Genomic DNA, 243,793 nt, shown 5'->3' with positions numbered 1-243,793 from the left:
CAATTAAATCATTGTTTTTTTTTTTTTTGTTTGGTTCCCAGACGAGTGTCATTGAAGCGCCGATCAATCTAGTTGGCCAAAGGATTTGCAAGCCTTATCGTATGATTAAATGCTACTCAGAATTTGTTTTACATACGGCCTAAAACATACACATACATACACACATCCATACATTTGCAATAATTATGTGTCAGCAAAGCAACTGGTTTTCAAGTTCCCAGTATGCATGTGCTTCAACAGCGTTATTTGTTTACAAAACCTATGCAAAGCTGTCAGAACCTTTTCGACGAGCACTACGCGAACAACTGCAGTTCGCAAACAACGGTATCTCACGCAAAGTCAAGGGCGATCGAACGGAGTCGAAAAGCAAAGTTTGAACAGCAAAATTCATACACGCCAATAAACGGACGAATATGCTGAAGATCTTAAGACTCCAAAAGTGTTTCTCAATCAGCGCCACATACAGTGTGCGCGGCATTGGCAATGTGACGCTGAACCAAGAATGGTACAAAGGTAAGTGAACGCAAGCAAAAAGAAATTTTCGATAGCAAGGGTAAATATCTGTTAACGAACACTTGCGCTTGCATCAAAATTTACGCACGCAAGTGTAAGCACGACGTATAAGTGCACGTGACTGTGATATTGTAGAAGCCCAGACTTCATCGAGTTGTTTAGTTAGAGCGTACGAATAAAGGTATGCAAGATTGATGTTAATCTGGTTTCCGATACCGGCGGAGAGTCAGGTGTGATCATATGTTTGACTAGTATCAATATTAGTGACGCATACAAAATTAACGGATTGCGGCGTATTTTTTATATTCGTCTAAGGCTGACGTCCGTTGTGTATATTTATCAAGTGTACACTCATACTTTAGATGACAGTTTCTTCCGATTAACGCTTACTGTAGACTTTCGACTAATTAGTATTCCGTATCTTATCGGGAATATTTCTTTTTAATTATTTTTTTATTAATATGTGAAAAGGGGTTGATTAACCACAGTGTATTATAGACATTGTGCATAAAATTCCAAATATTTCTAGAATTGTTAAGGCAAGCTTTTAGATTTCAAAAAGCCAAAAACAAAAAGCCATATTTCATAAATGCGTATGGATCCTGATACATGCCCGCAATTGGAATCTCAGTGTACTCTGCCCAATCCACAAAAAGGGTGACCCCACAATCCCCACAATTACCGTGGGATAAGCTCCTTAACATCGCTTATAAGGTTCTATCGAGCGTACTGTGTGAAAGACTAAAGCCCACCGTTAACAAACTGTTTGGACCTTATCAGTGTGGCTATAGACCTGGGAAATGTACATCAATTTGGTATGCCTACAAGCTGACAACACCAAAGGCTCCGTCGGGATCGGGAAGGACCTCTCCGAGCCGTTCGATACAAAACGAGGTTTCAGACAAGGTGACTCACTATTGTGTGACTTCTTTAACCTGATGCTGGAGAAAATAATACGAGCTGCAGAGCTAAATAGAGGAGGTACAATGTTCTATAAGTGTACAGCTGCTGGCGTACGCCGATGATATCGATATCATTGGAAACAACATCCGTGCCGTTAGTTCTGCTTTTTCCAGACTGGATAACCCATAAGCGAAGCGCACGGGAAACCTATTCTTGTGGCTGAGCGTTGACTTTTTGGTATTTCGTCTACTTTCGTTCCCTTTTTTCTTAGTTTGAGAGCGACACATTTCTTTCTGAAACATTAAATATAGAATGCTGAGTCCGTACATAATAGAAAAAAATTATCGAGTGAAATTCCCTTAATTTTTCGGTACTAACGTCATTAAGAAAGGTTTGCATTTACTAGCTTAAAAAATACATATCCCGTTTACGCGTCCGAAAGATGAAATGTCTAATTAAGAGGAGAACAAATTGTTGTTCCATAGTCTTTAAGAAGTTTTTAAATCACTGGCTACCATTTTAGTTCAGTTAAAAAACGATTTCTCATTATCCAATATTGGTATTTCCATTTCAAATTTCACTGAAATTGACTTCAGCGGTTCTTTCTTTCGTTTGCTTATAGCAATAGTAATTGTTTATTAGATAATAATAAAGGGACCGAAATATTCCTATAATTGCTATTGATTTTGTTTACTTCAATACAATAATGTTTGTTTAATTAACAATAACATTCGAGTTGTTTAAGTTTGCATTGAACTTCATACAGTCTAATTACCTCAGATGCACTGCATTTATATACGTACAACAATATGAACATACACGTAGGGAGACCGTGATGATAGGTAATATCTTTATTGATTTTTGAGGAAGTCAGAGACTGCGCGCAATACTCTCATGACGTTGTTATTTTTGAATAAAATTTGAGTATTCTCAAATGAGAAAGGTGGGAGTATGCACACCAAACAGGAAATCTAATACAAATAATGAATAAAATTTCAGTAAATATACAAATCTCGTGGAAACGAAGAAACGAATTTCGATTCTCTTATAGATGATACAGCTATAATTTTGTTTTAAGGGTCGTTTTCTTCTTCTACAGTTATGTCAGCATATTATTATTTAATAGTCTATATAGAGTTTGATCTGACTTCTTTGATTTTACCATGTTTAGATTAATCAATCTGTAAGTAAATTTTTCAATGATATCCTTCCTTCTAATAGTTGCTTAAACTTCTCTCTAAACATTGAAAGCACTTTCAGTGGGTAGACTAATTTGTAAATATTGTCTCGAATTAATGTTTCCCAATTTTCGGCGCACAATGATTTCTGATTTCAATCTTCTTTTTCAAAACATATAAAATTCATTGTAGTGATTAGTTTGTCTTTATACTGCTGTCAAATTTAAGATTCAGTTTTGGTTAACAGGTCTGATAGTATTTGCTGCAGTTAACGAAAATGGAAAATTTCACTAAAAGTCGGTTAAGTTCCTAACCGAAGATATTCCTCCGTTCTTAAGTCAGTATCAATGCATTAGATAGGTATGTATGAATGGAATCAGGAAAGTTCTTTTAACAAAACGGGTTCCATCAATCATCCATAGACGGTAGATAAAAAAATTCCTGGAAATTCGAATATTCCAAAAGGTTGGCGTCATCATTTCATATAATTTTCTTCTATCCACTCCTTTTTCTTTAAAATACTTATGATAAAATACAAAAATATTTCCAATCGAAGGTTATATATTGTACAATAAAAATGATACCAAACAGATGCTGATTTCGTTGACACTTTTCGTGCATCCTCGACGGAATACAGTAACCAAATAAAATCCTCGTATTTTTGAACTCAAAGATTTTAAATATCCCTCAAAATATGGCGCCTTATAGAAAAATTATTTATTTATTGATTAATAACTAGTACTCTTCATTACTGAACAGCTGTTCCATAGTTTATCCACTTTCACACATATTTGTATATATGTTCTCCTTGGCAAGTCACATCCCACATACGGTATGAAATTTTGCTCCCGACATTTCCAAAATACGCAAAGTATGAAAATGAAAAAGCAATAGTGGCAACAACAACAATTGCACCGGCAGTTACCAAGGCAAAGACAGACAACTCAACCAAGAAAAAAACCAGCTGACTATCGAGTGTGAGCGCTCTCTTTCGTGTTTCTCGCCCCAAAGGTCACCTTGACGCATATGTATGCCGGCATACACAAAATAGCAACAACAATAAACATTGCTGACACACCAACCGAGAAATTCGTATTGTATGGGCGTATGTGTGTCTGTATGTACACTGGGACAAAAGGCAAGAGCAAACGATAAATGAGTGTGTTTGTATGTACACAGCAAACGCCGCTGCTACAACAAAGCAAGCCGAAGCGACGCTACTTTCATGCCGAATATCCAAAATTTCGTCATTCATGGTGCTCCCCCTGCGCTCAGTACTCGAACAACCAACCACCCGTCCTCCACCACCCGAGCACAACCAACAATGCGTGCGTGCTCTGACTGCTGTAGTCGCTGTTGCTGCGACTGCAGTCGACGTGGCGTTGTTGCTGCCCTCGGCCCTCTACGTCACCACCGCACTCTCTAGTGGCTGGCTGGTTGCCGGGCGAGTCATCACAATGCAGCAGCGGTGTGGCGCAGCAGCAGCGATTCACGTTTCATGTACATATAAACGATATTCATATGGCGCTCACCAAGCAGTTGTATCGCAACGAAATCCAGTCAAAGTCAAACAGTTCGACGCTGTCGCCGTGAGCAGACGTTTTAACGCGATTTCAGTTCCCGCCAAGTGTCTTGTCAGTGTTCAAAACCGCTACTTAAGCTTTGCAAAAGTTTCATTGAGCAAAGAAAAATAAAAAGTACAAAACTAAATACGATCAGCGTAAACAAAAAACAAAAAATGTAAGCAAATAAATCGAGTTTTTATTTTTAATTTTTTTTTTAAGAAAACAGTTAACATTTGTGTGATTTAAAGTAACAATTGTAATTATTTGTTTAACAAATGTATTGAATTTCCTCGATGTGGCAGTTACAGAGTGTGACGATTTCATTATATTTTTTTGTATTTAATTGCATATGTACATATGTATGTACATACATTTAATTATATTTGCACATATGCACATACTCGTGCGTTCCGCATTACATTAACTACACACAGCTCAGAAAAAAGTGATTTTTGCAATTCCTAGTAAATAGTCATGACCTCATGCACGTAGCTGTTTTTACTGCAAAATTTAACTGATTAATAGGGTTTTTTCGTTGAATTGTTAAGTTATTTGGCGTGCAATTAGTTCGTGTGCCGTTTTTTTATCAACAATTAAAAATGTGTGAAGTACGACTGCCACGAAATATTCACCACAAATAATTTTCATGTTAAAAAGATAAATAAAATTTTACAAAAAATATGAGAAAAATATTATCATAATTTATATATAATTGGAAAATATGAAATAATATTTGTTAGGGTTCAAACGCACTCTAATATCGCTGTACACATATTTATTTATATATTTACGTATATATAATATTTATGTATATATAGATACTATATTTTCGGTGTGTATACTTTGGTAAAGTCATTTTGTTATAGCAATGTCACCTTTGGTCGATTGGTCTTATATATAGATGTGTATATACTAAGTATTTATGTACGTATAGTGTGTACACACATCCATAATAATTTCATATCCCAAATATTTCGATTTAGAAGATAGAAAGTTTCTAAAATTAGCCCGGAAAATCATTAAGAATTGTTTTCTGTCAGCCAAGTGAAAAGTTTGAATAGTTTTTCTAGAAGTAAAATAGGCCAACGCGGCATAGTTAGTTATATGTAGATATGTATGTACATATATATCATTTTCCTGTCTAAAGAGTTCTAAATGCGTACTGTTATTTTCATAACCCAGTTAAAGTAATGTTAAGTGAACCGAATATAAGTAATATAACTTAGTGATATTGACAAGAAAAAATATTTTTTATCCCAGAAAAGATATTTTTTTTACTGGAAACTTACTGCTACAGGCTAAACAATAATTAATGAGAATATAATGATCACTGTAAGTAAATAAAAAGTTTCAAATCGGCTATACAGTAATATCAAGGGCCCTAAAAATTTTTCTTACAATTTTTTTTAATATTTTCAAAAGTCATTAGAAATCCCTAACGCAGTAATGGTATGTATCCAGTCATTTGAATTATTAATTAGGCATTCCTAGGAAATTACTTTTGAAAATTTCTATTTAAATTTCCATAACTGAAATTTTAAATATTAGCCTGCCTTATATGCCAATTACATTTGTATACTTTGAAATCTTTTGTTTAATATTTGTTTTTTTTTTTTTTTGTAAATTTCAAAAAATAATATTCTGGGTCAGTCATCAACGCAAATGTTTGGTTTCACGCATATTTGCCCACCAGCTGCCGACAGCTGATATCAGTCACACTACATACATTCGCAAACAAAAAGAAAAAAATCTCAGAGCTGTTGCATCTGCCACAAGGTGCATTCACCTTTCAAGTTGCTGCAACAAACACAATGCATTTTCCCGCAAAAATCATTCTTTTTTGCCATTCTGTCTGCGGTTGCCAATACTACAACTATATCATATATATATGTACTGCACATATTTATATACATATATTTGTATGTATTATATTTCGCTGCCTGAGCGCCCAGCTCACTTGCACTTTCATTGCAGACATGCGCAATGCGAGTGTTGTCTGTCACCAATGCTCACCTTCAAAGCCGGCAAATATGCTCAACTAACAGCTGATGTGGTAGAAGGCAGGCAAAGCAACGTTGGCTAGACCATATAGTAGAAATGGTAGCAGGTGGCAGTTGGCAGTGACAAGCACTATAAACTTATGTACTATGAGTACATGGTTATATTTGTGCATTAGGATAGCCCATCTTTTTTATATTTAAAAAACAATAGGTAAAAGAATCTCTTATGCTCACAGTAGTATCTTCTTTTGAGAGAAAAATTGTATTAAAATGAATTTTGTACATTTTAGGACATCCCTAGTACGCATGTTTATTTGTGGCAACATGTAGATACTGAAAGTAAACTCCATATTTTTCCTGTTTCCTCTTCACTGCTCGCTTTTATGTCTTTTGCCATGCACTGGGCCTGGTTTTGACTTTGAAAATGCCCGTTGAAGGACAAAACTTTTTTTGGCTGATACTTGTTCATATATACAAGAGTTTTTTTTTATGTTAAGCAACTACTAGATGTGTGCTTGTGTTTATTTACCAACGAAGCGGAAGTAAAAGTAGTGGGTGTGAGTTGTTTATGGGGGTACACGTGCACGAAATGGTGCACAAAGTGGAGGGAGTTGAGTTGTAAATTTAGAATATACTTACACAAATGCCGCCATGAAACTAGAGAAGCAATAAAGACGAGCATTTTCTAAGTTTTAGTCACAATGTAATTGAAGCCGTTTCTAATTTCAAAAAGCAAATAATTTATGGCGCACATATTCATCACCGTAATTAGCAGCAATAATTTTAATAAATTGCAATTAACAGTTATTAAGTGGATTTAAGTCGTGCTGCGCGCAACTGATAAGGCGATTTCTGTTATCAGTAGAGGAAGAGGCAAAATAAAATCGTAGCTGTTTTCAGCTTATAAATCATCATAAAAATATGCGATTATGATGGAGGCAAATGCGTGGTACACACACACACAAATGTCTATGAATAATATTTTCTAGGGTTTGACTAATTGAATTTGCATTCCTATTTTTATTTAGTTAAGCAGTTTTCTTGCAACAAGTTATATTTGATATTACAAAAAAATATTGTTTTTATAAATAAAAATATTGATAAAGAATATTATGAACAATGTAAGTACACATTGAAAAAAATTTAGAAAAACTCTTTAGTTTATGTTTTTTGTCAGCTTCGCATAGAATTAATAAAGTTGTTTGCTAAATGAACTTATTGTGTTGTTTTTGTACTTAAAATGCTTCTAACTAATACTACAATTTTGTAGCCACTCGAACTTTGCTTTAGATAATCATTAGTGTTTATAGTATAATACACCTATTTTCTAAAAAAAAAAATAAAAAAAATATTTTCATACGAAGTAATAAATCCATTTGATATCGAATGTTCACGGTCATAATACTAGCATATGCTACATAAACTCACTGATAAGATAAACACTTTTGCAAAATATTGCAAAAGAAAAGAAAAGTAAACAAAAAACAAATATTGGAATATTCATAACCGTTAACTTGATTAATGCAAATAAAATATTTAAAATTTACTGCTAGTAAGAACTAAAAATAATTCGCCAATTCATTCAGTAGGGGAACTATTATCGACATAAACATTTACACAGTTAATCACACATATTTTATAACGGCTAATCTTATCGCGACATTCCTATTGACTAAAGTAAATATTAGACTCGAAGCTATGCACGTGAATACCAAAGTGAGAGAAAGTCATATATCTTTTAAGGCGTTAGTAGAACTTAGTCATATACTAAGTAAATATATATGTATATAGAAAAGGCAATATATTCGAGAATAACAGAGATTATTATTTTTTAATTTTTTATGCATTTTTATTTAAATGAATAAATTTTCATGTTGATAAAAAGTGCTTTAAGACAAAATCATTTAATTGAATTATAAATAATTCTGGAAAATTTTTTTAATAAATTTTTTTTAATATTATTTTTTCCAACAATTTCCATTAATACCAATTAATTACTAAAACTGCCACTTGTAGCATGCATTAGACGCAGGCACTCAAAATTTGGCAATATAGCCACTAAATTGTTATTGTTTTAGTTAATACACAGTTGTTCGTACTCATCAGCGCCCCCGCCAACGCCTGCTCATAATTCTCATACAATTTAATTATTAACATTCCGCTTCATTGAACTGATGAAAGCGAAAAATTTCGTTTAATTGTTGTTGTGTTTTTGGCGCTTAGCTAATATATAATATATTGGGCCAATTCTAATAAGTACATATGTATACATTTGTATATATGGACGATTTTCGTCAAAACTGCGTGTAGATGCAAAAATTGAAATAACCTTCATGAAGGTCATCTTAACTTGCGCCACTTTGCGGAATATTTTCTTTTTCAAATATTTTGTTATGAGCAGCGAAAAGTATTTTAACAGTGAGTAGGTCAGCGCCATTATATACATAAAAATAAATTTTATTGAATAAGCGGCACGTGTAAGCGTGGCACGCAACAGCTCGCCAATAGCTGACTGCAGACATGTGACAAAGACACTCATGGCATATTGGTCATATGAGCGGGTGTCAATCAAATATGTGTGTGTGTGTGGGTAAACACGCGAATTTGAGGCGAATTTGACTGTAGATTCTTTAGTAAAAGGGACTTATAACATGATAATTGAATTTTTGTTTTGATAAATAAAATGTTGCGAATATTTTATTTTTCAAAACAAAAGCATTTTCAACGGATAGGAATCTTAAAATGTTAAGTTCATCATACAAAAAAATAAATCTTTATTATAGCATTTTTAGTCCATCATTCATAAATAATTCCATTTAATTAATAATTTTTTTCTTGTTTTCCTTTTTCTTGCAGTTAAAATGGCTAGCGTATCAGAAAATCTCATGTCCCAAGTTGCCGAAGTTTTGCCTTCTGGCGGGCGTAAAGTGTCTATTGTCGGCATCGGTCAAGTCGGCATGGCTTGCGCTTTCAGTATTCTCGCACAGAATGTGTCCAACGAAATTTGCCTCGTTGATGTGTGCCAAGATAAGTTGCAAGGTGAAATGATGGATTTGCAGCATGGTTCGAATTTCCTGAAGAACCCCAAAATCACCGCCAGCACTGAGTACGAAGCGACCGCTGGCTCGCGTCTGTGCATCGTCACAGCTGGCGTGCGCCAGAAGGAGGGTGAATCTCGTTTGTCGTTGGTGCAGCGCAACACCGACATTCTCAAGCACATCATTCCAAAGTTGGTGAAATACTCACCCGACACTATTTTGTTGATGGTCTCAAATCCTGTTGATATTATGACTTATGTCGCCTGGAAGCTGTCCGGTTTGCCAAAGAATCGTGTCATTGGCAGTGGTACCAATTTGGATTCGTCACGTTTCCGTTTCTTGATGTCACAACGTTTGGGTGTGGCGCCCACCTCTTGCCACGGCTGGATCATTGGTGAGCATGGTGATAGCTCAGTGCCCGTATGGTCGGGTGTGAATATTGCCGGTGTGCGTTTGCGTGAATTGAACCCCAACATTGGCACCACTGAAGATCCCGAGAACTGGGAGGAGGTACACAAGAAGGTCGTCGATTCCGCCTACGAAGTGATCAAGCTAAAGGGCTACACCTCATGGGCTATTGGCCTGAGCTCGGCTGCACTCGCTTCGGCCATTTTGAGCAACACCAGCAACATTGTTGCGGTCTCCACTTCTGTACAGGTGAGTTTGTCGGCAGTGATTAATGTTTATTGTTATTTTATTAATAATTTGTATTTTATTTTGTACAGGGACAACACGGTATTGACAAGGATGTCTTCTTGTCGTTGCCATGTGTGTTGAACGCCAACGGCATCACCTCGATCGTCAAGCAGATACTCACAACCACCGAAGTGGAGCAATTGCAGAAATCGGCCAACATTATGGATCAAGTACAGGCTGGCATTAAGTTCTAAAGCGTTTGGTTGAAATAAAATGTGTATGGAAACCTGCTAGAAGCTATATAAGATCAGGAGAATGTTATGTGTAAAATAAGTGTTTGTTTCGAAGAACTTACCATAGTATTTATTGACTTAATTTAAATGTTTAAACAGAAAATCTCCGCGCTACACTTTTATAGCCAAAGTCAAGTTGTATTAATTTAGGTCATACATACATATTTACGTACGTTTAATTTATGTGTTTAATTTTACTTTTTTATTTTTAATGTTCCTAGTCTAAAAAAGCAACAACACAAAATAAAAGAAAAACATTTTAGTTTAGTAAAAACATAATATGAGTTTGTTTTCATTTCCATTTCACTAAGTTTCATTTGCAAAGGTTATTTATTTCACTTAAAATAAGTACAAAGATGGCGAGAGAGAGAGAGAGAGAGAAGAGAAACAAAACAAAAATTACAAATGTGTACAAACAATTTTTTGCAATTTGGAGCATTGCAAATTATTGAATACTATGAATCAACCGCAACTACCTCATTAGCATAATTTTTCTATAGCACAAGCGGCAAGCCCACTGTGACGTCACAGCATGAAGAAAGTGAAAATGAAAGCGACAGCGTTGCATTTCCGTATTGTGCTGGACTTAGTAAAAATTTTCATTATAAAGCTCATGAATAGGCAAAGAGCCGGAAAAGACGAGCGCTAAAATAAAATAATAAGAAATATTAAGAGAATGTGGTGTCATCAATTCTTTGAAATATAGTTAATTTTTTAACAAAATCTTAATTAAGCACTAAACTTATAAAAATATACTTATAAATATAACTTATCGAAATTTGCACCATGTAACCCCCATATAAAATGCACGGAATTAGAATATATGAAGCAAATACTCAGGAAAATATGCTAAAGATTTGGTTTTATTCATTTGTTAGAACAGGTTTGCTTGGAAGCAGCTAAACAGTCTACGGATAACTGGTGAGCATACTAAAATGGAGATTAGAAAGATCACTTAGCGTACTTACAAGCTCAATTTTATGCCAAATTCATAAGTTGGAGTAAGCTTAAGTTAAGTGAAGAATTGTTCAGTGGTTGAACGAAGAGGTTTAAGGGGGGGAAAGGTTTGTTTCGTCGAAAAAATACCTTTTTTCATGATTTTTTTTAGAAAAAATTATTGCTATAGGTTTATTTTACTTATTATTATATGAAAGTACAACATTTGAAGGATACTTAAAAAAAAGTTTTATCGAAAAATAGCGAGGAATAACGGATTTATCGTCGATCTCTGCAGGCACCTCGAAAAAACGTTCTTGTGCGGTGACCAGCCTACAGCATCACTGGATCATCCGAAACCAAAAAGTCAAAATGCTTTCTTTAGTTTATTAGTTTATCTTTCAATTGACGTCGAGTTTTTTATTAATTTTTCAATTTTTGGTACCATTTTCAAGCCAAATTCAAAACGATCGATGCAGTAGTTTTTTCTGTAGGCTGGTCACCGACTTTAAAAATGACATATTTGGGAAAATCGATTCAAAGTTTTGTACACTCAGCGCAGATAGCTGGAGGTAACTTCGTTATTTTCTCCGAATGACCTAAAACTGTAACACAATATTCTTGAGATGTTGATGGTTCAGAAATAAAATAAAAAACAAATGAAAAACAAAAGTTGTCAAACATTAACCCCCCCCCCCCCCCCCCTTAACGGACTTCTCGGTTTGTGAAGAAACGAGCATGTGCTGAAAATATTTCAATACAGTTGAACTTCCATAACTCGAACGTCTATAACTCGAAATTCTCCATAACTCGAACTCTTGTATTGGCTATGGAAGTAAAATTGCATACAAACTACCTTCCATAACTCGGCAATCTCTTTAGCTCGAAGTTTTTTTGTGGATTATGCTGATTTGAGTTAGGGAAGTTCAACTGTATTTCGAGAACCATAAAAATCTCTCTATTAATCTTGGTTCAGTACTTCGAAATAATTTCGCCCTAGTAAGGCTATTAATCCAAATTGTAGAAATTAATAACAAGCATTAACCCTTGTGAAAAAATACTAAAAGCTTTAGCTGCTGCCTTTATTTGAATGCAAAAATTCTAGTAGCAAAGTCGCAAACCGATTGAGCTTTTACATACAAAGGCAAAACTAAAAAAAAAGCTTTCATATATGTATGTCAATATTTAAGTATAAACAAAAATAGATATATACATACATATGTAATATTTTCAATTGATATATCATTCCGACATCCAAAAAGCTGAGAGAATCTCGATAAATTCATTTAGAGTCGAAAAGATCTATATGTATGTATATGAACATGATGAGTACTTCAAACATTTGAAATATTTTTTATTCATAAATCAGGGTATTGAGATAGTCACATGTTGAAGACTGAGCGTCCATGAAGTTGGCACGCCTAACCTTAAGGCATATACATACATACATAAATGCTTAGAATGCATACATACACGTCCAAAATTTGATGCATTTTTCCAGTTACATATCTCTAAATAATTTGTCATATGTGGAATATGACTCAACCAGCAATAGACACGTGTCTAAACTATCTATGCTTGCAACAAATTAGAGTTGAAAGATAAGAACGAATTAAATTCGGTTGAGCCAGAATAGCACTTAATAATGACTACTATTTGTAAGCCAAAACTTTAGAACTTCAACTGTTGCTCAACATATTGGACTAAATGTTACTTCTGCCAACCAAAAATAATGCAAAATGTGTATCAAATTACTCTGGAAATCTTTAATTGAGACACGTTTGGAATTACAGTTGCCACCTATCAAAAAAATTTTAATTAAACATATTTTATACCCTACGCACGACTGGTAATAAAGCCTACCCATTTGGACATTTTTTTAAATAGAGTTGCCACCTAATAAATAATTAATATATTTTATTTTTAAGTCGAAATCCGTAATATCCACAAACGGATCTGCTTTATACCATTTATTTATTTAAATTATTTCATGTCATTATATAAAAATGTATAAAAAAATTGTCTAAAAGCTTACCATTGACTTATCATATAAACTGATATCGTCTTACACTCTATGTATGTATGCATATAGATGTATGTATGTATGAAAGTTTGTGGTTAACTAATCATTGGTAATTTGATGACTTAGTAATCCATACAGCAGCTTTTGTACTATCCATGCCAACACTTCCGATCACACAACAACAGAAACGTGCCCCACCGAGAAAATCTCGAGCTGAGCTCTGATTACAATACGCGATAGCGGCTGCTGATAAGAGTGCACAGCGAGTAGAGAACGTCGATATGAGTTTTGCAATAAAAGCTTTAAAGCGTGGGCACTAACAGCAAAAGACTACAATAGCACGAAGAATCGCACTAACGGCTGATTGTTTTTCGGCTGTAAGATAGAAACCTTTTCAGCTTAGAGTTCAACGAATATGCAACAGCAACGCATTTATCTACACAGCTTATGGCTAATAAGCTTATTTTGCTATTGCTTGTGTGTCAGCAAAGATAACAAAGTGGTGAAGGAAGTTGAGGCACAACAACCAACTGTGGAAATGATACAGCAGCGAAACTTTGAATTGTTGCAGGAGGCCTTGCCGCTGGGCTGGAAGGCGTTCTGTGAGTAGTTTTACATTTTAAATACACGAGCTTAGATTTAAATGTTTTTTTTTTTGCAATTCCTTAGGTGAGGCGCCCGTTGACGAGTCCGTCATGCTGCTGCACAGCGGCATAAATCCGTGCGATGCCAGCATACATGTGATGACGATAAACAATCAAAGCATTCAACTGCCCATCAAGGCGATATCCGAGATCAGCGACTTCGACATCAATCCCAAACGCAAAACTCTCGTCTACGTGAATGCCTACTACACACCCGACAGCTACTTCAGTGTGCAATCTCATCTGAAGTTATTACAGACGACACGACGTGATCTCAATATTATTGTTGTGGACTTTGCCAGAGATGTGCTGCAGTTGTATTACACCGTGCGGCATCATGTCGCCGTACAGGGCCATTTCGTGGCGAAAATACTCAATGTGCTAATACAAAAAGGCATTACGCCGGAGGATGTTACCTTGGCGGGTCATTCAGTGGGCGCGAATATAGCGGCTTTGGCAGCCAACATTTACGCCGAACAAATGTCCAGCTCTAATGCGCGGTTAAGTCAGTTGGTGGCCATTGATCCGGCGTTGATGTGTAGTCCAGCGGATGTTTACGTGCAGGCTAATGTCAGCAGTCGTGTCGTCGTTATACACGGTGAGGGTGATGTGTTTGGTGTGCGCGAACGCTGTGGCAGCATCGACATTTATCCGAATGGCATCGGTTTCTTTTCACGTCGCAAGCTGCAACCCGGTTGCGATACGAAGGTCTGCAGTCATATGTACTCGTTCGTCTTGTTTATGGAGGCACTGATCGAGGGTGTTATGATACCGGCTGTGAAATGCGATAGTTGGTCACACTTCCGAAAGCGCCAATGCGATTTCAGTGATGCGCTGGCGATCGGTTTGAAGTATCCCAAACAGGCAAAGGGTGTCTATTTCTGTTTAACACAACCGAATCCGCCGTTTACCTTCATGGAGCATGGCATAAAGTATGAACGCGGTTTGGCGTCCGCTGCTAAAACGAATTTGCTTTAAATGCTGGAAAGAGAGTTGTGGTTTAGGCTTTTTAAAAGTGCGTGGCGAAGCATACAAGATAAGAATTATAAATTCCAAAATCTTCCAGTTTCGGTATCGGCCAATTATACTTTCCTTACTTGTTACGTTATTACATAGGATTTCTAAAATATATAATATTAAATTTTATATACATAAGAATAAAGTTCAAGGCCTTTATTTCGATAACCCCAAATTGCATTTACAGATGTGTTTACTTTTTCGGTGAATCTCAAATATTGAATATCTGTTTCGTATTGTTAAAACATTTTTTTTTTTTAATTTTGAATATTTTCAAATAAAAAAATTAATAATCTACGAGATCGGTGGTCATATTTATAGCTATTTTGGAACCACAATGAGTTCCCGATATGTGGTTCCTAAGCGAAAGTAATTTAAGGTAAGCTGTTAACTTAGACTAATTGACAGGTAAAATGTGGCAGGTGTGTAGAATATAGAATGTGATATTATTTTGAGAAAATAAATACACTCAATTTTGTACAGATCTCTGTTTATTGTGTTTTTATAGGTTTATGTAAATATCCATCTGTTTGCTTCGCTAAAAAAATTTGCGCACAATTTGCAAACAAGTGGCATATTTTATATATTTTTTCAATTGGTAAAGTGCATTTTTCGAACGCTTCGTTGTCCTATAAAAAGCACTGCTTTCAGTGAATTTCTCATACAGTTTTCGATTTGACGACGAATTAGCGCTTGTGTTGAAATCATGAAGCTTATTTTCTTGTTCATTTCTTGCTTGCAATTGTTTGCAGTAAATTCTTTGATTGAAGATTCAGAGGTTGCACCTAGAATGTATGGTAAGTACCCCGGGTATATTACTAACGAAATCTTCAAAGAGAATGGCGAGAAAACCGTTTGTGGCGGCATACTGTTTTCACCATACGCAGTAGTAACATTAGCTACGTGCTACCCGAATAAGTAAGTAATTTAAATGCCATATTAAGTGCTAGTTAATTTCCATAATTTTACAAATTATTCACAGTAATGAAAACTATACGGCTAATGTATTAAGCGGACAAACAACATGTATGGACTATGATCAAAAGCTAAGCGTTAGAAAAGTAATCACAAATGGTGTTTTGGCGATCGTATTTACAAAAGGATCATTTAACTTAACTGACACTACTCAAATAGTTGGCATTAATACCGACGAAGTTCAACCAGAAGTTGTCAAAGCTGTGGGATGTCCCACTCCTACGGGTCCGATATTTACAGCAAATTTTTACAACGTATCTGAAGAGGTTTGCACGAAAACATTTAATGACAACGCCATGGGTGTAAAAACTGAATGCGGAAAGTGCCCCGTTGAAGCCTCCACATGTACAGCTCCTATGGCTAACCCAACTTTCTGTAAAGATAATACAGCTCGAAGCTTGGCTTACAAAGTACAACGTCCCGGCTGCGAAACGGGGGGTATCGTTGATTTTCTACTATTATGGCCACATCTTTCATATATTGTCTCAAATGTGCAAAATGAACGCTGTGAAACTTCACAACCAGAAAATCTTCTAAACCTTAAGTTAACAGTATAAATATATATTTAAAAATGGTGTCCACATTTCTTTAAGCATAATGAAGTTTCTCTAATTGATTGCTTTTCTTTAGAAATATATTTTATTAAAATCAAATGTACACATATCCATTTATAGAAATAAAATCTGTTTAAAACTGCTGAGTTACGGTCTACGGAAGCTGAGTAAATCCTACATTGTATTTTATGGAATAAAAAAAATAGACGAATTCGATTTTTGTTTTTCTGTTATAGAAATGACATTAAAACGGTAAAGAGCTTCATTTGGCTAATTTTAAAATTTCCGTACTTCTCTTCTATTCTCTTTCCGAATATATTGGTTCATATGTATAGATTAGAAATGTTTATAGTATTCGACTGCATGCGAACTTAACCCTTCCCTACTTGTTTAATAATCTCATAAATATTAACTATATAAATTATTTAAATTCAGTATATTTAATTCTATTTTGCGCCTAAAATTATACATCTTAATCTAAGAAATAAGCAAAATGTCAGATGTATCTACAGCTGATCGCCGACCCACACATAAATAAAGCAAGCACATAAACTGCATCACCAAAGCGAACGTGGTACATGCAAGCTCTGGGCCATGTTGATGCTCTCTCGATAACTCCCTAACTTACTCTCCCTCTCTCTTGTCTCGTTTGCCAACCGAAACTGTTAATACTATTAAGTCAAGCTGAAGCTGAGCGCATAAATGTGTGTGTCCCCACATTCGGTTCGGTTTGGCTTTGTATTGCAAGTTGGCAGGTAGCTGCGGCGGATATTTGGAGTTAAGAGTGCTTCTCTTGGCGATTTGGAGCGCAGTTTTAGCGCGGCTGGCAAGCGATCGAGTTGTGGTGAATTAGAAAAGGTGCGCAAGCACATAAACGCGCGTTTAAAATATAAAAAATAAAAAAATAGTGATACATTACATATTATAAAACAAAAAAAAGAAAATGTTTAATAAAGAAGAAAAACAAATTAATTAAATATTAAAGTGTGTAACTAATATAAAATCATGCAATAATTCTCAGTGCAAATTGTGTGCTAACGTTTGGTTAAAATGAAATTGAAACCTGAAATTGTTATGCAAATAAGCTGATTTCATACGAATCGCTGGCGTATGCTATTGTGAAAGAAATTTTTTGCAACATTTTGCTCGCTATTGAAAGTTGGAGCTGTCGGAAGTGAGCGCCAAACATAAAGGTGTGTGTGTTTATGTATTTGTTTTGGCAACGTTTTTGAAACGAAAAAATCCGAAAGCAATAAGGTTAAATAACTAAGTTATTAAGTAAATTTTTATAAAACTATGTCTTAGAGGCTACTAGCTGAAATAATTGTTCGTTATTTAAGTATTTTGGTGGAAATTTTATTATCATTTATTTGTTCTGGTGCTGACAGCTTTATACATTAATTTCTAGTTCGTTGCATGAAAAAATCTCTAATATTTACTACGGTGATCGGTTGCTTACAGTGCTAAGCACTCTTACTGCATAATTGCATATGTCTACATTTGACTACAACATTTATCCATATAGACATGCCCTGCTGGACATAAATTGTTTTATGTTCTCGATGAGATGAGTAGCTGAACATCTGAGAGCTGAGAACGAGAAAAAGATGCTGGGAGCTAGTTCCCGAAAATATAATGGAAATGGAAGCGAATTCATGCGAGCTAGATTCGAAAAATATCATGGAAATTAAAGCTTTTTTTCTATGAGATTGCTGAAAAAGTATCTTCTTCTAATTTCGATAGTGCTAATTTCATCTCTCAGATGTTTCAATAATATTATATAGTAGTCGATATTCAAATTAGAAGCAAGATAACTATTAGAAATCAGCTAACTGTAACGTCTTTCTACACTTTTGTTTCGTAGTTTTGCATGCAATCCACTCGCATGGCTTTCGCTTGGACTCTGTAATGTAATTATGGAGATATCTTGCATCCATTGTCAGATATAAAGGCGAAAATTCGGGTTTATTAAAATGGAACGGCTACAAATACTGCTCAGGGGCATCAATTCGTTTTTGTTTGTAGAGCATAGTAGGCCTGGCAGACTTACAAAGGGCAGATCTTTGCCAAATCCAATTATTTATGGATGAGATGTCCAACAACTTTTTTACTACATATATATATATTAGGTTGTCAGGTGCATCGATCTACCCCATTTTATAGACATCCAAAATAATGTTCTTTACTTTTGATGTTTGCAGTTCAAATTGTGGAAAATATGATGCCGTCTTGCTCTTACCAACTTCAAATTGAAAGAGTTTTCCCGCAGGGTCTTTACATATTTCGCTTTACTACAAAGAGATGCATGTGCGTGTGTGATTGTGTGCGTGATATATGTGCATATAAATCCACATACTCGCATATACATATGAATATTGAAGCGTGCGTAAGCTTAAGCCACATTTCATTTACGTTTTTACCAAATATTTTGTACACTCCGTGTGCTCTTTGTTAAACATTTGTTGTTTGTATATATTTATTGACTATAGCTTTCAATACACTCAGCATTTAGATGCTCGGAAAGCTTGGAAAGTAGTGTGTATGTAAATGTGGCATTCACGCACACACACACTCACATCGACAACGATGCATTTAGTCAGAGATCGAAAAACACCTGACGCGCAGCGAAGCGGTAAAAGTATGAATTGAAAAATAAATAATTAAATAAAATGCATTTACAAGCGCTCATATGAGCACATAAACATATGTATATATATACATATTATGTTTGTATGTATGTATGTATCGACGCTCAAACCAAAATATCTGTGCTGATCGCTCATTTGGTCATTGCAATGTCTTTTTGTTGCCAGATCAAATGTAATGTGTGATCAAATGTGTTCGTATATTTATATGTATATTATTATATATGTACTGTAAGCATGCGCATTTGTATACGAATTTGATGCCAGATTGTGGGTTGAGGGTAAACAAAGTTATTTGATATTATTTTTGAGTATCATATAAAATATACTCAATAATATATTTGTTTATATGAATAAAATGTGCTTCAAAAAAGTTCAAACAATAGGAAAATGCACTCATAACAACATAAGGTGTCAAAAATATGGAGTATTTGGGAAAATATGCTCAGAGTTCTAGAAATTCCCCATTTATATACTATGATTTTTTTATTTGAATGGAGTATATAAATGTATTATTTTGAAGAAATAGTTTCTTTCTTCGTTTGAAAACTACGTAAGAATACTAAAAATAAAGTTTCAATGTTCCTACAGACTTGGTTCATATACATACTAAACTAATTTACTCGAAAAATAAATTTTCAATTCCTTATTGACGATCTTTTGAACAACATTTGCCGAAGATTATTCGAATAAAGATGGAGGAAGTTTTTTATGTTGTATGTGTCCATTGTTAAAAATATTTTTACACAGAACAGTTGTTCCATAGGCAAAATTAGATTTGAATGTGATCTGACTGGGCCTATTTAGGCCCTTGTTTAAGTCTCAAAAAGAAATTGTAAAAAAAATGATATTATAAGATTTATTAAGGGCCTTGAGCAGTGTGATACCTTCGAATTGGGTATTTTTGATTTCGTCTCTAATGCTTTTGCTTCTTAAATATAGTACTAGAGACATGAATTTCAGATCATATATGTATAGGTATATAGCAAGCTTTCATTTCTATTTGATATAGTTTATGTAAATAAACTTTCAAAATAGCAAGTAGTCTTCAATATTCAAATCTCTATGACGAGCTGCTGAGCTTCGAAATCTTAATATAGAATGCTTTTATTAAATTGCGACTGATAATTGGAATTGACATTTTAAATTAATATAAGTTTTCGAAATATTCGTTATATAACAAGTAAGGAAAGGCTAAGTGCAACCGAACATTTTATACTCTCGCAATTTATTGATATATATTTTATTAAAAAACACACAATTTGACCCAATTTAAAAATCCTATATTAAGGTATATGTGAGCTAGGGGAAGTTATGACCCGATTTTAATCATTACTGTTACAGAGATGCACTATTAGAAGAAAAATATTTCCTCTGCATTAAATTAAGATACCTGAGAGATTTACCGAAATTTTCGGTGAAAAATTACCATGGGGCACTGAATTCTTCATATTCGATATCCGGGGCCTTGAAAAGTTATAGTCCGATTTCGACAATTTTTTCACTAATGATGCAACAGATCATATACAGCATTTGTGTAAAGTTTTATTTCGCTATCTTCATTGGTTCCTTATGTATATATTATAAAGTGAAGAAATAGATAGAGTTCATAATTGAGTTACATGGGACGTTGTCGTGGTTGTGAACCGAGTTCATCCATTTTCCATACGTGTCATCAAGGTGTCAAGAAAATATTATATACCGAATTTTATTCGAATCGGTCGAGTAGTTCTTGAGATATGGTTTCGGACAGACAGACATTCGTATTTTGACTCGTCTCGTCACCCTGATCATTTTTATATATTTGTAACCCTATATCTAACTCGTTTGGTTTTATGACTTACAAACAACTGTTATGTGAACAAAACTATAATACTCTCTTAGCAACTTTTGTTGCGAAAATATAAAAAAGCTTCGAAGATTTTATTAATGCGGTTGAAGAAGAATTAAAAGTCACATGACTATGAATACCATTAATTTAGGTAATTCCCCTGACTTCTATCTGCTCTAAAACAGATATCAGAGCATGTCGTGGTTTAATTTTGAAACTTTTGGCGTAAAAAAACCAAAGAAGCTTGACAAATCAAATTATTGTGATATTATTTAAACGTAAAAAAAAGAAGAAAAAAAACCAGTTTGAATATTCTAAAGTCAATTAAGCAAATATACAAGTTAGTCCTCTTTCAACTTAATTTTTTATAATTATTATAATTTTTTATACTGCTAATAATCGCTTCTTTCAAATAACACGCAAACGTCAGAAGTGCAGAAGAATTTGTAGATTTTTAAAAACGTGTCTCTCTATGCATAAAATCATAAATAGAGAAACGCACATGGACAATGAAGTAACAATAAAATAGAAACAGGTTTATGTATGTACATATGTACACATGAATATTTTTCCGTCTATTTACCTTTTACAAGTGGATTTTATGGTGTTTTCTCATTTTATCTAAGCTGTTATTACGATCAATAGTCAGCTTTTTCATGCTCGTACGCATGTGTGCCGCTCAAATCTCAAACGTTTGAATAGATTTTAGAAGAACTCTCAATGCAGTGTGTTCGACGCAGCGAGCGGTGCAGTAGTCTTTTATAATTAGTGGATAAGAATGAGCTTATCGGTTGTCTTCTCCGAGTGCATGAATACTTAACGGTATTTTTCGGTTTTGGCGTGTTGATACATGCAAAACAATCTTAGTAAATCTTACTGAAAAAGTTTTTCATCACTCTTTGACAGTTAGCTTCTGATTTCTAGCACCTCAAATAGATTTCGTATCACTTCAAAACTAACCAGTTTCATTCCAAACTTAATCTACTCAAATGCATTACTTGGACAGTTATGTACATTTATATTAGCAGCTCGCCGTGCACTTGCACTTGAAAATACATATATTGAGAAAAATATCGTAATAATAAATAAATCTCGAAACTGCGCCGAAAAGTAAACACGAAGTTCATTAAGTGTTTTTTTCGAATTCGAGCAAAACGAAATTTGTTTTTAACATTTGTTTTTTCTCTAAGCTGTAAATTAGCATGATCTTTCAGTTTTGGCTGCCTGCTAAGTTGCATGCAATTACTTATTTTTTAATTGTTCGAATGTATTTGTGTTGTTTTTTGTGTTAATTTGTTTTGTATATTAAAAGTGTTTTTTCCCATGTTTCTGTGGTCGAGCGTAAAACTAAGCAAATTTAAAAATTAATTAGTGAGTTTTTTTTTTTTCATTGCTACAAACTATAATATTTAGTCATTTCGAAGATATTGTATAATATTTAGCTCAAAAATGTATTAATATATTATAGTCACAGCAAAAAGTAGTTATAAAAATTCGTGTTTTCTAATGAGACTATTATTTTTATTATAAAAGGAGAAAGGAATATTCGGTTTGTTGTTATATGGTGTATGATCATTCGAAATTAGATCATAGCCTCACGAATTTCTTTTTATGAAGCCAATAAATAGAATAATCCCAATTTGGTCAGCCAGGTTACCTTCGAAAAAGGTTTCAAGTTATACAACATAAGCTTTGCTTATTTTGAAACAATACTAAAATCGTTGTAATAATATTTTTTGGTCCAGGATAACTCCATTCTAAAGTTCTCGTTAGCTGCAGTAACTTCGAGCTGCTCCTTATTACCTATGTTTCATACGTTCTTATACTCCCGTGTTGTGTTGTTAAATGCCTTTAACTTCAAAAATTAACATAAATAATGCGTTGGTATGCTAGATCACGAAGGAAAATCACATTAAAAGAGATAAGAAATTGTGCTCCTTCATGTTATTGAAACATTAACGAAATTCTTGATAAATGAAGATTTTAACCAATGTTGCTGACCTTTAAATCATTTCATAGATATGGAAAGTATCGTCTCGGGTCACAGCTGCCGTCGCTGTCCAGATTTTTTATGACAAAAAATTCTGCAAAGAGTAATCGTTAAAGTCAATGACACAAAAGATGCTAAGGTTGTAAAGATAACCATCACATTTTGATATGTGACAGGAATAAATTCAAATTTAATTCAAAGCGGGAAATTTTTTTTATATTTATTTTCATTCATTAAATTAACAATTATTTTGCTTTTTTTCTGGAAATTTTAAAGTCTATCGCTCGAATTCTATCTTCTCCACGAGCCAAACAACTTTTTGAGGGTAAAATGAACAAATAACCGTTGTATATATATCCATTGCATTGCTTTAAAAAATTATTATATATATTAAGAAGGAAAATATTTATCAAGTAAACACATCATTTCAGATTCAACTAAGTTCGCCGGGTAAACTGTGATAAAACGTTTAATTAACAACCGGAGCGTAAAGCTGAAAGTATAACTGATATGTTTGTACACACGACTAGGTCGGTAGTAAACAAATGCTTACATAAATATATGGTATACAATAAGGTACATACACATGTTTCTATGCGTGCTTTGTTGTTTGTACTCTGCGCAATCAAGTGCAAACTTTTGCTGGCGATCACTCACTGACAGATCAGCTTTTGCTATGAGTCATTCTTTCAAATGAGATTATTTACTATGGAATCGGTATTTGTACCCGAGCGCAACGTACTGCTCAAAGGTACGCGCAATTTAGGCTCGTTTACCGTTAATGGTGGTATATAATAATATAAGGGATTGATTTAATAAAGACTCTCCGAACTTCCAAATATAAGGATCCCAATCTACTATATACATTATCTGCTCTGATTTTAATATGTGAGATAACATGAATAGTCTTTTCGTCTATTTGGAATGTGTGTTTACAGATCTAGCCTTATATGAAAATCACTATAATATTGAATTTAATTTTATCCAAACTAAGCCCTTTCACATTTGTTCATCTACTGTTTCTTAGTAAAGGCGCCACCTGTTTCGTCTTTATAGTTTCCAATTTCGACAAAACGTCTTCGTCGCTCTGATATTTACTCACACCTAAGTTCATTTGAACAATCGTCGGCTTTATTACGCACATACAAGCCAAGCGAGGACGTCATTACTGCAAAACTTCGGCACTAAAAGCATTTAAGTATTTGCAGTAAATTACAAAAAAATAAAAAATAAATAAAAATTAGTAATAAAAGGGTGCGGATTCAACCGCGAAGGTCGTGCAAGGTACTCTGAAAACAATGAAACAATCTGTTGGGATGCGCTGATGCGCTCACTTTTGATAGATTAGGCGGTTTAAAAATACTATTTCTGATGAGACTGGGTAGTTGATACGCAAATTAAAGTATATACAAACATATTTACATAATTATGAGTGAGTATTGGAAGTAATTTTATTTAATGATCGTAAAATCTTACAATAATTGACAATACCATTTAACCTATGGGTCAATGCATTAAGTGAATTAATTTGTAATAATACGATAAAAAAATATATTTATTGAATATATGTAAAGTATCATGACAAATTTCTCAAGTTTTTTGAGCAATACTGATCAATCAAAAGCATAAAAAAATTCAGATAATTACAATATTTTTAGCTCGGATTCAAATTTCATTATAATGCATCTTCAGGGAAATTGTTGTCATCTGAATATATTTTTCAGACTCGGTATAAGTGTTTAATTCCTAATCTGTTGTAAGGAGCCGGTTACTGTGAATAAAATGTTAAAATTACTTCAATATAATATGAAGCTCACAAATCGCAGAAGAATACCTTTTAATTTCTGAAAGCAATAACTATTATTCTATGAACGTCTATTCATAAAATACTGATCTCTTGCACTTGGAAACAAAAAATTCTGAGAATCATGAGAATTAGAATGGCAAATAGCATTAAGTAAGAAAGCGAATTTTGATACAAAATATTCAAATGTTTCTATGCACTGAAGCATTGAAGCTATTGACACTAAGATCTGTATACAGAAGTTATAGTTAGGTGAAAAAATTTAACACATCAAAGTGCTAAGTAAAAGCGAGATTAAATAATAAAATAAACAAATAATGTGCTGGTCGCTTATAAATAAATATGTTTATATATGCATATATTAGGTTTAATTTTTTTATAAAACATTTTTATCTAATTCGTACATTTACTATATTCACCAACCTGTTTATTTTCTAAAACAACATAAATTAGAAACTTGCCACCTTAACAGTCATTAGAAAATCCGGAATTTCGCCTTTTGCGTAAGAAGTCTTAATAACCACACACGAACAAGAGATTGTATATATAAATATTTATAGAATTATTTGATAAATGCTAAATTATTACATTAACATATTAAATGTGAAATACACAAGAGTTCTTCATAATGAGCGGTGAAACTTCAAAACGCTTTACACCTGGAGATTTATAAAAGGTTCTGCAGCCAATAGTAACACATGCTGGATACTCCGGGATTAATATTTTATTTATTTATAACACAATCTGAAGCGTTTCAACATCGGTTTTTAGGTTTTTTGTTCAAGAAAGTAAGATACTATGATATAAATATTATGATAAGAAAAATAGTTGTTCTTATAATATTTCTTAACAAACTCTGCCATTTTTTTTTCAAACACTTAGTTTATAGTATTGAAAATTTTAGTTAGTTTTTGAAATCAATTCAAAGAAGTTTTAGGAAGCAAAAATAATGAAAAAGAAAGATTAAATAGTGAATTTTCTTTTCAAATCTAAGGGATCGGTGAGAAGTATTTTTTTTTTCTTGATCGCAATCCGCACTTTTGGATGATTTCATCGAAATTGTTTAAATATTTTTTGGTTTTCAAACGAGCGATTTGTAACTTTTCGAAGTTCTTAAGGTCTTTGTTTTCATATTTAAATACTTAAACCCATTTTCTCGTTTCGTTCTCTGTCCACCTCGCCCCTCAATTAATTACATTTATGATTTTTTCGCTTTTCAATTTATACTCTACAGAAAAAAAATTATAGAATGCGATAATTAATGATTTTTTTTGCTAATTAAGAATACAATATTTAGCTGGTGAATTAAACACACATTTGGCTGTCACATTTTTGTTGCCTGCAATTGTGGAATTGACTTGTTACACCGGCGAGAGAGAAGAAAAAATAAAAGAAAAATCTAAAAAAATCTAAAAACACAATAACAAAATGACAAACCAAGAAAAACAAGTGAAGTGGATCAGCTGAAGTGGAGTCAAGGTTTTCGCAAATGACTATAATTTTTTCAAATTACTATTTATTTACCTTTTTGTTTAAGTTTCCGAATAAGAAGTAAGAGTAAATGTATTATGTAAACAAATGTGAATGTGTGTGCCTCTCTGTGTGTGTTAATTTCATAAAAAAGTTCAGGCAAATTGAAAAAGCTGTTTTAAAGTTATATTTGTTCGGGGGAATAACCCAACACAAATAGCAGAGAGTCTGCAAACGAGAAATACAATTTGTGACAGCAACTATATAAATTCGTTTACACACACACATACACAGTTCGGATAGCAACGGTTTTAAGACAGATGAGCATTGATTTCATGCCGATTCTTGGAAGTAATAAATGTATATTTAACTCACTATTACTGGTTGGTTTCGCCAATAATTAGCAGCAAACCCAACGTCAGTTTGACACGTTTAAAAATAAAAAAAAAAACGACAAAAATACAATAACAAAAACAATTAAGCGCCAAGGTGAAATGCGCAAAGCAAAGACGTAATCAAAATTGCGCACACACACAGCGGCATTTTTTGGTGTAATACACTTAAGCGATTCTTGCAATCCAATTGAAATCTATTATACATAAGCATATAAAACTTAAAGCTGTGCTCATGCACTAAGTATATAAATATATGTGACTGTATGCTGGGTAATAAAACAAAAAGATTTTTATCGGCTGTCATGTAATTAACGCCAGCGCGAGCTGCCTCAGCTTGCATACAAACAATTTTATTTATTTAAATTTAAAACAATTTCTAACATCTACGGTGAGATGATGATAGTCTTTGCCTCTGGCTGCCACTTATAGGTAGTTAAATGCAACGGCGTGAAAACTAGTCGCTTTGAGACATTGAAGTGTGCATAATGTGCGGATTCAATTACACTAGTCGACAGAAATTAGCTTTTATCTAGCAGAACACAAACAGCTAAGTATATTCGTAGGCTCTATAATTATAGAAAAGAATACCCACAGTACTTACTAGAATCATCTGCTGAATGCAAATGTTTTTTTTTTTTCTTTTTAATATTTAGGTGTTCTGACATTTCATTGACTATATACCCCGAGGAGTTTTTTAGTGAAAAAGTTGCTCATTGTTGTCTATTCCCATATTCATTCATATCAATATGAATTTCTCAGTCTTTACATACCAAGTATATTGAAAAAAAAAAAAAATTAATACAACCTTAATAATACCGTTACGTTAAACGATCTCTAACTAAAATAACTGTTTTATTTATAAATAACACCCCAGATATTTTTAAAACATATTATTGAAGTGAGCTTATATAAATATATGTGTTTCTGCTACACACATACTGAGTTCAGCTGATTTGACAAACAACCGTTATATGTCAAATATGTCATCATAACATCAGCATCAGCAAAATGCATTAGACATACAACTCCTGACTTCATTATTTTTGCTGAACGGAAACTCACGAACAATATTTCACTTTTGTCAGCATCATCTCAACTTCACTACTAACGATTCGGAATTTTATTTTAATATAATAAATGTTGCCATACATATATAACTCGATTATTAGTACTCAAATTAAACAAAATACAATTGTCAAGCGACTAATTGAAATTTAAATACGAAATCGTGAAGTGACACGGAGATTTAACGCGCAACAAGCTTACGAACTTTAGTACAGACTCAACGTGTTTACTCACGATATTACAGCAAATATGAATGGCGTCTGCGTTAGAACAAAAAATTATATGTGATTGATATATGAATATGTTAACAGATTTCAACTCGAAGCCTCAATTTGTTTTTGAAATTATTACGACTTAATTTTTTCTTAAGTACACAAATGAATCTCGGGTACTTTACTGCTTAGTAGCACAACTATCTAGCGCTTAAATGTAAAGGCGCAAAGCTGGCGCTTTGAGTTCATTTACGAAAATAAATATAGTTATTAGAATTTATTTTCTGTGCTTATGATTTTCTCGTAAAGTCCAGGTAATTAATTAAAAAAATACATTTGCTTATGTAATATGAATCGATTTTTGTTAGCAAGTTGCGGAAAGCAGTAAAATTATTGCCGTTTTGTTTCTATTTTTTTATTTTATTTTTTTTGTTTGCTTGAACTAAGGTGTAGTCAGTTGGCTCACACTAAAAACTATTACTTTAGTGAATAGTTTCACTGCAATTTTTACTAGCGTCATTAAAACAAAAATAGATTCTAGCAATAAACAGTTATTTATAGTTAAAATACTTATACATACTATATACCTAATAATCTAATCATAACAGAAACCCAATAACAGAACAGAAAACTGATATGAAAAACAGAAATAAAGAACAGAAAACAAATATTTCTGGTACATAGTATATGAAAGCTAGAGACATATGTGGACAGTTTCTGAAGCCTCAAATTCTCATTGATACAACTAAAAAATAGACAGAGGGGCGAAACCTTTTCATATCATATATTATAGGGGAATGCAGAAGCTCTTCCATAAACGTTTAGGATCGTTTTAGACCAAATCACAATTATAAATAATAAATAATTAAATATTGAACTATATAAATGGATAAATTCAACAGCTGGGATCTATAAAGAACTGATTTTCGGAGTGTTTAAGTCCCATTTATATTTTATATTATTTTATGTTATAATATATTAAAATATCTGATCATTATAGACGATACATTCACGTTAAATAAGAGACCGATTGAATACTTTTTTGGCACCAGATCATCTTGTGATAAGATCCTTATTTTGAAGCATATATATAGTATAAAGTCGCTCGGTAGTTTGAATATAAAATGTAGACTGTTACTACCATTTTTTAGAGAAGAATTTGCTCCTCTTAGCTATTTCCTCCTCTTCATTTGCTTCAAATGTAATAAAATGATGAAAGATAAAGTGAGTTGTATGACAAATATGTGTGTTTGGGACTCGATCTCATACTATATTTGTTCTTTTGAACTTGTAAAGAGTGCCAATACACTAAGTTGGGTCGAAAGTTCGCTTGATAAATATAAGATTTCCTCTAAAAGTGAATTCTCATAGTTCAATTTCGGAGCATATTCACATGTAAACTAATAGATGCGAAAGCTTTACATAGGTTTTGTTGCTGTTTTTATTCAACTAATAAGAAATATGAAAATAATTATGAGTTCATAATTACTTTGGATATTACGTGGAAATAGTTTGTCACACACTTAACACATCCATACAAACGAGCATGTATTTGTAGCGCTACTTAAGTCTTAACTTGTTTAAATTTATTATTGAAGTTTGGAATTCCTAGTAAAATTTATTGTGTTTTAAATATTTACAATATTTGCCATAAAGAGCAAATAACAAGTCGAAGTATATTCATATATCAGTTGCTAAGTATAATAATATTAAGCTAATAAGCTCTCAATATTTTTGTGTAAATAATAAGAAACACGTTTCGGTTCATATTTGTTTGAATGAATGTAAGGTATACTTAGACTTAAATATTTTTAATTTTTTTTTATTTTTATTTAAATATATATACAAATGTACTAACAGATATTTTTTCTCTCATTTCAGGAATTTCTTAATCAAACGAGGAATGCTAAATAAATGTGGTTAATATATACAGAAAATTAATAGTGATTGTGTTCGCTTCTAGTGTGTTTAATGATAGTTAAATTATAACTGAATTATTAAAATTAAATCAAAAAATATATGTTTTTATTAAGAAAGGAATTTTAATGAAAAAATTAAAAAAAAGTGTGCAAAAAAAAAAATGAAAATAATAATATATAAAACTAAACCAAAACAACCGTATATGTACAACAGTTTTGTGAAAAAAATCCGCCAAATCAAACAAATTTTTTAACTGAAAAATTAAAAAAAAATAATCAATTAGAAAAAAAAAAATAATTGAAAATTTTGAAAATTAGTATAATAAAAAAATATTGATACACACATAAAAATAAGTCGCCAAAATAACATAATTCATTTTCCAAATTTTTTTTTTGCGAAAAAATAAGTCGTCAATGTCAAAAATCAGCGCAAATCATATATAACGTTAGTATATTGGAAATTTTACAAAAACAACAGAAAATATATACGAAAAACGTCAGAACAAATATATCAAAAAATCAAACAAAGTGCCACTAAAATCAAAACATACATACTTACTGACCACATTACACCTGCAACACACATACACACAGCATATTACGTACATAGTACACATGTATGATGCACATTAATGCCAACGTGAAACTGTAGAAATTGAAGTGAATAAAACACAACAAACAACAAGCGAAACCGAAAGACTCGCAACGCAGACGTGTCGGAATTTCGATAATGAGGCGTCAGTAAGCCATCGGCCGCAGAGTACACCGCGCAAGCGAGCGAACGCGACACTAGTAGAAAATTCGTTTTTCAATACCGAAACCGCAATGCACTGCTGTGTACAAGTTAAGTGTTTGCATGTAGTGGTTTCAAGCAACAAGTGAGCTGCGGGCGTCACGTGAAGGGTGCAATTCACCTGTGTGCGGCATTGATGGTGACGGTGGCGCTGGTGGTGACGGTGTCGGTGCTTGTGACGATTGCTTACCATGCGCATTTGCCTGTTATAAGCGAGCTATTAGCGACGCATTTACAGCTATGAAAATAAACAACAACAAATACGCGCTTTATTGTTATTGAGCGATCACTGTGATTGTTGACATTATTATTGCAGCGGGTTTGAGCTTGCGCTCTGCATTCAACAGTTTATCGGCGCGCTGATCGCTTGCAGTGCCAAGTGACTGCTTAATCTGTTATCGCTTACATTTGTTCCTGACATTGCAGCCGACTGCTGTAACCATCTGGGGTCTTCCTCTTAATACTACTAAGGTAAAATATGACTGTGTCATATGCTGGTGAGGTGCCGAATGGCAGTAGCTTTGGCTGCTTCTGGCGCATTCTATGGAAGTGAGTATAAACAACTTTATATTTTATTTTTGCTACTATTTATCCCGCTTAATATCCAAAAAATGCATGGGAAAATCAGTAATATCTATAAGATATAAGATATAAGAAGGGTTTGGGCTTATGAGATCCTTTGAACAGATTTGGGTATAAAGAAAGCCAAGAAGTCAGAGATCTGAATATTGGTGATTACGGACCTATTTCGTGCACTTTTGAGATGGAGGAGTCCTACTTGAAATAAATCTCAAACATGTATATTTTATACAGTACTCTGATAGAAAGCTTAGTACAGAGGCTTCGGAGGATTCCGTAGGGAAGTATTTCTATCTCCTCGTGCTATCACCTCTATTAGGCCAATATTATTAGGTCGAAATGTTGATGTACCAAAAAAAATTGAAAAATCGTGGTCGGCCCCGGCAACCTCGGAGTTTTAAATATATTACTTCATAACTATGACTCATCACAAATGAAACTGGGTGATTTCTTTTGGGCTTTGTTATCATTTCACAAAAGCAATTGTGTACAAACATTATGGTTATGTACATAATCACGGTAAATTTTTGTATGTCATGTGAGTATATAGTTGATATATAAAGTTATTTATTTAAGCTCTCATTTCCCTGGAACTTGAGGAAAGAATCATGTTGTAAACAAAAGTGGCATGTGAACGTATGAATGAATTGTGTTGATAGTGGGCGAGTGACTTGGTGTGTGACTATCAACGTATTAGTCATGAGTTCGAAGCCTACATTACTGCTATTGAAATGGGATTTCGGACTGACAGCAGGGAAATCTGCGTTGGCAATACTGAATTATGAAATAAATTCTTCCGTCACATTAAATATAATCTACACAAGATCATCACTCAATATGGCGCGCCAATAAGCTCAGACAACTTTACTTTACATGACATACTGATTATTATTTTTTTTATTGCACAATATTTGATACTTTAGACAATTATTACTCTTCTTTCTTTTCGTAAGAATAATGAAAAGAAAGTATTTATTTATGTCGATTTTGTAAAAAAAAATAAATATTTATCGAACGTGTTAAAACGTAAGTTACTCAAGTAATATTTTATTGATAATACTATATTGTGCAATATGGCAGTTTATTTATATTACTGTTAAATAGACACAAAATAATTTTAATTGCTTACTTATAAAACTACAAAGATAGACAACAATGTAGTTACATTGACTAATTGATATTGATGTGAATGGAAAATGTATTTTCCCACAATTTTGCTAGATAATCAATCACTATTATTATTAAAACAAAAACAAAACTGCAATGGTTTCAATATGAGATATATACATATATAAATCTATAGATACATATACCAAAACACATGTTGTATATGTATGTATATTTAAGTATATGTATTAATATTATATTTCATTTATATACAAGACCCCCCGAGTATAAATTTCGCATGCAAACTTCTTTCTGTCAATCAAATGAATTTGTTATTATATTCGTATATTCTTTTCATTTAAGCTGCTTATGGCTTTGTTGGAGCTTTCTTAGAACTTCAATATTGTATCATAACAAATAAATTAGCTAGCCACAAAAATAATCAGATTATGAAATCGAAATTGAGTTCCATAGAAAACAGAGACAATTCAAAACTGATTTTTTAATATAGTAAAATTATGCATATATCTTTATCTGGTCTTTGTACAGGTATTTTATTCATTAATTGACTCATTTTCAGCGAATGAATAAGCAGAATATGTATAATTATTTCACTTGTAAGAATTATATATAATATATCCTTAATTAGAATATAATTATTTATTTGTATGAGTTCCACTTGAAAGCACTTTTATTCGACACAGCTCATAATATGTGATTGGAACTGTTAATTGAGAGAGTTGAAACAATGCACGAGTATGTCAAACACCGCCAGTCGGGTGTATAGCACCGATTACCTCATATTCAGAAACTCTTCTGATCTCCTTTGTCAAACCGTGTTCCTTGGTTTGTTAAACTGTTTAAATTCAATTGTATGTATCATTCAGCAAGAGCGATATATCAAGTGATCTAAGTGATAGAGAGAAAAGGAGAGAAAGATTCCCATTAAAATAAAACCAACTTTAACTTGGCCATATCATAATTTATTAACCCGACCGAATATCCTTCTAAAATGATTCTTCTTTTCATATACAAATCACATCAGTTTATAGAGAATGAATATAATTAGAGTTTAAAAGATGTCCCTCAATTACTTCAATATTTCGAAAACATACCGTTATTTGCATATACTCCAATTTTTGCCCTTCGAACATATTCTGAATAATCAATCAATCAATCATGTGAGCACATAAAGTATGGGAAGTGCAAAAATCGCTTGCGAGGACACTGAGTTGTTGGCGAACATTTTGAATGACAAATCGCCAAAAAAATAGGTTAGTTAATAAATATTTTATGAAACTAGCAAAAGCTTTCAAATATGTAAATACTGAGAAAAAACAACGAAATCAATCAATTTATTGACCGCCACAAGTACTCGTATAATCCCTGAATTAAAATTGAAAACAATTATTATACGAGCTTTGCGACTACACTATTTCTTATTTGGCGATAAAGCACGTGTCGTGTAGCCAAAATGGCAGTCAAGCTGAAAATGGCAAAATCGCTAACGATAAATAGTTATTATATATATGTTCATATGTATAAGGTATGTTAGTGTGTCAAAGTTGTGAATTATAGTACATAGAGGCAAATGAGTTCATACATGTATGTAAATAAATACTAGTGTTTATGTACTTAGCAGTTTATTATTAATTGTTTCTGTTGTTTTATTGTTTAATAAACAACTTTTTGAGTTTTTTGTTTTCAAAAATTGTTAGCTTGGTACTTACATACATACATATGTCTCAAAGTATCTTTAGCTGGTTGCCTTAAGGAGACCAACGGAAAAATGTGCAGCTTGCATACGTGCGGCTTTTAATTAGTCAGGTTTTGAACCCACGACCCTTGATTGATTTAGTTTCTGAGTTTCTCAATGATTTTTGGTTTAGGAAATAACTAAATCTTTAATAGCCTTTTTCAATTTTTATACTCTCGCAACAAAGTTGATAAGAAAGTATAATAGTTTTGTTCACATAACGGCTGTAACTTGAGTAAATATTAAGATATCACATAGCAAGGTTGCTTTCGTTTTGTACATATCTCGTAAACCACTAAAGCTAGATCAAGGAAACTTTCTAGAGTCGTTTCTTTTAGGTACTATCTTACGCAGTCCAAAAAAGGAAGAAATCGGATTCTAACCACGCCCTAAGGAAAACCATCAGAAACGTAAAATTTCATTATAAAGATGGTACAGAAGTGCTGCACTCAAAATGGTATACAAAATTTTAAATGGGCGTGGTTCCGCCCACTTATAGGTCAAAAAGCATATTTCCGAAACTACTCGACCAATTTCAATGAAATTCGGTTCATAATATTTTCCTAGCTTCCCAATGATGTGTTGTGAAAATAGTCCAAATTGGTTCACAACCACGCCTACTTCCCATATACAATATATAATACTTTACAAAAATACTGCATTTAAAGAGTGGCATCGCAATTCTAAAAATCGTCGAAATTGGTCCATAAGTTTTCAAGACCCTACCTTATATATCGAATATTAGGACCTCAGCGCTTCTAACAATTTTTTTTACCGAAAATATAGGTAAGTCTCTCGATATTTTGAAGAAATTCAGAGAGAATATTTTTCTTCTAATAATATGTCTCCGTGCCAAAAATGAGTGGATTCGGGTCATAACTTCCCTATCTCCCATATAACTAATATTATCGTTTCCAACTCTCATTGGACTTTATACCCTACATAGCCGAATATGTGGGTCAAATTGGTTGTTATACTAATAGAATTAAATAAATAAATTGCGAGAGTATAAAATGTTCGGTGACACCCGAACTTAGCCCGTCCTTACTTGTTTTTAAATATTTTAGTAAAAAAAGTCTTTAAATATAGCTTAAAATGTACCTATATTATGTCCAAAAACTTCAAAAAATTCTATCGAGTACTTTCTTTTAAAAAAATCGCCTAGTTTTTCAAGGGTTACTCTGGTATATCCCCTTAAGATTATATACCATTTTAAAACTTGGACTATATATACAGATTTTTTTGATGATTTTTGCTTAGAGGCACATATTTTTCGAATACTATTAGTTATATAATTAGATTTTTTTCGGTTCATTATCAATCAATATCTTAACTCAACCCAGCCATTTATTTAATTGCAATTGGTGTGATCACAGAATTTATCATAGCTAGTCTTAAAGTAAAAATTTTTACAAGTACCGCTATTTACTTTTATTGTTTATCTATCTGAATGCAAGCACTTTTATGTGTTAACTAGAATTGTTTACTTATGTATTATTAATTCATATGAACTCAAGCGGAAAGGAGTTAATAGATGTTTTGTTCGGTATAATAATATTTGCAATTTCAGTTTGTGTGAGTAATTCTACAAGTTGCACAAGATTTAATGCAATGATCAGAAACATTTGTATTGATTCTTCTCCTAGAATCTTCTACATTTTTATTACTCCCAATCCTCATTATGTATGTCTTTCCGTATAAGCCTACTTGTTAACTTGTCAAAATAATTGCGTAAAAGCAACGCTGAGAATCAGTTTATTTATGTATGTTTATGGCATTGCATATAATTTACGACAGTAATTATGGTACATATTTGCATTATAATTTTCCGACGCATAAATGGCGCGTTGAACCTGTTTGAAAACAACAAACGACTGACGGACAAAGTCAAGTGCATGTCAGTCACTGCGATGAGCGATGTAAACAGCAATTATGCAGTGTGAAAAAATTAAGGAAAATTTGTTTTTGTTTTTATAAAAAATAAGTAAAAAGTTACACACATCTAATAACATTACTGATAATAATAACATGGCGCTTGCACTTCGCGGCAGCTTGAGCGTGCTGAGCACCTCCCTCAGTTTGTTTTCCTCAGTTTGCTTTAATCCTAAAAATAATTTTTGCCTTTTGGCTTTTTTCATTTGAAACCTGTTTCATATTCACGTTTGTTTAATCGTTTTTTGTTAATTTTTGTAACTGAATTTAAATTAAGGAATTATCTACTCACGCAGTTTAGCGCTCAGTTCTAATCAAACATATTTGCTCTTCTCTTTCATTTTTAGATGGCGTGGCAGCGTTTACAAATTGGTGTGGCGTGAATTAATCGCGTACTTATGTCTTTATTATACAATTAATTTAGTCTATAGATTCGTATTAAATGAACAACAACAAATGTAAGTGAATATTAATTATATATCAAATTGTTAACTGTATATAAGTATTTGTAATACTGTACATATGTGGATTTATGTAAATTCTAAAAATTGTTTGGCATTTGAAAAAATGAAAATTTTGTTATACGCGTATACTTGTGAAACAAGACTTCGTGTAATTTATTCTCCGATGTATACTTTTATACTGTGATTTCATTTTTCTAAAAAGTCTTATTTATAAAACGTGGTTAATGCTTGCGGAAGGAATTGTTGATTACTCTAAATGTGTATATTTATATAAGTTACATTTTCATTTCCTTATCACCTGTTCATCTTGCAAAATATGTAATAATTTTTCCGATATATTTAGTCCAGAGTTTTGGAAATATTTTAAATACCTGTTTTTGTCGAGTTCCAGTTTTAGAATTATGAAATTTATGTTCACTTAAGCTAGAGAGTAGATTAACATGCTTTCTTAGTTATTATTTTCGATCTGACTGTTTCGAGGAATGCCTAATAAAAATCGAACTTTTTCTTTTTGCGAGACAATTCCTTCCACTTTCCCAATCGGTAGAATGCCCTTGGATCAGTATAATACAATCAACTTTCATAAAAATAGAAGCCTAGTCCAGCAGATATATCTTCTGTGAAGTTAACACACCCTGAAGTATTCCACTTAACATTCTAGAAACTCAAAGATTCAAAATCTATGATACGGACAGAGATTATTTGAATTATGAAATACACCTCTTTATTTAGAAGTAATATCAGTTTTTTTAGCTGCAAGGCAAGTGATAGTAAAGTGATTTCTTAGTTGACTGTTGAAAAGGTATGACGGATGGCTAACTTGGGCTGCACTCAAGACATTACTAAGATCTAAGATTTATTCTGCTGATTCTGTATTTTACTTAAACCTGTCTAAATAAAATAAACTAAACTAAATTAGCTTCTCTAATAGAATTCTCAATTACTCGCTCTTTCTTTTGCAGAATTTTTACCAAAGTTCGCATATATTTCGGCCAACAGGGCGAAAGTATACCCATGTCATTTGTGCTGGGTTTCTATGTAAATAAGGTTGTGCAACGTTGGTGGGAGCAATATAGATTATTGCCATGGCCCGACACTTTGGCGCTTTTTATCAGCGCCGCCATACCAAACGGCACTGGTGGAGCCAATGTAAGTATTCCATACATATATATGAAATAACTTTCGAATATTACATTTTGAAATGTTGACAGAAGAATGAAACGGGTCGCCTCATGCGTCGTAACATCATGCGCTACATGGTGCTTGCGTATGTGATCACACTGCAACGCATATCGCTGCGTGTGAAGCGTCGCTTTCCCACCACACAACACCTCGTGGATGCTGGTCTCATGCACGAGTCTGAGTGTAAAATCTTCGATGCACTTAATGCCAAAAGTCCCATGTCCAAATACTGGATGCCATTGGTGTGGGCCACGAATATTATAAATCGCGCACGCAAGGAGGGTCTGATAGCGTCCGATCACATTGTGCAAACCATATTGATGGAGCTGTCCGATATACGACGGCGGTTGGGTGGTCTGATCGGATACGATACGGTGTGCGTGCCGCTGGTGTATACGCAGGTGGGTTTCGAGTTAATTGGCAGCAATTAAGCAATACGATCACAAACAGCTACCGTTTAATTAAGTAATTGCCTTTTTTATTGTTGTCGATTTACAGGTTGTGACACTGGTGCTGTACACGTATTTCATAGCTGCGCTGGTCGGGCGACAAATGCTGCCGAACATGACCGATGCCAAAGATCCAGACTTGTACTTTCCGTTCTTCACAGTATTGCAGGTGAGTGAGAAAAATTATTTAAAGTTGATAGGGCCGAGTTTCGGTAGAAATTCGAAAGCTTCAGGAATAAATATTAGATGATAGAGTTGGCATTTTCTTTGACCGTTTCCAAATCTTCTTTATTTCCAAACCAAGCTCAGACACAAATCCCAGCTTATTACCGTAAATACGTCAATTTGTTTGACGCATTTGCATTGTATTGTTTCTAAGTGCCTCATGACCAGCTAAAGTCGTCGTTATTAAGTTTTCGTTTTGTAGGCATTTGGTGCATAACCTATTTGTTTTTAAAATTTTTACAATTCGTCATACGTCAGCTGTTAAATGGCGTCGTTAATGAAATTGAAACTTTCAAAGCTACACTTCGGTTGCATTCGTACGGGTTTATATAATATTAAACGTCTGTATAAATAATTATATACGAAAATATTACGTATGTCGGAGCTGTAGAGCCAAATGATGATGATGAATGTCAAAACTGTAAGCTATGATTGAATGAACATAAAGTTTCGATTTCGGTTTCGATTTTTACTACAACTATTTCCATTTAAATGGAAACAATGGTTAAGGTCTTATCAGCTCTTATCAAGACATTTTCTTTTATGTGCTTTTCCAACTAAATTATTATAGTCAACAAAAACGAATTTATTTTCTAACGACGATGTCGTTATATGAATTGAATATGAAAACATAATTCCAATTCCGATTTGAATTTTAATTTCTACCTCGTCACTAAATATAGTAAATATTTGTAAATTTATATCAAACGTTTAACCACAAAAACCGAGACAGCTAATATCGATTGAGGCTGAGATCAAGCTGCGGCATTAACAACAATCGAAACAATTACAAGTGAAATTGTAATAATGAAAAAAAAAAACATTAAAACCTAGGCACGAAAATAGCCCACTCAATTAGCAACAGAAAAACGGGGGAAATGTTGGCACGCGGTTAACAGAAGCGCACAGCTAAGTGATTATGCCCTTATATGTGTGATTTTCGAGTATTTCCTTTACTAATTTCGATTGGCAGTGAAATGAAACAAAACAATTTGTATGTATGTGTTACATTAAAACATTTGTAATGAAATTAAATAAAAATGCATGTACACGTACAATTATTACATGCTTATATAGTAAATATATACACCTGTACTTGTAAATATGTAGGGTAGCTAAATGGGGGAATGACAAGTGTTTGTTAGTGGCGCATGTTTTCACTCATCAAATATTCAATAAATATTTGGCATAATGTTGACAATCGACTGCTTACCTACAAATCCACCTACATGTACTTCTCATGCAACTCACTCAATACAATGTAATAGTTGTAGGTGGTTCATAAATGTTTACTTGTTAAACATACTCGATATTGTTTTTGTAATTTTTTAATTTTTACCGATATGAAATTGTTGTTTGTAAACACTGAGACAAATTAAAATTTTGTACTAATAAATCTTTCTTTTATATGTTCAGCAAACAAAATATGAAAAATAGTTTCCTAAGCGACTTGGAAAACAAGATCACCAAATAATCATTTTAATGCTTTTAAATTCATCTGCGGAGACTTTAAACTCTAAAACTGGTTCAAAGAGCTTTCATTACAATACTATCAGACTGATCCTAAAAGCTTTCATTACAATTTATATAGAATGTAATAGCGTTTTCAGACAGCCCAATTAATTGATCAATTAAAATTTTTATTGAGAAACCCTTTTTTGCCTTTAATACTGCCGGCTACTCGATAACGGATCAGCTATTTTTGCTTTTCATAAGAAGTTGGTAAGTTTTATCAGCTGAGTAATATTATTTTTTAGCAGCGAAATCTACCGTAGCTTTTTTTTATCAAAAATTCAGAAAATCGCAGGCAAAGAACGTATATGGTTCGTAAATTATCAATTAGCTCCTGTTTAAAAACTCTGCTCTGTAATTTGTTTCATAATTTTATTAATCCATTAAATGCGTAAAGCTTCGGAGGGATTCGAAATCGACGAAAAATCGTTGATCTGTGAAAGTAGTCCACCTTTACAAAGCATTTTAATTTGTAGTTTTCAATAATATATCTGTTTGAGAGCTTTACTCTTGTACTCTTTCGATTTTCCATCTCTAAAACTTCTCTCTTCCTTTGAGTCTAGAATCTCTTAGTGTCAAGTATTTGTATATATTATATCGATGATATATTGGATATTATTGTATTTTCGAATATGACGTATTATCCCTAACACATGCATCCTCCTGGGAATCTTTAGACTATATAGTAATGCTCTGCCAACAACTAAAGTTGTTGATGTCAGTGCAAGGTTCTTCAGTTTTTTACTATTTTCTCTATTTTAATGAATGTAATATAAATTATGTCGTTCTTATATTTACAGTTTGTATTTTACGTTGGCTGGCTAAAAGTAGCTGAGGTCTTAATAAATCCGTTTGGTGAAGATGATGATGATATTGAATTGAATTGGCTCATCGATCGACACATAAAGGTGAGTGAGAAGTAAAATGCCTAATTTTATGTAAATTGAGGACCATACTCTTCGTACGAATATGATTATATATAAGTCTGTATTTAGTTGTATAGGAAATCCTAATCCAATTCACTTAATTACGTATATTATGATTATTTTTCCTTTACAACTTTTACGTGCCTAAGTATTAAGCTGTGTTATTTTCCCATATTCGTATGCTTGGTATATATATATTTGGTATATTTGACAACCATTTTTAAGTTTGTCAAACGAACAACATTTAACCTTGTCAAACTGGCAAATTAATTATTACCACTAAGTTATTAATTCGTAGAATTCTCAGCTATACAAAATAAATAACATAAACATAGAAAAAATTTCATCATTGGGGTTCAAGGAGATTCAAGTAAACGCCATCTATTTCTCCTATGCACACAAAAGAGGCATTAAATTGCTCAAATGTAGATGTGAGATGTTGAAAAAACCCGGCTCCAATTATCAAATATGAATAATCGGATGTTTTTGTTCGAAAAACATGTTTTCGGTTATATAATTATGAGGTTAGAAGTATTTTTTTTCAGCATTAACCCTGCAGGGCAATAAACTAGTTATAAACTAACCCATAACGCAGGCTTAACTGGTTAGTTAGTTAGTCATTTTTCATTACCAGTTTCATATAAGAGTTGAGTTATGGACTAAAATAAAAATGTTGAATTTTCGACTTATGTCAATCTTCAAATAAACATACGCACTTATTCACATAACAATCAACTGAGGTATCGTGGTATAAAAAGCACAGTAATAATACTCGTACGCCATCTATTTTTATCAAAGCTATTTTTCTTCGGCCTTCGCTGGCGCACAGAAAATAATGCGTGAATACAAAATACAAATACACAATATAACTCTTATTTATTACCATTTTCTTAAAAAGTAGTAGTGCGCACGTGCAAAAAATTACAATAACAACAACAATTGAATATTTGTACATACATATATTACATCAACTCTTGTCCCATGGAGCACACAAAAGCGTTCGGCACGTTCCCCAATGAACTGGTTTTTGAACCACGCCATTGTAAGAGAAATTATTTATGCACGAGTGTGTGTGTGCGTATGTATGAAGCTGTTTGTACGATATAAAAGTACATATGTCCAAAGTACAATTTAGTACTTATATAAGTTTGCAAAGAGAAGAGATTTGCGAAAATTCATATGACGACAAAAGCGCATGCGCACATCAATATCAGCGATAACAGCAAATTTGTGTGGATATATGAACATACAAGCTCATGTACCTTTCTACGCATACGAGCACTCGGTAAAGAGACAAAGAAATACTGCAGAACCAAAGACACGCAGCAGAAGTGCGCTCAACATCTTAGGTACAATCGCCGCCAATGCCTGCTGCTCATTCGTGGGCTTGGAGCTTGCGGCCGGTCAACCCAAACTGGTTTGCCATGTAGAATAAAAAGCGAAAAATTAAAATATTAATTCTGATATCTGCTTTCGCATTACATAAACATTTTATATCTATATATCAGTCTCTATATATAAACATAAACATAGATATATTTAATCTTGATTTGACTAGCTATTGTTGTAAACAGTATTACATAATCGGGTTTTAATGACTTTTAAACGGTCAGCTGATGTGCTGTAATCGATTTAGCGCTTTAAATTATAACTGACTTCGTCTTTTGCCTTATCCTTTTTAACAATTTTCCATTAATTAGGGTTACAATGGTGACACTACGTTGTTTCCTTTTGATCCTTTCTTCCGCTTAGCGCTCTAAAATTAAAAATTTTTGAACACATTGCCCAATATAATTTATCCTTATCTTATCTCTTAGCACTAACACAATGATAATATCTTCAACGTAACCTTCTTTTCTGCTCAATAAGACTCAGTAATCGTAAACATTTGTGGAACGATTTTCAGTACCTATTTCTAGAACATATAGTGGAGGTTTTTAGTACCACTATAGTTCCAAGCTTTTATTCTTCGAATTAGCTTAGTTTGGCTTTTTTGGGATTATTTGATGATCTTCGAAAAGTAAAGTTGTAGGTTACATTCCTATTGGAAACATCAAGAAATATCAGTCCCGAGTTTGTAAATTCATCGTCTGTGTTATTAACTTATGTTCTAGAGTATTTCGGTACTTCTATCGCTGTTCCAAGTTGTAACAGCGTGCAGCTTCGGTTATACAATGACTTGAGATCTGTTTGACAGTACCTTCGTGCGCTCTGGTTTGAGGACCGACAGACTCACAACTGTTGACTATTGTCGATTGATAATATCCATTTAACATGAAAACTAACTCCAATATTTCTTTTAATCATAAATAACTGAAAAAATGAGAGCTCAAATTTTTGTCGTCTTAAAATGTCATAACCTAATTCAGGTGCAAAAAGTAGAACACCGATTTAAATCTCGATTTTTCCAATGAGACGTGACATTTTGCAACTAAAGCTAAAAATTACAATAAAATAAATCGACTGAACTGACAAGAAATAATGAATTACATGAAATACAAAAATTGTACGTGAAGAAATATTATATACATGAATCTACTGATATTCATATACTTAGTCGATATGAAGAACAGATGTTAAACAGAAACATATTTATCACAGCACAGTGGGACAAAAAGCGTTACTTTCTGCACAAAACTCAACTACATGAAGATTTCTGTTCAATTATGTGTCATAAGTGTCACGATTTTTGAAGTTGAGCGACGCGTACATTATTTATTTTCCAATATCGTCTAATTTGATTATTGCCCAATTTCGTCAGTCGCCCACAACTGAAACGCGCATGCTTTGCTCGCGTTGGTGGTTCGCCGCCTAGGCACTGAGTGGCACACTCTCACTCTTGCTTGTCAGCAATTTTGAGTGCTGAACGAGTGTTGTTACATAATAAGTGGGGTAAAAGCACAGCATATGGGTTAATATGCACGCGCTGCGGAATTGAAGTTGTTAACTTCACATCAATATGCATTGTGCCCACCAGTATTCAACACATTTGCTATGTGTGTGTGTGTGTGCACTTACTCGCCTTGCATAAATTATGTAGCGCCAAAAGCGAAATAAAACCTTATACGAAATACTTTAATTGAGTGCTTATTTTCACTTTTGCTTTAAATTTCATTTGCATTTGCTGTTTTTTTGTTTTTGTCTAATTTTCCGCTTGCGTTTTGTTTCTATACTTGTTGCCCTTATTAGTGTGTGCACGTTTTTGGCTCGAAAGTGTTTGCCACTTTTTACGGCAAGGTGTTCACATGAAAGTACAGTGGGCGCTAGCTAAAGCAAAGAGAAGTGGTTTAAACTTGAAAGCCAATAAAAGAAATGTCTCGCAAACATATTGGAGTACATATGTATATAAAATCTCTAAGTTGAATTATTAACTTTTCCTTTCACGACAATTTCCTGTGAGTACGCCCGAAAGTAGGCAACGCGTAATTTAAAATTTGTAGAGAGTAGTAATCGAATATTTTTGCCACTATCTCAAACTCACTTATTTTAAGGCAAACCATAGAAAAAATTAGTAAATTACCGATAAGGCTTTTTACGTTGTCTTTTTGACTATTAATGCTATGTATCTACGTCTGATTTTTTTGTACCTAACATTAATGATTTAAATTTCATTATTTTTTGTGTGTCAAACTTCACTAAAAAATCTACAAATTAAAGGTATTCATACATATATTTCAGTTATCAAATCAAAATATTTTTTTTTATTTCATTAGGACTTATGCATGTCAAAATTGTCTAACATTAACTTGATTATTTGTGTATATGTATTTACATATGTATATCTAATTTACTTCAATAATTTATTCTTCAAAAAATTTATTTCAGCCTGGCTGAAGAGTCGTAAAAGATAACGAACAAGTCCTCAATATGTAAAATTTTATCTGCCCATATGGCTAAAATCGCTCGAGTACTTGATACATTAGATAAGAGGTGACGAAGAAAAATATATAGATTTAATAATAATTTTTTACAAATATATTATGTAATATTTTTTTTTTATAAACCTTTACATACATACTTATTTCTATTTGATTGACATTAGTGAACTCTTATAAAAATATTATTGTTTAAAAAAAAATAGTTGTTTTTATATTATTTTTACATTTATCCACTACCTTAGTGTTAATGAATAGATAAGCATTTATTAAGTGGGCCAAACCAATTTAAGCACATATACTAAGTTCTTTCACTCTTATCACTATTCTTGAACATATCACTTTCTATTAAGGCTAATCAAATCTTATCAGAGTCTAGCACCGGTGTTTCCAAAATTATGACTTACGCTTTAGCCATCAATCATAACAAATCGAATGATATAAATAGTAAACAATAAGTTCTCCGAAAAGAAATAACCACTTCAAACAAATATGACGTGTTTTCATAAATAAACATAATATTTACAAATGTTCCGGTAAATAGAAATTTCCCAAAATTTAGATTTATTTCTATATTGATGATATAATAGGAAAAAACCTGCCAGCAATAATATCAACATTTAATAAAGATAACTGCATACTGCAATCTTTTATGAAACGCTTCTTGCGAAACTGTAAAATAAGCAAATAATCTCTATATTAACCTTTATTGATTCCAGGCCGCCTACTTGATCGTCGATGAGATGCACGAGGAGCATCCCGAATTGTTACGCGATCAGTATTGGGAGTGCGTGGTGCCCAAGGAGTTGCCATATACCGTTGCCTCTGAGCACTATCGGCGTGAAGAGCCCAAAGGTTCGGCGGAAAACTATAAAATTAAGAAAGAGGATGCCATGTACGCCAATATAGTACCGGGTGGTGGCAAGCGTGGACTCGTCGACGATGTCTATGCCGATTATGTATGCAATGATCATTCTTTTTAAATTTGATTATAATGATTTCCTTTTGTAGGAGAGTGTTGACACACCGATGGTGGAGCGACGTAAGAATCATAATTGGCTTGTACGCCAACTCTCGCGTATGGGTTCGATACGTAGCCAATCGACTTATTCATCGAATGGCATGGCGTTTAATCGTAATCGTCTCAATTCGGTTTACTCCAGCCCCGAGTCCGGCATACCGGTTAATATTTTACAGCAACAGCAACAACAAGCGCAACAACAACAACAAAGCCAAACAGGGCAAATACAATCGAAGCCGAGCTTTTATGGCAAGTTCGTGAATCGTAAATCGCAACGCGCACAGAAACAGTTGATTAAGCAGAGTAAGTTGGGGAAATGTAAATGATAAATATGATAAAAACGATATTAAGTGCCACTAAAAGTTAAGAGGGCAGAACATTGGTATTATAAAAAAAAGTTTTTAAGGCATACTTTTCCAATCTTAGTTTCCGGTATCAGACCTTTTTCAAAATGTTAATTAAGTTATTCACTAAAAATAGCTTAGAAAATCCTTTTTTTCAAATATAACGTTGTCTACATTTCGGTGTATCGAAGACACATACCATACTAAGCTTCTACATTTTCATAACTTCTAGTTAATTTTCGATAAGTCTTAATCGTCTTTATGTCTAGCATAAATTGACATTTACAACTGACAATAATTCCAATTAACCTATAAATAAATTTCTTCTTCGACTACTTAATTTTATATCGAGAATCCTTTACAAAATAACTTTCTAATATTTAATCTACACTTTTTTTCCGCTAATAAAACTTACTCACACACACACATACAAACGCATAAACCAACACTAAACAGACTCAAAGCTGAATGGTCTCAATGTCAATGTACCCAAGACACGACCACGTATACCCACGCCTGACGCTTCCAAAGAGTTGGGCGAAAAAGATTTCAATGGTAAGTTTATTGATCTTACTCATTTTGTTGCAGCACCAATACAAAATTTGAATGCACCCGTAGGCACGAAAACCGTCATTATGGCACCACAGTTGAGCACTCAAACCTCCATGTATCCCTACACGAGCACCACCAACAATCAGGATGGACCTGTTTTGGGCACACTTCTATTATCGCCCATTAAAGAAATGGATAGCTCATCTTCCAATAACACTTTGATTCCAGGACATCCGACAACAACCGCGTTGGCTCAAGCTGTGCTGCCAGCCAATTTGAAGGATGTGAACTTCGGTGTTGCCTCACGTGAGTAGCTCTACAAATTATTAATATTATTAATGAACTCTCTTTCTCTCAACAATACTTATTTATATTTTCTCTTTCTCTTTTACCCAGCAACAGCACCCGTTACCACAAATATCACGACACTGTCTTTCCCCTTCACTATGACCACCAGCTCGGCGGATTCAATGCCCACTGGCACACTAAATATCGTACCCATCGGTGCTACGCAAATGCCCACCATCACCACCACCGCCAGCGGTTTCGATGCTAATGATCTCATCACAACAATTCCCGTCTCATTGTCCATACAACGCTCGCCATCCATGCGCTCCATCAACGACTTTAGCGGCAATGAAAATGTGGACGTCGTCGGTTCGGCAGGCCACGGCAATGGCGTTGGTGGCTTGGTCGCGACCACAAATAATGCCATACTGACTATTAAGCCATTGAATGGCGGTGGCAATATTTCACGCAACAATAGTTTCAATGCCAATTTGAATCTAAATCTGCAGGACTCCTATATACTAGAGCGGAATGCATCGGTACGCTCGGCAGGACAACCGGTTGGCAGTAGTGTGACGGATGGCGCAACAACGTCGTCAGTAGAGGGTAGGACCGATAATGTCGGTGCCAGTGGCGCTTCAGCGCCCTCTACTCTAGCCAAGCGTACACCCGAACCGGCGAAGGGCACGAAGGAGGTGTATGTGTAGGGGAGAAAATGGCGACAACTAGTGCGACTTTGCGAATTAAGAGAGACTCTTACTTCTTCTTGCTCTTATTTATTGATTTGATTTAGGGATTGCTAGACTATTTATGAATTTGTAAATATGAAATTACAAGTTGTTAGCCAATTTTTATTCAATTACAGTAGAACATGCTGATCAATATATAATATGAGAAGTTGAATTATCTTAGTAGTGTAACAAAGCTAGAACTTTTATCAAATCATAAATAATATATATTAGACAAAAACTGTATAAATATATAATTTACTCGAATAGTATATAACGAAGATCAAAATCAACTATATATATATCTATATCTATATCTATATACATATGTATATGTAATAAGCTTTTACGAAACTCGCGCTATGCATTCCTTAACACTGGCTATAAAACAGTGTTTCAAGCATAGATTTCAGTCCTTTCAATTACCCCCCCTCAAAATATAGTTTATTACTTATTTAGTTAATATATTATATATTAAATTTTGTTAAATTACATAGCATTATATAAAAGCCTATGTATATATATAAAGTATTAAGTAATGATAATTATTATGAATATTAAGTTTAAACCGTTAATTATTGTAAATAAATGGAATCTCTACAAAAATCTAAAACCGAATGCAAACTTTTGTGATATTTGTCATATATACTTTATATATGCGGTATATATCTATATATATTCATATATATATGTATATATGTATACTTAGCCACATATGTATATACCAACGTTAAGAAATTGGGAAGCATTTGCTTGTATATGTAATAATATACTTGCGTGTTTTCAAACTATGATTACTTTTGAAATTGTTGAACAATCTTTATGTTATTTATGTTTATTATAAACACATTATATATCAAAATTGTTTAAAATATTAATTTTTAATTTTTTAACTGTAACTAATTTTCTATTAAACATTATGAAATAATAAAAACGTAGAGAAAGTAAGAAGACTTTGTTAATTCCAAGAGAGAAGAGAGTAAGTTTCACTTTACTAATAACTGCTGTACGCATTAGAGACCCAGCAAGAAAATTAAACAAAAAAAAAACAAGTAAGGAAAGGATTAGATAACAAATTCAGAGGGAATGAATTACATTAAAATATCTGAGAGATTTACCTATATTTTCGGTGAAAAATTACCCTACGGAACTGAGTTCTTCATGTTCTATATCAGGGGCCTTGAAAAGTCATGGTCCGATTTTGACAATTTTCCTCAACTGACGTCACAACTCAAATACAATATTTGTGTAAAGTTTTATTCCGCTATCTCCATTGGTTCCTAATGTATATATGTATTATAATGTGAACGAATCAGAAGATTTCAAAATTGAGATATATGGGAAGTAGGCGTAGTTGTGAACCGATTTCGCCCATATTCCACCCGTGTCATGACAAGAAAGTGTTATGTACCGAATTTCATTGAAATCGGGCGAGTAGTTCTTGAGATTTGGTTTTTGACCCATAAGTGGGCGACGCCAAGCCCATTTTCCAGTTTGTAAAAAATCTCAGTGCAGCTTCCTTCTGCCATTTCTTATGTAAAATTTGGTGTTTCTGACGTTTTTCTTTAGTGAGTTAACGCACGTTTAGTACCTTTGTATGGGAGGTGGGCGTGGTTATTATCCGATTTCTTTCATTTTTGGACTGTATAAACTAACGGCTAAAAGAAAGGACTGCAGAAAGTTTGGTTAATATAGCTTTATTGGTTTGCGAGTTATAAACAAAAAACCTATTTGGGGGCGGGGTCACGCCCACTTTACAAAAAAAATTACATCCAAATGTGCCCCTCCCTAATACGATCCTATGTTCCAAATTTTTTCATAACTTTATTTATGGCTTAGTTATGACACGAAGATATCTTAATTTTTACTCACGTTATCGCTTGCACGGACAGACGGACAGAAAGACATCCGGATTTCAACTCCACTCGTCATCCTGATCATTTATATTTATATAACCCCATATCTAACTCTTTTATTTCTTGGTGACACAAACAACCGTTATGTGAACAAAACTATAATACTCTGTGCAACATGTTACGAGAGTATAAAAATGCCAAAACAGGCTATATGTTCAAACAATGAGTTTAAAACCCTAACGAAAGATCTATGATCCCACTACCAAAATAAATAGTAGTGTTCTAAATAGTTAGGTCATCTCACGAAGAATAAAATTATACTAAAAGAAATCAGTCGACTATTAACTCTGAGTAATGTTCACTTGAATATATTACTACGACATTTCTACAATATTGAGTTTATTTCCTCGGCAGATAATTAAATTTTCGCAGTCATTTTATTTTGTTATTATTTTTTTGACTTGTCAATAATATTTAAGCTTAGATGATCACAAATTTTAAATTAAGGTAAAAAACACTTACATATATATTACATGCAGATTTATATAATTCTTAAGCAGAAATACCAGTTTTTTGTTTAATCCAGTCCAAGTAGCTGGTAACGCGTGTGAAGGCGGCAGGGTAACCCTTAGCACAACCAGCTTTCGAGCCGAATGAGGTCAAACCAACTAGTACTTTGCTGGATTCCAACACCAATGGACCACCGGAGTCACCATTGCAGGGAGAGATACCACCAGTTGTGGCGGTACAAATTTCCCCCGACGAAACCATGCCAAAGGTGCGTTTGCACACAGCATTAGATATAACAGTCATGGTAGCATATTGCAACTTAATGGCCGTTTCTGTTGTAGAGTCAGAGATACGGCCCCAACCAGAAGCGATGACACGTTCTCCTTCATATGTGGAATACGATGGTGTCATCTTGGGTAGAGCAACCGGCTGTATGGCGGCGGTGTAGGTTACAGTTGGTATGCGTATAAGCGCTATGTCGTTTCTACTTTGTCCACCCCACTCGCTATGGGTAATAATGTCATAATGGTCCACTGTATATGAAACGGCTGGACTTGTACGGTTTGTGCTACCAAGTTGAACTTTCACAGAACTCACTCTGAAAGTTTGTGTTGTATATTAATTATAAAATAAGCTGAGAATTGTAGTGTTTCAATCGAAAACTTACCCATCAGTGCAATGAGCAGCAGTTAACACCCAGTTTTTGCCAATCAATGAACCACCGCACAAGAATGTACGGGTGGCGGTAGACAATAGCAAACAAACTTGATAAGGAAATTGAGTCGCACCAGCGTCCAGTCCATTCACAATGCGTCCATCAAAGTTCTCATTCAACGTTGGCACATAAAGCTCGCGCTCAAAGATATCTTTTCCGCGTAGATCAAATGCTGAGGCAACGGCCAAACTGCAAGCAAGCACAATTATGAACTTCATTATGTTAGGCAGTGAGTTAGACAGAACTATGAAAGAAATCGTGAAAAGATTGTGTTTATATACATGGCAGTCCAGAGAGTCCTTGGTTATTTAGTAAGTAATGGCATTGCGAATGTCACATCGGTTTAGTTGCGCTTGTGCAATCATAAATATTAGTGTTTTGGTACTTTACACAAAATATCACTAACACGTCATTTATGATACCTCATACTAAGGTTTTATATGGTTTCTAACGTTCATTTAAAGTTTCCTTATCATACAACGGTATTATATCGTCACTGATAATAATGCCTCAATATCCGGCATTATTTATTGGAACGGTATGTCTTTTGATAGGAAATAAATACATGCCTCATTTGAAACATGTCTTTCATAAATAACGCTTTTAAAAAATTGTCAATTAGTATGTAATTGCCAATAAATTAGCCACCTGCTATGTCAATCGGAAATAGAATTCTTATAAATCTACGTAATTATTAATTTATTGGATATGAAAAGTATAAATTTAAAGTTAACACCGTTAGCTGTATATTGATTTCAGATTTTATCAGTTTTTTGTGCTAATAGACACAATATACCTAACTCTTCCGTATACTGATTTCGTATACTGAGTCCCTTTGAAGGTTGTATTGTTTCAAAAAGTTGAATATATCGATAAAAGATTAGTAATTATTTTACAAAACAAACCTGGAAGCAAACTACCTCTAATTGCTTAAGCTTAATTGAGTGTATATGAACAGCGAACTGTTTAATTAGTTTACTTGATATGTACAACTTATTGAGCTATTAGAAAACAGAACAAGGTATTGAAAGTAAGAGTTATCAGTTAAAAAACAATATTAAATTCATAAACGGATGCATACTGAAAGTTCTGTTGAAAAACAACAAGTCTCTAAATATAGGTCCATAGTTATTAACAAATTGGAGTTTTCAGAAGAGTACATCACTGGTATGTCATTACTTAGTAATGAAATTTCATCCTTTTAATCAAACAAGTGCCTTTCTGTTCAAATTCCAAAATACGGCTACTAACAAAAACACTTTACTTTAAGACTCCTTCGTAACTATCTGTGGTACATGGATTCCAGACTTTTAAACTAAATTCAAGCCCATTACAAACAACCACTCACAATAGTTACTCAGACATAATTGGAATAAAAACTAATCACCAATTTAAATAAAGTTTTTAAAACACTTTAAGCTTTTTCAATTTAATTTTTATTAAAACAATATTATGTGAACTCTTTAGGCGGAAATACCGGTTTGCTGTTTAATCCAGTCCAAGTAGCTAGTAATGCGAGTGAATGCTGCTGGGTAACCCTTGGCACAACCAGCCTTCGAGCCGAATGAGGTCAAACCAACTTGAACATTGCTGGAGGCCAACACCAATGGACCGCCGGAGTCACCGTTGCAGGTGGAGACACCACCAGTTGTGGCGATACAGATGTTGCTTGCTGAAACACTGGCATAGGTCTTCTTGCACTGAGCATTGGAGATAACAGTCATGATGGCATATTGCAATTTGGAAGCAACGGCGTTCGAAGAGTCAGAGGTACGACCCCAGCCAGAAGCGATAACACTATCACCTTCATAGGTTGAGTACGAGGAAGCAATGCTGGGCAGAGCAACAGGCTGAATAGCGGCAGTGTAGCTAACGGTTGGAATGCGAATAAGTGAAATGTCGTTCCTAGCAGTTATTCTGCTCCACCTGGGATGTACAATGATGTCACTCTTGCTGACAGTGAACGAGACAGCGGGCCTTGTACGAACTGTGGAACCAAGTAGAACCTGTACGGAGGTGGCGCTGTTAAGGAAAAAAATATATCACACATATGAATTGCGTACGATGGCAGCGGATTACGTTGTTTAAAGCGAAAGCTTACGTGTCAGTGCAATGAGCAGCAGTAAGGACCCAGTTTGCGCCAATCAATGAACCACCACACCAAGAAGTACCGCTGGGAGTTTTCAATGACAAACCAACTTGGTAAGGAAATTGATTCGCCGCAGCGTCTTTACCATTTGTAATGCGGCCATCAATCTCGTCGTCCACCACAGGCATAAAGAACTCGCGTTCAAAGATTTCTTCTCCACGAAGATCAAAGGCTGAGGCAACAGCCAAAGTGAATGCAAACAAAATTATCAACTTCATTGTGCTACGTACAGAGTAACGAAGAACTATAACAAGATCGCTTAAAGTTTGAGTTTATATAGCATTCCAGTGAGCCAATGACGACGGAATTTTGGAGCTTTTCGTATATCATATCAGTTTGATTTGGTTTGCGCGTCCATAAATCACTAAAGCTGTTTCAAAAATAGTCTTAATATATTTAAGGTCTCATATATTATATCTATCAATTGATTGAATAAGTGTGTTTATCAGGCAAACTTTCCATGTCATGGCAGCAGTATTAACTTTTCATAGTTGAATTGTTATTAGTTAAAACAGAGTTTAATTTCTTGCAATGTTTTGAAAAAGACATTCCCTGAAAACAAAAAATAAAAACTTGGCGTTTTATTGAAAGAAATATGCCTTTATTGTGTATTAAATTTCTACACTCAACTCTATAGTTCTAACCACTGACACCAGTGGTCTCCTTGATCCAGTCCAAGTAACTAGATACACGAGTAGAGACATCTGGCGCTGGAGCAGTGCAACCCTGCCAAGAGCCGAATGACACAATACCAACTTGCACATGCGACGAGGCCAAAACTAAAGCACCACCAGAGTCACCTTCACAAGTTGATTCTGCGCCTCCTCGTGTGGACACACAAAGTTTGGTTGGATCAATATATTGATTGAAAGAGTACTGGCACACCGCGTTAGAAATAACAGTCAGTTCGGCATACTGCAAATTTACTGGTTGTGTGCCTCCCGCATTGAGACCCCAACCAGCGACAATAATTTTTTCTCCCACGAGGTCGGAATACAAGGAAGCCTTAGTAGGCAAGCGAACACGTTGAATATCATCGGCGTACTCAATGCGGTCAATTTTGATTACAGCCAGATCATGTTCTAAATTTTGTAAGGTAAAGCCAGGATGGGCGATAATATCCTTTTGCTGTGCTGTACGTGTAACTCTAGGATTTGTGCGTATATTGCTACCAAGTTTGACAGTGACCGATGTTGATCTGAGATTTTAAGAACAGTTATATTCTCGACACTCATTATAAATATACATATATATTGATATATACCCAAGTGTACAGTGAGCCGCTGTCAAGATCCAGTTGTTGCTAATTATGGAACCACCGCACCAACCGTTATTTTCAGTTCCGCTATAAAATTGTAGTCCAACCTGATAGGGAAACTGATCAGGTTTCGCAGTGTCGCCATTGGAAATTCGACCACCAAGACCATCCTTTACTTCTGGCACCACGAAGGCCGAGGCGAACGCCAGAGTAAGTGACAAACAAATTATAAACTTCATTGTGTTCAACTCAAGAAAACAATGATCTGACAAATAATTGTCTAACCGTTTTTATATCGTTGTTTATAATTATTATTTTCAGAGCTTTTACTCAGTTTTGAGTGTTAAGATTAGGCTAAATTTAGCGAATCTTCAAGGAGGTTGAGCATGCAAGTTCATATTTGTTAATATATACATATTATATATTAACAATGGAACATTGACTTTTGTTGTCTAAGTATTTGATTATCTTATTAGATTTTTTAGAAAGTGACAGTTAAATTTTGTTTATATTCAGGAATATCATAAAAACAGCAAATATTTGCTTTCTTAATGTATGAGTTGCAATATTCAAATATCGTTGGGGTGTCCAACGATAAACAGTTAACAAATAGAGTTATGCACCTGCGGCCACTCACAACTTATCATGCAAAAATTTCAAGTGTACTCATATTTGGCAACATTTTATAGCGGTATCTTTTGGGGTATCGATTTTTTATACTCTCGCAACAAAAGTTTCTAATATAGTATTATAGTTTTGTCCACATAACGGTTGTTTGGAAGTCATAAAACTATGCGAGTTATATAAAGGGTTATATATACGAGGGCTGCTATATATATTTCTGGCCTAATAATGAAAATAGGAATATTCAAGTTATCGCTTGCATGGACGGACGGACAGACATCCGGATTTCAACTCCATTCGTCATCCTGATCATTTACATATATTTAACCGCATATTTAACTATTTTATTTCTTGGTGACACAAACAACCGTTATGTGAACAAAACTATAATACTCTCTTCAGCAATTTTGTTGCGAGAGTATAAAAATAAAATGTATGGATGTATGTGATTGGCGTTGCAACCGTTTAGCCGGTTATAGCCGAATCGACGATAGTGCACCACCTCTCTCTCTCCTTCGCAGTTCGGCGCCAGTTGGAGATCCCAAGTGTAACCAGGTCGCTCTCCACCTGGTCCCTCCAACGGAGTGGAGGCCTTCCCCTTCCTCGGCTTCCTCCGGCGGGTACTGCATCGAACACTTTCAGGGCTGGAGTGTTTTCGTCCATTCGGACAACATGACCTCGCCAGCGTAGCCGCAGTCTTTTTATTCGCTGAACTATGTCAATGTCGTCGTATAACTCGTACAGCTCATCGTTCCATCGTCTGTATGTATTTTGCTTTTTCTCCTAACTAAGAAGAGTGTGATCACACTCATTTTCACCAATATTATATATCGGTCGGTCATTCGATTGGTAGCCGTCAGAAATTGGTTTCACTTCGGATAACAATGGCAACCGTGAGTCCACTTCACGATAGTGTTATAAGCTGTTTAATTGAGCGACGCAAAAGTTTCTATATCGTTGATACATATGTACATCTACTAGTACTCATGATAGACCAAGAAATAGTCAAACCAGCGAAGGTTAAGGCGGGCTGGAAAAGTGATAAACACCGTTTTTTTTTAGATTTACAATTATTGAAGTGGTAGACCTAAACTTAGATATGTTTCGAATAAAGACAAATAGACTCTGACAAAACAGACTACACAGGCTCATATAAGTATACGTACGGTAACGATTTTCGTCCAATATTTAAAAAAATATGAAAAACGTTGTTTTGTTTTCACCATTTGTTCAAACTAATTTATTAATCGATAAAACGTTTAATAAACCACCTTCAATCCAAAAAATCAAAATATTTACTCAATAAATATATTTACTTTTATTCATACAAATTTGATTTAATTACGTACGAAAATTCAACATACATTTGTATATCAAGCAGTACAGAAATATTTTCTAATCACTGACACCAGTGGTCTCCTTAATCCAGTCCATGTAACTAGTTACACGGGTGAATACATCCGGTGCTGGAGAACTGCAACCCAGCGAAGACCCGAATGACACAATACCGATTTGCACGCGAGACGAAGCCAAAACTAGAGGACCACCAGAATCACCATCACAAGTTGATTCGCCATTTTGTGTAGCTACACAAATTTTAGTTGGATCAATATATTGATTGAAAGTTTTCCGGCACAACGCATTGGAGATTATATTTAGCTCGGCATACTGTAAATTTGTGGGTTGTGTACCAGCCGAATCGAGTCCCCAACCAGCAATGATGGCGCGTTCACCCACGAGATTAGAATACAAACAAGGTTTAGTAGGCAAGCGTACACGTTGAATATCTTCGGCATATTCTATTGGGTCAATTTTGATTACAGCCAGATCATGTTGCAAACTTTGGAAGTTAAAGCCAGGATGAGCGATGATGTCCGCTTGCTGGGCTGTACGTGTAACCCTGGGATTTGCGCGTACATTGCTACCTAGATAGACAGTGACCGATGTGGAACTGAAATTTTAAGCAAAATTATATTCTCGAGTCTTATTATTTACACATTCTCTTGAACATACCCAACGGTACAGTGAGCCGCAGTCAATATCCAGTTGTTGCTAATTATGGAACCACCGCACCAGCCATTGTTTTCAGTTCCGTTATAAAATTGTAGTCCAACTTGATAAGGAAACTGATCGGGTTTTGCAGTTTCGCCTTTAGTAATTCGACCACCAGGGCCATATTCTGGTACCACAAAGGCCGAGGTGAACGCCAAAGTAAGTGCAAAACAAATTATAAACTTCATTGTGCTAAACTCAAGTAAGCAATGAAATGGGATGTATTTGGACTAACGGTATTTATAGTGTGTTCATTTATCTATTTTGCCCATTTATTTGTAAGTGTTGAAATTATGTTAATTTTAGAAATCTTCAGTCTGAATATGCTGAAGTGTTTATTTCTAATATAGACTTACTCCAACTTATCTATGGGATATTGTTTTTTTCAACTGAAGTATTTGGTTATCTAATTTACTTTTTTAATTGGTGGCTGTTCAAATTTTAACGTAATCAGAAGAGATGAATACTAAACATACCAACAAACTTAGATCATCTTAGTAATAAACACATACTGAGACTATCAATTCGTACAATTAGCAAATACGATGAAAAGTGTGACATCGACGCTGTTTAATAATCTCTAATAATGTTATCTACCCTCTTCAGCTCAGTTTGTATCTCTCTCACTTTCATCCAGTCTCGTTTTAATTACTTTAGAAGAGTACTAGTTGTTAGTACCAGATACAGGAATAATAAGAAAATGGCATTTTAAATATATATTTCAAGATCTTATCCTTTCTGTATGGAATCTGGTTCCAAAAAAATTTTAAGTGGATTTGTATTAGTCCGAAAAAACTAGAAAATTGTATAGTTTGCCTTATCAAATTTGTGACGTCACATAACAGTTTGTTGATCCGAGCACATTTATCTTTTTCCCAACTTTTCTTTTATTGACCTTGATTTCAATTAACGAAAATGAAATTTATTAATTTCTTACTATCTTTATGGGGTTTTCCTGGTTATAATCTAATCACTTTTAACAAATTCGAGAACGGTTATCAATCGTCACGTCTTTAGGCGTAAATAGATTCGAGCGTAATTTGTAGATAATGCATTTACCAAAATAAATAACCATTAGAGGTAAATTTTTAATGCGGCACTTCAGTTATTATTGATTTACAACATTTGAGATTAAAGCTCCAGTAGGAAGTTAAGGAAGGAACCCTGACCAGCTGGCTAGCTAATCAATCGCAAATTAGCAAGAATAAATAAGTTTGTTGATATCGGTGCTGTTTCTAATAGAGTTCTGGAATGGGTTGTATATCCATTTATAACTTAAGAAGCCTTAAAAATTTTATTGATTGAAATATGTACGGCTTATAATAAACTCACATCCATAGATCTTAAGTTAACTAAAATTGATATTTTCTAAATCGTAATTCTGTGAAACATATATGTATGTATTTAGACACCATTATGTAGGCGTATGAATACGACTCAAAACTTGTTGAATCATCCAGTCTCTTCACCATATTTATATAAAAAGTAGAAATACAAGGCAACTCTTTTGCTACTAGTATGTCCATTAGCTTCATAGATATCGGCTAATACTGGACTGCCAACACGAGAATACACCACAATACATCATGCAAGAACGATCAAATCTTCATATTTTCTGAGCGATCAATTAACAATTGGCACATTGCTCAAAGAAACATCGGATTACTTATATTCTGCAACTGTTAATCTTTAGTTTTTATTTTATACAATTAATATATCTCAAGTACTGGCACTTATTTATACAACAAGTTTCTTAAGATTTTGATATCACATATACATATAAGAGTTCTGCGTAGGTCTAAGTTTGGCTGTAGAAGAACATTATTATTAATAGTTCGTGGTGTCTTTAAATTCTATATTCATTAAGAGGCGAAAATTTAAACCAAATCCCAAGTAAAGGAAAAAAGCACAATAAGATCATAAGCTCACTATTACTTTCTAGAAATATAATTTTTTAGGACATTCCAAAGTATAACAATTTCCGATAAGCTATATAAATAGATGGGAGAACTCAGAAAAAAGTAGGTCTAATCATAACACGATCATATGATGCCTACATACCAATCGCTTATCTTTTTTAAGACCCTTTCATAAGTTGATTTAGAATTAAGAATCATATTTTTAAAATAAAATAAACGTCAAATACAACTAATAAACTTTAATAATACTACAAACATAACAAATACACAAGTATATTACTATACTAATATGTACATTAAAGTGCTTTAGTATTCAACACCAGTGTGCTCCTTGATCCATTCCAAGTAGCTGGTAACACGGGTGAATGCGGCTGGGTGACCCAATTCGCAACCGGCACCATAAGAAGTCAAACCAACTTGGATCTTGGAGGATTCCAAAACCAATGGACCACCAGAGTCACCACTGCAGGTAGACACACCACGAGGAGTGCTGACACAGATATTTGACTCCTTAACCGCTGCAGAGCAGTAGGTCTTTTTGCATACTGAATTTGAAACAACTTCTAACTCGGCGTACATCAAATGGTCGCTGACAGAATTGCTGGAATCGGAAGTAAGGCCCCAACCGGAAGCAATAACGCGATCACCAGTGTACAAGGAGTAGGATTGGGCGAATAAAGACAAATAGACTCTGATAAAACAGACTACACAGGCTCACATAAGTATACGTACGGTAACGATTTTCGTCTTGTTTTCTATTTTTAGTTTTGTTTTCACCATTTGTTCAAACTAATTTATTAATCGATAAAACGTTTAATAAACCACCTTCAAACCAAAAAATCAAAATATTTACTCAATAAATATATTTACTTTTATTCATACAAATTTGATTTAATTACGTACGAAAATTCAACATACATTTGTACATCAAGCAGTACAGAAATATTTTCTAATCACTGACACCAGTGATCTCTTCAATCCAATCCAAGTAGCTAGTTACACGGGTGAAGACATCCGGAGCTGGAGCACTGCAACCCTGCCATGAGCCGAATGACACAATACCGATTTGCACGTGAGACGAAGCCAAAACTAGAGGACCACCAGAATCACCATCACAAGTTGATTCGCCATTTTGTGTAGCTACACAAATTTTAGTTGGATCAATATATTGATTGAAAGTGTACTGGCACACCGCATTGGAGATAATATTTAGCTCGGCATATTGTAAATTTGTGGGTTGTGTACCAGCCGAATCGAGTCCCCAACCAGCAATGATGGCGCGTTCACCCACGAGATTGGAATACAAAGAAGCTTTAGTAGGCAAGCGTACACGTTGAATATCTTCGGCATATTCTATTGGGTCAATTTTGATTACAGCCAGATCATGTTGCAAACTTTGGAAGTTAAAGCCAGGATGAGCGATGATGTCCGCTTGCTGGGCTGTACGTGTAACCCTGGGATTTGCGCGTACATTGCTACCTAGATAGACAGTGACCGATGTGGAACTGAAATTTTAAGCAAAATTATATTCTCGAGTCTTATTATTTACACATTCTCTTGAACATACCCAACGGTACAGTGAGCCGCAGTCAATATCCAGTTGTTGCTAATTATGGAACCACCGCACCAGCCATTGTTTTCAGTTCCGCTATAAAATTGTAGTCCAACTTGATAAGGAAACTGATCGGGTTTTGCAGTTTCGCCTTTGGTAATTCGACCACCAGGGCCATGTTCTGGTACCACAAAGGCCGAGGTGAACGCCAAAGTAAGTGCAAAACAAATTATAAACTTCATTGTGCTAAACTCAAGTAAGCAATGAATTGGGATGTATTTGGACTAACGGTATTTATAGTGTGTTCATTTATCTATTTTGCCCATTTATTTGTAAGTGTTGAAATTATGTTAATTTTAGAAATCTTCAGTCTGAATATGCTGAAGTGTTTATTTCTAATATAGACTTACTCCAACTTATCTATGGGATATTGTTTTTTTCAACTGAAGTATTTGGTTATCTAATTTACTTTTTTAATTGGTGGCTGTTCAAATTTTAACGTAATCAGAAGAGATGAATACTAAACATACCAACAAACTTAGATCATCTTAGTAATAAACACATACTGAGACTATCAATTCGTACAATTAGCAAATACGATGAAAAGTGTGACATCGACGCTGTTTAATAATCTCTAATAATGTTATCTACCCTCTTCAGCTCAGTTTGTATCTCTCTCACTTTCATCCAGTCTCGTTTTAATTACTTTGGAAGAGTACTAGTTGTTAGTACCAGATACAGGAATAATAAGAAAATGACATTTTAAATATATATTTAAAGATCTTATCCTTCCTGTATGGATTCTGGTTTCAAAAATTTTTTAAGTGGATTTGTATTAGCCGGAAAAAACTAGAAAATTGTGTAGTTTGCCTTATCAAATTTGTGACGTCACATAACAGTTTGTTGATCCGAGCACATTTATCTTTTTCCCAACCTTTCTTTTATTGACCTTGATTTCAATTAACGAAAATGAAATTTATTAATTTCTTACTATCTTTATGGGGTTTTCCTGGTTATAATCTAATCACTTTTAACAAACTCGAGAACGGTTATCAATCGTCACGTCTTTAGGCGTAAATAGATTCGAGCGTAATTTGTAGATAATGCATTTACCAAAATAAATAACCATTAGAGGTAAATTTTTAATGCGACACTTCAGTTATTATTGATTTACAACATTTGAGATTAAAGCTCCAGTAGGAAGTTAAGGAAGGAACCCTGGCCAGCTGGCTAGCTAATCAATCCGAAATTAGCGAGATTAAAGAAGTTTGTTGATATCGGTGCTGTTTCTGATAAGGAAACTGATCGGGTTTCGCGGTTTCACCTTTGGCAATTCGACCACCAAGACCATCCTTTAATTCTTGTTTCTAATAGAGTTCTGGAATGGGTTGTATATCCATTTATAACTTACGAAATCTTAAAGATTTTATTGATTTAAATATGTACGGCTTATACTAAACTCACATCCATAAATCTTAAGTTAACTAAAATAGATATTTTTTAAATCGTAATTCTGTGAAAAAATATGTATTTTGACACCATTATGTAGACGTATGGATACGACTCAAAACTTGTTGAATCATCCAGTCTCTTCATCATATACACTCTTTTGCTACTAGTCTAATACTAGGCTAATACTGGACTACCAACACGAGAATACACCACAATACATCAAGCAAGAACGATCAAATCTTCATATTTTCTGAGCGATCAATGAACAATTGGCACATTGTTCTAAGAAACATCGGATTACTTATGTTCTGCAACTGTTAATCTTTAGTTGTTCTTTTATACATGGCTAAAATTAATATATCTCAAGTACTGGCACTTATTTATACAACAAGTTTCTTAAGATTTTGATATCACATATACATATAAGAGGCCCGCGTAGGTCTAAGTTTGGCTGTAGAAGAACATTATTATTAATAGTTCGTGGTGTCTTTAACATCTATATTCATTAAGAGACGAAAATTTAAAACAATTTGTATAAATATCAATCCACAAAGATAAGAAAGATGTGAAATATCAAATCCAAAGTAAAGGAAAAGGCACAATAAGATCATAAGCTCCCTTTTACTTGCTAGAAATATCATTGCCTTAATATCATTTTTAGGGACATTCCAAAGTATAACAATTTCCGATAAGCTATATAAATAGATGGGAGAACTCAGAAAAAAGTAGGTCTAATCATAACACGATCATATGATGCCTACATACCAATCGCTTATCTTTTTTAAGACCCTTTCATAAGTTGATTTAGAATTAAGAATCATATTTTTAAAATAAAATAAACGTCAAATGCAATTAATTAACTTTAATAATAGTTACTACAAACATAACAAATACAAAAGTATATTACTATACTAATATGTACATTAAAGTGCTTTAGTATTCAACACCAGTGTGCTCCTTGATCCATTCCAAGTAGCTGGTAACACGGGTGAATGCGGCTGGGTGACCCAATTCGCAACCGGCACGAGCACCATAAGAAGTCAAACCAACTTGGATCTTGGAGGATTCCAAAACCAATGGGCCACCAGAGTCACCACTGCAGGTAGACACACCACGAGGAGTGCTAACACAGATATTTGAATCCTTAACCGCTGCAGAGCCGTAGGTCCTTTTGCATACTGCGTTCGAAACAACTTCTAACTCGGCGTACATCAAATGGTCGCTGACAGAATTGCTGGAATCGGAAGTAAGGCCCCAACCGGAAGCAATAACGCGATCACCAGTGTACAAGGAGTAGGATTGGGCGATGCCAGGTAGTCTGACCCGGTTGATTTTGCTTGTGAAAGAAGTGAATGGTATGCGGATGAGGGAGATATCATTTGTCAGCTTCTTAGAATTCCAGTCGGCGTGGATGATGACGTCATCTTTGCGAACGGTGTGTTTAATCTGAGCGGAAGTACGTTCAGTGGCGCCCAAGTAAACGGTAATTTCAGGAATACTGCAAAAAGAACAAACCGTCATTAATTTACTCTTGGTAAATTTACACTAATTTGAAAGCTATACATCCATGACAGTCTCGGTGCGGTTACGCAGAACAAACTGTTGTTCATTGCTGTTGGCAGAAACAGTAAAAAAAACTTACCCTTCAGTGCAGTGAGCAGCTGTTAATACCCATTGTGTGGAGATCAAAGAACCACCGCACCAGGATGAGGAGAAACGATTCTTTTTCAACGATAGTCCAACCTGGTAGGGGAACTGACCAACAGCAGCCCTTTCGCCATTGGTGATACGTCCATCAATACCATTGCTATCAGCCAATACTGGGCTGCCAATTGTGTAAGCGGACGAGGCCGCAACGCATAAAGCTAAAACGATCAAGAACTTCATATTACTCAAACGACTGTAATACGAATAATGTTTCGTCCAATGAAGCATTGGACTTTATATATTCCGAAATGCTTGGGATGGTTGTTTAACGCTATCATATCATATCATCCCAATACCTCAAATGCCATGGAAGATATAGTAAAAAAAATAATTTTGTAAAGATGCACCGATTGATAATTGTAGCATTATCTGTAATGCGTCATGCTAACATTAGAATAGAAAGTAATCTCAAATTAGGAAGTAGAGAATTGATTAGATTTATTTTCGAACTGTTACAATTTCACACAATAATATATTAGTTATCTCGTAAAAAGCAGTTGAAATTGTTTTTATTTTTTAAATAAGTGTACAATCATTTGACAACGAAATCTACCCACCATTAGACAAATTGCGAATAACATAACAATGAGTGATTAGCGATCATTGATCGGTCTATTATCAGCAGGAGAATGTGTGTTGATTATTTCAAGTAGCGTCTTCACACGTACTAATACATACCTGAAATAATCTAACTGAAGAGTATAACAACAAATTGTAAATAATAATTTGCGCTGAATTGAAGTTTTTTGGAACCTATCAGCCCAATTTAATAGTTTGTGTAAATGTCTAACTGCGATAAAATCTAGTTTAAAAAGGGCACAGAATGTCGACTAATGAGTGATACAATCGCTGTTTTCGAATAGCCATTTCTCGTCTCACTATCAATGCGTGCTGCTCTCTTGTTAAAAAAAATAACGTGTAAGCAGTAACAAAGTTATCGAATAAAATTCGTGGAAAAAAGTGTGCGTATGTCTAATTAAAGTGGTATAGGTACTATTTTCAGTGCTGCCAAGTTTTATTCCGAGTCAGAAAGTCAGGAAGGATAAAATAACTATAGTTCGTGGCGTAGTGAAGGAGAGAAGATGAGGCGATAACAACTACTGTAAAAATTCTTGTATCTATAAGTAGAAAGCACAGGACGACCACACAAAAAACCTAATGGTTCTGACCTGGGGTCTTAATATGTGTACCTTATGATTTGGAGTCGCTAAAACCGAGGTCCATTTGAACCCAAAAAAAAGTCGGATTCGCTTTAAACTCGTTACTCGGGGGTTTTCAAAGTCGCTGTTATTATTATGGTGGAGAAAGAAGAAGGAAAGAATAACCAATTCGCAGGGGTTGAATACGATAGCTCTGTTAAGTACTCTTAACTGACTTTGTACCAATTAGATATATGAAGAATAAGTAACAACGTTTTCCAGAAGGGTGTGATATTAATATGAATGTATAGGTTTTATATATAGGAGAAATGTTTATACATTCGCGTATTTATGTATTTGTCCCTAATCACATGGTTAAGAATTTGTTTTATAAAATCAAGATCTTAAACTATTTGCCGATATTAATATGTTGTCGTTATCAATATTGACTTTTCTTCTATATGTAGATGCATAAATGCCTAAAAGTAGGCTTAGATAGTTGACAAATGTTCTTTCAAAATCAACTAATGCCATTGTTTATACGTGTACGTCTGTGTAGGTGAGAAACAAATAACTTGGACTAAGGATAAACGGTTGTTAAGCAAGTAATTACGGACAGGAATGTTTGCCGGATGTTTGGTGGGTTTGGCAGAGAATAAATTATTTTGAACTCTCCCCTATTGCCAACCTCAATTCGAACCTGTACTGTCAACAATGGGACCGTCTGAAGGAAACAATTTACCAGAACTGGCCAGTTTGGGACAATAGGTGAAGACTTGTGTTCCATCAAGATATATTGCTACTGACTTCAGTAGCTCATTTGGGTGGTTCTTTTACTTGCACCTTATAGTCCAGACGAGCACCATGTTATTACCTGTTTGCCAATAGCACTAAGGGCTTCCACAAGAGTGGCTTTATGACATTATCTTCTAAATCTCAACAAGCTGTGTATATTTGACATAAATCGGAGCCTTCAAACTGTGCTAAATAAAACCTTCAATCATGAAAAAAATTAAGAATTTATTTATACTAGATTTAATAATACCATGAATGATTAGTTCAGTCAAATATGACTCAAACTGTGTTTCATAAAGTGAATAGAAGAATTCATATTTTAAGCTTTAAAGAAATCAAAAAAGCTATTTAAGTATAATTCGAAAGAAGTAGAAGGAGTAAGCTAAAATCAGCCAAAAATCGCCGATGCCGATGCCAAGGGCGATTAATCGGTCCGACTTAATCTGAGCTAGATAAACTTTTTATTCACAGCAAATATTAAATTAATTCTAACGAATTCCTAGTATATGATATATATAGAGAGGAAAGATTGGAGAATTCAAACAAATGTAGGTCTAATCATAATACGTTCATATGACGCCTTCCAATCTCTATTAAATGTTTCACCTTCATGAGACCCTTTCAAGATTAAACCAAAAACTTAAATTCAATTAATCAATTTTAATAATTCCACAAACATAACAAAAACACAAGTATATTGCTATACTAATACTTTCAAGTACTTTAGTATTCAACACCAGTGTGATCCCTGATCCAATCCAAGTAGCTGGTAACACGGGTGAATGCGGCTGGGTGACCCAATTCGCAACCGGCACGAGCACCATAAGAGGTCAAACCAACTTGGATCTTGGATGATTCCAAAACCAATGGGCCACCAGAGTCACCACTGCAGGTAGACACACCACGAGGAGTGCTAACACAGATATTTGAATCCTTCACCGATGCAGAGCCGTAGGTCTTTTTGCATACTGAGTTCGAAACAATTTCCAACTCGGCGTACATCAAATGGTTGGTCACAGCATTGCTGGAATCGGAAGTAAGTCCCCAACCGGAGGCAATAACGCGATCACCAGTGTACAAGGAGTAGGAGCGGGCGATGGCAGGTAGTCTGACCGCGCTGATTCTGCTGCTATAAGAAGTGGATGGAATGCGGATGAGTGAGATATCATTTGTCAGCTTCCTAGTATCCCAGTCGGCGTGAATGATGATATCATCTCTGCGAACGGTATGCTTAACCTCAGCGGAAGTACGTTCAGTGGCGCCCAAGTAAACGGTAACTTCAGCAATACTGTAACAGCAAACAAGACCATCATTAATCTATATTCATTAGCATTCTTTAACTTCCTTTTATTTTCAGATCTTACCCTTCAGTGCAGTGAGCAGCAGTCAATACCCAACGTGGAGAGATCAAAGAACCACCACACCAGGATGTGGAGAAACGATTCTTTTTCAACGATAGTCCAACCTGATAAGGGAATTGACCAACATCAGCCCTTTTGCCATTGGTGATACGTCCATCAATACCATTGCTATCAGCCAATACTGGGCTGCCAATGGTGTAGGCGGACGAGGCCGCAACGCATAAAGCTAAAACGATCAAGAACTTCATATTAGCCAAACGACTGTAATACAAATAATGTTACACCCAATGAAGCATTGGACTTTATATACTCCGAAATGCTTGGGGAATTTTTTTATAGCTTTTATCATATCATCCCAATACCTCAAGTGCATGGAAGATATAGTAATACAAAATGTATATTTTAAAGATTCACCGATTGATTATTGCAGCATTATCTCTAATACGTCATGCTAAAAGATATCTAATAGAAAGTAAACTCAAATTAATAAGTGAAGAATTGATTAGATTTATTGTCCAAATGCAACAATTTCGCACAGCCGAAGACTAATAACAAATGAGTTATGTCGTAAGAAGCAGTTGAAATTGTTTTTATTTTAAAATCACTGTACTTCAAACTAATTAATTTTCTACAAGTCATTTGACAATGAATTGTGCCTAACATTGGACAATTTGCAATATCATAACAATGAGTGATTACGAGAACATTGATCAGCCTAACGTTGGCTGATTAGTTGAAGCGATGTCTACACACGCTCCAAAACACTCCTGAATTAATCTAACCGAAGAACATAACAACAAAATGTAAATAACACTTTTCACTGAGTTAACGTTTTTTGGAACTTATCAGTTCAATTTAGCATTTAGCCAAACTGACACTCGTGATATGACCGAATATGAAATATGTAAGGTGTTACGAAGTTCAAACGGAAATGAACGTTATACACGCTTGCATATTAATCACCCTGTAACTCAGAATATTTCGTGGCAGCAACAATTGATTCCAGTATCAGATATCTCAATATTTGCGCTCGGTAGGAAACTCAAACTCTCTGGGTGTATTTTTAACATAAAAATGCCCATCACCCTTTTGGAGGCCATGTCTTTAGATAAAATTAAGAATTGAGGAAGAAGAACATCGCAAAAGTTTAAATAGAAGTACCCCTTATGACACCTTGTGTTTAGCCTATTTAAAATGCTACAATGTATCAGACATAAAATATTAGTACACTCATGCAACATGTGGTACGCCAGTTAAAAGTGAGCGGAAAGTCAGCTAATGAGAGATATAATGAATTTTGGTTTCATACAGTATTCCACAAAAGTAGAGATACCGCAAAGAAATTTGAATTTAAATTTAGTACTTGATGACCGGACATTTGTTTAACATAGTATTATATAATATATGACTGACTATTTGTCGAAAATTGAGCACTTGTTTGAAATAAAAAGTCGTCTAATACGTTGAGCTTCTGAGTATAAGAGACAAATTTAACTTATTACTTCACTTTAAGTGCGTTTGTGCCATTGTTCGTGACGTCATGAACGGAAGCAGAAAAGGGTGTGTTTACAATCACTATAAAAATATGGCAGTTCGTTTCGTTTATAACGTAGCGTGTAGAAATCTGCAGTGAGTGTGAAATGAGTATGTATAAATATATTAAAGATACCACACTGCGGTGATAAAGTAAGAGATATGTACTCTTCGCATTTTTAAGACACACACTTGCTTATCAAGGTAGTGAAAAGAAGGCAATTGTTGATAATTTTTAGTAAACTTATTAATATAATTTAGCATTTGAAATGGTCTAGGCAAGAGAAGAATTTGTACGCATATGACAGAATTGATAATTCGAATCAAAATCTTTTTTGTGAAAGCAAGTTTTAGGAGCATACTTCTCATATTGACCGATATTTTAAAGTCAATTGAAAAGATCGAGATTCTCATATTTTGTATACTAGGGTTAGCAGCTAACGTATATTTATCGATTTTGAAAATTTTTCATCATAGTTTCCACATGTGTGAAGCTAAGTTTGTAACGGGTGATTTTTTTGAGGTTAGGATTTTCATGCATTAGTATTTGACAGATCACGTGGGATTTCAGACATGGTGTCAAAGAGAAAGATGCTCAGTATGCTTTGACATTTCATCATGAATAGACTTACTAACGAGCAACGCTTGCAAATCATTGAATTTTATTACCAAAATCAGTGTTCGGTTCGAAATGTGAAATCCGCTTTTTTATCGACAAATTTTGTTCAGCGATGAGGCTCATTTCTGGTTGAATGGCTACGTAAATAAGCAAAATTGCCGCATTTGGGGTGAAGAGCAACCAGAAGCCGTTCAAGAACTGCCCATGCATCCCGAAAAATGCACTGTTTGGTGTGGTTTGTACGCTGGTGGAATCATTGGACCGTATTTTTTCAAAGATGCTGTTGGACGCAACGTTACGGTGAATGGCGATCGCTATCGTTCGATGCTAACAAACTTTTTGTTGCCAAAAATGGAAGAACTGAACTTGGTTGACATGTGGTTTCAACAAGATGGCGCTACATGCCACACAGCTCGCGATTCTATGGCCATTTTGAGGGAAAACTTCGGAGAACAATTCATCTCAAGAAATGGACCCGTAAGTTGGCCACCAAGATCATGCGATTTAACGCCTTTAGACTATTTTTTGTGGGGCTACGTCAAGTCTAAAGTCTACAGAAATAAGCCAGCAACTATTCCAGCTTTGGAAGACAACATTTCCGAAGAAATTCGGGCTATTCCGGCCGAAATGCTCGAAAAAGTTGCCCAAAATTGGACTTTCCGAATGGACCACCTAAGACGCAGCCGCGGTCAACATTTAAATGAAATTATCTTCAAAAAGTAAATGTCATGAACCAATCTAACGTTTCAAATAAAGAACCGATGAGATTTTGCAAATTTTATGCGTTTTTTTTTTTTTTAAAAGTTATCAAGCTCTTAAAAAATCACTCTTTATAAAATTAAAAATGGCGTTAATTATTGGTAACTGTTTGTCTGACTACCATGCTCTCATTGTTTTCTTTGACAAATCCATTGAATATTTAACTATAAAAATTGCCCTATTTCTTTAAGATATATGATGCGAATTTAATAATAATAGACGTCATTCAGTGACTTGAGAATTTAAACCGCAGCCTACACTACGGTCATCAAAAGATATATCAACCTAATAATAAATAACATAAATGCACACATGCTTGTTGGTACAACAGTTACTTAAACGTTTAACTACAACAAAATCTTGATAAGTCAATGAGGTTTATGGCCATAATTTATAGGGTTTACATTTAAACGTGGACAGTCACACATATACCATAGATCTCCTTCACTCGAAATTCGCTATCAAAGTTTTCACTCTATTAAAGCTCCTAAATTATTCAATAGTTATAAGCGGACTCAATACTCCTATAAAAAGGTGGACATTTAACTCAGAAGTTATCACTAGCTCTTCAGTGTCGCAACATGAAGTTCTTAGTAGTTTTCACTTTGCTCTTGGCTTCGGCCTACGCTTCGCCAGTACTTTACCAACGTCAGTTGGAAGCTGACGTTTTGGAGGATAGCTTGGAAGGACGTATCACCAATGGCCAACTCGCTTCTCCTGGTCAGTTCCCGTATCAAGTTGGACTATCCTTAAAAGTGAACGCTCTCTCGTCAGCCTGGTGTGGTGGTTCTTTGATTGGTCAAAACTGGGTCCTTACCGCTGCTCACTGCACAGATGGGTAAATTATACATCTACATTATTTTTCATTGATCCTTTTTATTTATTTCTAATTTCTAATTCCCTTGCAGTATTCAAGCCGTGACAGTCTACTTGGGCGCAACTGTCCGTACATCAGCCGAAATTCAATTCACCGTATCCAAGAGCGATATTATCATCCACGAAGCTTGGAATTCCAAAAAATTGAAGAACGACATTTCTCTCATCAAGATCCCAGCCGTTTCCTACTCCAGCCGTGTACAACCCGTGCAATTGCCCTCAATCTCGAACTCCTACTCGACCTATGTTGGAGAAACCGCTATTGCCTCCGGTTGGGGACGCATCAGTGATTCAGCTACCGCTGTGACAAACGAATTGCGTTATGCTTACGTACCAATTGTTGCCAACTCTGTCTGTGCTAAGACTTATGGCACTTCGTCTGTGACAGCTTCCAACATCTGTATCTCCACCGACGGTGGTGTGTCCACTTGCAATGGTGACTCTGGTGGCCCATTGGTTGCTGTATCCTCCAATGTACAAATCGGTTTGACTTCCTTCGGAGCTCGTGCCGGCTGTGCTAAGGGTTATCCAGCTGCTTTCACCCGTGTGACCAGCTACTTGGATTGGATTAAGGCCAACACCGGCATTTCCGCTTAAGTTTGGTACTGACACATTTGCATATTGTTTAACGATTACGAATTAAATAAATCATTATTATAAACACTAATTGTCGTTCACTTACATTTAAAAAGAGTCAATCACGATGTATTGCTCATCGCGACAAAATATGTCCTGTAAACATTGATAGTTTAATTTTTGAGAGGTTCGAGATCCATCTGTTTATCAATTATTGTTTGATACTGTTACTACAAACATGACTCGTGGTATATGCGGAGATCTAAATCGTGTGTCGCCTTGCATGCTTGACGAAAAATGAACATACCGTTTCGTTAGAGATTTCACCAACGATGAGGTATTTATATTAACGGATATCCAATATACCGCATATATATGGCGGAAAATCGCCCACTGCGTGACCGAAGACTAAGGAAGCACTGTTTGGTATTTGCTTGTGCATCATAACTTCCCATGCTAAGCCATGGCTCGAATGTATTTTGGCTGTAAAAGCGTCTTATCAGGATTTATGTTTCTTGAAGTCAATGAAGACTTATAAAAAATCGATGCCAAAGTTTCGAAAATCGCTTTAAAGAAATTAAGCCACCATCTATGGTATTTAACCGATGAAATAACTATTTTATCATTATTTGATGATGACGCAAACCAAAATATTAAAATAAAATTGTTTGAAATTTTAACCGAAGAGAATCCGTCTACCCATGGTATCTTTGGAAGAACATTGTGTTCTTTTTTGGTAAGTTTTATTAATAAATATAATTCCTTTATACTCCATGTTTTTTTAATAAACAGACAAAACCCACGACTTTGTATCGGTCAAAAATGAAACGTTAATCACCCTTCTTCAATTTGATGACAGTTTGAAAAGAAGGTTTCAGTGCTGAGGGCATTCAGGTGATACCGCCTGAAAGAGCGGTCAATATGATACAAGAATTAATGGTTGATTACAGTTAAAGAGGAGCAAAAGCCAGTACAAAATGTATATTTTGTGTTCGGTATCAAGCCGGTATTTATGGTAATAAGGTCATTTAGAAAAACAAGAGAGTATTCGATTTAATTTTCGAGGAAAAAATATTTGTAAGGACGGCTAAGTTCCTAACTGAACATTTTATACTCACGTAATTTATTTATTTCATTTTATTACCATAACACACAATTTGACCCACATATTCGGCATAAATTCCATTAGAAAACATAAATCAGTATATATAGTATACGGGGGCTGTGTAATTCATGGACCGATGTCAACTATTTTTGCCACCTAGCTACATTCCATCCGATTTCACTAACTTTTTCCACGGAACCACACTAACAGAAGAAAAAGAGTGCCCCTGAACTACATTAACATATCTGAGAGATTTACTTATATGGTATATGGAAAGGTTGCCAACCGATTTGGCCCAAATTCTAAACATAACAAATTCATTGAAATTGATTGAGTTAATAACTTTTATAACTTTATCATGTCTTAGTTACGACTTTATATGTTTTCGGTTTTCTCCATTTTGGTCCGATTTCGCCAATATGCAATATCAACCTCCTCAGAGTGCTAAGGAATATGTGTGCCAAGTTTCATTAAGATATCACTGACAGTCGGTGGACGGACAGACAACCGGATTTCCACTCCACTCGCCATCCCGATCATTTTTTATTTATGTAACCCCATATCTAACTCTTTTACTTCTGGGTGACACAAATAGCCGTTATGTTGTTGCGAGAGTACAAAAATTCCCATCAATAGAAACTTAAAAAAATATTTTATCCCAGATTTTTGTAAATAGCAACGAAGGCTTCTATTAGAGTGGCTTTATGACATTACCTTCAAAATCTCAATAAGTTCATTAAAACTGTGCATATTTGACACAAATCATAAAATGTAGTCGTCAATGGATTAAATTCCAACATGCAACAGTTGTTGCCAGGGAAGCTAAATGTCATACAAATATATCGATGCTGTTTGCGATCCCAACGAAACTGTGAATTATCTAATAGAGTTTTTCAATTCACTGGATATGCGGGTATTCTACAGCATCATTTTTTTTTTTAAATTTCAGTGGAGATCCTATTATTTTGTTACGTAATTTGAACCCACCAAAAGTAGAGCACTCTCTCGCAAAATCAAAGTAACGCTCTATAAGTTATCATACCCGTCCTGATGTATGGTACGGAAGCATGGACGTTGACAGACATTAAAGAGCACTCCCTAGGAGCGTTCGAGATACATGTTCTCCGAAGGACTTGTGGCCTCAACGAGTGAACAAAGGTGATTTAATTATGATACTAAGCTCTTCGGCGCTATGGACATAGTGCTATGCATAAATACATATACAGCGGCTCAACTGGTTTGGGCATATAGCTCGAATGGAAAACACCCCTTGTGGGTTAGATTTGGGAATACCATGCTTTTGGCACAGACAACTGTATGCAGCACGGTATCGCGTGGAAAAACCACGCATTGGGTTTGTACTTGATTTCTTTAAGAGATATGGTACAAATTTAATAATAATAGACGTCATTCAGTGACTTGAAAATTGAAACCGCAGCTTACACTACGGTCATTTAAAAAGATATCAACCTCATAATCAATAACAAAAATACACACATGGTTGTTGGTACAACAGTTTCTTAAACATTTAACTGCAACAAACACTTGATAAGTCAATGAGGTTTATGGCCATAATTTATGGAGTTTACATTTAAATTTGTAGAGTCACTAATATACCATAGATTCTCTTCACTCGAAATTCGCTATCAAAGTTTTCACTCCATTAAAGCTCCTAAATTATTCAATATTTATGGCCAGTTTATTCTTATAAAAAGGTTGACCTTTAACTCAGACGGTATCATTAGCTCTTCAAAGTCGCAACATGAAGTTCTTAGTAGTTTTCACTTTGCTCTTGGCTTCGGCCTACGCTTCGCCAGTACTTTACCAACGTCAGTTGGAAGCTGACGTTTTGGAAGACAGCTTGGAAGGACGTATCACCAATGGCCAACTCGCTTCTCCTGGTCAGTTCCCATATCAAGTTGGACTATCCTTAAAAGTGAACGCTCTCTCGTCAGCCTGGTGTGGTGGCTCTTTGATTGGACAAAACTGGGTCCTTACCGCTGCTCACTGCACTGATGGGTAAATTTCACAATATTTTTCATTGATCCATTTTATTTATTTATATTTCCTTTGCAGTATTCAAGCCGTGACTGTCTACTTGGGCGCAACTGTCCGTACATCAGCCGAAATTCAATTCACCGTCTCCAAGAGCGATATTATCATCCATGAAGATTGGAATTCCAAAAAAATAAGGAACGATATTTCCCTCATCAAGATCCCAGCCGTTTCCTACTCCAGCCGTGTACAACCCGTGCAATTGCCCTCAATCTCGAACTCCTACTCGACCTATGTTGGAGAAACCGCTATTGCCTCCGGTTGGGGACGCATCAGTGATTCAGCTACCGCTGTGACAAACGAATTGCGTTATGCTTACGTGCCAATTGTTGCCAACTCTGTCTGTGCCAAGACTTATGGCACTTCGTCTGTGACTGCTACCAACATCTGTATCTCCACCGACGGTGGTGTGTCCACTTGCAATGGTGACTCTGGTGGCCCATTGGTTGCGGTATCCTCCAACGTACAGATCGGTTTGACTTCCTTCGGAGCTCGTGCCGGCTGCGCTAAAGGTTATCCAGCTGCATTCACCCGTGTAACCAGCTACTTGGATTGGATTAAAACCAACACCGGCATTTCTGCTTAAGTTTGTAACCGACACATTTGTATATAGTTAATTGATTACGAATTAAATAAATCATTTTTATAAACTAAATAATTAACACGCATTTGACTTTTTATTTGAGAATATGAATTCAAAGTATACAATACATGTAAATCCGAAAACTATGTTTTATTAAAAACATAACTTAATAAGCTAAAGTGTACGATCAATTCCTCCTTTGATATTGATAATCGGCCTAAATTTGAATTGATTTGTTAAGATCTTCTTTAGTCTATGTCAAATGTTAAACTTTAATGGTACTTTAGATGACGATATTTTTGTTTGGAAATCTTGTACTCTTTGTGTGCTTATCGAGTACGTTTGAGAATCAATCGTAAGCTATCCCTAAATGTTAAATTTCAAACAGTTCTGACTTTTAAATGTGGTATAAGTCAATATGTGTTGTGAGCTCCCGACTACAATGACCGTTACTGTACCAGTGTATATACATATATCATCCTTAACATTTTGTAAAAATAGTTTTGAATTAAAATAATAATATTCATAAGATGAATTATTATAAATAAACGAACTCAATATTTAGTTACCTTTTTCAATAATAAGCATTTCAAATTGATTTCTTTATATGTCAACAAAGACAAATAGATCGATAGAAGTGTTGGAAAATTCCCGATCCCTCTACTGTTAAATTATTGTTTGACATTGTTACTACAAACATGATTCGAGGTACATGCGAATATCTACATCGTCTGTGGCCTTGCTTGGTAGACGGAAAATGTATAAAAATATTCCATAAATATTCCACACATGCTGACGGATATCCAATATACTGTCGAAGAAAAACCGATAATGTCGAAAAATCATTCATTAACTAGAAAGAAAGGGATAGTGCGGGTGTAATCAAACAGTTTATACTCTCGTAATATATATATTTAATATTATTAAGATAACACACAATTAGACGATGCAAAGTTCTTGAAAGCTGCTTTACAGCAATTAGACCATCATCTATGACGATGACGACCCAAACCAAGAAATTTCATCTAAGAGAATCCGTCAACCACGGTAAACGCTAAATCCCATCTAATATAGAACTTTGTGTTCATTTTATGTATGATCTATTTTTTTTATTAATTATTATTAATAAATTAACAGACAAATAAATCTACGACTTTGTATCAGTCAAAAGTAAAGCGTTGTTCACGCAGGTTCAAATTGATGATAGTTTTCTGAACAAAAAGACGGCTCTTTGGCCAAATAACGTTTCAAGAAGTCAAAAAGAAGGTTTCAGTGTTGAGTGCAGACAGAGCGATCAAGACGATGTAAGTTGATAAGTCAATGTTTAATTTTCATGAAAAGAAAACCTGCCTTATACCTTGGACCTCCCTAATGTACAGTCAATTCAAGGCAATCTGAATGATTAAATTTGCAATTGTTGTGGGTCAATGTCACCGGAACATGGTCATTTCAAGATATACATATATAAAGTAAATGGGCAACAGTATTCAACTTTCTTAAAAGTATTGTTAGATATGGGAAATGGTACAGTGCTGTACATGCAAAATACTGTACGCATAACGTTATCGACGAATTTCCGCAAAATACTCTCATCGACAAAAATTTTCCCGATGTACAAACAGAAATGTAGGAAGGACGTTTTGGCAGCATAAAATGTGGACGTCAATGTATTAAATTCCAAGATCCAACAATTGTTGTTAGGGAAGTATAAATGGACATTGACAAACAGCGAAGAGCACTTCATAGAGGCGTTCGAGATAAATGTTCTTCGAAGGATTTGTGGCTCCTGCGCGTGGACAAAGGTGTTTTTCAATGGCAAGTACTGAGGCGACAATATATTAGTGTCACGAATGCCTTTAAATCCTACAGTTCGCAAGGACGATCAATAAGTCACAAAGCCAAACATTGTCTGTTTGTGGCTTAGATTTGGGAACACCAAGCTTTTCCCACAGACAACTGTATGCAGCATGGTATCGCGGGGAAAAACCATGCAGTGTGTTTGTACTTGATTTCATTTAAGAGATATGGTACAAATTTAATAATAATAGACGTCATTCAGTGACTTCAGAATTTAAACCGAAGCCTGTACTACGGTCATCAAAAGATATATCAACCTAATAATCAATAACATAAATACACACATGCTTTTTGGTACAACAGTTACTTAAATGTTTAACTACAACAAACACTTGATAAGTCAATGAGGTTTATGGTCATAATTTATAGAGTCTACATTTAAACGTGGACAGTCACACATATACCATAGATCTCCTTCACTCGAAATTTGCTATCAAAATTTTCTCTCTATTAAAGCTCCTAAATTATTCAATATTTATAAGCGGCACTCAATATTCCTATAAAAAGGTGGACCTTTAACTCAGAAGTTATCATTAGCTCTTCAGTGTCGCAACAAGAAGTTCTTAGTAGTTTTCACTTTGCTCTTGGCTTCGGCCTACGCTTCGCCAGTACTTTACCAACGCCAGTTGGAAGCTGACGTTTTGGAGGACAGCCTGGAAGGACGTATCACCAATGGCCAACTCGCTTCTCCTGGTCAGTTCCCGTATCAAGTTGGACTCTCATTGAAAGTGAACGCTCTCTCGTCAGCCTGGTGTGGTGGTTCTTTGATTGGACAAAACTGGGTCCTTACCGCTGCTCACTGCACTGATGGGTAAATTTCACAATATTTTTTATTGATCCATTTTATTTATTTATATTTCCCTTGCAGTATTCAAGCCGTGACTGTCTACTTGGGTGCAACTGTGCGTAATCAGCCGAAATTCCATTCACCTTCTCCAAGAGCGATATTATCATACATGTAGATTGGAATTCCAAAAAAATAAGGAACGATATTTCTCTCATCAAGATCCCAGCCATTTCCTACTCCAGCCGTGTACAACCTGTGAAACTGCCTTCAATCTCGAACTCCTACTCGACCTATGTTGGAGAAACCGCTATTGCCTCCGGTTGGGGACGCATCAGTGATTCAGCTACCGCTGTGACAAACGAATTGCGTTATGCTTACGTACCAATTGTTGCCAACTCTGTCTGTGCCAAGACTTATGGCACTTCGTCTGTGACTGCTTCCAACATCTGTATCTCCACCGACGGTGGTGTGTCCACTTGCAACGGTGACTCTGGTGGCCCATTGGTTGCGGTATCCTCCAACGTACAGATCGGTTTGACTTCCTTCGGAGCTCGTGCCGGCTGCGCTAAAGGTTATCCAGCTGCATTCACCCGTGTGACCAGCTACTTGGATTGGATTAAGGCCAACACCGGCATTTCCGCTTAAGTTTGGAACTGACACATTTGCATATAGTTAAACGATTACGAATAAAATAAATCATTTTTATAAACAAAATAACTAACACGCATCTCTTTTTATTTGAGAATATGAATTCAAAGCAACACTACATGTAAATGCGAAAACTGTGTTTTATTAAAAACATATCTTAATAAGCTAAATTATACGATCAATTCCTCATTGAATTTGATATGAATAATCGACCTCAATTAAGGGGAGTATTCTTTGGACTACCCACATTTTAACGATTTTGCGTTATCCAGCCCTCAAATGTTAAACTATAATCGTATCTTAGGTTCAAAAGTAAAATGATGGACTAGAAAGGGACTTATGAAGAGAAGAGAGCTTGGGAATCTTGTATTCTTCTATCCAACAATGAAATACTATGTAGATGTAAGTGGACGCAAAGTTATTTTGGTCTTCATATATTACATTATGCAACCGAAATAAACTTCGAAAATATTGCTGAAATATGTTACATATTCGGTGATGTAGTTTTAATAAAAACCTTTATATGTTGGTGAGAAGGTTTATCACCGATAAAAAAAAATAAGAAATATGAATAAGAAGGAAATAGTCCACTTATTTTGGTTTAATAGTAACTGTATATATGTGATTCTAAATTAATTGTTAATTAAATATGTTAGAGGGCGGGACCATATCCTCTTTTACAAATTTCTACCCTACTATAATTCTACTCTAACCATGTATGCCGAAAATGAATATTTTTATCGCCATTAGTGACTATATATCACCATATATTTTCGTTTATTGAAATTGACGTGTACCAAACCTCAACCTTTTATTGCATGGATAGACCGATGAAAGAATGGACGTAGATACTCTAAGTCAATAAGTTTTAGTTATTACAAATAACCATCATAGGGGTTGTCACCATTTCGAACCATGAACCTGCGAGATGGTAGTATGCACCAATCTCAAGTTCTGGCTAAAGTCCTATTCGAACAAAATACCAATTGGAAGTTTTAAGTTCTGAAGAATTTCGAGAAGACAATTATTCTCAATACTGCATAACAAAGTCCAGAGTACGATGCTTTATGATCATTATGAATCCACTCCGCTCCTTAGGCGTAACTAAAACTCATCCTCCTACTTCAAAATGGAAAAATGAAATTAGATGAATTCATTTGGTAATGAACGGTTGCAAGAAATTCAAGAAATAGATGCCGTAGAAACTGGCGGAGCTAAGAAACAAAACTGCTTCTCTAAGAGATCGTTGAGACAATAAAAATATAAAAAAGTAACTAATAACGATTCATTCATTGAGACTGCGTGGCGTATAGACGACAAATGTACCATTCAGAAAAAAATAAAAGGAAACACAAATACTTCTTATCGCTTGATATTGGCGTACGTGCTGTTAAGACCCCATTTCTATAAGATTTATGGTTCAACATCTAATACTCACATACGTCATTCTGAGAATTGCAGCCGACAATAATGCCGCGAAAAGTCATTATGATAACATTAGCAAAAACGGAACATATGATACAGTCAGATAGCTACATTTTTTCCAGAAATATATTATTATAGCCAAAAACTGATATGTCAATATAGTTTATGGTCAAAATTTATAGTCTTCATATTTAAGTGTGTACGCACTCAGGAATACTATAAGATCTCGTCATTCGAAAAACGCTATCAAAGTTTTAATTCCGTTAAAGCTCCTAAATTATTTAATATTTATAAGCGGCCCTCAATTTTCCTATAAAAAGGTGGACATTTAACTCAAAAGGTATCATTAGCTCTTCAGTGTCGCAACATGAAGTTCCTAGTAGTTTTCACTTTACTCTTGGCATCGGCATACGCCTCGCCAGTACTCTTCCACCGTCAATTGGAAGTTCCCGTCTTGGAAGACAGTCTGGAAGGACGCATCACCAATGGCCAACTCGCTTCTCCTGGTCAATTCAAGTACCAAGTTGGACTTTCATTGAAATTGAGCGCCTCTTCGTCGGCCTGGTGTGGTGGTTCTTTGATTGGACAAAACTGGGTCCTTACCGCTGCTCACTGCACTGATGGGTAAATTATACACCTACATTAGTTTTCATTGTTCCTTTTTATTTATTTATATTTCCCTTGCAGTGTTCAAGCCGTGACTGTTTACTTGGGTGCAACTGTCCGTACATCAGCCGAAGTTCAATACACCGTCTCCAAGAGCGATATTATCATCCATGAAGGTTGGAATTCCAAAAATCTGAAGAATGATATTTCTCTCATCAAGATCCCAGCCGTTTCCTACTCCAGCCGTGTACAACCCGTGAAATTGCCCACAATCTCGAACTCCTACTCGACCTATGTTGGAGAAACCGCTATTGCCTCCGGTTGGGGACGCATCAGCGATTCAGCTACCGGTGTGACAAATGAATTGCGCTTTGCTTACGTGCCAATCGTTGCCAACTCTGTCTGCGCCAAGACTTACGGCACTTCGACTGTGACTGCTACCAACATCTGTATCTCCACCGACGGTGGTGTGTCCACTTGCAACGGTGACTCTGGTGGCCCATTGGTTGCGGTATCCTCCAACGTACAAATCGGTTTGACTTCCTTCGGTGCTCGTGCCGGCTGTGCTAAGGGTTATCCAGCTGCATTCACCCGTGTGACCAGCTACTTGGATTGGATTAAGGCCAATACTGGCATTTCCGCTTAAGTTTGATACTGACACATTTGCATATAGTTAAACGATTACGAATTAAATAAAATATTTTGAAAATATTGGCAAACAATTACAAAAATAGTGTTTTTGGTACCATCACTTATTCATTATGGATCTATCAATTCCCATAATATAAATGTACAAAGTTCTCACTGGGATGATTAATTGCCTTCATGCGTTCATTTCCACATTCTGACTTTGCAATCATTCCCAACATTCCGCGATGGAAGACTTCTAAATTTGCGGCTAAAAAAATCAGCTACTTTGGATCGGTTACCTTAAAATTACTATATTTCTTTAAAACAAAATGAAAATGATATGAAATAACAGAAGAGCATTCTTTTAGGCGCACTTTATATTAATCCCGAACTTATTGTTAGTGACTTAATATTAGACCCGAATTATACATTCTTACCGATATATACATACATATATATAAAGTCAATAAAGCAGCACACTTGATTTCAACACTGAATTCGTCGCTCACTTGCGAAATTTAGAAACAATTGCAGATCCTTTGAGAGATCATACAAAATCATTATAAAATTACATAAAAAAAGTTCAGACAACAAATCAATTTCGAAGAAAAAACAAATGTGTTGTATAGAAACGGGATTATGAGAACTATATATTTGCACACGTCATTAAACGACTTTAAAATTTCTAGTTGTAGAAGAAAAAATACCAAATAGAAAAAAATCCAAAGGGAAATGCAGATATACTATTGACAGTATTGCTAGTGGTATTATGAATGCAATATTTTTATTTTTAAGTATTAAAGCAAATATTACCTAAGATTGATAAGACAATGGAGTCATAAATTAAAGGGTTTACAATTAAATGTGTACAATCGTACATATACCATAGACCCCCACTCTATATGGGTTTTTAGTAAGAACTAATATTTTATTGTACTACTTGCTTATAAACGTCTTACCCATTTTTCTATAAAAACAAAGTGGAGTGACTAAGAAATTGTTACTAGCTCTCCAGAGTCGCAACATGAAGTTCCTAGTATTTTTCACTTTACTTTTGGCTTCGGCCTACGCTTCGCCAGTACTTTACCAACGCACATTGGATGTACCCGTCTTGAAGGACAGCTTGGAAGGACGCATCACCAACGGTCAGCTGGCCGCTCCTGGTCAGTTCCCGTATCAAGTTGGACTCTCCTTGAAATTGAGCGCCTTCTCGTCAGCCTGGTGTGGTGGTTCCTTGATTGGCAACTCATGGGTCCTTACCGCTGCTCACTGCACTGATGGGTATTTTATAAATTTTTGATTCCTTTCTTTGTACTAAATTCCATTTCTCTGCTAGTGTTGAATCTGTGACTGTTTACTTGGGTACAACCGTGCGTACATCGCCCGAAATTACACGCACCGTAACCAAAAGCGGCATTATCATCCACAAAAATTGGAATTCGCAATATCTGAGGAATGATATTTCTCTCATCAAAATCCCAACCGTTGAATACACTAACAGAATACAACCCGTAAATTTACCCCCAATCTCGAACTCATACCCTACCTATGTTGGAGAAATCGCTATTGCCTCCGGTTGGGGACGTATCAGCGATGCAGCGACCAGCGTAACAAATGATTTGCGTTATGCTTACGTCCCAGTGGTTGCCAACACTGTCTGCTCCAATATTTATGGTACTGCAGTCGTGTCTTCATCTACCTTGTGTATCTCTACTGCAGGTGGTGTGTCCACTTGCAATGGTGACTCTGGTGGCCCATTGGTAGCTATATCTTCCAACGTACAGATCGGTTTGACTTCATACGGTGCTAGTGCCGGCTGCGCTAAGGGTTATCCAGCTGCTTTCACTCGTGTGACCAGCTACCTGGATTGGATTAAGAGCAATACTGGTATTTCTGCTTAAATAATGCCCTTGGGCACTTGTATACACACACGTATATACATGAAGCAATAATAAATCAAATAAAGCAATATTAAAATATAATATATGTTTATTGTTATTGTTATTTATTCATCAAAAATAGTGTTTTAGCTAACGTTTTATGAATAAATAAGGATTGGATTGAAAAGTTTTTCATGAAGGAATATTCTGTAATAGAATATGTTTAAAATTTGGTTTCAATCTTTTTCCGAATTGACTTCTTCTGCTAAGGAATATATGATAGCAGCAGCCGATCATTTATTACGGTAATTCTCCAGCTTTATTTATGATCCGTGACCTATAGATCAAGATAAATAATAGTATATTGAATTTTTGATAAACTCATACTAATGGAATTTGTTTTTTTTTTTTTTTTTTTTTTTTTTTTTTGTTATAATGTAGTGGAAATGTGTAAGAATGTGTTGTTAGTGATCAAGTGAATTTTGTTTTATAGCGTGTTGGCAACCCATGTGAAGTAATGTGCAAGTTGAAAAGCAAACTTTTAGGCGCGAATGATTGTAATTACAGCAGAAACTTGTTCGCTCGTTACGTATTATGCATATGTGTGAGTTATGATTACGAATACGTAAGTACCTTTACGTCTTACGCCTATGTTTTGAATAAACTTAAAATAAGTGTTGTTTTAATTTGATTGTGTTCTCTATTCTATTGAACATACAGATTAAGAGATGTATTATGTGAAATAAATATGTATGGAACCGCTCAGCTACGAACCTCCTACGTGCTATGACAATGTACATACATAATTTTTAAAAACTTTTGTCTATGAATGGATATACTTTCGGATAGAAAGCTAGTCCCATAATATCTGCTCTGACAAATCTTCAACACCATTTGACCCGATTTAATGCACATATTTACATGCTTATCTACTACATCTGATATATCTACATTATAACGGTTATTAAATTTTATTTATTTCACAACAAGAAAGTTTGATATCAATAGTACTACCGATAAAAAGAACTCGATATGGTATCTATAAAAATATTTTACCGGCATTCTATATATCCAAGTATGTATGTATATAATCTAATTTTTCGATAAAAGTTCATAAATATTGGAAAAATATTATAAATGTTAGATTTTCTCTAAAGACACGACAGTCCACCAAAAATGTCTTACCTAACTGTATTTATTGTAATTTGCGCGATTACCGCCGTAGCTGCCTCAGAGAGCAAGCTGAACTGGTCGACCGTTGTGCGTCCACATATGAATCCTGCGGATGCAATTCAACCTAAATTACATGAGAGGAACTTTGGTGCGCGCATTATTAATGGAGAAATAGCTGGACGTAAACAATTTCCCTATCAAGCGGGTTTGGAGTTTTTTACACTTTTAGGGGGAGTTTGGTGTGGCGGATCTATCATCTCGGATCGTTGGATTATTGGCGCTGCACATTGCACGGAAGCGCTGTAAGTTCCTTTTCGGTTTACTAGTAACATTATTAAATTTTTTCACTTACTCTTGGATATTAATACAGCATCGCTGGTGTAAATGTGTATGTGGGTGCTTTCAATAGATTAGATCGCAAAGAGGCGGGTCAACACGTTATTTATGTAACAAGGAAACACATAATCTTGCATGAGAACTATGATGACATTGAGCTTACAAATGATTTAGTCCTAATTAAACTGCCAGTGCCGCTGGAATTCACTGGTACGTATATGTGAGTTTAATTAATGGCAAATATATATAATTAATCTGCTATGTTTCAGAGTTCATTCAGCCAGTGAAACTTCCGAAAAGAGAGGCAGTTAATGAATCTTTTGAAAATGAAATCGCGATTGCGTCCGGCTGGGGAATAATATCCGATGGTAAGTCTTTATTTTTGATCTAATTTATATCTTATAAAATGGTCTCAACCGAACGGATATATCTAAATTCATTTGGATACTATAACTCTAGTTTATCTGTGCAAATTATCCACGAAATTAATTCAAACAACAGATAGTCAGATAAGAGAATTAATTTTTTATTAAAGATATGAGTAGTTTTATTGTCGGAGTACATATTTGATATCTTATCGTCAGTATAGCTTCCATAGCAGAAGTGAGGGAGTGAGTTCGCCGTAGTACCCCTTTCACTTATTTATTAATAATTCTCATTTCTAAACTGAGCATAAATATTTTATTAGAATATACCAAAAAAATTCATATTTAACACTCAGATGACTTCAAACCCACGGATATTCTACGCTGGATTGATGTACCGATTATTAGTAACACTGAATGCAATTCGTGGATTTATGGCTCAATTCATTCAACAAATATTTGCATCGGCACTGATAACTATAAGTCCACATGTCACGGTGATGCCGGCGGGCCCCTGGTTTTAGCTAAGGACTCAACACTTATCGGCGTGGCATCCTACAATATTATCTATAGCTGTGAGATTGGTGGGCCAGCCCCTTTTACGCGCGTAACTTCGTATTTGGACTGGATTGAAGCTAAAACTGGCATATCGAGCAAATAACCAAATCTTGATATCTTTTTAGTTAAAGTATAACATTTTTAAGTGTAAATGCGGTAAAAATTGAAAATAAAGCGGTCATCGATTTTCTGCGATCTCGACGTGTCGATAGTCATGGTTAGTTATCCTTCTTACTTTGTTGACGGTGACGAATGTTCTCTCCGTGCATTTTTATACTCTCGCAACCTGTTACACATAGTATCATAGTTTTGTTCACATAACGGTTGTTTGTGTCACCAAGAAATAAAAGAGTTAGATATGGGGTTATATATATATAAATGATCAGGATGACTAGTAGAATTGAAATCCGGATGTCTGTCCGTCTGTCCGTCCGCCCGTCCGCCCGTCCGTGCAAGCTGTAACTTGAGTAAAAATTGAGATATCTTAATGAAACTTGGAACACATGTTCCTTGGGACCGTGAGAGGGTTGCTTTCGAAATGGGCAAAATCGGTCCACTGCCACGCCCAAAAAATGGCGAAAACCCAAAACACATAAAGTGTCATAACTAAGCCATAAATAAAGTTATAATAGAAAAAAAAAAATTGGAATAAAGGATCGTACCAGGAAGGGGCATATTTGGATGTAATTTTTTTGGGGAAGTGGGCGTGGTCCCGCTCCCAAATTGGGTATTTATATATATCTCGCAAACCAATGAAGCTATATAAACGAAACTTTCTGCAGTCGTTTTTTTAGCCACTTCTTAATATAGTTTAAAAATAAAAGAAATCGGATAATAACCACGCCCACCTCCCATACAAAGGTTAGGTTGAAAATTACTAAAAGTGGGTTAACTCACTAACGAAAAACGTCAGAAACACTAAATTTCACATAAGAAATGGCAGATGGAAGCTGCACTCAGAGTTTTTTACAAAATGGAAAATAGGCGTGGCGTCGCCCACTTATGGGTCGAAAACCACTCGACCGATTTCAATGAAACTTGGTTTATAATAGTTTCCTTACCTCCCAATAATATGTTGTGAAAATTGTCCAAATCGGATCACAACCACGCCTACTTCCTATATACCAGAACTTAGAAGATGATCTGAATCGTTTACTTTACAATATATAAAGTAAGCACTAGTGAAGATATCGGTGAAAAACTTTGCACAAATACTGTATTTATAGTGTGGCAGCCCATTTCTAAAAATCTCCGAAATCGGACCATAGGTTTTCAAGGCCCCATATTTCGAACATGAGGACCTCGGTGCTTCTAACCTAATATTAGGATTTCCAACTTTCAATGGACTTTATACAATATATATGACGAATATGTAGGTCAAATTGTGTATTATATAATATTAATTAAGTTAAATAAATAAATTGCGAGAGTATAAAATGTTCGGTTACACCCGAACTTAGCCCTTCCTTACTTGTTTGTACTATAAATGGGCAATTCCAAGATGAAAATGACAAGTACGCACTATCACTCAGAAAATCTCAGTTTTACATATACTACTTTACGCCTAATACAATTCTGACGACCCCTTAATTTGTATCTCTCCTTTACTAATGTCTCAAATAATAATAACGTAAATAAATCTAACGTTTACCACCATCCCTTAAGACAAAAATAAATTGTATACTACCCAAATATCAATGAATGTTATTGCTTAAATTTTTTCACTAGCAAATTGGATGTGTACATTATGTTCGTCTAGACTAATCGCAATCGCACTATCTATTATCTATAGATCAAAAGTTATACCCTTCATGTATCCGCATATTTTGTAGCACACGCATTCTTTATGAACTGAGTACATAAAACTACAGTATTAATCAATGCAATTAAAATCGCTCTCAATATAATAAAGCAATAAAGCGCTCCTAAAGCTCTACTATTTACAAACAAATTGGACTACATTAACATTAAGTGAGATTCTTTAAATCGCGTAGAGCATTTATAGCACTAAAAAACCGGTGTAAGATTTATGCCATAAATAAACCGATACCGTCGAATGCATAAATCAATACTTATCTTATCGGCGACCTTTATTACCGTTGCAACTAATAATTCACTTATTTCTGGAGTATAAAAACAAATGTACTAGAGACTTAGCTAGTTCTTTGAATTCAACATTGAAGATGAAGTTAGTATTCGCTTTGGCTGTCTGCCTTTTTGGCAGCGTAATCGCCTCCACCGATAAAGTGGATTGGACCAATGTGCCACCATTGCATGTGGATCCTGAAATCCCATATCATCCACGTATGAACCTCGATGGACCTACAGGACGTATCACCAACGGTCAAATAGCCGCTCATAAACAATTCCCCTACCAAGCCGGTTTGAAATTGTACACAGCCCGTGGTGTTGGTTGGTGTGGTGGCAGTTTGATCTCTGACCGTTGGGTCTTGACCGCTGCGCATTGCACAGATGCTTTGTAAGTAATTGTGGTCCTACATTGTTCATTCGCTCATTGTAATGTAAATACATATTTAAAATTTCGTAGAACCACTGGCGTTGACGTGTACTTGGGCGCTTGGGATCGTACTGACCCGACCGAAAAGAACCAACAGATCATCTTTGTTTCTGTCAAGAATGTTATTGTGCACGAAAATTGGGAACCTTCCTTGCTTCTAAATGATATTTCCCTCATCAAATTGCCAGTTCCAATTGATTTCAACGGTTCGTAATCACATATAAATTGTTTATTCTAATACTAACGGTTATATATATTTATTTTCAAAAACTTAGATTACATCCAACCAATTGCTTTGCCCAAAAAATCAGCCAGCTACGACTCCTACGAAGGCAAACAAGTGATCGCCTCTGGCTGGGGAAAGATTACCGATGGTAAGTTGGGCACACATTTTATTTCCTAACATGCCGGTTAACACTTTCCGATTTACGTACAGATGCTAAGGGTGCCACCGACAAATTGCGTTGGGTTGAAGTGCCAGTTTTGGCGAACAAACCATGCAACCGTTGGTTCCTTGGCTCCGTTTCAGCCACAAACATTTGCATCAAGACCACTGGCGGTACCTCAACTTGCAATGGTGACTCCGGCGGTCCATTGGTGTACAACGATGGCGAAAGCACTGTTTTGGTTGGTGCCACCTCCTTTGGTATTGTTTTGGGTTGTGAAGTTGGCTGGCCAGGTGTGTTCACTCGCATCACTTCCTACTTGGATTGGATCGAAGAAAATAGTGGTGTTGTAAACAACTAAATAACTGAACACAATAAATGGTTGAATAATATCTGAATGCCCAATATTTTTTTTTTTTTCGAAATATAATATTTGTAAAAATATTTATTCTTACCGAACCACATTGTGCAGAAGTATATGAGTACATATGTATGTTAGAATTTATGCGAAGTTCAATAGTATGCACGACACGCAGTCTGCAGAGTGTGAAGCGAACCGGATAATAGTTGGGACATAAGAATATGAGAACATCAGGAGAGCTTTTACATAATTATTATCATTTCAAACGATTGGCCAAGAGATTTAGTTTGGAACAATAAACGATTATTGCGATTTAACCAGAAATTACTACAGGTACCTCCTATTGTTAAAAATAAATAATATTTTCGATGATAAGACCTTAGCGACAAATAACGTACACTTGGTCTGTGCAGTCTTAACCCTTCTGCACAAATTGAGATTGTGGGTCAATATGACCCAATAGCAAAAACACGTCAGTATGGTAAAATTATAATGGCAAACTCATTTTTTTATTATTCTAACATAAAATTAACAAATTCAAAATTGTTTTCAATAGGAGTCAGTAAAAAATACATCAATTCTGACAATTTATACACATAACTGCCTTTACACTATGTTGTTTGCATATAAATTTCTAGCATTTATCGCAACGAACCGAACTGAATGGTTGTTGGAGTTTTTAGTATGTGGACAATAAAAACACCTTTGACTCTTACCCAAGAAGCATAAAGGAGAATCTTGAGGCTGCACGACCGTGGATAATCTGGGAGTGTCTGCTGCGACTGCTTCCTGGATGTTTTCCACAACTCTTTTTGCAGAAGGACCATAGGGCATTCGCTTTCGGCGTGCAATGTGCGGGGTTACCAAAGATGTGGCCAAGTCTACTAAAAATAATCGCCGCTTAAAGTTTTTAGTTCTGTTCCATTCGGGGTTAAGTTCGGTCCATATAACATATGCGTTATATCCCGAAACATCGACCATATTAGAAAAGAGTGCAACTGGCCATCGTTTCGTTTGGCGTTTACATGTGTACGTTGCTACTAATTGGTCCAGCGCATCAACACCTGCTTTAGTCGCATTATAGTGATGTATTATTTCTAGTTTCTTTTTCTGATCATCCCTAGTCTCTGCCGAATGATGAAGCACTAGCACGCTTTTTCTGTTTAGTCACATTTAAGCATACATTGTCTTGGTGATCAAAATGACCCACAAATTGTATACGCGTACGAAAAGTTTTTAAAAAATTATGTAAAAAAACTGGCTCGTCCTGGAAAAAAAATGTGTACGTACAACTCATCATAAGACTCAGACTGAGGATATCAAAATGGTTTTATAAGCAATTAGCCATCCTAAGGCATGGTAATACGCGTTTGTTTCTTAAATTTGGGTCATTTTGACCCAATTTGTGCAGAAGGGTTAAAGTATGTGCTGTACATCCAATCCTGTACAGACGTTTCAGGCACTGGTGTATATTCTGGTACTTTCACGTTATTATCGTTCCAAACATCCTCGTCTTACATCGTTAAGTCTCAGTTCATATTCTTTAAAAAATTTTCTTGAAAACTATCTCATTTATGTCTCTTGTTACAATTCAATACAAGTCACATCGTTAGTCCCGTCTATGCTACCGAACTATGTGACGCAGAATACACGCCCGTGAAACTTTCGAAAATGATTGCCTCCGGAAATAGTATTTGATTGTAAGTTATTCTTTTTTCATATATGTTGTATAAAATGGTCGCAGTCTAACAGAATTTGTGGCTTTGATTTAGAAAATACGTACTCTTCTCATGGCCAGTTATATACATATATTGTGAGTCCAGAGTTGGAAATCCATAGTTTTGGTTTATGTGTTCATCTTCAGGAATTATCAAAAATTGTGTCTACCGAAGGGCTTTACGATAAATTATAAAGTTTTTGTAAATTAAGCTTTTAGTTAAGTTCCCTTAGTATATTATCATCAGTTTCATCAAATAAGATACCAATTAAAGACATGTATACAGAACAACGATTATTGGGTCTCAAAACCTATCGTTATAATTATTTTGCTTGCACAAACTTTACTCTTATGGTCCTAAAATTGTTGAGCAATATTGTTATAATATTTTCTACGTACACTCTTAAAGCATTCATCTTGTACTATAAACAACTCTGAGGCCACAAGAGCACACTAACACTCCGCAAGAACCCATTTCTTTCTGCACTTTCTGATTAATCAATTAGGTTGATTCAAGCCCTTTCCTATTTCTTCAATAGTTTCAAGAACTTATTTGTACAAGTAAATAGAAGACGGGTGACGTCAAAGAAATTCCCATATTGTGTCGGTACACAAGTCTATATGGCTATATAAAACCATAGCAATAATCAATGGAATTGAAATCACTACCAATATAATAAAGCCATAAAACGCACCGAACGTCATTTTTAGAAACGCGCCAATATTTACAAACAAACTCGACTCGATTAACTTCAAGTCGAACACTTTAAATCATATGAAGCATTTATAACTATAAAAAACCGGGTAAGATTTATGTCAATACATTATCCGATACAGTCAGATGCATAAATTAATCCTTATCTTATCGAGGGTCTTTACAATCATTGCAAGTACCCGTTCACATAATTCTGAAGTATAAAAGCAAACGCGCCAGAGACTTAGCTAGTTTTTCTTTGAATTCATCATTGAAGATGAAGTTAGTATTCGCTTTGGCTGTCTGCCTTTTTGGCAGCGTAATCGCTTCCACCGATAAAGTGGATTGGACCAATGTGCCACCATTGCATGTGGATCCTGAAATCCCATATCATCCACGTATGAATCTCGATGGGCCTACAGGACGTATCACCAACGGTCAAATAGCCGCTCATAAACAATTCCCCTACCAAGCCGGTTTGAAATTGTACACTTCCCGTGGTGCTTCATGGTGTGGTGGCAGTTTGATCTCGGATCGTTGGGTCTTGACCGCTGCGCATTGCACAGATGATTTGTAAGTAATTGTGGTCCTACATTGTTCATTCGCTCATTGTAAATACATATTTAAAATTTCGTAGAACCACTGGCGTTGACGTGTACTTGGGCGCTTGGGATCGTACTGACCCGACCGAAAAGAACCAACAAATCATCTTCGTTGCTGCCAGAAACGTTATTGTGCACGAAAATTGGGATTCTTCCTTGCTTCTAAATGATATTTCCCTCATCAAGCTGCCAGTTCCAATTGAATTCAACGGTTCGTAATTACATACAAATTGTTTATTCTAAAACTAACGGTTATATCTTCTATATCTTCAAATACTTCAGATTACATCCAACCAGTTGCTTTGCCCAAAAAATCAGCCAGCTACGACTCCTACGAAGGCAAACAAGTGATCGCCTCTGGCTGGGGAAAGATTACCGATGGTAAGTTGGGCACACATTTTATTTCCTAACATGCCGGTTAACACTTTCCGTTTTACGTACAGATGCTAAGGGTGCCACCGACAAATTGCGTTGGGTTGAAGTGCCAGTTTTGGCGAACAAACCATGCAACCGTTGGTTCCTTGGCTCCGTTTCAGCCACAAACATTTGCATCAAGACCACTGGCGGTACCTCAACTTGCAATGGTGACTCTGGCGGTCCATTGGTGTACAACGATGGCGAAAGCACTGTTTTGGTTGGTGCCACCTCCTATGGTATTGCTTTGGGTTGTGAAGTTGGCTGGCCAGGTGTGTTCACTCGCATCACATCCTACCTGGATTGGATCGAAGAAAATACCGGTGTTGCATATTACTAAATAGAAATTAAATAAATTGATTTAATAAGATTTATAAAACTTAGTATTATTTATTTTTTCCTTGTGCATAATGTATGTATATACAAGTATAGTATAGCTGACAATCGCCAAACAAAAATTTTGTTCTGAATTTAAATTTTAATTCAATCGATTGTAAATAATCTTCAGCCCCTATCGGTTCTATAAATTAAGGTCAGTGTTATCGAGCCAGACAGTGGAGATATGTATATACATGGAATTATTCTTATGACGAATAAATGGGACAGTAAATATGTATAACGTCAATCTTCGGATTGTGTAGCAGACTCGTTTTTATTAAATACATGACTGGATTCATAGCAATTCTTGTCCGTTCTAGACCAAGGCAGTTGTATTGAAACAATTAAACGAAAGACGAGACATTGCCAGAGAAAAAGAAGACTAGCCAAGTTTTAACCAATAATTACAACATTTCAAATATTATATCGAAAACCACTTTATTCTCAGCGAATGTCAATCTCACAAAAATATATATTTTCGATAAGTTCTTGGCGACGCATAACGTGTTCTTTGTCGAGGTGGTCTTAAGGTATATGATGTACGTCCAACTCTGGACGGTCGTTTTATGCGTACTGGTGAAAATTCCGGTATCTTCTCTGTGCTATCATTCCAATCTTCCTCATCTTCCATTGTTAAGTCCTCATTTAGATAATTGTATTTGTTATGCTTACGCTCATAATCTTTTAAGATTTTCTTGAAAACTATCGCGTTCGATGATTCTTGCCACAATTCAATGCCGGTCTCATCATTAATCCAGTCTAGATATGATGCGACTTTCGTAAATGCCGCCGGATAGCCGAGATCGCAGCCATGTATACTACCGAACGATGTGAGGCCGACGAGTACACGTTTTTTCGTATGTCTGCGTCGCACAACCAGTGGACCACCAGAATCACCGTTGCAAGTGGAGCGCGCAAACTTGCCGCTCGTACAGATGTTCGTACTGTGATATGAGAGCGGGAAACTACGTTTACAAGTCCAGCCATCAATTATGCGTAGCTTCACATAGCGCAACACATTGCTAATGGCATGCGCGCCCATTGCATAGCGTCCCCAGCCGGACGCAATGGCTAACTTATCTTGGAAATCTTGGTACTCATAACTGCGACGCGGCAACGGAATCGGCTGTATGCGATCTGCAAAAAGTAAGGGGCATATTAGTAAGTATAAATTTTAAGTTACGATAGTATAGTTAGGCGATAGTTATAGTGAAAAACGAGCTCAGTCCGTTGTGAGTTCTAAACTAAAACACAATGGAGTTACCACATTATGAGACCAGGAGAAGGAACAATTAGAATCGTGGTGCGCGTAAGTCATCAATTTTTAATAGAGGTAAGGACAATTTGATACGGGTAATTTATTTCTATCTTCATTTATATCATATTTTTTATCAAGAAGCGGTGCCTAGAACCTATGGATGAGAACACATAATTACCGTTAAACTCGATAGGCACTGGCAGACGCACCAAAGCGATGTCATCTTTGAGACGTCTTGGATTCCAGGATGGATATATGATGAAACTATTACGCTTCACCATAATACGCACTTGGCCCATTTCATTGGCGTTTTTAATCTCATGTGCACCAAGAAAGACCAGAGCACGCTTGGCCCTTCGTTGGAAATATGAAAAATAGAGAAATAATTTTAATATCTTTCATACTTTGCACTCATATGTCTACATACATATCCACACAATGTGCCGCAGTCAAAACATATTCATCCGAAATCAGTGCACCACCACACCAGTAGAGGCCCTTGGGTCGCTGCAACAGCAATCCGACTTGATATGGAAAACTGTGGCGTTCTGCAACACTACCGCCAAAAATACGATCCATCGCTGGCGTGCGCTGCAACGACGGATCGTCCTCCGCGGTATCCGCTTCTAAGCTTAAAACCATCGGCTCACTAGAATAATCATCGGAAGGCTCGTACATGGACAGCAGATACATCGGTTTCACCGACCGCCAACTGGTGGCGGTGTAGCGCTCCACTAGGCACGTTAGCAGCAGCATTTGCAGCATTGGCATTGTGCGTGTGTGTGTAATCATCATTTATTTAATAATTTCCGCTTTTATCGTTTACTTAAATGCGTTAACTGTTGTTGTTATCGCGTTGTTTTTTTTTTTTTTTTGCTGTGAGGCGAAAGGTTTCCACACACTGCAACCTCTATTTGACTTTCTTTATGTTTGCCTATGACGCTATTATTACACTTTTTGTTATTGCAACGCTTTAGTTCACTGAATTTAATGTAATTTTTTCCGCAAATACTTAAATTGAATTTGAATCTCACTACTTACAATGTTAGTAAGCTTTATTTGCCACTTGCCACACTTGACTTGCACTTGCGAATGTGCGCATGCGCGTTGATTGTGTGTGAGTTTGTAGTTGTGTATGTTTGTACTTTTTAAACAATTCGCGCCGCTAAAGTCACCAGTTAAATATTTCAACTACGAACCGTTACACTGCACACGCGCATGTCGACTGAGCACCGGCTGCTCGGTGTCAGTTATTTTTATAAACTCGAAAATTTCTCACTAGTACCATAAATTAAGATATCATAACATGATATTGTTTCCCTACAGCCAACCTAAACATAAACAATCTCTTTCGCCCATTCGCGTTGCACTTGCTAAACTTCATGCCACACTCATTTCTACACACCGTTACACAGCCGCTATCCACTAACATAGTAAATGAGAGTAAGTTCGCCATTTGATGAATGAACGAAATGCCGTTGAAAGGTGGCTTAGCTGGTGTCAGGCCAGCCTCTTGTTGAGATGTTGAAAATTGCGTCACTAGGTCTGCGGCGGTCTGCCTCAATATTGCCACAAATGTATACAATATATATGTCTGTGTGTTTGCATGTAGTTAAATTCATACAAAATAACTTATTAGTAAACAAGTTGCCAGTTTAATTTGCTGCCTCATTGCCTTTTGCCGACATTGCAGCTGGAATTCCTAAAAGTCTGTATTAAGTAATTATGGCGCGGTGTGACAGAAATGTAATGGATTACTAGTGCTAAGCATGCGTGTGCGCATGTCTTTGAAGATAAATCTAATTTTTGACAAAATTGTTGTTGGCTTGCATTCTGTAGTAATCATTGCTGTACATGAACTTAGAAAATTTATTAATTGAAAGAAATCTGCTTCATTTACAATGACTTTACCTGTTAATAGTCAGACAAATGACCTACTGCAGTTTCATATATGTGTGTTTGTACATACATAAGTATACCAACAATTACAATCACAAGTGCATTCATGCTCAATGCGCTACATTTCTTTTTGGTCTTTCTATTGTCTTTGTAGTCATCTGCATATCACTTACAATTGTGCTACATACAAACATACGTGTTTACATACACACATAGCTGGTGTTTTGCATGCAGGAAATCATAATATGCTTCAATAAGTTCAAATGTTTGAATGCCAATTCATATTCAAGCCAATTCGTGGCAAAAAGGCGGTGTAATTTAGTGCTTGTCAAGGCGAAAACGTAAATCCCAAATAATGTATGTAAATGTAATTTGGAGCAAATAGTTTAAGTGAGCAAAGCTTTAAAATGAAATGCTAAATGTAAAGTTTCCGGAATTATATGGCAGGCAAAATATTTTTTAATGACAAAAATTAAATAATTTCAAGTTAATTTCTCTGCATTTTTATTTTCTACTCTCTCATAACATGCTGCATAGAGAACATAACTATTTTCTTCAACTAACGGTGGTTTATATTACATCAATACAATTAATATGCATATATACCAAATTCACCAAATGAATTGATATCTGTCTGTCTAGGCAATGGGCTAGTCCTTTAGTCCTTCCTTACTGGTTTACCCATATTATTTTAAATACTTTTACACTTTCCTCACAAACGAAGTACTCACAAAGTTTTCTTTAAATGTACATTCCTAAATTCCAATATACTACATTAAGTCTCATTACAATATTACACTTATACATACCATTCTCACAATATTATGCATAATATATCGGTTTCCCATCGGTTGATTACATAAAAATTGTCAAAACCATAAAATTTCTACACAGTGTAAATTGAACTGCATTAAAATTTATTTATTTTCATGGAATTGTTTTTGTAGTTAGCTTTCCTTATCGGTGGAGCTTCAGTAAATGCGGAAACATATTTGTAATAAATTCATAACATAAACAGTTTGTAAAACTTGTACAATACTCAGATATTATACTTCAAGTAATCAAAATTGCTTACATTGAATAGCTTAGAGGAATTTATAATACGGGGTGTCTATCGCTAATGCTAGTTAACGTTAGTAAAATCGTTGGCGCTTGCACAAATATAATAATACAATAAGACATAAATTAAAATGCTATTTGAAATCAATGCATCAGTGTTATTAACCCAAACACGCTCAAATAATACGCATATTCAATATTTTAAATTAAGTGAAAAATGTTGGATGACAGAGTAAGTGAATGAATTAATTTAATTATGAATGCTTGTTGGGTTTTAGAAAAGGAATTTTACGAAAATTATGGATATGAAACAAGTAATAAGTACAAAATCAAAAATCGGCAGTGACTTCTTAGTAGAGCGCACATTATAACTGGCTACTCCAAAAATTTAGTAAATATAGACTAATATATCTAACATACAACTAATGTATACCTATTAAACCATTAGGCTTCATTTATGCACTAGTCAAACTTGTATCTGCTGTATCTGAAGAATATGATAGAGTGCCACAATTATTTGGCACAGAATATAGCGCCTCTCTTTCAATATTTTTATTGCTACACTCGTTTGCATCAACCAATTCCGTTTCTAATTGCATTGCGAAATCAGTTCTTGATGTGTTTGGTGTTGTTGCGGGCGTTGAAGAATCAACCGTTGTGACAGATATTTCTGCCTCCATTACTTCATCCTGTGGATTATTGTCGTCAGTCTCTAGATCGGCATCTTCGACGTCCGCTTCGTCGCCAAAACTTTTATTCAAACGATCGATAAAATCATGTAATGAAATCTTTTTGCAAGCACTACGTCGACCAAACACTTTCTTTATTTTAGCACGTCTCTGCTTTATTAAGGTTTTATTGGTATTTAAACCATCTGAACAGGATAGTGAACGGCGTATTTTTCGCAAGCCAATCAGTCGTAATGCAGTACTGCAGGTAGCAACCGTATCATCACCTCGACGCGGTTCAGACTGCGGCTCTTCAAAGATTGTCTCCAAGCAAGCGGGTCGAAAACTTTTCAGTTTTTTATTGCAATAAATTTTACGTATTTCAGCTGGACGAAGCATAGAGAAATCACATGACGTTGAGGAGCTTTGACGCTTTGGTTTCATAATCGAACGTCTTTTGACTTTTAAACTGTTTTCCTTGCAGGCACGACGCGGTAAATTGCGACGCTGTGAAAAAGTTCCACCGACTTTGCTACTGCTGCCAGTGCTATCTGCATCATCATCACCAAATAAATTTGTTTCGCTGGAACTGTTAATATCTGATTCTATGTCACTCTCTATTGTGTTGTCATTGCTATTGCATTTAGGGATTGCATCAACTGATCTAGACATCTCCTGCAATTGGGCGGCCATATTTCCAAAACTGGCAATTAAAAAGGTATTAATACCAAATTTGCTTCAATCCATTTCAATATGCTTACCGACTTTCAACCAAAATATCTTCAAAATTTTGTTGAAAATTTATTTTCGCTATACCAGCAACAATCCGTTCCATAATTTGCTAAAAACTCATAGATATATTTCTGTTTACAACTCGAATTAAAATGTCAAACAAATTCGTTAAACTACATTGACAGCCAGTTAGCAGTTTGGAAGGCACTGTAGGCAGTGTGGTGTTACCAGACGGTTTGCTACGGTTATTTCTATACTAATTTTTTTTTTTAAACTATGCGCATATTGATACAATTCTGTAAACTGTTTAAATAAATAGATATTTATATAGTTTTTTAAACAATTTTTACTTGTTATCGACGTAGTTTTAACCATTTTTAAAACAACAGAATTCCCGAAAAGGTCTCTATAATCTCGTAAGTTAGCGATGACGTAACCTATTGTCCAATGAGACAGCTCCAACAACAACAACAGCTCCATACCTTACAGTTGATTCCATTATATTAGTCCTGCAGGAAATATAAAGTAGAAATATGAGTGAAATACCGGTTTAGTGTCTTCAAAAAAGGTTAAAATTTAGAAAATATAGACAAGAAATTTTGGTTTGTAAAACATTTTATTTATATACCAATTGATCACAATTTAATTGAGGATATGTTTCAGGCAATAGTATTTAAAAGGTACTCCTCCTGGTTTCTAATGTTTTCCGATATTAAATTTGGCGATTGTAAGCAATCTGGTTTCAAAAAGTTTCTTTAATGATATTGAAATATATAGAAAAAGTTTAAAAAGAAAAAATTTAATGAAAAAAACATAAATATGTATATATATGTATATATCAATCTTGAAAAAATTACATTCCGGGAGGTTATTAGCACAGCAATAAGAAACGAAAATAAACAATGATAATTATAATCATGAAAACCAGTTCATATCATTAGAATCCCCATTAAATTTGGAAAAAATGGTTATTCCGTAAACCATTGTATATAAATATTCAGGCATTAATTAAATATAAACCCGCAAGATAATGTAGACAATTTAAATTTACGATATACTTCAACCGATTTACACGCCATAGGCTTATCTAAGAATCAATGAAAGTTATTATTTATTGTTAGAGACTGTCGACTTTATCTTTGCCTATAAAATGATGTGACCACAACAATTGACACCAGTTGTTTACACAACATACCCTGAACAAAATGAAGGTCTTCATCGCACTTGTTTTAACCTTTGCTGTCGCCTCAGCTTACATCCTTCCCGATCAGTCGGCTTTCAATGACGATGTGGACAATGTTTTTGACGAGCCCGCTTTCATTGAGGATATGCCAACATCACCAGTTCTATCCGGACGTATTACCAACGGCAACAAAGCTTCGGCTGGTCAATTCCCCTATCAAGCCGGTTTATCGCTAACTCGCGGTACCAGCAATTATTGGTGCGGTGGTTCGCTCATCGGTTCCACTTGGATTTTAACTGCAGCTCACTGCTCTGACCAGTAAGTATTTCAAATGACTCAATCTATAAACTTTCTTTAAATTTCCTTCACAGAGTTTCCAAAGTCACCGTCTATCTGGGCAGCACCGCACGTACATCGGCTAAAGTTAAGTACATCGTGACCTCAAGCTCTATCTACCAACACACCGGTTATAAGGCGAAAACGCTTGCCAATGACATTACTTTGATTAAGATCCCAGCTGTAACTTACACCAGCGAGATTTCCGCCATTAAGTTGCCTTCGATATCTTCATCGTACGCTAGCTACGACGGCAGCTACGCTATTGCCTCAGGCTGGGGCCGCACCAGTGACAGTAAGTTTACTAGTGTTATGCGTCTTTATTTGCGGATAATATGCATTTTGTTCTGTTACAGCTTCTTCGACTTCATCATCCTTGAATTACGCTCGCCTCCCGATCATAGCTAATTCAGTCTGTGCTTCCACTTATGGTAAACAAGTGATAACCGCCAACACCATCTGTGTATCTACACCAAGTGGTACGTCCACCTGCCAAGGCGATTCTGGCGGTCCATTGGCTTTGGAATCTGGTGATGTGCTTGTCGGCGTTACTTCCTTCGTATCGAAGTCCGGTTGCGCTTCAGGTGCTCCAGCCGGTTTTGTCCGTGTTACTAGCTACCTCCCATGGATTAAGGAGAGAACTGGCATTTCTTACTAATAAATGAAATTCGTAAAATGATTCCAAAAATTTAAGTTTAAATATATTTTAATACGCAATTTTTGTCTTTTCTTTCGACAAACGAAATCTCTAACAAACTCAGTCCTTAGGAACTTGGATAATGTAAAATGTTTATTCTACAATAAGAAACAGTTAACATTATAGAGTCAGTTTACAAGATACATTTATCTAAGGTAAAGTAAATCAGAAGCTACATTATAAAGTCAAAGGTACAAACTTAATCTTCGCTTTTGTTTTTTGCATGGTATATTAACTGTCTTCAAATTCAGGATCAGTTATCAAGCTTAAAACTATTATCTGCATGACCAATGCTCATGTTGGAGAGTTCCCACTGAGTGAAATCATATGACTTAGTTGATTAATGTATGGAACCATTTCTTAATAAGATTCGATCATCAAACTAAGTGTGATCTTGTGAATTTTCAATAAAGCATATACCAATTTTGGTGTGTAAATCACTTAACAAATATTCAGTATATTTTTTGCATATAAGAGAGCCTGGGGAGTCTCTTCAAAATTGTTCAAATTTTATTTGGGAAATTTTGCTTTTTTTTTGCGCTTTAGCGGTGTAATAAACTATTCCTCTACGGGATTAGGTATCATTAGAAAACATCAATATAAAATATATGGTATTTAGGCAATGGATAATTCATATTTTAGCAAAGAACGTATAAATAATATAAATACTTATTATACGCTCTTTGATTAGTTCATCTCCCTGAAAAGTAGGGGTTCATTGGTTTGTGTATGCGATAGCTAATTTGTTTCGAGCATGACTAGTCGGGAACTCAACCCAACCGGAGGTAGCGTTCGAAATTTTACTCACAATGCTTTGAATAGAACTGTGAGTAGTTTATATGGCACTGTAATATAGCACATCCTATAAGTATGCAATCTGAAATATGGTACATTTTTGCAGAGAACGTATACATTGAGAACGTATAATAATTATTCTACGTTCTTTGGAAGTAGCCTACGAACCACTGCCCCATTTACTCTTTTCTCCAGATATCTTTAAAAATTGGGGGAACTTTTGGATGAATTGTAAAAATAACCTAAGGACCTTTGATCAATGATCCACTCAAAACAACTTTAGGAAACACTTGAGCAAGGGAGAACTGCAATCAATGGAGGTAGATTCATAGCGGTATCACTGTGGAATTACCAATCCAAGACATTTTTCAAAGTAATGTAGTAAGTAATGAAGTAATAGATTCCATCAAAAAACAATAAAATACCACCAAATTTATGAATGAATTCCGCTTGATTGGCAAAATGTGTATCTAGTAGTAAGTTGTAAGGTTGTAAATAATTTACTTGTTGTAGATTACTGTGATTTCATATTTTAATTTCAATAAAGTGTTATCGCGGTCTTGATATGTGAATGTTTTTTTTTTTTTTTTAATTTAGACGAGTTAAACCTTAATTCCAATTTACTGCTGTTTTTGGTTTTGAGTGGTACCATTATATGACCATCGGAGTGACAAACAAAGTTTAAGTGACGAAGGAAGTTTTGGAAAATATATACCTAGTGAATTTTAAATCTCAAAGTCTATATTTCACAACTCAATATTTTTACAAGTCTAAAAAATTAATTTCATTCTAAAATATAGTTGATACAAAGAGCATTACCTAATCGACTACACAGCTACACAGCTGTGATTTATAGTCATTCAGAAAAACCCCTTTGTTTTTTGATAAGAAATCCAATGGTATAATAAAAATTTACCTATCTGATCAATACGTAATCTCAATTGATGGAAAGATCTTTAGCATTTCCGTTGCATCGACTTATAAAAGACGCCACTGAAACCATTGCAACTACAGTAATTTCACTAAACTGAATCAATCAACATGAAGTTCCTAGTTGCCTTAGCTCTCGCTGTGGCTGTGGCCAACGCTACACCGGTCTACGAGAAGACCGCTTTCATCGAAGACTTGCCTGAGTCTCCAGTTTTGGAAGGACGCATCACCAACGGAGATTACGCTTGGGATGGTTTGGTTCCCTATCAAGCTGGTTTACTTCTACAAAAGCATCAAGGCAATTACTGGTGTGGTGGTTCTTTGATTGGACAAAATTGGGTTCTGACTGCCGCTCACTGCACTGATGGGTAAATTACAGCATGAAAAAGTGACAATTTCAGTTAACCATTAATGACTTTTCATCTTTCCTTACAGCGCTCACACCATCACCGTCTACTTGGGTAGCGTAGTACGTTCCAATGGTAACCAATACGCAACCACCATCCACTCCAACGACATCCACCAGCATCCCCATTACAACTCTAATAATTTGGACAACGATGTCACTCTCCTCTGGATCCACTCTGTTTCTTTCTCTGGCAACATTCGCACTATCAGACTGCCATCCTTCAACCACTACAGCAATTATGAGGGTCAATGGGCTACCGCTTCTGGCTGGGGTGGCACCTCGGGCAACAACCAAGATCATTTGCAATACGTCAGCGTTCAGGTGATATCCAACAACGAATGCGCTAACGTCTATGGCAGAGGTACTGTCACCGACAACACCATCTGTGTTGCCACACACGGCGGTCGTTCAACTTGCGGTGGTGACTCTGGTGGCCCATTGGCTGTGGACAATAACCAAGTGTTGATTGGTGTCACTTCATTCGTGGCTGCCAACGGTTGTACCGCTGGTCTCCCAGCTGGTTTCCAACGTGTCAGCCGTCACTTGGACTGGATCCGTGGTGTTACCGGTATTGCATATTATTAAATTTATTGATGATTGTGACTATACTTAATAAAATAACGAACTAAACGCAATATAAGCCATTATGTATCCTAATGTTTAAATTGTGAAATGATGTGTTTGGTACCAGTAACAATTACACCAACATTGTCAGCCACGAAATCCAGCTACTTTGGACTGAGTAGGTAATTGAAAAAGGAAGTCCGAATGAAACGAAACACTCTACATCTCGCCCATTACTCCCATCCTGATGTATGATGCAGAAGCGCGGACGACGTCGACATCCGATAAGACGACACTAGGAGTTTTCGAGAGAAAGGTTTAACGTAAGTTTTATGGTTCTTTGAACATTGCCAACGGCGAATACCGCAGGAGATGAATAGATTATCTGCACGATTTAAACGACGACATAGACTAGTTCAGTGAATAAAAAGACAGCGGCTACGCTGGATAGGTCTTGTTGTCTGAATGGACGAAAGCACTGCATTGTCAATGTCTTTCTAATATTTTCTAAAGAGCTACAAACTTTAAGGATCACCGATATCAGATTGTACTGTTCCAGTAGTTTGTAATGAATTACCGGAAATAAAAATATGATAAAAATATGATGACAATCCATTCACAGTTTTTAGCTCTACCTTACTTATTCTTGGTTCCTAATTAAAGTTATAATATTTGTGATTTGTTCTCTAATTTTGAAGGCTGGAGACATGTCGATATCGGATACTGAGACACAACAGCAGTTGCCACTTTTACCATTAAAACGCAAAAATTCAAAAAATGCTAAACCGTAAATTCTGAAAATACAATTAGTGATAACATTGATTTACATCCAACGACAATGTACTGTAAAATATTTAAGTTTATACTAAACATGTGGCATTTGCTTGGAAACTCTTTAATTTTTGCGTTATATCGGCGTATAAAAGCTTCGTTTGAATTCACTGCAGGCATAGTAGTTTCACTAAACTCAACCTATATTCAACATGAAATTCCTAGGGGTTTTAACTCTCGTTGTGGCTGTGGCCAACGCTACACCGGTCTACGAGAAGATCACTTTCATCGAGGACTTGCCCGAGTCTCCTGCTTGGAAGATACGCATCACCAATGGCGATTACGCTTGGGTTGGTTGGTTTAATTCCCTATTAAGCTGGTTTACTCTTAGAAAGGAATGAAGGCAATTACTGGTGTGGTGGTTCTCTAATTGGACAAAATTGGGTTCTGACTGCCGCTCACTGCACTGATGGGTAAATTACAGCTTGAAGAAATGGTAATTTCATTTATTATTTAATGACTTTTCTTACTACGTTACAGCGCTCACACCATCACTGTCTACTTGGGCAGTGTAGTACGTTCCGATGGCAACCAATATGAAACCACCATTCACTCCCAGGATATCCACCAGCATCCTGATTACAATTCTGATACTTTGGAAAACGATGTCACCCTTCTCTGGATCCACACCGTTTCTTACTCTGACAACATAAAATCCATCAGACTACCATCCTTCAACGACGACAGCAATTATGAAGGTCAATGGGCTACCGCTTCTGGCTGGGGTGGCACCTCGGGCAACAACCAAGATCATTTGCAATACGTCAGTGTTCAGGTGATCTCTAACAACGAGTGCGCTAACGTCTATGGTAGAGATACTGTCACCGACAACACCATCTGTGTTGCCACACACGGTGGTCGCTCAACTTGCGGTGGTGACTCTGGTGGCCCATTGGCTGTTGACAACAACCAAGTGTTGATTGGTGTGACTTCATTCGTTGCTGCCAACGGTTGTACCGCTGGTCTCCCAGCTGGTTTCCAACGTGTCAGCCGTCACTTGGACTGGATACGTGGTGTCACCGGTATTGCATACTACTAAATTAATTACGGCATTTTAAATTTATCCAATAATATGCCAAACAAAAACGATAAAAATTGATTTTATTATAATTGTATTATTTGTATATTGTAGTAGTAACAAAATAATTGAGATATCTATTTATTCAATGAAGAAGTATGAATCTAAAGATTAAATGTTAACCAAATAAATTATCGCAATATACTATGGAAGGCATCTTAACCATGTAGTTTATAAGAGGAACTCCGCTCTTTAGCTGTACTTTAAATGAAATACTAGAAGTATATATTTGTAATTATTGGAATTATTTTAATAAATATCGAAGAAAATGTTAAGAAAATGTTACAATTAGACAAAATTCATAAGGTGTTGATAAGTAGATGATTTCATGCCAATATCACCAAATACAAATAACAACCTTCCTGTCCGTAAAGTTTGGCTGGTCGGTCAATCGTCATTTGACCACGACCGTTTTCGCTTGACATTGTCAGCAGTGATTTTTCATCGCTAGTGACAATCCGCTTCAGAGGTGGATAGATTTTGTTGTGATTCAGCAGATATTCACACATGAAAATATATTTTCGACAACTGGAATTTCATTGCGTTGGGCGTCCATGACATTAAATTATGAAAATTACCGAAATGGAGACATCTCAAAGTTATAAGAATATAGGGATATTATTGTAGATAATTCGAATAATTTGTGGAATATATTAAGCACAAATTCTTACTTGTTTTCAACTTAATATCTTATTTATTACAGAGATGTCCACTTTAAAGTTCACCAGACAGACTAAATTATTCAACTAATGGAGGATTATCAAAAATTTGGTTCAAGGAAATATTCTAAACATTTCACAGCTTTTTATTTGCAAATTTTTAATATGCAATTTTATTAAGCATATTTACAATCATCATATAATTTAATAGTATGCAATACCGGTGACACCACGGATCCAGTCCAAGTGACGGCTGACACGTTGGAAACCAGCTGGGAGACCAGCGGTGCAACCGTTGGCAGCAACGAATGAAGTGACACCAATCAACACTTGGTTGTTGTCCACAGCCAATGGGCCACCAGAGTCACCACCGCAAGTTGAACGACCGCCGTGTGTGGCAACACAGATGGTGTTGTCGGTAACAGTACCTCTGCCATAGACGTTAGCGCATTCGTTGTTGGAGATCACCTGAACGCTGACGTATTGCAAATGATCCTGGTTGTTGCCTGAGGTGCCACCCCAACCAGAAGCGGTAGCCCATTGACCCTCATAATTGCTGTAGTGGTTGAACGATGGCAGTCTGATGGCTTGAATGTTACCAGAGAAAGAAACAGAGTGGATCCAGAGGAGAGTGACATCATTATCCAAATTATTAGAGTTGTAATGGGGATGTTGGTGGATGTCGTTGGAGTGGATGGTGGTTGCGTATTGGTTGCCATTGGAACGTACTACGCTACCCAAGTAGACTGTGATAGTGTGAGCGCTGGAAGGAAGTATAAAAATTCATTAATGGATAACTATAATTATCACTTTTTCACGCTGTAATTTACCCATCAGTGCAGTGAGCGGCAGTCAGAACCCAATTTTGTCCAATCAATGAACCACCACACCAGTAATTGCCTTGATGCTTTTGTAGAAGTAAACCAGCTTGATAGGGAACCAAACCATCCCAAGCGTAATCTCCGTTGGTGATGCGTCCTTCCAAAACTGGAGACTTAGGTAAGTCTTCGATGAAAGCGGTCTTCTCGTAGACCGGTGTAGCGTTGGCCACAGCCACAGCGAGAGCTAAGACAACTAGGAACTTCATGTTGATTGGTTGAGTTTAGTGAAATTACTGTGCCTTCAATGAATGCAACCACACCTTTTATAGGTCAGTGAAATGCAAATAGTACAAATTTTTGTAGCAAATGGCCTAATTAGAAGCATAAACTTCTTATCAAATTTGATTACGCTTCGTTTCCGTTGAATATAAATCACAAAAAATGTATTTCAGAAATGTGTAGTTTAATAATCAATGAACTTCATCGGTTAATGGTGAAAGCGGCATCGGTAGCGTCTTAATTGTTGGATTAAACACTAGACCTGTGCACGACCTCTCACGATCATAGACCCGAAATCTTTGGTAAACATAAATGCGTAAAGCGGTAATCTCGGTCAAAGAGAGTTAGGGAAAAATATGTTTATTTACATTGATAGCTTTATATATTTGTATATTATTGCAGTCCAGTTCAGAAGTACCCCCTCAAGAGTTATTTATTGATCAATAAAAACATTAGAGTTTACAGCAGACATCATGAAATCATAAGTGCGGATACAGTGGCTAAATTATTTAACGATTTATGGCTTTAAACAGCAACAGATCAACGATAACTGAGTAACGCCAATAAATCAACGGTACGTGATAACAGCAACAACAATAAATCAGAACAAAATAATGTGCAAACACAATACATTGAAATCAATTTGCCAAAGAGTTCATTCATTAAGTGCTGAGGAACATTTTGCAAGTCATTTTCCTTCAGGGTGGCGATATATATTACCTTGACAAATATCTCCCTTCCGCGTTTTTGTCTTTTGAGTTTCGCGGCTATGTATAAAGCGCTACAGCGCTCATTTCTGGCAATACTATATATCTTTGAAAGGTCTTGACATAACCTACATACAAAACAACGCTATGCATCATTAGTTTGGATATTGCGTTTAACAGGAGGAAGGTTTTGCTGTGTGTTTGGAGATATTGGAAGGGAATCATCCACTATGAGCTGCTCCCAAATGGGCAGACGCTTAATTCTTCCATCTACTGCGAACAACTGAACCGATTGAAGCAGGCGATCGAACAGAAGCGTCTAGAATTGGCCAACAGGAAAAGTGTAATGTTCCACCAGGACAACGCCAGACCGCAGACTTCGTTGACGACTCGTCAGAAGTTACGGGAGTTCGGATGTGAGGTTTTATCGCATCCACCATATAGCCTACCTGTTCCTGTCCATGGTGAAAAGGTGGTGTAAAGTTGAAGTTGATGTAAAGTTGAAGAGGCTTCCATCATTCTGTAATTTTACAATATACATATAAATCAAACACCAATGAAGATATTAGAAATGTCCTGATGGTAAAATGGATGGATGAATCAGTTCAGTACTTCCCTTAGTCCCCATACACCTAATATAATGATATAATTATTCACATATCAAGACCTCGATAAGACTCTATTGAAATAAAAATAACAAATTAAAGTAATCTACAAATAATAATGTTATTTACAACCCCAGAATTATCTACTGGGTACAATTGCGATAAAGCGGAATTCATTCATAAATTTGCTGGTATTTTGAGTATTTTACTATTTCAGAATTGAAAACTGTATTTTTTCGTAATCTTTGAATTAACTAAAAAAAATGCTAGAATTGGTCATTACAAATTATAATTGCATTGAATCTACCGCCTTCGATAACAACAGTACTTCAGTTCTGCTTTGTTCAAGTGTTTCATAAAGTTGTCAGAAGGGATTGTGTATCAAGGAAAAGCCCTGTTCCCGTTTTTCACAATTTAGATTTCAATTTGAAAGTTCTGTTAAGAAAGTTAAGAAAGTTCTGTTAAGAGAACTCTGTTAATTTTATACTTATAAATACTTTGAAGTCTATGAAGAGACATTTTTGGGGAGGCCGTGGAGTATAGAGAAGTATAAAATGTCTATATTGACGCATGTTGAAAAGATCAAACTAACTAGATTTGCTGGCAGATGTATTGTAGTTAGATTTAATTTTCAACTTTCCCGTTTTGGTTTTTTATAAAATCTTGAAAATAATTAATTTCGTGTATTAATGACGTTACAGCATGTCAAAAATCGCTAAAAATGAAGACAGAAGCTTTAATCGAATTTCGAAATTTTCCAGATACTTTTCAGTAAAAATATTAAACACTATTTTTAACAGAATAAATTTATTTATAATATTATTAATTCTTCATTAAACTAGTAATAAGCAATACCGGTGATGTCACGAATCCAGCCTAAGTAGTGCGAAACGCGGGCGAATGCATTTGGTGCGGTCGAATGACAGCCGCCACCGAAGCTTACGACACCAACCAACACCTGATTATTGTCCACAGCCAATGGACCACCGGAATCTCCGCCACAAGCTGATCTTCCCTCAACAGGTGAGGTGCAAATGATGCCATCGTTTATGTTGAATATTGACGAGCACTCGCGATTTGAAATAATTGGTACAGTTGCATATTTCAGATGACCGTTGAGACCGGATCCATCATATACGTTTACCCAACCAGAGAGTGTTGCCCATTGACCTTCATAGTTGCTGTAGTGATTGAAAGATGGAAGTCTGATGGGTTGAATGTTGTTAGAGTAGGAGACGGAGTGGATCCAAACCAAAGCGATATCATTCAAGGTGCCGTATTCTGGATGAATATGGATATCATTCTGATGAACAACGGTGGAATATTGGCCAGTACCACGTGACACACTACCCAAGTAGACAGTGACAGCTTGAACACTGCAATGTGAGAAGGGAATTATTGAAAAGATAAACATTTCCAAATTCTTTATCTTACCCCTTGACGCAATGAGCCGCAGTTATAACCCAATTGGAGCCAATCAAAGAACCGCCACACCATAACCATTTGCCATCCTTCTCTAAAGTCAAACCAGCTTGGTATGGGAAAAGTCCATCCCAGGCATCGGCGCCATTGACTATGCGTCCATTTATGGTCGCGTTTGTTTGATCTACCTTCTGCTCGAGAATTGCAGCCGCTGAAGCGGTGCCGAATACGAAAGACAAAATCAAAAGAAACTTCATTTCTCTAAGAATGCTAGTTGCAGACTACAGTATGACATTAAAAACAACAATGCTTATATAGTATCAAATGGGGCCCCATTATTGATTTAAATTTTTATTAATTTATTGCATCAATTCAAATTATAACGCTACGGCCAATTCACTTTACGTTATGTATACATTTCTTTAAGCTATTTTTTAATGATTATAATGTAATTGGTTAATAAATAAATAAATAAATTGTTAAATAAGAAGTGTGAACGAAGTGTAATCTACATTTGAATTTTGAGTACTAATGCGTAAATCTCGAAAATACAATTTCCATGATAACAGTGATTTATACTCAATATAATATAAATGTAGAGAAATTTATGTTTCTAATCGAGATTTTACTATCTTCATCAGTCTTAAAGTGTTGATAACTGATTGAGATATTTCAACAGTTTCCGCTGCATTGACTTATAAAAGGAACGGTTGAATTCAATGCAGTCATAGTAATTTCACTAAACTTAACCAATCAACATGAAGTTCCTACTTGTCTTAGCTCTCGCTGTGGCTGTAGCCAACGCAAGTCCGGTCTACGAGAAGACCGCTTTCATCGAGGATTTGCCCGAGTCTTCAGTTTTGGAAGGACGCATCACCAACGGTGATTACGCTTGGGATGGTTTGGTTCCCTATCAAGCTGGTTTACTTCTACAAAAGCATCAAGGCAATTACTGGTGTGGTGGTTCATTGATTGGACAAAATTGGGTTCTGACTGCCGCTCACTGCACTGATGGGTAAAATACGGCTCGAAAAAATGGTAATATCATTTTTTTTAAATAACTTTTCATCCTTCTTTACAGCGCTCACACTATCACCGTCTACTTGGGTAGCGTAGTACGTTCTAATGGTAACCAATACGCAACCACCATCCACTCCCAGGACATTCACCAGCACCCCCATTACAACTCTAATACTCTGGACAACGATGTCACCCTTCTCTGGATTCACTCTGTTTCTTTCTCTGGTAACATTCAAGCGATCAGACTGCCATCCTTCAACCACTACAGCAATTATGAGGGTCAATGGGCTACCGCTTCTGGCTGGGGTGGCACCTCGGGCAACAATCAAGATCATTTGCAATACGTCAGTGTTCAGGTGATCTCCAACAACGAATGCGCTAACGTCTATGGCAGAGGTACTGTCACCGACAACACCATCTGTGTTGCCACACACGGCGGTCGCTCAACTTGCGGTGGTGACTCTGGTGGCCCATTGGCTGTGGACAACAACCAAGTGTTGATTGGTGTCACTTCATTCGTTGCTGCCAACGGTTGCACCGCTGGTCTTCCAGCTGGTTTCCAACGTGTCAGCCGTCACTTGGACTGGATCCGTGGTGTCACCGGTATTGCATACTATTAAATTAATAGATATATTGTGAATTTGCTTAATAAAACTCCGAGCTCTTAGTGGTAAAAAGAAGTCTACATTGTGTTATATTTTTAAAGTGAATGAATTAGCATCTCTTGTTTAGTTTCTTGAAACTTTAGAAGGAAAACAACCATATTTTACACTTGTTGTTGGAAAACTTAATCTAATCGGTGTAATATACTGACAGTGAAGATGAGACAGTATCAATCTGGAGTCAAATCTAAAATTACCAGAATTTTACATAATGTTATGATAAAGTGTAGTATAGCACAATTGGTTAACGGCTTCCTTTGTGAATATTAAGGCTTTATTTGTAATTTCTGTTGCACTTAAAGACACATACTTACTTAGAACGTGTGTGCTTGCGAAGAATTTGCTACAATGCTACTTACAGATATATGGATTTTTTGTTGTTGTTTTTCCAGTTTGTCAGGAGCTTCGTATATGTATGCTTATGTGTCTAAAGTGTATTTGTTTTCCTTTTTTCCACAGGGTTGAAATGTTGCTATGTGCTAATGCGCCAGTATAGTGTTGTTGCCATCCATTCACAGAGTCGTTTGTCTGCCTTTGTTTCATATCAGTATTACTGTTAAGTGTATTTCTGCATTTTGCATGCACAGCACGTAAAATGATTTGATTTCAATTTTCCAGATTCAGCTTGTGTCAAATGATAATGATTTCGTATTTCCAACTCATTTCACTAAAGCACTTCAACGTATTTTTTCCCTTCTAGGAAATTTTCCGATTGTTTTTTCTACGGACTTTGTTTTCCACACATTACTACGTTGGTTGGGTAGTCTTTAAGGCTCAAGCTTAAAGTGGGCACATGCAGGGATGTTTGCACATATGTATGTTAATGAAGGTTTCGTTATGAATATAAACAGGTAATTTTTGCTGTAATAATTTTTTACAGTATTTAGTATTATACTGATAAAGAGTTGGAGATTTTTTACAAAAAAAAAAAAGTGTCAATGCTAAAAAAAAAAAATATCAATGCTAGAAAATATTTTTGAGGAAGTATGTCGGCCTATGTTATAACTATATTCTATCTATATATAGTTCTCAATCCGTTCTTTTTCATGATTCTTTCGATTATATATATCTATATGGCATACTTTTAGGCACACTTATTATTAACAAATACCAAAAGAAAGAACGGTTGGTGTCTTTTCCATTTCTGCTTGATATAGACACATTTCGGTGGCACAGCACACCTATAAACTATTGTAAGGAATATCTAAAGCCTTTCTTAGCAATTTTGTCGACAAAGAGATGCATTTATGTATATCAATAAATTATCTTTAAAACGCTGAGAAAGTATCACTAATCTTATTATACAGCCGAATCTTGCAACTCATTTTTGTACAAGCTTTAAAGTCGCCATCTAACTCAGCTTATTGAGAAAGTAAAACACTTCCTAGTAAAAAATATTTTTACTTTATGACTTATAAGCACAAATTTCTTTAACACTCGAGCTCAACATTTCATAGCAAATGCGAATCGTTGGTGCGTCATGGCGTATGCGTGCTTAAGAGCAATCAGTTTGTTTGGCTTTGTGGCACCACTTTACACGCAAATCGATTTGCAGCCGAAAGCAAAGCAATGAAAATAGCGAATTTGCAATTCGTATTGGTGTGAAAAGGTTAAGCAACGAAAGCATTTCCCACTTATGTGGCAGCCTCAAATTGCCAGAGTGATTGGGTTTCACGCATACGCACATGCGCACTTTTTCTAGCAACCATAAAGGCATAAAGGCGAATTGAAACGCGCAACAGTCAAGTCGTAATGCATTTTACAGCTGAAAGTGCAGTCGAGTTTTTTTGCAATTGCTGTTCTACTTTGTAGCCTTTTCTTTCTTTTAGTAGTAGAAAACTTGTTGCATTTCGGAAAAAAATATGCGCTTTGATGTTGTCAATCAGCTAGCTTTCATACAACCGGAGCTGGGTATGTTTTACGCTGCAGCAATCGCATTGACTTAGCTGCTTTTGTATGCGATTTGATAGTCGGTTTCTATTATGCCATTTTTTCTATTACTCCTTTGTGTACTTTTTATTTTTCATTATAATGATTACAGTCAGCCAATGCCAACTAAAGCCAGAGAAGAGAATACTAAAGCAAGAGATTTCTATTTATTTTTATTTTTTCAATACACTTTGCTTTCCGCTCTACTATTGGTACCCCAAAAGCCATGTGTGCAAATATATGTATCTACGCATACCTTCGAACAGGTCAAAACTTTCGCATCAGTATAATTATTTTGCACTCCAACTTGCCATCCATCTTTTTCACCCACTTGCCTGGCAGTGCACTAATGACGGTTTAATTACGAGCTACTTCGTCTAACAACTCTTACGTGTGTCTCGAACACACTTGTTCGTCCCCCAGCGGCAACACTTCATCATTTGTTCGTTAGTTATACGGCACTTTATCATTCACCCTTTTTTTATCTCTCTCTGCTGGCACCTGTGAATGATGTACAGTTGGTGCGTCAGTTAGTGGTGTTGTGCGGTAGGATGTATACTTAAATATTCGCATGTTATAAAGTTCATTTGGTTGTTACTGACCATATTCCGTACATCAAATGTCTAAATAGCCTAAAAATTATATATTAAACATATATATTTTTTTCATCCATTCTATAGTATGTATTGTAAGGTTCACGAAAGTAAAAAAAATACACTTCTGAGTTTCGAAATGGCAGTTGAAAGACTACCAGAAAAAATTAAAATTAAAACAAGTAAGGAAGGTCTAAGTTCAGGTGTCACTGAACATCTTATACTCTCGCAATTTATTTATTTAACTTTATTTATATTATATAACACACAGTTTGACCCACATATTCGTCATATATATGGTATATGGTATTGAAACCCCTAATATTAAATATATGGGAGCTAGGGGAAGTTATGACCGATTTCACGCATTTTAGGCACGGAGACATATTATTAAAAGACAGATATTCCCTCTGAATTTCTTCAAAATAGCTAAGAGGCTTACCTATATTTTCGTTAAAAAAAAATGAGAAGCACTGAGGTCCTCATGTTCGATATATGGAGCCTTGAAAAGTTATGGAGCGATTTCGAAGATTTTTAGAAGAGCGATGCCACACTATAAATGCAGTATTTATGCCTAGTTCTGTTCTGATATGTTCATTAGTGCTTACTTTATATATTGTAAAGTAAACGATTCAGATCGCCTTCAAAGTTCTGGAATATGGGAAGTAGGCGTGGTTCTGAACCGATTTGGACTATTTTCATGACATATCATTGGAAAGCCAAGAAGATATTATGAACCGATTTCATTGAAATTGGTGGAGTAGTTTCGGAGATATGGTTTTAACCTATAAGTGGGCGGAACCACGCCCATTTTAAATATTGTATACCAATTTGAGTGTAGCTCTTTTGTACCTTCTTAATAATGAAATTTAAGGTATCTAGTGTTTTCCTTTACTGAATGAAAGCATTTTTAGTGGTTTTCAACATAACCTTTGTATGGGAGATGGGCGTGGTTATAATCCGAATACCTAAAAGAAACGACGCTGAAGAATTTGAATTATATAGTTCTTGTGGTTTACGAGGACAGACATTCGGATTAGAAATCCACTCTTCACCCTGATCACTTTGGTATATACATGTATGTATAACCCTATATCTATTAGGTCTACAACTTTGCTTCTGCCGTTTTTTTTTGTAAATTTAAGTTTTTTTTTGTATAAAAACGGTAACAAATGTCGATGAGCCTCAGCCGCACTTTTCTTGGAATTAAAAAAGAAAAGAAAAATTTCCCGCAAATGTCGAGAATTCGGCTCAAAAAATAATATTTTTGGTTGAGAATAAGTTTGGGATGCAAACAGATCTCTACAAATATTTTGTTGGGTTAATGTTGACACAAATGTCCAAGATCGATATAAAACGATTTAATCGATTTAATCGACCAGTGCTTGACCCTAGAGACATCTATTATAAAACGGCGGAAGCAAAGTTGTGGACTCGTTTAGTTTTATGTGAACAAAACTATTATACTGTCTTAGCAACTTTGTTGCAAGAGTATAATTAGTATTTATTCAAAGAATTTCAAATTCGATTCCTATTTCTAACTTTAATAAATTTTCTATTGGAAATGAAGTATTTTCCCAACGAACCTATCTAATATTAAAAGCATATATCTGTGGCTACAACAACAACCAAGTGTACTACACAAAGCCCACACGGAATTAACTATTAATAGCTACCTTCATATGAATATATATAAATATAATATATATGTATGTATGCCTAAATATAGAAACCTACAAGTTTGCTGCCATAAGCCGCTTTCCCACTTGTTGTAACAAATAAATATTTTCATGAATATCCTCTTTGTATATTGCATTTTATTTGCCATTGTCTGCCGTTTGTGCAATCATTGTTGTCGCAATCACAATCATCAAGTTGTATTGAACAATTGCCTTTTCTATTTGCTTGCCATTTATCCATATTATTGTTGTGAGTATTGTTTTATAATTGGTTTTTATTGAATATGTGTGTCTGACAGGTGAGTGCATTTGTTTGTTTTTTGTATGTGTAGTGCTAACGGGTTTGTCATTGGCAACTGTAGCATTTGGAATTAGTAAGTTTTGTTTCTATTAGCCCTTCACTGCTGCGGCCATATAGAATAATATGTGATGGCCATTTTATTGCTGCCAGTGAATATTTCCAATTATTTTATAAGCCACTTGTGTGCTTTGTTTGGAAATTGTGTTTTGGCCAATATTTTTGGAAATACTAGAATTAGCCCAAAGTGGAATTGTATAGTTTGCTGCTGACAGTTTTAATATTTTTATTGTTGTTATTACAACTAAATCTATATTAGAATTGCATAAAAAATATTTTATTTCTTGAACAAACTTTATCACTTCATAGTAAAAGCCATGATTTTAGAGAGATTATAATATATTTATCGTGAAAAATAATTTGAAATCGTTTTTGAGTGAGAACACAGGTTGTGAAGCTGTAAAGGAGATTTAGCACTTTCAAAAAATAAATGAACAGTATTTTTTGTTTCAAAGTATGCTTTATTCAATTTATAACCATTTTCCATATAGACGAGTATGTCAGAACAAAAAACTTAAGCAGAAATGCCGGTGTTGGATTTAATCCAATCCAAGTAGCTGGTGACACGGGTGAATGCAGCTGGATAACCCTTAGCGCAGCCAGCACGAGCACCGTATGAAGTCAAACCGATCTGTACGTTGGAGTAGGATGCAACCAATGGGCCACCAGAGTCACCATTGCAAGTGGAGATACCGCCGGCGGTAGAGATACACAATGTAGATGGATACACAACCGAGGAACCATAAGTATTGGCGCAGACAGAGTTGGCAACCACTTGCACGACAGCATAACGCAAATCATTTGTCACACCAGATGCAGAATCGCTGATGCGTCCCCAACCGGAGGCAACAGCAGTTTCGCCAACATAGGTAGAGTAGGAGTTCGAGATTGAGGGCAATTTCACCGGTTGTACACGGCTGGAGTAGGAAACTGATGGAATTCTGATAAGAGAAATATCATTTTTCAGTTTTTCGGCATCCCATTCTTCATGGATGATAATGTCGCTCTTGGATACGGTGAATTGAATTTCGGCCGATGTACGGACAGTTGCACCCAAGTAAACAGTTATGGATTTAACACTACAAGAGAATAAAAAATGAGTAAAAATTATAAAACAAAGAAATATTATAACCTACCCATCGGTACAGTGAGCAGCAGTGAGGACCCATGAGTTGCCAATCAAAGAACCACCACACCAGGCTGACGAGAGAACGTTCAATTTCAAGGAGAGTCCAACTTGATACGGGAACTGACCAGGAGCGGCCAGCTGACCGTTGGTGATGCGTCCTTCTAAACTGTCCTCCACAACGGGTACATCCAACGTACGTTGGTAGAGTACTGGCGAAGCGTAGGCCGAAGCCAAGAGCAAAGTGAAAACTACTAGGAACTTCATGTTGCGACACTGAAGAGCTAATGATACTTTCTCAATCGCTGTATCAGGTTTTTATAGGCATGCGAGTTCTAATTGCTGGAGTTTTTCTTGTGGTAATGCATGAAATGTACGCGAAAAGTACTTGTGATTGCACGTATTTAAATATAAATCCACTAATTTATGACGATTCGCTTATCAAGCTCTTTATATACTCAAATATATATGTGTCACTACCTCTAATTTGGAATTTCCCTACTTTTTGATCGTCTGCAATGTAAACTTGCAAATCACTGAATGACGTATGAAGGAATGAGTTGTTGTGCCATAAATCTTATAGATATGGCGTTCTTAACGTTGCATATGGTAATACCACGCCGATATTAATAGATAAGTTCAATTCAATTATTATGTTTTTGTTCATATTTCTTTATGGTTTACTAGTGCCGTGAAGTCTCAATGCCTGAAATGGCATTAGCGTCTTCTTCTTGATTCAACTGTTTAATCGATAAGTATATTTGCAAGGTCGGACTTTCTTCAGGCGTGAAGTTATTTATATTTGGTATGTTACAAGACTATTTTACAGAACCTATGGTTGTATTATTTTTTGTATCAGTCAATATATAATATATTTTATTATGAAAACGTTTTCGACCTAGTGAAATTTTGAATTTTATGCTGAATATATCATTTAATATTTTAGCTTTGATAAAAATAGGTCACCTTTCTCCTGTCGAACGGCTTGAATATATAATATATTCGAAAAACTTGCTACTCCCAGTCTTACATGCAATATTTTATATTTAAATCGCCTAAATGTATGCTACTACAAAGAATACAATTTAAATTTATAAATGCTACTAAACAAAGCTCAAACTGAATTGATAACCCGTAAATTTTTTGGTCAACCATATAAACGAATAAATATTTATGAGAGTAATAACAAATTGTAGGTGTTTAGTAAACAAAATAATTTGATGTTTTTTTCACATCGTTAAATATTTGTATTGCTCTATTAAAACTCAATGATAAATTCAATTCATTGGTTTACAGCCAAATTGAATTTAATTAAATGCTCAGAATTGCTGTAATTTCCGACTGAAAAATAAAAATTTTCAAAATAAGAATGAATATATCGAATTTTATATGTTTTACTCGTTCAAAGTAAATATTAGAGTTACTCATACGCAGTGTAGGCCAGTAGATTTTCATATGAATGTTTGAAGCAAGCTAAAATAAAGATAGCATTTTTTTGTTGGCCAGCATACAATTAAATGTTTGTAATACTGTAAACTATATACCGGCTATATAAGATAGCAGAAGTTGCATTGGCTGGTGAGCAGGGCGAAAAATAAGTGCAAAAAATAATTGGCCATATTATTTTTATTATTTTTTCCAATGTACGGCAGTGCAGCACGTGCATAAAGATACATTTTCACCTACTGCAGCGCTATAAAGGCCTCATTGCGTTAATATTTCGCATTGTGTTTTGTTTTTTTTTTTTGTTTTCAGCGGCCGGATTTTTGTGTTAAAATAATTAAATTAAATGCGAACAACTTACGGCATTCACACATGCACATAATAAGCCTTTGTGCGCATACGTCAGCTTTACTTAACTGATTATATTTTTCAGCGTTTTTTTATGGCGCGCTCATTTAACTATGATATTTATTTTTCACATGCACACCGCGTCACAATTACACAAATATTTATACACAATTTTATTACGGCGGGCAGCTTTCACATTGGCCTGACACTCAGTGTTTTCGTTTTTACTTAATATATTGCATACACTGTGAGCATATTTACACGCAAATGAATTGCAATGAATAAAAACGCGATTGCGCTCAAAAGGTACCACACGGCGTATACGTGTCATGAAGCGGCTGCATGAAAAATTGCCGCCACACCGGCAGTCATTGAGCCTATGTTTAACACGGAAGCTTATACACTAGGATGTGTGTGTATGTGTGCGAAAGTTTGCCATTCAAACGGCTGTTGGTGCACATACACAAACACACTCGTATATATGTATATGTACATTGTGTTAATGCTGGCAAGTGTGCGGCATTACAAACATTTTAACAACTGTTAAACACGTGAGCTTTGTGCTGTCGCTCTTTGTTTTTGCTTCTTTGTAATTTGTTTATGGAAATTTAAATCGTGCGCGTAAATGCGGAATGTAGTACAACGAAATAAAGTTACAAAAGAAAGTCGCCGGATAAATGAATAAAAATAAATGAATGCTTATATAATAAATGGCTGAAGGGTGGTTCGAAAAAATGTTTATATGAAGTAGATTAAAATAAAATGAAATAAAATAAAATAAAATAAAATAAAATAAAATAAAATAAAATAAAATAAAATAAAATAAAATAAAATAAAATAAAATAAAATAAAATAAAATAAAATAAAATAAAATAGAATAAAATAAAATAAAATAAAATAAAATAAAATAAAATAAAATAAAATAAAATAAAATAAAATAAAATAAAATAAAATAAAATAAAATAAAATAAAATAAAATAAAATAAAATAAAATAAAATAAAATAAAATAAAATAAAATAAAATAAAATAAAATAAAATAAAATAAAATAAAATAAAATAAAATAAAATAAAATAAAATAAAATAAAATAAAATAAAATAAAATAAAATAAAATAAAATAAAATAAAATAAAATAAAATAAAATAAAATAAAATAAAATAAAATAAAATAAAATAAAATAAAATAAAATAAAATAAAATAAAATAAAATAAAATAAAATAAAATAAAATAAAATTAAATTAAATAAAATTAAATAAAATTAAATAAAATTAAATAAAATTAAATAAAATTAAATAAAATTAAATTAAATTAAATTAAATTAAATTAAATTAAATTAAATTAAATTAAATTAAATTAAATTAAATTAAATTAAATTAAATTAAATTAAATTAAATAAAATAAAATAAAATAAAATAAAATAAAATAAAATAAAATAAAATAAAATAAAATAAAATAAAATAAAATAAAATAAAATAAAATAAAATAAAATAAAATAAAATAAAATTAAATAAAAATTAATTAAAATTACATTTTTCAAAAAGCTGTAAAAAAATATTTGTACCCATTTTTATTTATTTACTTCGCATAAAGTTTTATGTTCATATGTTAAAACATGTATTCTGTAATTTTGCATTTCATGCTTTTTTACATGATTTTTGCAATTCCTAAGTGTATTATGAAATTTTTGGTCGCCTCCATACGATATGTATAGAGGGGCTCTTTTAAAATTCTGCCCCGACAGTAAAATTTGAAATTTTGTATTATACCCTTATCAAAAAGTTCGATTTATGGAAGGAAATTTGTATGAAAGTTGCCTTCTATTACCACTTCTAAACACTATTGCCGGTTCAAGTGTTCGAGTTATGGAGATCTTCGAGTTATAGAAGTTCGAGTTATGGAAGTTTCAGTGTAATTAAAATAAATTATATTAAATTAAATTAAATAAAAATTAATTTAAAAAATTGTTTTGTTAAAACCTTTGCCAAGAATACAATTTTAATTTTTTTCATTAAATGTTTTAATTTCTTTTAAATATTTACAAAATCTTCTTCGAACCACCCCATTTTAACACGCTCTTCATACAAAGAGCACTCGTTAATAGCATAAACTTTCATTTAATTTCATTACACATACAAAAGGCGAAACGAGGCAGTTTTGCCAACTAGAATTATATACAATGCAGTATGTGCCTTACAGCAACGACATTTTTAAACACAATTGTCAAAGTTTTATAGAATATCCGCGCGCTATAAAAATACACATACACTTGCAAAGGCATATATGTAATACACATCGGTACACCCATGCGGGTAACAACATATGAACATGCTTGTACTTATTTGACGCTTAGTGCCTAGTCACTGGGTAGGCGTGCCTGTAACTTTAGTTATAAAAGTGTAATTTATTGAAATATGTTACCATATAATCTCGCATATTGTAATATTCAAAACAGTCCGACACGTCGAAAGCGTGTCGACAAATCAAGTAGAGCGCGCCGTCTATGGCCAGCAGTGATGCATGCATAAACGGCGGAGAAGAGTGTGGAAAACAAAGCAAAAAATCATAGCGGTGTGGTTAGTGGCACAGCATGGGGTCCGTGGGTCGCCTGTTGAAAAGCCACAAGTGTGTCAACACGCAGGAAGAGAACGTTTGTGACACAAATGAATTTACATATATAATGGTGCAACAACAGCAACGTGGCAGGGGTTAAAGGCGACAAAGCAGAGCGGAAGCTAACAGCTTGCTGTGGTGCTGCAAGGAGTGGTGCCCCGTTTTGCAGTTGAAAATATGGCTAAACGTAAATGGAACAGAATAAATAGAAATGGCAGGGAAAAGTGTTATGAGTGAAAAAATGGCGCGCTATTAAGCATTGGCAGGCGGTGTAATAGAATATGAGTTTACAAAAAGCATAAAACCGGATGCGCTAGGAAACTTATTGCATATATATGTGGCTATAGTGGTATTTCAGTACAGAATATTGCATTTTGAATGCTTTTCTGTTAGTCATTTAAGTTACTAAGTAAACAGTTCGTTTAAGTGTCAGAAAATTTTTAAAAATTATTTTAGTTTTAGAAATGTAATTATAAAAACTTGTAGATCTGACTCAAAATGAATATTTTTCAGAAAGGTTTATGGAATATTTATAGCATCTCAGTTATCCAGCAACGATTTTTACAGTTACCCATACACCTCAAAGGCCTTAAGAACCCTTATAAAATATAGAAGCCAAAGATTTTTAAGCTTTCTAAAGGAGACACATCTAATGCCAGTAAATATCACTCAATTATTGTATGCTCTCCTCAATATATACCTAAATTCCAAAATCCAACAATCAATCGACGTAACGGGCTTTGATTGGTTTTCGTATGAACGCATTGCCTTTTGCCGTCGACTGTGCAGAAGACTGTCTGCTCGTTTGACTCGTTGGTCGAGTGAGACAACAAAGTTGATTGCTGTTGGTTAGTTGAGTGGTTTATTTGTTGGTTGCACTTGTCTTTGTTCCATCAGTCGGCGGCTGCTGATTTGTTTGCTCAACAAAGTTTGCCACTTTCAGAAACGATTTGAGGTTGGACTTTCAAATATTTCACTTTTGTGCTTGCAATGTGGCATCGCAATGCGGTTGCAAAGCCAAAAAGTATAATTTTTTGCATTTGCAATATGACTGGGTGCTGGTATTTGGTTTTGTTGAATATGAATGCGAATATAAAAATAAAAGAAATATTTATTTGATTAACTTTTCCAACTACGAAACATTTGCTTGGTGTTTCTTTCGGATATTTCAAACTTTCTGGCTGAAATTGTTGTTGTTTTTCGCTCAATTTGAGTTCAGTAATAATTGCTTGTAAATTGCATACAATGTTAATAGTATGGTTAATGAATTTGTGAGAAAATAAAAATGAGAAATATAGCCACATATACTGAGGTCCTTATAACTGGGATCTTGAAAAGTTATGGTCGGATTTTGGCAATTTTTAGATAAGCGAGGTGTAGCATATATATTGATTATATATTCCATTTCCATCGTGCAACAACATGAGTAATCAATATAATAGCGATAACAGTGACAGAGAGTGTGAATATACGAAAGAAAACAGCGAATTCGCACCAACCTGCTTGCCGCCGTAAATTGATAAAGCTCTGACGCTATCAGCCGGCTGATATGTGTTTGTAAACAAATCATTTGATTTATGCGCAAAGATTATTAATTTAATTTAAAGTTTCTCAGCAGTGTTCTCTTTTGATTTTTATGTTATCGCTGCTATAAAGCGCATATCAGCTATAGATGGCTATAAAAGGCTACATTTTAAAGCGACGTGTCTAAAAGGTGACCAGTATTTTATGGTATTTTTATAGCTGGTATAATTTATAAATTTCCTATAGGCGTAACGTAAAGTCCGTGCAATTTATGAATTCACTACTTGAGCATTATCTGATAACCGATATTTGTGAATGACCATATCGCAAGCCAGAGGGCCGATTTCGAGTATAAAAGCTCGATATTTACGCAAAAACATCAGAAGTATTTCTATACTCAAACAAAATGAAAGTGTTCGTTGTTCTGGCTTTGTTTGTGGCTGCGGCCTCTGCAGGTTTCATCCTGCCATCTGACCAGGCTGTGCCTCTGCGCGATTTGGCAGCTATCCTTGCTCAACCTGAGAGCATTGAGGGACGCATCACCAATGGTAAAGATGCGGCCGAGGGTCAGTTCCCCTACCAGGTTGGTTTGAGCTTCAGCAGCAGCAGCGGCGGTTGGTGGTGCGGTGGTTCGCTGATCGATAACACCTGGGTTTTGACTGCTGCACACTGCACCAGCGGGTATGTGAACACTTATACTTTATATGAAATACTCATATGTTAAACAACTTCTATCTTTCGATTGCAGTGCCTCCAGCGCTACTGTTTACCTCGGCGCCACAGTGCGTACCAACCCCAAGGTATCTCACTCCGTTTCCAGCAGCGCCTTCGTGCAACACAAGAGCTACAACTCAATCACTCTCTCCAACGACATTTCGCTGATTAAGATCCCAGCCGTGTCCTTCAGCGGCGCCATTGCAAAGGTTTCCCTGCCCAAGATTTCCTCTTCATATTCTAATTACTCTGGCACCAAAGCTATTGCTTCCGGTTGGGGTCTCATCAGTGACTCTGCCTCAGCTGTCCACTCTAAATTGCAGTATGCTCAATTGCAAGTGATTGACAACAGCGTCTGCGCCAAGACCTACGGTTCATTGACCATTACCTCGAAGACTATTTGCACTGCCACTCCAGCTGGTACCTCCACCTGCAGCGGTGACTCTGGCGGCCCATTGGTTGCTGATGGTGTGCTCATCGGTGTTACCTCGTTTGTCTCACGTGCTGGTTGCCAATCTGGTGCCCCAGCTGGTTTTGTACGCGTCACCAGCTACTTGGACTGGATCAAGACCAACAGCGGTGTTTCTTACTAAAATCTTGTGATAAATAAATGAATAGCTGAAAATATATGATTGATTAATAGTGAAAGACATGTTTCTATATTTTATGGGCGGAGAGAAGGTTTTTTGTTCAAATGTGAAGATGCTTGCTACAGATGGAAAAGCTTCGGAGTTCTATGGAGTAAGAATGTCGTCAGGATATACCCCAAGCAGACTATAAAATAGCATTTAGTGTAACCTCTTGGCTTTAGGTTTTCTCTTCCGGAGAAATTAACTCTCTTAAACTCCGCTTAAATTGTTCTAGAGGCGAATATTGCGATTTCCTGCAGAATAGCAATGAAAACAACACATACACCTTTGAGAAGACTTCACTAAATCTCCAGTACAAGTATAAGCAGCAACCACAGAGCTTCAGGACAGTGGGTGTGGTGGCACTTAATGCACTTAACTCGTACTGTCAATCAAGCAGCTGTCAAGTAGCAAACATACAAAAATGAAAAGTGAGATTTCAAGTATACCAAACGGCCATGACAAGCGACTTTCCGTCTGAAGTAACAACCATCAAAGTGCCAAGAAAACATACAAAAGTAAAAACAACAACAGAAACTTTACATGTGAGTGAAAAGAGCAAAAACAGCAACATCACATGTACTTAAAGTACTTAACAGCTCCATATATGTATGGATGTGTGTGTGTGTGAAGTGTGAGCTTGTGTGGAGATGACTAGAAGAAAAGCAAAGCGCCAAGTAGCACTCTCCAACACACACTCACACATCCCCAAATGTGTTTAATGTTTGTACGCCTGACGGTGGCACACAACAAAAAAAAAACACGAAATGCAAGACAAGCGCCAAAAACAACAGCAACAATAGCAGAAATAAATTAGAAGTCGGCAAACGACAAGTCATTGAGTATGAAATGAAGGATGCGCTAACTGACAGCTCAACAGCAAGCATGAAGTGCGCTGTAGTTGGTGGTAAGTCGCTTTGACTAAAATAAAGTCATTTAGGGTGTGGCAGCAGCTGTTGTTAATAACATTTATTGTTGTTGTTGTTGGCGTTTTTTGTTTTTTTTTTGCTTTGGCATGCCTGGTGTTGTTTATATTTCATTATACAATTATCTCGTTACCAGTAATAATGTGATATGCCAAAAACAAGCAGAAATGGAGTCAAACAGCGTAGAGATAAATTAAGCAGTTGGCAAAGGCGGTGGCGCGCTTTGATTGTAACAGTAAAGATGGGGGTGGGAAAATAAATGGGCGTCTGTGGTAGACAATCAGCACTTGAAAGGACTCGACTAGATATTGCTTATGAATATGTATATAAGTGTATGCAGAAGCAGAAGCAGAAGCTAATATATAATGGAAGGCAATCTTGTAATATTAATATGATTATAGAAAGCTTTGTGAAAGCTTCAGCAATCAACTCTTTAATATTTTACTTAATAAATTCATATCATATACATGGCCGATTCTCATCTTTCTCTAATGGCTATATGCTATATACTGTATCTAATCTTTTGTCCAATAAAACAAGATAAATCTAAGCTACTACTACTTTTAATTGGGGACTTATGCCAGTTGTTTGTTCGTTTCGCTACTCTCCAATTGTCACGAATTAAATACAGCTATTAATAGCTCGCGTATTTCCGTTACATTTAAGATCTTCCGCCATAATTTACATAAATTTCAATTAAGTTATAGCTTCATTTATCATTTTTGTTTATCTATTTTATCATTTTGAAATATCAACTCTGTCTTCAATTCCCACCAACAGCCGCAAAATTGACTCAGTTAAATTATGACCCTTAATTAACACACACACATATCACACATCACTTTCGCTGACATGTTACTAACTTGGCATTGCATTTATGTAATTAGATTAGCTTTATTGCTGCTAACACAACCAGAATGAAAAGCTATCCAAAGCCAAACCAATCAGCTTAATTATCGGTTTCATGGTAACATAATTAATTATGATAATCTCATCACATCTCGGATACAAATGCAAAAACAAACACAAACACTCGAACAGTCAAACAAACAGTTAATGCTGTGGCAACGCAACTTTGTAATTCCATTAGCAGCACGAGTCATGAGTCATAAGTCAGAGGAGAGGCTCCTCGGATGAAGCGTCAGTCAGCAGTCAGCAGTTGGCTCAATTGAACTGGCCCGATTTATGAAGTGTGCAAAATGTGAATGGCGAAATTAATGGCGAGCACTTAGCAAAAAGTTTATTTGTATGCGTTGGTAAACGCTCCGAGTCATCAGCGAGTACATATAAGTACTAAGTGTATGTACATAGATCTGTACATTTCAAGTTTCATTATGAAAGCGGTGCTTGTCATAAGTTCTCTTTCGACTTTTCTGCTATTTATCTTTTAATTTCTTTAATGCAATTTATTTTGCTCATTAATTATTTGAAAAGGTTATGATTCGATATATATGTAGAGATTAGGGTCGCAGAATAGTCCTTGGGATCAAGTTATAAAGTGAGTATATGGAAATTGTTTAAGCAAATTAATAGCAAGAACATTTAATTTACACTTTTGTTCACACAGAACAACATACTCTTCAAAATTTTCTACAAATCTAACTCCCTTCATACTAATATATAAGGAATATCCATTTATTGGATATTGTTGGAATTTCACATTAGATGAATTTATAAACTAAGTTTATTTCTTGTTTGGTTTAGGTTTTTCAAGAATCCGAAAACAAGGAAATGAGGTCTCAAGAAAGATTATGGATGCAATATAGGATAAGCTTTATATCGATAACTTTGTGGATGTGTGAGTTATCTAATGTAAAGTCATTATATCAGCCAAGCCAACAAAGCGTATTTATCATTACTACTTTGAAATAGTATATTAAGGTTATTTGAAAAAGACAAACAGCCTTATTTTCCCATGAATTTTTATTTCCACACGAAGGAAAATTTCGTATCATGAATTTCATGTGAATGAAAAATTATATTCGAATTTCGGCACTCAAAAAGAACTTAAACGGACGCACATTAAGTAGCAATCTCGTTCTTTTCTCCTATTAATATAGATGGTGGTCCCATTATATCGAGGGAATTAAGTTATTATTCAATTGAATCCACTTTCTCCTTATTTCCTTTGGGAGCTGTATTAGGATTTTCTGTCAGCTAACGTCCGATAAAATTTTTAATGGGACAATGACCCCTTCAAATAATGATTTAGACGTCTCACGATTTTCTTTGGATCGGCAGGATCTTGCGACTGACCAGAGCTCAGCTGAAGCCTGACTGTATAGTGGAATATCACAAAAGAATAGGTAGACAATCTACTTGTTCCCATTCTACAGTAGTTAATACTAACGTACCTAGCCTTGAATGCTCGTTATCAACCTTACGTTATTACCAGGGATTCCAAACTAGTCTAATCGTAACCGGTATCGCCTGAATGAGAGGGTAGACATTTCATTACCAGTCTCGAGCACTTACTATCAGAGAGAATCGTCACTTCATTGAAGGACGCTACGCTTCGAAGCAATATATCCATTGCTACTTGCGCTGTAAAAATGCTAAAATAGTCGTAAAGATTTTCTCCACCACACAAGGATCCCACCATATATTAGTTTAACTTTGGTTTTATATAGCCAAAGGGCTACTTAATATACGTAGACCTTAGTTCATATTAAAAAAAGTTCTTAATATTGATTAAATTGTTAATATTTATACTTGTTTCTTAAAATTGATTTTATGAACAAATTTTACTGTTTCACATGAACACAATTACGTTTACAATAAGGGAAAATCTTCGAAGATGTGAGATTTTCCCCATGTGAAATTTATGTTCCAAAAAACATACATATATATATAAACATATATGTGAGTTTTTTCATTGGGTATGTCGTTCACATGAAATTTACAATAAGGCTGAAAGTAGTTAAATCAAAATCGATATTGAAACTGGATTCTAAAAATGGATGCAATATGTCCAGGCGTTTCTCTAGAAGTACTATTCAACGCTCTGATTGAATATTTCTTATCACAGCTTGGCTCTGTACCCACATTCGTAATACCGGTTAATATCTTCCCATCAAACTATTTGAAAAAGTGGTGTATGCATGAGTTAATCAAGCGAAATTTCTATCGAAATCGTGCCAAATAACAATTATATTAATTATTCGAAAAAAATTTAAATAAAGCTATAAAACTCTTTGAAATTGTGAAACTGATTCGTTCTTACTGAAATTCCCACACTTCAAATTTTTGTATTAATAAAATTCTTTTTTGTATTTATTTTAAGTAAAATCCCAATTCGCTTATCAAATTACTAACGCGTCTGATATGAATATGTCAGGCAAAAATTTTATATACATTTCGCTACTTTGTATATATCACCTATTTGGATGATATTATTTTTATTTTTGGCAACGTAATAGCAAACATATAATAAATTTTTATAATGCCCGCAATAAATATTAAGCGTGGTAGGGAAAAAGTGCAGCAAATTGAGTGATATGTCACACGACATCTAACTTTTGCAACTTCATACGCTTATGCGCCATATCAGTTGGTAAACAAATTTCCACTTTACTGACGCACAAGCACGTTTACAAATGACACAGCGATAACAAATTTTGCAACAAAAAGTTGCGAGTTTTGTTTTAAGGTACACACACAAGAAACTAATAGTCGCATTGTCTTAGAAAAGTTAAAAAAAAATTAAAAATAAAAATTCTAAAATAACACCTGGCAATATTGTAAATAGAAATTTATTATATTTAGTATTTAATGTTCAAGTTTTCTCTTTTTTGCTGCTTTAAATATATCTATATTTTTTGATTTATTCTTCTTATTTTGGCACTCGTTTATAAGAGACCTAGCTATCTTACATATACTGCTTATTCAACATATCAACTTCTTCCTTAAACACTGCTGTTGACATGCCAAAAACAGAAGGAAAAACCAAAAAACATGTTCAATAATTTTCCTTTACGCATTCCGCAATGAAAGATGTTGCTAAAGAAATTGAAAAAAAAAATTAAAAATTGCTACACGCTTGCTTTTATGACTTTGAATTTTTGCAGCCAACTCGCTTGCTGCAGTTGTTATTAATTCAATCGCATAAATTGCCTAAAACTATGCTTCGTTTTATGTGCGCGTAGACATTTGGCAAACACATGCACATTAGGCTGACACCGCTTTTCGCTGCAAACGGTAGATTCTTGTAAAAAAGTTGGAAAAGAGCTTAACTCGACTTTTAATTTGTATCCTTTTAAGCTGTTAATCGAAAAATTTTTATGATATTTTCGACCAAATTATTATAGAAATCTCTATTTTTGGATATCAACTCTCTCGAAATCTGTAAAATAATTAAATTGTTTATGAAATATCAAACCAAATAGATTCAAGGATATATCGTTCCATACTAATGCCAAAACCAATCCTTTTTTTACGAACTCTTCTATATTGGACGCCGCTTCTTTATGAGCGTGCGTATGCGTGTCGCACAGCCACTTGAGGGGCATACGCATGCATTGCAAATGAAAATCATAAAATCCAATAAATTTTACAGAAATATGCAATGAATTTTTTGGACCCCTACTCCTAGTGTGCTTTCTCTGCTTTGAACGTACTGCAGGCAATTCAATAGAAATCGTGAAGATTCAATATTTGCAATTCGGTCGATTTGATTACTCGAGGCAGGGTGGCTGTTTGTCAATATTGCCTTTGATGTCTATTTTTGGTATTCGGTGGACAGTGTTGTCGCATGAGTGATTTCATATTTGCTTTGTGGAGAATTTTTGTTTTACTCAATTTTTTTTTCAAAGACGCTATGATATAATTTTGGAACCAGTTAGAATTTCGTTTTCGTTAAAGAATTTTGAAAACTGTGTTGTAGTGACAAAATATTAGTCTAACTCAGTAGGAAATGTGTAAGTCATTTAATTCCATACTATCTCATTCTATAATCGCATTTCTGTCTTTAACTCGCTAAAACTTTTAGACAAACGAATCGAACAAACAACTGGTATAAAACATATAGACTGGCATAAAAGTGAAATTTTGGAAAGCATACGGTTATACCAATTTCAGATGGTATCAAAACCGACCTATGATGTAGACAACTGACAACTTCGGATTTAGAAATGTGGCGAATCGAACACGGCAATACGAGCTCGAGAAGATGATAAATAGCTATATTAGTGGGACTCAGGCTACGCATATTATCTAGTGAATTTTCTTATCAGATGTTTTCAAATTTATAAAAATCACCTAATATTAACTAATTAAGTTATTTGATTTATTTCTGAAACACTGTGCCCTCAGAGAAACAATTTTCACAAGGAACTGCATTGCATATTTTTCCCCGTCTGCCTATGTGTGTTTATTAATTGTTTGTCAAGGTCTGGTAGACTTTCCAAATCCATTTTGCATGCGCCAATGCAACGAGGCGGCATTTGTGCAACAACTAACTCGAAGTGCCTACCAATACCATAGAAAGCACCAACCAACAGGCAAATGAAATGAAGGAATTCAACGCAGGAAGACCCGAAAAGAACAAGAGAGCAACATGCGCCAATTTTTGTTGTCCATTTCAAGGAGTTGTATTACCCAGATTGTCGTATATTTTGCTTTCACTGCCTTTCCGAAATTTGTAAGCGCGAATGGCGTATATTACTGTCATAAATCCCTCAATTTCGCGTTTCAATGCGACCAAAGCGAGGTGGCGGCATAAGAAGCAATATCTATTTATTGTCGCATACAAAAGGCGAACTGAAAGGATTTTATTTTTATTTACGTTTTTATATTTCTTTTATTCTTTTATTTTTATTTCGTTTTATTTTTTTTATATTTTTATTTTCCTCTTGGTGCTGCTGATGAAGCGTTAAAGCGAGCAGATGCGCCGAAATTCTTAAGCTCCAAAAGAGTTTTGTATGCAATGAATTCGCACACACAAAGACACACACTCCCACAATAACCCTGAATGCTTGAATGATGCGCAATCAGTTAGATGGTGCCGTTGGATTGGCACTCAGCAACACCCAACTCTCCCTCTGTTCGGCCACTCGAAAGGATAATTTTTTCAATATGTATTCAAATGGTAAACATTTTCGGAATTTTTAGACTTTTTTCTTCGTCGAGCACAAAACTTCAATTGACATGCGCTTTTAATAATGGCTTTCGATGATCCGAACGTATAAAAGTTAATGTCCTTTCGCAGGCACGCAACCGAACGCTCGGTCCAATGCGTGCATACACATGCATTGTTGTTGTTGCTGTTGGTGGATGTGGAACATTTTTGCTGCCAGATTTGCTGCCAAAAAGCAATATTGGGTTAACATAGCTGGTTTCAAGGGTGTTCTGATGGAATGCTTCCTAAGCTTCAGTGTGCGGGGTGGAAAGGTAAGGTTAAGGAGTTGAGATTTTTGTAGAATTTACAACTGCTGAAAGGCAAAGCTTGTGCTTGTGCTGCTGCTGTGGATATTTGTATCTGTGTACTTTCTTATACTCTGCATCTCAAATCGACATATGAAAATTCTCTCGTAGATTCACCTCCATCCAAGCTACTAAATGCCCGTCTCTTGAGTGCACCACTATCATACTACAACGCTTAGCATATCTCGGTTTGTATGCATGTATGTGTGTGTGTGTGTGAACATAATAATATTTTGCCATTTGTTTTGTATGTAAACACACCGAAAAAAACGCAACCTTTGTCAATATGCCGAGTTATTGCTTTGGATATTTATTGAAAAATTCCTGCTGTCGTCAACTATGTCTCCGTCGCTGTCGCGTTGGGTTGGCAACCAAAAAGGATTTTCATATTCTTGCATATTTTCATCACGGTTTATTATATTTGGTTTACCCTGCGGCTGCTGATAATAACGCTATGGGTTCAAGTGGAATTAGTGTCTAGTATTCATATCTTATTCTCTTCTCTGCATTCTTTGTTCCTCGGCGCTGGCTCTTCTCTTCGTCTGCTTATGCGAAATTTATCTTACCGTGTCAGCGCTACTCAATGTCAATGTAGTTACTCAAATGTAAGCGAATATGTAGATGATTGCAGCATAATAATCTTTTGTTGGTTGAAGAAAGTTTGGGTGCGAGCAGCTTATGAAAACAAAGCTATTCGCGTTGTTTCCAAGATGAGAGTAGGAGTTGTGTGGCAACGCTTGATCTTTTGACGATATTAATTTCATTTTTGCCAGCAATAAGGTTATAAGAGAAGATATGAGGCTTAAGTGAAATTACAATTTTTAGGGATTTTGAACCCTGGATGGTTAAACTTATTTTACATACACTAAGAAACACAGGCGGTGCGTCGTCAATTCGATGAATGTATAACCGTCCTTATATGTCGAGTACTACCTAGACCATGGTATGAGAATTAATATAGAATATTTCTTTCCAGCCACTCACTAACACAACTGACTCTGTTATGCCGGCCATAAACCATGAGAAACTTGAAAATCCAAAAAAAATCTTTCCAATTTTGTCAAAATATTAAATTGTTGTTATTGCAATTAAAAATGTCAGACAATCAAACTCACACCGTTTCACTTTCCCTTTATTGTTGACTCAAAATTGTCAACTCGAAATGGCAAAACAATGCACATGACCAAATATTTGAGAAATATTTCGTTTAATTAAAAAATACAGAAAAGGTTTAGTTTACTGTGCGAAAGGAAAATGGTGAAGAAATGACCAATGGAGACGTTGTAGGACGTGAAAAATGCAATGTTAACCGTGTATGAAGGAGTATAATAAATAAAGGAAAGGAAAAAGAATATGATGCTGTACAATTATAAGTCGGAGAATTAAGAAGAGAGAATGCATAAAAGAGCGTGGGTATAAAGGAAAGAAAATTCGAGCGAAAGAAATAAATAAAATAATTGGAAAGACGATCGGAGTGCAATTACCCGTCAGTAGAAGAACTTAAACATTTGTTAGGTTATGTTGAGCTGTTGTAGAATAATTTTAGGATTAATTTACTGGAGTAACTTTGTAATAATTACGAAAGAACTCCTTGTTTATTTAATATAATACGAAATGAAGAAAAATGGGTAGAAGAAATGAACGAGATGCAGGATTTTAGCAGAAAAATTTGGATGTCAATAATTTTAGTTTTTGTTAGAAGGAAATGAGGCTATTTAATGGATTAAGTGAGCAAATAATCATCTAAAGATGTACAAAATATAAGGTTGGCAAATATCTCCCTTCCGCTCCCCTAACAGAGCTCGTATCTGGCAATACTATACATCTATACTGTAGGTCTTGACATAACCTACAAAATGACGCTATACATGATTAGTTTGGATATTGCGTTCAACAGTTATAGACGTGTAAACATGGAGTTCACTAACGCCGAAATTCGCGCTTTTTAAAGTTTTCCTTCGTTAACGGCAAATCCGCTAGAAAAAGGTTCCATGAGATTAATGGTGTTTAGGGCTATCACTTCAAACTGCGGATGAAAACGACATCATGGGTAAGCCAGTCGGCGGAAGACCTGTGACGACGAATACCGATCTAATTATGGAAAACATCGAGTTAGACCTGCATGTGGCATCTCGTGACATCGCCCAGGAGATGGGAGTTAGTCAGAAACCATTTTAAACCATCTGCAGAAGGCTGGAGTACCATCGCCCTAAACACCATTAAAAAAGCTTGATGTTTGGGTGACGCATTTTGACGCAAAAAAGCTTTCTGGACCAAACCAACGCATGCGATATGCTGCACATACGACAATATCAAGCGAAAACGGTCGTGGTCCAAGGCCAGAGAATCGTTCCAAACAGTGGCCAAGCCGGTATTGATTATAGAACTGTTCAAAACAAGAGATTTGTATTTGGATAGTACATCGCTCATATGATATCCTCTATTTATTTGATGCTGTTGCAACCGGAAGCGAAATTTATAGATTGCATGAAATGAGGTAGCAACTAGCAACTAGCCACTTTATCACTTTTTTCGGCGACAGTAAAAAAGAAAAAAAAAACCTGACTACCTGCCATTCACTTAAGAAATTAATAGCTTTCGCCATTCAATTCAATGCTTTGGTTGAGCGCTCTCTCCTAAAGATTGTGTAATTTATCGATGCTACTCCTAAATGCAGCATTTTTTTCACATTAATATCAGTGACTTGTTCATATGAATTACTTTCTTTTCGGCTCAAATCTTTTGTGCACGTCCCGCTGAGTGCACGAAAATCCAGTGCCACCCACTCGTCTTCAAAATAAGTGAGCGCACTTGGCTGGCTGTCAGCCGACGCTTATGTATTTCAACCACAACCATTAGGCAGCTCCCAAATGATTGCAATTGCTACACGACTATTGTTGTGCTTATTGCCATTATGCTGGCGGAACAATTTTCCGGAGATGCCCATTGTCAATGTCGCGCTGCGCCCCCAACAAAGAGGGGGGGAAATGACCGCAATGATAGAGTATGCGTTAAATTGTCATGAAAATTTCGTTGACCAAAATTAATGATGTCTGTCCGTAGCAGACGATCCGTGGCGCATTTGTTGATAAGTTCGTATCAACGAGCAGGCAGGCAGGCGCAATGCCTTACAAAGGAGTTTGTATGTGTGTGAGTGTTGCTTGCCGAATTTTCAATAGTTGTAGCTTTGCAACGTTGACAAGCGAGCAGCTGCAACGAAATTCGTTGTTTGTTGTTGTTTGTGCTTTGTGTTGCGGCAGATATTGCGGCAAACCATTTGAATGACACTTTGTCAGTCTGTCACTCATTCATTCATCCCGCCAGCATCAGCAACTGGGGAATAAGCAGCGAAAAAAAACAACAACAACAACAACTGTGGGATGCGCCATGTTACAAATGATTTGCGTGATAATTCAATGTGACGTACATTTTGTTGATGTTAAGGCATTTCCTATGTATCCCCCACATACAATATATGTGTATATATGCATGCTACAGCGCTTACAACAAGCGATTTGTGGCATGTTTGACAACTCCCAATGGCAATGTTGTAAGCTGTTTTGTGTTGCTGCTTGAGCTAAGCAATTTTTATGTTGCAATAAGTAGTCAGCCGAATTTTGAGACAGGAAGTGCATGGAGTAGCGGAAATTCACAAGGTAGCAGCTGAGCTGGCAACTTATGCGATTTCCCCGTACACAAATACATATATTTTATTTTTTAAAGTTTCTTTTTTTAATAATTTTTATTTCTTAACAACTTTTAACTTGCTTGTAGTAGGTGAAAGAAAGCTGCGGAAACTTTGCGAAATTTCATCAAACTTTACTATTTTCAGAGCGCTGACGAAAATCGCAGTCATGTTGCAGTGCCACGTAAGCAGCCATATGTGTTTATATGCGTCTCCGAGTGTCGACAGCGAAAAATGGCAACCGTTGCACTGCACATTGCGCCACAAACAACAAATACTCGAAAGCGTTGCTGCTGCTAGTGTCGGCTACAAGCATGTTTTCGACTTTCTTGTGATTTTGGTACACGCTTTACTGCATTGCTGTTGCATGTTGATCAGTTTATAAATTTGCGCGTGTCGCTACTAAAGTTTGCAGCCAAGTTGTGAAAGAGTCGAGAAAAATACATTAAACTTTCAGAGCTTTCATAGATAACGGTACTTATAGACATAGTAGCATGCGAAAATGTTGCATGCATGTTGCAAGTATGTAAAATCTAACTGATTTCTTTAACTAGTCAATAATACTAGTGCTAGCTGCAATTTAAATGCAAAATAATAATCAGATATTTTTATTGATAATTATAAATTCAATTTAAGTAATTTAACCCATTTTCTGTTGAAATTTTGTATAACAATTACACAAAGGCATTAAATACCGCAGCATAGTACATAGGGGTTAATATTGTTACTCATACGCCCCGCTGAGCCAATAGATACAAAGCGTATTCATACGCATTATCAAGATGTATAAAGCCTAATAGCATAAGCATCGTATTACAATAACGCGCTACTAAATGCAGCATAAATTATTAAAGCCAAATTGACTTAAGCATCGCACTTCGGCCGAACAACAACAAATACAGCGCGCATTTGGTTCGCTGGCTGTGCACACGTGACATAATTAAAAGCATCATTGTGTTCATAAATCGTTGGAACGTGCCATATTATTTGTGTAGCCTCAACAACAACAACATTCGTGTTGTAAGTAAGCTTCACATGTCGCCAACAGCTGTTGCCGCTCACAGACAAATTATGTTTTGAGACACACACACACATACAGAAATATATATACAAACAATATGTATATACTCGTAGTAAAGTACTTGCAGCACAATATGAAGCGACGCCTGTAACTTCGGCTAAAATAGCAATAACAATAAAAGTGGCAGCAGAGCATATAACGCCCGCTTTGGCAGTTACCCATAAAAAAGAGCTTAAAATACGCTTAATAATCATTAGAATCAATAAAGTAGCATAAAATATGAGCGGCGCTTAGCGGCGTTGCATGCAATTATGTTTCTGACGCATACTGATGACAGCTAGATGAGCTAAATATATTCGAGCGGCTTTAATGACTTCGAGTTTTTATACAAAAAAAGGCGTAATCTTGAACAGGTTCGCTTCAATGCCAAGAAAAATAGAATATTTGTTGGTTTACAGTAGCCGCTTCTGAGTGAAAATACCCTCTAGACTGGCATAGAGAAGAGAGGTAGTTGAAGAGGAGAATACCAGCTCAATATATACTCACGGATCTAAAATGGATTGCGGTTAAGGAACGGGGCTATGCTCCAAGGACATCTTTCTCTCTCTCTATCCGTCTACTAAACTCAGCTAGAAGATTCCAAATGGAAGTACTAGATATAGAGGTCTCTGTTCATAATATAGTTTCTGGGCCACAGAAATTTTTTCGGAAACGGAAAAAGCAGACGAGTTGGCAAAGAAAGGAGCAAATAACATGCCTGTCAGGAACTATCAAACGAGATCTTCACACACAGTCTGAATAAATTGCTCTGGAAAGATAAAAATCGATAACCAAATGCAAAATACTAAAGCAGATTTGGCCTAAATATAAGAAGATAAGAACCAAGGACCTATTAAATAGATCCAGAAAACCAATTTTGTTTGTAAAATATCAGAGGAAAGCTTACTGATACCATAATATGAATCAATAAAAACACAAGAGAACGACTTTTGGTTTTATATGTCTGAATGCATTAAGGGATAAAGGAGAGATTTACAAACACAATGGTCTTATAATTATTAACCGAGTACCTTACATGTGGTCAACAACCAGCGTTCTTTTGGCTCTCTGTGAAGCGTAAGAGGTCCTCTCAACGGCTTTCTCTGGGTAAGGTCCATTTCAGCGCGATCATTGGTGTGCATTGTATATTGTCCAATGGGTATCCATGCGTTTAGACTTGGGATCGTGGCAGATGTAAGTTGCCAAACCTGTATGGAGGAAGGCGAGGTGGAATCATCTAAGCATTTCCTTCTCCATTATTCAGCTTTTGCCAGACTGAGGTTGAAACACCTCGGAAGGCCCTTTTTCGGCGATCCTAGCGAATTGGCTAGAATCGACATTAGCTGTCTAAAAATATTCGTAACCGGTTCCAGGCGTTTTGCTGAATCTTGAGGTTCTTTGATCCAGAGGGAGTTTTACTGGTGTCACAATTAACAGCGCTCTAAGCTGTCTAAGGGAGATCTTCTGTTTTTTTTTTTTTTTGCAGAGATCTGCATACAAACCAAACCTAACCTAACCTAACCTTATGTATAAACATTGTAATATGAGGGGATTCTAGGTCTGGTGGTTTCATAATGGGCCCTCTAAAGGCCCAGATGCGTCGTATGAAATCCACTATACCAACCCATCTAGGCATCAGTTCTAACTATTAAGTTCGGATATAAAGAAGTCTATTAAATCTTCTATATATCCACAGACCTTTGAGTATTTCAGCTGGAATACACCCAATTATACAAGCGACTGCAGCGAAACTTAAAATAATTAAATCACACACACACTCGTGCTAATATATTTCGCGTTCACTTACAACTAAGAATCTATAAAAGCACCAAACGCTGCTTATTCACATTTCCATTGCAATACAGTCTATCTATCAAAATGGCACGTTATACGCTAGCGCTACTCATTTGTGTCACCAGCTTGTTCACTATTACAGAGGGCACTTCCCCAGCCGTGCAGGAAATGCATAGGAATTACTTTGGCGGCGGCATTTATGATTTCTGGTATTGGGATCTCGCCTGGCTGGTGTGGGACAGACAGTGCGCCAAATACAACATCACGCGCACAGTGGACACACGCATTACGGGCGGCGATCTGGCAGCGCCCAACATGTTTCCTTATCAGGTGGGACTGCTGTTGTTGCGCGCACCAAAGGTCTATCAATGCGGCGGCACTTTGGTATCCACGAGTTATGTGCTCACCGCGGCGCATTGTATATATAAGTAAGTTGCATTTGCAATGTTCTCTTCCTTGAATAACAATTATTACTTGCCAACAATGCAGGTCAACGCGCGGCAAAGTGTTTTTGGGATCGACCGATTTCGCCAACCCGCTCACCTCGGCGGCCGTTTACAATGTGAGTGAAAGTGCTTTCATCGTTTACGAACGGTACACGCTGCATGGCGGTCGTGACGACATCGGTCTTATACGCCTACCATCGCCGGTCGCGCTCTCCGCCGCTGTGCAGACAATACCGTTGGCGCCGCGCTTCATGACGCAGTCTTTTCTGGAGGGTGAAATTGTCACCACATCCGGCTGGGGTCTGACGCGTGACGGCGATAGTGAGAAGATGGAATTCAATTTGTTGTTGTATTATGTGGATGCGCCCGTGCTGCCGCTGGCCGAGTGCGCCTGCTACTATCTGCCCGGCCTGGTGCGTGGTCCCAACCACATTTGCGCGAGTGGCGCTGGCGGACGTGGCAGCTGCGACGGCGACTCTGGCGGACCGCTGACCTATTACTATCGCAATAAAAGTTATTTGATTGGTTTGACCGCCTTTGGCAGCGCTGGCGGTTGTGAAATCGGTTACCCGTCGGTGTACACACGCATAACTTCATATCTGGATTGGATAACCGCGCGTACAGGCATACAAGTTTATTGAGCGTGGATATGTTGTGCAAATACTTCCCGTCAAATAAGTGTATATTTGTATTGAATTTTTGTTTTAGCTTGGCTCTTAATGCCATGCGTTAATTGCTCGTTTTGCTATTTACTTGTACTGTGTGGCATATTTTCAGCAATAAAGTGTTCAACTAACTGTATTTACGCATACTATTTCGGCTATTTGCTTGTTTACTTCTTCGTGAAAGCAAAAGCATCGCGCAATTTTCGTAATCGTCACCCACAAAGCGACCCAAACAATTAACGCCTAATTGAACGCCATTTATTATGCAAGGCACTGGAGGGGGAGGCGAATGTAGAAATTGCTTTGGAGCGTTAAACAACAAACAAGTTGTGCCGAAAACAGAGCTATCAACGTCAATAGCTGGGTGAAGTGCGAATTTCCCGTCTCGGCGTCTAGTGAATTGACTAAGGCACGTAGCAATTGAGTAGAGCGACACATATACACACACATTAACAAGCATTTAGTGTGTTCGTGTTATTGTTGTTTTCCTTTTCTGCGCTTCTTCCATTGAGTGCTTCTCTGCGCTCTTGAGTCTTGCTTTGGCTGGTAGATTGTTTACGCCTGTTTATTGGCTGGTCTCCTTGGCAATTATTTGTATGAGCAACTAAATTGGGCAATAAATTTTCATAAACTTATATCCACCAAAAGTCGTTATATTAATTGTAATCTATAACTACGTACATAGACGCGGTGACAAAATTGTGGAGTATAATCTAAATATGATTACATTTTAGCAAAAATTTAATCTTGGGACCAAAATTAGATAGAAATTTGGATAAAGGTTGCTAAAGTAAACATTTATATTGTGCTTTATGATGCTAGTAAAATTGGAAAGAACTGCAGAAATTAGTACTTATCGTTGGTTTATTTGTTGGTTAGTACAATTAAGAGGTAGCACAATACAGCAGCAATACGAATTGTGGAAGATGCAATTGAGCAGAATCTCAATTGGCTACGAGTAACAAGGTCTAGTATTCACATCTCTAGTAGATCACATACTTATTATATTTTTATACTCTCGCAACAAAAGTTGCTAAGAAAGTTGTAAGTCCTAAAACTAAACGAATTAGGTATAGGATTATATATATTAAATTATCAGGGGAGTAAAGTTCAAATCCGGATGTCTGTCTGTCCGTCCGTCCGTCCGCGCAATCTATAACTTGAGTAAAAATTGAGATATCTTGAGGAAGACGTATTTCTTGGCACCATAAGAAGGTTTAGTTCGAAGATAGGCGTAATCGGACCACTGCGACGCCCACAAAATGGTAATAAACGAAAACATAGAAAAAACGATAACGAAGCCATAAATTAAGGTATTGAAGTAAATTTAGGTACGATGGGCATATGAGTATGTAATTTCTTGGGAAGTGGGCGTGGCCCCGCCCCTACTAAGTTTTTTGTACATAACTCGTAAACTACTGAAGCTTTATCAAGGAAACTTTCTAGAGTCGTTTTTTTAGGTACTACCTAGAGGTATACCTTTTAGGTATACAGACCAAAAATGGAGGAAATCGGTTAATAACCACGCCTACCTTCCATACAAAAGTTATGTTGAAAACTAGTAAAAATGCTTTAATTCAGTAAGGGAAAACACCAGAAATCTTAAATTTCATTATAAAGATGGTACGGAAGAGCTGCACTTAAAACGGTATACAAAATTTTAAATAGGCCTGGCTCCGCCCCCCACTCGACCAATTTTAATGAAATTTGGTTAGCGATATTTTCCTCGCATCCCAATGATATGTTGTGAAAATAGTCTAAATCGGTTCACAACCACGCCTACTTCCCATATACCAGAACTTTGAAGACGATCTGAATCGCACTGGTGAAGATATCGGAACAGAACTTGGCAAAAATACTGCATTTAAAGAGTGGCATCGCCCTTCTAAAACTCGCCAAAATCGGACCATATGTATTCAAGGCCCCATATATTGAATAAGAGGACCTCAGCGCTTCTAACAAATTTTTCACCGAAAATATAGGCAAGTCTCTCAGATATTTTGAAGAAATTAAGAGGGTGTGTATAAGCTTCTTCTAATAATATGTCTCCGTGCCAACAGTGAGTGAAATCGGGTCATACCTTCCCGTATCTCCCCTATACTTAATATTAGGGTTTTGAAACTTTCAATGGACTTTATACCATATATATGCCGAATATGTGAGTCAAATTGTTTGTTATATTATATATTATAATATAAATAAATAAATTGCGAGAGTATAAAATGTTCGGTGACACCCGAACTTAGCCCTTCCTTACTTGTTAGTACCCAATTTGTAATTATACGAATTAGTAAGTTCCCAATCGGCTGCATATAAAATCTAAAGCCGAATTATGATTGTTTATTGGATTATTTTTGAATATTTCTTTCGAAAAAAGACATTTTTTGGGTGCACTTTCATTATTTGTACCAAAACTGAGAACATTTACAGTTTTTTATAAAAAAATGTTGGCAATAATAGAAACGAAATCCGACCATTTAATAGTAAGAATTAACGAATTAAAACTAAACTAGTTGCGATTTTATCTTCCATACTTCCATACTAATTAGCCATATTTAGTCAATGAGTTTCTAAACTAAAATTATTTTTAAACTTTGTATGTTTATTTTGCCGACTACATACACTTACTTCGCTCTTAGCACTCAAAAGCACTCAAAACAATGATCAAGTTTCATGCAAATTTCAATAATTCGCGCTTTTCACGAAAAAATGTTCTTCGCTGAAACTCGCTTAACAGTTATAACAATATGCGAAACGAGAGCGGTGAGACCCCGTTACGCCCAAGACGCTAAGATATTACACCAAAGTGCCATTCCCAACTTTCGCTCATTGTTTTCTTACACATACAACACAATTATATTTATTGCTTTGCTGCTGCTTCCTGCGCGCTTTGTTTCCTCTTTTCTCATTACTCTTGAACGTTTCTGTTACTTTTATGTTTATCCGGAAATCTGCGAAATTGTGTCAATATCAATAAAATTAGATTACAATCGAAATCGATACGTGTAGCAAGGAGTGAGACGAGATGAATTAAATGTGGCATGGATATACAGATGTACATATATCTCTGTGTTAGTGGGTTTAGGCGAGTGTTAACCGAACTCACAGCATATTGCTTAAGCAAAACACATGACATGTTGGCGGCAAATTTAGTTGTAGCATGTAGCATGCAGTGCTGTGTGGCATGTGGCATGCGTCAAGCTGCAAGTCACATACTCCGGCTGTTAAGCTGACTGACAGACGAAGTGTCGTTGCGTGTTGTTAGAGCTAAAGCCGACACGTACTCTAACTGATGGGTTCTGCTTGTGAGTTTGGCGTTATTTCAACAGACATATACATATATATATTTATATATACAGAGAAGTACTAATGATGATTTGTGTCTCGACATGCTGTGACTTTAGTGAATTGTTTTGAAAAGCAGGTCAACAATTTGAAGTTGAGTGAAAAGGTGAGAGACACACACATATGCTATACATTTATGTCAAAGGCGTTGATTTTAATGGATATTAAAGTGAGTGCTGTGGCAAATGTATGACGATTACTTGTATAATCAATATTTAGAAGAATTTTCTAACTCAGATCGATCATATTTTTCAAAAATTTTGAAAATGTCTACTATTGGAATTAATAATATTAGATAGTAGCCATAATTTATATAAATATACAAACAAATTTCAGTTAATAAACCCTAATAAATATCTAGTCCTCGCAGCAAAACCACAACATGGCCACCAAAGTAATGACTTTTGAGCTGCAAAATATTTATTTGCGTGTCCTTTGCAATTTCCAAGATTAAACTTGTGCACAAGTAAGCACTTAGAGCAGCTGCGCCACATGCCTACACACTTTAGAGGGCCTAATCCTCCACACGCACCGTCAGCAAATTGCCGATTTTTGTTTAGGGTCAAAGTTTTGCTAGCATTTCATCGCCTGGACGCGCTCCAGTTGCGGCAAGTGTTTTCTTTCTGCTCCTTTGCATTATCTGAAATGTTATTTTATATTTTGATTATTATTTTCTTTTTTTGTGACTTTTGTGCACAACTTAAATTGCTGACACCAGCAGCATAATGGCATAACTGTTGCTAATGAAATTTTATTAGGCCTGCTGTTGGTAATAAGTATATTTCGCTGATATTTGTTGTATTTCTTTGCTGTGGGAAGGCGTGCGTTTTGGTCGCTCCTGCTGACACAGTTTCATAATATAAAATTGGCAAAGTTTGCTTAAGTGCTGGCGATAATTTAAGGAAATTTTTAACGGTTTCATGTGCGTTTAGCGACAGTTTGTATTTACTTTTTTGAATTTAAAGCATTTTGACACAGTTAATATGGAGGGGAAGCAAAAAATCGGAATCGTCGTTAGTTTTTTCAGGGACGAACCTTAAGAGGTCTAGGGAATTTCTAGTTCTTATTCTCCTTATTGACTGTCCTACTTTTGAGAGAATAGGATGAAAACATTTTGACTTTTATCCCTCTGGTCGTCTGGAAGAACAATTTGGTATCAAAATTAGTCTTTCAGTGAATTACAGTTGAATTCAGAAGTATTAATTCATCTATTATCACGTCTTTATGTAATTTTCTTATCACAAAAAAATACCAAAAATATTTGAATATGATGACAACGCTTACATTTATAGATCCTTCACTTTCAAAGGAGAAAAAAATCGTCTACTCAAAATTTTAAATTCTCTCTATTTTAAATACAAATACTTTCCCAAACTCATTTCAATTTAATTGAGCGCCAATACCCCGGCAGTATACCTTTTACAAAGGCATGACAAATCTTACCAATTTTTTGCGCATGTTGGCCGCCACTGCGTATACGTGACTAAAATTTTCGATTCGATCAGATACTTGTAGCACACACAGCCAAAAGGCAGAAAAGAAAGTCGAAAACAAACAATTCACACAGGATATGCCAGCGCTTATCCAGCACTAGTAACGACCTGCCGCTCTTAATTTCCGTTCACCAGTGGGCAGGCGATAAATTTTCGCAAGCGTTGCCTTTCTACGGCGCACCACACCAGCCACCACATACAAACTCCGCAATGCCTTGCACCATTTCCTTACAATGCGCTCAGCCTTTAAGCCAAGCGGTGAATTGTTGTTTTCGTATTTCTAGCCAATCTGCAGTTGCGTGGGCCTCACACAGCAATACCAAGGCAAACCACACACATACATACATGCTTAGCTGCCGATTTGAGGCTGTAGCTCGGCACTCACCAAAGTTTGTCGAGTGTTTTCACGCATTCAATGGCTCCAACTTGAAGCCGCCTCGCATTGTGTGCCGAAGTTCCAGGCATTCGGTGTTACTTCTGCTGTGTAATTGCGCTACGTCTTTGTGCTCACTTGGGGTACACGGCTCCGGCGGATTTGCCGTCCGTTCACCGCCGTCCCTGCTGTCTTCGACGCCGCCGGAGGCGTGAAAGTGGAAAAGTTTTGCTGGCATTTGCCAACACTTCACCTTACCGAAAACCATTTTAAAGTACTTGTACGAGTACGAATACGAGTTCGTCCATTGTTTTAATGGAAATTTCAATTTCTCACCTCGCACAGCAACAACAACACCGCCACGCACTTCCGTCACTGCTACGTCTTTATGGCAGCAATCTGAAATGCTGGCTGGAGTGCTGCTGCTGCTGAAGCTTTCATACATACCCACATAGGTTTGTCGGCTTGTGCATGGCTAAGTGGCGGCGGTTTTGCGTAGGAAACTTTTGATGGCTTTTGCGTAACTGCTGACCTGATTTTATGTGGTCTGTGATTATTGTGTTTGACTGGCTCTTGGCTCTTGCCGAGAAATTCAAGTTTCTCTTTGACTTTTGTGTGCAGAGGTACGTAGCGTAAGGATAATCATTTGGTAAAGAGTTGTGAGTATTGCTTTGATGAAGACTGAATTATAATTAGCATTTATCTCTCAGTTGGTTATATATTTGAGCTAAGTAAAATGGAAATGAGGAGAGTAATAAAGCATTTCATTTAAGTGAGCTAATTTTACGAGGGTTTTTTATGGATTTTAGACGGAATTTTAAGCAAAAATATATTAATTTTTAGATTTATTTTATTCCTGTACTATAAGCATAAGTACTACTGGTAAAGAGTTATGACTCAAAAGCGATCTTAAGTTCGTTTATAAATTAACACACTTTTATCATAACGATTCGCTTAGTTCGACAATTGAAAACCGCCAACTATTAAATGCTTTCATTCAAACTGCAGACACATAAAGTCTTTCCTCTATCCATATAGAGTATGTAGCGAGAGTAAATGGAGTTCGTAGCATTCCTTCATTAGTTCACTGAGATGCTCGTTTATTTGAAATAGCACTTGAAATGATTTGGCAATAATTTATATGAAATCCCTTTAACTGTGACATTGTGGCTGTGACCATTAAGGCACACACAAACATACAGACAAATCCACAAATAACCGACTTGGAGGTGTTGAGAGGTACAAAGTGGCCACTGTGATGGTGTAAAATTCGCAGCGACGTGCGCAATTCGGTGGAGAGCAACGTGTCGATGGATATATATTGCTGCTCATATTGCGCGCGCAATGAACATTTGCGGTGGCAGCAAGCACATATTACATAAGCACTCAAATTTATTGGCAGCGTGCTGATAGCGAGCGCCAATTGCGCGAAACGATTTTATTGTCACGGCCATGGTCATTGCACATTGGCCAGATGGCAGCTGGCAGATGGCTGATTGTGGAAAGCTGTGAAGACAGCTGTTCACAGTCACCTTGGCTAATGTCGCTTGGCTGGCGGTGGTGGAAGCAAATGGTTGTTGGAAAAAGAGTATAAACCGAGAAATTAAGGAAAGCTGGAATAACAAAATATGGCAGCCAGCGTTGACAAAGGTTAAGGTGATAATTTTTCTTTTGGGCCTTGCCACTTATTTGTTTGAGTATTGAGGCCTGGAATTCGCTCGCTTCATTACCTTTATAAGAGTTTAGTTCTCTTCTTGCATTCAATTGCACCATAACCTATCCTTTTCCGAACTAATTCACACTGCATGTATTCCGGAGCATCATCCATCTTCTGCCACACAACATTATATATGTATACATAATATATACACACACACTCTTCCACTTATTTAAGTACCTGTCCGCTTTAGCTTCTTCTTTTGAAAAATTCGCTTTCGGAAGCGATAAATTGTTATTGCCTCGTTAAGGAATCGCTTGAGTTTATGTGTGTGTGTGTGTGTGCGTGCGATAAACGTATGTGTGAACGAGCTCTGGCATTCTGGTGTGTTATCCAACCGGAATCCTTTAATTTATCGCCACTAAGGCCAATAACAACCACGGACACATATAAATAAGCATAAATTGCCGGTATGTGTGTGTGTGTGTGTTTGTAAATGAGGAAGTGAGAGTGAGCGATAAATTTAATATGCTTTTGCACTCTACACTTGCAGGTAGTCATAGTCATACATACATACACACATGTATATTGCTACATTTATTGCTTGCGACAGGTGAGCTGTACAAATATGTCGCACAATTTGTGTGCAATTGGCATAGGCAATGCGCTCAGCATAAATAAATTGCTAAGCAAGTTTAAGAGTTTGGTGCTCGAAGAGGGACATGTATTATAGAAAATGTATAAAATTGGTCTACGGTTTTCAGATTCATATTAGGTTGGCAAATATCTCCCTTCCGCCTTTTTGTGTTTTGAATTTCGCGGTTATGTATAAAGCGCTACAGAGCTCGTATCTGGCAATGCTATACATCTTTGAAAGGTCTAAACATAACCTACAAAACGACGCTATGTATGATTAATTTGGAAATTGCCTTCAACAGTTATAGACGAGTTCACTTCAAAAAACCTTCTGGACCGAATCAACGTCTGCGATATGTTGCTCAAACGGAACGAACTCGATCCATTTTTGAAGCGGATGGCGACTGGCTACGAAAAATGGATCACATACGACAATATCAAGTGAAAATGGTCGTGGTCGAAGGCCAGTGAATCGTCCCAAACAGTGGCCAAGCCGGAATGGACGGCCAGGTTTTCCTGTGTGTTTGGTGGGATTGGAAGAGAATCATCCACTATGAGTTGCTCCCATATGGCCAGACGCTTAATTCTACCAAGTGTTTACCATCTGTTCCTGTCCATGGCGAACACCCTTGGTGGTGTAAAGTTGAACTCAAAAGAGGCTTGTGAAAAGTGGCTGTCCGAGTTCTTCGCAAATAAGGAGGGGGCTTCTACTAATTCTAATATTTTAATTCCATTTTACTTAATTTTGTTTAATATTTCAACTTTATTTTATCAGAAATATCTAAGCCACTTTAAGTTTTTCGTTACCACATTGACCAGTTTGCGTGTCTTCAGCAATTCTAAAGTCTGCTTTTTTCCACTTCATACCGAAAAATTTTCATATATTGCTTTTATAGTAAACCCATGTGACATTATCTCCTTTGTGGCCACCACACTTGCGTTGACACTTGCTTAAGTCAGTATGATAAATATTAATAAAGCTACTAAGCCACTGAATACAATATAACTTAGCAGGGGATAGCTTATATGTATTCATATATGCATATACATTTATATATGGTGGCAAATATATATACAATGATGCAAGTATTTTGTCCACTTTGCAGTATCATTGTATCTAAAATGGACTCAGTCACACACATACACTCATATAACTCATTGTATCACAGACTTACCATGGCTTATATTCTGCATTTCATTACAATTCATTTTGGTGCATGTGTATGCGAATGTGTGTGTCTGTGTTGGTTGTGCGTGAAAAATCTGCATAACAAAGCCAAGTAAGTCCAAAGCCGAGTTGAGTCAGCTCAGTGCTGTTAAAAATTCCTATGTAACAGTTTACGATGAGCAACAATGGCATTGGGATTTAGTGCAGCTTTACAAGTGAGCGAAAAAAATTTTGTGAATGTGAAAAACTAGAAAAATGAATAACATGAAGTCAACTTGTTGAACAGTGTTGCGAAAACAAGTGCAACGTTGCTAGGTCGTTTTTGTATAGCAAATATTGGTTTTTGTGAACTGGAGTATACGATTAAAGTTGAGTGTGTGTTTGTGAAGAGCAAGTAGTCTGAATTGACAGAGAATACTTTGATTTTTAAATTTAAATTTTCGAAAAAATATTAAAAATTCATATTTAGCAAAATTTAATTAAAAACTGTTTTTCTAGAGGCTCAAAGGATTGAATTTTTTAATAATAAATTTAAAGATTTTTATGGAGTTTGATTAAAATGTTTATTACTAAAAATATAGACTTCTTTACTAATATATTTTTCTCGTAGCCAGAAAATTGATATCAGACTAGAAGTGTCAGAGATTCATTCGTAAACCAGTTGCTACAATAAGCTTATATTTAGCAAGAGCTGAGACCGTTTTATTAGAATTTGCATATATTAATCTAAATGTAAACTGTTTCAGAGTGTGCTGTTATAGGTGAATTTACGAGGAACTGCAGACACATGTATCTATTCATTTTTAAAATGGTTGCACAACTGGCCATGCAATGGATTTGTGAGTAATCCGTTTTGTGCTTTTGCATGCCACAAATGTCAAAAAGCCAGACTAACAGTTATGCAAAGTGACCAAGCAGGAAATTGGAAATTGGAATTATGGTTTTCTCGGAAATTTCAAAACTATTTAAAACGTTGCGTTTGTGACTATATAAGTCCAGCAAATATTGGGAATTTGTAAACGATTTTCTTCGTTTGTCTTTCCCGGAGTTTTGAAGTAAAAAAGTGTAAGAAGTAAATCTAAAGTACTTTGGTCGAACGATAGTTGTTCCTTGTAGTACACTGAATGAAGTCTTGATACTAAGTTGCTATTGGTTGACCTATAAATATTGGGATCCCAATAACGCTCCATGTAGTTGCCGATTCTAATATAATATTTGATTTATTGTTAGAAACTATCAGTCACTTGGAAGAGATGTCATTTTCACTGATGAATTCTGCCACGATTTCAAATCTTACTGAAACATTTTAAGTGACTTCAATAGATATATTCAAATATATTTAAAGAAAGCCTTCATTTTGCTATAGTAGTTTCGACATTGCAGCAGGTTAACTGAATGACAGATTCCTGAAAAGATCGTATGCATGAAATGCATTTAAAGCGATAACAGTATTATGCATGTGCAACTAATATTATTACCGTTCGAAGTGCATCAAAAAAGCGGAACTCAAAAACACACTCGCACATAACTACGAATAGAGACTGCCACATATGTATGTATGGATTTCCACTTGTTTATCAGTTGGGGCCCACAAAACTGACCACAACAATTGCAACAACTGCGGCAACAACAGTAGTAAAAACAACAATTGCAACAACAACAACAACAACATCAGTGTACATGACCCACAGCGCAATGTTTGCAATGAGCACATGGCCACAACACAGCCAAATGAGCCCACAGTGGTAATTGAGATGATCAAATTGCCACCGCTGCTGTCATTATACTCGGCTGTGTTGCAACAATCATTGTCTCCGGCAAAGTGACGCAGTGCTGCAAGCAATTTTCCATATTTGATGATATCGTATACACACAATTAGTATTGATGGGCCGGCAAGCAAAGTTGGTCAAGTGCATGTTGCATGTTGTTTGTAAGTATGTGTGTAGTGTTGCATACATGTGTGTCTTATAGGCAATCAAATAGTCGTACAAAAAATATTGACTGCAAAGTCAGTGTAACTTTATTAAGTGTTGTCTGAAGTTTGATTGATTGGCTGTTAAATTATGAGTGGTGCAGAGTTAAGTTAAGTTTAAATGCATGCGATAAAAAATATATTATTTTTAATAAAGTAAACAATTTTATACCCTCTTTGATAAAAAAAAATTATAATCAGGGTAACAAATATTATTTAAACCTGTTTATTTTCCTGTTTTCAAAATATTCATATTCAATTCATATTTTTGTCAAATTTTGAAAAAAAAATTAAATAGGTGGCAACGCTGTTTTTTTATTTTATTTTATAAAAATAGTAAAATTTTAACTTCTTCTCTTTAATTTGATACCCGTATTTCAGTAATTGGCTTAACTTATTTCACTGAATTAAAAATTCAAACAGATGGCAACCACGCTTAGAAAATATTTCCAATCGTACGCTTTTTTAAGTCTCCTAATAAGTAAAATTTATTTATTTTATAAAAAATTTATTTTATTTTTTATAAAATAAAAAATAATAATATTTTATTTTTTATTTTATAAAAAATAAATAAATTAATTAATTAAAAACTTGGAAACTTTTTAATATTTTGTTGTTAATAAGTACGAGTAAATCTTAAATTTTGCAATATTTTAAATTTATGTTCCACCAAATACGACGAGTGCGATTGTGAAGCATTTAAGTTTCATCGATTTTTATCTGAATTCCCAGCATAAATCGCGATATTCGCCGGCACCATCTCACCGCCTTTGCTCTTATCGACGAACTTAACACATCAGCGAATGCGACATTGAATCTTAAAAAATTCATAAGATTTTCATACACGTCATTGCCATCAACAGCGGCAGCAGCAACATCCGCTTGCTTTCGAACATCAGCGGCAGCAAGCAACAAAGCACAGCCGAAGGGGTCAGGGGGCAGCGGTTGCTGCACTCGATTGCACTGCATTGCAGCTGAGCGGCTTTTGCACGTACAACGAGAGCCATATTATGAGAGCAAACGACGCCAAGCACATGTCTAGAGAAGTGTGTGTGTGTGCGTTTGAGGAATGTAAACACGTGCGATGTACACACATGCATACAAGCCATATAGCCTGCTGGCTCGCCTACAGAAAAGTGAGCTGCGGCACACAGCCAACATTGGCACACCTGCACACACACGCACACACGCATGCACGGCATCAAGGCGCTGCGGGTTTAAGTGGCGTATAAAAATCCGTAATCAGCAAAAACGAAATGGCAAATGAAATGAAATACGTGGAAAAAGTGCAAAAGCAAAGCGAAAAATTTGCAATGAAAATTTATTATTGATTATTATGCATGTGTGTGTGTGCGACGCGCATATCTCGCAAATTGAATTGAATTTCGTTGTAACGCATCACTCAGCGCTGCGCTTTTTTCGCCTTCCCTCAGCAGCCTCTCACGCTTTGTTAGCTGTTCGACGGCGGCGGCGGCGTAGTGCTCGTTAAGCAGTTTCGTGTTAATTTCATTTACATTATTTTCCATCAGCGCGCGCGTGTTTTTTGCATTTGCATTCGTGTTGATTTAGTGCATCAGACATGTGTGTGTGCGTGTGTTTGTTATTGATCGTTCAGCTGATGCGACTCGACGCTTCATAGGTTACGTATACGTCACGTATGCTTGTTGCAATTAACTGCGCATATTTGCGCACATATGTAGGCATGGTGTTGTGTGCATGTTATTGTTGCACGTCGCAAAGAGTTAATAATAATAGTGTTGGTTGCCAAGGTTGCCGTTGTGATTGTCATTGAGCTGGCGCTTGTCCATGCGGCCGACTGCTCATGACAATGACGACTGGCGCAAAATCAATGTTAATTAATGCGATTTAAATGTGTTTCGTGCATATCGAATACGATAAAAAGTTGGCAAACTGTTTTATGCAGAAATTTTTCAATTTAAACTTTAACATTTAATCGTTGTACTTGTGAGACAATATTAAGTATAGAATTAAGCGAAAATAATAATTAATTTTGTATACAGGTGTTTTATTTTATTGAAAATAATACGACTTATCTAAAATTTAGCATTTATATTATTTTAACTTATTTCGAAATTCAAAAATAAATATTTTTAAAGTTAAAAATTATTTCGAATTTGAAAAAATAATTAAGATTTGACACATTTTTATATTACTTTTTCTCAATAATTCTAAGAGAGCTACATTCTTAAAGATATTTTTAAACTCTCGCAATAAAAGTTGGTAAGAGAGTATTCTAGTTTTGTTCACATAACGGTTGTTGGTAAGTCATAAAACTTAGATATAGGGTTATATATATCAAAATGAACAGGGTGATGAGACGAGTCGAAATCCGAATGTCTGTCTGTCGGTCCGTCCGTCCTTGCAACGGATAACTTGAGTAAATATTTAGATATCTTGACGAAACTTGGTACACATGTTCCTTGAGACCGTAAAAGTGTTGGTTAGGTTGAAAATTACTAAAAGTGGGTTAACTCACTAACGAAAAACGTCAGAGACACTAAATTTTACAGAAGAAATAGCAGAAAGAAGTTGCTCTCAGATTTTTTTGTAAAACGGAAAATGGGCGTGGCATCGCCCACTTATGGGTCAAAAACCATATCTCAGGAACTACCACGGATTTCAAGGAAATCAAAACTTTACACAAATACTGTATATGATCTGTGGCATCAATTGTGAAAAAATTTTCGAAGGTCGAAATCGGACTATAATTTTTCAATGCCCCGGATATCGAACATGCAGCATTCATTGCCTTATGGTAATTTTTCACCGAAAATATCGGTAAATCTCTCAGATATCTTAATTTAATTCAGAGGGAATCTAGCGAGAATATAAAATGGTCGGTTGCACCCGAACTAAGCCTTTCCTTACTTGTTTTCACTAATTCTAATTATATTCTCAAAGATATTACTTTCAATGTAAGCATGCTCTTAATATTTGTCTCCCCTACATGGGTTTACCGGCTTAAGATTGATGTTTATTCTATCTAAATGTCTATTTAAAGTTTACAAGATATCTAGAATATTGTTCTAAATTCGATCCGAGCAATGGTTTTGGAGGCACTGTTTGAAGATGATGCGGCTTTCAGTTGTGCTGCAATGTACTTTAAATGTGTTTTACCCAAAACTAGTCTCAGTTGTGTAAATTCAACAGATACTACTGAAATTTTAGATTGGTTTGTGAGATACAATTTTAAGGGTCTTGTATGACGACTTTTCTAATTCCAAAAAAAAAATCCAATTTTATCTGGTTTGTTTCCTACGTTCAAGATCTAGTTTAAAGTCCTTTTTGAACGAAAATATTCTTTAAAAAAGTTGCGAAAATAATCTCCGAGAAGTATTGACATCTCGTATGACTTATACCAACTATTCGTTCAATAACTTTCGCTCTTGACATTTTAGGTTGGTGAGAATATACTTCTTTTAGGAAATCATCAGATTCTTAGACATTCAATTTTTCTTCAAATCGTTCTTTTTATACATAAAATATAAATTTTTCTTAAAGTATATTCGGTTATAGAAAAATCTTGTTAAAACGTTAAGAAACGTTAGTTAAGGAAGAACAAAGTGCTGCAAATTTTATATGCGGTGCCACTGAATAGAAGAGCTCTTGTATGACATCTACATTTAATGAAATTCACATAATACCTTGACTACCCACTACACATTCATTGTCATTGCCAAAACACTAAGCTGTGCCACATCTTCTCTTTCAGCTTGTATACAACAGATGTACTAAGTACTTTTCAATGCCTTCATAGTTTGTTGCATAATACACACTACTTGCAACAATGTCATATACTTCTTAAGATTACACCCACACCGTTTAAGAAGCCTATCAACAACTACACACACATTCAGTGAATTTCTACTTCTCCTCGCTTCTTCGTCAAGCTCCGTCATTCATTGCCAAAGCATGTTTGTTTAATGCAACATTTGCATGAAGCCTGAAAACTGTTCCAGCCACTTAAGCGTCTCCTTGGCAACTGCCTTGGCAATGAAGAGCAGCAGCTCAGCGCGACAAACGATGTTGGTGAGCGAGTACGAAAAATAAGATGCTGCAGCAGCAAGTGGCAGCCAATCTGATGCCTGGCGAAAAAAGAAATGAACTACTCTGCTCGCTTATTAACGGAAGCCACTTTTGTGTTGCTTCCTTCCTGGCAACGTGGCAATGTAATAAGTCTTCCAGCTGCCGCTGCGTCATCTCCGCTCGCTCGCCAGCATCCACCAAATATTTGTTTACAGCTATTTTTCTTGTGTGTCTTTATTGTGCTTCTTTCAGTTGTTTGTTACTATGTTTTTGTTGTTTGTATTCTTTTATTTTTGCTTCGCTTGCATGCATTTTTTCAACTCTGCAAGCCTTTCGCTCGCACTTTTCCCTGGCGTATAGTATTTTTCTATACTTGAGCCGCCAGCGTTTACTTTGCACTTCAACGTTAATATGTATGCACTCGTGTACTCACTTCGTGATTACCACTATACCTCTTCTCCACTTCATCCATACCATACTCTCAGCGCACATTAGCTTCATCGCAGCTTTCATTCAGTGCATTGTAATGCAACAACAACAACAACAAGGAAAAGCTTGGCTGCAAAATTTACGCCAAAGTTTTAAATCTAACTGAAATCTGCGTGCCGGCATAAAATTGCAGTGCTTAAGCCAACAACAACAACAACAATTTATGTGCGCTACAAACAGCGAAGTAAGAAAGAGTAAAGCAAGAAGAAGAACAAGAAGAAGAAGAGGAAACTTGCAATAACAACAACTGCGCAAAATTGCAAAAAGTGCAGAAAGTTGCAATGCAACATAAACAACAACAAAAGCTGAGACAACAGCAAAAACTCGAAGCCGAAGTACTTACAACGAAATGCAAACAATGCCTTAAGACGTTGAGCTTAAAAATTTGCCAAAATATACTTTCTTACTTACACATACATGTATGAGTATGGCGTATTGAAATGTGTTTGTGAGTAGTTCTTATAAATTCCATGTCTTTCGTAATAAAGTTAGTAGGCAAAACTTGCCACAATAATACCTTTGTAACAAAAAGGTATTCGGAAATAGTTTCGCATTTTAAATATTAAAACAACTTTAACCAAATGAAACGAAGAAGTCTTCTAAATTTATTTAGGGAATTTAAAGCTTAACTCATTCTGGTCAAAAACTCCAAAAAAAAAATCGAAGGTAAAATGGTATAATAAAAAGTTATTATAAAATTATAATATCTGTTCTGACTGAGACTGGGTGGTCGGACTTGCCAAACCTGCTTGCCTGCTTAATACCTAATACTCCTAAATATGGATGAAGATGCAAATCCATATACTGAAAATTACTTGAGTTCATAACAAATGAAGTGATTGATTTTGGTTACAGCTCGGAATCTGGATATGGAATTCCCAGTTAGTCAGAGATCTCTCTTTTCAAGATTATTTGTCGCCATATTCTAAACAAATTCGGTAATTGGCATATGGAAATGGCTTTTCTTAAGAGAGTAACCTTAAACAAGTAGGGAAAGGCTAAGTTCAGGTGCAGTTCAGGTAAGGCGATTATACTCTCGCAATTTATTTATTTAATTTTATTAATATAACAAACAATTTGACCCACATATTCGTCATATATATAGTGTAAAGTGTATAATATGGACTAAGTAGGCAATTGAAAAGTAAAGTCCTCTCTCGACGAACAAAAACCAAACTCTACAAGTCTCTCATCATTCCCATCCTACTTTACGTTGCAGAAGCATGGACGATGTCAACATCCGATGAGACGTGCCGGATGAGGAGTTTTTGAGTTAAAGGTTTTGCGGAAGATTTATGGTCCCTTAAACATTGGCAACGGCGAATACCGCAGACGATGGAACGATGAGATGTATGTGTTATTCGACGACATAGACATAGTCCAGCGAATAAAAATACAGCGGCTACGCTGGCTAGGTCATATTGTTCGAATGGATGAAAGTGCTCCAGCTCTGAAAGTATTCGATGCAGTACCCGCTGGTGGAAGCCGAGGAAGAGGGAGACCTCCACTCCGATGGAAGGACCAGGTGGAGAGGGACCTGGCTTCGCTTGGTATAACCAATTGGCGCCAAACTGCAAGACTCGGCTATAACCGCGTAAGCGGTGTCTACGCTAGTCAAGATGAAGAAGATATAGTGTAAAGTCCATTGAAAGTAGGAAGCTCTAATATTAGGTATATGGGAGTTAGGTGAAGTTATGGCCCGATTTCACGTATTTTAGGTACGGAGATGTATTATTAAAAGAAAGATATTCCCTATGAATGTCTTTAAAATATCTGAGAGACTTACCTATATTTTCGGAAACACTGAGATCCTCATGTTCGACCTTAAAAACCTATGGTCCGATTTCGACGATTTTTAAAAGAGCGATGCCACACTATAAATGCAGTATTTGTGCAAAGTTCCGATATATTATTGGGATGCAAGGAAAATATCACAAACCGAATTTCATTTAAATTGGTCGAGGAGTTTCGGAGATATGGTTTTTGACTATTAATTGGGCAGAGCCACACCCATTAAAATTTTATATACCAATTTGAGTGCGGCTTTCATGTACCATCTTTATAATGAAATTAAGGTGTCTGGTATTTTCCCTTACAGAATTAAAGCATTTTTAATAGTTATCAACATAACCTTTGTATGGGAGGTGGGCGTGGTTATAATCCGCTGTCATCACTTTTTGGACTATATAAGTTGTTACCTAAAAGAAACGACTCTAGAAAGTTTGCTTGATATAGCTTTAGTAGTTTACGAGATATGTACAAAAAATTTAGTAGGGGCGGGGCAACGCTCACTTCCCAAAAAAAATTACATCCAAATAGTGCGATCCTTTGTACCAAATTTTACTTTAATAGCTTTATTTATGGCTTAGTTATGGCACATTATGTATTTTCGGTTTTCGCCATTTTGTGGGCGTGGCAGCGATATTGCCCATCTTTGAAAGCAACCTTCCTATGGTGCCAAGAAACACGTATACCAAGTTCGTCAAGATATCTTAATTTTTACTCAACTTACAGCTTGCACAGGCGGACGGACAGACATCCGGATTTGAACTCCACTCTTCACCCTGGTCACTTTGGTATATATAACTATATATCTAACTCATTTAGTTTTTTTAAAAACTAGTAAATTAAATAATACCTTCATATTGATCTTGGGTTGTCTTTGTTTTCGAAAATATTTTCGACTACCTTTCTAAGAATATGTAGCTCGAAAATTTCGCTAGAATATCAGAGAATTTTTAAACATGTACAAACATATTTCAATTTCGTTGTAAAGAACTATAACTAGTATTGTACAATACAATTTGCGCATAATTTCCCAAAACATTCGCATATTTCCTGAAAAAAAGTGCGCATTTCGCGTTCCTCACATTTTCATAAGTGTTATGGACGTGCCATAAAAACCTACAAATAAACCTTTTACAAATTTCGCTTCATCTCTCTTCCACACTCTCTCCCACCCACTTTGGCGCGCCTAGTTTCCCTAATCACCTACTTTGTACTTTGTACTTTGTAGCAAAGTACAGCGCAATTTGCAACGTTTTTATGTTGATGCACCGACATTATCCAATTTTAATTTGTTGCCAACGAGCGCCGCGGCATGCACGTAGCACCTAAGCCAGAGATAACGAAGCGAAAATTAAATCGAGAGGAAAATAAGAAATGAAAAGGGTTTCAGGCAGCTTCGCGTGAAGCGTGAAAATCAAATGAAGGAAAAATGCTGAAATGCTGCGCGAATGGCGAAGAAGACGAGAGTGAGCAAAAAAAAAAGTATTATCAAATCAAAGTTGGAATTTAATTTGTATCCTTTGACCAGTAATTTCCTCTCGTTGGCTGTTGCTGTCCTAGTTGGAATCCTTTTTAATTGCGGTAATTCTGTACACATTGCCAACTGTCGTGTATAAAGTTAACTCTTGTTGGAAAACAGCTGTACGAGATGATTGTTGTTGTGCTGTGAGTTGGTCGTTGGATTCTGTGCGTCTTGGGCTACAGACCGTTTGTTGCTTGCCATGATTACTGTTGTTGTTGCAGTTGTTGTTGCAGTTGTTATTGCAGATAGCTGTTTAAGTCATTGACGCGCGTGTTGGCGAACAAATTACATTAAAAAGTTGCCAATTTCTTCAAAGACGTTGCGAGTGTCTGCCTTTTTTTTTTGTAACTTTTCTTGACTTCTTTATTTCATTGAAGTGCTATAAGAATAGAAGAGGAGGTTAACAATGCGGGTTGGGATATTTTTAATAAATTTTTTGCCAAATTCGCAGAATAATTTATGAGATCTAATCTAGCACTACTTAACTACTCTCGAACGTCTGTAACTTGAGGGCCGTGGTGGAAAAACCATGCTTTCGGAGTGTGTACTCACCTCTTCATAGAGAAATGTATTTCTAAATAGGAGATCTAGAGCTATCCAAAAGGTACCCACCCGAACTTGAGGGCCTAGAATTTTGAAATATGTTTTTAATAGATCTACCATTTTACGTTTTATATAACTTGGGATTTGTACTGGTTAATACGGAGAATATTCCTTAAAACTTGATAGATGGCGCTGATGAAAGCCCTAACGAAAATGTATGTTTATGGCTCGTATTCCATTGGCAAGGTTTCAAAAACATTGGAATATATAAATATATTTTGATGAAATTATGTGTAGCTAAGGACCATAAATGTATTGTGAGTGGCATGTGGGCCTATGAGACTAACTTAACTTAATCAAAATATTAGTGATATTAGTAGTAATATTTTTCATCCCAGTTAAAATAGTTACTACAGTAATATATTGTTTTCAAAAAGGGTTTCTCAATAGCAATTGCTCTAATAGAAGAGTTTTTTAAACCATTTTCTTAAGTTTATGTTTAGCTTCCTTTATATTTTCGCCTTTATACCAATGTATTTGAAGTCACCTCCCAAAGTTTTAAGCATCGAAGTCTCAGTGTTCAAGCACGATTATTACATATATATTACCCAAACTCCATCTCTCCTTGTATTCAGCCATTGAAAACGCAAAAGTTTTACTCCAACATTTTGCAATTATCGACTCCGTTACACACGAATGCGCGTCCCGAACTTGCAGGCATTCAACCTACAAAAAGGCCCATTTAAATAATTAGTTGAAAAAATTGCACCGCACTCAAAGTCAAAGTCAACGTCAAAGTCTGTCAATGCGATAGGTATTTGTTGTTTTTGCTTTTTTTGTGTTTCAAACAAATGCGTACTTTTTTAGGCTACTTACGCGGAACAGTGAAAATGATTTCAATGAAAAGTAATGTGCAGAGTTGCCATAATTTGTCGCAGCGAGTGAATAAAGCACACATTTCTGTCAGCTGTGACAGCCTCGAGTACCTGACGTCTTTGAGGGTTCGCTATTTGTCGCGCACAGCCATAAATCCCTCCGCGCTGCGTCAAGCGCTAGGTATTACTTCCGATGACAGCAAAGTTTTAGCAGCAGACAGCAGCTAGCAGCCATTGGAAAAATAAGTCCTTTCTGCCAATTTCTCATTAAATATTTAAAAAGCAAATAAACAATTCGACAGCGCAGCAGCAGCGACACCGTTGAGACCATCAGCGCTGCTCGCAATCAATTACAACAGCAGGGGGGTAGAGCGGAGAATTAAAAGGGGCTGGGAATGTGGAGCGCTATTTAATGAAAGGCAGAAGGTAGACTTCAGCGAATACAAAAGTAGCGGAGCCAGCGTCAGCTTATTACACCTCATCCCCCTGCAGTCTCCTCACCCTCCATTCATTTGGTGTCCCCTACTCGTTATGTCAGCAATATTTCAAAGCATTAAAAATGTGAATCAATGTGTGTGACATCCATACATTTCTACATTTCTTTTTTGTTTTCACTCCTGCCACAAAAATCATTTTCGTCACATTTTATATAAGTACTTCCACTTCTTTAAATGCTGATGCCATCACTTTGGTTTTTGTTCGCTACAGTCATATTTTAATTTTTTTGTGTGTTATTTTTGTTTTTGTAGCCATAATAAATTTCAATTGTGTGCCGCTACTTTTGTTGTTGTTGTTGTGTTAGAAGGAAAAACTTTTTAATTGAACATTGAATGAACACAATTTTCTTAATGAGCAGAGTTTTTCGATTTTATTGTCGAGGCGTAGACGTCGGCGAAGTAAACAAATAAAAAACAGACTATGTAATATATACGGATAATTTGCCATGAGAGTGTGTGTAGGTTATAAAAAACAGAGGGATGTATCGTTTGCGTTACTCAGTAGGAAATAAATATCTACTGGTAGTAAGTAGGTGAGTGTAAAATGTGTCGTCACATAATTAAGTTTTTATGATACATACATACACATTATAGAGTCATTGAATCGACGAATGCGTATTGTCAAGAATTTGTGTGTTTAATTATACTTGACCCACCAAATAAACTTACTATAGCTTCCCATTTTCCACTTTTGGATTTGCACTTCTTTAGAATATATTCGGCGCATATTCAGAACATAAAGCAGGTTCGAGTACGTTCAACAACTTTTCTTACAGGGCTTTAAGGGAATGATGAATTATAGAGATGGAGTAATATACCTATAATGGTTTGAACTGATTCAAATAGTGATAATACTGTTCCCAAAGATAGCACAGTTGTAACGATTAGCTTGAAATTTAGATGGGGATTCTTGATGGGATTCTAACTGTCTTAAAAATTAATAAAAATATTAGTGTTTAAACACCTTTAGAATAATCCAATTAATATACAATGTAGGAAATGTCTCTTAGTGTGATATTTCCTAGAGTGATTTTCTATCGCTAGATAAATCGTTAATATTAGGTTTGCAAATATCCCGCTTTTTGCTCTTTATTCAATGCTTTATAAAAAGTGTTGCAGTGATCGGATTTAGTTCAATCCAATCCATAATCTATTTCCATCTAGACGGCAACCTCATAATACTCCCTTGTAGAAGCCCACTTCCTTATATGCGAAGAACTCGGACAGCCACTTTTCACAAGCCTCGTTTGAGTTCAATTTTACACGACCAAATGCGTTCGCCTTGGACAGGAACAAGTGGTAATCACTTGGCGCTATGTCCTGGCTATATGGTGGATGCGATAAAACCTTCTATCCTAGCGCCCATAGCTTCTGACGAGTCATCAATGAAGTGTGTGGTCTGGCGTTGTCATGGTGGAACACAACACCCTTCCTCTAGGCCAATTTTGGACTCTTCTGGTCGATCGCCTGCTTCAAGCGGTCCAGTTCTTTGCAGTAGATGGTAGAATTAAGTGTCTGGCCATATGGAAGCAGCTCAACCCTTCCTGGCCCTCAATCCCGGCTTTGCCACTGTTTGGGACGATTCACCAGCCTTCGATCACAACCGCTTCAAAAATGGGTCGAGTTCATTACGTTTCAGCAGCATATCGCTGGCGTTGATTCGGTCCAGAAAGTTTTTTTTGCGTCAAATCATGCGGCACCCAAACATCAAGCTTTGTTGTCTATCCAGCCTTCTGTAGATGGTTTAAAATGGTTTGATGAATAACTCCCATTTCCTTGGCGATGTCACGAGAAGTAACATGCCGGTCTAACCCGATGCCATGATTTGATTGGTATTCGTCGTCACAGTCTTCAGGGTTTAAGGGATAGTAATACCAATAAGGATAACTTTAACAACACATATCGAAATTAAGTATTGCAAGCGAAATTAGTCAAACCCTGTAAAAGGACTTACTTCAACAGTAAGCGGAGATTAGCCATTCCTTTCAATTTCTCATATTTCTAATCCTTTGGTACTTACTTACCTATTTATTATACCCAAAAATTTCTCAATAAAATTTCACATATATTTTTTATGAAAACTAAATAAATTTATTCTGCCTGTCGCACACATTTGATTTTGCATTAAATAAACAATATTTACAATGAACAGAAAACTTTTTTCTTTCAGTTTGCTGCAAACATGGCGATTTCTTAGACAAATAATAATGCAGTAATTATAATTAATATTTGTACATAGCCAAGACACACATACAAATGCGCCATATCGTGCGTTTGCCATTCTTAACAGTTATACACAAGAAAACAACTTTAACATTAAATACATACAGACTAAGTAAACTATGTAAGTAGTTCTGCAACTCGGCGACAAATCTCAAGCGCCGCAGTCCATCGTAGTGTCACTTAATGATATCACATTTTTCTATAGACATTTTGTGTTTTTTGCTTTTATATATCTACTAATACAAACGCAAATATATCGCTACATAAACATATCTACAATATATATATTTTAAGTTTTTTTTTATAAAGGGTGTTTCTTTTGGAAAGCAATGAGAGACTATTAATTAGCTGTGGAAAGTGTTCGGTTTTTGTTTGATAATTTTTGTGTAATGAAGCTTGTTACTGTGTTGATTAGCGTAGACTGAAGTAGTTGTGGGGTTGAAGAGTAGGAAGTTCAGCTATTTTCGAGTAAGTTATTCATTTAGCTTTATGTTTTTCAATTTTTCGCAGTTCATAACTTTATTTGTGCTTTTTCAGATCAGGCAAGACCAAACTATAACAACTCTGCTTATAAATAGTCACTATCACTCAACTTAATTCTACTCATTTTCCAAAGTTTTTGCGCGTAAATACTTCACGAGCATTTGCAGTGAGTCGTAAGTGTCAAAGTCGTCGATATTGCGGCGCGATGAAGTCATATTTGTTGGGCGGGGCATGGCTAACGGCACTGGCAGCAGTTCCGGCATAACGGAGTGATGTGTGATTAAGGCCTGCAGCGTTGAGAACTCTTTGCGGAAGCCCTAAAAACGAAAGTATATGGTTGAGCATAATTAATTTGAAATTAATTTACTTTAAATAAAATTTTTTTTTATAAAAAAATAAAATTTATTTACTTTTAACTGCTTACCTTTATTTTATACCCCCTTGCCGTTCGCAAAATAATATAGTTAGCCGTTTTAGGCCCCGGTGGCGATGGCACACGCAGCGTTAAGGCGAAACAACCCGGCTTGGAGGTGCTTTTGCGCACCAAAAAGGCACCAGGACTCTTGCTCGAAAGCACTTCGACGGCTATGTCACGTGAGATGCCAGCTTGGAACCAGGAAGCATCCTTGAGATCGGCTTCCTCGGACTCGTCTAAGGCATCCGCTGTGGTTGTGGTGTTTGTAGTGGAGTTGGAGGTTGTGTTGGAGCGCAAGGCTGCCGATAAGGTGTTATTGCGCAGGCGATTGGCGAATATTTTCGGACTGGAGTTTGCTGTAATAGAGTTGAAATAAAGAGAAGATATTAAAAGGGCGTTAATTGAGATGAGCTTGCTTTAAGAAATCGAAAAAAAAATCTACAATATAAGGATATTTTCAAAAAAGTCTCGTATGGCTAACTTCAAAATCATAAATTCAGAAGAACATTTTTGTCTAGTTCTAATTGAGTACCGCGATTTAATTTCTAACTTACCACTACTGGTTTCACGCAAATAACGCTTCTTCAGATTGAACTCGCTATTGTCGTTCAGATTCACTGTGTCCAACATGGGTATAGCCGTTAGCGATTGCCGACAAGAATCACCGAATTTGCTTGCAATAAATTTCTCTGGCTCGAAGGCCTCCTCATTAATATAGCCATTCGAATAGATTTTATTGCTTGTCGAACTGTGCAGTGTATTTGTATTTGTAGTGCACGTCGGCGTGCCAATACTAACAAGCGGTCGCGACTCCTCGTTTGAACGCAGTAAGCCCATGGTTAAGCGCTTGACCTGGAAAGTACAACCAAATATTAAAATCTGCATGAAAATATGAAATTGCTTTAAAAATAAAATTTAAATATTCCCCTAAAAGTATGCAACAAATAATGCGAACACTTGCCATTGCTAGGCAGCCTTAAAGTATACTACAAAAAATTTGAACAACTTAAGCTCGTGTGGCCCAAAATCGGCTATGCAGCTTGCCTGCGCTTTAAATTATCCTTGAACTTCAAAGTTTAGCGCCAACTGACGAAAGCAGACGCACTCAACAGCAGTGGTAGTAGTAGCTGAAGTTGGCTGAGAGCAAAGTGCGCCGTGCGCTTTTGTAAGTACCTGGTTAAGCCGCAAAAATGCACTTTTTCACGGTTTGGAAGAGTTGAAAATGCAGCGGGCAAAAAAAATGTTGAAAGCGCCAAACTAAAATATGCGCCACAGCGTCAACAAAAAAAAAAGCAAAAGCAAAAACAAAACGAAATGCTGGCGCTGAAGTGTTCAAGTTTAAGTACAGCCTTACGCGTCGTAAAGTATGCTTTGATTTTTGTTTTGCGCACATTTTTTGCGCCTTTCCGCATTATTCTTCTGTTTCACTCGCAGCGCCGTAATGCATGCAATGGATTTAGTTCACAGTTTTTTTTTTAATCTTGTTGCTTGCTGTTACCTTGCCTACTAGTCGACTTTGGTAGTGAGTAGCGACCGGTAGTTCGCATACACAACCCCACGTTTGTGGGCGAATAAATTTCCGGCTATAGAAATTTATTACCAAAAACCATAGCAACAAACTGCACTGCAGTGGGTTATAATAATGTGGGAGAGGGAGTGTTGGCTTGAGAGCGGGGCGGGGGACAGCGATTGTGTGAAGTAGTATACATGCATAGCGTAAAGTTTTTCCCACTCAACCAGACGAAACCGCTGCCACCCTTGCGGCATGTACACTGCCAAGTGCCTTGTCTCCGCCCCCCACAAAGTGCTGACTGACTAACGGTGTGGCTTTTACCTGTACGAACTTGCTTGGTGGCACTTCAACCAATACGTTTTTTTCGCCTTGTCCTTTCCCAATTCAAGTTTACTTGTTTTTACACGACTGCGGTTTAGTCACAGTTCGGCGGAAGTGACTGAGACTACACTGCAGTCGCTATCCAGCTTCGCTCGGCAGTAGGTGGAGAATCGAAAAAAAGTAAGAAATTATTTGACTTAGTCATTGCTGGCGCACTTAAGTGGCATGCTGCAGTCGCTCGCCTGCTGGCTAGTCCGTTATGCGACCCCTTTGGTGGTTGCTCATTGCATCTTATGCTCGTTCGTTGTTGTCAGATGTGGGTTTAGTGAGTGAAGACGACAATAAGTTAATGCTTGCGAATGAGTTCTACTGTTTGTATTGCTGTTGTTGTTGTTGGTATACTTTTGGCATGACAATGCAATAATTTAGTGGCATTTAGAGAAAGTTTTACGCCAAAGCTTATTCAGCGTCACCACTCTTGAGCATCATGAGTGCCAGTGAAAGCGGTAGAGTGGTTAGTTGCTAGCGTAAAAGCAATCTCTGCGGACCTTTTGGGGTCAGTGGCTGCGACTTAAGTCACATGAAATTTAGATAAAGCGTTGATAGCAACCGAACTGAACGGATTTCGTTTAGTAAGTGATAAATGATTATGCGCATTTATTGCTATCTCTTTCATTTAATTATAAGCAGTTATTAGTTAAAGTTAAAAGTTAAGTGGAGAACATTTGGCTAAATAATAAATTTTAAATAAGAGAACGCTCTTTAGAAGAAGAGAAATATTGCTTGGTCAGTCAATAATAACCCGAAACAAACTGATTGATGAACAGATGATTTCAATAACATTTTTGAGAAGATCATAGCGACTTGATATTGCATGATTAAAAGTTAAGGAAATGGATTGCAAAAAGCCAATAAAATTCAAAAATTTTAGAAGGTTTGTAGAAATGCTAAGACTGAAGTTGAAGTTTCTAATACGGTGCTGCGATCGTCAATACTTTCCTTGTAAGGTAAATCAATTTTTATAGTATCTAACTTTTTAGTGATTTCTGTAACCTCTAATTCTATATTGGCTTCGCGCCCAAATGTAGGCAATATATTTACTACGTACCATTGAAATAGTAATTCTAAGCTCGAAAAAATGTGTGAAACACCTAATTACAAAAGTCTGGAACCATTTTTAAGGCAACCATAATTTTTCATCGCTTTACGTATAATTTTTCATGCCAATAACAATTTGTATTTACATTCACTCTCATTTTCATTTCAATTAAAGTGTAAATCTTCTACTTCTGCATTTTATGGCGTGTAACTTACAATTTCATGCTATTGAACTTGAAGCACAAATGCAAATATATTTATACCATTGCCCACACAAACACAACATGCTTAGCCAAATTTTTTTCGCCCACTTTTCACTGTCTACCATTAGATATTTTAATTTTCTGTCTGTCTGTTTGTTTGTTTATGCGTACTTGTATCTATTTAGATATGTAAATATGTGTAGAAAGCGAAGTGTTTTTGTGAGGATATGCACAAGTGCACAAATGAAAGCAATTTTCGAAAATATTCTCCGCATTTTCAGCTTCATTACTCATACGTCATGGTGGGTGGAGGAGCCTGTGAATATTTGGTGCTATGTAGTGTATATACAAATGGAATTGTATACCTTTATATTTACATATGGTCATATGTAAACACGGAGTATTATAAATGTTTTGCTTAAATTGAAGTCATAAAAATTATATGGCATTTTTGGAAATAAAATTTGTGTTACATTGCAATATTTCATAGAGTTGCCAAGGTTGTGTTTTTGGAAAGTTATATATTTAAAATATTTTGAATATTATTAAAGTTGAAAATCTTTATTTGACGTGAATTTATGTCTATAAAAATATATCGTGCGTTTTTGCACTTTTTATTTAATATAAACTTTTACTTGGTAACCCTTTTCACTACTGCAGACATTCCGCTTATGAAATATATTAAAAAATATTAAATTCATTGTCTGTTTCATAAAGTTAATATATGACGATACATTCTATATGAGTAGCATGTTTTTAATGGAGTGCCTTCTCGTTGTTTTTGATTTATTAAAAAGGCAAGTATTTCAAATATGTCATAAGGATACGCAAACCAACATAAATATGTATTAATATTTGTGTACTGGCATAGATACATATGTGTTTATTTAAATACGTGAATTTATAAGCATAAATACTTTACAAGGTAAGGGTGCACAAGCATTAGTGGGGGTCGAAATTGATAAACGTTGAAAAAAATATTTTTTTAAATATTTTTGAATATCTCAGACGTGCAATTTTTTAAAATACATAATTTTAGACATTTAGATTGTTTTGATTTCCAACCTGTTGTTATTCTATTGTAAATAAAAATATATCGCAATATTAAAACGAACCGTATTGTAAACGATATTTTATTGATGAATGATGATTTAAATAAATTTTTTAAAATCCAATAAATAAATGTTTACAATAACTTTCATAAAAATAATTATTTAAAAAAATTTTGAAACCTAAGTCAATATCGAAAGGAGACTATTTTGTATATTTTTTCAAAAATGAAAATTCCCGTTATTTTTTGAACACACCTTTAAAAAAATTTGGAAAATTTATCTAGTTTTCGAAAGTTGCTGAATGGATATGGCAAAACTTTATTCACATCTCAGAAATATATTTTTATACTCTGTCTGTCCGTCTGTTCGTGCGAACGATAACTTGAGTAAAAATTCAGATATCTTTATGAAACTTGGAATACATATTCCTTGGCTTCCTGAGAAGGTTGCTTTCGAAGATGGGCGAAATCAGTCTACTGCCACGCCCACAAAATGGTGAAATATTTTTTAAAAATCATAACCTCAATATGTAACACAGTATTAACCCATTTAAGAATGGATTTATGGCAGGACGACTCTTTTTATAATTATCCATCAACAGTTTAATTAGTAAAGGACTCACAAAGGACTTCTCTAAAATTTACCTTAAATTTTAATTCTGAAGGAAATGGTTTCAGTTGAAGTGCCCTTTAAAAATCTACTCGTCTTAATATTCCCAAAATTAAATACAACAATTTCTATACGCCTGTATGCAAATACATATCTCTGCAGTAAACACTTTATTCTTTTGTATCTGCTCCACATACTTCAACCATAATAACGAACAGACTGTCTCTCTGTGAGTGCTTGACTGCCTGACTGACGTACTGACGTACTGACATTTTCATTTTCATTTTCTCTTTGTCAGCTGCTGTCTGTAAAATTATTTTTCGGTAAATTATTTTTGGCTTCTTGTTTATGTAGTATACAAGAGTCATTACCAAACGCAGTAGCAAATCAGCACACACAGACACACGCCCCTTAAAAATATAGCCAAATCACTATGGCAGCAGACGCCAGCATTTGTCTAGAGTTGTTAGGGTGGCAACGCACCGGTGATATCGCCATGCCTTCGTCAACCAAATATGCTCTAATTGAAAACTGGTAAACAACAAGCGCTGACTTTCAAATAGCACAACAAATACCCATTCTGCAGATACTGTGCTGAAAAATGTTGATGTATATGTGTTGTTGTCACACATTTGCCACAGCTGTTGCGCCACAAAGTTGGCTTGTTGGAATTTTTGGTGCTTTTATTGTAGCTTGCTTTTGTTGCATGAAGTTTGTTGAAGAAGAAAGTCAGCAATTCCTACAGGGAACGTTTAACCAGCCACTCTGCTTAGGACCGCAAACAAACACAGAGCATAGCGTCCACTTAGCTGCACGAATAAGCCGAATACAAGAACCCACTCTGCCACATATTTTGTTAATGTATGCAAATTTAATGAAGTGCCTCTTTTGGTCAACTGCTACCAACGACCGGCCAATAGCCAGCAAGCCAATGCCGCACTCAATGCCTATGTGACTAACTCAACGCATCAACCAAATTGACAGCTGCGTGCTGTGTGGCAGGCAGTGCTGTTTAGGCACAGGCTTTGTTTTTGGTTTTTTGCTAAGAGGCCTGCAAATGATGAAAACATCAAAAACAACAATTTTCGGAATTATGCATATAAAATGCTGCTGTCGAGTGGCTTCGCTCTTTTAGGCACATTTTGTAGCGCTCGCTTTTAATGTGCTGCATATATTCGGAATTTCCGTCAACATGCTAGTGGAAATGTTGATGAGGCGGTTTTGTGTATGAATGGCTGAGCGCAAATATCCTTCCTCCTAACATTTCGCAGGCAGCTTCCTCGTTCAACTCATTTGTTTCACTGCCGCAGTCATTCATGCAACATGTCACTGTTACTACATAACTCACACGCACTCACCCGCTTCCGCTTGTTTACTCAGTCACGCACGTGCCGTGTGCTTTGTATACTCACACTCATACCCTCCTGCTTTTATATGTAGATCCATACTTTAACAAATTTCGTGTAGTCGAACTGCTGCTGCCACACTGATTGATGGCTTAATGCTGCGGGCCATTCCTGTCTGTATCGCTGCATGCGAAAAGCGCACAAAGGAAACCTGCACATAACTAGCAGCTTGGCTGCAGGCTACTCCATCGACAGGCACTTTTGGAAATTTATGCAAAATCGTTGCAACAACTGTTGTGTCATTCGGTGTCATCGATGCGCGCTTTCGTATTTTCGGCGCATAACGTTGTATGGCTTTTATTACCGTTACGAATTTCGTGCTTTGGCGGCCAGTCTCGAAGTTGTCCAGTGTTGCCACTTGCATTGGTTTCGATTGCTTTCGAGTTGGTGGTGACTAGTTTGCGGTTGCATGACAGTTTTATTGTTGCCTTCGGCGTTAATGTTGAAGTGGCAATTTTTACTATTTACCACCATTTACCTTGGAGTGAATTCTTACAATTTGAAATCTATGACATTTATTGTATGCATGGCGAATGTGCAGCGGTAATCGATGGCTCAACATTTTGAAAAATTTTAGAATATTGCAAATTTGCTTAGTCCACGCGTTGTCTTTTACCAAAAAACCGTTAGCCAAAAATATTTTGTAATTTTTATATCCATTCCATTATCAACTTCAGTAAACTCTGACCATTCTGAATATCCACTTGAAGTTTATTTTCAATTCTAAGATGTGCCATTTTTAACAGTCTTGTAAACGATATTTTATTGATGAAAATGTTTTAAAATACAATTTTTATAAAAACTTTTAAATAATCATTTATAATAACTTTTATAAAAATAATTATTTAGAAAAATGTTTGAAACCTAAATTGAATTAAGTCAATATTGAATGTAGACGAATGAAAAAATATTTTCGCTAACATGAAAATTCCCGTTATTTTTTGAACACACCTTAAAATTTCAAAAATTTATTTAGATATCGAAAGTTGCTGAAAAAAAGAATTAGGGGGGTGGGGTTATTTATATATATAAATGATCAGGAAGACGAGTGGAGTTGAAATTTGGTTGTCAGTCCGTCACTCAAAATGGCAAAATTTAAAATTGTCGTGGCTCCTCCCACTACCATATCTCAGGAACTACTCGACCGACTTCAATGAAACTTGGTTTGTAATAGTTTCCTTACATCCCAATGATATGTTGTGAAAATTGGTTCACAACCACGCCTACTTCCTATATACCAGAACCTTGAAGTCGATCTGAATCGTTTACTTTACAATATATATAGTAAGCACTAGTGAACATATCGGAACAGAACTTTGCATAAATACTACATTTATAGTGTGGCGTAGCTATTCTAAAAAACCGGACCATAAGTTTTCAAGGCCCCATATATCTAACATGAGGACCTCAGTGCTTCTAATTTTTTACCGAAAATATAGATAAGTCTCTCAGATATTTTGAAGAAATTTAGAGGGAATATGTTTCTTTTAATAATATGTCTCCGTGCCAAAAATGCGTGAAATCGGGTCATAACTTCTCCTAACTTCCATATACCTAATAATAGGATTTCAACTTTCAATGGACTTTATACCATATACATATATGACGAATATGTGGGTCAAATTGTTTGTTATAATAATAAAATTAAATAAATAAATTGCGAGAGTATAAAATGTTCGGTTACACCCGAACTTAGCACTTCCTTACTTGTTTATATCATCGGATTTTCAATATGATAGGACTGTAATAATTTAGGTGTATATATACTAACACTTCGTCTTACACATGGATATTTACCCACCAACTATATCTTTTTTATAATTATTTTTGAAATATTTTCTCGGTTTAATGCACTTATAGGGGTTCACACAATCACTGCAGAGATGTAAACAGATTTTTCGCGTGTTCCTAACTACTGCCGTAGTATTCACTTTCTCTTACCACGATGGAATCAGTTTTATAATCGCTGCAGCTTTCTACATGCATCGCTTAATCCATTTGACTTTGAGTTATGCAAGCGCGCGCGCGGTTCTATCGAATTTCTGAATAGACATAGATATCTGAAATAGAATCTCTTGTAGAGACAAACAAGGAAAATAACCACACTGCAACGCACAGAAGCTCACATATGCAAGCCGCAAGCAGCGAAAGTTGCCAAACGAGACACTGCCATATGCAATATGCAAATGTATATGTGTGTGAGTTTATATGTACAACAGTCAAACACTGCGGGCAATCAGCTTAGTTGCCATCGACAGCAGTCAACGGAACGAGTATCGTATGCTGATAAGACTTTAGCGCATACTCGCATATATCTATACTTTAGCTTGTATAATCTATGCGCATACATACGGAGAATGGCTGACTCGCATGACATTTGACAGGCGCGACCAGCGCTGTGCGGAGTTCAGTATTTATTTCTGGAAATTAATTTGCGTTTCGCTAAAAAGGCTGCCAATGAAGTATGCCGCAAGGGCAGCAAAATGCGCAGCTACAACAACAAACGAATAAACAAACAAGCAAGCAACAAACAACAAAAACAATGTGTGTAAACATCAATACAGTTCAATAGACTGCCGCTGGCAATAGCAACAGCAGCGACATGGCAGCGAAGTGCTGAGGATAGGCCATGTTGCTCATACGCCCCGGCGCACCCAGCTCCCAACCGCACTCACACTCACTCACACGCCACTAATAGAAGTTTTGTCGCTGCCCCCACACACACACACACATGCGGCTGCTAGCAGAAGTTATCTAATGTTTGTCTGTCTGTTTATTTGCACAACACCGTAGCAGTTTACAGCAAACAATCAGCAACGGCGTTGATTTAGCGCGCGAATGCGAGTGCTGGTGTGTGTGTGTGTGTTGATTTGTTTACATTTGTATGTTTGCCTTGCAGCGGCAGCGGCAGTGGCAGTGTCAGCTGTTTGTGTAGTGGCATATTAAATTTCTTTCAATGTGCAAACGAGTTATGAATCTGTCGGGTCATTGGTGTGAGTAAACGATTTGGAGGCTCAAACACACACCCACTGGCACATTATGTGGCTGTGTTATTAAAAGGGTTAAAATGTGTGCGTCTCAGTGTTAGTGTTTGCTTGTTTGCTAACGCACATTTTGGGTTGATAAAGAAAATTGATTTATTGACATAACAAAAGCGTCAAAAACTGTAAGCTTGAAAGTGTGGTGGCCGACAACGCTCACATAACTTTCTTGTTGTATTATTTGGCTTAAAATTTTTTTGACTTTGTCTAAGTCTCTTGTGTATACAGCGCAGAGCAAGTGTTAATACACACTCAAATATACACGCATGTTGTGTAATAAAAAAGCAATTTTTAGGCATCAGCTGGAGTTATTTCCTTATTCCCTCATATCCTTATAACATGTGTCACAGCGCTGCCCACGACAGGATTTATAGCCACCATTTGGCAAACGGATTGTCTGTTTTGTTTATTTCAACTTCACTTTAACTTTTTTGTCTTACGTTTAACTTTTATTTTTCATTTTCTGTATTTATTTTATGTTATTTGTTATGTGTTATATTCTTTACAACAAATGTGCTCACACTTTTGTTTGCTCGGCTTCCTTTGGTTTAGACTAATAGTAATATTTTGTGACCATATTTTTCTTATAAGACAAAGTTCGTACATATGTATATTTATTTTATAAAGTGATGAAGCTTGGGTTTATTTTATGAGAAAAAAGGATATTTATTGGTTATCATTATAAAAAATGTCTCCATTTATTTGACAGAATACATTTTATTTATAAATATGGACATTCAAACATATTAGATTGGCAAATATCTCCCTTCCACTTTTTTTTGCTCCTTATTCAATGCTTTATAAAAAGTGTTACAGTGATCGGATTTTGTTCAAATATGCGCCATTTCGTTCGATAATCTGTTTTCATCTAAACGGCAACTTCATAATACCCACCTCGTAGAAGCCCCCCTCCTTATTTGCGAAGAACTCGGACAGCCACTTTTCACAAGCCTCTTTTGCGTACAACTTTACACCACCAAGGGAGTTCGCCATGAACAGCTCCCGTAGCTTCTGACGAGTCATCAACGAAGTGTGTGGTCTGGTGATGTCCTTGTGGAACACTACACCCTTCTTGTTGGCCATTCTGGACGCTAGATGGTAGAATTAAGCGTCTGGCCACATGGGAGCAGCTCATAGTGAATGATTCCCTTCCAATCCCACCAAACACACAGCGAAACCTTCCTGGCCGTCAATTCCGGCTTGGCCACTGTTTGGGACGATTCACCGGTCTTCGACCACGACCATTTTCGCTTGATATTGTCGGATGTGATCCATTTTTCGTTGCCAGTCACCATCCGCTTCAAAAATGGGTCGAGTTCGTTCCGTTTCAGCAGCATATCACAGGCGTCAATTCGGTCCAGAAGGTTTTTTTGCGTCAAATCATGCGGTTTGGTGACTAACTCCCAACTTCTGGGCGATGTCACGAGAAGACACATGCCCGTCTAACTCGATTTTTTCCATGATTTTATCGGTATTCGTCGGTATTAGGTCTTCTTTCGGCTAGCTTATCCATGGTGTGTTTTCACCCGCTCTGAAAGATGTATAGTATTGCCGACCGCTGTATCGCTGTGTACATAGCCACGAAAAATAAAAAATCGGAAGGGAGATATTTACTAATAAATATTAGATTTGATTTAAAATATAGATATTATTTTCTTATATGTAGTATTTCACCAGACCTTAGCCTTAGGAATATATAGTATAAACTAAGTTGCGTTGATTTCAATGAATTTTGCCTATCTGTATTATTCGCCCCTTGCACTGGGGCCCTATGTTTCCAGAAACTTTAAGCCCTTATGACAGGGTTTTGAGCTGTGTGGACCAATTTCGTTCCGGTCATATCACTCGTATAATCATATAATCTACTTCGAAATGAATTCGTAAGCAAAATCAAGGCTCGTTTCACGGGCTGTGAGTAAATTGTTTTCAAAACAATGGTATGTCTTCATAAATGTCGTTGTAGTAGAGCCTCATCGCTGATGGGAAATACAAAGATTTCTTTAGATGTATAATTTAAATATTTTAATTCTTTGCCCCACTTTCATGTATAACTCAATAAAAGCTTATGGTTAACTTTCAAATTCCATCAAAAAAGGGGATAAATAAAACTTATTCTCCCACATACTCAATATCCGATGTAATGACTATGCATGTTGAGGTAAATACTTATACTTTAACCGCCACGTGATTGCGTAAAACTTTTACAAGTATTTTGCTTTATACGAAACAAATGTTGCGCCAACACGTGACTCGCGAAAACGTCAACCATATTTCCACTTAAGTCATAAGCACTAATGCTAAATATAGCATATTTGTATACTTATACACATACATATAAAATTATATAAGCAAAGCATACACATGCTTAAAATTAACTTTTGGCAAAGCAAAACTCGAGACTGATAAAAGTTTTGGCCAAGAAACGTGCATATAAGTTATATTCTCCGTTACACTCACCTATTTTATTTGCCTGACTCTGCACTCGCCTATACAAATATATACAAGTTCACACCAATACAGACACATATCTCACTGGCCTTGAGCGTAAAGCAATATTTAGCTTATTTGCAAAAACTTCTGCTTTATCTTGTCTTCTCATGCATGCATATCACATACATTCATGCATATTTATTTGCGTTTCTTGGGTGTTTCATATATGTAAATGTCTATTTTGTAAGTGTGTGCATGTGTATGTGTATTATTGTTTTTGTTCTTGTATATATTAATGTCGTAAAGATAACAAAAGATTTGATGCACTTGTAAACACAAGTATTTCCGAAAACTTCTTGTCTAACTCGTCTGCAGACAATTAAGTATACTTTAAGCGTACTTATAAGCACCAGCAGAAGACAATGCAGTAGAAGAAGAAGTGCGTAAGCAAAAGTATTAAGTTGTCTCCGCGGAACTTTTGAGTGTCGAAGTCGGAGTAGTTAAACGAAAACGCTTTGTTGTTAATTACATATAGTTGTTGGTATTTATTTCTTTGCAGTTTGCGTTTGAGAACTTTATTTTGGTAGTTAGTGTTTCACTACAGATTATTGTATGGTTTGAGGTGGTGATTTAGAGTTAGCTTTAAGGAATTTCTTCAATGGTATATACAAAAATAAAAAAAGCATTATAAACAAATAAAAAGTAATAAAATATTGAAAATAATATAATGAATTTAATAAGTACATGGAAAGGTGAATTAATAATTTGAGTTTCGCGCGCCTAAAATTGCACTATGGAATTCAAAATTAATCATAATAAAGTATTAGAGTAAAATAATAATAATATAAGATTTTATCCTTCCTTCAAGATATACGAATTAGTCAGAGAATGCATTTTTTTGGCCTTACTAAGAGATTTCAAGGGTTCGTAATTTCACATACACTTAATGTTTCAGAAAAGGTATAGGTAATGATATACTAACCACTTCATTTTTGTAGCAACAATAACAATTTTTCGAATATTTCATTTCTCTATTGAAATACTGGTTTAAAAAAGTTCGTTTAACCGCCTAATATTAGGCTATACATTTTGTAGGATTTATGGAAATATTAGTATTTTAATTAGTTAAAGCTTCCCGAAATATTTTTTTAATGGAGTAGTTCTAAAATTGTCACATTCGTTGGACATGAACTACAGTTAGACCTGTCATAAATATTAAAGTGGTTTTATAGTATATGTATAAAGAGAGCACACATACATATGGATATAAGAAGAATAGGCTTCTGATTCGTTATGATATATTGGAAATTAATTTAAGAAATGTTAAATTTATGCTCTTTTAAACGAGGAAAATATTGTGCGCATTTTTAAAATTTCGCGGGTTTAGAAGGTCTTTTTTTGTTATTTAGGCTCTTATACGAAAAAAGTTCAGCTGTATTAATTGCTTACTTTGTCTGTAACAGTCGCTAAGATTAAACTTGTTTTTATGAGCTTTTTGTTCATTAAAACCTGAAATTTCGTTACTTGTTCGTGAATTCTTGACAAAAACAATGCTCTTCTGAAAGATCCAAAACCACCCTAAGAATCGAGTTCAAAAAATATTTCGACGATTGGAAAAAGCGCTACCATAAGTGCATGATATCTAATGGAAACTATCTTATAGGCGAACTATCGTAGACGAATGAATAAATATTGTTGAAAAAATAATTCATATAGTCAGAAAAGTTCAAGGTCACATCAACAGTTCGGTATATATATAAAAAAAAAAAAATTTCAACTGCAGTCGCAATGTTCAGCTGGGTCAAGACCAGTGGCGGATCCAAAGAAAAAAAATGGGGGGGGGGTTGGGTTTACGAAAAGTTTTATTACTCAACGTATTTTTAATATAGCAGTTCCCGCGCGAAAATTCAGTTATTATAGGACACGTTTTGTTTTTTTGTGTGTTTTTCCCAAAGTACGAATTTGACGCTAAAAAAGGTCGAGAAATATTTTCTTCTTATGAAAAGGTGATCAACTGTTCAGAACAAAACTTTCTTGCGTAGGTGAAAATGTGGAAACAGCGAACTTCAGGCAAGCATTTTCGGAATGGTCTCGAAGCTTTAGAAGCAGTGAACAAAACGTCTTTTGGGAATGTTTTCGAGATTTTACGCATATTGGCGTTATTGCCTGTAACAATAGCATCACCGGAAAGAAGTTTTTCAAGTTTAAAGATAATACGACAAGTCAAGATAGTCTTAATGGTCTAGCATCAATGAATATTCATAGGGATATTGATCTGTCAGTTGATGAAATACTTGAAGAATTCTTTCAAAAACCAAGGAAAATATAACATGGAATGTGAGATCCCGCGTAATCCTCAATTAATCACTGGGCTTCAGCGATACTGCTTGTACAAATGTAGAGAAAGTTCGAATTATATGAATAACAAAATAATCTTGTAACTTATTACAATTGCTTATAATTTGATGTGATTTTTTTGATCAATCACCTCATTCCAAACCCATAACATATATTTTGCTCTGAGTTGAGGGGGTGTTTTAACACCAAAAACCCCCCGTGTATCCGCCACTGCTCAAGACCTAAATATAAACCAATAAATTCTTTCTTTTATGCTAATAAGTAAAGGCATTACTAAAGTAAATTACTCAATTTAAAAGAAATTTTATAAAACTTTCTCGCTGAACCGAAACACTAAGAGTCTACTCAAGGATTACAGCCAATTTGACAATGCCAATCAATTTAGTCGTTTATGCAAAGTATTGACATATATACAGAACACAAAAACAACTTGAATCGCACCATAACTATGTATGTGTGTGTGGGCGCCAAAGCAATTTTAGTTAAATTAAAGTTTGCAGCCCCAATGGGTATTAACGCAATGACACTGAAATCATGTAACCAAAGACAGCATGGCTGAGGCAAAACGGAATAAAATAACTGAAAATTTGTTAAACCACATACACACAGAAATGCTTACGCTTACATAAGTAATCACTAGCAGCAGTGGCAAGCTTCAGTAATGGCAGCACGCAAATAATATCTCACCCATTCTCTAGACAATAGCGCCGCAGCGCAGCGCAGCCTTCAATGTATCGAACGGCAATAAAGTTGATGAGGCAACCAAATGCGACCACCCGCGTGCGTGCAGTCACCCTTATCAACGTCAATATCGCATAAAATATGCAAAAATAATAGCGAGAAAGCAAAACTTTTGCAATTCACTTTAGGTTTGATGCTTTGAGCGCTTTTCAGCTTACACACAGACACACATACACTTACACTTACACTTTCACACATACAAATGCGCATTTACGTTCAGCTGTCAATATTTTGCTCTGTATTTATATATACACATACATATTTATATTTCTACATATTATAACGGTATTTATTGGCATATTCAGTACTTACCAAGGGCGGTTTGTCCACCAAACGCTTGCAATTATTCAGCTCTGTGGGTGAGTTGTCTTCGTCCGAGCTGGGTGGCGTATGCACGGCTTTCTCGTTGTCATTGCAGCTGTATGTGTGTGTATATGGGTGCATATCATCATTATCGAATCACATACATACAAACATGTGAAATATATATGTTGCAGAAAAGGGAAGAAAAATACGAAAAAAAGACCGTTAGCATTGTAAAGTGCGCACACAGAGAGACAAGCATAAGCAAAATATTGTATTGAAAACAACAAAAAAAAAACGAAAGAAAAAAGTAGAAAATGTTGACTTCTGGTGACTAAGCATAATGGCGTAGTTAAATATTTATAAGTAGTGGCGCTCAAGTAAAATGTTGTGTGAGCGAGTGTGGGTGTTTGTGAGCGGTTTGTGTACAGGAAATTGCGTAAATGTTTGTGGTGTGTTTTTTCCGGTTGCTGTCTCCCCACATGTTGATAATGTTAGGGTGGCGCACACATGTGTCCGTCTGGCATATGCATAAGCGCGCGTTGTCTGTGCTTAAAAAGTGCATAAGTGATTTCGCTCCTCCTCTCATTGGGGTTTTGTCTGACTTCACATTTCGCAGATAATCGCAATTGACAACTGCAGTCAATAAACTATAGCGCACATTTCGGTATTTATGGACAAACAAATGTGAGTGTGTGTATGTATGTGATTATGGTTGTGTCTGCGTTGTTTATGTGCTAAATTGTTGTGGGGTGCATTTTGGGTTGTTGCATGCAGCAAATGCTTTTGTAATTCGTGTGATTATTCATGTAAGCACAGCTGTATGTAGCTAGCTATACATACATTTATATAATTTTGTCACCAAATGGGGGGTTGCGTTGGAATTTTTATTTCTTTTCTTTAGTCTGATAATATTTAGTGGTGTTTTGTTTAGTTATTTTTATGGCCTGGGTGATATATCCCTACTCTTTTGTACTAAGAGGAACAAATTGCATTTGGAAGCCATGAAAAATGCTGAAATTTGTTTTATTTAATTTGCGCATTATATTTTATATCAGTAGAAATCGTTTGGTTAGTACGTTTAATATACCTGAAACCCCTAAATATTCTTCGAAGTATAACCGCAGCGAAATCTAAACTTGTAAGAAGTTATCTAACATCCATCGATCGTACTTGGTGCAATAACAAATTTTTCGAAGTGTATTGCTATCATAAAAAGTTTTTCATAAAATACACCAACCAATCATATGTGGTTTAATACTATAAGAGCCGAATACAGTCAAAGATACATAAATAGAACTACTATTATGAATGAGCATTTAGAGAGTTCACACAATGTTATTTGCAACAAATTTTTACTAACTATTAATGCCTTAAAAATATTTTTAAATATCGTCAATCAGTAGTTGCGGCAGGAGTTTACTTGTATGCCTAGAGTTTGTCATGAATCCGCATTACGTTTTGAATTTCAGTAACTTTTATGAGTTTTGTTATGAATTGAGGACAACCTTAAAGAGACGAAATCCACGATTCTCATCAGTTATTCAATTTTATATATATGGCCCTATAATGGTTTGTTCGCAAACGCAACCCAAAAATAAGTAAAGCAATGGCGTTTCATGGAAATAAAAGGAATTTGTGGTACTCATAATATGACAAAAACGCTTCTATACAGAATTAAATAAGTCTCGTTTATCGTAAATAAATAGCTATTTCAATGCTCCTACAGAATAATATAAGCATAAATCTAGAGATCTTACAATTTATGTTTCTGCTGCAGTTCATAAGACGATCGTCATTTGAATATGATTATTTTTGAAATGGACGTAGTTTAAGCCGATTAGTCTGGCTTCAAAAAAACGATTTTTTTGTTTTGTTTTAAATCTCTTCCAAAACTATCCACGAATATGTCTTTAAAATTCCAGAGGCCAATTCGACATATTTTCGAAGCTAGAGCAGTTTTAGTGGCCGAGCGTCGAGCAGGTGCGAATGCTCAGGCAGACTTTAAAGCGCGTTTTCTCGAGTTTTCATTTTCACACGGTGACGGCGATAGCAAAAAGAATATATGTCCGATCTAAAAAACCAAAGTGATCTTGCTTCAGTATTAAATATTCTATTTGAACCAAAAAAGTTGGACAAAAGTATTATTTAAACTACTTCTTTTGCAACTTAAAGTCAATTTTTTTTCTTAAAAAAGTGATTTTTTTTAAACTTCGAAAAAATTTGGAATTTTATAACTTCTTCGGTATTTGTTTAATTCATAAAGAAAAGAAACTTATAAAAATTAAAAAAAAAAAAAAAATTGGTTCGACTGTTTCAGATGCTTCGCACGACCTCCATCACCGGCACCGATTTAGAGCAAGTGCAGACTCCAGGCGCTCTAAAAAAATACTTACAATTTTGAAAAATTTCAATATTTTTTAATAATAAATATTGTTTTTTAAGCCTTAAATATAGTACATTATCGTCTTAAAATTCCGTTTACCGCAATCATTTCCTTTCCTCTAAAAAAAAATTGCTAAAAAAAACTCTTTTTTTCAGCTTCTGATTGAAATACTGGTAGTAAATATTTGTCTAAGCACATAATCTAATAGGATGAAGAGATACATTTTCAAAATATCTAAAACTTAAAACCTCAGCATATTTCGGATCCATCGTTATAATATTTTATTTTCGCATGTTCGAAAAATCTTATTTTCAAAACTATCCTTGTTAGTGAAATACAATTATTTATTACATTTTCTCCTACACCTTTTCTTTATACATAGAATAAATGAAAATTTAACAAAATATTTTTCGATTTTTGCCATCTTTAAATATATTAAAATCACTTTATATTAAAAAAAATCTTTTGACAGCCCTTAAAAATTTGCTTCAATACCACAAATATGAGTCACCATTTCCAACAAATTTATGAGAAACATTTCACATTCACTGCATTTTATGCGTGGAACACGTGTCCCGAGAATTTGCGCGTTCCACTTCAGCACTTCAGCATTTCAGCTTTTATGCTCTAATCTTTATAATGTGCCGAATCGCGTGCTCCGCTGCTCTAAAGCTACAAAAAAAAAACACAAAAACAAAAACGAAATATACTCACTTCAAATTCGCTTGCGTGAATAAATGCAACGGACGTCGATTGCGCCCCACCGAGCCGCCATTCAGCTGCGGCGATGAGGGTCGCGAGTTGCTCCCGCCGTTATGCAGCTGCAGATGAGCGGGTGGCTTTCGGCCACCACCCAACGTCGAAACGCCATTGTAGGGCGGCGTCGCTGCGCTGCCGACAGTATGCATATTTGTACTTGAATTCGAGAAGCCCTGCGCGGTGCGAAGATTGTTCGCATTCTTCGTCTTCTGCAGTGTCTTCGTTGGCGAAGATGTCGAGGACGAGGACGAGCGGAAGCGCGAACCCGTCAGCACAGCTGCCAAATTGGCGGCAATGCGATTGTCAAAGCGATTAAAGTAGCTGCCGTTGTCGACGCTCGCGTGATTGCTGTTGCTGTTACTGTTGCTATTCCGATTGTTGCTGTTCGCCGTCGTTGGTGATATTGTGGCTGACGGCGTTGTTGTTGTTGTGGCTGTTGGTGCGACAACACCGTCAACACCCGCTGGCGTTGTGTTGCTATTACGCTCATAATCCAAATTATTGTTAATCATTTTGAATGAGTTTATGCGTCGATTATGCGGTTGTCCTTGCGCGGCGAAGGACACCTGCGGCGAGTTTAAGCTTTTATGATTTCACTGTTTTGTGGTTTTTGTTGTAGCACTTTTTTCACTTGCTTTTCACACGTTGTTACTGTATTATTGCCCCATTTTGAATATTGTTTTTGTAAATATATATTTTTTATTGCACAATATTTTTGTGGCTTGCTGAGCGAAAAATAAATATTTAAATAATTCTGATTATTCTGTGTGGCTTAACAGTTTAACCGATAACTGGCAATTGCTGTTCGCTGTGCGCCTGAGCATCTGAAGCTCACATTTTGCGTGTCTCTCTTACCGCCAGCTTCTGCTGTTGCTTCAACCACATTTTATGCCACATTACCAAAGTTAATTCATGCGTAAACTGACAACAGCGCACACACATAAATACACACATACAAACAACAACAATAAAGCAAAAAAAAAAACAATGGCTCGCATCCAAGGGCAACCAAAGCGTTAAGCCGGAAGGAAGCAAGCGTTGGCAAACCGCAAAGCTCACAAACAACAATGGCAATGAGCCGTTACGTCGCATCGATGACCAAGCCAATGTTGCAATGCACAAAGGGAAACGCACAACAAAAGAAACAATAATACTCTAGTGCATGGTATGAGTTGTCGTCGGCAAGGGGGCGACAATAATGTCGTCACTGCCAAAAAACAGCAGCGTGAAGAGTGGAAAATGCACAAAAGCCCTCGAATGCTTAATCGGTGGTGGCTGCGCGCTAAGTGGACGAGGGTGGCTATCGAATGCGCTAAAATGAGTGGCCGCTGGGCATAATAGCTGTTCTTACTTCTCACATATATTTTCCGATTGATTGTGATTGCTTATAAATTTTGAAAATGGCAATGACGCTGCTGTAAATGAATAAAACTGTCAGCTTGAATTTAATGCTTTGCTAGCATTCTGTTACTAAAGCAATTTACATCGACTCTGGTTACTAGATTTATTTCAATTTTTGAAAAAGAGTCTAACTACAACTGATCTCAATTGGATCGTAATTTCATGTATCTCAATAAAGATTAAATGTTTCTATGGGAAACATTTTTGATTCTAAGAAATTCATTCCACTCTTGTGGCTTGGGCAGTGAGATTCAGGGTCAACAGCAGTATTGAAAAAAACACATATTTTTGCAAGAAATTGATATTAAGTTAGTATATTCTACGTAAAAATTTCCACAAAATTCATATAATATATAATAAGATTCGATGGAACTCTATATAAAGCTCTATTAGATATTCGGATAACCAGAATAGATTGGAACTGCCCAAGAATTATTTGGTGAATGTTTTCTGGTACAATAATATTAACAGTAAGACTCTATGGTTTATCTGTGTTGTAGACAAGGGGCCTAAGAGGTGTATAAAGAAGAGGTAAAGTTAAAGCTAGAGTACATTGTGTAAATCTACTTTATAACTTCCGAATGATATTTGGTTATTTAGTAAAGAAAATAAATTGTTTTATTTTTTTAGTATGAAACATTTTCTTATTTTCGCAAAACCAAGTGCTTCCCAATTACGACAGAGGAGATAAATCCTTTTTTTTATGCATTACGACTGATGGTGTCGCATTGAAGCTTTCACAGCTATTATATGGACACCCAGGAGGAATTGAGTATAACTTTGCTTTTTCACTTTCAGGAAGAGATAGATGTAACTGTATACTCAACACAATTATCATCGCTCGTCCACTTGAGCCCATGTCGAAACATGAGCCATAACTGAAAAGTATCGAGCTTGGTATACTTGGATAAAATTTAGATTAATAGATTTAGATTATAGATTATCAGCCTCGAAATCCAGCCCAGAATCACTCTTGCCAACAGATGCTACTTTGGACTGACTGAGTAGACAATTGAAAAGTAAAGTCCTCTCTCGACGAACCAAAATCAAACTCTATAAGGCGCTTGTCATTCCCATCCTGCTTTATGGTGCAGAAGCGTGGACGATGTCAATATCCGATGAGGCGACACTGGGAGTTTTCGAGAGAAAGGTTGTGGGGAAGATTTATGGTCCTCAGAACATTCTCAACGGCGAAGAGGATTGAACGATGAGCTGCACGAGATTGACATAGTTCAGCCAATAAAAAGACAGCGGCTACGCTGGCTAGGTCATGTTGTCCGAATGGATGAAAACACTCCAGCTCTGAAAGTGTGCGATGCAGTACCCGCCGGAGGAAGCCGAGGAAGGGGAAGGCCTCCAGTTGGATGGACCAGTTGAAAGCGCCCCGGTTACACTTGGGATCTCCAACTGGCGCTGCTATCATTGATTCGGATATAACCGGCTAAACGGTTCCAACGCCAATCACATACATACATTGCCATCGGAATTCTTTCGTCACGAAAATGAGATCTTTCTAGTAAAATAATGCTTTTCAGGTAATGAAAAATCATCGATACTTTAGAGGGACTTGTAAATGGAAGCTAGGTCAGCGATATATTTATTCATAAATTTAATCGATAGGACAAACCTTTTAAAGCTTAAAATGAAAGTTTGCTATTGATGATATACGAAATTCGTAGTTTTTATATTTTCCCTCGCTGATATGTACAAAAAATTTTAACAATGTTTGAAAATTATTAATTATTTCATACAGAATTGTGTGTGAATTATCCCAATTGCAGACTTCTATAGCACTTTTCAGCACCTTCACTATCATCAACACTATCACCACCCAATATAAGTTTAAACCTAGTTTTTCCCTGCCAACAACTACATATATATCAACAAAAAAAAATAATTCTCTCAAATTATTTTGCATTGCAAAATCGCTTTAAATAAATTGCGTAAATTGTCGGCATATTTATGCCCATTAATATCGCAATGCGATAAGTGGTTGAGCAATGTGCGCGATGCGTGTGTGCTGTGCTAATTAAAATATTTGTAGTGTTTGCCAGAAATGTTTTCATTAATGTTTGAATAGTTGTTGGCGTTAAATATTGTACACTTTAATAACGAAATTTTTTTATTGTTGACTTCTGTGTTTTTCGTGTATGTTTGTGCGAAATTGTGAATTGCAAATGCAGTTTTTTGTTTTATTTTTGTTGTTTTCGTTATGGAATTCGCTTTCGCATTGCGAAATGGCATTTAAAACATTTTTGTTGCATATTTTTGGTTTCCCGTATTGCTGCAATTTTGAGGCACAATTCCGAATTGTTGAAGTGGTGTTTGTTCGTTTTTTGGCCAATTGTATTTTCATTAATTTCGTGTTATAATACCAATAATATTATATGTGCCAGCCAATTGTATTTGAACTCGTTTTTTTGTTTGTGTTTTTACGAAAATCGTTTCATTAATTTTGCCGCCAATTGTCAGCTTTTTGAGCGCGCAATTTTTTTATGTTTTCAACAATTTCACTTGATTTTTGTTGAATTTTGATGAAATTGTTGTTGTTGTTGTTATATTTCAGCGTTTCAATGTGCTAACACAACAGCTGTTTTCATGTTTCAATTTTATTTTTCATTTTTGAGTGACGAGAGTCCAATTTCATGTATAGTTTTTGTTGTTGTTGTTGTTGTAAAAAAGACAGCCGATATGCATGAAAACTAAAAGACAAATAAAAGTGATATTATTTGATTAATTTTGGTTTTTGCATGTGCATAACGGTTAAAAGTATTTATGTACGCAATGTTGTGTGAAATTGAAAAGTTGCTGCGCATAAATTTGCCGTTAAATAAATTCACATACTGACCTCTGATTTTGATCGGTGAGTTCCAAGCTCTTCATTGATGCACGCAACACTTTATTTAGGTATTGGTGAATTGTGTTGGCTCAAAAATAATGTGTGACGTTTAGAGTGGCGTTCGTAGTTGATAAATTACATTGCATTATTATTTGCCCGAAAGGCTGAAAAGACAAAAAGTAATGTTGAAGAATTTTTATTAAAAAATTATAACTATACACATATATATTTCAATAATATTTTTTTAATATAAATATTCACTTAATTACAGCTCACACGTTATATTTGTGCAACAAATATTTATTTAGTCAATTATAATTCGTATGTGAATATTTGGGGATTTTATCTGGTAATATTTTTTAAAAGGATATGCTTTTTAAAATGTGAAATAAAAAATATTATTTCGTTTTTGAGTTTAGAGTGTGTTTTATAATCGGTTAAATCATGTAAATCTTTTCTATATTTGGGCACAAGATACGACTTTTATTTATAAAAAAAATATTGAATATTAATTATAGTAGAAGACAGTGAGACATATATCGCGGGATATATAATGATTTTGTACTCTCTATTTTTTTTTAACAAAACAAAAGCTCTGGTGTATTTTTGGGTCTTTCCAAGTATTAATCAACTCAATGTTTCATTAGTTAATACATTTAAAACTTGAAATGTTCTGCTTTATTATTTAACATAGATTCTTCTTAATATTCCTTGTGTCGGCCGTTGTTATATTTTCTTAGAAAAATGAAAAAAAAAACCTAGTAGGTTCCATTGGCTACCATTTGCGCCATTGGCAGTGAACCTAGCGTCACGAAGTCCAAGTTTAAGTCCTCTCCAAGAGGTTAGTATTAGTCTAAATTTCTAAAACCACATAAAATTTTGGAAATTCTTCATATTCATCCGACGGACAACCGTTTTTGGAGAAACAAGTACGGAAGGGCTAAGTTCGGGTGTAACCGAACATTTTATACTCTCGCAATTTATTTAACTTTATTAATATTACACAATACACAATTTGATCCACATATTCGTCATATATATTGTATAAAGTCCATTGAAAGTTGGAAACCATAATATTAGGTTGGAAGCACTGAGGTCCTCGTGTTCGATATATGGGGCCTTAAAAACCTATGGTCCGATTTGGGCGATTTTTAGAATGGGGCTGCCACACTATAAACATAGTATTTGTGCAAAGTTCTGCGCCGATATCTTCACTAGTGCTTACTTTACATATTGTAAAGTAAACGATTCAGATCATCTTCTAAGTTCTGGTATATAGGAAGTAGGCGTGGTTGTGAAGCGATTTGGCCTATTTTCACAACATATCATTGGGATGTAAGGAAACTATTACAAACCAAGTTTCATTGAAATCGGTCGAGTAGTTCCTGAGATATGGTTTTTGACCCAACTTTGTTGCGAGAGAATAAAAATTCTATTAGTTCTTAAATAAGTACAGATTTTGTAATTTTATGACATCTTTTCTGGTATTTTTTAATGATCTGAGAGGTGTTTTGTGATAAGGTCTGAATTTCGCCAGGAACACGCCCCTTTAGTTCCTAAGGAGGCACCGGATAGATCTTAGAACATTTCCATGAAAAACTTGAAAACATACATAGAAAGTAAAAATATCAAAGAAAACGTGATTTTTTGTGGGTTCTAACCGGGACCAATCTAAAGGGCTGTGAATTCTCCTAAGTCAATTGAAACATTAATACTGGGTTCGAGCAATTTACCTGGATATATGACCTTGCTCTCGCCCAGTGATCTACTAGATAGCACTTTGAATATCGCTAGAATACTTTGCGATTCTTATGAATACATATTCTGAAAGGAAAACTTCACTGGATTCAAAAAGTTATCAAAGTGTTATTAATCGGCTTGTGAAGCATAGAGAGGTAGATTACTGTAATCCAAAAATTTAAGAATACTAATTAATAAGTTTAAAAGCGGTTTCTCAAGTAAATGTCTTGAAAAGCTTTCGAGCACATATCTACCATAAAATCACCAAATGTTGCCTTCATAACTCCAAAAGAATATCAAAAATATTGGGTGAAGATCAGTTATACATACATTTAGCTCATCATATTATATATTTTTATACGTACATAGATATATAGTGATAGACAATATGAAGATGACAACTCTTAGAAGGAGCTGGACACTGTTCTCTCCCCAACAGAATCTATAAAACTCTCTAAGTATGTAGGTACATAATTTAGTAAGAAAGCACGTGGATTGGCAGAAACTTTTTTATTAGTAAATTTGTATCCTTTTTAATTCATATTAAAAATAAATGAATGTTTTCAAAATAAATATTTGCATGAACTAACTGGTTTGGAGCACTACATAACAAATATAATATGCTTAAGTAAATATACCAGCGTTTTTGCTTGCGAAATGGTTGCCTAGTATAATCGACGAACACCTCATTGGGCAGCTAATCAGCTGTGTCATGCACAAAATAACGAAATCACAACCTTTTCAGTGCCCTGCCGCAGACAAGGGATACATTTAAATGTGGGTAGGTGTGTAATATATACTACCGTTATGATGGAAAAACACCGCAAACACATGAAAATAAAATCAAAAGCAAAAGCAAGAGAAAAAATAGTTCCACACAAATAATCATCTGTAGTTCGTGAGTAAACGGTCGTGCAACCCCATCAAAAACTGCCACAAAGTTAATGAAAGCGGCTGTGAATAAAAGAAGAGTTGCGACGGCCGCAATCATTAACACCAAGTCCCAAAGGATGCGAACAGGAACAAAGCCAATGGAAAATGTTTGTTTGTTGTGTGTGGAATGCTGAGCCGGAGAGTGGCTGTCGGCCGTTAACGGTTGAGTAAATGGCCAGAACTATGAATAAACCAGAACTCATTCAAGCGTTAATGCGGCAGGCAGGCTAAAGGGGAAAAAATTGTAACGGTAGAAAATAACCGCAAAAAGTGTTGTTGCCAAAACCCAACGCCAACAAATGAAATGAAGTGTGTGCAAGTTTGTGCGAAAAATAAATGCAGAATAAGCAAATAGAAAAATTGGCAGAGATTAAAGGATGTTCGGCGCAAATGTCTTCTTAATTACTTCACAACGAGCTAACGAGCAGTGCTGCGACGGAGGAGGCAACAGCAAGGTGGGGGGTGAGGCGCTTGCGAGGGATGTGCTGAAATGAGCGTGTGACTGACTGGTCAAAATGCGGAGCACTGGACTTCGGCATCGACATGCCGGAAATATGTGAGCCAATGACCGAGGCAACGGTAAAAAGCGAAGTTGTTGTGAAGCAACGCAAAAACGAAGAGAAAATTAACAAAAAATTGCAACAATTTTAGCGTAAGTAATTCAATGTGCACCTACACACACACACACACACACAGAGTGAGAGACAGGCGTATGCTTGTGCCAGCACTTCATTGCGGCAATCAAGGGGTAACGGTAAACGTAGCAAGTGCCGACAAACGCCTGCCAACACGACAGCCTTCAAACGGAAGTAATTTAATTAATTACAAATGAAACGGAAACTTCGCACAGCTTCCAGCGATGGCTATACGCAACTGCTGATGAGCGTCACAAAAACAAACACACACACATACATATACAGGCGGACGGACGGACATTGGCTTGGCAACTCAATCGATGTGAGCTCAAAAGCACCACAAGCAATACCTTTTGCTCGGTTTGCTTTCGTGCTGATTGCGAAGGCAAAACATTTATTTATGCACACACACACACACATACACATATATATGCCCTTACTTGTATATATTTATGCGTGTGAATGTGTTTGTATTTTGCTTTAGCAGCGCATAAAGTATAGCTGTTGCCCCAATACTAGATTTAGCTTTAATTGCAGCTTCAGTTTTCGACAACAAACACACCAATTGTTAGCCACTGCGTTTGCATGAATTTCTCTGTAAATGTTTTTGTAGATACATACATACGTACAAGGGTTAGTAAGCCTTTGGTGCACGAAAATCCAATATTACTTTGTCGATTACTGTGTATTGTGCCGTTATTGCTCTGCATGCCTGTTGTTTCCTTTTAACTCTCGTTCGATTGTGTCTTAAACGCTTGGAATCTGGATGGAACTGATTTATTGGCGAGCTTAAAAGCTATGCTCTTTAATTATACTCGCATAACATTTAACTTGATTTGGTTACTTCGCAGCAGAGTGCGGTTATCTGATGTAAGAATAAATATACATTTTTCTGAATTGATGTCTCGAATCACGCTTTATCTTCCTCAAAGAGCTTCATCTTCTTTTGTTGTCATAACAGACAACTATCTCGTCCAAGACCTCTTTCTCGATTAAAACTGGTGTGAGCTTTTTCGAAGTTAGATATTGTCATCGTCTTTCTTTATTCTTTATCATATAAAGACCGGGGTTCCAAGGAAACCCGATGGAATGCTTCATAAAAGACTCCACTTTGTCTATTAACATTTCCTGTCTCACTCCAAGGTTTTTATAGAAGATTTGAATATTGTTTTTGGAAATATTATTCTCTGTTTCAAAGAATTTTGCGACTTTCCATAAGACGACATGGTTAAGGTCACTAACTCTCTTCTCTAATCGGGCTGTCTACTCCTGAATCGATAGTTATAAAGTTGGCATTTAAAATAAATATTTTCGAACTGCTGTTCATTATAATTATGGCGACCAAAGGTAATGAAAATTACTTAATTACTCTAACGTTATATTTATGACAGAGAACCGATAATAAAATGCAAAATATCACTTTCCTTTTCACAGCCAATATTCATGTGACTCCCTGCTGGAACTCGGAATAATAAACTCCTACAATGGAGCCACTATACTACCAACAAAATTAGTGCTGTGGGTGAGTAAATGAGTTTCGGGAGAATAATATGAAAATATACAGCTACATATCTATATGTAAGTACTAACTCGTTGGCGTCCGAACATGATGGCGTAATGATGGAAAGTTGGAGAGTGTCAGCTGTCGGAAATGGCCCCCCCCAACACTGAAAATGCCATTCGCCATGTCTTGTTTGTAATAATGACTGCGGGTATTTAAACAAATTTTCAAATTGCGTGACTGTGCAAAGTATTTTGCCTGATAGCAGTAAGAATTTCCAGCGTTTAATGGGCTTCACCCGCACACTTGCCACCATCACCTTCCCTACAAACGTTGTTATACGATGTTAGTTGCATTTTGTACGTTTTTTGCTGGAATTACAATTATCTAGACACTAACTATGTTCGTTGGCTTGTTATTTCTGACACGTTATTGTTGTAGTTGTAGTGCTGTATGTAGGTGTCGAAATGCTGACAGGTGCCATTGTCCCTTTGCTCACTATAAAAACGTCCCTCAGCTCCTCTGCACCCAGGTTTGAGTAATGTTGATGTTCGACGTAAATAACGGGTTGTTGCTGTATATGTAAGTGTGTGTTGTCATTATTTTACTTTTGTTTAGGGAGAATTTTACATTCCACAAACTTCTGTTATGAGTTTGTAATGACACCAAGCAATTAAAATGGCAAAAAAATTATATTTTGCATTAGAGGCAAAAAACAAGTGTCAAAAAGCTCATATCAAGACCATTAAAAGTAATGACTGTTGTTGGAGAGCGTCGTAAAAGCTCCGCTTAAAGTTATGTGAATATGTGTTTTTGGCTATTTGGGGAATAGGAGCATAGTACAATCTTTCTAAACCTCTATCTCTCTAAACTGAAGTATGAATTTCAGAAATTTGAGAGAGAGAGATTAGCTGTTCATTTAAGAAGCTTCGTTCTAGTTTATAGGTCAAAATTAGTAAGTCCATAACCAGATTGATACAATTACAACACAGACTAAAAAAATAAAATTCTATAGGAAAATATTTAGCGAACTTTGGTCTGATCTACTCGATGATTACTGGAACCACTAGGAGTCCTTTTAAGTAAGTGTTACGACCTAAATCCAGTTTGGAGTTCCGTAAATTTATTTTACATAACTCGAATATATTTCGAGAGCTTTGGTGGATAGGTGTTGCCAAGCATCTAACAAAGACACCGATTTATATTTTTAAGTAGACGAGTCGCAATATCTCAAAAGTGCCTGATTTCTCGACATAATCCTTCAAACACCTCCAATCTCATAAAAAAAAATTCATTAATTCACTTTTTTCTGCTTGAGCTCCTCCTTCCTTCACAGTCTAGAAGAGGGTTTGAGGGTGAGCTCACTTTGAGACGTGCCAGAATGCAGAATGGCCTAAAACGTTAATTTTCGTTAGCACTGCGTTGCTTGGCTGCCAAAACCCATTTAAAACATTTCCTTAACATCGAGAAACCCTAACAACAACAACAACAGAAAAAAATCAACAATGCGCGCAATAAAGATTGCAGAACGTACCATAGTAAAACACTGGAAGAAGTTAGAGGAAGCCGCCCGAGGCCAAGTAGTGCCGAAAGCAGTTTGCGAAATTTAATAGTCTAGTTTTGGGAGTCACGAAACAGCAGCGCTGCCGCCATTATTTAATTCACGCTGTGCCACAAGGAAGTGTCGCTGTGTGTGTAACTATGAATGGCTTTCGTACGCAAATGGCGTGCTGTGGCACTATTTGGCACCGCCTGACACTCCTTTTGTAACTGGAAATTGCCAGGAAGTTTAGGATCGGCGCGTAGGGCGCCTCATTCCCTCAATTGAGGAGAAATTGGGTGTGCGCGACATCCGGCAGCGCTTGGAAAAATATTAATTTGTCGTGCAGCGCAAACATTATTCACTCTACCTCCGAAGTGAATTAAGTGCCGAGAGGAGAGGTGAGTGCGGTGGGAGGCGCTTAGAATAAAATCAAAACAAGCACCACACTGCATGACAAAGAAATAATAATGGACCAAGTATGTGAGTGAGTGTTAAGGCAGGAAGTCTTGCAGGCGAATTGAGTGTTACAGGAAATGTTTGCAATGTTCGCTGTTGTTTGTAGCACATTTTTTATGTAATTTATCTAAACAGAATTTATTATACTTGCTACAAATGTAGTTGAGGTAAAGGATTTTAGTTCCTAAAGTCAACATTTTCATAAAATATGGAATTTAAGTTACACAATATTCAAAGTTATTTCTCTGATTTGACAAAACTGAACTTTATGAAATGTTGTTTTACAAAAGTCGAACTTAATTAAGCTTGAACTTTTCCATAAACTTAAGTATTACAAATAGTTTATCAATACTTAAGTTTGAAAAAGGATTAAATAAGTTTTTGTTTCGAGTTTTAAATATATTTTGACTTAACTGTAACGGTTGTTGTTATTCTGTCTTAAGGTGTGACGTTTTTGTGAATTTGTATTTTTTTTTAATTTTTTATTAAGAAACAAGTCGGGCACTGATCACATTCAAACATTTTATATGAGCAAATACATACATACTGGATTATAAAGTCATCCTGATCTTAATTTACTGTATATAAATGCTTTGAAGTTCTTAGGGGGTTATACCAGTGAGACATTTTGAAAAAATGGATTTTTTTGAAAACGATATTTTGTTTTAGAACTACGCCATTTTCTTAATTTTTTATATTTTTCAATAATCTTAGGTCATTGTATAGGAAATATATTCAACTTCCTACCTTTTTGAATTTTTTTGATTCAGCTGCTCATTTGGCCGCAATCATGTCAGCAGTTGGGGAACTTTTTTATTGGTACCACCGAAAACAGCATCATAACTCCGTTATTTTTCAATACTTTTGTTAAAAAAAAATTAAATATAGCTGAATATATACCTTATTACATCCAAGAAAATTCGAAAGATGTGAACGAGTTTTTTCTTTAAAAAAAAATTCACGAAAATGACCTACTTTTTCATGGGTTACAACATAGTCCCTTAAAACTCAATTTTATCCAAATTTTTAATTCAATTTTCTAAGAATCATCATGTTCCAGAGCTAATATTTTTCTTGTTAAAGAAATATTAAACATTTTCACATTCTTAGACTAATTCTTTTATTTTCATATTTCTGTACTTTTTTATAAAAATTGCTCCTACCTATATTCCGTGGTTTAAATTATGTACTTATGTAATTATACTTTCAGCGCAATTTTCACAAAAAGTTCGCCTTTATGTGAATTGCTAAAGAGACCTGCAATCAACAATTTCCTGCACGCGAGGCCATAGACTGGTGTGGCAGCCATAATTACCACATATTTTGCATACAAAAATATTTCGCTTAATTTACAATCACAAAAGCACATGTATACCCCACCTAAATCACGCCCCTCCACACTTAAACTCACCCATTTTTTTTAGCACTCAGCACCACAGTGTCTTTAAAGAAATGCTTTCGGAGGGCGACTTTTCCTTAGGATTTGCGTGTCTACGCTTAATTTATCCATGCATTTTATGTTGTTTTTGTCTGGCACAAATTGCTTATGAAAATTAAATGAGAACTTAACGTATGTGGTCTATGTGGCAGCTCTCGCCTGTATGCTTTTCCGCCTTGTGTACATACATATGTGTGTATGTATGCTTGAGCACATCGTAAGCGAGCAAATTAAGCCGAAAAAAGTTGAAAGGGAATTTTACGTCGTCATAAAAAATGATAAATGTCAGCGTTGAATGAGCGTTTAAACTCAGTAAATGTGATTTAATGCAAGGCAGCCGTCGACATAAATAGCAGCGATTTGGCCCGAACGCAACTACAAAAGCAAAAACAATATATGAAAGCAAGCTGCTTTGCATACTTTTAGTTTCCTTTGAAGTTGCTGGCATTAAATTATTCCACGCACATACCTCCAAGCAAGCTAGCTGCTGGGCGCTGCTGCATATGTATACCAGGTTACGTATACGCCACATGGGACGCACACGCTTTGCCTATCATGAAACTTTCTAATTAACAGTGGCGGCAAACTGCCGAAGCTTCAACTACATTACGAACTCCGCAGCGGCGTTCAAGCCTTTGCTCAGCTTTCAGCATGTAAGACTCTGCATATCTTTGCTGCTTATTATGCTTGTTGCTTTTCAACCTTTGCTGCTTGCCGCTGGCTGTTCGGCATTCGCTTACTCGCTGCTAATGAACCTCGCAGGTATTTTGCTTAAGTTGACTAGCGCTTATTTGCTCAATGACATGCTATTGCCTGCAGACAGCACCTAAAACTATGCCTTAATATATGCATACACTTTGCCGCAAGTTCGGCGTTGTATATGTAGCTGCAATCGGCGCTCCTTGGTGGTTTTCTCGCTATTTTTTCTTCTTCTGTGCAGCTAGGCACTTCACTTGGCGCTTCACTTTTCATCCTTTGCTAACTGATTAAAATTTCATTAGTGTTTGTTGGCTCGAATCCCACTTCGAATTCCCCTGTCACTTGAAGTGCACAAAGTAGTAGTCTGTACGAGTGAAGTTGAACTCTCTTTTAGGAAATATTTTTTGGTATTTTTTTAATTTTGACTTGAGCTCTTATGGTTTTATGTCAATGGATTTTTAAGAGAATATTTGGTAAATTTTTGATTTTGATATTTCGGTTGGAATGAAAGGTAAATGAAGATATAATAAAATAAGTCCGATAAACCTGAAGTATAAATACTACAAGCTCAATACAAATGTCTTCTCTTTGTATAAGAAGCATACTTTTAGGAAATATTTATATAATATTCCAGTTTGCTCTTGAAATTCACTTCGCTCTCTCGCTTTACACAAAAATCACCGCTAACTCACTAAACTACAGTTTATTGCTTAGATATATAGAAGCTAGAACCTTTACTTCCTTAACCCTATAGTCAGTTAAGTCAGTCACATTTGCTTCCAGCATTCCTTCACACACATAAAATAAATAACTAAGTAGGTGTCTCTGCTTTAGTGCGCCTATCCCAAGCATTATTTCTCTTTTTTTTTATTTCCGTAACCCTCCTCCTGACTTCCTGTTGTAAGAATTTCTCCCGACTGCCGCCTTTATTTATGTAAATTCACAGATACATTTGGTACATGTGTGTCGGCGCCTAAAAATTGACAACACAATTTCGTTAGGCCGTTATGCTCGCTTCATCGGCAGTCTTTTCGCCTTTTCGCCATTTGCCAGCTCAACTGTGCGTTAAGCTGTAGCAGTCGAGGTGGAATTGAGTTGACATAATTCGATTGGAATCTGTTTGCCTTTGCTTGATTCATGCCGTTTGCAGCGGAAGGGGTGACTTGTCATTTACACATACAACACTTTGTTGGCTTTTATTTATTTATGTATATTACTTGTTTGCCCTGAATTTATCTACGGTGACGGTGAACATTATGAAAGGAAATCGAATTGGCTGTATTCAATTGACTAGCAAAATGATAAAAATTGCCGAAATTCAATAAGGAATAATCTGCGAAGGTTGAGTGGGAAATGTGAAATCGATTTTTGGCAGGGGTTTTCCAGGGATTATGGCTTCAAAAAATACTTGGAGTGACTGTTGTGTTGTTGATGATGGAATTAAGAAATTTTTTTTTGTAGACATATGTATGGTTTGTGGAAACAAGAAAATTTACATGCCAAAGTGTTTGTCAAAGTTGTCAGTTTTGCACTGGGATTTTTTCGATTTCGAAACGATGTATTTCAGCTCATCTCTTCTGTGTGTGGCAAAAACATTTTCTATGGCTCGCTCCATGATATTTTTGGTTTTTTAGGAAGAATTAATACTTTCTTACTATAAACTAATGCCTTTACCTTTAACTAAATTCAATCATATATAGTGTTCAGTTAAAATCTAACTTCAACAATCACTTACATCCTAAATTTCCCTTAACACAATCGCCAACCTTAAACTGGTGGTCAGTCAACTTTAACCGAGCGGAAATGAATTTACTACAACAAAATTCGTAATATACACATCAAAATGTGGTCCCACAAAATGCTTAATAAATATGTTTCGGACAACTGCATTCTGGGTACGACAAGTTCAAAAGGTGTCAGCCAAACTTTAATGCAGCAAAAGCAATGTCAAAAGTAAAAACAACAATGATGCCGTTAGGAAGCACAGAAGCCAAAATTGTAATTTTATACTAAAGCAATGCTGGCATATGTATATATACAATATCACATCACCAAGTGCTTCGATATGCTGCCAACTGCCTTTTATAAATAGAAGCGCTTTGGCATTTCATATGTCCAAATGTCTCAGCAGCTAACTGAAATTGCCATTACTTTTGCTTGCCAACTTTCAACTGTCTAGCTGCACACACACACACACATACTCACATACACATGTATTTCCCTGCATTCACACATGCATTTGCATACACCTATGAATGCATATATGTATCTATGTATGTAAGTGGGTCTGTACAATCGTGCTAAACACTTGGCCGTCCATTCGTCTGCTGTGTCTCGTGTGAGTTTTACGACCGAATTGCAGTTTATTACATTTTCTGCCATGTCAGTCGCTAGTCTCGTCTGTCTGCGCTGGCACTCACCGTTGTAGCTACTGTTCCTTCTCGTTGCCGCCGCTCTTGGTTGTTGTTTATATTGCAGCAATAAAATTGACTAAGCTGGACACAGCCGTCTGCAGTGTTCAGCTTTACACAAATTTTTATGCTGTTTTTTCTCCATATTTAGCAGTTTTTCTATGCGAGCCCTTTGTTTGCTTTTTGCAGTTTTTCTTTTCGCTCTCTTGTTATATTTACAATTCTGGCTGACATGCCGAATGTAGGTCAAGTTGTTGTAGATAATAAATAGCTATGTATATATAACAGCACATATGTATATGTACATAGATATTAAGTTAAATGTTATTGATTGCAAGAAATATATTTGCAAATTGCATGCGTGCCAACACGGTCCAATTCTCAAAGGTTCTCTGATGCATCAATTTCGTTGACTCTATGAATTTAAACGTTCAATTTTGATTCTTTACAAACATATTCACATGATTTTTTTTCAAACCCCTCAACTTTAAGAAAGTGTATTCCTCTCCGCATAGCAGTCCAAAGTGGCAGTGATGTGAGTTGATTTTTGGGAAGATCAGTATTCCAGCTAGACGCTACAACAACTAGTCACCAACAAGCGGTATTGTCTATAGCCCTTTGAAGTTTAAGTATTTTCCTGGTTTTTTCAAAGCTACTGTTTTCACTATTTTATTTTCAAAAATAATTAAATAGTCAGTCTATATCTTTTGCTAATTGTATAAGAAAGTCTCACTTCATTGTTTTATTCTTCTGGTGCGTAATCTTATATAAGCTGAGGTCATATATCTATACTCATGTGTAGGTATATGATGTCCAGAACGTTTCTCGAGCGCTGGTAGAGATCGAGTCTTTTATGAGATAAACAACTGTTTTTCATAGTTCACGAAAAATCAAATTTGGTTGCTGCTGAAGTAGACAGAATATAATTTATACATAACTGAAGGAGTGATTTATTTAATGGTGGTGATTTATTTAAGAATATCGGTCACTCTTGATCATCGTTCATCAACATATTTGAATAGCTTACATAAGTCAACATATAAATTTTTTGTTTTGGATAACAAAGATAATTTCCCTATTATTACACAAAGTCATGTGTAATAACAGTGTGATAGTTTCAAAAATATGTATTTTTTTATTTTGCTTATTTTTTATTACTTTTTGTTTATACTTTCCAAGATATCTTGTGATATCGGCAAAGTCTTATCCTGAACCGACCGATCGACTTCAAATTGAAACTGAGTATTCTTGAATATATTTACTACATATATTATTATATTTACTACTATATATGACCTACGATCTTTTTGATTGGTTGAAAAATGTCAATTTGGCACTAAAAAACGACCTTTTTTCCAAAACTACGCCATTTTGTTAATTTATGATATTCATAGGTCATTGTATGGGAAATCTTCAACTTTAATAATCATTTTGAATATATTTGTTTCAGCTACTCATTCGGCCGGAATCATGTCAGCAGTTGGGGAACTTTTTTTGGCACCTTCAATTATAAATAGATAATCCTGGGACTGAACCATACTTTTTTTTTCAAAATTAACAAAATGGTGGCCTCAGGAAACTTTTTTCTATATTCTCGGGAAAAAATCAACAATTAATTGGTCTTAAAAAATCGAAATTAAAAAAAAAAAAATCTTCGGTTCAGGCCCGAGTTTATTATGCATTCTAAAAGCTGTAGAAATTTCATTAAAATCTACCGAGCGGTTTTCGAGTTACAGAGGCCACCAGTTCAAAAAACATAGTTTTGAGAAAAAAGCATTTAAAGTTTCACACTAGCGTGTTGAAGTGCCCAAGCGCTCGTTGTTATTCATCGAATAACTCTAAAAGCAAATATCGGATAAACTTCAAATTTACACTTAACGAAAATACAAAAAAAAATTGATTTAACCCCTTAATTCCAAGTTTGAATAAGAATTAATATATTAAATCAAGGATATCTCGTTTTATACCTAAAAGTATTTTAATTTTCTATACTTAAACATACACGTTTTAGCACTTCGCATAATGCATTGCCTTCTGAGTCTAGGTATTTGCTGAATACAGGAATGTGATGCATGAACATAGGAAGAAAATTAATGTTTTTTTTGGAATTTCTTCTGTGACACGAAAATGCCTTTGCATTTGAAAGAACTTCCTCTCATGACGCAGTCAATTTTCCAATGCCGATTTATTCACCAAAGTGTCCACTTTGCATATTCACACTCACAAATACTTACATAAATTCCCATACAAATTTTACATTTGCTCGCTTGCAGGCATTTCTAGGCAATATTGATTTTCAGCAACATTTTTTGCTTGATATACATTTTTTCACCTCACATTCAATGGATGCTATATACATAGGCATCCATGTTTACGGAAATGTTTGTATGTATGTTTGTGTCTAAATATCTCTACAATTCACTATTACTTGTGCACCCCAAATCGTAGTTAGCAAGTATTGTGCGGTTGTTCGGAACACGGAAATACAAGTTTATTTACATACTTACAAGTAGTACCGTTGTATTTTCATTTACATACAAAGAATTGTGAATTCGGAAAACATTTCAATTGATTTCGGCATTTATTGCTTTCGGTAATCGTTGGCTTGGGAGGGAAATGTAAATAAACTGCCAACAATACACTCACACAAACACAAATATTTGTGTGTGGTGTATGCATTAGAGCGCTGTGTGTTTGTGTGCGTTATCTATTAGGTTTGTTTCACTTCCATTGCTGATACTTTGGGGCTTTGCCGAACTTGAAATTGGTTTGTTGCATGAGGGATAGAGGGCGTAATTTATTGTTGGAAATTTAGATTTTGTTGTGTGCCTAAATGAGTGAATGTGTAAAAATCTGTGCGACAAATTTTATGACTGTCACCGACGCAGCCAACACATAAAAAGTGGGTGGATTAGTCTTCTGCAACGACTTTCGCCCAATTGATTGCTCTTTGCTATATCTGGTATGCTGTGTGGTCAGCTATTTTATATGCAAAGTAGTTTTTTTGTTGAAATTTAGTTTAAAGGTGAATTGTAAATTTAATTAGCGAGTTTTTTATATGTATGAGAGGTGAGAGAAGGAATTTAAATTTACACATTTTTATATTTGATTAAAACTCATTTGTTGAACCTTTCAACCTTACCTTCTTACCTTCAACTTTAAGCAATTTTTCAATAAATTTAAATTCATTTAAATGTTATTTAAGGCAGTAGTCTGCTTTAGAGGCTTCAAAAAATCGATTTTTTTGTTATGTTTAAAATCTCTTTCAAAACTATCCATGAATATGTCTTTAAAATTCCAGAGGCCAATTCGATATATTTTCGAAGCTAGAGCAGTTTTAGTGGCCGAGCGTCGAGCAGGTTCGAAAGCACTGGCAGACTTTAAAGCGCGTTTTCTCGAGTTTTCATTTTCACAAGTGTTAGAAAACGGTCCCGGCGTTAGCAAAAAGAATATATGTCCGATCGAAGAAACCAAAGTGATCTAGCTTCAGTATTTAATTATCTTCTATTTGAACTAAAAAAGTTGGACAAAAGTATTATTTAAACTACTTGTTTTGCAACTTAAAGTCAATTTTTTTTCTTAAAAAAGTGATTTTTTTTGTCAAACTTCGAAAAAATTTGGAATTTTATAACTTCATCGGTATTTTTTTAGTTCATAAAGAAAAGAAAATTATAAAGATTAAAAAAAAAAAATTGGTTCGACTGTTTCAGATGCATCGCACGACCTCCATCACCGGCACTGATTTACAAGTGCAGACTCCAGGCGCTCCAGAAAAGTACTTAAAAAATTTCAATATTTTTTTAATAATAAATATTGTTTTTAAGCCTTAAATATAGTACACCATCATTTTTAAAATCCGTTTACCGCAATCATTTCATTTCCTTTTAAAAAAATGCTATTATCGGCTCTAAAGCAGATTACTGACTTAAAGAGACACGATTGAAGCGATTGAAGAATGAAATGTCCACACAAATTGCTTATTTGTTTTCGGGAAATTGTTGCATTGTTTCCTTAAATAAATGCATTTAACCTTTTCAACGTGAGTGTGAACATATATATGAGTATGTATTCAACTAATTAAATGCATTTGTCATACAATAAAACTTGAAAACGCTTCGTAATTAAGCAATTATAGTAAGTTGACAAGCGACATCACTGTTAAAATGCAAGCGCACAATGGAAATGCGAGACAATATGTAACGTTATTATACATATTTACATATATACATACACTTATATGGAATGCCTCTGTATATATTTGTTAAGCAATTAAAAGCATATTTAACTTTTAAATTCAAGAATTTAAAGAGCATTCAGAAAGTAAGATTTTGTTGCATAGCAAGGTGTTAAGCTGAATGTAAAAATATACTGTAACCAAATATAGAATAATTTTAATTTTGGAATTTTTATAAATTGTAATAAGGACAATATTTATTTGAAAATATTTACTTCATACAAAAATAAAATTATTATCATTTCTATTGAAAAAAAAAGAATCAATGTAATAATGTTACTTATTTAACTTAAAGGTGATTAATAAATTCAATCAAAAAAACAAAAAACAAAAATATCCAAATAAATATATTATACATGCAAATTTTATTGACAAATATAACGCATAAATCAAATAACTCCACATTTTTTCCTACGTCCACGCATATCATTTTCATTGTGTGCTTGTGTAGTTATGTCATTATCAAATTACAGCGATACTTTGGCGCTTGTCAGCTGATAATTAAATTGTACTTTTTAATTGATATTATTGAGCATGTTTACATAATTAAACACTATGCATAATTGCAGCAATTAATGTGACTCATTGAATTTAACGACAAAGCGTATTAATTATTTAAATAGCGCAATGTTATGGTGCGACATTCATATAGGGTGGTTCATATGCGGATGAAAAAAAAATTAAACGAATAGAAATTGAAGAGGAATGTTTTCAATATTAAATACTTTTGAAAAAGAATATGAAAGTCTGCAGGTTATTAAAGAAATGGTTAACAAATAACAAATTTAAAGTCAAATTTCAGACACAGACGTTATTAAGGGGTTACATGGGTTTTGTTGGATAAAAAATGTCTATTTTCAATATTTCAATATTTTTTTCCTAAAAAATTATTTATTTTATTTCAACTTTTTTTCTGTTTTATAGCTACAAATTTAAAGAATAATTCCTGAAATTTTCCAAAACAAAAAAAATTAAAATTCATCTATTGTGACGTCATTTTCGGTGATCCTTCGGATCCTCACAGGATCATCCAAAATGAAAAAACATAAATAAGTGTTTTAAGTAAGACCATAAAATCGTGCTTGAACGAAGGAAAGACAAAAAAAGTGAAAATTGGAATTTTGGCACACATTTTTCAAAAAAAAATAAAAATAAAAATTTCAGTGAAATTAGCTTGACATTTTTCTTTTTAAAAATAGTTGTAATTGAAAATTGTAAATTGTATCTCGAACGCCAAAATTGTAAGATTTCATCAAGATCGGTTGAGTAGTTTTCGAGAACATTTTAAAACCGATTTAGAAAACACGGTTCCGAGAAAAACGCGTTTAAAGTTTTGAGTAACAATAATACCTGACTTAGAGCGCACACCTTTCAAAGGCTGTATCTCTGAAACTATTATTCGGATCGACTTAAAAATTGAGGCTAATATTCTTGAGAAGTTGTAGAAATTAAATAAAAAAAACTAAATAAAAAAAATAAAAAAAAATTTTAACCCACGAAAGGGGTTAAATGGAAGTGGCTTACCATACATACGGATAATTATTAGCAATACAATATTGTTTGTTTTTCCTTAGAACTTCTTAGTGTAGTTATATAATTATTGTTTTATAAATATATATTAATATTTTGCAGTTTCTCTTGGTAATTTGATAACATAGTTAAGCAAATTTATTCAATTGAACGTTACTAATCACTATAAAAATATTTGTTGTTATTGCAACAGTGAAACATAAGTACTTTATAATACGGCATAACAACAGTTATTTAATTGGAAATGAAATATGTTTTATTATTACTTATGTAAACATATTTAAAATAACATTAAACAACCTGCAAAGCTACACAAGGTTGCCATAGCAATGCTAACTAGTTGTGCAGCCAACAAACACACATTCACCCATATGCGCACGCAACACTTGTGTTCAACGTGTGTTTTCTAGAGTTATTCACACAATTTTGCAGCAACTTTGCTTATACAGAGTACAGAGTCATACATATGTATGGCTGAGTGCTACACATTGGCGTAAGTAATTGCGTCTGCTCCTCTGATTGCATATAATTGCTGCTACGGAAGAATTTTGCGGAGAAAATAGATAAGCAAAGTTGCAATAAAGTAAACACTTGTACACGAGTGTCTACATCACTTATATTGTATGTATGTATGTATGTGTGAGTAAGTAGATTGGAAGCAATTAGCCCAGCAACTAAGACCCTCTTAGCAATTGCATGTAGATATATGTATAGTACAAACTTATTTTATACTCAAATATATATAGATTATTATTTGCTTGCTGGCTCCCCAAGGTGCTGTTGGTCGCTTTCGAGCAAATAACTAACCAATATAAGTGTATATGCAGAGACCACATGTGTTGCAAATGTCTGCAGTTGGTCACTCTCACAAGCTGATACAGGCAAAGAATTGTGTATATACATAGATATTGTTCAACAAATAGTATATGAGCGCATAAAACATGCTACTGAGTGGCACTCAGTGGTCAAGTGGTTAGACAGATAACGAAAATAGAGGAATATGCAAAAAAAAAAAAAAATAGTAGAAAACATAACCCAAAAGACAAGACAACACAAAATAAACACAAATATTGCACACCAAAGTCCGGCTGACAAGTAAAACTTTGCGCTACTTAAACGCCAGCTAAGCTAATTGGGTCAGACTGCCGACATACTAAAGCATACTTTTGTGCGCGGCAAGCCTAGTTTTAGTTTATTTTTATATATATACGGAAAATCACTTTCGAAAGCAATATTCTATAATATATATGTATCTGCTTGTGTGCTCAACATTCTGTTTATTTTATAGCCAATATTATTTATGACTTTGTTTACTTCAACGCATCAGCCACGCCGTGCCACTTAGTGTTTGCCGCACGCAAACAGATGGCTTCGTGGCACGCATTTTGACTAAACACTTATTTACTTTTATACGTATAGAAAATATATAGAAGACTCATATTAAACACACATTTGTGACAGCTGCGTCCTTGAGCGTGTTGTTTTCATATGAGCAACGCATGCGGTGCAAGTGAAGTGAATATTAATTTGCTGGTGTACCAGTGCGTATACGCAACCTAATGTGCGCTGTGTTAAATATACACACAGGTGTGTGAAAACATACATAAATACATAATAACGGTGTAATGAGCCTCGTTATGTTTATTTATTAAACAATAAAAGTCCATATGACAAAATTGTTGTATTTGCGTTGTTGGTGGCGCTAAATTATTGCGATTATTATTTGGTAGATGGGAAAATTATTTATATGTAGGAGAAGAGTACGAATAGGCAGAATCGTAATGTGTTTTCATTCATCTTGCACATATTAAATTTGAAATTGTAAAATCCTCAAATTCAATATATGGACTAATATTATACAAGGTATGTTAAAAAAATAACGGGAATTTTATAATTTCTAATTGTCGCAAAGTGCAATTATCAAATTTTAAATCTTAAAGAGCCGACGCTTTACAAGCTTAGGAGAACTCACAGAGTGAATTTTTTTTTTCAAAAATTCCCGTTATTGTTTGAACACAAACAGAATTTTATAAACCTTTATAAATATTTCTCAGGCTAAAATAAATTTGTTGGCAACACAAAATTACTTTAAATTCCAAATGCCTCGCACAACAGCTTCCAATTTTCGAAAATTCCCGGTATTTTTTGAACCCAAAAATTGTTTAAAATCCTTTATAAATATTTCTCAGGCTAAAATATATTTTTTTGCAAGGTAAAATATTTAAATTTTAAATGCCTCGCTCAACAGCTTCCAAATGTTGCCAAAACTGCCTTTCAAATTATTTATATACATTAAAAGTATATGCATGTTTGCTTGTATGTCCAAATACGTGACATTGTTTTTGTGCACACCAAAGTTGTATCTATTTTTGTCGGCCATGTCCTATCTTAAGGCACTTCGGCTTATCTACAAAAAAAGAGAAACATTGTAATCGACGCAGGGATTTTTGACACTTTACTGTCACAACAAAGCTGTAACACCCAAAAAAGTAAAAAAAAAACACTGATAAACAAGCCAGCCACAGTGTAAACATTACAAACACACACACACCCAGCCATTTACCCTTGCGTTTAAATACCAAATACACTGGCAATATAAGCAACAACAGTTAATGCTGTTATCTACTTCGCACCAACACACACACACGCATACATTTGTGTTCGCCCATCATTGCTCTCCACTGCCAGTGAGTTAACTTGTTGGGTTGCTCGCTAGTCCGTCATTTGTTGCCTTTGTGTGGCACAACAAATTTTTCGGTTGCTCTAAATTGTCTGCTATTTCTTACACTTATCTTGTTAGCCCGTTCGCTTGATCGGCTTTATCAATGTTTTCTAATCAAGTAATTTTCTGCTTTATGCCTTTTACTCATCTTCTTTGGATTGCCTGGCATTTTCTGCTTTATTTAATTTCAGCTATTTTCTATGTTATTTCGTTAGACAGGTTTATTTTGTTGTTTTTTTTTTTTTTTTGGTATTTGCTGTTTGTTTACCTTTTGCTCAACTGGAAGGCAGCAATGTTTTCTTTAACAAGGTGAACGTATTATTTTTAAGTAACTCAATTATAGTATGACATGTTGGTGATAGTGCGTAAAACCTTGCGTAATTTAAAATAATAAAATTACATGTTTTCATAATAATTATATCAATAGATTATTATATAAATATGGATTGAGTTAAGAAACAGCAAACTGAAAATTTTGATTAGTTCCATAATTTTCCACTAGAAGCATTTGTAAAAGCTGGAAACTAGGCTAAGAACCTAATTAAAAATTTTAGGTACCTAAATTCATGGCAAAGTTTGTTTTTATGTATCTACGAAGATGTCTTCAGCTAACTCTTAAATTAACTCTGAATCTTGCAAAATTGTCAGTATAGCACAACCATTTGGTAGATTTTGAAATTAATCTATTACTAGTCACTAAAATACTGATCTCTTTCTTATATTCTAAGGTTGTAAGGAATACACAAAAAACACAAACAACTTTTCAATGATCTAAATTTATTATATCCCCTTCAGAATAGGCCCCTTCTCAGGCAATATACTTCTTCCAATGAACAATCCAATCATTGAAACACCTTTTCTGGGATGCCCTTCAGTTCTCGTTGCGAATTAGTTTGTCTTCAATGCTCTCAAAACAGGTTCCATGAAGGTTCCATGAACGGAGCCATATCTGGAGAGTACGGTGGCTGTTCGATGATATTTGTTGAATTTTTGTTCAAAAACAATAATCGCTTTGTGTGCTGGTGCATTATCGTGATGCAAAATCCAACTGTTGTTCCGCCAGAAATCTGATCTTTTGCGACGAACATTCTCTCTCAAACGCTTCATAACGCCAAGATAATATTCTTTATTGGCGATTTTGCCTTCCGGTAAGAATTCCGCATGAACGACACCCCGAATATCGAAGAAAACGATCAGCATTACCTTGATTTTCCATTTGCTTTGGCGCGGTTTTTACGGTTTCGACTCATTTTTGTCGCGCCATTCCGATGATTGTGAACTTGTTTGCATGGCGTACCCATGTCCCGTCGCCAGTTATGATGCGTTCGTTGAACGTTGGATCGCAATTCACGCGTTCAAGCATGTCTTCAGCAACCTTACTGCGATTCACCTTTTAAAGAAAATTCAGATCTTTTGGCACCAATCGCCTTGCAATTATCCGCATATCCAAAACATCAAACAAAGTATGACGACCGGTCTCATGAAACATGTTCATTATTTGGGCTATTTCTCGCAAACTAGAATGACGATTTCCGAGCATAATTTTCTTTGTTTTGTCGACGTTTTCTTCGTGGCAAATCGTTCATTTCTTCTCGCCCCTCTTTGAACGATTTATATCAATCGCAAACTTGAGTTTTCGACATGATTGAATCACCAACTGTTTTTTCAACATTTCCAACGTTTTGGCACAAGAAATTTCGTTTGGAATACAAAGTTTCACACAACAAACATTGTAAAAATCGCAACGTCCACAAAAGGTTGACTTGTTCGTAATGATGCCATAAACAAACTAAATGACATATAGAAATAAAAATTGACTGAATAGTGGCTGGCGGTTGTGCCAACCTGGGAAAAAAATGTTCTCAGCGGAAAAATTTAAAATGAGAATTCCCGGGTACTAATTTGACAGAATATATTACACTTAATGATCGAATATAATATAATTTTAATTTGGGATCGTGAGTCCTTTTTGTAAATCGTTGATTCAGGTGATCTAGATAAGTTCAGACTAACCTCATAATAATTGAAATAAGGAGTAAAAGTGATTGATTTCTCATTGAAGATTTTGAAAGTAAACGTATTAGACACATGTCTTTTCTATAGCGAACTTGTAAATCGATATTGTGAAAGATTGATACTTAATTTCATTAATATTACCCCCAACACATTGCTATAAATTGATGCAAATGGAAGGTGGAAAAGCAACTGTTTAAACACTTTGCACTTATACATATATCCGTTCTCCCTCAAACGCTCCCGCAACGCCCACGAAAAAGAGGTTACAAGCCTGTGCGTGTATGAACCGTAAACCCAAAGATTAACCAACGAAATTATGCAACACAAACAATGGTGGAAAATGCGATGGGTTGTGCGCGCTCGAACTAAATAGATGGTTTTATTAGTTCGAAAGGTGTGAATGTGAAAGGCTTGGAATTTTACGGTATGTTTGTTTGAATGTGAGATCACAGCGGCCAATGTTGACAATCAAAATAAGCTCACCCACCGACCCAAAAACCATGCGACGGCAAGCAGCTCAACAACAAAAGCGGCAATTACAACAACCACAGAGGCAAGCAAACGATAATGGGACAAAAACGGACAACAAAAGCGTAGAGTGATACCTGAACTGGCGCAGAAAATGACAATGCAGGCAGGGGAGGCAGAGGAGTCAAAAGGGGGAGGTGTAAAGTTGGAAAAGTGTGCGGAGGCGTAAGATCGAGTAGCCTGGCTTTGTATGTAAACTGCGGTCAAAATTACGAATGTTTTAACATTGTATGTAAGTTTAAAGGTGTGTGGGTGTGCGCGAAATCTGTGTGGTCCTTTCGGCATGGTCTTCATGCAAACACGATTTTCACGCGCTTTCACGATAAAAACAATGCCAACAAATGAACGCACACATTAACGCAATAAAAGCGGCACAAAACCGCAAACCCACACAGCAGACAGACAGCCTACAAGCACCTTGTTGTTGTTTTTGTTGCTGTTGATTCGCCAGATACGCAGGACAATGGTTGGCGCTTTTAAAGCGTCGATGCGTAGTCGTAATTTAAAGGGTCACACACGTGACTGCGTCATTTTGCGACGACCATCAGATCTTCTTCGTTTTATTGGTTGCTTTTTATTTCATTTTATTTTTGATTTTTTTTTTCTTTTTGTGGACGCATGCCGTTTTCTCTAATGGACAGCGCAGTGATTTCGGTCCTTTTGACCAGCTTAAAATGATTGTTTACGCTTGGCAGCAGAGGAAATGGCAAACAAAAAATTTAAATCTCTGCTTTTCTGCAAATAATAATGTATGCGTTGGCATGCCTCAGCCTCAATGCGGTGGTGGGTAATGCGTTGAAATTATGGAAGATTTCACGCTCGAGCGGTGAAATTAAATGCCACAAAAGTATTAAAATTACAAACGTGGCGAAATGAGTGTGGTTATTCACACTTTGTACTAACTGCGATGGGTTGAGGGTAACCTTGGTGAATTCAGATTACACATTTAAGAAATATTTTTTAAGGATCTTTAGTTAGAATTTTACAAATTTCTGCATTATATTAGGACTGATTGGGATTCAAAATAAAAGTATTTTAGGGAAAAGTTATATAGAGAAAATTCTGGCGAACTCATAGTGCTCATGGAGAGAAAATAAAACTTATATCTTCAACCATTCAAATAATAATTCGACCATCTCAAGTCCATTCCAACACATGTTCTCATTCAGATACATGATACAAAAAAATTAAAGTATTCTTCAATATAAAAGTACAACTTCTTACTCTCGTGCTCTTTCGCCAACAAAAAGTGTTTGAATGAAATGGTGAGTTATTTGTAATAGCCACAGGGGCAGACATTTGGGGTGACAACGTCATCCATCAATGTTGACAACAAAGCCACTGGCTATATTAACTCCAACACACCTACCAAACACAAGAAGGTCGGATAACAGCATAACATTTGAACCATTTTAAGTAATATGAACCCGCCGGTACATATGTACACTAGTATTAATATAATACACACATACATACATATGTACCACCCATTGAGCACGCAGGTAATCTAATCCAATTATTCAACAATACGCAATAAACCATAAAAGTAAGACACACCCAAACTTTTTTCCGACAAACTCAAACACCCTCACCAAAGCAAACGCAGTGATGGATGCATTACAGAAGAACTTAATAGAAAAACAAATGTTGCCAGTGGCAAACAAACCCAAATTTTGTGAGTGAACTTAAGAAGGAAAGCACATTGAGGGCAAAAAAGTTTGCTAAGCGAGTGGTTGTTGCTTAGCTGGACAAGAAATTTGCTGGATATTTGGAGTGTGCATGAATATTGAATAACCGCCGGCAAAGTAAGTTAAGTAACCAACGGCAATCATTGCTTTGTTGCTAGACAGTTTGATTAGGCGCTTAACAGATTGACTAAGCTTAGTTAGGCACACAGCACTGCACACTATTTATGTAGCTAACACTTGCCAGAACATACGAACAAATGTTCGAAAATATATATGTAAGCATGTATAGATTGATAGATGTACGTATGGGTTTAAGTATGTATGTAGTGGCATTCAGAGGGTTGGGATATGAAATCATGAAGCTTACAATTTCGAGTTCTTTGGACGTGATCACTAACATTTCACTTTGGTCATTTATTTTTTGAGTATTTCAACCATTGAACCTGAAGCTATAACGGTGTTTTAAAGCATTAACAACAATTGTAAAACTAGTTCTAAAACAAAAACCATGAAACACTTATAAGCCGAATAATTCTTTTGCGAAGAACTATTTCAAAAAGTATACATAGGTTCTATCTATTCCATCTGTCTTTCTGACTTCAAGCTCTCTCAGTGTATTTCAGACTGAATGACTTCCCTTTCTAAGTACTTAGAGAACTCTGAAAATATGGTCTTATTTATATATAGCCTAACAGCGTTCTTATCTCTTTCAGCATCCAGATCATATCGGATAACACTCAATCCCTGCCAGTTATGATTATGCTTCAGTATAGACACTTCAAGATCTAGAGAAGATCTAACCAATCCAGTCCAGATCCAGTAATCATGCAAGATTTTATGAACAACCGACATCGGAAAATACTTCAAAGAAGAAGAGATTCCATAAGCTTCGTGGTGAAGTCGAAGCAACATCTCTCAATACCCATTGTATGCATTTTCTCACACAAAAAAAACATGAGAACTTCTTTCAAAGATTGGGGTGGAGATTCTTCAAGAGATCAGGAATACATTCAAAAGTGCTGAAAGAATCCCTGAAACATAATCCCAAATTATATTTTATTAGCAATGAGCTAAACCTTTATTACGACCTCTAGTCTTTTGTGTCCGTTGTCGTTCTATCTGATTATGAAGTCGTCGGGAACGCTGGCAGGTTTTGAAATTTTATTCAGCAAGCAGCTCCGAGCGTTCGTTACTCGACTCTCTGGCACACGATTGCGATGCGAAGAGAATGACTTGCAGGACGATTGTCAGTTTCAGATTAAGATTCTCTATCACTTTTTGATACCCTCACCTGGGAACTATTTCCAGAAAGTTGAGATTCTAGCAATAAATATAGCCTACTCGGGGAAAATGTAGCTTTCTAATGGTTAAAGAATTTTTGAAATCAGCACAGTACATTGGTTTATACATTACAAACATACATACAAATCTTTCTTCTTTATAGTAGTAGTATAGATTAGAGACACACTTGTGGCTATACCAATTAAAAAAAAAAAATGTGTAGAAAAATAAAACTTGATAGTGAGACCAATCCCAGATTGTTCATGAAATTATATAACAGATTCTTACAACAAAAGGGGAAAAATATGCAGATCCTTTAAAACACTACTAATTTTGAAACCAATACACGCTCTCTGACATTATCATGAAATTGATAGCACTAACGCAATATATAACAAGGTAGGAAAGGCTAAGTTCGGGTGCAACCGAACATTTTATACTCTCGCAATTTATTGAAGAAATTTTATTAAGATAACATACAAATTAACCCATTAATTCGGCATAAAGTTTAATAGAATAACGAAAATCGTCCTATATAGTATATGAGGGCTGAGGTAATTCCTGAACCGATTTCATTCATTTTCACCAGCAGGGTACACTATATCCAAGACTATACGCTCACTTAATTTTGCTAAGATATCTCACATATTAACCAATACATATATGCGGAATAAAGCCCACCGTATTTTGGAAAACCTATAATTAGGTATATGGGAGCTAGGAGATGTTATGCAACAAGATAACAGAACACTATTAGAAGAAAACTATTTCCTCTGAATTACATTAACTTACCTGAGAGATTTACCCAATTTTTCGGTTAAAATTTACCCTTAGGCGCTGAGTTCAACATGTTCGATATCTGAAGCCTTGAAAAGTTATAGTCCGTTTTCGACAATTTTGAAGCCAGAGTGAAGCCAGAGATGATATGTACTATTTGTGTAAAGTTTTATTCCACTATCTTCATTGGTTCCTTATGTATACATGATAAAGTGAAGGAATCAGATGGAACTTTGGCATGGATGGCAACTTTGTTGCGAGAGTATAAAAACTCAAGATGTATAAACAAAACATTACAATAACACTAAAAGAACGATAACAGATATGCAGAGCAGTTACATATTTCCACATGCGGTTGCAATAACATGCCGAAAGGCACGCCAGTATGCCACTCATACATTTATACATTTTACATTTGCGAAATGTGTAACGAGCATATGAACTTGCACTGGTGACGCAGGCACATGCAGTTCGCGCAACAGACGAGGCGCAACGCTGCATCAGCTGTGCAATGTGGAATATTGTGTGAAATTTCAAATGTCTCGCGGCGAACACGCACACCACCAAACACACACACACACACAGTGAAAATATTAGTGTATGCGCAGTACCTAAGGCAGACTAATGGTGGCTGCAGTTGTTGCTAGTGCCAACAGCCACAGTTGGCAACGACCATGGCATGCAATGGCAAGCCAAACTGACAGCTGAGATGTTTGATAAATGCAGACGCACAGCTAAAATGCGAAAAAGTAGTTGATACATGTAGTTCATAGCGGCAAAAAAGAGAAAAGTGAAAGAGAAACAACAAAGCAACACTAAATGGAGTACGTGCTGCAGCAACATTAGCCACAGTTGTTATAGCAGCGGCGAAAATAAACACTTCGAATAGCGCCAGAGCATGTGTATAAAGTGTTAAGCAATAAGGCAAAACTGCATGAAGTGCACAAAAAAACACGCGCTCTCTAACAGTAACGAGCGCAGCGCTTGCAATGCGCGCAGCTAGTTGCAAGTTGCAGGTTGGCAGTTGGTGTTGCTGGCGGCAGCAGTTAATGTTGCACGAAAAATGCGGCGAAAAAGTGGCAATTTACACATTCCTACAACGCTCGCTGGCCGCACGCACGCACAGGCAGGCGTATTTATGTACTCTGCGGTGTGTGAAAATGGCAGAAAGCAGCAACATATATATTTTTGTGTGTTGTGCGCGCCTTGAAGTAGGCAACGCTAGCACAAATTGCAATGTTGTTTGGCGTGTAACGGAAATATTTTGGGCGAAAAAAAACAAAAGGAATGTGTGTCACGCATGGCACTTCATACATTATATTTGTTGTTTAAACTGTTATTTTTACTTTTTGTTGCACGCGTGTCACTGCGTTGAATTACTTTTGTATGTACTTGCAATCGTTGGCTGTGTGCCAGTGTGAAATTTGTTGTTTTAGCATGCTGTAGGTGCGCGTCAGAAGTTCATAAAAAGTGTGAGTTGGTGTACTCGTATGAATAAATAGTCACGCATGTGGTAGGGTAGTTCATAAGCAGCTTGTTATATTTAATAATTTTTTTATTTTTTTTATAATTTAAAGGATTACAGTTCATGCTGAAAATATTTTCGTATACTTCAACGACTTATTAACTACATCTAAACATATTTAAAAAACAGACTGCCTACCTCGCTTGAGAAGCTGGCAGACAGAGGGAATGCTCGAAAATTTTATGAAAAAATGAAGCGACTTAACGAAGGTTTCAAGACCGGAGCATCCTCATGTAGAGACCAATGTGGTAATCTGGTAACCGATGTCCAGGGCATACTGGGATTATGGAGGGAACACTTCTCCGACCTGCTGAATGGCAGTGAGAGTACAACACCAGGAGATGGCGAACCCGATCCCCCAATCGATGACGATGGAACAGATGTTCCATTACCCGACCATGACGAAATTCGAATAGCAATTACCCGCCTGAAGAACAACAAAGCGGCAGGGGCCGATAGATTATCGGCTGAGCTATTCAAATACGGCGGCGAAGAACTGATAAGGTGCATGCATCAGCTTCTTTGCAAAATATGGTCGGAGAAAGCATGCTTGACGATTGGAATCTCAGTGTGCTCTGCCCAATCCATAAAAAGGGAGATCCTACAATCTGCGCCAATTATCGTGGGATCAGCCTGCTAAATATCGCATACAAGGTTCTATCGAGCGTACTGTGTGAAAGACTAAAGCCCACCGTCAACAAACTGATTGGACCTTATCAGTGTGGCTTTAGACCTGGAAAATCGACAACTGACCAGATATTCACCATGCGCCAAATTTTGGAGAAGACCCGTGAAAAGAGGATCGACACACACCACCTTTTTGTCGATTTTAAAGCTGCTTTCGACAGCACGAAAAGGAGCTGCCTTTACGCTGCGATGTCTGAATTTGGTATCCCCGCAAAACTAATACGGCTGTGTAAATTGACGTTGAGCAACACCAAAAGCTCCGTCATGATTGGGAAGGACCTCTCCGAGCCGTTCGATACCAAACGAGGTTTCAGACAAGGTGACTCACTATCGTGCGACTTCTTTAACCTGATGCTGGAAAAAATTGTAAATTGTGCAGAGCTAAACCGAGAAGGTACAATCTTCTACAAGAGTGTACAGCTCCTGGCGTACGCCGATGATATTGATATCATCGGAAGCAACAACCGCGCCGTTTGTTCTGCTTTTTCCCGCATGGATAAGGAGGCGAAGCGAATGGGTCTGGAGGTGAATGAGGACAAGACGAAATATCTCCTGTCATCAAGCAAACAGTCGGCGCATTCGCGTCTTGGCTCCCACGTCACTGTTGACAGTCATAACTTCGAGGTCGTAGATAATTTCGTATACCTGGGAACCAGCGCAGAATAACTCTTGCCAACAGGTGCTACTTTGGACTGAGTAGCTCTAAATCAAGCTCTACAAGTCGCTTATCATTCCCGTCCTGCTTTACGGTGCAGAAGCTTGGACGATGTCAACATCAGATGAGACGACACTAGGAGTTTTCGAGAGGAAAATTTTGCGCAAGATTTATGGTCCTCAGAACATTGGCAACGGCGAATACCGCAGACGATGGAACGATGAGCTGTACGAGTTATACGACGACATTGACATAGTTCAGCGAATAAAAAGACAGCGGCTACGCTGGCTAGGTCATGTTGTCCGAATGGACGAAAACACTCCAGCCCTGAAAGTGTTCGATGCAGTACCCGCCGGAGGAAGCCGAGGAAGGGGAAGGCCTCCACTCCGTTGGAGGGACCAGGTGGAGAGCGACCTGGTTACACTTGGGATCTCCAACTGGCGCCGAACTGCGAAGGAGAGAGAGAGGTGGCGCACTATCGTCGATTCGGCTATAACCGGCTAAACGGTTGCTACGCCAATCACATACATACAAACATATTTAAGCTTTTTTTTTGTAATTTTGTTGAATAAAAATTTCCAGGGTTGCCACTTTTCCAAAATTATTTTTTACTTGAATCGTTGTTACCCTTGTTTAGTGTGTTGCCTCTTTTGCATTTATCTTCTAATTTATAAAATTGAGTGCTACAAAATTTGTAAACATATGGCAACCCTTCTGAATTTTTTTTAAATATTTAATCCTTAAACTGTTTTATATTGACATTTACGTGTTAATAATTCATGCTGCTTATCAATTTTACTGAATAATTTTTTTTAAATTGGTGGCAACTCTGAACGAGAAATACTTTCAATTATGAACCCTCCAAAATGCCCTCAGTTTAAAACTCATAGTGAAGCTTTGCTTTGGTGATATACATTTTCGGACTCAAAATTTTCAGAAAAGCAACATTTTAAGTTTAATTTTATGTTTAAATATTCCGTAGATTACATCGAAGTTTGTGTTTTAATTTGTTATACAATAAAATGTTTGTATACAAAATTATTTTACAAAAATATATTAGGTCTACAACTTTGCTTCCGCCGATTTCCAATAGATGTGTCTAGGGTCAAGCACTGGTCGATTAAATCGATTAAATCGTTTTATATCGTTCTTGGACATTTGTGTTAACCCAACAAAATATTTGTACAGATCTGTTTGCATCCCAAACTTATTCTCAACGGCGGAAGCAAAGTAGTTGTTTTCTTCTATTAAGTTATTTCTAAATAAATTCAAGCTTTTTTTATTTTTTTTTACTAAAAATTCTCCTCTCACACAATAAGTAAAAAAAAAAAATGTTGCTCATACGCCTCGTATTACCACACATTCCACCTTAAATTACTAAGAACAACTGTTTATTTTCAATAATTAGCAAGTCATCACACTTCCAACCATAGCGCTGCCACTTAACACTGTTGTTATTGTGGTTTTGCGGCGAAGTGGTTAGGTCAAGTCAACAACACTGCTTACATACATATACACAGGCATACGCGCTGTGTGTTTGTGTTTGAATTCAAGAGCAACAAACTAAATGCATACATTGACCCCAATCGCTGCAGTCAACTGCACCGCACTTCTCGAGTGAGATGTCAGCTTATTTGTAAACATCTGGCAACAACATTTGGCCACAACAACAACAAGCATACATACACATGTACAGGAGTGTGAATGTTGTTAATAGAGCTGGCAAACAACAGCAACAACCACAAAACTACGTAATAATCTTAGGAATTGTGGTCTATTGGGGCTCGCCCAAGCTCCCCCAACTCACCAGCCTGCTCGTTGCGAACTACACAACCCACACACTAAATATTTGTCTGCGCTTTTGTTGGTGCACAGTCTGTCAGGGCAGTGGAGTGTGTGTGTTTTGAAGTAGGTCAACAGGCGTACGTTGGTATGAGGCAATGTGCGCGCTACAAAAAATTTAGTTGAAAACTGTCTTCAAGCAACAAATGTCATGCCACATACCTTTGCTGTAAAGCTGTCCCTCGCTGCACCCCTCTCTATATAAGAGTAGTGGGCGGGGCAGCAGAGTAGCAACGACGCACGCAAACTTGTACGGCTGTATACTAAATTGCTGCATGTCTCCCTATGCACAGCGCAACAGCTGTAACAACAACAAAAACTAAAAATAACAACAACACCACCGGCAGTTACACGTACCGTTACAACAGCGGTCGACAAGTCCTGCAAGTGGCACAAAGTTGTCAAGCAAAGTTTGGCTTGTGGCGCGAGTGTGTTGCCGCGTTATGTGGCAACAAGCAACGGCAGCAGCCGTCACGCGTTGCACAACCAAGACGCGTCAACGGCAAGTGCGAGTAATTTTAATGTCATTTTATGCATTTTATGACACTTTGACACTTTGGCCGCTACTCAAGTTGATGGTCGTGTGGCAGGGTCGCCCTGCTTCTTATTCTTCTTTTGCACTGGCATGCTGCAACTCACTGACGCACAATGCACAACAATGAAAATGCAAAAATTAATGGAAAAAAACGCAAAGTTGCACGAATTCGCCATTCCGCTTTTATTTGCATAATAAAATTTTAAGAGTTGCCACACAAATTAAATGTCGCAATTAGTTCATTTGGACGACGGTCCTTTATCATGACAGCGCGTTTATAAGTATCATGCTCATATAAATGGATAATTATTGTATTTACGACAGTTGGCAATTGCATTTCATTACTAGCAGCTGCCTTATTACTCCCGCCATTGCGTTGCGTAACTCGCTCAAAGTGTGTTGGCAGCGGTAGTTAGTCAACAATACACAGTAGTGTTGAAAATTCAGTCTTCTAATTGCACTAAATTGAATGCTTAATTAAAAATTAATTGCTGCATTCACTTGCGGCATAGCTCTGACATGGCAGTTCAAAGGATGTGCTACCGCATTGTAAGAGCTCGTTGCAACTGCAGTTGGAATATGGTCATGCATAAATTTTAGTTTGGCAGAGTTGCCAGCTTTTGAGTTTTGTGTTAGAGAAGGTGTGTGTGTTAGATGCTGTTCATTGAACTATATTCGGTAGAAAGTGCATCTCAATGTTAAGGATACGTCAGAGAAGAATTTCTGCTCGGACTAAAAGCAAGATTATAATTACTCAAGCATCTCAAATTAAAGTCAATCAAAATTTCTAATTAAAGACTACTCTCTAATTATTAGAGAGATTTTATTTTCAAAAATATGTATAAAATTGGTTACGGAAAATTATATAATTTAGTGTCATGTTAGACGAGGGATATATTAAAGAATTTCTTGATAAGGTTAGTTTAGGTTATGTTCTAGGGTTGTTCTTCTCAAGAGGAAATTACATCCTAAATTAGATTTAAGAATTGACCAAGCGCCTAGAACCTACCACAAATTTGCAGAACTTCTTCACTTCTATAACTATAAATTGCGAAGAAATTCCAATAAGTGAGATCCAAGAATGAGATCCCCGAAGAAAATGTTGGGATGAGTCCAACTCGTCTTTATTGATTAGGCTTTCAGTATTGTTACAGGATAAAGTATAATGAAGACTGCGAAGAAGGAACTTTTAAAATGTACATAATTGATTAGGGAAGACTTGGAAAATATTTCTAGAAATGTAGTATTTTTTATCTTTTGGTAACGTTCAGAGTTCGACGGCCTAGTGCGAGCTTGTATTTTTCGAATATTTTTTTCTTCAAGCAGCTGCATACGCTCCGTACTCGACTTTCAAGCGCGTACTTGGGAGTTCTTGAAATTGTGTTCAGCAAGCAGTTGCGAGTCTCTCTGGCATGTGATTGCGATGTGAAGAGAATGACTTGCAGGACGATTTTCAGTTTCAGATTAAGATTCATCATCACAGAGTCTTTTTGATACCCTCGCCTGGGAACTATTTCCCGAAAGTTGAGATTCTAGCAATAAATATAGTCTATGTTACTCGGGGTGAATGTAGCTTTCCAATGGTGAAAGAATTGTTGAAATCGGCACAGTAGTTTTCGAGTTTATTCAATACAGACATACATACAAATCTATCCTCTTTATAATAGTAGTATAGATACAGTTACAGAAATATATTTTGAGGTATCCTGAAGCTTATACTAAGCCTATACCTTGGCAATCGGTGGACTTCTTACCACTAATTCTAATTCAACAATTTGTTGTTTTAACTCAAAAAGACATATATTCTTAAAGACTTCCCTACTATACGCTTAAAAAACAATATTCAGAAATCAAAATGAGAATCCTCCTTCTAGACATGCTTGTTCCGTAAGTGTCCTGTCTAAATGAAAACATTTATCAGTTATGCCGCCCGTAAACTGCATTCAAGTGATCAACTTTGTTGACGCAATGAAATTATTAAATTCACAAGAAGAGTTGCGTAAAGTTCATCGTTGAAGTGACTTGGCTGGAGAGTGCAAAAAGTCAACAACCGCGTTGGTTAAGCGAACATCAGGCGGTCACACCCACACACATTCACACACACACTAACAACAACACTAACAAGAAGGAGCTGTGGCAGGCTCCTAGCAGCAACCGAGTGGAGTTGCACCACCGGTTAGGGTTGGTGGATTGCTGTGTTTGTGTGGTGGTGTTTGCGAAGTGCATGCGAAAGCGCTAAAGGGGCACAAAAGTAAGCGAGCAACATTTCAACACGTTATAAATCTGACTTTGTCGGCTTCACTTCACAACATGAATTAAAAACTTTCAACAACACCGACGGCTACACGAATAACAATAACAACAACAACAAACACGCTGGCAACAGACATCAACAGCCATAAGCTAGTGCAAACAGTGGCGTCGACAAGAGCAAAAACAAGTGTAGCAACAACAGCGACAACAACAACAATTGCGGCGAAATTACTTGCTAACAACAGCAACAACAATGACAACAACAGTGTGAGAGTGTGACGTAGAAAATGTCGTTTAACAAGCAGCGCTGCCTTTGTAATATTCACCATTGAAGCATGCAGCAAGCAGCAACAACAAAAACAACAGTAGCAACAATGCAAATAGAATAACCACAACATCTGACGGCAACAATGCAACTTAATGCTATGCAATAATATCCAATGTCGCTAGCTGCTGCCACGGCTGCTGCAATTATATGCGAACACACACACATGTATACATATATATATACAGTTTCATATATATTTTATACATATATTCATATCCATAGTAAAATTCACAGTGAGAGCTAGCAACCAGCATAATGACAGCCGGAATATATGTATGAATGCGGCAACAACAACAACAACAAAAAGTCATCCGACATTGTCGAGTAAATGTTGCAATGACTTTCTGACTTCTCTGTTGGAAAATGAAATTAAAAAGAATTGCCCAAATGAGAACATGACACTATAAACGCTGCATGAACTGCATGCTGCATGGAGCATAATAATGAATGGCGAGAAAAATATATATTATAATTACAAGGGCGTCTCAATAAATCAGTGGTATACATTTTTTTTCTTAATTGAATTTTTGGTTTCCGGTGAGGATTATTGACTAATAAAGCATGAGATTAAAAAAATTAAATTAAGAAAATCAATATCTGAGCATTGAGTATACGAGGGCTGCTATATGTATTTCTGTCCTAGGCAACACTAAGTGTTGCCAGGTGCAATCTGACATTTCCAGTGGAAAGTTTGACATTTTTTAGCATAACATCACTCAGAACGTTTTGTCATTTAATCGTGAATTGTTTTATTTACAGGGAATTAAAAAAATCATCTCGGCCAAAAAATGGAATTAACTCGGGAATATTTTCGTGCGATCATTTTTCATAACTTTCGACGTGGATTATCGCGATAAGAGTGCATCGATGAACTAAAATCGTTGTATGGCTATGAAGCACCATTCTAAAACTGTTACAACGAATTCAATCGTGGCCGACGCTCGCTCAAAGACGAATTCCGTGAAGGTCGTCCAAAAACCGCCGTTGTGCCAGAAAACATCGATGCCGTACGTGAACTGGTAATGCAAGACCGTCATGTAACATACCTTCAGATAGAGGCATGCCTATGCATTTCTCCCACCAGCATACATTCGATATTGCATGAACACCTGGCCGTAAAAAAGGTTTGTTCTCGTTGGATCCCGCACAATTTGAAAATTGGTTTGAGCGCATGCAAAAGTGTATAAATCTTGATGGAGAATATTTTGAAAAACAATAAAACCATTTTCGTGGATAAATATTCCTATTTTCATTATTAGGCCAGAAATATATACAGCAGTCCTCATATATGTATTGTGAGAACTTCTATTCAAAAAATTATCTATTCTAATCAATTTAATTGAATTTCAAATATAATTAATACAAAATATAAATAAATCCAATATAATATAGGAGGAGATACCTCAAAATTTCTTGCCAAATGCTTTAAAATTTTGCCAGTTTTAAAATTTTCAAAATTCTTAAGCTAGGTACTTGCTTCTAACAGAACATTTTCGAACAAATTCAATAAAATAGTTATCTAAAACTGCTTATTATACTCAACCGTTCAGCTTAATATTACAACACAAATAAGAACTTATTCCAGAACCATTATTTCTATCAACGATAAGCTTAAGCAAATATTTCATCAAATCAAAAATTCAAAATTAATCTATAAACTTCACTGTATTGCTTATTACAATTTTGTAAAAAATAGTAGATTCATTTACGTGCTGTTGAAATGTATAAACTCTGCAAGCTTTTCAAACTACCCTCATATGTATGAATATTCACAGAGTTAACCAGATCACTTAAATCAGCTTAAAATTAATTTCACTGTTGGAATCATTAAATAAAAGAAAGTAAATTGCTTTTTAATATTTTAATTTCCATTTCAGTCACTTTATTACACTATAAGCATTTAATGATATAACAATAAGAGCATAATATTAACAAACGGAATGTAAAAATATTATATACTTCAATTTTGAAGCGTTATTTTCTCGAATATTTATTTGCTATTGGATTAACTTATCTGATGGAATATGTAGCACAAAAAAATTTAAATTTTCGTAGGTTTTTTGTGTTGCTTCCTCATGAAATTCTTTTTTAAGATTTAGCAAATTCTTACTATACTTTCCCAATAAGAAAACGAAAAAAATTATTCTTACTATAAATCTAACAATAATAATATTAATCTTAAATCTTAACTAATAGTATTTTAATTATTAATTTTGCTGATCCCGTCCCAGAAAGTTTCCGATATCTGTTGCTTTCATAAGGATTTCGTTGCGAGTAGGGTTTGGTATGTAGTTAACTGTCCTGCCATACATTCTGTCGTTGGAGAAATGTCTTCGAAAAACGATTGTTTCTATTTTATGTTGCTCGGAAGTCGAAGGAAATAAACAGTGGAACTTCCATAACTCAAACTTCCCTAAGTCGAAGTTCCTCATAACTCGAAGCCTTGAATGGCCAATAGAAGTCAAATTTCATACAAATTTCCTTCTATAAATCAAACTTATCGACCAAGGCATAATACAAAATGTAAATTATTTCTATCGAGACAGAATTTTTAAAGAGTCTCTATTTTTTTTATTTTCCTTAAGTTTTTTCAAAGAAAGTATAATACTATAGTACAATAATCGAATGTTTCTATGTTTTTTGGACATAATAAGGTATATTTTCAGCTATATTTAATTTTTTTTACATAAATATTGAAAAATAACGGAGTTATGGGCATGCTTGGGCGATGACAAAAAAATCCCCAAATGCTGACATGATTCCGGTCAAATTAAACAAAAAATTCAAAAGGGTTATTACAATTGAAGGTATTTCCAATACAATGACCAACGATTATTGAAAAATATCATAAATTAACAGAATGACGTAGTTCTAAAAAAAAAATTGTTTTTTAGATAAATTGCCAATTGACAATTTTCAACAAATCAAAAAAATCGTAGGTCATGGTATAGTAAATATCTGCAAGAATACTCAGTTTAAATTTGAAGTCGATCGGTCAATTTCTCGTTGTGTAATGATGTCAGCAATTTTGAAAATTGTCGTTTTGAAAAAAAAACGCGTTTAAAGTTTCGACTATAGCGGTTTATACCTATGAGCGGTCGCTCTTTAGAACGCTGCCATTCAGAAACTATTCAAGATGCGACCTTACCGCTTTCACAGGATATTTTTGAAAGTCTTAATTGTCGAATAAGCAAGAAATAAAAAAAAAACGATTTTTTTGAAAACGTCACACTGGTATAGCCTCTTAACGTATTTCAATAAAACTTTATTAGAAGTAAATAACTAAACCTGTGGGTAAACTATATTTTACAGCTTTTTGAACATACATTTTTCAAAAATAAATTTAATGAAAATTTCTATAACTCGAAGTCTCTCTAACTCGAAGTTTTCCTGTGGATTATGGTGATTCGAGTTAAAGAAGTTCTACTGTATATTTTTAAAGCACATCTACATTTTTTGAGGAAATATTCCGATACGAAGCTCTTATGGGTTTTCTTCAAAAATAATCTTCTTGAATAAATACTCACTATTAAAAATACACATATGTACAAACCAAAATATAAATCAAGTAGAAATAGTTAAGAAGTGAATTTATAATCTGCCATTTAAGCATTTATTATGCGAAACAAAGTGTTAACAACATAATAAGTGTCGTAAGCTTCTCAGAAATACATATATGAATGTTTTGAGTGAGTGTTTTGAAGCTTAATTACTGCTTAAGACAATGCGTTTGCTTTACTCAACATACAGTTGCTATACAAAACTCATGAATATAATTTAATACCAGCTAGAAATGCTTTAAAATATTTAATACATAGTAAGTTATGTTATATAAACACATATTTACAACTGAGGAATTAGTGAGAACTTTATGTGCTCTTCCATAAAGATCACAATCAATTTCTAAGCCAGTGAAGCTTGAAAATTAACTCAACATGCTTTTCGCATAAGCACAACAAATGTTTAGCTAAAGTAATAAAGTAAAGGAAGGAAGCTAAGAATCCACAACAACAACAACAACAACAAGTTTAAATTAAATAAAGCGACAGAAATGGTTGCGAACGCTGTCCATTACAGCATAATGGAGCCTAAAAGTATGCAAGGAAGCATATAAGTGTGTGTGTGCGAATGTATGTGTGTTGGCAAGGCAACACATGAGTAACTGTATTATGTACATGTCGTGTAAATCGCATTTTAACATAGTCGCTACTTTTAATGTTTATATGTGTTTGCTATTTGTTGTTGTTGTTGCTGTGGTGTATAGGCGCTTATAAGCCCAATAGCCGGCAGTCACGGCGGAGCATGGCGGCTCAACTTCATTATTCGCGCCTAAATGCGAAATTAAACACATTTTCCACTCGTACGAGAACCAAATTACACGCACGCATTCACTTAATAATGTGTGTGTGGGTGTATTCATATTTGAAATTGTCGCCACAGTGGCGGCAAGGGTAACAGGCATAATAGCAACATTAAAAGCAACAGTAAAATGTTGCTTGTTACAACACCACACTCCGTTTATACATATGTTTGTGTATGTGAGTGAATCCATGTGTGTTTTTGTTTTGTTTTATGTGCCTACATGTGCATGTTCATACGTATATCCTTCCGGATACACCTACACAATCGTCCTTCCACGCATCCTTTGCGCCGCAACGAACTTGATATCGCTTGTTTTGCCGAATATTCGCACGCTGTGGCGGCGGTCGTTAACTCGTGCTTTCACTTGACCTTGTAGGAATGTGCTAACCAGTTTTATGAAGTGCCTGAATGGAATAATGTCAGGGTTGTATGTCGGCTGTATCAATGTTGATTTGATTCGAATGGATGTGGATGAATTGAATTGTCGAAGTAGTTCTCGAAATATGGGTCTGTCCTTCAGTTAGTTATAACAAATATACTGCTCACAAGTAAGATAACCTCAAAGTTTAAAGCATACTTTTTGGCGCTCACACCAAATCTAAAAAAGACTTGCATATTTCAACATTTAACCCATCATATTACATAATTTGTATAATATATCCATCAAAATTTTCCCGAATTAATACAATAACTTGACTATTTGACTGTTTCTCGCCTTGTTTTTTCATTTCCATTCAAAACAATTTCCCGCCAGGTTGCTGAACATCGACACAGCATCTATTATACCATTTACACACATACTAAGAGCAGGTACAAGCAAATTACTGCTCCATTTGGCTGCGAAATGCTAGTATACACACTCACACACACACATAAACATATATTTCCGTACAAATAGCAGTGTGACCTCTCGCACAATCTCCATCAACGCTTTTCTCGTTTTGCTTTGCCTCATTTGCGTATGGCGTTTCACTTTCTGCTGTTCGCTGCTTGCCTGGTGTCGAAAACTGCAATTGTGTAGGTGTCACCGTCAGTGATGATGACGTTTTCACGCATAACGGAATCACACGTTTATACAAACGCATTTATATGTATTCAAATTGTTTATACATAGATGGAATTTGGGTCACGTGTTTGCGTTGAATAAAAAATGTTATGCGCAGTAAATGTTTTATACCCAATATTCGCTATTTACAGCAATACTATATGTACTATTTATTTTCAATTTTAATGAAAATAATAAATTAAATTTTTCTGACGAATTATTAAATATTGCTTAGGATTGTAATAGTCAGTTAACGTGAAGAAAATGGTAAGGAAACTGGTTAGGTTAATTCTGCTACTGAAGAATTATATACCGACTATCATCTTTGCAATAATCTATCCAATATAGAAATATATAAAATTCTTCTATACATGTGTATGTCACAGAACTTCTCCTAAACAGGTCCAGCCGATTTGAATGAAAACATCTTTTGTATACAAGAATAGTTTGTGGTACCCTTCGGTCCATTTTTATTAGTACATTTCATTCATTTAAAATTTATTTATTTTTTTGTTGTTTTATATGCATATCAAAAAAAAATAGATGACGCCATTGTTACTGTATTGAAACCGCTTAAAGGTATATAAAATTGGGAAATGTTTTATATTAGGTCTACAACTTTGCTTCCGCCGTTTTTTTGTAAATTTAAGGCTTTTTTCACTTAGGACAGACTCCGAAAGCATTCGATGAGCCTCAGCCGCACTTTTCTTGGAATTAAAAAAGAAAAGCAAAATTTCCGGCAAATGTCGAGAATTCGGTTCAAAAAGTGACATTTTCAGTTGAGAATAAGTTTGGGATGCAAACAGATCTCTACAAATATTTTGTTGGGTTAATGTTGACACAAATGTCCAAGATCGATATAAAAAAATCGATTTAATCGACCAATGCTTGACCCTAGAGACATCTATTGGAAAACGGCGGAAGCAAAGTTGTAGAACTAATAATTAGATGTCACTAGTGCCGGTACCAAATCTTCAATTCAATTCTATATTAATTCCATTTATTTTCTTATGTATGTTTCATTTTATAGTTTGCTTAATATCCTAATAGTTTCAAATATCATATGGGAGAAATAGTAAAATAGCAGAAATATAAAATATGAAACCCAAATCTAAGACCGTCCAAATTTCTTCTCAGAATAAGATGAGGTTCCAATAGTACGTAGATATAGTTGTGTTAAATCATAGTTCTTTTTATTAATTTCACATGTTTTAATATACACATAGAAAGGCTACTTTCAAATGTCTTCATAAGATCTATTTCTAGTTTTTTGAGATTATTTTCTAGAGGCCACGAATGGCTATTTTTTGTACTCTCTCACATATATTGTGTAGTATATTTACCGAGTAGTACATATATTTATTCTTCGAGGACAGCACCAAAACCCGAAATAATCGTTGACTTTTAATATTTAACATACTTAACATTTTTATAAAATTGACTTCATAGTCAATACGAATTTAATGGTCTCATGTTAATTGTCGTCTGTATCTCACGCATTAAATCAGCGAAAATATTATACAATTTAAAGTCGAAATTTCCAAATTTTTGTTTTCTCAATATTAGATAGAGAATAACTTTCTGATATATTTTTTTTTCGAATTTATAAATATTGCTGTTAGCTCTTTGTGATGACAAAAAATTTTGTAATAGGATCAAAATCCGAATGTTAGACTACACTACACCGTAAACCAGCTTACATTTGTAAGCACGTTGAGTAAGAGCACACGTATAACAAACACACAGTACTTGTATTTCACCCACGTGCTCCACCTTTCGGCGCGCTTGCCATTTCGATTTCGCATTGCAATCGTCATTTTCAGCCGTATATGGCCAGAACAAATAGCAACGTAATCAGAGCTGCAGCCAACACAAACAACAACTGACGAGATCCACATTACGAAAGCAGCTAACAACAAGGCAGGGGCATCAACAACTACCACAACGGATTTGTAGCAATGGCAACACAGGTAGAAAATATGGCAGTCAACGGTAGAGTTGGCGTCGATAGATGTGGAAGCGATGGTGGCGGTGTTGTTGTTGTTGGTGGTTATGACATCATCGCCATGACGATACTTCATTAACGCAACTTAAGTCAGAGTTTGCGCTATTAAATGCTCAGCAGCTACTAAGCTGCGCGGCGCTAGACGAGAGCTACACGTATGGAAGCCCACAAGGGCGTCGACATCCATCCATCCGCCAGCCAAGCATCAGCCAAGGTGTGTGCGTTTGTATGCTGGAAATTTGCGCCTGTTTGCTAGGCTACGGTTGCGAGGTGGATTCATTCAACTGCTGTGCAACCTTGCACCTTGCCACAACCGCCCTCCAGCTGAGTTGGCGCTATCAATTCAAAATGTAAACGTCGTGGCAACCAATGTTGACAGCCAGCACAACACAAACAAACATACATATAGACACAACAAAAACAAAGCGAATTTGTTGTTGGGCACACAGTCAAACAGACAGAGAGATGGTGATATAATGAAAAAGTTGTATCGACGAGCAACAACGAGGATTTGTACTGAAGGAAAGCTGATGCTGCTGACACACACACACCTACGAGCAGCGCTGAGTGTGTATTGAGTAGAAGTAAATTAAAGCGATTTTAATTACGGTTACCACGACGATGAATGGAAATGTCAACGGTGAGCTCGTGAATCTGCAATAATATGAGTGGCAAGCTCGCTGTAAGACTTCAACACGCTGCTGCGGGCGGTCGCAGTAACGCACTTCAAACATAACGGCGGCGAATAGACGGTGTTGCCGATGGATGTAGCAGCAACACAACACTAACAAGTAAAATAAACCTCCGCATTTCTGCGAAAGCAGCGCACTGCTTTGGATTCAGTTTCAATTGTGGGTTTGGGTTCCGACTCTGACAAAAGAGTTCGAAACGGATGTCAGCGGGATAACGGTGAATTATTGCACGTGGCATACAGCGTGCAGGGATTTCAACTCATATTCCAGCGTCATTACATACGCTCTAACTATAGATAGCTGTGGCATAAGCCATAGCAAAACAATGGCGAAGTGAGGGCACACACGCAGATCTGGATATTAAAGGGTTATTATCACATATACATTTGCATACATACATATATGTATATACATAGGTGGTAATGTGGTTGGGGAAAGTGAAATAAAGCGGCTAAATCTGCTTTTGAAAGTGAGATTTGCATACCAACGCTTTATTATCAAAAACAATGACATTGTTGAAATGTGTGTGAATGCGTATTTAGAGTGAAATGAGTAATGAATAGTAGCTATGTTTAGTGAAAATATACCCGAGTATTAAGGTATTAAATGTTTGGTTTTGAATATGTAGCAAAATAGAATGTTTAGAGTTAGTGTACAATATAATTGTTTTCATAATTGTATTTCCTAACACTTTTATTACATCATTACAAAAAAAAAATAATTGCGCTCAATTAAAAAAAAAATTTATATATTATTTATTCAATATTTTTGAAGTTAAATATGATAAATATAGCTACGAGATCTATAAAATTTGAATTTACTAGATTAAACTTAATTTGATTTATAGCGTTTTTATACAGCCAAATTAACTGTTCAATCAAAATTTTTATTGAGAAACCCTTTTTTGCATTTTACACTGCCGGCTTTTACTTTTCATAAGAAGTTGGTAAATTTCATCATCTGAGTAATATTTTTAGCAGCGACATCTACCGTAGCTTGTTTTATCAAAAAATTCAGCTAATCGCTGACAAAGAACCTATATCGTACGTCTTTGTCGCTGAGTTGCATTTCATTTTCAAGTCGATTAAAATTCAATTAAAAAATTAATTTTTATTTTGTTTCGTAAATCGATCTTAATAAGCGTTTTAATCGTGCAGAGGCCGGTTAATTGATTAATTAGCCTCGGTGTTAAATGCCTATTAGACTTGGACAGTTGTTAAAAATCAATATGACTTATATCAGATAATTCAATTCTTTAAAAGTAATTATTATACCCTGAACAGGGTATTTGTCACGAAGTTTGTAACACCCAAAAGGAAGCGTCGGAGGCCCTATAAAGTATATATATAAATGATCAGTATGTTGAACTGAATCGATTTAGTCATGTCCGTCTGTCTTTCCGTCCGTCTGTCTGTCAGTTTTTAAGATATCGTTTTGAAATTTTGCAGATGTTATTTTCTCTTCAAGAAGCTGAGAAGAATCGATACTCACCATCTTTTTATTGATATTAAACCTGCCTTCGATAGCACGAAAAGGAGCTGCCTTTATGCCGCGATGTCTGAATTTGGTATCCCTGCAAAACTAATACGGCTAAGTAAGCTGACGTTGAGCAACACCAAAAGCTCCGTCAGGATCGGGAAGGACCCCTCCGAGCCGTTCGATACCAAACGAGGCTTCAGACAGGGTGACTCACTATCGTGCGACTTCTTCAATCTATTGCTGGAAAAAATAATACGAGCTGCAGAACTAAATAGAGAGGGTACAATCTTCTACAAGAGTGTACAGCTCCTGGCGTATGCCGATGATATTGATATCATCGGAAGCAACAACCGCGCCGTTTGTTCTGCGTTTTCCAGACTAGATAAAGAAGCGAAGCGTATGGGTCTGGTGGTGAATGAGGACAAGACGAAATATCTCCTGTCATCAAACAAACAGTCAGCGCACTCGCGTCTTGGCTCCCACGTCACTGTTGACAGTTATAACTTTGAAGTTGTAGATAATTTCATTTATCTGGGAACCAGCATTAACAACACCAACAATGTCAGCCTTGAAATCCAACGCTGAATCACTCTTGCAAACAGGCGCTACTTTGGACTGAGTAGGCAATTGAAAAGTAAAGTCCTCTCTCGACGAACCAAAATCAAACTCTATAAGTCGCTCATTATTCCCGTCCTGATGTATGGCGCTGAAGCGTGGACGATGACAACATCCGATGAGACGACTCTTGGGGTTTTCGAGAGAAAGGTTTTGCGCAAGATTTATGGTCCTCTAAACATTGGCAACGGCGAATACCGCAGACGATGGAACGATGAGCTGTACGATTTATACGACGACATTGACATAGTTCAGCGAATAAAAAGACAGCGGCTACGCTGGCTAGGTCATGTTGTACGGATGGAAGAAAACACTCCAGCTCTGAAAGTATTTGATGCAGTACCCGCTGGAGGAAGCCGCGGAAGAGGACGACCTCCACTCCGGTGGAAAGACCAAGTGCAAAGTGACCTGGCTTCACTTGGTATTTCTAGTTGGCGCCAAAAAGCAAAAAGGAGGAATGAGTGGCGCGCTCTGGTGGATTCGGCTATAATCGCTTAAAGCGGTTCCTACGCCAAATATATATATTTATATATATTTTCTCTTCAAGAAGCTGCTCATTTGTTGGAACTGTCGATATCGGACCACTATATAATATAGCTGCCATACAAACTGAACGATCGGAATCAAGGGCTTGTATGCAAAATTTTCGCATTTGACGTGGTATCTTCACGAAATTTAACATGGATTACTGCTTAAGGTAATAATATAATCTCCGAAGAAATTGTTCAGATCGGTTAACTATATAACCTTAATGTTTCTAGCAAACAACCCGCCTAAAAAGAATTAGTAAAATGTTTTCTTTTATTTACTTTTTCATTTTTTACGTCTTTAGATTTGCTTAAACACATTGTTACTAAAAGAAATGCACCTGTGAAGGGTATATTAGCTTCGGTACAGCCGAAGTTAAAGTTTTTTCTTGTTTTTAAATACCGATTACAATATTTTAAGTTCCAGTGCTATGAAAAGCTAATGTTATTTAAATGCGAAAGATTTTTATTGTTGTTTTTACGGCTGACATTAAACACTATGCCATCTGACATATAGATAAACCTATACTATCTCGCAAACATTTTGATCTAGAAGCTTCATTATATGATTTTTGCAATGATATCTGTGATGGACTTATTTCCGCTAAAATAATGGAATTATCAATTAAATAAAATCTTTACACTATCAATAGATAACATACTTTAGAACCGACACAATATTGTTGTAATGAATTTTCCTCAACACCAAATCCTTGAAGTTCGTTTATAATTTATTATGGTCGTTATTTGGATGAGATGCATATATCTTTGTGTATGAATATGATGTAAATAAGTGAAATTTAACCAAAGTAACATTTAATTGGATCACAGATAACTTTAAAGGATTTCAGAAAAAACTCATCTGCATTGGTGTAAGAAAATATAATTTTCCGAAGCATTCAACATTTTTGAATAATCGATATTTTTTAATAATTGACCATTCGTATGTTCCACGATGAGACGAGTCAACCAAAAATCACCTATTTACACTATTTGCAATAATATTCCATACTCGACGAAGCGGTAGGTGTGTTAAAATTTTCTATTTCTGGGATCTTCACAAATTTTTTTAAAGGAGAAATGTCTGTCTGACCTTAGAACTCTATCGAAAAACTAAATGATTAGATAAGCTTTTTTCTACAGAAATATGCTCACAAGCTTGAGCCAAGAGGCGACAGGATTTTCAAATACATACATACTGGTCTTAAGCTAGTTATAGATTCTTTAGTGCTTCTAACTACTAAAAAGATCTCACTGTTCTAATTAGCAAACATTTCTGTAACATATTTTTGATGAAATCTTCGCTTTAAAGTAAATTATTTATTTTTAAAGTTTTAGGTATTTTTAATGCAAAACTTCAATTTTAAAGACTTGAGCTCAGAATTTAACAAGCCCGTGTAACTCCTGGTATTGAAATTACATGTCAATGAGCTGCGTGACGTCTAAGGCTACGTCATTACATTGCATATAACCGACAGCAACAACATGTTGACAATGACAACAAAAATAATAACAGAAGAATGTAAATAAAATGAATTATACGGAGACACAGCGCTGGTAATGTAAATAGAAAACCAACAATTATAAAAACAAAAACAGTGGATAAAGTTTGTTGACGGAGAAGTCAACGCGCGGCAATGCAGTGCACCGTCACCGTGAACGCCAACAAACTGTCAACAACAGCAAGTGGCAGAGTGGCTGAGCGGCGAAAGCTGTACCGACAGCGGAAACCACAGTGCGAACCGTGTGCGAAGTTGATTAGCTTGGCAATGCCACGCCACCACCTTGCTGTGTGTGCCACCCCGCACCTAAAACTAAGTAAGTAAGAAATTATTTGTGTGCAACTAAAGAAATGAGCTGTTAAGCAGCGGCATGTACATGCAAGGTTGTGTGTGTACGGGTGCCGTTGATGCGCGAAAATTATATTTTTTTCTTGCCTTTCCTATTTGCACAATGCCACACATTCACACCACTGGGACGCATGAGGGTGCAGGCAAACGTGCGGCAGTCACTTTCAGCCGCATTGTTGCACTGCTGTTGATGCTGTGGCATTCAACTTGGCGCTCTGGCGCTTTTTATTTTGTTCTATTTTATTTCATTTATTTGCAACTTTCTGCCGCTCACCGCAATTTGCAAGCGTCTAAAAATATTTACACTTGCTTATTTAAATATTCGCGGTGTTGACATGCAGCGCGGCATCTCACGGCGCTGTGTGTGCCACCGAGTGTGTTTGTGCGGTGTGGCGTCACTGCAGTATGACTTGTGCATATCTTAACCATATCCTTGTTGGAGTTGTTGTTGGTATGGGCTCTTGAATGTTGTAGGTGTTTATTGCACTTTTAAAAGGTTTCTGTGTATTTTAAATTCATATTGCATAATTATAAAAAAAGGGTAAACTTTCTTAAATTTTTATATATACTTCTTTAAAATGATTTCAGGATGAAACGTAAACTTTAATAATTTATTTTATTTTTAAACTAAAATTTATATTGTCAAAAAAATATTTATATTTTTATTTATTGATCATTGTGTTTTGGGTCGCATCAGATCCTACTTGGGTTGCTAGAAATGGTGGTATGATGCCAACAAAAGAACACTTCTATCTGTGTATCTAGGACTCTCACGTATCGATAAAGCGCTTCAAGTCTGTCATTAGTTTCTTTAGTAGGCTAATATCAATCCCAAACAGACCCATGGTAGTCCGTGTCACAAAAGTCCTATAAAAATGTGGCTAGGGTGCCCTCAGCTGCTAACTAAGCCGATAACTTGGCAATTTCCAGCAATTCCGTTATGGCCGGAACCAAACCAAAATAATTCGAATATTGAAGCTATTCTTCATTTCAACGGAGTTTGGAATTTATTGTCTTCATTTTGAATCCCCTTTCTCTTATATGAAACCTCAATAGGGAAGTTTCAGTGTTCAATAATTATTAGCTTCCTAACTAAATTATTGACTCAACTACTTCCAATCAGGTCCGGTCAGGTAAAACTTTTATTTATTTTTGTATTATAATATCATTGATGGGGATTCTGTTTTTGCTTTCTTTATCAGTTAATTGGCAACATAGTTCACCGAGCTATCAAGATAATGAGCAAACTAGCTTTTTTTGAATTGATTGAATTGAATACGTCTGGAGATGTAATATACTAGATATGCAACTTTAAAATAGTCTTCGAGATTCATGACCTCCACTTCAAATCTTTAGCAGTGTTTATATTTATGCCCTGTCAGAATAATATTTTAAGAGTTGAGTCATGGGTCTGATTATAACATAAAAATCTGTGACATTCGAAACTGCTGCGGTCTTAACGGTATATTCTCTTTGAGTTCACGCATCGAGTGTGTTGCTTGGCTCATACTATAAATTCGCCTTGTAAAAGTCAATATAGACGCTTAGCTTTCAGCTAACTGATGTCTTAACAAGAAGTTCGTACATATGTACCTATTTTTAAATCGAGTATGATCTTAAAATCTATTAAATTTCCGTCGATTTATAAATCTGAGAGCATTTTAGGAATTATATATTTAATATTGCTAGAGGAAACCAAAAATATTTTATGTCCAGAAGAAATCATATTTCTTTATCAAATTTTTTCTCCAAAAATATCAAATAGACTAAGCAAATCAAAGAATATTTCAAAAATCTGTTAAAAATACTCTCACATATATTCGACTTCTTTCATACAAATTAATTACTTCTACAACAGCAACAACATTTCTGCGAACTAATTCAATTGAGCTTGCTTTGCTATTATTCCAACACTTACTTGATTGCTTTCCATTAAATTGATTGAGTCACTGATGTTTCGGCAACGCCATTGAGTTAGCAGCAAGGCACACACACGCTGTATGTATGAGTATGTTCGCACACATTCGCTACTCGAGAGTAATTGAAACTTATCAAACAAACGATTTTGTTTTTATTGATATTTCACTTTCGTTGGCTGCTCGAGAATGCCTGTTGGCAAGTCAACGCACTCATGGGGAAAAATGATAAGGAATGCAAAGCATTTGCGCTGATTCGATCACAAAACAAAAACGAAAACAACAACAATAACAGAGTGTATTTATTTCTTTTATTTATTTTCCGTGGAAATTTCACAGTCTCCGCACGCAAAGCGAAATGGAGAGGCGGCAGTTTTATTGGCTTATCAATTGAACGCGCCGAAATGGCAATAAACATTTGTGTGAGCGCAACAACAGTAACATATAATAAATCACAACAACACCAATAACAATGGTTTCAAAACGTTTGTTTTGCGCGCCAAAACTTACGAAACTCACACACACCCACACACGCGCACTGGAGTATAAGTGCCGCAGTTGGCAAATCAGCGGCTGTGCGCCTGAATGTAGGCTATAAAATTTGGGGCAACACACACAGAGGAAGCTCACACGCGATAACAATTGCAGCACAAACGACAATAAATTCACGCCGCCAAGCGGTTTGTGTTGGTCGCTTTTGTTTTTTATTCTTTATTCTTTGTCACTTTATTTATTTTATTACACACGCACACACACACATTTTATGTTTATTTTCATCGCCGTAATACTAAATACACATATGGTGAGGTTATGTTTACGCTTATCAAAGTTTACAGTGTCAACCAAAGCGTTGAAATTAAAATAATAAAAGCAAATGGAGTCACAAATTTATAAATACAAAACATTCAAAAAAACAACAACAACTGAAATTTACTTGACTACGCTTCTCTCAACAACTCAATATCCCTCACAAGTAACACTCTTAACAATAACTTTCGTAAGTTATCACAAAACTGCCAAAATTATTTGTTGAACGCAAGTGCACTCTCAGCTCGTCGGACTGCTTCACTTCGCGGCACGTAAGGAACTGTTTCGCCGATTTGCGCCAGGACAACATTTTATAAACACCTGCAGCACATTTCACTGGTGGCATGCTGTCTTGTTGCGAAACTTGGTGTGGCGCTTAGCAGCCAATGCTGTCGCTTGTGGATTGTAAAGCCAAGTTTCGCGCCTCTTGTATTCCATAACACTTTTGTAGGTTTGTTAACAGTGCGCAGGCGTTGAACTTCCAGGATACACAAAGGAAGCTCTCTGCATGTAAGCTTACATAATAGATAATTGTGAAGTCGCTTTGTGTGGGTTGTAGATAACGCTCAGCTGTTTATTAATATTCATGGCTGTTGCATGCAACTGGTGGTTGCGTTGATTCAAAGGATACTGCTATTGTGTTTGATAACCACAGTCGTTTATCAGTTGTGATAATGCTGTGGTATCAACTCGTCTACAAGTTTGTGGATAAAAAATGCTTTGGACTTCTTTAATATTTGAAGAGAAAAAAAGAGAATAATTATTTATAATCCATTCAGTGTTTTCAATATTGATATTTTGAATTGTCAGAAGAAAACCTTGTTCTTCAACATCTGTCTAATATAACATCCTACATTTTTTATTAAATGATCTTTAGTTTCCAAGTAGGAAACAGTAGTTTATAACATGACCTCATCCCGCTGAATATTTTTTATCTTTAGACTTCTTAAATCAACCAAAGTAATGAGTGAATTCGGTACACATACTTCTTTGACATCCTGATATTACCGATGAGAAATGATATAGATCAAGAACCTATGAAGATAGAGAAATGAAACTTTATACACATACTCTATATGATCTGTGGAACAATTTGTGAAAAAATTGCCGATATCGAACTTTAACTTTTCAAGACCCCGGATATCGAACATGAAGAACCCAGTGTCTATGGGTATTTTTTACCGAAAATATTTGTAAATCTGTTAAACGTTTTAAAGTAATAGATAGGGAATCTTTTTCTTCTACTCGGGTGTCTCTGTATAAAAAATGATTAAAATTGAGTCATAACTTCCTTTAGCACCCATATACTAAATTATAGGTTTTCAAAAATATGTGAAATATATCAGCCAAATAAAGCGAACGTATAGTCGTGGATATAGTGTATCACGGTGATAGAAGTGAAATCGGTTCAGGAATTACCTGAGTCCTCAAATACTATATTTGACTTTATGTCGCCACTAGGAGTTTGCGAGAGGAAAATTTTGCACAAGATTTATGGTCCTCAGAACATTCCCAACGGCGAATACCGCATACGATGGAGCTATGAGCTTTACGAGTTATACGACGACATTGGCATAGTTCAAAGGAAGGGGAAGGCCTCCTTTCCGTTGGAGGGACCAGGTGGAGAGCGACCTGGTTACACTTGGGATCTCCAACTGGCGCCGAACTGCGAGGGAAAGATAGGAGTGGCGCGCTATCATCGATTCGGCTATAACCGGCTAAACGGTTTCAACGCCAATCACATACATACAATTACCTAAATCAAATTTTCTTTAACTACTAGAAAATATTTCTTAGCCTTAAATCTATAATATAATTGCTTCCTATTCTACCCAGTACTCTCTGCATTGCAGGAATATTAACATTTTAATAGCAAAATGTTGTTATCAATGAATTTTTAATGATTTATCAATGTTTGTTTATTGCTTTTCCACCCTCTTTCTGCGCCAGCATCACAGCTTTTATCGATGTGCGGCTGTATGCCCTATAGATACTGGCCAGCAAGGCTACTTCTGTTGCTGCTTCGTTGCGTATAATTTCCCTTATTTAATGGCTGGTGTTTTATTACAAAAGTTTGTTTTCCATTCTATTTGATGGTATTATTTTTTTCCCGGCGTTGTTCCCTTACGTGTCATTGATTCTAATTCTATTTAACTATCAAGTTTCTTTAAGTTTCTACGGAGGAGTTGGCGAGGAGGTTTGTTGCTGCGCACTTTTAAATAAGTTATTTGATATGCTCAACGGAGGGAAATTTAAATTAAATAATGGTGGCTAAGTGCTTTTGTGTGTTTCTTGTGCAATTTTTCAAAGTTTCCTATTGTGAAATTGATATCAACTGTCCGTTTGCATTATACAATTTAGCTTTTGTTGTATTTCAGCTACTGACTGCTAACAAATACTACTTGATTTTTCGATTTTTAATCTATAACATTTCTCAAATATATTTTTAATCAAACTCTTCCTCTCACTTTAAACAAGTAAGTTTACTCTCAAAATATTTACACTTTAATTTTCATGCCAATCGATTTTGTTTTATTTGCAGGTATACCATGACCAGTCACACAAATACAAATAACGTATGTTTATTTACATAACGGCAGTGGCATGCTGTCTGCATCACATACTAAGTAAATAAATGAAATTCAAAACAAACAAAGTGTAACTGTGGCAATTCGAGCGCAACGAAAAACTACTATTTGTCTGTCAACTGAGCCCAACGAAAAAACAACAAACACGTGCTAGTCTCGAAAGTTGCAATAAAACAGTGTACAGTTCACTGAAACTAAAAAAATATCAAATAAAATCGATTTTTTATAAAATAAAATTCCGAGTTTTATCTTGTGAAAGTGGTCAGGTGGAGCTCTTCATTATCACTTTTTAGCATCCTAGCTTAAAGTTATAGAACTTGCAAATGCTCCAAGCCAATTTTGTTTTCAGTTATGGGTGCCAAATCTATATAGTCTCAGAGACCTTAATGTGATTAATTGTTAATAAAAATTATATTTGCAAATGAAAACTACCTCATTTGTCATTTTTTTTCTCAAACAAATTTCTTGAGATTACTTTTTGTGCCTTCCCTAGAAGTTTTTACGTAGCTCAAATAGTATGAGTTCTTATTGTAATCGGAAAATAGTTCTTTCGACTCAAAGTTCTTTATCGATACATTACGATATTTTGAGCCATATAGGAGGAGTGTGTTTATGAATATGAGCAGTGTTGCAGATGTTAAGTGAAACCCTGTGAACTCCATCAATTCAAACATTCATGTCGCCTAATCTATCCCAATTCATTATAATTATGAAATCTACAATTTTTCTGGATGTAGTGTTCTAGTGGTATTAGATCCAATATGGATAATATAAACTTTTTGATTGCACACTGATATAAAATATTTTCTAGAAGTTCATAAAATCGATTTTTTTATTTTTTGCTTCGATAGTTTATACTTTCAAAAATATCCTTTGAAAGCGGTAAGGTCGTATCTTGAATAGTTTTCGAATGGCAGCGTTCTAAAAACTAATCGAAATTTACCAATCGACTTCAACTTTAAACTGAATTCTTGAAAATATTTACTATACAATGACCTACGATCATTCTGATTTGTTTGAAATTGTCAATTTGGCATTAAAAAAACGACAATTTTTACCCAAATAAACTTTTTTTCAGAACTACGTCATTTTGTTATTTTTTGATATTTTTCAAAATCCGTTGGTCATTGTATAGGAAATCCCTTCAACTTTAATAATGTTTTTTATTCTTTTTTTGTTTCAGCCATTCATTTGGCATTTTGGCAAGAAAGATTTTTCAATAGTATATATATATGTATATATATCTATATAATTTAGTACAGCTGAAAATATACCTTATTATGTACAAAAATCTTCGAAACAATCGATCGAGCACTTTCTTTAAAAGATAATTACGAAAATCGCCTAACGTTCCACGGGTTACACTGGTATAGCCTCTTGAGATCAATACCACCCCAGCATTCGATTAATAAAGCTACTTTTTTTACCATTTTTCAAGAAATCAATTATCAAGGAACCACCCTATATTTTAAATGAATTCAGCAAACCATATATTATGCAAACTAACTAAAAACCAAAAGGACCAGCAGACCAATGGTAAATAAATAAGCGTCGAAATTGCAACAAATGCCAACTGTTAATCAAATATTTAGTGACGAAATTTCGTGTGAAAATAACGCAAAACCGCGCATAAACTGTGTGGATTTGAAAATGCGCGTCGCAAAATGAAATGAAAACTAGAAAAACATGCAAAAACTAAATTCATTTGCACAAAAAGTCAAGGAAAGGCGGTGTTGTTTGAAAATTCAATGAAACAGCTGCGGCACCTAAACAGCTTACCGACCAAAATCGCTTCAAAAATTCGAAACAAAAGGCGCAATGAAACTCGAGATTTGCTACTTAAAAGATACTTAATGATTTAGTTTTTTAGCTCTCGACAAAATCACGCTCGAATGACTTCTCAGGCAGCCGAACAACCGAAACGTTAATGAAAATCCTGCAAAGCACACAAACAAACAAATAAAGAAGCTGGAGAGAATGAAGATTGAAAACAGATTTGCATCTTAAAATCTTGAGTGTAATGTGACTGACAATGGAGCCTGATGTTGCAACACAAAGCAACTGAGTTGTTGCATGAGTCAATATTGAGCGGATCAAGGTCCGTAAGTGTATGTGTGTGTGCATATAAATCTCTTGCTGTAAATATATATATAACACATAATGACAAACATCCTTCGCATCGTCCTTTGCCACACTCACACACCAGGTGCATGCCACTAATAAGCAAACAATGTGCTTGCTACAAATCTTGCAACACATAGTAGTATGCGAAGGGCAACACACCTTTAATGTTGGTTGGTTGGTTGTTGGGAGTGATCAGTGAGACATCAAAGATGCTGAGCGTCAACTCGGACTGGCTACATTACTAAGCGGATTTGCTGCCACTACCACTGTCACTGTTGCTGCTACTGTCTCTAGCGCTTCTGGCAAGTGTATGTAAACTAGGTGAAACATTTCAAAGACACGCCGCCGCTTACCGCAACGCGCAACACCGGCGTGGAGTGGAGTGCATTAAATTGTGTCACTTCGTGCACGCCGATATGCATCTGTGTATCTGTGTCTCTGTGCGTGTTAAGAGCATTTCGTAAAGCAGCTTTGCGGTGCTGCAGTAGCTGCGAGGCGTGAGGGACGCACTTAAGGATCTCATGTTGCACTACGCAAGACATTTGCATTATTTAGGTTGTTACCGCAGGTAATGTAAAATTTCTGTGATCATTTATTATTTACTAATGTAATGCCTACAGTTTGAAAGGATTTAATGGTCATAATTTAATGCATTTAACTAAATAATTTAAGTATATTCAGAAATAAAAGTTTCTAGAATTAAAAATTCAGTTTCAATCATCCACTAATGGCACTAAGAGTCCATAGGTTTCGTGCGTGAAAGCACGAAAAATTTTATTTTTTAATATACAAACTGAAATATTTAGTTAACATTTTTTTATTGTCTTAAAGGTATACATTCAATTTAATTTAATAGTCAATTTGGCATTAAAAAACGGCAATTTTTACCCAAATAAACTATTTTTCAGAACTACGCCATTTTGTTAATTTTTAATATTTTTCAAAAATCGTAGGTCATTGTATAGGAAATATCTTAAACTTGAATACCCTTTTTGATTTTTTTTTGTTTCATCTACTCATTCGGCAGGAATCATGTCAGCAATTGGGGAACTTTTATTTTGTACCTCTCAAGACAGCACATAACTTTCAGTATTTTTGTAAAAAAAGAATCTTAAAATATAGTTGAAAATATACCATATTATCTCCAAAAAACTTCGAAACATTCGATCGAGTACATTCTTTTAAAAAAATTCACAAAAATCGCCTAATTTTTAATGGGTAACACTGGTATAGCCCCTTCAAGGTATACATGTAATAGGGGAATACTGAAATTTTTGAAGAAAAATATTAAAAACTCTGCCATTGTGATATCCCATAACCTCTAGCTGGATGATCTGAAGAGAAAATACAAATATATGTGTTTAGTTAAGACTTTATAGTAGTTTATGGATGAAGAAAAAATAAATAAAATTGGATTTTCGGCTATTTTTTTTTTTAAATGGACACTTTTGGCGACATTTTTTTTTACAAAACGTCCATGTAAATTGTATTCGTAGATCATCTATATCAAGATGGAGTAATCTTGACAACGATCTTGAAAACACAAATGAGATAAACGCGTTTAAGGTTTTAATTGACAAACTCAGCTACCCTGGAGAGCACATCTACTTCAGACTGTACCTTCAATATGAAGAATAATTCGGGTCTCCTTGACAATATTCTAGATAAATTGTAGAATATTACATATTAAAATAAAATTAGTAATATATTTTTGAAGCTCTGAAAGCCCATACAATGCCTTAAAGACTTAATTCAGTATATATAATGAAAAAACTGTGGGTAATCTAACATAAAATCTTACATATCAATTAGAAGTTGTAAAACAATTTAGTATAATGCAAGCTTCTATACTACCCTCTAGGTCCACATCCAATCTTCTCAGACGAATTTAGTTTGTATACCAATAAATAAGAAGTTCAACATATGACGGAAATTTGTGTTCATCTTTCCAGACAATGCTGATACAACAATAATAAAATCTTAATGAAGGTAGAGCTAAGTAAGTTTCTATTAACTGGAAGTTGAAGAATTTCTTTGTTTGATTGAAAAAGAGCTCGAAACACAGTCACACTAACAGATCTGACGTTATTGCGAGATCATCACTCGATGAGTACGGTTTTCTATAATTGAACGTAATATAATCTAAAATTAATTTAGAAACCTATTTCAGTAATAAGTCCATAAAACAGTCTCGTCATATAAAAATCTTCTCCAATTTCCATGGACCCCTACATAATCATAAATCATATAAATCTGCAAATAATAATATATCTAAGACACTTTCAATCAATATTAATGCATAAATATTGAAAGTTTTCCATCAAAGGTCTCACAAGATATGCCTTTGAGTCTCTTGTTGTTTCTGTAATCTAGTTCAACCGAAAATGAAAGTGAAACCGCAATTAAATGAGCCAAGACTTATTGTAAATTTTCCCACAGCTCTTTGTTACGCTTATCTTACTTAATAACACTGCACATTATGCTTTTTCTAAATACCAACTACAAAGCAAGCGAAGACTGGCCAAAAACAACAACTGTATCTGTGTGTGGCTGGCTGCAGAGCAAAAACCATTTGCCACACACATTAGCCGTGACGAGTTATAATTATGTAAGAGTGAGTGGTGTTGAAATTTAATTAAATTTCAGTTAATTACAAAGCGCAGACAACAACAGGGCGCCACACAACAAAAGAGATATGCCTAATGCAATCATCACAGAGCCACACACACACACAAATAAACGCAGATGCTTTAATATCGAAAATATGTTCACCTATGTATATGAATGCTCCACTTTAAAGTGAGCTTAGCAGCTGCAATATTTTCGCACATAAAATGAATTTATTCACTTCGTTACACATATATATGTACACATTCGGGTTATTTCTTTTTTTCGCCTGAGTTTAACGTTTATTCGACATTTTAATCCTGAAATCAATCGCATTGCATTTCGCCAAACACACAAACATACGCATCTGTGTTTGTATGGCAAGTTGTGTGTCAGAATAAGAATTTTCCAATTCACCTACATTTCCATTTAAATAGTAAAAGTAGAAAGCGAACAAAAAGAAATGTATGATAAACAGGCTCTGAGGTAGACAGGCGCACATACACTGTGCTATATTTATAAAGGGTGCTTATTTTGGAGTTGCGAAATTTAGAAAATTAGAGGGATGGCCATGAAATTGGGTGCCAAAGTAAGAAATAGTGTTTGACATTTCTATTAAGGGGTTACATGGGTATTGTCGAGTAAAACAGGCCTGTTTTCATTATTTTTTTTTTTTCTATGTAAAAAATGATTTATTTTATTCCAACTTTTTTCTGGCTTATAGCTATGTATTTGGTGACCCCTCGTAAAAAAAGTGCGACCACGTTCTCAGCATAATTCCTGACAGGTTCATCCAAAATGAAAAAAAAACAAAAATAAGTGCTTTAGGTAAGACCATAAACTTGTGCTTGAACGAAGAAAAGACAAAAATAATTAAATTTTGGAAGACATTTTTCAAAAAAATAAAAATTTCGGTCAAATTTGTTTGACATTTTATTTTATTTTTTTAATAGTTGTAATTGGAAAAATCCTTCGTTCAAGCACGAGTAAATTGTATCTCAAACATTTGTGCAAAATTTCGTTAAGATCGGTTGAGTTGTTTTCGAGACCATTTGACACCCGGCTTTGAAAACACGGTTCCGAGAAAATCGCGTTTAAAGTTTTGAGTAACAATAATATCTGAATTGGACCGCACACGATACAAAGGCTGTATCTCCGAAACTATTATACGAATCGACTTGAAAATTTAGGATATTATACTTGAGATGTTGTAGAAATTAATAAGCAGAAAAAAGATTTTTTGAACTTAGGAAACCCATGTAACCCCTCAAGAAAAATATGAATGCCTTCAAAACTCAAGTTCTATGCTTCCATTTAAATATTTTCCATCAAATCATCTACGGTAGAAAGACACATTACTATGAGACTATATTTAAAAACCTTGAAGAGGACTGCTAGGCTCTTTGCATCCAGAAAAAGGTACTTTCAGAAGGTATTCCAGATCCAAATTTATAAAATCAAAGATGAAGATCAGACTATCGTTATTGTTTTTGTTCTAGAGATGTGGAACATTTTCCAAAAAATTTTTCAGAACATTTTCAGAAAAGTTTTCAGAAGTGACAGTCACTGATCGGATAAATATATGGATTCGTTCCGCTTACATAGAACCTTGTGCCTTTGGATTACCCAAGCTTTCCTCAAAGGTAAGCACTTCATACAATTGAATCATGACTTCATTTGTCTATACCCGAATATCAATTGACTAAGTGCTAGGTGGTTCTACGCAGGATGATAAAACAGTCCAACTAGCCCGTGAAGAGTTGGACTTTATTTTGATTGACGAATTATATCACGAAATGGGTTCGACATCTCTATATCTCTCTCAATTAAAACAGCGTCAGTGAAGGCGCGTCAAGTAGAAATACTAATTTTCTACTGCCTACTTTAAGATACAAGTTTTTACCCCTAAAAATAGCACCCTTTAAACATGTCCTAAAGTCTGGGTCGTAAGCAGTTCGCTGCTGATCAGCAAGCAGTAGCAGGAAGTTGCAAATAAATTGAATATAAAAATTCAAATCATTCAATTATCTGGCAGCTACAACAAAGCCTTTTGCGCCTGCCAGCGCTGCAACAAACTCGACTTGCCCTTTATAAATATGTTAAACACACACGTCAATACATGCAGATGAACGCCCATACCGCCACCTACTGCCCACCCATGCCGACGCGTAGGTTCACGCCTGCTTACTCATGCGCTCGCTGGCAGTGAGATAAGCATTTTATGCACCAAAAACATAAAAATGAACATATACAAGCAACTCTATATGCATATATACATATGTATATGTGGCATATAAAGAACCATTTGTATGTGTATGTGCGAGTAGATTTGTTTATCGCTTTTCTTTTTGCTCCACATTCATGTGATACAAAGTAACGACAGAAAATGAAATAAATAAAAAACGTGGAAAAATCGAAATAAATCAATTTCGCATCTCGCATTTTTCATTCGCATTTAAATGAAATAATAGCAACGCAAACACACACACACAAGCAGATACGGGAGTTTATGCAAAAAGTAGTGCAAAAGTGTGAATATGTGTAAATGTGTGTTTGTGAAAATCCCATTTAGCATATCAGCCATTTAGATAAACTTTTGTAGGTCTTGTTGCTCCGCAAAGCGTCGCATTACCGTTACATATGAGTATATATATATATATGTGTTTGTAGTTTTTGAAATTTTCTATGCAAAATACTGCTGCAAAATAAGAAGAAGCATTGTTTTGTTGAAATTTGCATTTTATTTATTTGCTTTGCGCTTAATACCGCATATCCAGCAAATGAACTGATCATTGATATG

At 35.7% G+C, this 243,793-nt stretch overlaps 27 protein-coding genes and 1 pseudogene across 33 annotated transcripts; 15 read left to right on the top strand and 13 right to left on the bottom strand.

Moving 5' to 3' along the window:
• The first annotated feature begins 283 nt into the window (after window positions 1-283).
• On the top strand, window positions 284-10,405 carry LOC105213699 (L-lactate dehydrogenase). 2 transcript variants are annotated; one of them, XM_011186713.3, is made up of 3 exons: window positions 284-513; window positions 9,016-9,854; window positions 9,923-10,405. In XM_011186713.3, exons 1-3 carry the CDS (start codon window positions 414-416, stop codon window positions 10,085-10,087), a joined length of 1,104 nt encoding a protein of 367 aa, XP_011185015.1. In that variant the 5' UTR covers window positions 284-413; the 3' UTR covers window positions 10,088-10,405. The 2 variants fall into 2 exon arrangements, with proteins under 2 accessions (XP_011185015.1, XP_011185024.1); XM_011186722.3 differs by lacking the exon at window positions 284-513 and adding an exon at window positions 4,113-4,334.
• Window positions 10,406-13,216: 2,811 nt separating this feature from the next.
• LOC105213709 (pancreatic lipase-related protein 2) lies at window positions 13,217-16,486 on the top strand. The gene is made up of 3 exons (XM_011186733.3): window positions 13,217-13,687; window positions 13,755-15,664; window positions 15,729-16,486. The coding sequence occupies exons 1-2, from the start codon at window positions 13,501-13,503 to the stop codon at window positions 14,705-14,707; spliced, it is 1,140 nt and encodes a 379-aa protein (XP_011185035.2). The 5' UTR covers window positions 13,217-13,500; the 3' UTR covers window positions 14,708-15,664; window positions 15,729-16,486.
• Window positions 16,487-17,085: 599 nt separating this feature from the next.
• On the top strand, window positions 17,086-52,215 carry LOC105213727 (bestrophin homolog 1). 6 transcript variants are annotated; one of them, XM_054228663.1, is made up of 13 exons: window positions 17,092-17,468; window positions 29,569-30,752; window positions 30,793-30,948; window positions 36,121-36,231; window positions 37,200-37,386; window positions 37,449-37,820; window positions 37,918-38,037; window positions 40,406-40,513; window positions 45,126-45,365; window positions 45,418-45,730; window positions 46,228-46,326; window positions 46,390-46,629; window positions 46,720-52,215. In XM_054228663.1, exons 3-13 carry the CDS (start codon window positions 30,878-30,880, stop codon window positions 47,316-47,318), a joined length of 2,460 nt encoding a protein of 819 aa, XP_054084638.1. In that variant the 5' UTR covers window positions 17,092-17,468; window positions 29,569-30,752; window positions 30,793-30,877; the 3' UTR covers window positions 47,319-52,215. The 6 variants fall into 6 exon arrangements, with proteins under 6 accessions (XP_054084640.1, XP_054084639.1, XP_011185094.1 ...); XM_054228665.1 differs by having other exon boundaries at window positions 17,086-17,468; window positions 29,569-30,948; window positions 37,452-37,820; window positions 46,726-52,215; XM_054228664.1 differs by having other exon boundaries at window positions 17,087-17,468; window positions 29,569-30,948; window positions 46,726-52,215.
• Window positions 49,613-50,680, bottom strand: LOC105213747 (brachyurin). Its single transcript, XM_011186801.3, has 2 exons — window positions 50,373-50,680; window positions 49,613-50,303 (listed from the first exon to the last, which is right to left on the bottom strand). The coding sequence occupies exons 1-2, from the start codon at window positions 50,636-50,638 to the stop codon at window positions 49,748-49,750; spliced, it is 822 nt and encodes a 273-aa protein (XP_011185103.2). The 5' UTR covers window positions 50,639-50,680; the 3' UTR covers window positions 49,613-49,747.
• On the bottom strand, window positions 51,832-52,821 carry LOC105213753 (serine protease 1). The gene is made up of 2 exons (XM_054228666.1): window positions 52,522-52,821; window positions 51,832-52,442 (listed from the first exon to the last, which is right to left on the bottom strand). The coding sequence occupies exons 1-2, from the start codon at window positions 52,785-52,787 to the stop codon at window positions 51,884-51,886; spliced, it is 825 nt and encodes a 274-aa protein (XP_054084641.1). The 5' UTR covers window positions 52,788-52,821; the 3' UTR covers window positions 51,832-51,883.
• Window positions 52,822-53,148: 327 nt separating this feature from the next.
• Window positions 53,149-54,076, bottom strand: LOC128921350 (serine protease 1-like). Its single transcript, XM_054228668.1, has 2 exons — window positions 53,834-54,076; window positions 53,149-53,767 (listed from the first exon to the last, which is right to left on the bottom strand). The coding sequence occupies exons 1-2, from the start codon at window positions 54,064-54,066 to the stop codon at window positions 53,209-53,211; spliced, it is 792 nt and encodes a 263-aa protein (XP_054084643.1). The 5' UTR covers window positions 54,067-54,076; the 3' UTR covers window positions 53,149-53,208.
• A 1,667-nt stretch (window positions 54,077-55,743) lies between these two features.
• On the bottom strand, window positions 55,744-56,695 carry LOC128921351 (serine protease 1-like). Its single transcript, XM_054228669.1, has 2 exons — window positions 56,465-56,695; window positions 55,744-56,402 (listed from the first exon to the last, which is right to left on the bottom strand). Exons 1-2 carry the CDS (start codon window positions 56,689-56,691, stop codon window positions 55,847-55,849), a joined length of 783 nt encoding a protein of 260 aa, XP_054084644.1. The 5' UTR covers window positions 56,692-56,695; the 3' UTR covers window positions 55,744-55,846.
• Window positions 56,696-59,270: 2,575 nt separating this feature from the next.
• On the bottom strand, window positions 59,271-60,220 carry LOC105213773 (serine protease 1). Its single transcript, XM_011186829.3, has 2 exons — window positions 59,990-60,220; window positions 59,271-59,927 (listed from the first exon to the last, which is right to left on the bottom strand). Exons 1-2 carry the CDS (start codon window positions 60,214-60,216, stop codon window positions 59,372-59,374), a joined length of 783 nt encoding a protein of 260 aa, XP_011185131.2. The 5' UTR covers window positions 60,217-60,220; the 3' UTR covers window positions 59,271-59,371.
• Window positions 60,221-62,273: 2,053 nt separating this feature from the next.
• On the bottom strand, window positions 62,274-63,350 carry LOC105213796 (serine protease 1). Its single transcript, XM_011186867.3, has 2 exons — window positions 63,069-63,350; window positions 62,274-62,924 (listed from the first exon to the last, which is right to left on the bottom strand). The coding sequence occupies exons 1-2, from the start codon at window positions 63,311-63,313 to the stop codon at window positions 62,360-62,362; spliced, it is 810 nt and encodes a 269-aa protein (XP_011185169.2). The 5' UTR covers window positions 63,314-63,350; the 3' UTR covers window positions 62,274-62,359.
• A 2,357-nt stretch (window positions 63,351-65,707) lies between these two features.
• LOC105213789 (serine protease 1) lies at window positions 65,708-66,712 on the bottom strand. The gene is made up of 2 exons (XM_011186854.3): window positions 66,432-66,712; window positions 65,708-66,355 (listed from the first exon to the last, which is right to left on the bottom strand). Exons 1-2 carry the CDS (start codon window positions 66,674-66,676, stop codon window positions 65,791-65,793), a joined length of 810 nt encoding a protein of 269 aa, XP_011185156.1. The 5' UTR covers window positions 66,677-66,712; the 3' UTR covers window positions 65,708-65,790.
• Window positions 66,713-69,885: 3,173 nt separating this feature from the next.
• Window positions 69,886-70,882, top strand: LOC105213942 (serine protease 1-like). The gene is made up of 2 exons (XM_011187061.3): window positions 69,886-70,177; window positions 70,248-70,882. Exons 1-2 carry the CDS (start codon window positions 69,921-69,923, stop codon window positions 70,810-70,812), a joined length of 822 nt encoding a protein of 273 aa, XP_011185363.2. The 5' UTR covers window positions 69,886-69,920; the 3' UTR covers window positions 70,813-70,882.
• Window positions 70,883-73,623: 2,741 nt separating this feature from the next.
• On the top strand, window positions 73,624-74,613 carry LOC128919746 (serine protease 1-like). Its single transcript, XM_054229597.1, has 2 exons — window positions 73,624-73,915; window positions 73,973-74,613. The coding sequence occupies exons 1-2, from the start codon at window positions 73,659-73,661 to the stop codon at window positions 74,535-74,537; spliced, it is 822 nt and encodes a 273-aa protein (XP_054085572.1). The 5' UTR covers window positions 73,624-73,658; the 3' UTR covers window positions 74,538-74,613.
• A 2,281-nt stretch (window positions 74,614-76,894) lies between these two features.
• LOC105213931 (serine protease 1-like) lies at window positions 76,895-77,901 on the top strand (the record flags this gene model as incomplete). The annotated part of the gene is given in 3 exon segments (XM_011187050.3): window positions 76,895-77,202; window positions 77,260-77,297; window positions 77,300-77,901. Coding segments are annotated over 3 exon segments (870 nt in total), but the record flags the coding sequence as incomplete, so codon positions are not given.
• A 1,683-nt stretch (window positions 77,902-79,584) lies between these two features.
• On the top strand, window positions 79,585-80,588 carry LOC105213922 (serine protease 1). Its single transcript, XM_011187040.3, has 2 exons — window positions 79,585-79,875; window positions 79,939-80,588. Exons 1-2 carry the CDS (start codon window positions 79,619-79,621, stop codon window positions 80,501-80,503), a joined length of 822 nt encoding a protein of 273 aa, XP_011185342.2. The 5' UTR covers window positions 79,585-79,618; the 3' UTR covers window positions 80,504-80,588.
• An 884-nt stretch (window positions 80,589-81,472) lies between these two features.
• LOC105213896 (transmembrane protease serine 9) lies at window positions 81,473-91,870 on the top strand. The gene is made up of 14 exons (XM_054229931.1): window positions 81,473-81,768; window positions 81,824-82,386; window positions 83,593-83,842; window positions 83,911-84,086; window positions 84,146-84,244; window positions 84,598-84,848; window positions 86,983-87,278; window positions 87,348-87,523; window positions 87,593-87,691; window positions 87,754-88,052; window positions 90,696-91,048; window positions 91,113-91,288; window positions 91,360-91,458; window positions 91,521-91,870. The coding sequence occupies exons 1-14, from the start codon at window positions 81,512-81,514 to the stop codon at window positions 91,829-91,831; spliced, it is 3,405 nt and encodes a 1,134-aa protein (XP_054085906.1). The 5' UTR covers window positions 81,473-81,511; the 3' UTR covers window positions 91,832-91,870.
• LOC105213905 (brachyurin) lies at window positions 83,506-85,020 on the top strand. Its single transcript, XM_011187017.3, has 4 exons — window positions 83,506-83,842; window positions 83,911-84,086; window positions 84,146-84,244; window positions 84,598-85,020. The coding sequence occupies exons 1-4, from the start codon at window positions 83,544-83,546 to the stop codon at window positions 84,900-84,902; spliced, it is 879 nt and encodes a 292-aa protein (XP_011185319.3). The 5' UTR covers window positions 83,506-83,543; the 3' UTR covers window positions 84,903-85,020.
• Window positions 91,871-92,202: 332 nt separating the features above from the next.
• LOC105215004 (chymotrypsin BI) lies at window positions 92,203-94,786 on the bottom strand. The gene is made up of 3 exons (XM_011188739.3): window positions 93,555-94,786; window positions 93,306-93,481; window positions 92,203-93,006 (listed from the first exon to the last, which is right to left on the bottom strand). Exons 1-3 carry the CDS (start codon window positions 93,920-93,922, stop codon window positions 92,330-92,332), a joined length of 1,221 nt encoding a protein of 406 aa, XP_011187041.1. The 5' UTR covers window positions 93,923-94,786; the 3' UTR covers window positions 92,203-92,329.
• A 1,140-nt stretch (window positions 94,787-95,926) lies between these two features.
• On the bottom strand, window positions 95,927-97,674 carry LOC105213888 (protein tantalus). The gene is made up of 2 exons (XM_011186992.3): window positions 97,515-97,674; window positions 95,927-97,456 (listed from the first exon to the last, which is right to left on the bottom strand). Exons 1-2 carry the CDS (start codon window positions 97,586-97,588, stop codon window positions 96,541-96,543), a joined length of 990 nt encoding a protein of 329 aa, XP_011185294.2. The 5' UTR covers window positions 97,589-97,674; the 3' UTR covers window positions 95,927-96,540.
• A 972-nt stretch (window positions 97,675-98,646) lies between these two features.
• On the top strand, window positions 98,647-99,721 carry LOC105213880 (serine protease 1). Its single transcript, XM_011186981.3, has 3 exons — window positions 98,647-98,986; window positions 99,040-99,299; window positions 99,361-99,721. Exons 1-3 carry the CDS (start codon window positions 98,691-98,693, stop codon window positions 99,660-99,662), a joined length of 858 nt encoding a protein of 285 aa, XP_011185283.2. The 5' UTR covers window positions 98,647-98,690; the 3' UTR covers window positions 99,663-99,721.
• A 1,784-nt stretch (window positions 99,722-101,505) lies between these two features.
• LOC105215012 (serine protease 1-like) lies at window positions 101,506-102,460 on the top strand. Its single transcript, XM_054228652.1, has 2 exons — window positions 101,506-101,794; window positions 101,862-102,460. Exons 1-2 carry the CDS (start codon window positions 101,538-101,540, stop codon window positions 102,418-102,420), a joined length of 816 nt encoding a protein of 271 aa, XP_054084627.1. The 5' UTR covers window positions 101,506-101,537; the 3' UTR covers window positions 102,421-102,460.
• A 922-nt stretch (window positions 102,461-103,382) lies between these two features.
• Window positions 103,383-104,300, top strand: LOC105215023 (serine protease 1-like; annotated as a pseudogene).
• An 850-nt stretch (window positions 104,301-105,150) lies between these two features.
• On the bottom strand, window positions 105,151-106,100 carry LOC105213859 (serine protease 1). The gene is made up of 2 exons (XM_029041273.2): window positions 105,798-106,100; window positions 105,151-105,730 (listed from the first exon to the last, which is right to left on the bottom strand). The coding sequence occupies exons 1-2, from the start codon at window positions 106,052-106,054 to the stop codon at window positions 105,172-105,174; spliced, it is 816 nt and encodes a 271-aa protein (XP_028897106.1). The 5' UTR covers window positions 106,055-106,100; the 3' UTR covers window positions 105,151-105,171.
• A 2,099-nt stretch (window positions 106,101-108,199) lies between these two features.
• Window positions 108,200-109,081, bottom strand: LOC105213838 (serine protease 1). Its single transcript, XM_011186933.3, has 2 exons — window positions 108,814-109,081; window positions 108,200-108,755 (listed from the first exon to the last, which is right to left on the bottom strand). The coding sequence occupies exons 1-2, from the start codon at window positions 109,056-109,058 to the stop codon at window positions 108,218-108,220; spliced, it is 783 nt and encodes a 260-aa protein (XP_011185235.2). The 5' UTR covers window positions 109,059-109,081; the 3' UTR covers window positions 108,200-108,217.
• A 435-nt stretch (window positions 109,082-109,516) lies between these two features.
• Window positions 109,517-110,501, top strand: LOC105213828 (serine protease 1-like). Its single transcript, XM_011186921.3, has 2 exons — window positions 109,517-109,816; window positions 109,883-110,501. Exons 1-2 carry the CDS (start codon window positions 109,560-109,562, stop codon window positions 110,439-110,441), a joined length of 816 nt encoding a protein of 271 aa, XP_011185223.2. The 5' UTR covers window positions 109,517-109,559; the 3' UTR covers window positions 110,442-110,501.
• A 4,981-nt stretch (window positions 110,502-115,482) lies between these two features.
• Window positions 115,483-116,472, bottom strand: LOC105213814 (serine protease 1). Its single transcript, XM_011186891.3, has 2 exons — window positions 116,179-116,472; window positions 115,483-116,121 (listed from the first exon to the last, which is right to left on the bottom strand). The coding sequence occupies exons 1-2, from the start codon at window positions 116,433-116,435 to the stop codon at window positions 115,557-115,559; spliced, it is 822 nt and encodes a 273-aa protein (XP_011185193.1). The 5' UTR covers window positions 116,436-116,472; the 3' UTR covers window positions 115,483-115,556.
• A 5,991-nt stretch (window positions 116,473-122,463) lies between these two features.
• Window positions 122,464-123,455, top strand: LOC105213806 (serine protease 1). The gene is made up of 2 exons (XM_011186878.3): window positions 122,464-122,774; window positions 122,842-123,455. Exons 1-2 carry the CDS (start codon window positions 122,500-122,502, stop codon window positions 123,398-123,400), a joined length of 834 nt encoding a protein of 277 aa, XP_011185180.1. The 5' UTR covers window positions 122,464-122,499; the 3' UTR covers window positions 123,401-123,455.
• Window positions 123,456-137,391: 13,936 nt separating this feature from the next.
• On the top strand, window positions 137,392-138,433 carry LOC105215031 (brachyurin). Its single transcript, XM_011188774.2, has 2 exons — window positions 137,392-137,749; window positions 137,811-138,433. Exons 1-2 carry the CDS (start codon window positions 137,406-137,408, stop codon window positions 138,406-138,408), a joined length of 942 nt encoding a protein of 313 aa, XP_011187076.1. The 5' UTR covers window positions 137,392-137,405; the 3' UTR covers window positions 138,409-138,433.
• A 22,557-nt stretch (window positions 138,434-160,990) lies between these two features.
• LOC105213951 (EGFR adapter protein) lies at window positions 160,991-234,359 on the bottom strand. Its single transcript, XM_011187072.3, has 6 exons — window positions 233,802-234,359; window positions 180,135-180,904; window positions 177,044-177,149; window positions 162,514-162,811; window positions 161,969-162,315; window positions 160,991-161,861 (listed from the first exon to the last, which is right to left on the bottom strand). The coding sequence occupies exons 2-6, from the start codon at window positions 180,689-180,691 to the stop codon at window positions 161,661-161,663; spliced, it is 1,509 nt and encodes a 502-aa protein (XP_011185374.1). The 5' UTR covers window positions 180,692-180,904; window positions 233,802-234,359; the 3' UTR covers window positions 160,991-161,660.
• Between the last annotated feature and the right edge of the window lie 9,434 nt (window positions 234,360-243,793).

The sequence above is a fragment of the Zeugodacus cucurbitae genome, chromosome 4 (assembly GCF_028554725.1).
Source record: "Zeugodacus cucurbitae isolate PBARC_wt_2022May chromosome 4, idZeuCucr1.2, whole genome shotgun sequence".
NCBI classification, from domain to species: Eukaryota; Metazoa; Arthropoda; class Insecta; order Diptera; family Tephritidae; genus Zeugodacus; species Zeugodacus cucurbitae.
The sequence above is the reverse complement of the archived record's forward strand: the minus strand, read 5'-3'. Positions and strand labels throughout refer to the sequence as shown.

Coding starts and splice junctions, on each gene's coding strand:
- LOC105213773 (XM_011186829.3), bottom strand. CDS start 60,216: ATGAAGTTTATAATTTGTTTTGCACTTACTTTGGCGTTCACCTCGGCC. Junction 59,928..59,989: donor GCGGCTCACTGTACCGTTGG/GTATGTTCAAGA, acceptor TTAAAATTTCAG/TTCCACATCGGTCACTGTCT.
- LOC105213951 (XM_011187072.3), bottom strand. CDS start 180,691: ATGATTAACAATAATTTGGATTATGAGCGTAATAGCAACACAACGCCA. Junction 162,812..177,043: donor TGGTGGACAAACCGCCCTTG/GTAAGTACTGAA, acceptor TGTACTTTCCAG/GTCAAGCGCTTAACCATGGG. Junction 162,316..162,513: donor TTTGCGTGAAACCAGTAGTG/GTAAGTTAGAAA, acceptor ACTCTATTACAG/CAAACTCCAGTCCGAAAATA.
- LOC105213922 (XM_011187040.3), top strand. CDS start 79,619: ATGAAGTTCCTAGTAGTTTTCACTTTACTCTTGGCATCGGCATACGCC. Junction 79,876..79,938: donor GCTGCTCACTGCACTGATGG/GTAAATTATACA, acceptor TTTCCCTTGCAG/TGTTCAAGCCGTGACTGTTT.
- LOC105215004 (XM_011188739.3), bottom strand. CDS start 93,922: ATGATGATTACACACACACGCACAATGCCAATGCTGCAAATGCTGCTG. Junction 93,482..93,554: donor GCGGCACATTGTGTGGATAT/GTATGTAGACAT, acceptor TTTCCAACGAAG/GGCCAAGCGTGCTCTGGTCT. Junction 93,007..93,305: donor AGTGCCTATCGAGTTTAACG/GTAATTATGTGT, acceptor TACTTTTTGCAG/ATCGCATACAGCCGATTCCG.
- LOC105213814 (XM_011186891.3), bottom strand. CDS start 116,435: ATGAAGTTCCTAGTAGTTTTCACTTTGCTCTTGGCTTCGGCCTACGCT. Junction 116,122..116,178: donor GCTGCTCACTGTACCGATGG/GTAGGTTATAAT, acceptor ATTCTCTTGTAG/TGTTAAATCCATAACTGTTT.
- LOC105213859 (XM_029041273.2), bottom strand. CDS start 106,054: ATGAAGTTCCTAGTTGTCTTAGCTCTCGCTGTGGCTGTGGCCAACGCT. Junction 105,731..105,797: donor GCCGCTCACTGCACTGATGG/GTAAATTACAGC, acceptor ACTTCCTTCCAG/CGCTCACACTATCACAGTCT.
- LOC105213806 (XM_011186878.3), top strand. CDS start 122,500: ATGAAAGTGTTCGTTGTTCTGGCTTTGTTTGTGGCTGCGGCCTCTGCA. Junction 122,775..122,841: donor GCTGCACACTGCACCAGCGG/GTATGTGAACAC, acceptor TTTCGATTGCAG/TGCCTCCAGCGCTACTGTTT.
- LOC128921351 (XM_054228669.1), bottom strand. CDS start 56,691: ATGAAGTTTATAATTTGTTTTGCACTTACTTTGGCGTTCACCTCGGCC. Junction 56,403..56,464: donor GCGGCTCACTGTACCGTTGG/GTATGTTCAAGA, acceptor TTAAAATTTCAG/TTCCACATCGGTCACTGTCT.
- LOC105213838 (XM_011186933.3), bottom strand. CDS start 109,058: ATGAAGTTTCTTTTGATTTTGTCTTTCGTATTCGGCACCGCTTCAGCG. Junction 108,756..108,813: donor GCGGCTCATTGCGTCAAGGG/GTAAGATAAAGA, acceptor CTCACATTGCAG/TGTTCAAGCTGTCACTGTCT.
- LOC105213727 (XM_054228663.1), top strand. CDS start 30,878: ATGACTGTGTCATATGCTGGTGAGGTGCCGAATGGCAGTAGCTTTGGC. Junction 30,949..36,120: donor TTCTGGCGCATTCTATGGAA/GTGAGTATAAAC, acceptor TTTCATTTTTAG/ATGGCGTGGCAGCGTTTACA. Junction 37,387..37,448: donor ACGGCACTGGTGGAGCCAAT/GTAAGTATTCCA, acceptor AAATGTTGACAG/AAGAATGAAACGGGTCGCCT.
- LOC105213796 (XM_011186867.3), bottom strand. CDS start 63,313: ATGAAGTTCTTGATCGTTTTAGCTTTATGCGTTGCGGCCTCGTCCGCT. Junction 62,925..63,068: donor GCTGCTCACTGCACTGAAGG/GTAAGTTTTTTT, acceptor TTCTTTTTGCAG/TATTCCTGAAATTACCGTTT.
- LOC105213709 (XM_011186733.3), top strand. CDS start 13,501: ATGCAACAGCAACGCATTTATCTACACAGCTTATGGCTAATAAGCTTA. Junction 13,688..13,754: donor GCTGGGCTGGAAGGCGTTCT/GTGAGTAGTTTT, acceptor GCAATTCCTTAG/GTGAGGCGCCCGTTGACGAG.
- LOC105213905 (XM_011187017.3), top strand. CDS start 83,544: ATGTCTTACCTAACTGTATTTATTGTAATTTGCGCGATTACCGCCGTA. Junction 83,843..83,910: donor GCACATTGCACGGAAGCGCT/GTAAGTTCCTTT, acceptor ATATTAATACAG/CATCGCTGGTGTAAATGTGT. Junction 84,245..84,597: donor CTGGGGAATAATATCCGATG/GTAAGTCTTTAT, acceptor TTTAACACTCAG/ATGACTTCAAACCCACGGAT.
- LOC105213880 (XM_011186981.3), top strand. CDS start 98,691: ATGAAGGTCTTCATCGCACTTGTTTTAACCTTTGCTGTCGCCTCAGCT. Junction 98,987..99,039: donor GCAGCTCACTGCTCTGACCA/GTAAGTATTTCA, acceptor TTTCCTTCACAG/AGTTTCCAAAGTCACCGTCT. Junction 99,300..99,360: donor CTGGGGCCGCACCAGTGACA/GTAAGTTTACTA, acceptor GTTCTGTTACAG/CTTCTTCGACTTCATCATCC.
- LOC105215012 (XM_054228652.1), top strand. CDS start 101,538: ATGAAGTTCCTAGTTGCCTTAGCTCTCGCTGTGGCTGTGGCCAACGCT. Junction 101,795..101,861: donor GCCGCTCACTGCACTGATGG/GTAAATTACAGC, acceptor CTTTCCTTACAG/CGCTCACACCATCACCGTCT.
- LOC105213699 (XM_011186713.3), top strand. CDS start 414: ATGCTGAAGATCTTAAGACTCCAAAAGTGTTTCTCAATCAGCGCCACA. Junction 514..9,015: donor GAACCAAGAATGGTACAAAG/GTAAGTGAACGC, acceptor TTTTTCTTGCAG/TTAAAATGGCTAGCGTATCA. Junction 9,855..9,922: donor CGGTCTCCACTTCTGTACAG/GTGAGTTTGTCG, acceptor TATTTTGTACAG/GGACAACACGGTATTGACAA.
- LOC105213789 (XM_011186854.3), bottom strand. CDS start 66,676: ATGAAGTTCTTGATCGTTTTAGCTTTATGCGTTGCGGCCTCGTCCGCC. Junction 66,356..66,431: donor GCTGCTCACTGCACTGAAGG/GTAAGATCTGAA, acceptor TTGCTGTTACAG/TATTGCTGAAGTTACCGTTT.
- LOC105213828 (XM_011186921.3), top strand. CDS start 109,560: ATGAAGTTCCTACTTGTCTTAGCTCTCGCTGTGGCTGTAGCCAACGCA. Junction 109,817..109,882: donor GCCGCTCACTGCACTGATGG/GTAAAATACGGC, acceptor CCTTCTTTACAG/CGCTCACACTATCACCGTCT.
- LOC105213747 (XM_011186801.3), bottom strand. CDS start 50,638: ATGAAGTTCATAATTGTGCTTGCTTGCAGTTTGGCCGTTGCCTCAGCA. Junction 50,304..50,372: donor GCTGCTCATTGCACTGATGG/GTAAGTTTTCGA, acceptor ACAAACTTTCAG/AGTGAGTTCTGTGAAAGTTC.
- LOC128921350 (XM_054228668.1), bottom strand. CDS start 54,066: ATGAAGTTTATAATTTGTTTGTCACTTACTCTGGCGTTCGCCTCGGCC. Junction 53,768..53,833: donor GCGGCTCACTGTACACTTGG/GTATATATCAAT, acceptor TTAAAATCTCAG/ATCAACATCGGTCACTGTCA.
- LOC105213896 (XM_054229931.1), top strand. CDS start 81,512: ATGAAGTTCCTAGTATTTTTCACTTTACTTTTGGCTTCGGCCTACGCT. Junction 81,769..81,823: donor GCTGCTCACTGCACTGATGG/GTATTTTATAAA, acceptor TTTCTCTGCTAG/TGTTGAATCTGTGACTGTTT. Junction 83,843..83,910: donor GCACATTGCACGGAAGCGCT/GTAAGTTCCTTT, acceptor ATATTAATACAG/CATCGCTGGTGTAAATGTGT.
- LOC128919746 (XM_054229597.1), top strand. CDS start 73,659: ATGAAGTTCTTAGTAGTTTTCACTTTGCTCTTGGCTTCGGCCTACGCT. Junction 73,916..73,972: donor GCTGCTCACTGCACTGATGG/GTAAATTTCACA, acceptor TTTCCTTTGCAG/TATTCAAGCCGTGACTGTCT.
- LOC105213888 (XM_011186992.3), bottom strand. CDS start 97,588: ATGGAACGGATTGTTGCTGGTATAGCGAAAATAAATTTTCAACAAAAT. Junction 97,457..97,514: donor GATATTTTGGTTGAAAGTCG/GTAAGCATATTG, acceptor TTTAATTGCCAG/TTTTGGAAATATGGCCGCCC.
- LOC105213753 (XM_054228666.1), bottom strand. CDS start 52,787: ATGAAGTTGATAATTTTGTTTGCATTCACTTTGGCTGTTGCCTCAGCC. Junction 52,443..52,521: donor GCTGCTCATTGCACTGACAC/GTAAGCTTTCGC, acceptor TTTCCTTAACAG/CGCCACCTCCGTACAGGTTC.
- LOC105215031 (XM_011188774.2), top strand. CDS start 137,406: ATGGCACGTTATACGCTAGCGCTACTCATTTGTGTCACCAGCTTGTTC. Junction 137,750..137,810: donor GCGGCGCATTGTATATATAA/GTAAGTTGCATT, acceptor CCAACAATGCAG/GTCAACGCGCGGCAAAGTGT.
- LOC105213942 (XM_011187061.3), top strand. CDS start 69,921: ATGAAGTTCTTAGTAGTTTTCACTTTGCTCTTGGCTTCGGCCTACGCT. Junction 70,178..70,247: donor GCTGCTCACTGCACAGATGG/GTAAATTATACA, acceptor ATTCCCTTGCAG/TATTCAAGCCGTGACAGTCT.